Genomic DNA, 288358 nt, shown 5'->3' on the forward strand with positions numbered 1-288358 from the left:
CCTTCATTATTTCTTCATCAGTTAAGCAGGTAAAAGGTCTGTTGATTCTAAGTGTGGTATTTGCATTTGGAATCTGTTGCTGTGAACCTACATCATGCATTCAAAGGAGCTCTCCATGCAAGTCAAACAGGCCATCATTAGGCTTCAAAAACAAAACAAATCCATCAGAGAGATAGCAGGAACATTAGGAGTGGCCAGATCAACAGTTTGGTACATTCTGAGAAAAAAGAATGCAATGGTGAGCTCAGCAACATAAAAAGGTTTGGCCGTCCACAGAAGACAACAGTAGTAGATGATCGCAGGATCCTCTCCATGGTAAAGAAAAACCCATTCACAACATCCAGCCAAGTGAAGGACACTCTCCAGGAGGTAGGCGTGTCATTGTCAAAGTCTACAATCAAGAGAAGACTTCATGAGAGCAAATACAGAGGGTTCATCACAAGGTGCAAACCCATTAATAAGCCTCAAGAATAGAAAGGCCAGATTAGACTTTGCCAAAAAACATCTAAAAAAGCCTGACCAGTTCCGGAAAAGCATTCTTTAGACGGATGAAACTAAGATCAACCTTTACCAGAATGAAGGGAAGAGAAAAGTATGGAGAAGGCTCGGAACAGCTCATGATCCAAAGCATACAACGTTCATCTGTAAAACATAGTGGAGGCAGTGTAATGGCATGGGCATACATGGCTTCCAGTGGCACTGGGTCACTGCTGTTTATTGATGATGTGACAGAAGACAGAAGCAGCTGGATGAATTCTGAAGTGTATAGGAATATACTGTCTGCCCAGATTAAGCCAAATGCAGCAAAGTTGATTGGATGGCATTTCACGGTACAGATGGACAATGATCCAAAACACACTGCAAAAGCAACACAGGAGTTTTTTAAGGAAATAAATAGAATATTCTGCAATGGCCGAGTCAATCACCTGATCTCAACCCGATTGAACATGCATTTCACTTGCTGAAGGCAAAACTAAAGGCAGAAAGACCCACGAACAAACAACTGAAGACATCTGCAGTTAAGGCCTGGCAAATCATCAGAAAGGAGGAAACCCAGTCTCTGGTGATGTCCATGGGCTCCAGACATCAGGCAGTCATTGCCTGCAAAGGATTTTCAACAAAATATTAAAAATGAACATTTTATTTATGATTATATTAATCTTACGAGCCCCTGAAAATGGGGGGACTGTGCATAAAAATGGTTGCAGTTCCTGAACCTTTTACTTGATATTTTTGTTCAACCCCTTGAACAAAGGCTGAAAGTCTGCTCTTCAAATGCATCTTGGTTTTTTTCATTTTCATTTTATTCTGGTGGCATACAGAGCCAAAAGTATGAAAATTGTGCCTGTGTCCAAATATATATGGACCTAACTGTATATATATATATATGCATCATTGGTGCATCATTTTTTGGTCAAAATCTTGTATTGACAATGCAAGAGGTGAGCACTCTGTAAAGTCTCCTCCAGCACATCTCAAAAACTAAAGGGGGTCGCACACCGGACGCGAAGCTCGGCGCCGCGCAGCGCCACGCCACGTCTTTAAAATTCTAACACATTGTTTTCTATGAGAGTACGCACACCGGCGGCGACATTCGGCGCCTGTCCGCGGCGCCCAGCTACGACTCAGGAAGTTGTTCAAAATCCTGCCGCGCCACAGAGCGCCATTTCAAGGTTTTATATTAAATTTATATTATATTTCCCTCAAATCGTCAATGTACATACTGATTTCACCCTGTGCTACAAGATACACTTGTTTTAGCCTACATTCTGAGTTCAACAGCTTGAGTAAGGTCTAAACATATTTGGGGAAAATGTATAATTAACGTAGCCCTTTCTAATATTTTATTTTGCTCTTTTGTGCCATTTTTCCATACACTAACCTCAGTGATGCGAAATAACAAAGCACAGGCAAATTTGATTGCCTCTATTTTTCAGTCTTCGACGTAAAAGTAGCAGTGCAGCAGTTTTTTTGTTGTCCGTCAATATTTGATCTGTTTGAGGAGGACATAAAAAACAGGGCATTCAAAAACCTTCATAGTCTACATTGGATAAATATATAATATAATGTAATTATGTCTGTTGAATACTGCATAATTTAGAAGTTAATATTCTTTAGTACTGTGAAATCCCCACAAAATACGAAATATTAAATATATTATATATTATTATACATTAGTTATCATGAACTAATAATGAACTGCACTTATACAGCCTTTATTAATCTTTGTTTAAGTTAATTACAACATTTACTAATACATTATTAAAATCAAAGTTGTATTTAACATTAGTTAATGCACTGAACTAACATGAACAAAGAACAACTGTTTTTTAACTAACATTAAGTTAACAAAGCTTAATAAATACTGTAACAAATGCTCATAGTTCATGTTAGTTAACCTAATACATTAACTATGATAACAAATGAAACTTTATTGTAAAGTGTTACCGAAATAACTTGTTTTGCTAACGTTTTTACTCGGACTAGCTAGTTAACGTACAATGTAACATAGTTGCCTAGACAACCGATACAACAAAACAATAACAGACATAATGTGATCTTCATTAATGAACCTTCAAAAGTCAGCTATTATTTAATACAAATAAAAAAATAAATAATAAATAAAGTAAGAACTCATCGTGCAGCTCTTCTGTCAGAAGCCGATTCAAAATTGAGCTCGCGCGTATAGAATGTGCGCGTCCGGTGTGAGATTCCTGAGACGCGGCGTGGTGCTGCGCGGCGCGGCGCCGAGCTTCGCGTCCGGTGTGCGACCCCCTTTACACTGAGGTTAAGGTCAATGAAAAATTCATGTGAGAAAATGATTCTTCATGCTCCCTCACAACAATTCTTTCACACATTGAGCCTGATGAATCTTAACATTTTCATCCTGGAATATGGCCATGATACATCTTAATACATGGTTGTTTAGGAAATGAAAAGCCACACACTCCATCTTTTAGGATTAAAAGAACCATTGCCAAACATATAACATGCTAGAAAAATAATAATCACTGTAATAATGATCCATCCATAGACTTAAGTATTTGCCTATTAAAATCCAAACAGCAACTTTTTTTTTTTTTTTTTTTTTGGCCGGGCAGTGTATAATTAATGGATTAGGTAAAATCACAGTTTTTGTGTTAAGGTTAATGTCTGACCTTTCACAATGTTCTCAGTGCAGCTGTCTCTTCAGTGCCAGTGTTTTGAAGTTTGTGGCAAATCACCCTCCTTTTCATTACCGAGTGTTGCGGCAAAACAAGCAATTAATTTGCTGCCTAACAATGCTGATTACAGATTAAAAACTAGTTTCATCATGAAGTCCCTGTTTAAAGGAAGCAGAGATAAAAGACGACTCTGTGAGCCATGCCGCACACAGGGCAGCACAAATCAGCCTTTGAGCGCATCAGTCACTATATGTCCCGTTTGAGAGTCATGACAGCCAGTAAATGATGAACCACCCACATACTGTGTTTTGACCCCAGAGTGTCTTCATGTAAGCTGAAGAGACTCTCAAACAAGACATTCTCAATCAAATCTCAATCTGAAGAGACCTCTCAATCAAAACCATTGCTTTGTGACCAAACATCAATTCTAAAAGATCAAGTGCATGTTTCTTGCTAAAAATCAGCTCTATAAGACATAAAGGTCCATTTATTAAACTGGTAGTAACTAGATTTATACATTTTGTTTAGAAAATGTGAGTTTTGCTTACTATAGTGCTAGAACAAGATTGAACTGAATGGTTGCTAGGTGGTCAAAAGAGCCCTCCCACAGTTTCTTTGAAATTCTGGTCTCTATAGCGGTTCCCTCCTTCAAAGTCTAGGATTCTTTCACCCGTTTTATCATTCACCAGGCAAAAATCATACTGTACGTTTGAGCACTTGGGAAAGTAATAACACACCTCTCCTCAACAAGACTCACCATTTGATGTATTGTTCATGCCTGTAGCACAAATCTCTCCCAATAAGCATTAGCAATAGTAATAGTTATGCTTTCTTAACAGGCATCACTAATTACAGACCTCAAGTGATCCAGATGAGCTGTTAAAGATTAATAGTTACTTTATTAAGCCGTAGAAATCTCACACTGCTGTTTTTGTGTCACTCTGGTCATGCAGACCTGATTTAGTTCACTGAATGGAGAGAGAAAGAGGGGTAGAGATGAAGGGGAGGAAAAATAGGAAGAAGAAGAAAGAGAACCGGGGGGGAGCGCTTTGCCGTTTATCTTTCGTTCTTGTCTGTGCGCCTGCCGAGGGGGATGAATGGGCATCTTTAAATAGCTCTGATTAATTAAAGTTCTTAATTGCTAGTGATGCTGGCCTCTTGCTGTCAGTCAAAGGGGTGGGAGGGGTGCTGGGGGGTGTGTATACAGGTGTCATCCGACATTGACAACTGTATACTTTTCTCATCTGCTCTGTTGACATTTGTGGACACATTGTCGTACCAACATTATAAATACACACACACACACACACACACACACAGTCTGAGACCTTTTGTCTGCATGGCAGCTTAGAGCAGCTCTGTGATAATGGGTTTGCGTCGTCATTAACCTTGCAATACTGTTCCTTCATTAAACTGTTATGTGCTAGATTTGAGTAAAGGCACATGCTAATTATGCTCTCTGCTTCCTCGTCATCATCTTTCAGGCTGATTGCATCAGAGATTGCTTCTGGTTACCTCTTGGAGCTACTGATAGTTCCTGTAATGCTTCAGAAACAGTATACAGTAACATATGAAAGAGAGGTCTGCAAAAATAGTTTCTTCATCAGAATGTCTTGTTGTCTTGTTTTCCAGTTTAAATACATAAAAATACTTAAAACATAATAAATTCACAGCTGAAGTAAAAAAGAAAAAAGTTGGCTGATTCAATTCTGGCTGATACCAATTAGCTGGTAATTATGTTAAGCCAGATGTATTGCAGATACTATAGAAATCAGAAATAAAACATTTGAAATGAGCATAAATCATGCTACAGGTGAATTTAGGCATCACAACATTATGAATGTACAGTATGAAATATGGATATTAATTTTGACATGTGCTAAAGATTATATTTAACAGTGTTATGAAAATGTAAATTATTACTGTTTTAAAAGATTAACTCTAAGTGAGTTTTAGATGGCCTCAATTGATATTTTTCATTGAAGCTTACTGTATTATGTAGAAGAGTATTGTGAGAAAGAGATCGAGTGAGCGAGTTTATTACCTGCATTCAGATTTAGCATTTTCCTTGTTTATAATAAACAACCTGTTTAAATGTCCGATGTATTATCTTGTCGTTTTAACAGTTAAGGGGTTTTCCCGTGACTGACAGCGCTAGTCAAAGCGTTTTTCAGTTGTGTCTTGTTCAGTGTTCACAACAATTCAGACTTTTCAATGTAAAAGTCTTCGCTACTGACTGACACACTCATAAAGACTGTCCTTCAGCCGTGACTTATTCACGATACAGTACAGCCTCTCGTAACTTATTGCTTACTTAAAGGTGCTAAAGAGGATGTTTTGTTTTATACATTTTTGCAATATTACTTGAAACTGTCTTTACTAACTGATAATAGACTATTTATTAGGTGCACTGAAAGGAATAATATTAATATACATCATCTGTGCACGAGGTAGGGCCTTAAAAACATCAGCCAATCGTTTACACGATGATCGGCCCTCTGGCTTGTCAATCACTGCCATGACGATCCGTGTGAGAGACGAGCGCAGCTGTGTGCTCCAGTAACTTTCCACACTCCACAGGCGCCGCATGCAATGTTTTTGTCAGGAGACAGGAATAACAAGTGCAGATCATGAGTTACCTGCGGTGAGTCCGACATAATGAATCCAAAAAACACTACACAGCGAATGCCGGTGGTAAACACTCGTGTTCCAATACTGGTGCACGCGTTTTGGGAGGCGTTCCTTTGAAATGAGCTGTGAAGGAGGGGGGCTGTTCTTACGCATGCGCTCATTTCAAAAACTCAGTAACAGTCTTTGGATTCTCAGTCAATGAAAAAATCCTCTCTATCACCTTTAAAAGATTAACTCTAAGTGAGCTTTAGTGAGCTCTAAATGTTAAAAAAATGAGCATTCACAATTAAATATACAATAACTGATATGGTACTGATATATATACACACACACACACACATTTATTTAACATCTTTTGTTGTTTTATTAAGATTAATGACAGACAAATATTTAATTAAGCTACTGACCCTCTAAGACCGAATCCATGGATGTAATATAGGCCTACTGACACATATCTTGTTTTCACCCACCTGTTTATGTCCACTTAAGCCATAATTGACTGTATTAACATGAAATACTCCACACGATGGACATTTTGACAACTATGTGTGCATTTGACCATACAGGCGCAAGAGAACTGATCGCGCGCTGTCTAAGAGAACTGGGATTGCGTGCAAGAAAGAGAGACAAAGAGCGTGTGCGCGAGAGAGCGCTTTTGGTCTGTGTCATTCAGCGCGATTCCGCCTATCCCGCCTTCACTAATCGATAATGAATTGTGATTGGATGGTAATTTTGTTCTATGATGAATTGATTGGGCTGTTCTTGCGTGACAGAACACTACTATCACTACTCATTCTATGATCACCCAGTTGTATAGAAATTTTAGGAAAGATGAAATACGGGACAAAACATGATTTTTTTCTCAATAAGTCGGGACACTACAAATAGAACTGAAATGCGGGGCTGTCCCGGGAAAAACGGGATGTCTGTTCACTCTATTGTAACGTATATCTGAAAAAATGTACTTGATTTTGTCCATTGGGAATTGATTGGATAGTTGTCATTTGCTAATTGCTAATTAACAAATGCTAATAGATTTGTCCTGGTCATTTTCCAATTCCATCTGTTCTGCCATACAATAAATCCTGGAAATATGAATATTCCCAACACTCACAGGTCCTGTTAGCGTAAAAACCATAAGTCGTTGGTTTCATTGAGCTTATCTCAAGGCATTTGGCAGGTTTGGAAGAGTGTGACATTGCCTGGCCTTGCTGGGCCTCTCCAGGTTGCTTGCGTATGCAGGGGAGCCAGCGCTGATGGATGAGTCAGCTGGGGGAGTGCAAATCTATCCCCAGGCTGCAGCCATGGCCCAGTGATGGATGGCCCCTCTGAGCTGTACGCTGGCCCAATGGGTCATGGGCCGTTCCAAACCCAGAAGGGCCTGTGTATTTCAGAGTAGAGAAGGAAACAGGCTCCTTATTCATGCTCTGTGAAACAAAATCTGTACCGTCTTGACGTGTGCAGCTGTTTGGTGTTTGTTGATGTTGCCATTAATGTAGTACAACAGAAGAAAATGCATTCTGACCCTGCCCCGGTTGAGATGCTTTAATAAGCACAACAGTGTATGACTCCCCTTTGTTAGATTAGTCACTCTTGTCCGAGGGTGTGTTTGTAATGCCCCAGATTGTGTCTCTTTAGAGTGCAAGACTACGATATGCAGTGCAGACTATGTTAAGCAGGGAGGCAAACAGCTGCAAGATATTACATTTTCACCGTTATGAATTATTCAGATGCCATTTATTAATGAATCAGCTTGCCTAGAAATCATCAGTAACATTCTGGACATTTGCTTGAGTAATATAATATAATATGTAACGCTTTTTTTAGTCTCTTTGTTACATATGTTACATGTCCTTACTGTAACAGTAAATTATGCATTTATACATGCAACTAACCCTAATTATATATAGTAATTAAAATTACTTAGTACTTAAAAGTATAGTTAGACTGTAATAAGGACACCTTAAAATAAAGTGTAACAATATAATATAATATAATTTATCGATAAAATATATACAATAAGCTTGAATACTTTCTGTAAAAATGATTTTTTGAAGTTTAAACTAAAACAAAGATTACTGGAGTATGTTTCAAAAGAAAATATGATTTCAGTCTTTCTGAGTGAATTTGTTTCTACACCTTTTTTTTTTTTCAGTGTGGGTTGCTTTTAATGGCTCCAGACTAATTACTTTTTTGTCCTATTAGAATGTCTGTAAATTCTGTCCCTGTATTGTCTTATTTTCTTTGCACTTGACAGCTTTATTGTATCTGTCTCATGATGAAACAGATTAAATTTAATTGCGGTGATTCTTCTGAGAGATAATGTGTATGCCCTTTTACATTTGTAGGAGGGAAATTCTACAGGGAAATGCCTTATATTGGACAAAACAAGGTGGGTGGGAAATCTTACTTTAAAAGCAGTAATTGTGTGAATTGTAGTATACTTTAAGACAAATATTTTTTTTTAATTGTAGTTATTTGTCATCATTTCCAATGACATACTATAGTATGACTCATTTGTGATATGGTATGATGTGCACAATACTATTTCACCGTATGCCTTGATATGACTGTTAATCATATCGATCTATGGCAGGCTGTGGCTTGAAATAAGCTTATTATTGTGGCCACATCTTCCTGCTGCAGCATGACAATGTTCCTGAAGCTATTGAGTTTTTGCTGAATAGTGCCACAACAACTGATAAAGCTCTGAAATTGCAATTTTATGATGATACAAAGCAAAAATACCCATTTGATGTCTTTCAGAGATGTTTGTCCGTACATGCTGACAAAGACACCAGCACAAATATGTCCAAATCAATTACCAATTTAAGTCCCAATCATTTACAGTAAAGTGTCACACTTTCTTGGACAAAATCAGCCATGTTTTTTGTATCATTTTCATATATTACAGTATCATAAAACCATGCATATGGATGCAATTTCTTCTGAGTAAGGAAATTAAAAGATAATTATGACATATAATTGCAGCTTTATTTCTTGTAGCTGTGACTTTACAACTCATAATTGCACATTTCTTAATTACAGATTTTCATCTTTTGTAATTGGGACTTTATATCTCACTAAGTTTTTTTTTCTCACAATTGTAACTCATGATCACAAACTTTATTTCACACAATTACGACATTATCCCCCGGTTTCACAGACAAGGCTTAAGCTAGTCCTAGACTAAAAAGCCTTTTTGAGCTGTTTTAACTGAAAGTAACTTGCACTGACATTTATTAAAATATGTCAGTGCCATTGTTGTGTCTCAAGATGCGCACTAGTAATATTTTTTTTCTAGGGTATGTTTATAAAAGCTACTTAAATGCCCTAATTGAACTAAGGCCTAATCCTAGTTTAGGCTAAGCCCTGTCTGTGAAACTGGGCCTATATTTCATAGTGTGACTTTATTTTTCACAATTGCACATTTATTTTGGTCACACTTTAGATTAGGGTCCAATTCACACTATTAACTAACTATTAACTACAGCTTTTGCCTCAATAAACTCCTATATTAATAGTTAGTAAGGTAGTTAAGTTTAGGTATTGGGTATATTAAGGGATGTAGAAAATGGTCATGCAGAATAAGAAAATACTGTACGTGCTTTTTTTAAGTACTAATAAACAGCCAATATCTGTTACAGTCTGGTAGTGTATCAAACACACGACGAGGAAGATAATAGTTAAATAAGTCTTTTCTTGAATATCCAACAGGAGAATACTGAATCCAGGAAGGAACATACACCACAGAAGTACAAATATTAAACGTTAAAGCGGAACTCAGTAAGATTTGCGAAGCTCCCCCTACAGGTTACTTCAGTGAATCACACTGTCGTAAATACTCCAAGCGCAGCTCTGGACTACAACGACTACAACGCTCACCAGTACAGTACAAGAAATCTCGATGGAGGTGGGTAATTTTCGAAATTGTCTTATAAAGTCATAATATATACATTGTTTTTGAATTACCGTAAAGCATTTTGTCACTCTCGCGTGAACGTGAACATGAGGCGAGATTGTGTCGGGTCGGTGCAGCTCAACTTGCAAGTGCTGTATTCTGGCGTAGACGTGCCAGAGGGGGTTAGTGCATGCCTCAAACACACCACTACAAGTCAATTAACCATCGTAAGGACTTAGAAAATTATTTATGAAAGTAAAAAAAGTTACTTAGTTCTGCTTTAAACAAGACCCGACAATGAACTGAAGACAAACAGGAACTTATATACAATGACGAATAAACTAAAATGACAAACAGCTGTGATGAATGTAATGAGTGTCCATAGTGACTGATTGTGGCTGGAAAACAGAACAAAGGAGCACATGTGACAGAATGAAAACCAAAACAAACAGAACATGACGTGACTGTGACAGTACGCGCTGTAGAGAAACATCAAAGGGGAGGGCTGGAGGGAGTTCTGTATTCTTCAAAACGCTTATGCTGTATGTCCTACGCCTTTCCTATTCTACTTACGGAGAAAAACGAAACTGGTGCTGCGTTCGCTCCGTAAGTTGAATACGGAAAGCAGAAGCACGTACAAGGCAATAATTTGTGTTTATAAAGCATTTACAGTTGTATTTTTTTTTTTCTAAAATGACCGATCATTTCTCTAGATAAGACCCTTATTCCTCGTCTGGTATCGTTTGAAGCCCTTTGAAGCTGCACTGAAACTGTAATTTTGACCTTCAACCATCTGGAGGCCATTGAAGTCCACTATAAGGAGAAAAATCCTGTAATGTTTTCATCAAAAACCTTAATTTCTTTTTGACTGAAGAAAGAAAGACACATACATCTTTATCACACATACATAAATTATCAGGAAACGTTTATTTGAAAGTGAACTAATCCTTTAAATTAAAAACACTATTTTTTTTCTTTATTTTTACTCTGAAGAGAAAGCTTGCTTCCATATGTAAAAATGGTACTTTCCTTTTAAATTGTATTTGTTTTTAACTATTATTATTTATTATTTATGAATTCTTGTATACTAATGCACTATTTTACCACTTATATAAACATTTCTTCCAACATTTTTTTTTAATCATAGTTCTCACTGATGTGTTTGTGTGTTTGTCTCGCTGGAGGTTCATGTAGAGGTTATAGTTTTACATTCCATTCGTATGTTTGATTGTTCTGTTTGCGTCTCTCTTTTAGCCTGTAGTCCAGGCAGTGTGATTCACTTTCCATTTGTCCTGTTTGTTTGTGTTTTCGGTGCTTGTCAAACCAACACACATCTAAATCAATGTTTCATTCTGTGAAGATGGTTGACAGTGCTATTCTGGTCAATTCTTTCTCAACTTACCTCAGCAGACAAAGATAATCTAGCTGAAAACTGTGAATACAAAAACATCTTACTCTTTTAAAGTTCACAGAAGCTTATTTGACTACCATGAAAGTACCAAAAATCAATCTCTGATATGCAACGACTTCACCAATGCTGACAGAAAATTAATATAGTCGCTGTTTTTCTGATCTCTAGAGGTGGAAACTGCTCACAGGCTTTGAGATGAGCTTTATGAAAGCATCAGTCCTGACAGCGTTGGAGGTCCACTCCTGAGCCTTTTCCAACCCTGCAGCCTCGTTAGTCCTCACTGCTTCTTTCATAAAAATAATAGATAGAGCCGAGCTGACCTACTGCACTATTTATAAGGCTCAAATGGTCTGTCCTGATGCCCTCATGCACTGCAGTGGATATGCTAATGATAGTTTTGCAGAAGTCCATGTGGCTTTGCCAAAAGCAAGCAACTGAGAGATGCCTAACCTTGCTGTTGGGTACACGGTTATGACATCCCTCTTTGTTTCGAACTTGGAATATGAATGAATCTGATATGAATAGCTTAAATGTACAAAGAGTGTCTTCATTGTTTTAACTGTGTATTGTTTTGTTACCTAGTTTGAAAGTGTAGCTTCTCAAACAATCCACCAAGACCTTCCCGTAAGACCTTTGTTCATCTTCAGAACACAAATTAAGATATTTTTGATAAAATCCGATGGCTCAGTGAGGCCTGCATTGACAGCAAGATAATTAACACTTTCAGATGCCCAGAAAGCTACTAAAGACATATTTAAAACAGTTCATGTGACTACAGAGGTTCAACCTTAATGTTATGAAGTAACAAGAATACTTTTTGTGCACCAAAAAAACAAAATAACGACTATATTCAAAAATATCTAGTGATGGGCGATTTTAAAACACTGCTTCATGAAGCTTCGAAGCTTTACGAATCTTTTGTTTCGAATCAGTGGTTCGGAGCGTGTATCAAAGTCACACCCCCCAGTGGTGAACCATTGACATTTCGAAACGCTTATGACGTAACGAAGCCTCGTTTTACTGAAATCACATGACTTTAGCAGTTTGACGATGAACAATGTATAAACAATGTTTTTATGTTAACGTTTTGAGAACATTATTAAAGACCAGATAACTGGAAGAAATACATAGTTCTGTCATGAAACTCTAGATGGCGCAGGCTAATAGGTCCTTTACTCAATCTGCTTGCAATCACATCATTCTCTATAGGACACAGCTGATTAATTCCTGCTGTAGCCAATGAGCTCGCAGCTCAACCTTCAAATACTTGGTCAGCATTTGCAGCGCACTTTCAGATCCCTTTAAAAGTAGTTAGCTACACTACAAGCTACTAAGAAAAAGTTGCTAACTAGGGGGAATATCTTATTAGATATAATTATTAAATGAAATTATATGTTTTTGCAACATTTTACACTTATATTAAATGCAACTAATAAAACAAACAAACAAAAGAGCCCTAATTTATATGAATTAAACATAGCAATAACATGCGGTATTTAATTGGACTCCAATCAGTTGGTGACTCTTTCTTTGAACCAGTTTGAAGCAAACAGATTCACTTCTCAAATTATACTTGAAAGAGAGAGTACGTTTTAGGAGAGTTTGATTGATTGTTGCCTTGCTCGTTCATTGTAAATCTGTTTGCACAGTTCAATGTGACACAAACAGTCATTTAGCCTTTCTGTTATTCAATGGAAAACGTAGTTAGTTATGGGAAAAATACACTGGTTTGAGCTATACTGTCATTCTGCTGAAAAAATGTTAAGCTATTTAGTCAGTCAGCCACCATACAGTATAGGGATCCACACACATTTTGGATCAAGACCTGTTTCCATACTAGCTCTATCAAGAAAGTAAATTCGTGTTGTCGAACACGTAGGCTAATTCATTCAGATGAAATGTCAGCACCTGGTGGAGAGGCACTTGACGGAAACCAAGCATGGAATCATCAGCTCTGGCAGTCTGATATCATGACCAGAGACAGGAGGGGCTGGAGGGACTTGTTATTTCTCAAATGCTCATCCTGGTTTCAGATAATGTCAATCTTTTTCCTCCATTGCACACAAAAACTCTTCTTTTGGCTTGTCGGCTGTTACCCATCAGCCCTTGCTGCAGCAGCTGGCTCTCCATTTCCAGCTCGACTCAAACATATGTTTGAGCCTCTCCAGCCCAGTGCTAATTCTGCCATTTGTTAACAGATTTCTGTTGTTTTGCTAATGAGAATTTGTTGGAATAGATCCTTGTAGCACAAGGAGTTCCAGGAAACATCAAAAGTAGATTCATAACATGTGCACTCAGAAACTAATGCGCTCGTAATTGGATGACTAGAATAGAAAGACTTGTGTATTTCATTATAAATGGCTTTGGTAACAAAACGTGTCTACTTAGAGTATAAATGTAAGTGACTAAATGCATCTGGCCTCATATGTGTCATCTCAGGGAAGCTGTACTGTGTATTAGTGTGGTGTGTCAGGGATGAAGCCAGGAGTTACATCATTTATCACCTTTACCCATCTTCTCTTTCTTGCCTTTCCCTTGTTTTCTTACTCTCTCAGCCCCTCTTTAGAGCCCTGGGGCTCACTGCATTGCACCAATGACATTTAGGCTGCACAAGAGAATATTTCATCTTTTAGGCACGAGAGCTTCCTTATTCACTGGCAACAAGTGCAAAATGAATACAGTGGGTCAGGCATGGCCTGTGTGTGAGAATGTGTTAGGCAGTGCGCTTTCTCAAAACAGTATGAATGAGAAAAAAATGAAACACAATGGATAAAATATGAGAATCGAATAATGTATAAACCATTATTTAAAAAAAAAACCATTTTAACAGTGACAGCAGAAGATGAAAACAACATTATTTTTATTACTATTATTATTTATCATAACGTAATAATGTTCACCTTTAATTAATTAATTAAATAATAATAATATAATTATAATAACAACTACCTATTATTAATAATATTGTATAATAATAATAATACAACATCAGACATGCATTTTTGTATTAATTTTGTAAAGGTTATAGACTTGATGTGACATGTATTCAGTTTTGAAGGGTTAGTTCACCCAAAAATTAAAATTCAGTCATTAATTACTCACGAACGACTCATGTCGTTCCACACCCGTAAGACCTTCGTTCATCTTCAGAACACAAATTAAGATATTTTTGATGAAATCCGATGGCTCAGTGAGGCCTGCATCGCCAGCAAGATAATTAACACTTTCAGATGCCCAGAAAGCTACTAAAGACATATTTAAATCAGTTAATGTGACTACAGTGGTTCAACCTTAATGTTATGAAGTGGCAAGAATACTTTTTGTGCCAAAAAAACAAAATATTTGTGTTTCGAAACATTTCGAAATTTCAATGGTTCACCACTGGGGGGCGTGACTTTGGCAGTTTGATACACAATCTGAACCACTGATTTGAATCAAAAGATTCTTAAAGCTTCGAAGCTTCATGAAGCAGTGTTTTGAAATCGCCCATCACTAGATATTGTTGAATAAAGTCATTATTTTGTTTTTTTGGCACACAAAAAGTTTTCTCGTCGCTTTATAACATTAAGGTTGAACCACTGTAGTCACATGAACTGTTTTAAATATGTCTTTAGTAGCTTTCTAGACATCTGAAAGTGTAAATTATCTTGCTGTCAATGCAGGCCTCACTGAGCCGTCGGATTTCATCAAAAATATCTTAATTTGTGTTCTGAAGATGAATGAAGGTCTTACGGGTTTGGAACGTCATGAGGGTGAGTGATTAATGACAGAATTTTCATTTTTGGGTGAACTAACCCTTTAACTGATGTTTGGTTTTAATTAGGGATGCTCTGATGTATCGGTCAATAATTGGTATCAGCCAATAAAAAAAGCTATTATTTTCGCTACTTGTCAGTGGGCGATTGTTTAAAAACAGCCGATGATCAGGGCTAATTATAGATTGTCAATCAAAAGGCTGCGGGAAAAAATAAAACTGACTGCAACTCATGCTGTGTGAGAAGAAAATGTCTCTTAGATTTAGAAAATTTCTCTTGAATTTAGGACTGTTTAAGATAACTTGACAATAAAGCATTAAAATAATCACAAAGAGGTGAATGGCGCCATGTGGTGCCATCCCAAAGGGGCACAAAATCACTCTCACTGACAGTTGAGTCTTTAGCCATTTTCAAAAAAACTGCTACAGACATCTTTTTATCAACACTTTTCTTTTTTCTATTTCTGTTCTCTCTATCCATCTTTTTTCTTTTTTTTAAAGAAATCCTTGCTATGAGCACTTTGCTGGAATAACTGGGACTTGGCACTCTTGTTGATTTGATTGCTTCTACTGTTCTCATTTGTAAGTCTCATTTGTAAAACCAATTTACTCATGTAACTGGATTAAGATCTCCATATGTCTGAGATTGAACCATATAGGGCCTTTAAAATGAAGATACCAAAAGAAAAGCTTGATAAGAGATAGAATCTAAAAGGATATTAAGACATCTTTAATATTTATTGAGTTAGAGGTATGCAAACTTGGGACAAAAACACATTTTTTTCCCATTTTGAACTGTCACTGTTGGCATGTAATGCAACAAAGATTGCTAGAGTAAACAGATTTAAATAACAGACCTACCAATCTCTGAGTAAAAATAAAATAATCATGCTGCCATCTTTTTAAAGTCATTTTTATCCCCTGTAATTTGGTTCCAAGGAAGGTAAAAATTGACATTTTGACTCCTTTCTACAAAACAGTAAATTATGTATTCATTTATGTATTTCTTTCACTGGAAAAAATTATCAAAATCAAAATTTTTAGCTGAGGACCTTTCAAGAGAGTTGGTTGTAGATTCTGCTATTCTGCTATTATACTCTGCTATTCACTGTCGCTTAGAAAAATAGTCTTCTCATGAGCACCACCAAGTTTTATGTTGCAGCAGCGATTCTGGGCATGTGACCAAAAGCACAAATCTCATTGGTTGGGCAGGGTTTGTTTTTTCGCAATGAGCAGAAAAAGAAATTAAAACACCTCTCAATTCTGTTGCATGCAAATGTTTGTGTCAGGTTGAACAGCATTAACAACCATTAACTCAAATTAATTGTTTTTTTCACCGGATATTCGTCTTGGTGTGAACAGCAGTCCACCACTCGCTGCTAGAATGTAGGTACTGGTAAATCCCACGAAGAGGGTTTCTTTTACTCATATGCCTGCAGGCGGTCTGACTCTTACAGTGTTGGTCAATCAAATGAAGCTCTCTAGTGAAGGAATCAAATATCAGACATCATTTTGAAGACCTCATCCAGTCCTGGGCATTTATGGCCGCAGGCTATAGTCCGTCTCAGGAGGAATTCTCTCTCATCCCGTATAGATTTGATGTTCACAGCTCTTTAATTGGGCCACTGTAGATCATGTGACCTCTTCTTGACCTGCTGTTTGAGTGCTGTGGTTTTAAAATTGTGTATTTCTGCCCCCTATACCCCTTAATTTCTTTTAGAATTTAAAGAAAAGAATGCCATGCCTATCTGGGTCCACAAACCCATGCAGCCTGGAAAATGAATGTGTGTGTGTGTGTGTGTGTGTGTCAAGTGTCCATGCACAGCTTGTGCATCTTGAACGATCACGTGCCGTTCCTCTTGTTGCTGCAGTAAACATATCCCTCTCTGCCAAAGAAAGCAACGAGAGCAGGCACAGCCAAAATAAGAGCAAGGGATGGCATCAATCTTTTAGATTATACAGTCCCCAAACAATTTTGCAACTTTCCAAAACATGTTTTTATTATCACCAGACAAGTCTTTTTTCCAGACAAGCTTTATGAAGGTTGCAACAGTGATAAAATTGCCGCGTGCAGATGTAGCTGCCGGCTGTGCGGCCAAAAAAAGAAGGACATGCACGCTTCATATAGTCTTGGATGCCATCACTCATCCGGATAAGGCAATCTCACACTCGTCTGGGAACGCCTGTGTGCCCTGTAGCGATTCTAAGTAGGGACGTTAGTGGATGGACTTCTGCATGGGATCTGTGTGCCTCTTACAATGGAAAACTGCCCAACTCTAGTCTACTTTACTGAGCAGATCTATAGATTAAAGGTGAGGTAAAAGTTCATTCAAATTCATTGGTCCTGGGACAAAACCTTTATGGATTATTATAGCTTTTAAATATAAATGAAATGCTTAAAATATTATCGTATTGCATATTGAATTATTTTAACTTTTCACTTTAAAAAAATGTCACCCCATCTTACCCTACCATAGAAGACATTAATGGAGGACCATGTAGTGACATAGACCTACTACTTTTTGCATGCTTGGTCAAAAGCAACTGAATACATGTGTTAATACTTCCAGATTAACTTAAATCCTCTAAAATTTTGTAAAATACACTTTCAAAGGGTCATCTTGTTAATGTTATAAATTATTTGTCATTACCGATTAAAGAGTATCTGGCGCCACTGCATGGTTAAATAAACACATTTGCCGAGTACATTGGTATTAAAAACGGCTTTTTAAAAAGCCTTCAATGTTTACAGTGGGTGGAAGGGTGCACTGTGATTGGTTGAGCGAATATATTGCGTTCTGCAGAAAAAGGAGACTGGCGTTTGTCGCGTTTTGGAAAGAAAGGGAGAAAACATGGCAGAATAACACAACGGATACCGCATTTTGTGCAAAATTAATAAATGCCTTTTAATACCGACCAGATACAATACTGATTTAGGCGGAATCAGTATTTTTGAAAATTGCGTTTTGGAACCAAACTCTTCATTTGAAGCACCAATTTACTTTCAAAAGGTGGTTTGCTCTATTTGATTGCTACTGTAGACATCAGTGTTTATATCTGAACTATAAACTTTTATCCCAGTACTTCTGAGATAAATTGAATATTGGTAACACAGAAATAATGATACTGTGTGGTTGAAAAGACTGAAGCTGTTTCATACCTATACATGACAACGGCTCTCTCTGGATCAGTGGCAGCACCAACACAGGTGAACCATTGACATTTAGGAATAAGATCGCGTGGGTGTTCAAATTAAGATCACAATCTTTTAACGATTAAGCTCTACTTTGCAACTAACACTAACCCTACCCTAACAGTCTACTAATACTCTAATGAGAGTAAGTTGACATGTAGTTGCAAATTAATGAGAGTTAGTTGACATGTAGTTGCAAAGTTACTTATAGTTAGTAGAATGTCTAAAGTGGACTATCGAAATGAAGTGTAACCGAATACACCACACAACCATTGGGTTTACCTGATACCTTCTTTGCTTTGGATCAATATAGTTCTCATACAGCATATTTTATACAGTTTGTATACATGTACTCAATATTATGTACATTTAAACTCATTTAACAAAAGTTTAGAAAATAAAAATTAAGTGTATAAGTGTACTTGTTCTAGTGCCATAGCTGGGCTGGTGTTCAGCTGGGAACTGCGAACCTCAGACTGCTGCCCTGTGTTTTACAGAAAAATGCCTTGACTGTCTCCTTTATAGCCTGCCTAAAAGTAAACAGTACAAAGTTCTGAGGACTTATTTTACCTTTCAAAGTAATAGTATTCAGTCTCTTTATGAATAAATCATTTTATTTTATGCAAGCAATCAGGCGTTTCCATCACGTCAAAAGACCGTTGTGACACATTTAGCTGACTGACATCTCATCCCTGTTTGTTGTTTTGTATAAAATAAAATGAATTACAGCACAGTAATGACTTTATAGACCAAATAAAACATACACAAACCTTTATTTTACAGAAGAAATGCACAAAAATTATTCCATGCTCTGTAATTAATCAGCTGGGTTGTAGTAACACCACTGCTACGACACAAAAACTACACAAAACACAAAAACCACTGAAGAATAACCCCCCAAATGACCTAACATTTCAGTAGAAAAAACAACCCAGCATTTTTTTTAGTGTATATATTTAGCAAGTAAACATATTCAGATGGAGAGTTCAGTAGCTAAGGCTAAATAATTGGCTTGATTGTTCATGCTAATTTTTATTACATTGCTGAGAAACAAGACCAGAGATATTAGGATGAGTACAGAGCATGGAGAGCAAAGAGGGAATATTCAGTGCACATTTAGAGAGCGTTTCAAAAACGTGTCTCTCACAAACAAAAGAAATTAGTCATCTTGTCTCCTGAATTAGCCAAGGTTGAGTACCACTGCAACAGAACTAAAAGATGCAGCTCGCACTGGCCTGGACGACGTTTATGCTTTGACTATTTTTACAGTTCTCAGCAAGTATCCCACCCATTACTCATGGTCCATTTCTGAACTGAAACAGGAGGTCTGAGTCAGCTGTGCCCTATCTTATTAAACAGCCGGCACGAAATAGCTCTATTATTATGTCAGTGTCGGGCTCCCCTCTCAGCTCCCAAATTTCGCAATTAACAGCTGGATTATGTATCTTTGTCTGTGCTGCTGTGCTCAGGAGGGAGCTGATATAATTGCATCCCATTCTAGCAGCTCCTTGTACCAGAAAAAATAAGCAATTTTTGTTTTTTTATTCAGGAATGCTGTAATTCTCCCTCTAGGACTGTTCCTGAAGAGCTCTATTGACTCAGGTTTAAACAAATACACGACTCCCTTGACTCTCTGACAGCAGACTGAGCTGTGTTTTTTGAAAACGCCGTCGTTTTTTGACGTATGTTTTGGCCCTCAGCTTCAGGAGGTTGAGGGAGGCGCACGACTCTATGGTGTTCCCCTACATGCTCTGTTACATCTAAATATGCATAAATATTCATCATCCTAGCATTTGCATCAACAGCCTGAACACTTTCATCTCGGCTCTGAGTTTCAGAAAATAGTTGGTGGGGGTATTTTTTTTTATCTTTTTCCTCCTTTACTGTTGTTGTTATTTGGAGGCGAGCGAGGATCAGGCGCTGCGCTCAGCTGCCTGAAACACGATTAGCAGCGGAAGCCGGATCAGTGCGAGCGCATCATTAGCTACGCTGCGGAGGTGATGTTTTTAGCCTCATTACAGACCTGGGATCAGCGATGACCCCTTCCAACACACGTATGCTGCACCCAGGGGGAAGCTGGACGAGGAACACACAAAGCTCAGGCTCATCTCCATGGCCTAATGGTTTTATCTCTGTTCCACAAAATAATCGCTCTCAGCTTTTTTTTGCTGCTCTTCTAGGTGGGGGAAGGTCACCTCTGACACATTTCAGTGATTACGCCTCCCTTATGTCCTTGTTTTCCCAGACTCAGAAGGCTAATGCTGTTTTTGTCCTCTCATGTGTCGATTTCTTTTGCCAGCGAGCTTCAGAGTGCGTTTGTCACGCTACGAGACTGAAACGCAGGTGTATGGTGTTTGTATGTGCAGTGTGTGCGTGGGTATTATTACATTATAGTGCGTGTGATGAAAAGCTCTCTCGCTCCGCAGTCCTCCTGGAGAGTTCAATTTTCTGTTATTGCAGGGAAATTAAACATGGCTGTCAGCTTGCCTTTCCAATGAGGTCCATCACATTTTGAACGGAGGGGGTGCGGAAAGTCAAGATGCATGCAGGGGCACGCAGGCACGTCCTAAAACATACAAACCAATACACAGAGACAAACAACCATCCAAATTATAACTCAGACACTATTAATAAAGTTCTTTCACACATATGAGGACTGACTTTTGTTTGGTACCATTCTTTAACTTTGGATTCCACTTTATGCTTGAAAACAGTCTACCAAAGGGTACGAAAAAAAAAACTGTAAGCCTAATTTTGGTAGTATTTCGCTTTTTCCCCCTGCAGTTGTTGATGCGTTTCAAAAAACATTCATATGAGCAGATAAAGCTTCCCGTTCCTCTGGAGATACAGTAGTTTTGATCTCATCAAAGCTTTTCTGGCTTCCCATCACATGTCTGGTGAAGATGAGGTAAATGTATAATGCAGACTGTGTGTTTAGGCTCGTTCAAGATTCAATGCCTGTTAGATTTTCATGTTTGTGGATGATTGTGTGGCACGTGTTCCTTCTCCCTCACAGTGTTGGAGGTAACGCATTACAAGTAATGTGAGTTACATAATCGGATTACTTTTTTCAAGTAACTAGTAAAGCATTACTTTTAAATCTACAATAAAATATCTGAGTTACTTTTTCAAATATGTAACGCAAGTTACTTTGTTTTCCCATTTATTGAATGACAGCTCTCCTGACCCCATGATGAGAGAAATCATGAGTAAGTGCAGAGGTGTTGTGTTCGCTGAGTAAACATGATTTACTCATCCCACTTGTACAAAACATATTCAGTATTCCTCAAAATGAATAAAAACAGTGAAATGCAAACTCAGAATTTTACGCAAACTTTATATGTTAAATAACACAAATATACTTTATGTATTTAATCTCACTTTATTAACCAATGTCTTTGCTGTTGATTTTCAATGATCCAATTCAATCATACTAATAAGCAAAAATGACTTCATTTTTGGTTTTTATTGTTAAAGAGTGCTGAATTTCTTGTTTGAGCTGCACCCTCTACTGTACAGGCATGAATTTGCATTTCCTTCAGCCTGAGGCTTATTCATTTCACTTATGGGGCCCTATTTTAACAATCTAAGTGGTGCAAGTGCACCTAGGGCGTGTCAGAATCCACTTTTGCTAGTTTAACGATGGGGAAAAATGTTCGGCGCGCCTGGTGCATGGTCTAAAAGGGTTATCCCTATTCTCTTAATGAGTAATGGGTGTGTTTTGGGTGTAAAGAGTCTCATCTTCCATTCCCTTAAATAGCCAGTTGTGCTCGCGCCATGGCGGATTCGCTATTTACATGGCGGAATTTGCAAGCAGAAAAACTGAATACTTCTCTAGCGAGGAAACGGATCTGCTCATGCACGAGGTTAAAGCACGTGAGCAGACCATCTACGGCACAAGCCGGATTCCACCAAAGCATTTTTATCTTTATGCACACAATAATAATCTTTTACATTGTAATCCCTTTATTTTTAATATTTGGCATGTTTGTGTGCTGCTGCGCGTCCCTGCGTGTGTAATAAGCAGAGTGTATGCGCGTTGTGCACCTGCATATAGGCGCATATTACTAACATGCTCTAACTAAATAGAGTACTAGTAAATACTACCTAATAGTACTAAATACTAACTAAATAACAAAACAAATATTGTGTCATTGACTTTTGACCAGATCAATGGCACAGTCTATTTCAGTTGCCTCAAAATAGCAACGCACCAACAATGCACCTGAACACACCTCGTTTTCAGACCAGCACGCCCATGGGTGCACAAATGGGCGCAAATGCATTTGCTATTTAAACAATGTGGCACAGGACGTGAAAATGAAAACTGCGTCGGGCTGAAACTAGCAAAAAACACTTGCATTACGCCTGGTGCAAGATTGCGCCAGGTGTATGTTAGGGCCCATGGTGTGAAAGGGCCTTTACATTTGCCCAAAATAGAATAATTTTTTTTGTTATTAAAAAAAAACAAAACAAACAAGCCCAGCCTAGATGAGAAAAAGCAATGTAACATGTTACTTTTCACGCAATATTGTAATGCATTACTTGTAAAAGTAACTTTCCCCAGCATTGCTCCCTCATCATGTTGCATATTTATGCTTGCGATGTCTGTCATTTGTAGAGTTTCAGCACTACAGTGTCGGGAGTATTGATGGTGCTTAAGAAGATCGAAATGTTGCTGAGTAAGGAAATTACTTTTTCTTATTGAAACTATCCATTGATATGTTCTCTGAATGTGTCAAGATGATATATATTCATGCTGTCTGTTCAGTGACACAAAAGAAGAGATGTTTTGTGTGTCAATGTTGGTTCTTGTGACCGCATTTAGGGAACAAACAATTCTGTCATCATTTACTCAACTCATGTCATTCCAAACCAATTTGACTTTCTTTTTTTCGTGGAACACAAATAAGAAAGCCTGAAGAATCTGTGTTTGTTGTTCTGTTCCATGCAATTACAATAAATTTGGACTGGAGGTTTTGAAATTCAAAAAGGATAGCTGTTTGTGAGGAACAGTAGCAATTTAAAAGGACAAAATAAAATAAAATTGTGTTATTTACTCACCTTCATGTTGCTCCAAACCCATAATACTTTTGTTCATCTTTGAAACACAAATTATGATGTTTTTAATAAAACCTGAGAGATTTCTGTCCCTCCATTAAAAGTCCATTTTCTTTAAAACTTTGACTCTTCAAAAAATTGATAAGACAAAATAATCCATATGGATTGATTGGTTCAATCCAAGTCTTCTGAACAGACATGATTGCTTTATATGATGAACTGATTTAAGTTTGGGCCTATATTCACAATGGACATCGATCAACACACATACATAGAGCAAATCAAATATGGTAAACGGATGCTCGAACATGCCTGCTTATTGCGTGTTATTTTTGTTTGAAAGATGAACACATTTCTTATGGGTTTCAATCAACATGAGCTTAAGTAAATAATTGCATTTATGTGTGAACTTTTCCTTTAAGCCACTATTCACAGAAAAGATAAAGAAATAACAATGTCCAATTTAAATCACTCTGTTATTAACCCTCTCTAGGAATGTTCACCCATACGCAAAACATCGGGGTGTATTTTTTGATTCAGAGTTAACGCTGTGGTGAAAACTAGTGTATAGTGTATGAAAATGGATTGTGCCTTTTAAATAGCCGGATCTCGTTTATAGAATAACTTACCGCTCTCCATCCACTCTGCCCCCACTTTGAATGCTTTTAAAATGGCTTTGAAGAAGCACTTTTACATCTTGGCTTTTAAGTCTGACCCAGCAGAGAACAAAATTTTAGTCTTTTATTTTGTTGCGTTTGTATTGTCTTTGGTTTTCTTGATTGCTTTGTACAGCACTTTGGACTGCACTTGTGGCAGTAGACATGTGCTGTATAAGTAAATAAACTAAACTAAATTGGTTGATCCAGTTCACAAAACTGCTCTGAATGATACGTTAATGAATCTGATGAATTTGATTCTCTCACAGAGTCTGATTACATGCACAGGCTTACTGATTATGCATATCAATCTGGCAATGTGCAAAATCATGTTAACACCTTTAACAGCTTCAGCATGCAGATTTTCCCCTATTACCTATATTTTGCATGGGAGCACCTTTACTGCTGTTCTTCTAGCTTATCCAGTGTGTTTATGTCTTACTGTGTAACAGGAAAATGTCACAAAATTATTTCACATATCACTACTGGAGAAAAATCATGTAAACATTTCTTGCGTTGCTGGTTCATTGATTTGCATGTAAACACTTAAAACAGATTTGTATTGTTTTTTGATATTGGTGCGTTGTTGTGCATGTAAACGCATTCACTTTATCAATGATTTGGTTTCGGCATTTTTTCTAATAGCTTGCTGTATCTATAGGGAAAAACCTAGGAAATATCTTAAAGTTTGGTCAGTTTCTCACTCTGTGCTATTGTATGACTTTAGAAGTCTTGAAATACTGTATAGGACATGAAAATTTTATGGACCTTTTCTGAAACATGAAAGCTTCAAACAATCCATTCTGAAAACCCTCTTTCCTCAAAATGGTCTTTGTCAAACAAAGATCATTGCTGAAGCTATCAATAGCCAGGTTTCCAACCAAGGATTTTTTTGTGAAAAAAGGTTTATCGCTTTAAAATGTTTAGCGATATAGCTGATGCAAATGCCATTTGTTGAGAAAATTTCTCAAATGTCAACACAATCTTTTTCTGTTTATTTTCAGCACATAAAATAAAATTGAACTATCGATAGTTCAAATGTCACAAAAATGAGTTTGGAAACACTTTTTGTCAAGAAAAGGGGCTTTAACAAAAATAAATGTGGTGTCACATGACAGAATTAGCCTATACATGCAGCGTCCGTGTGTTTGTGTGTTGCTTCTGCTAAAGCACCGTTTCTCCGTAGATCATAGTTCAGAGATGCATCACAAGGATGAGGAAAATACTGTCTTGAAAATCTCTGTTAAATTAAGGAAGATTGTTGGATTTTTCAACGCTGACAAAAAGAAAGGTAAAATAAAATACAGAACTTCTGTATCTGAATAAACTTGGCTAATGTGGAAATCTGCTGTAAATAATCACTGCATTGATAAATACATAAAACAGTTCTTGGTAACACTTTACAATAAGGTTCATTAGTTAACATTAGTTAACTAAATTAGTTAACATGAACTAATAATAAACTGCACTTCTACAGCATTTATTAATCTTTGTTAATGTTAATTTCAACATTTACTAATACATTATTAAAATCTTGTTAACATTAGTTTATGCACTGTGAACTAACATGAACAAACAATGAACAACTGTATTTTAGTAAATACAGTAACAAATGTATTGCTCATGGTTAATTCATGTTATTTAATACATTAACTATTGTTTAACCAATGAACCTTAATGTAAAGTGTTACCCAGTTCTTGACATTTTCTTTTGTGAATTAAATGTGTCACTGTGGTTGAATTCACCCATATCATCTGTTAGCTCTTGCATTTTTATTCAAATCTTATTTAATCAATTTCCTCATTTATTATCACAAGTCTGTTTTGCCAGCACAGCACGTTACCCCAAGGACCCTGTTCTGCACTTCCACTATCTCCTTACCCATCTCATTCATTGCCTACACACACACATGCACACACACACATACAGTATGATTGAAATCTGCTGTTCAATCTCTTCTCTTACCCTTGGGACTGAGAGAGGAAAGAATAGTGCAGAGAGGTCAGGAAATTATGAACTATTTTATGAAAATGTCTGTTCATTCTTTTCTCTTTTCTATATTAAATTTCTGGCCACTGAATGGAAGAATAAAGCTGGTTTTGCAGGTGTGAAAGGAGCTCTTCAAAGTAGCTGAATTTGCTCTATTTTGTGGATGGGAAACCAGAAACTGAAGTTTCCATGACTTTTCCTCTTTGGAAAGACCAGCTTCCATTGTTCTGGTTCCAGTTAGTTTATGCTTGTTAGTGATGGTGAACCATTATAACCATAAAATCAACTAAACAGTATTTTTGTATTTTTTTCCCAGTACAAATATACACATCCCTTAAAAGAAATACATTTGCTTAACAAGCAAAACTATGTAAGATATTAATACTTTTCAGATAATTTATTCTGGAAAAAGTGTAGTCAATGATCTGGTTTCAGCATTTTTTCATATAACAGCTTGCTGTATCTATAGGGCAAAACTAACAAAATATAAAATAAAAGGTTTATCGCGATATAGCTGATGGAAATGCCATTTGTCGATAAAATTTCTCAAATGTCAACAATCTTTTTCTGTTTATTTTTAGCACATAAAACCTATCGATAGTTAAAATTTTGCAAAAATGAGTTTGGAAACACTTTTTGTCAAGAAAAGGGGCTTTAATGCAAATAAATGTGGTGTCACATGACAGAATTAGCCTATACATGCAGCGTGCACGTGTTTGTGTGTTGCTCCAGTTAAAGCACAGTTTCTTCGTAGATAGTAGTTCAAAGATGCATCATCATGTTCATCTTTAAAGTAGGCTGACCAACTGACCAACAGCGGTGAAATCATTCTGGGGTGTGTTTCCCAAGAGCATTGTTATCAAACTATTGTTAGAAGTTCCTTCATTACCAGCATATAGTAGTTCAGTGATTCTGTGTTTTCCTAAACCATACAGTAGTTCCATCGAAGTTGTGTGGTTTGAACTACAGCTCTTGACCTGTGGACTTGGATAGATCATGCTCTTGAGCAAAATAAGCAAGCAACATGCAGTACATTTTATATCTTTCATTACATATGTATACAGATTCCATTCTATGTGTTTTAGTTGTCAAGAGAATTAAAGCTGCTTTTGAAGAGAGCACATGTGAGTATTTGCTCTAGTATGCCAGGGGAACCCTGGGGTGACATAAGAGGGAATGAAATATGTCTGGAAAGGAAAACAACAGAGAACAAAAATAGTGATTTAGTCTTCAGATGCCATGTTCGTTGTTTTACAGCAATAATCTGACATTAATTCTATCTAGAACAGATTAATTAGTAGGCTATATTACTTAGGGATGTCCCAATCAAGTTTTTTGTGCTCCCGATCCAAGTCATTGAATATTGAGTATCTACCGATGCCAAGTCCCGATCCAAGTACTTGTATTTTCCCAGTGCTTGGTGCACACTTCAAGTACATTAAAGTTATTACAATCAGTCCAATGTATACAGGAATGTACATTTAGGGGGTCAAATATATAGAATTATAAAAAATAAGACTGTGGTCACAAATACGAATATAGGACTAATAAACTTATTGTGTTTTTATATTTACAATGAGCAGAATAATTGCAACAACAACAACAAAAATGGGCATAAGATATAAGATTAGAAAGCATGAAGTTCACGGTGTTAGAATGATAGTCTGTCAGTCAAGTCCGAAGCAAGACGCAAACCCACAGCATTGCATTATGGCGGACATCTCAGATAGTCTGACAGCAGATAAAAATAAACAGTAAATAAATCACGCTAGAACAGACCTCATTTATGTGTGCACATTTATGCTTCTTCTTTTCTGTTTAATGGAGCTTAAAAGGTGTATACCACCACCTACTGTGTGACACCTGCGTGACAGCTGATGTAAAATAAAGGATCAGGCTTAGGATAGCCGATATACGATCGATTAAAAAAGGTTCTTAATCACCCCCGATGCCAAACTTTGCGACCGGCTCTGAACATCACTATTATAACTCCACCACCTGTGTGACGTCTTTAACTACATTGTTGAGCCAACGTGGTTTGAACGATGGATGTGTGACAAAATTAAGTGAAGTTCACAATGTAATTTTGGGAGCCATCTAATCTTTCAATTTGTGAAATTCAAACATAATTTCAAGAGGAGGCAACCCTAATCTTTCAATTACGACCAGAGCATATAAGCAGCTACTCACCCTGCTCTGGCATCAGTTGTTTTGATATCCCTCCACCTCCCCAACTCCACCACATAATTTAGGCATCTTATTCATCATACTCCTCTTCCAGGCACTAGTAGTCCCTGGGGGGTACAGGTGCTGGTCATATAATTAGAATATCATCAAAAAGTTTATTTATTTCACTAATTCCATTCAAAAAGTGAAACTTGTATATTATATTCATTCATTACACACAGACTGATATATTTCAAATGTTTATTTCTCTTAATTTTGATGATTATATCAAATTCAGTATCTCAGAAAATTAGAATATTACTTAAGACCAATACAAAGAAAGGATTTTTAGAAATCTTGGCCAACAAAAGTGTGAACATGAAAAGTATGAGCATGTACAGCACTCAATACTTAGTTGGGGCTCCTTTTGCCTGAATTACTGCAGCAATGCGGCATGGCATGGAGTCGATCAGTCTGTGGCACTGTTCAGGTGTTAAGAGAGCCCAGGTTGCTCTGATAGTGGCCTTCAGCTCTTCTGCATTGTTGGGTCTGGCATATCGCATCTTCCTCTTCACAATACCCCATAGATTTTCTATGGGGTTAAGGTCAGGCGAGTTTGCTGGCCAATTAAAAACAGGGATACCATGGTCCTTAAACCAGGTACTGGTAGCTTTGGCACTGTGTGCAGGTGCCAAGTCCTGTTGGAAAATGAAATCTGCATCTCCATAAAGTTGGTCAGCAGCAGGAAGCATGAAGTGGTCTAAAACTTCCTGGTATACGGCTGCGTTGACCTTGGACCTTAGAAAACACAGTGGACCAACACCAGCAGATGACATGGCACCCTAAACCATCACTGACTGTGGAAACTTTACACTGGACCTCAAGCAACGTGGATTGTGTGCCTCTCCTCTCTTCCTCCAGACTCTGGGACCCTGATTTCCAAAGGAAATGCAAAATTTACTTTCATCAGAGAACATAACTTTGGACCACTCGGCAGCAATCCAGTCCTTTTTGTCTTTAGCCCAGGTGAGACGCTTCTGACGCTGTCTGTTGTTCAAGAGTGGCTTGACATAAGGAATGCGACAGCTGAAACCCATGTCTTGCATACGTCTGTGTGTAGTGGTTCTTGAAGCACTGACTCCAGCTGCAGTCCACTCTTTGTGAATCTCCCCCACATTTTTGAATGGGTTTTCTTTCACAGTCCTCTCCAGGGTGCGGTTATCCCTATTGCTTGTACACTTTTTTCTACCACATCTTTTCCTTCCCTTTGCCTCTCTATTAATGTGCTTGGACACAGAGCTCTGTGAACAGCCAGGCTCTTTTGCAATGACCTTTTGTGTCTTGCCCTCCTTGTGCAAGGTGTCAATGGTCGTCTTTTGGACAACTGTCAAGTCAGCAGTCTTCCCCATGATTGTCTAGCCTACAGAACTAGACTGAGAGACCATTTAAAGGCCTTTGCAGGTGTTTTGAGCAGTGTTGGGCACGTTACTTTAAAAAAGTAATTAGTTATAGTTACTAGTTACTTCTCACAAATAGTAATGGAGTTAGTAACTGAGTTACATCATTATAAAAGTAACTAATTACCAGGGAAAGTAACTACTGCGTTACTTTAAAAAAAATGAAAATATGTCAAATAACTTGAATGCCCCCATTATTAAATATAAGTCTAATGCTGTGTTCACACCAGACGCGACTTGCGCGAATAAATCGCGCTATTCGCGCGTAGTTGGACGCTTGAACATTTTGAGTTTACTCGCTTCATTCGCGCGTGACATTCGCTTCATTCGCGCGTGAAAATCCCTTCACAACAGACGCGAATGAAGCGTCATGAGAGGGGCTCTCCCGCTCCTTTATGTGTCCCAGACTCTCCCACTGCTTTCTGCACACTTCCTCTGAATAAACACTACTTGTCAGTGGGGAAATAATTGTAAATTACAGTGAATAAGCTCAATTGGTCGTCTTTAGTTGGCTTGTAGTCTTAATATGTATCTATATATATCTAAAATTGAGTAAAGACCGTTTTTTACAGCTTATCATATTGTCCGACCTCCTCACTCACTTTCTTTCAAACACGATCCTTTTTATTTCTGTTTCTATGAATGTATGTAGATGTATAGCGACGATGATTTTGTCCTCCATTGTTGTTTTGAATTTCTGCCTCAGCTCGCTATGTCACATCACTACTAAAGCAAGCTCCTGATTGGTTAATGGGGCGCGGAAATTCGCCAAAGTTCAGATTTTTCAACTTGCGCGATTCCCGCGAATCGTGCAAGTTGAAAAATCTGAACTTTGGCGAATTTCCGCGCTCAATTCGCGCCGCAGGATGTCAATTCGCGTCTTTGCATTGACTTAACATGTAAATCACTCGCGCTTACCACTTCATTCGCGTCCGGTGTGAACGCACCATAAGAATAAATAATTCTTGATCCGACTCGTGACTCATGATCCGCTCTTGCTTATGAAATTTCTCTGTACTGTCATTAAAGAAAATGTAGTTTCATATGTTTAAATAGTCCTATTGTAACAAAGCGGGAGTCATGGTAAGATCCAAATGCAAGCTTTATTAAGAATGTCGTACAGGCAGGGTCAATCAGGAGCAGACGAGAACAGCAAGGGACAGGCAGGATCGTAATCAGGGTGCAGGCAATGGTCAGGACAGGCGGATATCATTCACAGAACAGTATAACAGGCAAGGGTCAGGACAGGCAGCAACGGGTCAAGAAACAGGAACAGGCAAGATCAAACACAAGCAGACAGGATAGAAGGAACGCTCAGAATTGTCACTAGGAATCAAGACTTCGCGGTGAGGTGGTGTGTGTGTGAGTCCTTTATAGTCCTGGTAATGAGTATCAGCTGGGTGTGGTGATTAGTGTGGAGTGTGCATGGCTGTATGTGGCAACAGGTGATTGGTGGAGTGAGTGCATGTGACTGACAGGGAGGATTATGGGAAATGGAGTCCGGAGTGAACAGGAACAGACTGTGATCGTGACATAACGCCCCCCTCCCGGAAGGCGCGTCCTCGCGACGTAAAGGAACAGCTAGGGAGGGGGGGGGGTGGGTGCATTGGAGATCTAACAGCAGCCGGGAACGGGATCTCCAATGCAGCCCCAGGAACACAGGCAGCCACGGTGGGTCAGGTGGCTCGGGCGGCCACGGCAGGTCAGGTGGCCTGGGCAGCCACGGCAGGTCGGGTGGTTCAGGCAACCACGGCAGGTCAGGTGGCTCGGACAGCCACGGCAGGTCAGGCGGCTTGGACGGCCACGGCAGGTCAGGCGGCTTGGACGGCCACGGCAGGTCAGGCGGCTCGGACGGCCACGGCAGGTCAGGCGGCTTGGGCAGCCACGGCAGGTTAGAGTCCATGGGTGACCCCAGCGGGTCAGAGTCTATACATGGCCCTAGTGGCCTACAGTCCATGAATGGCCATAGTAGTTCAGGGGCCCTTAATGGCCATGGTTGAGCAGGGTCCCCACCCACAAGCTCCCCACCCCTAGGTATACTGCCCCCCCCAAAAAGTTCTTGGGGAAATCAAGGGAGGCATTGGCGGGTTCATGGGCAAGGAGCTCAGGTGGCGCCAGCAGGGCAGATGGCCTGAGTGGCAGCGGTAGAGCAAATGGTCCAGGCGGTGGTGGCAAGGCCGACCAAGGCTGCTCTATGGCCGTATCAGGCAGAGCGGGCAGTTCGGTGATGGCCTCCATGGCCGTATCAGGGAGAGCAGACCGCTCCGGGACGGCAGCGGGCTCGGGCTGCTCTGAGTGCATCCTCCAGGCGCGCAAGAACGACAAAACATAAAACGTGAGTACAGCCCTTTTGGCCATCACCGGACTGATAGGGAGAGCATGCAGAACTGGAGTGGACTCACTGGCTGGAGCGGGCTCTGGAGTTGGCTCACTGGCTGGAGCGGACTCTGGGGCAGACTCACTAACTGGAGCGGTTTCCGGAACGGACTCACTGGCTGGAGCGGACTCAACGGCAGGAACGGCCCCTTTGTTCACTGACACTGCAGGGGCGGCCATCTTGTCCATCGCGTCCAGGGCACTTGAGTCCATATCAACCGACACATTTGAGAGCGTTGAAACAGGCGCATTTGAGAGCGTTGAAACAGGCGCACTTGAGAGCGTTGAAACAGACGTACTTGAGAGCGTTGAAACAGGCGCACTTGAGAGCGTTGAAACAGACGCACTTGAGAGCGTTAAAACAGACGCACTTGAGAGCGTTGAAACAGACGTACTTGAGAGCGTTGAAACAGGCGCACTTGAGAGCGTTGAAACAGACGCACTTGAGAGCGTTGAAACAGACGCACTTGCGTGCAAAGCGTCTGACGAACTTGAGTGCGAAGCGGCCGGCTGGTTTGAGAGCGAGGCGGCCGGCGGGCTTGAGAGCGAGGCGGCCGGCGGGCTTGAGAGCGAGGCGGCCGGCGGGCTTGAGAGCGAGGCGGCCGGCGGGCTTGAGTGCGAAGCGGCCACCGGGCTTGAGAGCGAAGCGGCCGGCTGGCTTGAGAGCGAAGCGGTCGCCGGGCTTGAGTGCGAAGCGGCCGACTGGCTCGAGTGCGAAACGGCCGGCTGCTGCTTGGGAATACCAGCCGCTCGCGCTGAAATCAGCGGTGGATCAGCCACACTGGAACGCAAACCTCTCCACTCCCAGACAGATCCAGAGATGTGACGTGATTCAGCGGCGACGTGACTTTGCTCTGGGCGATCAACGAAGGCGTGACGTTGCTCTGGGCGATCAGTGGCGACGTGACATTGCTCTGGGTGATCGGCGAAGGCGTGACGTTGCTCTGGGCGATCTGCGAAGGCATGACGTTGCTCTGGGCGATCTGCGAAGGCATGACGTTGCTCTGGGCGATCTGCGAAGGCGTGACGTTGCTCTGGGCGATCAGCGGCGACATGAACTGTTGCTGTTGTGATGATAGCCGCCATCTTGTGCGTGTTACCTGGCGCGGCGGCCATTACAGGACTCACCATGGTGTCGCATTCCTCCGCGACACCCACAGTAAACGAAGAGCCAACAGTCAACAATGCATAGTCCATAAAGCTGCTAAGTGATGAACGCGGTCCCTCTCGTCTTAATTTATTCTGGAGAGGCTGGTTGACGCCATCACAAAAAAAGTCAATCAGTGCACAGTCCGGAAGATCAGAGAGGTAAGCAATGTTTAGATACTCCTGCACATATTCCTCCAACGATCGCGTGCCTTGCGAACTCCACAATAGCAATAGATTAATGTCCATACCGTAATGAGATCCTCCGGGAAAGCTGCTGGATCTTGGTGGTGGCGAAGTCTTCTGTAACAAAGCGGGAGTCATGGTAAGATCCAAATGCAAGCTTTATTAAGAATGTCGTACAGGCAGGGTCAATCAGGAGCAGACGAGAACAGCAAGGGACAGGCAGGATCGTAATCAGGGTGCAGGCAATGGTCAGGACAGGCGGATATCATTCACAGAACAGTATAACAGGCAAGGGTCAGGACAGGCAGCAACGGGTCAAGAAACAGGAATAGGCAAGATCAAACACAAGCAGACAGGATAGAAGGAACGCTCAGAATTGTCACTAGGAATCAAGACTTCGCGGTGAGGTGGTGTGTGTGTGAGTCCTTTATAGTCCTGGTAATGAGTATCAGCTGGGTGTGGTGATTAGTGTGGAGTGTGCATGGCTGTATGTGGCAACAGGTGATTGGTGGAGTGAGTGCATGTGACTGACAGGGAGGATTATGGGAAATGGAGTCCGGAGTGAACAGGAACAGACTGTGATCGTGACACCTATGTTTTAAATTCATTTACTTGATTATGAAAAGTGAACAGCATGAGTAAGATGCATCATAAGATGCGCAATATATCGGGAGTCATGGAGTGGGTCAGACATGATTTTGACCACTTCATTAAGTTTTGTTTTATAGAAAGCCTCTCTTTAAAGTGAATTTCATTTTTTGTAAAAATTGTATCTTAATTTTAATCAATGTTTCATCAACCAATTGCCTGGATTTAATAAATAAGAAGCAAATATAGCAGGCAATATAATCACGGATGCGCGGGCGCGATCACTGGCGCGTGAACTGGAGCGCGACTTATAGGCTAAATGAACCGAAACTCAGCGTATAGGCTGCTTGCCTCGCAGACATGAGAAATATATATATATAGAAAGCTTGAAATATCTACTTTAAAATGAAATAATTAAAAACGAAAAGAGTCTACTCTGATTATGTAATCCGAATGAAATGTGCATTTTCTCTCTAGGCGCGTCCAGTAGTTATATGCAGAGATGACGAGAGTCAGCAATGTCAACTTCATCTTTGCAGCCGACACTGATTCAGAAAACATTACATTTTTAACAATTAAAATGTCTCCTTGCTGTTTTTTGTCATATTCATAATCATTACTTTTGCCGGTTCTTTATGGCAAGTGTTATGCGTGCGCTTGAGTGCATAGCCTATATTACATAAACGCTCATTATTGGTTTATTCTCTCCATTATTTAAGAAATTAAATGAATGTAAATGTTATTAGTCAACTAATGGCTTAAATGAACAACTACTAATCGACTAGAAAAACTTATTTCACATATTTTCGATCCAGCATGTCACGTTTATCGCAGTAGATAGGACCTTCAAACCAGAAAAACAGCTTACATTTTACTAAAAGGTTTTTGTCTTTATGCTCAACTAAAGTGAAATAATGAGCATATTTCCACTTTAAGAAACTCGTCTTGCTCTCGCCTTGACTCGCCATGACTGCCGCACATACTTGAATAAACGGAAACACGTCCACAGTGCGTCTTCGTGTTTACAGTGGTTGGCATCCACCAATCCTACAATGCGTCGCTGCTGTAAACATTAGGCTGTAGGCTACACTTCAGCCAAAATGAATTAATTTTAAAAAGTAACGTACAACGCACCATATGGTAATGGTAACGGAGTTAATTTTATTTAAAAAGTAATGCGTTACAGTATTAGTTACTGTCAAAAGTAACTGCGTTACAGTAACGCGTTACTGCCCAACACTGGTTTTGAGTTAATTAGCTGATTAGAGTGTTGCACCATCTTCAATATTGAACCTTTTCACAATATTCTAATTTTCTGAGATACTGAATTTGGGATTTTCCTTAGTTGTCAGTTATAATCATCAAAATAAAAGAAATAAACATTTGAAATATATCAGTCTGTGTGTAATGAATGAATATAATATACAAGTTTCACTTTTTGAATGGAATTAGTGAAATAAATAAACTTTTTGATGATATTCTAATTATATGACCAGCACCTGTATATCCAAGCTCGAGTTGAAGCTGCTTCCTCGAGCCCCTCCACAGCGGACAGCAAGCCAAATACGCTTAACCTTATTAGCTTAAAGATTTTATGAGGAAACGAACTCGTGAATACGATAATTATTCAGTAACATTATTGATTTGACTGCACTGGCACGATCAGATCAACTGAATTAAGCTGAATACTGAATCAACAGGATGCTGGTCATGTCAAGTCAAGAACTAACATTCTGTAGAACTAAATTGAGCTGAAAAATGACACCCTTGTCTTCTTTAGAGCTGCTTTACAGCTGAAAACAAATTCATTTCACAAGTGATTAATTTAACAAAATTAATATGGTTATTTCTCTGTTTGTTAATGTGAAGCTGCTTTGAAACTATCTAAATTGTATAAAGCGCTATATAAAGAAATATGACTTGATTTGAAGAGCATGTAGTTCTTGACCAGCAGCAATTATATCATCACAAAAATAAATTATTTCAAAAACAAATAAACAATGCAGTCTGAATATGTGAATTTTGGAGACATTGGAGTGATTGTGCCCTTTACAACGAGTCTGTAGTGCTGTTGATTTTTCCCACATGTCTGCAAGCATCATTGCTCTCTTACCTACCCTGAAAAAAAAAAAAAAAAAAACATTACTCCTTCTCGATTAGACACCAAGTTCCTGTGGTTCACCTCCTCTGAAGGTGCTGTGTTAGTAGGTGTGTACAGGGAGGTCTGACCTGAGCAGGAAAGCCTATAAATGAAACTGTAACAGAGGAGTAGCAGAATAACAACGAGTGGAAATACTTCTCGGCAGGCAAGTGTAGAAAGCACATCTGTTGTGATGTGAATTATAACTCCACAGCAGGCTTCTAGTGTGTGCAAACTTCCTGCAAATATTGTCTCTGCAGACAAACTACTCCAGACTGCAGACAGAAATGAGTTTTATATTAAGGTTTTGTCACATAAAATTCCTTTTGAAATTGTTGTAATGTCTCTCTATCTCTGTGTGCTTGTTGGCTTACACAACACTGCCCAAATTTTCCCATTTATTACGTAGCATCCGTGGCTTGACTGATGAAGTAGTGCCTGCTGAGAAGATGGATAATTTCATTGTTCTTATTATTCTATAACATTGTCTTTTTTATTTTCTCATTTAATTTAGTTTCTATAATGCATTGAAGCAGGGTTTTGGGGGGGCTGCGAGGGATTGTCAAGATTTCTGCAGAAAGTTTGAAAGGAAAAAAAGATTTTGTTAACTAAATTCATTAAAACATCAACTAAATATGTTTCTGTCATGGAGCTGCAGTGTAGAGATCACTCACAAAGGTACAGGAGGCAAGAATCCGAGGAAGGTAATCTATAATCCACAAACTGAGATGCAAATAGTCACAGGAGAACACAATAGCATACCAACTAAACACGACTAACGCCAAACAAAATAGAGGAGCTAAGAGAATATATACAGACTGAACGAGGTAACTCAACAATACACTCTTGAACTGAGGAGTCTAATCAATCAGTAACCATAGAAACTAAATGGCAGGGAACAGAGGAGATCAGGGGCCCGTTTCAATAAGGAGGTTCAACCAACTCTGAGTTGAAACTTGAACTCTGAGTTGACTTACCCTGAAATGGAAAACTCTGAGTTTTCGGTTGCAGAACAGCTGAATTGAGTTAGTTCAATCGACTTTGAATAGGTTGACTCTGAGTTAAGCGCGTGCACCACGACTATGAAAAGCCATCATCAATTGAGCTCCGATATTCCGATTCACCATGGCAACAGCACTTGACAAATTACTTACACTTTCAGAACATTTTCTTAATTTTTACTGAAAATAAATGCCTTTCTGATGTGATATGAGATGGGAAAAGGGAGAAGAGCGAGCTCAGCAAAAGGCAGATTCAAACCCTGTCAGTTGTGTCACAAGTTAGTTCTGCGCACCCAGCGCGTTACTGCCTACACCACTGAAACCATTAATCACATGTGTTGTTTTTAACCTTGTGTGATATTGGTGGGCGGGGCTACTGTAAATTTGCTCTTAGTAATAGACACTCCAAAAAATCTTGTTTTCCGTTAGCATTAAGATTATTTTTATTACCACACTGGCAGATATTGATAATTTTACTTAAGTAAAATGCACTTAATTTAGATCCCCCAGGAAACAAGACTAAATATCTTATATCGTTTTCTTATATAGAAAATCCATCTTGATTTAAGAATATTTAGATATTTGTACTTGAAATAGTTCAAAAAATACTCAGTAAGAAAAGCATTTTTGCAGCGTGAATGAATGAATGAACTATTTAAACATCACTTGCACTTTAAAAAGGGGGAGGAGACCGAAAGAAACTCTGGGTTTACCGAAAAAAACCTGCTCCTGACCAGGTTAGGTTCACAGAGTAAGTTACCATGGTAACTGACTCTGAGTATAAGTTACCTCTCCTTCAGAAACGGGCTTGACTTACCTTGCTTTCTCAGGTTTGACATACCTCCCACTCTGAAACGGAAAACCCAGAGTTTCCCTCATTTCAGGGTTAACATACTCAGAGTTCTCACTTAAACTCCTTTCTGAAACGGGCCCCAGAACTAATTAACAAGCTAGAAGCAATGACAAACTAGAACATGACAAGGAAACCGAACCAAACTGAAATACAAACAATAAACATGACTAAAACAAACGGAATATGACAGTTTAACTACATTTACTGAATTTGATATAACTGTTTTAAACGCATCTACATATACTTTTGTGAAAAAAAAATCTGTAAGTGTTCCTCTGTCATTTCTTTGAATGCGCATTTACATTCATACATGAATGGTTTGTGATTTTGTTGTATTTTTCTGTAAAGGTTTTCCTCACCACTGTCGCCTTTATCTTGCTCACTGAGGATTGTACGGCAATATTGTAAGCAGCTTTTGTAAGCCGCTCTGTAAAAAGCTGCTTTGGAACAGTATATATTGTTAAAAGGGCTATTGAGCTGAACTGAAAATGTGTCTCTGTTTACACTGGCACAAAAAATCTGATTTTTTGCTCACATCTGACACAGATTGGAATTTGTTGCACACGTGTAAACACAAAAATCCGCACGAGATCCGATTTTTTCGCATCCGATCTGAGCCAATTCCAAATGTGGTTCTAAAGATACATATCCGATCTCTGGACATGCGACCTACATCTAAACATGCATATCCAATTCCCATTGGAATTCCAATCCACCACATGGTGAAGGTGACATGTTTGCTTACTAAATGGTAGCTTTAATGTTGTATTATGAAGCAGATGTGCCTGTATGCACTAGCACTAAAAATTCACAGCTTTATTATTGAGGTAGAAACTTTATAGCCTATATGTCTATTTTTTTTTTTAAATTGCGCACGCATACACACACACACACACACACACACACACACACACACACACATTCAGCAGCTGAATTTCAACCTCTGCCCGGTTAATTTAAAAGATTCACTGGGTAGGCTAGCCTACTCTCTCTCTAGTGTGTGCTCTCTCCTTTGCTTGCTCCTGCATTATCATTCATTCAAATAAATGCAATCTTAGCTGCTTTTTTATTTCCCTTCAGAATTCTAGACTTAACAACTGTAGATAAAATAACAAATGCAAATTACCTTTATTTTCCAGTCTATATTCGTTCAGTCAGAATTTGCACTGGAAAACATCCATTACACTGACAGCTGTTAACTTATCCATTCTGGCAGGTAATCATGACTTGAACACCCGATGCGAAATATATAAATAATTTTAATAGCATGGCCATTCAAAACCCGAGGGTCGACCATGAGCATGCAAAGCTATCAATGACAATCATTTTGGGCAGGAATTAATGTAAACACAGATATCGGATACCAGTCACGTCTAAAGTGAATGTAAACACACTGGCCAAAAAATCAGATATGGTCAAAATATTGGATCTGTGCATTGAGACTTGCAGTGTAAATGCAGCCTAACAGTACTTTTAAAAAAAGATTTGCTCTCATCTTAATACTGAGGATATATTATGTAGTTTATTTTTATAATAACATTTTTAATAATCTGTAGAATTTATAATAATTTGCTTTAAATTTAGAGCAATTGCAATTTAAAAGACAATTTTTTATTTTTAAAAACATTTTATTTAGCTGCCTTTATATTTTCTTTTTCGGGCAATCTGCTTGCAATTACATCATTCTCTATAGGGCACAACTGATTGGTTCCTGATATTTTGGTAGCCAATGAGCTCGCTGTTCAACCTTCAAATTCTTGCCTATTGTTTGCTGCAGCAATGCAGCTCACTTTCAGAAACCCTCCACCTTCCCCATCTCCACCTGTATAGATCTACTACAGGGTGATTCATGTATGCTTGTACAGCAGCAGCACATATGCTCATAGCAGCATGTCGTGTTTATTGGCAGTGGCAGTTCTGCAGCAGCAGCAACAGCTATAATCAAAAGCAACAGCAATAATAGCAGCAGCAGCGTAGAAGATCAGATCTGCCAAGACCAAACACATTTACATTGTCATACTCATTACCATGCCAAACTCTCAGAGAGTTATGACAAAAAAATAAGTATTGCAATGGTTTCTTTGACGCGAATGGTGTGAACAGCTTCTTGTTGTATATATACAGTAGTCGCGTTTAGGGCTGGGAAAATAAATCGATGCATCGCGAATCGAGAAATGATTCGTGGATTGATTCTGAGATTTTCTGGATGCATTGCCGTTCTCTCTCTATTCGATTATGAGCTTAGTTTTTAACAGCAGATGGCGCTGTAGGCTAGTTCCCTTTCAGTCGCTCACGTTCGACGTACGTCAGTAGTGACCGACGAATTGAGATCGAGACTCTCGTTCCTTGGTTCTCAGGGAGCGGGGGTCCCCTCCCCTATGCCCCGTGCGGCCGTTTTTTCTGGCTCCGGCCGGAATGACGGTTCGCCGGCGTGTAGGCAGGGTGAGGATTACGGTAAGGGCTTCCCCGCCGAGCGCTGCTCCGCGGGCCCCGACCGCCTCTTCAGCACCGCAGCCTGTGGTGTTACCACCGTGCCATGCCGGGCCCTCGTCAGAGCGTCCGGTGCTGTCCTTTGGTGCACCTGCAGAAGATCAGATGTTGATCACGGCATCAGAAGGTGAGCAGGAGTCCTCGGGAGAGGAAGACTCGGCCGTGCTGCCACCCCACGGGGCTGCAGCCTTTGTCGAGTCAGATCCTGAGTTGACTCCTGTGCTTTCCCGGACGGCCGAGAAGGTCGGGCTCGCTTGGAATACTCCTCCGTGTCCTGGTCCTTCTCGGCTCGACGATTGGTACCTCGGGGCAGGTCGCGCTGGTCCTCAGCGTCCCGCCACCGATGCCTTTCTTTCCGGAATTGCACGATGAGGTGACTAAGTCTTGGCGGACGCCGTATAGCGTTCGCTCTAGACCTGGTCCCTCGTCCGCCTTCACCACCCTGTACGGCAGAGAGGCTAAAGGCTACATGGGGATCCCCCCAGTCGAGAGGTCTGTAGCGATGCAGTTGTGTCCTACGGCCAGTGGCCGGTGAACCACGCCTTCCGTCCCGGGCCTGTAAATTCTCCTCAAACCTCATGGACAAAGCTTACAGAGCCTGTGGGCAGGCCGCCTCCACCCTGCATGCCATGGCCCTTTTGCAAGTGTATCAGGCAAAAGCGTTATCGGAAATGCCCCAGGGTGGTCTCGACCAACAGTTGCTGGGGGAGCTGCGCGCTGCTCTGGGCGACTAAGGTGACAGCGCGCTCTGTTGGTCAAGTGATGGCCATGCTTGTGGTCCAGCAGCGCCATCTATGGCTGACCCTGGCTGACATGAGGGAGACCGATAAATATCGGTTCCTGGACTCCCCCGTGTCCCAGGCCGGCCTTTTCGGCGACGCGGAGGAGAGCTTCGCCCAACAGTTCTCCGCCGCCCAGAAGCAGGCTGAGGCCATTAAACATGTCTTGCCCCGCCGGCCAGCTGCTGCCTCCACCCAGCCGGCGGTGCAACCTCAGCAGGAAGCAGGAAGTCGCAATCCTGAGATGGAACTGGACTCGGTCGCCCAGACTGTGCGCCTCACCGAGGAGCGCGTCCAGTCAGTGTTGAACTGCCTGAGTTCGCTCAAGCGCAGGACAGCGGCCCCACTGAAGGACTTTCAGAGGCTCCTGGGGCATATGGCATCCGCAGCTGCAGTTACGCCGCTCGGATTTATTCATATGAGGCCGCTTCAACACTGGCTTCACGGCCGGGTCCCGAGATGGGCGTGGCAGCGCGGCACGTTCCGTGTCCCCGTGACACGGAACTGCCGCCGCACTCTCACCCAATGGTCAGACCCCTCGTTCCTGCGGGCTGGTGTTCCCCTCGAACAGGTGTCCAGGCACGCTGTGGTTCACACAGATGCCTCTGCCATGGGGTGGGGTGCCACGTACAACGGGCATGCAGCTTCGGGTCTGTGGACGGGACCACAGCTGCATTGGCATGTCAATTGCCTCGAGTTGCTGACAGTTTGTCTTGCGCTGGGCCACTTCAGGAAGCTGCTGGCAGGCAAGCACGTTCTAGTCCGCTCGGACAGCATTGCGACCGTTGCGTACATCAACCATCAGGGTGGTCTACGCTCCCATCGCATGTCGCAACTCGCCCGCCATCTCTTGTTATGGAGTCACAAGCATCTGAGGTCGCTTCGTGCCATTCATGTCCCAGGTGTGCTCAACCGTGCAGCCGACGTGCTCTCACGGCAGCCTCCACGTGCGGGCGAATGGAGACTCCATCCCCAGGTGGTCCAGCTTGGCAGTCCTTTGGCGAGGCACAGATAGACCTGTTCGCCTCCCAGGACACTGCCCATTGCCAGTGGTTTTATTCCCTGACCATAGGCACTCTCGGCACGGATGCTCTGGCACACAGCTGGCCCCGGGGCCTTCGCAAATAGTTTCCCCCAGTGAGCCTTCTGGCACAGCTACTGTGCAAAGTCAGGGAGGACGAGGAGCAGGTCCTGTTGGTGGCCCCATATTGGCCCACCCGGACCTGGTTCTCGGACCTTATGCTCCTTGTGACAGTCCCTCCTTGGCCCATTCCTCTGAGGAGGGATCTTCTGACTCAGAGAGGGGGCACCCTGTGGCACCCGCGTCCCGACTTGTGGAACCTCCACGTGTGGTCCCTGGACGGGATGCGGAGGTTCTAAGTGATCTCCCGCAAGCGGTCGCAGACACTATCACTTCCGCTAGAGCTCCTTCCACTAGGAACCTCTATGCGTTGAAGTGGAACCTGTTCGTTGAATGGTGTTCCTCTCACCGAGAGGACCCCCGATCTGTGCTCTCCTTCCTGCAAGAGGGCCTGGAGCGAAGGCTGTCTCCCTCCACCCTCAAGGTGTATGTTGCCGCTATCGCCGCACATCACGATGCAGTTGATGGGAAGTCCCTGGGGAGGCACGATCTGATCGCCAGGTTCCTGAGGGGGGCAAGGAGACTGAATCCTCCTCGCCCTCCCTCCATACCCTCTTGGGATCTCACCTTAGTTCTTTCATCTCTTCGGCGTCATCCCTTCGAGCCTTTGCAATCAGTTGCATTGGCCTCGCTCAAGAGGGTAGGGGACCTGCACGCATTTTCGGTCGACGAATCGTGCCTGGAATTCGTGCCTGGAGATTCTCGCATTAACCTGAGACCCCGACCCGGATATGTGCCCAAGGTTCCTACTCAGAGACCAGGTCGTGAACCTGCAAGCGCTGCCCTCGGAGGAGGCAGACCCAGTCCTGGCTTCGCTCTGTCCAGTTCGCGCTCTGCGTGTTTACGTGGATAGAACCCGAAGCTTCAGGACCTCAGATCAGCTCTTTGTCTGTTACGGAGGCCAGCAGAAGGGAAAGGCTGTCTCCAAGCAGAGGATGGCCCACTTGGTAGTGGATGCCATTGCCCTGGCGTACGATTCCCAGGGTATGCCGTGCCCGTTCGGGTTGAGAGCTCACTCCACTAGAGCAGTGGCCTCTTCCTGGGCGCTGGCTCAAGGCGCCTCGCTGACAGATATCTGTAGAGCTGCGGGCTGGACGACACCCAAGGTTTTATAGCCGCCCTCTGGGCCGGATACGTGCATCTATTGACTCCAGTCGCGTTCCCCGCTTGGCGAACCCTGTCGAGTTCCTCCGCCTCCCCCTTCGGCTCGGACATTGCGGAGTGTCTGATGCCAGGCCAACATCTGTCTCTGACGTTGACCGTGCGCTCATTCGGCTGAGTCTAAGAATGTACTTGCACCTCAGAATCCTTTCATGACGTGAGATTAATGTAAACAGCCCACTGCAAACACCCTTGTAATTCGCTTCAACCTTTTCAAATTTTATGAATAGTTATTTTATAGAAGGTTCAAGTGGTGTGTGTAAGGAATTTGAAGCTAGCAGAGTATGGCTGTTGCTAAAGCATGCAGTGCCATCTGCTGTTCGATTCGAGAGTGAATCACGATGCGACCACTGTATATATACAACTAGAATACAACCAGTTGCGACCAAGACCATTGCAAATCCATTTGTCCTTCGAATGAGTAGCATGAGCACTTGAAGCATGTCATAAATAGAATGGGGCATCAGCTTACCATTGGGAATTTGTTGTGTTGTGCAGCAATGTGCCGCATCCAGTGTAGACAGCATCATTGATAATGGGTTCTATTTGCTTTTGTTGCGCCACTGGTGTAGACATATGTGAAGTACTAATATGCAACTTTTAGGGGGAGATAAGGTACAAAGATGTCCCTTTGAGAATACTGCCCCAGTATCAAGCCATTGTACCCCTAAAGATTTTTGCGCGTTTTAATTTGCAAGCATATTTGGGGGTCCTTGTCATCAAAAAATGTGAAAACCCTTCAGACAAGCTGTATATTAAATAACAGAACTTTCAGAAAACACTCCTGGAAAAACAAATTACAGCAGCAAAATGTTGTATAATGTTTGATATGAATATAACTGGTTTAGCCGCTTAGAAAAAAACACTCCTGCATCAGTCTGTTCCCGTTACACTTGCTTTACAAACCTGTTGTTCTACCTCCTGTTGTTGTTGTTGTCGGTGCTACACTCCAAATCCCATCATAGCCCATCTGCTCTATTACCCTCCATTTGGACGTCCATCTTGATCCTCCATAAAGAAACTCCATTTTCTGGCAAATTGGGTTTGTTGCCTTGTGCCGTTGCTGGACTGAGTAATTATACTTAGAGCGTACGGCTCACTGGCCGCATATCACATACGATGGGGGACCTCTTAGCTGCGGAGGCTATGTGATGGAAAAGTTTTGTAAGTAACGCAAGGGCACAAACAGAAAGCAAACATTGCTGGGTGCCTGAACTGCTGCCAACATGAGCAAGAACTTAATTTGGGCTGTAAAAGCTACTTGTCAGTAAGCTCCTTTCTCGCTTCTCGGATCAGGCTGTGCGGCTTGCTTTGTACACTTTTTAAGATAGACAAAAAATCTTTGAAATAACAAATTACTTTGAAAAGCTCAAATAGCAGTTCAATTAGAAGTGGAGTGCCAGGTAGTCCTGCTGTGTAATTGGGCACCATCTCTTTACGTGAGTCAGCAATTTATGGCACTCTCACAACTAACGATTTACTGCTATCCCTCACAGCATGAGCAGGCACGCGCCACGGCCGAGTGAGAAAGAGAGCGAGGGAGTCTGTGACCAGTGGATAAGCACTACCTTAAATTCGGCTGCTGATACAGTGGAAGTGAGAATCCTTAATTCAATCTTATTTCGCTTGTGTATTGCTGTTTAATGGTGTGGTGTAAAAATAAATGAATCAATACTGCCTGCATGTCTCTGTTGCCACCAGAGTAAACAGTTAGGGAATAATTGAATGAGTGCCTCTCAGACTGAGACAAATGACTCTCATCTGTGACTGATTGTACTTACCAGCCCCTGCTCCCCCATCCCTCTCTTTCTCGCTCGCTGCCCCGTTCCCTCTCTGCCCGTGTCCTCTGACTAATGTTAAAATTCAAATCAGCGTTATTGGCAGCAGAACAAACAATTTGGTGCCAAATGTTTCGGATTCTCTCTCTTCCGAGATGAGAAACAGAAATGAAGCATAGTTCCGTCGCAGAGAGCATCATTATTGCTATTCATTTTTATTAATTTGGCCCTTGAGAAGTTTTTGAATGTATTTAATGTCTAACTAAATTATTTTGACTTCTCCCTCAGTGTTTGTGTTAATTAGCATTAATCTATGTATAGCCCGGGTCAATCTCTGTGCAGCTGGCTTTAAGAAGGCTGTGAAAAATGGACAGAATGAGGAAGCTCCTGTTATTGTTTTTTTTTCTGTTCCTCTGGGATCATGCGCTGGCGTACGGCAAACCTCCTTTAGGCTACGTAGTTTAACGGAACCAACCGAAAACAAACTGCCAGAGGGGTGAGAAAAATAGACTTAAAAATCTTAAAGTCTTCTTACACAATTTTGCTTATGTAGTAAATCCATCTTAATCTTCGAAAATATACACAGTGATTGATAACAGCAACATTTGTAGCCTGGCAGATTTAACTTTTTAAACAACAAAAATCCAGAAAGCTAAAGGGTTAATGAGATTATTATTATTTATTTATTTTTTTATTTTTGTGATTATTTTATTGTTCAGAAGTTACAAAAATCACATAATACACTTCATATCCAAATTTTACTCAATGATAAGCCATCACAAAGCAGACAATCTGATTTTGTTGCAGAAGACATGGAGTACAAATTTAAAATGTGACATTGACAAAAATGTCTGGGAAGATATTATTAGACTACCATTAAATATCTCAGTCTGCAATAGATTTAAAGAAATGCAATTTAATATTGTACATAGAGCCTATATGTCTCCAAATAAAGACTACTGTATCTCACCAATGTCCTAAATGCAATAATAGTATTGGAACATTCTTCCATGGTCTCTGGGAATGCCCTTTGGTTGCTGATTTTTGGAATGGTGTTTGTGATAAACTATCTATAATATGTAAACAGAAGGTTACAGCATCCCCACTCATGTGCTTGCTGGGTGTATTGCCCTCCTCTTGTCCGGAATATTCAGATATCTTTAAAACTTTACTGATGTTAGGGAGAAAAACAATTATGAATAAATGGGTCGGTACTGAACCACCTCTAATTAAGGACTGGATAATCCTGATCAAAGAAACTATACTTCTGGAAAAGATTGGAAATATGTTAAAAGGTAAATCTAAATCATTCCAGAAGCTGTGGACAATCCCCTTGAACTGTCTTGGCATTGACTATAAAGCCCTATTCGGACGGGATTAGTTTTACATGGGGAGGTGGGGGTAAAGTAATTATTACCAGAGCTTCTCAGTGATTTTAGTCCCGTCCGAATGTGCCATCTCGGTAATCATTACGGACAATGTCAGTAAAGATTACAGCGACTTTTACCTTCTGTAAAAAGGTCCGGAAAAATGACCTCAGGTAATACTAATCCAGTCCGAATAGACCCGCTGTAAATATGTACGGTAAAATTCCATAATTTCCTGTTTAAAAGTAGTTTTCTGCGCATTTTTCAACCATGGAAGCACTTGAAGAAACATTCGTTTGTGTTGTAGGTGGTGGGACAAGTCTGTGGCAAACCTCAAGTATTTTCTACATACCATTCAGAGCAAAAAGAAGATCGAAACAGTTGTCAGAGGCACAAAACTAATTTTATCTTTAGCTAAGTACCTATTACCATCATAATCCAATCAGAATTTAATTAATAAATCGGACCTAACTATTAATTATAATTTACATATTTAGATTATATGTGTTTTCGCACATTGTATCAGGAAGCAACATATACCCACATGACGACAGGGAGGTGACGGCGGTGCGTAAATCGAGTTACCCCTCCTACTTCTGCTAGTTTTATTGAGATGCGAATTAGCCAATTAATATTACAGACATCCTGAGGTAAAATTACTTTACTCCACCTCCCCACATAAAACTAATCCCATCCGAATAGGGCTTAAGACTGCTATGTATCTTTAAATGCTCACATGATGATACTGTAATTCTGAACTTGACCACACTGCTGTAAATTTTTTTTTTTTTAATAATTATTATTATTATTTTATTATTTATTTATTTTTTACATTGTATATTGTTAATGTTTAAATTATCCATTTTTATCTACGCTGATTATTTTGGAAAACTCTATAAAAATAAAAAAATAAATAAATAAATAAATAAAAAACACCCCAAAACTTTAGGTAACACTTTATTTCAATGATCCACTTTAGTCCTTCTGCTAATTGGTAACTTTGCAGCTATAACCTACATGTTAACACATTATCATTAGAGTATTAGTAGACTGTCTGCATAATACCTGATGACACTTTTGATGGCCCACCAACAGACATTCTACTGACTAAAAGTTACTTTGCAGCTACGTCAACCCTAACACCTAACCTAACCCTAACCTAACAGTCTACTTCAGTCTCCTAATGAGAGTTAGTTGACATGTACAGTACTGTGCACAAGTCTTAGGTACGTTAGTATTTTCACACACACACAAAACATGGTATTAAAAGGATAGTTCACAAAGGAAGGTATTTGGAAGAATGTCAGTAACCAAACAGATCTGGCCACCCATTTACTACCATAGTAGGAAAAATAAATATGGTACATTCTAAAAAAAAAAAAAAATGCTATATAGCACTAAAAGTGGTTATTGGCTCATAATCATAGGGGAACCACTTTTGGTGCTATGTAGCACAATATCTTTAAAGGTGCTCTACAGTACCTTTGTCAAATGGTGCTATGTAGAACCCATAAGAGGTGCCATATCGCATTTTATTTCTTCAACAAAAATGGTGCACTCTAAAAAATAAAACATTGGTTCAACAACAAAAAAAAAATGTTAACGTTTTCCACTAGAATTTTTAACTTAAGCCAATTGGGAGAATTACATTAATTCAAAGCAATATTTTGAGTTGATCCAACATAATGTTTTAAGTAAGGTGAAGACGTTTTTTTTGCCACAATAAAAACACATTTTTAAGTAACATGAATTTAATAATTGTCAACATGATTGCAACTATTTAAGTTGATCCAACATAATGTTTTAAGTAAGGTGAAGACATTTTTTGGACACAATAAAACGCATTTCTAAGTAACATGAAACCAAGCACCGTTGTCACCATGATGGTAAATCTCCAAAAACCCACATTAACTCTTCTAAATTAGCATAACAAAACACTAATTACTGCTAAATCTCCCTTACCATTAATCTTGTGCAAAAAACATTATATAACACTTAATTTTAGCATTTACTCTCCCTTTCAAGTGCCATGGGCAAAGCATGATGGGAAATATAAATCCCAGCCCAGTTTCACATAACTTAAGTTCGTCTAAATTAAAAAAAGTGTTCATACAACTCAAAACAATGAAACACGTTTACATGTCATCAGATTGTATTTTACATTAACAGAACTTAAAATTAAATACATTTTTGATTAACTGAAAATGTTAAACTATGACAAGTCATGATAGTATATCGAATCAATAGGCATAATTTGTGTGTCATCCAAGCTCAATAAAATAACAATTACAAGTAAAAAGTCTAACAGCATTTCAGAACTTGATTTTTTCAAGTTTAACAGGTTCTTTGTACGGCAGTGGTGCTATATAGCACCTCAGTCATCCCAAAGAACTGGTGAAGAACCACTGAAGCACCAAGATTTGGTGATATACAGCACTTAAAGTGGTTCCCCTATGATTACGAGCCAAAGAACCACTTTTAGTACTATATAGCACCATTTTTTTAGAGTGTAGTCAATGGGAGGTGAGATCTGTTTGGTTACTGACATTCTTCAAAATATCTTCCTTTGTGTTCAGCAGAACAAAGACATTCATACAGCTTTGGAACAACTTGAGGGGGAGTAAATGATGACAGAATTTTCATTTTTGGGTGAACTATCCCTTTAAGCCAGTTATTTATATATTTTGCTCTAGTGTGTCAGTAGGAAATATTTCCAAAGTTTACATTTCCAAATATTCCTTTTGCTATTAATTGTAATAATCCAGTGAGATTTTTGTATGCACATGGAGTCTGACAACAGCCGGTGCTCCACACAGAGATCTGTCTCACCATCATTGAGTCTGTCTGTGATTATATGAAGAAACAGAAAAAAACGGAGGCAGACTAAATCCAAAAAAACTGCGGCAACATCTCAAAGATGCTAAATGAAACCTACATGTAGCAAAGCTACAGTACTGTGAAAGGTTTTAGGCACTTGTGTAAAAATGCTGTAAAGTGAGGATGCTTTCAAAGATAATGTCATAATTTGTCAATTAACTTTTCTTTACTAAATCAAATCAATATTTGTGACAACCCTTTGCATTTAAAACAGCTTTTTTCCTAAGTACACTTACACATAGTTTTTCAGGTAGCTTTGCAGGGCAGTTTCTTCAAGATGTTGCCGCAGTTCTTTTGGATTTAGTCTGCCTCAGTTTTTTTTAGATCAGATCATAGACATCAGATCTTGTCAGACTACTTGTGCATACAAAATTCTCAATGGATTATTACAATTAATGGCAAAAGAAATGTTTGGAAATATAAACTGACACACTACAGCAAAAGATATAAATAACTAGCTTAAAACCATTTAAAAAAAAAAATACTAATGTGCCAAAGACTTTTGTACAGTACTGTAGTTGACAAGTTACTTATAATTAGTATAATGTCCAAAGTGGACCATCGAAATAAAGTGTACCCAAACTGTATATTTATAAATTGATGACATTTTTTTGCGAAATAATGGTTGAAGTCACCATGAAATGAAAATACACTATTTAAAAAAAAAAAAAAAATATCCATGCACATTATTATTTTTTATGTAATTCATGTGCCATCATAAATAACTTCCTCTCCCTTTTGTAGTGACATCTCTTCTCTAATGACGTTTAATGGCGTGAGGGCGGGACAACCTGTCACTCATATGACATCACAGCAATAGCAAACCACAATCATCCAATCAATTCCCCAATGACAAAATCAAGTCAAACCCTAAATTTTTTCTTGTTCAAGAAGCCATTTTACTCATATATATGTCAGATAACTTCCGTTTCATGCCAATTTTAAGATGTGTCCATCAGCTTTAAGATGATTCCATCAGCATCACTGTTATTCACTATAAACTTTCATTCATGATGTTACTGCTTTTGAGTGAGACCCGCTTCGCGGTTTGTGATGGTGACCCACATGTTTGTGATATGCCACTGGCTTTTGGGGCTAGAACATAACTGGTCAAAGTCTATGATTGCATCTCAATTCAGACTCAGTAGTTCTTCTCCCACTGATTCAGTATGATTTGTGAAGCAATTTATTAAAAAGAACCCATTTGCAAATCTGAACTGAATATGATCCATCGTCGACCTTGTTACGTTTCAGTGATAATTTCTGACTTTTGGACACAATGATCTTTAATCACAAATGGCCCATGATAACTAGTTTCACCCCTACTACTGTAACTGCTGTCCTAAAATGATTGAAGGATAGCAGGTTAATGTCAGTTGGAGGGAATTGTGGCAGATGTTAATGTAAATGTGAGGGCAGACACTGCAGGCATTCATGAAAACTCAGCTCTATCTGTTGGCGTTAACTGCTTTAAGTGCATGATGGTTCAGGAAGAAGCTTTAAAAGGCTAATTCCTGCTTTACACGGCCTCTACTCCTGCTGATTTCCACTCGTAAAAGCCTCGCCTCGTCCCCCTGTTTTCTTATTGATGACTTTTCCCTCTTCTCATTCACTTTAATCGCATTACCATATGAAACAGAAGGAGCATAACTATAAGGCGAACATCCATATTTTATAACCGCGTTTAATTAGGCTAACCTGTGTGCAGGCGAAGCAAGCCTACTGCAGAAGACCTAGTTTTGCACAAATAGAAATGAGGATCATCAATAACATCTAGTGAGGATGAAAAAGGTCTGGTATACAGATGGAAAATATAAAACTGTTCGGGCTTCTGGGGTACTATGTTCAATTTATCTTATTAGTATGCAAGTGAGCACCGTGGCATTTACAAAGCAAACTTTATATTAGAACGGGAGGCGTAATACGCACACCTTGGTTTCTTACCTTGCAAGCTGGCATGCATATTAATTAATGCATGCATATTTAGCTGCGTGTTGAGTATTTGTCACTATCTACTCTACAATCTACTGTTTTCTTAGCAGTCATGGAAATGTGCATAGTAATTAAGGAGCATATGTCTGCTGTGCGTGTGTGTATGTGTGTGCTGGGAGAGGTAGAAGGCCAGCTGGGAGGTTAATTAAATATGCTGGTTCCTTGGAGGCAGAGTGGAACGTAGCACACCTGCCTGAGCGCACCAACTCTCTCGGCGCGTGGTATGTAATGAGAGGCGCGAGTGTGTGTGAGTGGAAGCAAATCTCCTCATTGAGTGGCTGTGTTGCTCTGAGGTTGGGCTTTGTGTTTCATTTACTGCTGCAAACCAATGTAATTAAAGCAAGAAGTGATTTCATTTCCGTGGGAGTCAAAATATTGACAGTAAGCGTGCAGCATTTGCACAGTATGCGCATGAACGATAATGACCATGAGCAGGCACAATGAATGAGATGCTTATCCTGTAGGGAGGCAGCTGGGGAGGTGTTTGTATTGTTCCCAACTGTAGAGCATTCAGTCCACCCCAGCATCCCCTGCAGTTCGTGTTTTAGTATAATATGTGTGTTTGAGTGCACAACAATGAACTATGACTCGGGGATTCCAACTTCAGTAAAGATAAACGCAGCAGGCGTTATACAGAGAATGAGGCATTGTACCGTCTTAAAGGGTTAGTTCACCCAAAAATGAAAATTCTGTCATTAATTACTCACCCTCATGTCGTTCCACACCTGTAAGACCTTCGTTTATCTTCAGAACACAAATTAAGATATTTTTGATAAAATCCGATGGCTCAGTGAGGCCTGCATTGACAGCAAGATAATTAACACTTTCAGATGCCCAGAAAGCTACTAAAGACATATTTAAAACAGTTCATGTGACTACAGTGGTTCAACCTTAATGTTATGAAGTGATGAGAATACTTTTGTGCACAAAAAAAACAAAAAAAATGACTTTATTCAACAATATCTAGTGATGGGTGATTTCAAAACACTGCTTCATGAAGCTTCAAAGCTTTACGAATCTTTTGTTTCGAATCAGCGGTTCAAAATGTCAAACTGCCAAAGTCATGTCCCCCAGTGGTGAACCACTGAAATTTCGAAGCACTTTGTTTACAGCCTCGTTTACTGAAATCATGTGACTTTGGCAGTTTGATACAAACTCTGAACCACTGATTCAAAACAAAAGATTCGTAAAGCTTCGAAGCTTCATGAAGCAGTGTTTTGAAATCGCCCATCACTAGATATTGTTGAATAAAGTCGTTATTTTGTTTTTTTGGCGCATAAAAAAGTATTCTCGTCGCTTCATAACATGAAGGTTGAACCACTGTAGTCACATGAACTGTTTTAAATATCATCCCTGCAAACGAGTAGCTTTTCGGCGATATTCACCATTTTGAATCAAAACATGTAATTTATGTGAATCGTGTAGATTCGAAGAGGTTTTTTTTTTTTTTTTGATGGTGGGTGTCATGCTACTTTCCCATAGACTGCAGACCATATACGTTTCGAGCTGTCATGATTTTTCTTGGCGCTCTGTGGCATGACTGACACATCGCTGTAGCGCTTCAGTTCACACAAAGTGCACATGAACCGATCATCTCTTCTGCTTTACAACACGAAATAAACATGAATGAATATCCGAAGGTATGTTGAAAGATACAGTACAACTTACCGAAATCCATATCATGTCACATTAATCAATCAATCAGTGTTTCAACCGCGGAAAGGCGTCAATAAAACAGCTTGTAAAAATGTCACATTTACCATCACATTTACCTCAGAAAAGCCGTTCAATGTCCAAAAGCTTGTTAGTCAGCTACAAAAATGAACTTAGAGAGGAGCATTTTGATATATATCCACTGTGACTAGGCTAATGCATATTTATTGTACTTAACATGTGCTTTAATACTGAATGTATAAATCCGTTTTATGACAGCCACCATTTAAATGTTTAGGCCTATATAAAAATGAGTAGAAACATAATTATGTCATTAAAACATTATTATAATGTTATTATAAAAGCTTTTTTGTGTAATTTATATTTAAGTATCTTACAAATCAATTAATTTTAACCTTTAATAATATAATGATGTACCGACTGTGGTTCCCTGTATAGTTTACAGCATTAGTTGAGAAATATTTTTTCTTTGAGGAAATTTGCCATGTACTGCACCTGAAATTAATCAATATTGAATTGAAGGTTATCAAATTGAAATCAAATTGCAAGCTTTTGAATCAAAATCAAATCCAATTGTGAAATTTGTGTCAATGCCTAGCCCTAGTGTCAATAAATGTTTTTTCTTTTTTTTTTCTTCTTTTTTTTTTTTACTTGAAGCAAATGTTTTTTCCACTTATTTTCTTGTCAGAGTGCACCAGAATGCTTAGTTTACATGTTAAAATCATAAAAGTTTTCTTCTGAGGGAGGATGCCTCCAGACCCCCCTATATACCTTTTTCACCACTTTGGAGTTTGCAGGTATGAAATATGTCTTTAGTAGCTTTCTGGGCATTGAAAGTGTTAATTAACTTGCTGTCAATGGAGGCCTCACTGAGCCATCGGATTTTATCAAAAATATCTTAATTTGTGTTCCGAAGATGAAAGAAGGTCTTGCGGGTGTAGAACGACATGAGGGTGAATAATAAATGACAGAATTTTCATTTTGGGGTGAATTAACCCTTTAAAAGGAAAATAAGAAGCTCAAATGTGCATGGATGACGCGTGAGATCTAGCGCGTCACATACACACACACACACACACACACACACACACATTCGAGTTTCCATGTTTACCATATTTGATGCCCAATTTTATAACAAATCATCTATTATATATATATATATATATATATATATATATATATATATATATATACGTGTGTGTGTGTGTGTCTGTGTATATATATATATGCAGGGTGCGATTTGTAGGGGGGGACGGGGGGATTTCCCCCCTTGTGGTCTATGTATCCCTGCCTCTGCTGAATTATTTTTATCCCCGGGGGGGTATTCCACAAACCACCAACAGAGCATATAAAATACCAAAAATACAAATCTTTTTTTAAAACTTCACCAAGTAAAACACTGCGTTTATATATAGCACTGTCTCTTTACGACCACAACCAATGGGACACTTTTAAGATGCGCATTCCGACTTCACCTCAGCGCCAGGCGCCAGTCAAACGCGCGCGGAAAAGGTAACATTAGGTGATGACGATTGAGCTTTAGTTGAACAACAGTGAACTGCGGTCAGATGAGATGTTGTCAGGCTATGTCGGTAAAACTCAGAAAAATGAACATGACTGTCCAATCAGCCGTTATACTGTGCTCGTGGCGCACACTCAAGAATTGCACGCGCAAATGCGCCGGCACGCACATGCATAATTACTTTATTATAGTTTAAATAAAGCGCAAAAGAAACTATGAGCAATGACCGTCGTTGTTCTGTTGTAAGTTAAGTCATGAAATTACCAATCATGCGATTAAAGCTGCCTCAAAACTGTGCATGCATTTATTTGTTGACATGGTTTTAATTTGTCATCCTATTTGTTGGCCTTAAAACATCTTAAAAATGAACATATGTACACCAGGGAAATCTAAATTTTCGGGGGAGCATGCCCCTGTACCCCCCTAGCAAACAACATTTTCTGACCTCGGTAATTATGAAACCCTGCGCACGGCCCTGCTTATTCTATCTAATGAAATCTGAGGTAAACGTTTTTTTCTACAAATCTGCACACTTTTGGACTTAAAGTTTGTATGTGTATGCACTGAGATAAAAAATAAATGGGACCAAAAGCGATTGAATGTAAAGGTTTGTTTCTCGTTATTCTATTAATAACTAACGCTTGATTTTGCATTTCTATCAGAAATTAAGAATTATTAGTGTCATTGTAGATAGTGGTGCAAATATCTAAGCTATCTAATACTTCAAATCTCAAGGTTAAATCAGATTTTTTGTAAAAATGTTTCTGTAACAGCTGCCAAAAATAGTATATAGCTCCACTGTGGTTTTTAACAAATTTCCAATAAAAATAAATACATAAATATTCCGTTTACCATATTTGATGCCCAATTTTATGTATATATATGACCATAAACAATTAAAATGATTATTAGAATGATTTTATATTTTGATATTGTTCATTCTATTTCTGTGAACAAGATTTACATGTTGAACTGAATAAGCACTCCACACATTCATTACGGGTTAAATCAACTCATTAAAGGTAAACTCAGTAAAGGTCCTTGGTCTTAAGTGAGCTTGTCCAATCTATATACTCTTTTACAGCTGGCTATTTCCAAGGCTATTTCCAAGGCTCAATCTCGGATTTGCTGTATTCAGTCTTTAAGGACAGTGTATTACATTTGAAGGACTTGTAAGTCCATGGGAGAATAATTTGTTCACGCCCCGAACATCACTAGCACACAGCCTAGCAACCTTCTCATAAATAGCTTAGAAGGGACTGACGATAATTCATATCTGCTATTTAACACACAGATATGGCGATAAAATCTGTGAATATGAAATTTTAATTAACCTATAAAGAAGCAGCACAGAGCAGTGTCATTCAGTATCTGTGAAATACATTAGCTGCCATATGCCATAAAAAATGACAAGCCCCACAGAAACCTCAAGCCACACTGTGTTCATGGTGAAGACCATGATAATGCAGTAACGTAGGGTGAGATTAGTACTGACGCTGTTTGAGGAACATTTCATTCGTTTGTCAAAACCACAACAAGCCTGAGTGCCTCTGCAGAATCCCCCCAGGAAGAACTGCCTTGAGGGGTGAATTTCGATGTATAACATGAAATGAAATTGCACACAAGTCTGTGCTGGAGTTGTCTGTGATTGTTCAGTCACTCGCAGGCTGTTTGTGCTCCAGTCTGACAGGAACACTGGGCTTCTGAGCTGCACAGGTCCCTGTGCTTGGCTCCTCAGCCTGCAGCTGGAGATAGTGATCAGACATTTGACACTGCGTGAAACGGCAGGGTTTGCAGACTCTGATTTGGAGCCTCAATACTTAATGAGGATCTGGAGGAGGACGACCTCAATCTTTCACTCATCTGCTGCTAACAGATGCCTCCCATTTTTATTTCTGCTTCTCTAGCTTCTTTCAAGCCTTTGTAGCTCACAACAATACGCCTTGAAGCAAACAATTGCCAATAAACCATTTGTGCTGGTGTTATTTGTTGCCGTGAAGCCTTTTCAGTGTGTCAGAGCGGCAAGAAAGCTTTGTATGTTTGGTAGCTTTCAGATGTACTCTTCAGGGAGAATGTGCTCTACTGTTAAAACCTCAAGATGCCAACTGAACCATCATGCTTTCACATATGTACTGTATATATATATACACACATACTCCCAGTGTCCTCTACTTTTGCCATTTTTTTTTTGGTCATACAGTAGGTAGGGTTCGAACCAGGATTCGATTAGACACATACATTTAGATTCCGCTTAATGATTCCTGTGTTCACATGTGTTTAATGTGATTTTAATCCATTCAAGCACAAGAAGACTCAAAAGAGAACTCAATTCAGCATTCGAGAGCTGTTTTCTGTGCTGCGCACACATCCAAAGTGCGCATAGAGATGTGCATATAGTGTGCGAATAATTGAGTTCTCTTTTTTGAGTCTTCTTGTGCTTGAACGGACAAATATACACAAAATTATGTTAAAACATCCCCGTAAACACAGTAGGTTTTGTCTTGAACGTGAACAGTGGAGAAAGAAAACGCATGTGTATCATTTTATTGGATCTGTGCAATAGCTCTTAAAGTGTCAACAGCCTAATAAACCTCCTGCTGTCTGTCATTAAAACAAAAGAAAATCATTCACTGATCTTGACTGAATAACTTTTGTAACTTTAATAAGGATTAATCTATATTTTATTTATAAAAAGAAAACTATGTAGTGTTGTTTCACTTTTGATTTCAATTTCTGCACCTGAACTTTGTTCAGTTGTATTATTTGTTACAGCTACTATAATTTTTTTTCTTATTTTATTACTGATGGTTTACTTGTCTTTAATAATGTTTGAAATATATATTAGTTAGTCTAGTTGTTTCTGCTGTGGTGTTTTTTTTTTAAAACCATATGCAAAGTGAACCTTAAAACCTTGTTTAAGTGTTGCTGTAGGCTGCTGATTTTTGTTCATGGTTTTCAGCTGCTAAAAATGTTTTGCAAAAAGACGCAGAATAAATATGTTTGATATCTAAATGTTTGACTGATTTTTATTTTTTATTATTTTTTTTTCTCGAAACAGAATCAAAATCAAAAATCGCTAAAAACTTTCTTTTTTTAATCAGCATTAAAAATTATTTAAATGAACTTTTTATGAAGGCAAGGTCCAGTTATGCTTTCAGAAATCCATTCAAATTAATTTAAACTGACAGACTGGCTCTTTCCAGCCTCTCTAAATGAATCTCATATCGATCAAAGAGCTTTCTCTAGAGTGTATGCACCCTTATTCAGTTCATGCAGCATATATTGTGTTTCGATCCACGATTGCAACATTCTTGAAGAATTCAGAAGAAAAATGTTCTGACATCTTTTAATGTTAAGTTTGGATAAGGCACACCACAACATTCCTATGATAAAAAATGAATTCTCTGAGTCATTTTTTTTTTTTTTTACGGATGCCTATTGCAGACTGTTATGCACTCAAAATATGACAATACAACACCAACCAACCGCCACATTTTTCTTGTACAACGTCAACAGATGACAAGCATAATAATGGAACAAAATAATTTAAAACAAGAGCCAGCGCGTAGAGTTTTCAGCTGGCTAAAAACCCTTTGGTGGACACTCAGCCTTATGGTAAAATTGGAACACTTTGGCAACAGCTTTCTTACCTGTACACGACAGCGCTTTGCTTCAGGTGGAACTGACAGAACGAAAGTCTCTTTCAGTTTTCCCCCTCCGTTTGGCATAAAACGCTGTTTGTAGTCACCCAGTTTGAAATGGTGACTACAAACACAGACGTTTTTCAAATTGACCATTGTGGTGTTTTCTCCATATTAACGAGATTTTTTCTTTAGCTGCTGCCTTAACGTGTTGGATCCTTCAATCGAAACCGAAAGTTACTCAATCCTGCTAAACATTTACTCTTTGAATTCCACACCTGAGAACAATAAGAGTCGACATCATTATGACTCAAAGTTTGCTAAGGAGTATTTCCTACTAAAGCAAGGCAGTATTTGACTCATAGCAGACTGGTGGGAGTGGCTTTGGACAGCAAAATGTCCAGTGTGTTATGGGAGTTGTTTTTTCCTACGTATTTGGCAAAAAAAAAGACAATAGCCTTTTTTCTCTAGTAGCACCAATTTCAAATTTATTATTGAAAAAGCCCATTTTGCCAAAGGTGAAGTACTGTAAAATAAGGTGGTTGGTCTTAAAGAAAATAAATAATTTAAGCAAACTCTAAATGAAATGCATTATAAGTAATAAATATAGATAAGAAATCACTTGAAATTTATTCAGTGTTTTACTGAATAAATCTTATCAAATGGATCATCTTACCCACTAACCTGGAGATAAGTTCAGCCAAGCTATCACATTTTTTGTAAAAAAAAAAAGAAAAAGAAAAAGTTTCTGTCACAGACTAATTATTATAAATGTGATAACAGAAACCTTGAAATAAAGTGATAACAGAAACCTTGAAATAAAGTGATAACAGAAACCTTGAAATAGCTATTCATTTATTTATTTATTTATTTATTTTTTAATTAATTAATTTATTTATTTTTTTGTATAGGAGAAAACAAATGCAAAAATTCTTGCTAATCTTACCCCACTCTCCCCTAGGCAAGCTCCACCCTTCACCAAGCCATAATGTTGACCAGATGGACTTGCCTTCTCAATGTTCAAATGCCGCTGATTTGGGTGTCTGTTTGACAGAACAACAGAGGTTCAGTATTGAAGCTCTGACCCTCGCCAGGATCACTGACAAGAACAGAAACCTAGCAGGAGAAAAAAGGAAGGAGAGGTGGGAAGAAATGAAAAAGCCCAGTGTGAAATGTTTCACTATCTCACGGCTGAGTTGCTGCATTGCTGTCTGACTAATGAATCCCTGAGGTTTGAGTGACATCATTGAAGCTTGTTCTTTCACTCCATGCCTTCCTCCTCCTCCTCTCTCTCTTTCTTTTCTCATTCTCTGTCTGCCGTCCATCGCCCCTCCCTTCCAAACACTATTGTCATTCTTTTTCCTAAAAGCAGACAAGCTATACAAAACACCATAAATGGTACACAGTAAACAGAACTGTGTATTCACTCCGATTCTCTCTAACACCACGCCACACGTTCATGAACTCATTGACTTCGGTGAGCGCACACACACACCAGGCTGATGAGAGATATAATAAATGATGACCTTTGATGGCTCTGTCTGAGCCCGCCAAGGTAGCTGAATGATCAAGTTTGAAATCTCCATAGAAACTGCAGGCCGCCTGTTTCCTCCCACTCTTCAGCTGGGTTTTTCGGTGGCGTCTCTTTGTTTTCAAGGGTTTTGAAGTGTGAGTGTGTGCGTTTTATTTTTTTTCTGCAATAATAAACACCGCACAATAGGTAATCAGGTCCGGATTCTTGCTTTGAGAGTGTTTCTGTACTGTTTGTGGGTGCGAGCGTGTTTGTGTGTGCGGTGTTCATGATGGAGACAATCTAGGTGGTGAATAGCGGGAAATGAGGGGTATGATGATTACAGAGCATGCTGCTGCCACAGACTCATGTTTCTAGCATCCATCTCCTTCTCGTATTTTCTTTATCCTGCAATCATTTCATCAGGCGCTCTTCTCCTCTGGGCCCCTCATCACTTCCTCTTCATCCTCCACGCCATCCCTCGCCCCGCGTTTGGCGCCAAAATGGAGATATGTCTCTTTCTCTCTATGTCTTTTTCTACTTTGATTGTCACATTTGCCTCCATTTTGTTCTGTTTTCATTAGCACAAATGGCTTTTTTCTCCTCTCTGCCAAAAAGCTTGTCAAGTAAGTCTCCTGCAACAGCTTAGTTTTCAATCTTCATCAACAATAAAATGAGAAATCAGCATTAACACAACAGCACATTTCTTTAGTGCAACTATAAAAATGACTGTGCAAAGTACACAGTAGGGTGGTTTACGATTCATTAGAGACAAATCCAATACTAGTGATCTTTGTGATTTTGGCTGACATCACCTAGGCTGCACAAGCTATTTATTAATGTTAACCATTTACATGCCATTTACATTTGGCAGACACTTTTATCCAAAGCAACTTAAAGTGCATTTAGGATGAAATAAACATTTTACATTTTACACTTAGGATGCTATAATTATCTACAATTGATCTACTGCAGTGCTTCCCAAAGTGTGGGCCACGGCCCCCTGGTGGGCTGCAGAGATGTTGCAGAGGGCCATAGCCAAATTCCAATTAAAATAGTGTTGTTCTGATTTTTTTCACATAATTTTTCATTATAGCATGCTGAGATACTATAACTGTATTCAATTAATTATTTCTAACAATTAGATGCTTGTAAAAAAAAAAAAAAAAAGTATTAGCCTCATAACATTACATCTAACACTTTCTTAAGCCTCTGAAGTTTGGCAAGCTCTGATCTACAGGAACACTAACCAATAGCTATTTAAGCATTGTTTAAGTCTACAATTGTAGGCAATGTAATTTTCTAAAATCTTACCTACATAGTTAATACTAATTTAATGTTGGTTAATGTTAACATTATGTATATGAATGTAATGTTTTAATAACAATTGCAAATAATGATAAAATAATGTTTAAAAATTAACCAAAAATTAAAATTCTATAATTTTCTCACTCTCATGTTGTTTCAAACCTGCATGACTTTCTTTCTTCTCCACAACACAAAAGAAGATATTTTGAAGAAGAGTATCTTTTGTTGTTGTTGTTATTTTAGGGTCTTTTAACTAGTCGCTTATTAGCATGCATATTAATAGAATATTAGTTATTTATTAGTACTTATTAAGCACATATTAATTCCTTATTCTGTATAACTTTATTCTACATTCTTAATCTTAAACTTAACAACTACCTTACTAACTATTAATAATAAGTAGATTAGGAGTTTACTGAGGCAAAAGTTGTAGTTAATAGTTTATATGTTTTCCCTATACTAAAGTGTTACCCAGTGAAGATGAATGGGTTCAGTGTTGTCCAGTTGAAACTTTATTCTTAAAAATATCTTCTTTTGAGTTTCATAGAAATAAAAATGGATTGGTGCCATAGATTTGGAATGACACGAGTGTCAGTAAATGATGACAAAATTTTCAGGAGAGCATTCCTCTAAAATGAAACAGTTGGATCTGTCATGCAGCATGCATTTTTCACGATCCAATCACTTACCAAAGGGGAAAAAATAGTAATTTTTTTTTCTAGTTGAATATTCTGTTTTGCTTTGAAATACATCACATTGTGGAGGAAAAATGGGTTCATGGTGATTCTACTCACTCTGTCAAATCTGTCAAATGTTTCATTCAGAAATGTTTGATATGTATCTGTGAGAGTGCCAGTGTGCTTTCACCATATCAAAGCATTTCATCTTTTGGGAGCAATCCTATTCCATCCCTCATAAATTTACATTCATCCATTTGACAAACACCTTTATCCAGAGGGACTTGCAGAGCATTCAAGGTAAACATTTTATCAGTTTGTGTATTCCTTAGGAATCAAACCCATGACCTTGGCTTTGCAAGTGCCACCTTCAACTGCTTGAGTTACAGGAACCAAAAATAACACAATCCATAAGTCTGCTGCTGTTGAATTGATATTTTGACCTTCATAACCAGCAGTGAGCTTTAGCAATTATGTCACCCTGCATCACACATGCCGACTTTTGTCCCCAAATCCTTTTTTATCTGAGTTCGGTTGGATTGATGGGAATTTTGTTGTCTTTGAGGAGGCGAGGGGGAACTTGAGGAGGAAAGAACGCAGCAGGGTGCGGTTTTAGCGTAAGCATATGCCTGCATTAAAAATTGAACCGGGAGCTGTTAAAATAACAAGGGAATGCCAGGATGTTTGATGGTAAGTAGGACAGAATGCTAAATCTTTTATTTTGTTCCAAGCTGATGTATAGCCACTAAGGGTCTCTGCCCTCCAGTACGAGTCTTCATTCCACTGAGTCCCTTTCCTTCCCTCAGTTCACTCTCTCTCTTTCTCTCTTCTCTTCTATCTCTTTCCCCATCACTCCATCCACCCACCCATCAGGAGTCAGACAGGAGCTTCCCTGCTGCAGGTGTCCACAGTAACTAGCTGAGATGCAAATGAAAGCTAATAAATAATGAAAAAGGCATCCGTGATGTTGATCGAAATGCTTTTTTTGGATGTTAGTCTCAGTTTATGTGCTTAGCTGGAGTGTTGCTATGTCCATGGAAAGGTATTCTGCCATTTTACTCCTTTCTTGAGGAGATACAGTGGTACAATCGTTTCAATCATTGAAACTGGAAATGAAGATTTTCCAGGCTATTGCTAATCCCCACCGTCGCCCCCGCCCTTCTCCATTCTTCTCCTTCAGCGCAGTACGGGAAAGGTCAGGAAGGAGAGATGGATTTAAAGCCTGTGATTGCAGCAGAGAGTCTTGTGTCCTTTCGGAGATGAGATTGAGCGGTTGTACATCTCCCTCTGTCACCAGTGAGAGTGCTGACCTCCTCCACCTCTGCCTCTTCAAGCCTTATTGAGAGCAATCCTTGATCCATCCAGGCCAGCATCCATGCTGACAGATAGGAGAGATTATGAGAACACTGAGCATTTCTGATTGAAATCCATCCGGAATTCATACAGTATGAAATAAAAGGAACTACAGTTCTGTCATGACAACTCTCTGAATGTTTGGTAATGGATATGACAGTGTTGACATATTTGGTCTTGGTGGAATAGATCTGCTACGTTGTTGCTGCTGCAGAGCAAGTACAGGATTTGCTACTGCCAATACATACAGTACATGACACACTGCTGTGAGCAAGTAAGACATGCTGCTGCTGTACAATATAGCGTACATTAATTACCCATAGCAGATCTATACAGGTGGAGCTGGGGAAGGTGGAGGGTTTCTGAAAGCACATTTAAAACTGCTATAGCAAATGCTGATCAAGTATTTGAAGGTTGAGCAGTGAGCTCATTGGCTACTGATACAGCAGGAACCAATCAGCTGTGCCCTATAGAGAATGATGTGATTGTAAGCAGGTTGAGTTAAGGACCTATCAGCCTGCGCCATCTAGAGTTTCATGACAGAACTTTGTATTGGTACCAGAATTTACAAACATCACAACATGCTCATGTTTCAAAAAATGATCATACATTTGCTAGCAATGGTGTAAAGTAAAACTCAAACTTACTTGTAAATCAACTGTATAGTCCAAAAAATTATAGTACTAGCCATGTTTATTATTGCTATACTGTACCTGCTTGTATTATATTGTTTACTGCTGTCTGCACTTGTGTGATTTTGATGTGTGAAATCAATAAAACAGTGGTAGTAGTAGGCTACAGTTACAGGGAACATGTTACAGTTTTTTCATAATTTTTACCTGCTTAAAATGCATGAAATGGGGAGGATTTAGGGAAGAGACTGATGGGGATTTGTATGCACAAGTGTATTTTATTAACAAAATAAATGTATGTTCAAAATCCAACTTGTTTTCTGTAGTCACACCTACTGTTTAAAATCACCCTGGTGGTGTTTTGGAGTCTGTAAGATTTTTTAATGTTTTTGAAAGAAGCCTCTTATGCTCACCAAGGCTGCATTTATTTGACCAAAAATACAGTAAAACAGTAATATTTTGAAATAAAATGTAATTTATTTCTGTCATGTCAAAGCTGTATTTTCAGCACCATTACTCCAGTCTTCAATGTCACGTGATCCTTCAGATGATCAAATGATCATTCTAATATGATGACATTTCTAATTATTAGCAATGTTGAAAACAGTTGTGCTGCTTAAAATGTTTGTGGAAAATATGATTTTTCAGGATTCTATGATGAACAGAAAGTTCAAAAGAATAGCATTTATTGGAAATACAGATAATTTATAACATTATAGATGTCTTTACTGTCACTTTTGATCAATTTAAATCATCCTTGTTAAGTAAAAGTAAGTAATTTCATTTGGCCATTAATGTATCCATGAGTCTAACAAGCAGTGTCGCTTTCAGTTTCGTCTGCTCTCTCTCTCTCCATTTGATATAAACTGAGATCATTGGGCTACCACGTACCGTGTAAAATGGCCTTTAATCCTGTTGCTCTCTGTGACTGAATATTGAGTATTGGATTTCCTTGTTTCCCCTCTAGCATCAGATCCACTCCAGTGGATTTTCCCTAAATTTTCTGCCCCCAAGCAAAATGTTTCTCTTTTCTCCTCTCATCCAGCCCTCTCTATTCTCTTCCTATCGCCTCTGTTCTTTCATTGCCCTTTCATTGGATTTCATCTCCTCTCCTCCATTCTTTCTCTCAGCAGTCCCTCGATCCTGTTGGCCACTAGCATAGGAGAGTAAACACTGAGTGTGTAATTGCTCCCTGTGGCCTTCTGTTTTTGTAATTGCTCTAATGATTGCAAACTGTGCTTCAGATGTCCCAGACCAGCAGCTACTGACCAAGGTCACCTGAAGGCAAACACAGGAAGAGAAGTAACAACTGTGTCACACATACACGACACAAAAATCACCTAATTCTATGGCCACTTGCAATGTCTCCCTCATGTACTCCCTCAAAAACAGATGAAACATCAAAATATTTTTCATTTGTGTGTTTCACAGAAGCAAGTCAATCATATTGGTTTGGAATGACAGAAGGGTGAGTAAATGATGACAGAATTTAAACATTTTTTGGTAATCAATGCCTTTAACACCGACTCTACAATTAGTCAACAAAGCTATAAAGCTCGGAACACACCAAGCTGATGCAGACGAACTAGTTGCGACAAAAGCAGACTGTGGGGTTGGCTCACGTCGGCAACGTCTGTGTCCAAAGGTGTCCTGATACACCAAACCGATGCTCGACAGCCAAGTAGCATGTCCGTTCTGCGCCTGCATAAGAAGAAATACAAAGTTCAGTCATGAAACTCTAACCGAGCGCTGATTGGTTCTTTCTACGTCGTGGCATCAGCCAATCAGAAGTAATTCCATATCCACGCAACTATATATATCGTACCCTAGCCTGCGATCGACAAGCTGCGCAATGTGAAGCGCTGTTATCCCTCCTCCTCCCCAGCGCCACCTGTAGAGATCTGCTACGGGGGTTCTACCATTCTTGCAGCAGCCTTTTCCTTGTTGTTTTATTTGACTAAGCTGAACAATTTGTATTTGCTCAGCAGCAATAGCAGCAGCAGCAGTAACTGCAGCAGCAGTAGCAGCAGCAACAGCAGCAGCAGCGTAGCAGATCTCGTACGCCAAAATCAAGCCATGTATACTTCATACCCCATGCCAATAAATGCTGGTTGAATTTAATCCACTCCGAGAGTTGTCATGATTTAAATGCCTTTCCGTACCAGCAGGTGGCAGTAGCTGAACAGCCAATCAGAATGATCAGGTGGCCTGACTGACTGACGAGGTCCGACGGCGATTCAACATCCAAGTTCAGCCGACAGTGCGTAACACACTGAAAAAACTTAGTTGGTCGACGAACAAAAACTGCCAGACGGCCAACCGTCGGCTTGGTGTGTTCCGGGCTTAATGCAAGCTTGCACCAAGATGCAAGAATTCTCCATTTCACTTTTTAATGAACACTTGAGAAGAAAAATAACCCCATGAAAATACACAATCCACTTATTTATACCTAACTTGAATCTGTCTTAATGCTTAAACATTAAAGGATTAGTCCAAAACTGTCATTTTGACCTTCAGCTGTTTGGAGATCATTGAAGTCCACTAAATGGAGAAAAATCCTGGAATGTTTTCATCAAAAACCTTAATTTCTTTTCGACTGAAGAAAGAAAGACATGAACATCTTGGGTGACATGGGGGTGAGTAAATGATCAGGAAAATTTTTTTTGAAAGTGGACTAATCCTTTAAGCCTATGCCATGTTAAAATAAAGTTCAGATACATAAAACACAAAAATTTCCCAGCATAATAAGCATATTTTTTCTCCAAGCAACTCGCCTAATGAGGTCATGCCGCTGTAATGATGATGCCAAGCTTTGATATCCAGCTCAATACTTTAAACCAGAGAAGTAGCTTAATACAAAATAAACACTGAACCTTAAAATGGTATGGGTCACCTTGACAACCTGTTCCCTTGACAGTCATTATTTTGAAAATGTTTGTTTGAAAGTTTGCCTTCTTTCCAGAATACTCTAACCAAAGTTTTGGTAACACTTTATTTTACAGTGTCTGTTACATGTTACATGTTACATGTACTTACTATAGTGATAACAGTAAATTATGCATAATTACATATATAAACACAACCCCAATCCTAACTCTAACCCTACATTAAGTACATGTTATTAATTAATATTACTTGCACATCCTGATTTTGCCAAATTAGACACATTCCTGGGTCAATGTATTTTGTTGATCCAGGAACAACGCTCCTGTTCGAAAATGTAGTCCTAACCCTCTCCCTACCCCTAAACCTAACCCTGCCCATAAGTTATCTCTAAAATCAGAGGGAAATGATAGATGCATGTCAAGTCAAGTCATCTTCATTTAAATAGCACTTTTCACAATACAGATTGTTTCAAAGCAGCTTCACAGCGATAATAGGAAAATTAATGGACAGAGATTGAAATCACTGATGTAGAAGCACCTAACCCTGGTTGTACTGTAAGCCTAAACTTGACATAAACTGTAAACTTGTCCCTCAAATCTGACTGGTAGATTGGAATGTTGTTCTAGGAAAAAAAACAAAACAAAGATGCTGATCCAGAAACATGTAGCACTTGGTGAAATCAGGTTCTGGAATATTACTTAGTACCTAAATGTATAATTACATTAGCCAAGTTTCCATTACAGATTTGCAAAAAACTTTTGCAATATTTTCTAAATGATGATAAAACACAATTGCGAATTGGTGTTTCCATTAACTGATGTTATGCCACTAAAACTCATGAGTCATTTCCCTCTCACGATAAGTCATTTTCTAAAAGCTACTTCTTTCTGAGAGCACAGGTGCATAGACATCTAATACTATTATTTTCTATTATGTTAATTATTAATTGTTAATAGATTAATACTATTAGTATTAGATGTCAAACTTCAATAACATAAGATCTCACGAGGCTCGAGCGCAGCAAATGACTCTTTAAACTGATGCTCGAGGGATCAAGAATATTCCAATATACAAATAAGATTTCCTTCGATTACACTGTCCTCATTTTCTTTTCTTGCATCCTCCCGTTGCATCTATGGGGTGAAGCTGAGGCGCAAGGAAAGAGATGCATAGATAAGAAAAGCACCCCGTCTCATGTTCTGTACAAACATACCACGCTATCTTTAAAGAATGATGACGTGACTGTACATCAGGTGACCTGTAAATGCGAAAAAATTTTCAATTGCAGTTTTGCAAAATATTGTATAGACCACCTCATGTGAGCGTAAAAACTTTTTTTGCGATATTTGGGAGTTTTTGCAAAAATTCACTTGTTTCCATTGAGTGTAATTTCAATTTGCAATTACAATTTGCGCAATTTGAAGGGTAATGGAAGTGCAGCTAATGTGATTGTTACAGAATAGCAGACTTAAAGGGTTAGTTCACCCAAAAATTAAAATTATGTCATTTATTACTCACCCTCATGTTCCACACCCGTAAGACCTTCATTCATCTTCGGAACACAAATTAAGTTATTGTTGATGAAATCCGATGGCTCAGTGAGGTCTCTATTGAGAACAAAGCCATTGAAACTCTCAAGGTCCATAAAGCTACTAAAAACATATTTGAAACAGTTCATGTGAGTTCAGTGGTTCTATCTTAATATTATAAAGTGACAAGAAATACTTTTTGTGCACCAAAAAAAACAAAATAATGACTTTTCAACAATATATAGTGATGGCCGATTTCAAAGTCACGTGATTTCAGCCTTTTTGCCTTTTAATAGGAGATCTGAATCACTGATTTGAAACAAAAGATTCATAAAGCTCAGAAGCTTCACGATGCAGTGTTTTGAAATCGGCCCATCACTAGATATTGTTGAATAAAGTCGTTATTTTGTTTTTTTGGTGCACAAAAAGTATTTCTTGTCACTTTATAATATTAAGATAGAACCACTGTACTCACATGAACTGTTTCAAATATGTTTTTAGTACCTTTATGGACCTTGAGAGTTTCAATGGCTTTGCTCTCAACAGAGGCCTCACTGAGCCATCAGATTTCATCAACAATATCTTAATTTGTGTTTCGAAGATGAGCAAAGGTCTTACGGATGTAGAACGACATGAGGGTGAGTAATTAATGACATTATTTTCAATTTTGGGCGAACTAACCCTTTAAGACAAAGGATTGATGGAGAAATGGTGGAACTTTATAACAGCGAGTGAGCAAAATTTCAAAACAGGCAAGTCATTCAGAATTAGTGAAGTTTCTAAACATAATTTAGGGAGGATCGAGCCCATCTAATCTTCCAATCAACAGCCAGAGTATATAAGCAGCTGCTTACCTCTCTTCAGTCTCAGCTGTTCCAGCATCCCTCCACCTCCCCAAACTCCAGCCCCTCCTCAGTGGACAGCAAGCCATATTAGCTAACCTAATACCCTAAAGATTATATGGGCAAATGAACTCATTAATAGCAGTTTGTGGTGATAAATGGATGGTAACTGGATTTACTGTTTTGCAGGTGATTGTGGAGATTGTGGATCAGGATACAGGTAATGTGGGGATGCACACACCTCGTCTTGGTAGTGGTAAGTTAACAGGTAATCGCACTCACACAGGTGTTTAGGACACAGGAGAATTGTGAGAGATACACTGGAGCTTGGGAATGCAGGTAAGTAGTCCTTGCACAAATGAGACCATACAATGTGGGTATCTTAGGTGTGTGCTTATATGTGTGTTTTGAGGTGATGATCAGTGGCAAGTGCGGGTGATAACCAGGAGGAATGCTGGGAAATGTAGGAAGGAGGACCGGTGCACTTGTGACAGTGATAAGGACATCTTAAAATAAAGTGTAACCAAAGTTATACTATTTATTTATTTATTTATTTATTTTGCCAAGTTACTCAAAAGATTTGATGCCAATAACCTGGCAAACTTTAGCATGATTAGTTCTTTCTCAAAAGCCTTCCTCATTGTAGCAACCTGTTACATTTGCTTCCAAGTGGACTGATCTTAACCTGTGCACTCCAACTCCTGAAAATGGCACATAAGCCAGTCATATTGGAGCCTGCCATATCAAGAAAATGCTCACATTTTTTATATGCAGTATGCATCAGGCATTCAGTGACAGACTGAGCGATCTGTGGGTGTGCCATCTGAGACTTCCAGCATCCATAACCCAACATATGCTAACCAGCCATGCAGGAATTTTCAGCAGGGAGATTAATTAAAGTACCCCAGAGTCCAGCGTCCAGTTCTACTACCAGACCTGTTGCTCTAAATGGTATTTGATCTTTCTCAACATGGCGTGGAATCCGTTCTGACACCCTTTTATCACTCTATTGCCGGTAAAGAGCCTGGGAAATGGGCTCTCAGAGACAGAACTGCGGCATCCCTCAGCGAAGTCAGGAAAATAACTAACTGCCTGAGAGCGGGTGAGACTGATACGTGAGTGGAATCTTTAGCTGACTTGGAGAGATGGGGAACAGGGCCCCCGGGGGTTCTTGCGTGGCCCTTCGTTGGCACGCCGCGATGACGAATGACGTGTGAACACTGCAGTGTGTGTATGTTGGGATGTGGTGACAGGCTGGAGACCGCAGCGCCGTTCTCCCGTTGACACTGGCTAGCTGTGATGAATGCAAAATTGATAGGGCTCATTGAAATTCACAGACAAGAGGAATCTCCATTGACTAGTTCAGCTGTGGCAGCAGCTTGTTTGGAGGAAATTAATTTAATAACAAGATCAGTAAGGCGTCGTGATCGTGGCCTCGCCCCAATTTCCATATTAATGAATTTGTGTGCGTGAGGCATTTCTTGGCAAGAAGTCATCACCTATTACCTTTCCTCCCCCTTGAGCTGTGTTTTGTTTGTTCAGCTTGGAAACAAATCCAAATCTTTCCCATGACACATTGGAGGGATAATGATGGGAAACACACTCGTCACTCTGGGAATCAAGTGTCAGATATTTGCCATGTAAGCATAATCTTGTAGTTTCTTGGTAATATAGATGTTATATGCTTTCAAATTCCAGCAGAGCGTATAAATTTGCACGCACTTGTCTTTTAATGTATATTTTGATGTATTATGTATGGGGTGTGTGGTGAATTGATGCTTTGAGTCCATAGACATAATAAAGATTTATGTGACGGCTTGGGGGGCAGCTGTATTCGCTACGCCTGCATTATACAGCAGAAATGCAAAAGGAATACGGTATGAATTCAGTGTTTGTGCTCATCTGTTGAGATGCCCCAGAGATTGGCCTCTATGAATTCGTATTTCTCTGCAAAGGCAAATTAGTTGTTGTGTTGTTTTTAGACATTATCTTATTCTCTGTCTCTTCGAATTCTTCCCTCCTTATCTCTGCCTTTGGCTGCACTAGTCCAGACTGTCTGTTTTTTTCTAATTTGCTCTCCAACAGGTCTCTCATTTATCTCAGGGCTTGTGTGAGAGGAAAGACTCTCTTTCTGCTGAACTGTGACTGCTCCAAATCCTCGGGCAGAGAGAACAACTCAATCACACTGAAACACTGAGAGCTCTCACAAAGGCTGGTCGTTTATTTCAGAGCTCCAGACTTTTCCTGCAGACACGAAAACTGATACAAATTCATTTTAAGTAATGTTACAGGTCCCAAAGAATGGGAAACTTTATGCTTTCTCATTTTCAACACATCAATGAGTATATTAAATGGAGTTAAATGGTTAACTGAGGTTCGGGAGTGGGGCCACGCCTCAACCAATCACCTGACTTCTCAAAACCTTCTTATATCGGGCCATCCCCTACAATACTGTTTGTCTCATTCTCTCGAACCCTTCCTTTCCCTCGCTCTCTCATCCATTCAACCATCCTTACCATCCCTGTTGTCTTCCCTTCCAGGTTGTACCGGGGGGTCCTAATCACTCGGCCTACATCTAACTGAGATGATGGCCCCACTCTGAGTCTCCCGGCCACCAACACTAGATGCCCAGATCAACCTGATTACTCTTCATCCTCTCCCTATTCATCCCTAACCGATTACCATCCCTTTCTCCTTCCTCTTCATCCTCTCCCTATTGATCCCTAACTGATTACCATCCCTTTCTCCTTCCTCTTCATCCTCTCCCTATTCATCCCTAACTTTCTTTAATAAATATTTCTCCAACATTTATGGTTGTAGCGTGGTCCTTGCTCTTGAATCAGCACTTAAAGGGATAGTTTACCCAAAAATGAAAATTTGATGTTTATCTGCTTACCCCCAGGGCATCCAAGATGTAGGTGACTTTGTTTCTTCAGTAGAACACAAATGATGATTTTTAACTCCAATCGTTGCCGTCTGTCAGCCGTATAATGCATGTCAATGGGAACTTCATCTATAAGAGTCAAAAAAAAACCCACCACAGACGAATCCAAATTAAACCCTGTGGCGACACATTGATGTCCTAAGACATGAAACAATTGGTTTGTGCGAGAAACCGAACAGTATTTATATCATTTTTTACCTCTAAAACACCACTATGTCCAACTGCATTCAGTATCTGGTTAGTGAGGTCAAAAAAATGTGCTCTGATGACGGACGTGATGTCTCACGCGTTGCTTCAATGAGTGCGAGACATCACTTCCGTCATCAGAGCACGTATTTTTAACCTAACTGGAGGGCAGTTGGTCATAGTGGTGTATTAGAGGTAAAAAATGATATAAATACTGTTCGGTTTCTCGCACAAACTGATTGTTTCGTGTTTTAGGACATCAGTGTGTCGTCACGAGCCGCAGGGTTTCATTTGGATTTGTCTGTGGTGTTTTTTTTTTTTTTGACTCTTATAGATGAAGTTCCCATTGACACGCATTAAACGGCTGACCGCAACGGTTGGAGTTAAAAATCATCATTTGTGTTCTACTGAAGAAACAAAGTCACCTACATCTTGGATGCCCTGGGGGTAAGCAGATAAACATCAAATTTTCATTTTTGGGTGAACGATCCCTTTAACATGAATAGGCTGACACTCTTAAAAAATAATAATTTTTCCCCCAAACCAATGCTTAATAAAAGGAGGTGTTCAACCCATTAAAGTACTGAGTAACTACATGGGTTAGGGGTAGGTAGTTATTACCCAGTTAGTGTCATTACTACAATAAGTATTTATATGCAAAACAGGACTGTCTGTATAATAAAGTGTTACCATTTTAGTTTATCTAGCAGATGTAATAGTTCTCAAAGAAAAAAAAACATGATTTTTGCCTCTAAGGCTTTAAAAATTCATGCCTTTAAAAGTCAAGTCATGGGACACAAAGTGGCAGCAGTATGCAAGTCCACATGGAATCTGCACCTACAGAAACAGAAATCTAAATTTTTAGAGAATTTGAAAACCTGTCAATCAAAAAAATAAATAAAAAAAATCCATACCTCTTGTTGTTACTTATTTTTAAATAAATTGAACCGACTGTACTTGCAGTTACCAATAAGAATGGCGTACCCTCAATTCCCTTAAACATATTTTACCATGTAGAAATTCACATTTTACTTCTGTATAGACCAATTCAGAGCAGACATAACAGTTACGTCACTTGCAGCTGTGCGCGCATAGTAGTGACAGAAAAATAGCGGTAGCAAGTGGAGGAAAATGTGCAAAATCCACAGAATAACAGAAAAATGTTTTGTTGTGTCTTTGGATGTCAGAAACGTAATGCAAAAAATATACACTTAATTTTTTATAAAATACTGTTGTTTAAAACGCCCTTTAAAGCTAAACTGAGATGAAACCAGACTGTAAGTCTACATAATATTCACAGATGCAGTTCATAGAGGACATACATACAGTGGGTACGGAAAGTATTCAGACCCCCTTAAATTTTTCACTCTTTGTTATATTGCAGCCATTTGCTAAAATCATTTAAGTTCATTAAGTTCACAACAACTCCGTGACTGTTCCTGAATGGCCCAGCCAGAGCCCTGACTTAAACCAAATTGAGCATCTCTGGAGAGACCTAAAAATGGCTGTCCACCAACATTTACCATCCAACCTGACAGAACTGGAGAGGATCTGCAAGGAGGAATGGCAGAGGATCCCCAAATCCAGGTGTGAAAAACTTGATGCATCTTTTCCAAAAAGACTCATGGCTGTATTAGATCAAAAGGGTGCTTCTACTAAATACTGAGCAAAGGGTCTGAATACTTAGGACCATGTTTATTTCAGTTTCTTTTTTAATAAATCTGCAAAAATGTCAACAATTCTGTGTTTTTGTGTCAATTTGGGGTGCTGTGTGTACATTACTTAAATGATTTTAGCAAATGGCTGCAATATAACAAAGAGTGAAAAATTTTAGGGGGTTTGAATACTTTCCGTACCCACTGTAGCAGTTACAGCATGAAATATTTAAACCTATAACACTTTACATAAATAACTTTTAAATATAGCCTAAAACATTTTAATTTCACAATTCAGACTGTTTATCTTGCATTTGCACTTTTATATCTGTTACAGGATGCTGGTAGAGCAAACACACGACGAGGAAGAGTAACGTATAATAAGTCTTTACTTGATAATCCACAGGGAGAAACACAGAATCCAGAACAGAGTATACACCAACACCTCCAAAGTACAAACGAGACCCGACAAAGAACTGAACACAGACAGGAACTTAAATACACTGATACAAACAAGCTTAACAAGATAACTAGGGGGCGTGGTTCAATGAGTGTCCATAGTAACAGATAGTGGCGGGAAACTAAAACAAATGAACACGTCACAAAAAGCATACTAAAACAAACAGGACATGGCGGTGACTGTAACAATATCTCTCAGTTCGGACTTTATAATTCGCAATTGTGAGTTTATATCACAGTTCTGATCGAAGTCAGAATGGTGGGATATAAACTTGCAGTTTTGAGGAAAATAAACAGAATAACGAGTATATCTCACAATTCTGTTTTTCCTTCTAAGAAATGTGAGATATAAACTCGGATTTGCAAGAAAAAAAGTCAAAATTGTGAGATATAAACTCAAAATTAACTTTTTCATTCTTTTATTCCGTGACTTCAATAGACTGCTACTGCACAAGTGTCATTTTGCTTCGCCCACAAAAAAACGTCATCGTTATTTGCAAACACATAATGGGTCTATTATACACATTTCTGGGTGAAACAAGAAATTCAGTGAGAAAAGAAAAATAGGGTGGAACTTCATCCACTAGAAATTTATTGGATCAGGAAAATGAGTTTGGTGTGAAATGGTTGTAGTTGATGGGCTGAAAAGTAAGAGGACTTGGTGATGTCAGAGCAAGCAGGCAGAGCAAGGTAAAGGGTTAGTTCACCTAAAAATGAAAATTCTGTCATAAATTACTCACCCTCATGTCGTTCCACACCCGCAAGACTTCAGTTATGTTAAACAGAAGCTCAAGCATACTTGCTTGACTTGCGAGAACTAATGAGGTTCATTCCCGTGTGTTACACGCAGCATGTTTGTCATATCTTCATCATATAAAGTGATCGTGTCTCTTTGGACTAAATGCTTGATTCACATGGATTAATTTAACAATCTCTTTATAAACTTTTTAAAGCGTGAAAGTGGTAGTTGCATGGACTGTCAATGGAGGGACAAAAATCTTTTAGATTTCATTTAAAATATCTTAATTTGTGTTTTGAAGGTGAATGAAAATCTTACCGGTTTGGAATGACATGAGGGTGAGTAAATGATGACAGCCTTTTCATTTTCAGGTGGACTAACACCTTTAAATCTTACTATGATTATGATGACAAATATAATTTTCTTTCAAATAAATTGTATAAATTGTAATGAATAATTCACAAAAAGACCAGGAATATGTATAAAGGTAGTAAATTGGGTTGATTTTGATTTCATGTTGACAAAATCAGCATAAAAACTGAAAAAAAGGCTTCAGATTCTGTCTGGTCCTGGCCCAGGGAGACTGTTTTCCCTAGCGAAAGTGTTGGTTAATCGTTTGAAAACATGTGCTTTGCCCTGTTGTTGGTGTAGGTTAGTTTGTGCCCGTCTATCCAGCCCCCGCACACCTACGCACACTCCCACAACAACACGAGCACAGATGGCACACTGAAGGGGTTCTGGGAGAAAACAGGCAGTCCATCAGAAAACAGATTTCCCACAGAGAGAGGTGTATTATAGAGGAGGGTATGGGAAATTCTACTGTTGTCAGTATGGAGTCTGCTCACAAATTTAATGCAGCAGTTGGTCTGACCGGAATTTGAGTTTGTAAGGGAACGTAATAGAGGTAATACTGTCTGAGACGGACACGGGCAGATTATGAATGTTCTATTTGTGAGGCTCCGGTCCTGCTACTGGTTTAATCATACTTACTGCATGGCTTGGCTGAGCAGCTGGATTCCTATTACGGCTGCTTGGCCTGCTACCCTATTCTTACCCGATAACTATCAGCAGTCGTACCGGCATGGTTTTTTTTCCTCGCTGCAGGGCTCAGGGCATTTTTATTCCACCTGATCTCTCTATGAACTTGTCTTCATCTTGTCCTATTTCTATCGAAACCATTCCGAGATGACACAGTCGCATAACCACCTCTCTGACCTAGACACCTGCAGAATCTCCTTGATGACGTCAAACCAGATTTCACGGCAACCTTATATTATTAAACCAGCCGTAATGGTTTTATTACCTTAGTGGAGTGTGGCATGTTCGAGCAGAAGGGTTATAAAGACAAATGACCTGTGGTTGCGCTGCAAAATATTTCTGCTTTATTGTCTTTCACAAATCAGCATGAATGAAATTAGAGCTAGGAGTACCAATCAATGTGAGTAAAAAAAAATGCAATTACAAGGGCAATTACGAAGTGGTGTCTCGTGGGAGATAAGGAAGAGAATGAAAACGGATTACAACCTGCTTTCCTCTTGTCTGTCCTCTTTACACCTCTTTCTCAAGGGGGGGAAACAGCTGTCCAAACTTTTGAAAGCACCAGAATTAATTTCAACCTGAGGTGCCTCTTGTGCTGTTGATAGGAGACAGAAAGATTGAAGGGCAAATTCATTTTAACAGTGGTGCCACTTGCCAACCTGTATACCCACACTATCCAGTGGTCTAGTGATGCTGTATATGATATGTATGTGTATGCCAGAATGTGGAAATCAGGGATGTTGTTAAAGATGTTGTTGCTTTAACATCTGTAACTCATATGTAACATTTTTTGCACTATTTATCGCAGACCTATCCACTTTACTTTTAATGTAAGACTGGATGCGTCCATTTGTGAATTGAATGTGTTTGGCTTCCAGTGACATAGACTGCATCCAAAATAGGGCTGGGAATCTCTAGGCACCTCACAATTCAATTCGATTATGATTCATGGTTTGTTTTAGTTTATGTGGCAGTTGTCCATGAGGGGCTGCCGCTTTACTTATGTTTTGATGTTTATGTTTATTTTGTCATTAAAGTTATGTTGATCATTTGAGGGTTCCCGCCTGAGCCTTTAACCTTATTACATTAGCCGCATTTACACTGTCGGGACAAAAGTGAGTGCGCTAGTGCGTGCCAGGGCCAATCGCGTTTCCGCTGTCACTTCTGGGGATTGTTGGAGATTCCTTGGGGCCAATGGCCAGGGTTTTTTGGCCCGCTGAATACCTTGATCCAAAGTGGGCCAACTGGGGCTTGAGGAGTGGCCATGAACACAGGCGGAGTTTACCTGAGTCAACACTGTAATACTGTCACTGTAATATTTTTTTAATTGTAAAACATTGGTCAAATGTCAACACTGGAACCTTAAGTCTTTAAGTAAAGACCAAACATTTGCATCTGTCATGTTCATTTTGTGATCTAGCTACAGTAGTTTTCAGTCAGCTGGTGAAAAAGGTTGTGTGACGTTGTTCTGTGGAGGCGTGTTAAGGGCAGGTTTTTAAAGTGCTGCAGTTCTACTGGCCTGACAGTGGAAATGCAACTTGATTTTGGCCACGGTGCTTGAGGTCCGAGGCTATTGGCCCAGCACTGGCCCAATAGTGGAAAAGCGGCTATTGGTTCTGAAACCCGGGAGGAAGGAGGGTCACACTGTCAGAGAGCCTTCACTGCTGAGGGGGATCGCAGTGCTGAGGAGATTGGGCAGCATAAAGGAGCTGTGACTGCCAGTGGCTGCTCGAGGCGGTGGTGCTGGAGTGATGGACGTGAGAAGGATGCTCGCTGCCATCCACCTGGTTCAAGGAGGGTGACTGCCGTCTGTGAGGAGTTGGAAGAGTTCACCGGAGGCCAGACCTGCTGCCGTCCGCCAAGATAAGGAGGAGCAGGCAGAGTGAGGGAATGGGGGGCTCACTGCCAGGCGCCCTTAGCCAGAGGAGAAGTTGTAGCACTAGGGGATGGAGGAGTAGGAAGTCGTCCACAGAGGAGCATCCAGTGCCATCGCATGGCACCGCGAGTGAGAGCCTCTCAGCTGGTTGCGGTCCGTGTGTTCTAGGAACTGGACCTATAATTTTTTTCTTTTTCCTCTCTCTCCTCTCTTGCCTCTGTTCCTCCTCCTCCTTCCGTCTAATTTTTTTCGCCTCGTCTGTCCCTACTCCCATGTGCTGCGACCCCATGGGAGTAGAGAGCAGTACTCATGGCTTCCCCCCTAGCCTGCGAGGGGCAATGGGGGTATGTGGCAAGCAGGGTGGGGCCGAGAGCCATGGAAACTCGAGACTGGTATGGCACGCAGGTTATGCGAGTATTAATGAGCGTTACCTGCGTGCCACACTGGTCTCGAGTCCCCCAGAGGAGTTCAGGAAGATTAAAATGAGGAATGACGACAGTACAAGGAGAGAGGACCAGGCCTGGGACCTTGTTGTTGTTTTGTTTTAGTTTATGTGGCAGTCACCCATGAGCGTCTGTCGCTTTACTTCCGTTTTGATGTTTATGTTTATTTTATCATTAAAGTTACATCGATCATTTTCCGGTTCCCACCTTCTCCTTCCCTGAGCCCTAACCCCCGGGGTGGGAAGTTGCGCCGGCGCGACCACCTCGCTTTTTTTCTTATCAGTGCAAAAGAGACTCAAAATGTCATGAATATGTTATAAGTAACAGAAATAAGCACACATTTAGAAAACTAGAAAACACCTTAGATCCCAAAGGGTTAAACCTTGTTACACATACGCTTCCAGTTATTTTTCACTCTGGTCATTGCTGCTTGATATTGAAAACTGGTATATTTTCCCTTATTACTTTTATTGAACTACTTAACTAATCTCAGATACATATTGCAACACGCTCAGTAAAAAAAAACAAAAAAACATTCAGTAATAAATAGTAAAAAAGGATATATGAAAAAGAAATTCAGTTGATTTAGCTTAGCAACATGCTAATGCAAATCTCTGGTGAAATCAGTTGTTGTGAGTCCATTTTCATGCAAGGAGTGCTATTTTTGTTTGTTTGTTTGGAGTGTTACAAATTGATCACTTACCTTAGAAGGCAGCAGTCTATGTAGTCAGTTCCCTAATGTTTTCAACAAAGACCATATATTATAGGCCTGACCATATAAGACCATATAAAGGGTGTATCGGAGAGAGTGCCATTTTACAATAAAAGATAGCGTACACTGCAGTGGAAGGGAGGGCCTGCGGCTCTTTTAATTGGCTGCGTATGAAACAGCTGTCATGCCCGCCATTTGGGCTGTAAGTCTTAATTAAACAGCAGTGCATGCTGGGCCGGCTGCACCCTCACTGAGAAGCGGAAGATGTTCTGTGAATCACACCGATGTCTCACTCGCACAAACACACGCAAAGGCGCTTACGATCTCAAGGGTAGTGTATCCGTGTGTCCGTCTCTCTCCATAACGTCACCTCCATCACTTAAACAGACATGCAGCAGGATGCTAACAGACAGCCTTGTTTTTGTCATTGAAAGTTTACTGTAGTCCCAATGCACTTGTCTTAAGAGAAAGGGTGCAGTGTAGATGCAGTGGAGGCTGTTAAACGCTCATCTTTTATTCAGGAGGGATGCTTGCTGATTTGAGGCACTCAAATAAGAGATGTGACTGTGCTAATGTTGTTCCACCCACAATCAAGATTCATGAGGCCTAGGTGGATGTTTGTGTCTGAAAGAGAAAGAAGAAAGAGAGAGTGTACAGCTTTCTTTATATTTCTTTCGCTTGGCTTCAAAGCATTGCAGCATTCTCAACATGATTTCTATTTTTAGGGGCCTCACTGCATCAAAGCTTTAATTCCCTGTACGTATACAAATGAAACAATTATTCAGAACTCTTCACCAGTCTTACATGCCGCAGTGTGACACACTTCAGATTATTTTCCTGTTATTTACCTTGTTGTAAATTGCACCAAGCCTGTTTTACACCACACAAAAATGTATTTCATCTGCCATATTAACAGGTTGCAGCATTCACACTGCAAGCGTAAGCATCATTTCAAGTGGAGTTCATTTGTGCCTTGTGTAGCACTGTGATCTCAGAAGAAAATATGTTGCACTATATGCACTATAAACCTATTTATCAGCGCAATTCTGAGCAATATAGGATTTTATGAAGTAATAATGAAGTAATAACACAGTGGGTGTCGAGTGTTGAGGGTACTCCATTCTTATTGGTAGTTGTAAGAAGGTTCAATTTATTCAAAATAACACAATGAACTACTCACATATGGTTTGAAAAAGTATTGTAAATGTATTTTAGATGTTTTTTTTGGTGATTGGATCATGATCGAATGGCACTTAAAATTAAAAGCCAGTACATGAACCCAAGATGCATTAGAAATTACATTTGCAGAGGGTTTGAGGCAGAGTGTAATCACACTTAATGAAGATATAAATGCGAATGTGTTTTCATTACGCATATTATGTAATTATTATGTAATGTAATTATGTATTTATTATTTCAAACTACATAATATGTGAGGTAGCGCTGAAAATACAGCGAAAAATTAAAGCGTGGGGCTTTTTCTTTTTATTCTGGATTTGTAATGTAAAAAAAAAAAGATAACAGACAGTTCTTTTGTGAGCTGCTCACCTGATTTAATGACCAATACCCCATGAATTATTGCACTGAACTACACTTGGAAATTCTTTTTTCACATTTCTCTCTGGGTATTTTTGTGAAGATGATTTTTTTTCACACTTTCTTTACTTTTACTCCCTATTGTCCTTTATTATGGGAAATATTCATAAATATGAAAAACATAATAGACCATATACCAAGTTATGTTAATTAATCACTATTTGGATGCAAATACTGTACAATCATGTTTGTAGTTCTCAGTGGCTCTTGATACTCTTGACAGCCATTTCATAATTTATTAAAGGAAAAAAATCAATGTGGTAAATTAAAAAAATCACTTTTCCACAGGTGTTGTGTAGCAGAAGCACTCTCGGTCTGAAAGCATCACACGTTCCTGTTGTTGCAATCGGGCTGCTGCATCATTTAAGTGCATGCAGTGTAAAACAGATCTGGGATTCATGCACAGCTGCTCTTTCCAGCAAGAGTGTGCTGAACTCACAGGAGAACTGAATTTGCTGAATTTGCATATTTTTCTACCTCTGAAAATTACCTCTGTAATTTTCTACCTTTATTACTGCTAAAGGGTTAATATAAAACTCTTAGCTTTATCATTTACTTATTTGACCATTTTGTTGTTCTGCCCCTTTGAATTAATTGCTTTTTTTTTCTTTCTTTTTTTGCTTCTGTGCCTTTAAGACTTCTATGTTAACAGCATTCAGCTGTGACAGATTCACAAAACAATCTGCTCTGAAATGTGTCAAATCGTTAAGATCGATAATGTAAAAATAAAGGTATAAAGCAAACTTCAACTGCTTGTTGCCAATCTTGGGACCCTTCAGAAGAATATGCAGAGCTGTAGGTGCTACACATAAGCAGGAACGTCACAGCATTTTGCAACTTTTCCGTATTTTACTTGTCAATTCTGGTGTTTATAGAATAATAGTATCTTTCATAATAATGTGACTGGGTGGGCCAAGTTTCCAGATATCAAAGTTGATGTGGAATTGTGGACAATTGTATGTTAATGTCTTTTTATGGGTTTCTGACATCAGAGTTGATTGTGCAGTTAAGCTATAATTGGTATTTTTAGACTTAAAGGCCATTCACACCAAGTAGGATAACTATAACAGTAACTAGTTCTGTAAAGTTTTAATAATCCTTCTAATTCTATGAGAATACATAAGTTCATACCACAGCTATAACGGCACAGAGGAACGATCTCATTGGAGTCACTTTCAGATCTTTTTTTTTTTCCAGCTAATGCGTTAAATGTATGTATACCATACATAATGAACCATTATGTTTTTATTACTTTAGAATGAGCAATTTCTATCTCATACACTGCGGGTCCCCCCCGTCAAGTCGCCATTATGCCAGCATGTTTCTACAGCAGCCCTAAATGGACAAACTGCTCTACAGAGCGTGTTTAGTCACTATGTTGTTCTTCTTCTAAATGGTTCATGTTTTTAGAGGCAGCTTGCATCGTCACTACAGTGAATATGCACAAAGTAGTAGTAGTAGTCGTCTGGTTTATTAGAAGCAGAGATCGTTCTTTGTTAGAAGAAGAAACCTCATTGTTTCACACAGGCTACTCTCTGGTGATTCAGACAATGGCATCTTTGTCTTGTGTCGGCCAGACGGCCACCGTAGCTTCTCTGAAAGGGAGGGGTGTGCGCCGTTAGTTGCAGTTCGCAACCTCAACACTAGATGTAGCTAAAATTTACACATTGCACTTTTAAAACATTGACCGCTAATCAGAAGCCACCCGACTTTAAAGAGCTCAAGCGTTTAAAGTGGCAGGTGACATAATTGCAACGCTTATAATAAACATAATGTTATCTTCCATTGGTTTGGATGCAAATATAGTTATCAAGTTATCTTTAGTTTATAATTATTGTTTTTGGTGTGAATTGGCCCTTACGATGACGACGTTTTGAGTTAATAAAATTACAGTATGGATGATCTTTTTTTACCATAAGTGTGGATCAATTGATTCGGCACATGCACAGTGAGCCTTTTCAAGCGCTTGCACTGATGTCCATGTGGATATGAATATTGAGCTGTACATCGATAGTTTGCACTAACATTGGCGGACTATGCTGATGATAAAAAGGACTTCATGTGTACTGTTTGCGAGCTGACGAGGCATGCAGCAAGTATACTTTGGGCTTAACTTAAATTAAATAAAGAAAACATCTAACAGGTAGTTGGACAAGCCCACTGTTTCTAATTTAATATTTTTTACACAGCCTGCTGAGAAGGCATGCCTTGTAAGAAAAATGGAAACAGATTGCAACTTGGCGACAACAACAACAACAGCAGCAGCAGGCATCACTGTAGCCTGGGGCCTCATCTGTCCAACTAAATACTTTTGCTTTTTATTCATCCTTCTGCTGTCTCCCGTTTCTTCACTTCGGCGACCTCACCTTTCAGCCCTTCGTGTCACAGAACTCTGCCTGACTGACGTCTCTCCTCAGGACGAATGACACCAAACAGGAGCTAGATTCTCTTCCTGAGGCAGTCAAGAGGAGCTCGGCTCATCCTACTGTGGCACATCTCTAGTTATATTATGGCTGGAGTTTAGATAAAGGCTTTGTGAAAGAGTTCACACACTAAGAATACTGACCAAACAAGCATTTACACAATTTTTTCACTACAGAATGCAACCATGGCTATCTGGGGAGGAAAAAGAAAAAGATGAAACTTGAAAATGGTAAAGTTTGATGTTTATTTATTCTTTTTTTCACAAATAAAAAGAAAGTACTCATGCTGAATCATCACAGGAAAGAAAATAAAGGCTCAGTCCATATACCAGTACCAATCTTGCTCTTCTGAGAACATTAGATGAATAATAGCACTCTATGAATTTTGGAATGCAGTAAAAAAGTCTAAGCTTTAGTCATGTCCTCCTCCACATACATGTTTTGTATATGTGTGTTATTTTTGTGGGCATATCAGTGTGTGTATATTTTTGTGTATGAGCAAATGTGTTTTTGTAAGGTCTGCTTGACCTAGTCCTCAGCGGTTTTGATGACCTGGAACAATGTGACGTTGTAGAGGACTTGATGTCCGTTGTTCCAAGTGTAGAGCACTCGTTCTCGGGGGTTGTAGTCCATCATGGAGATGTGGGAGTATTGGTTATGGAAGGGGATGTCTGTGTACTCATAGGTTGAGGTGTTGGTGTAATATGCGAAGTAGATCTTAGCACCAGCCAGATGGGAATTGGTGACGTAGAGTGTGCCACAGATCATGAACGACTCACCGGCGCTCCGTTTGGGGAAGCCTGTGTCCCACGTCTGAAGCACTTCCAGGCTTTGTGGCTCCAGACGGCTAATGACGATGTTTCCAGCGTTGGGAATGGTGGTGTAGACGGCCCACAGCCCGTTCTCATCGGCCATGAGGTCGATGTCGGATGATCCGCCCCAGGAGTAAGGGAAGGTGTTGTTATAGCCCGCGCCGCTAAGACTGCGCTGCACCAGGACACTTCGGGATCGGAAGTGGTACTTGATGAGGATGTTACTCTGGTATTTGTTGTAGTAGAGGGAGCCGTTGTAGACCACGTGGCCTGTACCAGCCCAAGGGTGGGGCAGGAGATGCTGCACAAAATTCTGGCCCTTCATGAAGTCATTCATTGTGCGGTACTCCAGCACACGACGTCCCTTAAAGTAACCGTCCATTGACCACACCTGAGACAGAATAAGATACAGAAATGTAAAATGCATGATGGTTAAAATGTATATACTGCAGTGTCATTATATGCAGTGTTAAAACAAATTTAGATATTTTTGTTAACTGAATAAAAAATTTAAAATAAACTAAAATACATTTTGATGACTCCAAAACTACTGTAAAATAAAATAAAAATGGCCACAACTTTTTTGATACATGGTATACAGTCAAAAATTATTCAGACATTTTTTATATTTTTGATATATTTTTACTAGTGGGTGCAGGATACTATAGTTCATTTATGTAAGTGAGGATAGCAAAATAAAGTAAACTGTGACATATTATACCCAAACATTCTTCATACAGTGGACTAGCAGTAAAATTGATAAATATTTGTAACCAAAAATTATTCTGACACTTTGACCTGACCATGTTTTGCTTAAGTGTTATCTGACATAATTAAGATTATTTTTTTCTGACACAGTTTAACTCTGAGATCTTGTCATATTTTATTACCATTTTTTTAAACTATAGAGAATAAACTGTATTAATGACTGAAATGTTCAAGGTGTCTGAATAAATTTTGGTTCGACTGTATTATAAAACTTGAAACCTTTACAACCCGCTTGAATTAAACATGAAAGTGCCATTAAATTACACACTAGACTGTGCTAAGAAATGTAATACCCTAAAACACTAAAAAAGAAATTAAAGGCAGAAATTGAAAAAAAGCTAAATCTAAAATAAAACTAATAAGTTGAAAACTACATAAAAATGAACAAATCTTTACCCAAACTCTTAATTTGTAAGACATTTCTTAGTCACTAATCCATGTTCCATGACCAAGTGAACTCCTTTGTACAAAAGCACTGATGTTCTTTTTTTCATTTAAGCACAAGATGCTCTTTGGATTATTTTGCAAATTATGCTGAAGGATCATCAGCTTTTACATAAACTTGTGGCGTTCATGCAGCTTGAGTGCTGGTGATATTAAAGCTAAATGGGGATATATACGAGATATTAAGACAATTGAATTACAAATAAACAATGAAATTGAAAAAGAATGCAAAACAGAAGCTTTTTCACTAGTGGTCCCAGACTTTTGGTCCCTTCTGTATGTATAAGAATGAACCAGGTTAGAAATGAAAGCTGAGATTTGTGTGCCGAGAATGGAGTAGAGAAAGTGTATACCTGGATGAAAGTACAGTACATCAAAAGAGACGCCATCTCCTGACTTACTTTTGAGAGAGTGACAGCAGAGCCTTTCTTCCTGTGTAACCAGCAGTGACTCTCACTGTGCACAGTCAGTGTGTTTTTTGTGTGTGTGTGTGTGTGTGTGTGTGTGTGTGTGTGTGTGTGTGTGTGTTGTCAAATCTATTGATCTGCTCGCTGTGTGGGAGTGGAGGTGCTGTATGTGCTCTGCGCTCGGCTGCAGCAGTTGTTCCCTGCCCTTTTCCACTCCACATTCACAGGAAATCAATCCTGTTAGCAGTTCTCCATCTCTCTCTGCTCTCTCTTCTCCTTACTCGCCATCACTGTATGACGCTGAAGTATCTATCAGGCACACAATAGCTATGCTGTGCTCCCATCTTTACTAAGCCATGCACTGTGCACTCTTTATTAACACATCGTAATGAAACTTCAGACAGTCAGCTTATTTAGGATGGTTATTATGTTCTTTCTCCTGCATAATGAAGCCCCTCTGAGGATTTAACGCTCCCCTGCTATATTTTGCCTCCTCCTTCCTCCCTCCCTGGTTCTTCCCCCATTTCTCATTCCACAGAGAGATGCAGTGCGTTTTTATTTTTAGGCTACTGTGGGGCTGCCTGATGACTTGAGAGGAGGAGAGCAGGTGACTTATGGACAGGCAGGATAATTGGAACATTAAGTATAGCATTTCCTTTGTGGGCTAAACGAGTCCCTGTAGATCGGCGAGTGGAGCTGTGGTCACACTGTGGTCGGCCCATCTCAGACTCCGTATTCTCTTCTGAAAAGAATAGCATATGTTGTGCTTTGCATGCTGGTGTCTGCATCTTGGTGAATCTATGGACAGTGAATGCTAAGATGATGCCTGCCTGATTGATATGACTTTTAGTTCCATTGTGGTGATGTATTTGTCACTTTACCTGACTGTTGATTGATATTGGCAAGTAATGCGAACGACAAAGGACTGTATCATTGGAGATCAACTTTCAGCTTACAGTATCAATTTAGATGGCCACGTGGAACAGAATAAATGATGATCATTGCCTGTTGTCCTTTTCATGTCAGTCATTTTATAGTGGAAATGTAAAAAGACTGAAGGCTAAATGGACAGAGAGAATGACAGATAGAACGAATGATAGAGAAAAAAAGAACACTTTATTTCACAGAATTTACTTCTATTAATTTTTTTTATATATTCCTCTGCCTATCATTCTAGTTCACAATTCCAATTCAACTTCACATTCATGAATTAAAAAAAAGACAAAAAGTTGTTTAATTTGTCAACCCTTTTCTCCACCAACATTGTCAGGGTCGTCACCAAAACTAACTTAGCCAGTGAAAAATTTAGGTTTATATGGGCTGGCCCTAGTGTTGTAGTCAAGACCACCTAAACTAAGACCAAGTCGAGACCAAGACCAGTGTGTGTCGAGGCCAAAACAAAACCAAGACTTTGGGGGTTTGATCCAAACAAGACCAAGACCAAGGCAAGTCTGGACCAAGTCAAGACCAAGACCAGACTAGCACTCCTAAAATTAATCTGAAAGATCCACATTTATTGCCTGAGAAATGTCTTATTTTTAATCAATAATTACAATTAGAATAATAAGACACTATATAGAGCTGTTACCAATCAATTGAAAAACTGTAATCAATTGAAAAACTCCAATCAATTAATGATGTTAACAAAGAAATCAGACAATGCAATGACAATTTAGCGATATCCCCTCTGTTGTGGTCTTGACCGGTCTTGAAATAAAATCCCAAGTCCTTTTAGTCTGAGACCAAGACAAGACCGAGACCAAATGTGGCCAAGACCAAGACAAGACCTTCAAAAAATGGCCTTAAGACCGGTCTCGAGTACTACAACACTAGTTGGCCCACTCGCAACTGGACCCAATGAGGAGAGTACACCTTAGAGCTTTCAACACTGCTTTTAGGGACCCTGGAGAGTTTAGCTCCAACCCTAATCAAACACTCCTGAACCAGCTAATCAAGCTCTTTAGGATCGCTTGAAAATCACATTGGTGTGAAATTCAGATGTGCTGAAGCAGGTTGGATATAAACTTTCCTGGACAGTGAATCTCCAGGAGGAGGCTCCTGCTCACTTCTGCCAAAAATATGTTAGATTTTATCCTGGTCCCACCAGAAACTTTCACATTTTGTCCCGTTCCCTCTCGCAAAACCCCAGGTCTAAGCTGAGATTCTGCCTCATTCTGGTGTCTGTAGGCTATTTTTTCCAATTTTCTGCACACACGACGTTTGAGATCTCCAGTTGCAAACTTATGAGTGCTGTTATTATATTTTGCAGGAGCCCATGAGTCATTTCTTTCTCCTGCTTGCCATGCACATAGTATCTTCTCTCCTGCATCCACACTCAGCAATTCAAAACTTGCCCCTCACCACACCCAGTTGCATTGGGTCCTATGGATGGCAACCTCTAGGTTGAAGACCTCTGGCTTAAAGGCTTGTTTCCCAACCCTGTTCCTGCAGGCACACCAACAGTTCACATTTTTGATATCTCCTTTATCTGACCCATACATTTCTGGTATTGAAGTGTCCACTAATGAGTTGATTCATTGAATCACATGTGATTGATTAGGAAGAGTTCATAAATCATAGTATTGGTGTGCCTCTAGGAACAGGGTTGGGAAACACTGCCTTAGAAGACCTTGTGGACAACTCTGGCTGCTAGTAATTCCTTGCAGTGATTGGCGTTTACCTAAACAAGTTGTTAATATCCAACCCACTGATGGAGTAATTAATATGGGGACTGTGGTTCTGACAGGAGATGTGAGGATAGAGAGAAGAATGGAGTGAGAGTATAAGCATAATAGAGAAGGAAAGAGAGGGAGGGAGGGAGAAAAATGGTGGAAGAACCATCCATCAGTGACTCAGCTCTCACTGCTGAGGAGCAGCTTCATTGTACCAAAACACTGACTCAGTCACATTGTGTGTGTGATTGTGTGTCTACGGGGAGAGACGGCTCATCATAGCAGTGGCAGTGATGGAGTGATAGAGTGTTGCGGCACGGTCCTTCTTACCCTATTATCGGAGCTAGGGATCATTGTGTCAGTCATCCAGGAGCCGAACCTTGACCCTGAGGCGCGAACAGTGATGGGGTTACTGACGCCAGTTAGCTTCCCGCAACCTGGTGATAGAACACAGGGGGAACCATAAATGACGGCTTCAACTGAACTCAGATGAACCAGTCAGCATTAAATTGCTAAAAGCGACATTTATGGAGCAGAACGAATATCTATTAGATCACCCTTTTTAGATTTTCTTGTGAAGTCATCAGTTTCATCCTGAATAGAACATGAGCTTGTCTCATCATGCATCTGAAAGCCAATTATTCTTTCAGCCAAATGAACTTTGGACATTTCAGTACAAAGCTTGCTAGCTGGCTGTTTTTAACGTTCTAACGTTAAATTGCTTACCTAATTGGACAGCAAGCACATTTTGACTTAATTGGGTCTAATGTGGTCTCCCCAACCATCAGACATGTCTAGTTTACTTTTGCTTTTTCAATTTAAAAGTAAATTACTGCAGCTGCTCTAAAATAACCCTGCAAATAATCATGCCAAACGAGTCCTGCGCTGAGAATCCTACAAGTCAAAAGTCTGTTTTCTTGTTGTATCAGGTCACATACTGCTAGATAGCTCCTATTCCTGATTATTAAAATCAGCTCAAACCCACTTCTACTAGACGCCTTACCGAGTTTCTGCATGCAGGAGTGCAGGCGAGTCTCCAGTAATAGCACTCGCTGCCTGAGCTCCTCGTAGTCGTAGGCTCCCATCTCCTCTTGAATGGCCATGAGTACCAGGGACAGATTCCTCACCTCCTCCCTCAGCTGCAGGATCATTCTCGCATCTGCTTTGTACTGCTCCACCACTGGCAGCAGGGGAAGCAGCTGAGTAACCTTGTCCTTTAACTCCTGAGGGAGAAGGAAGGAGTGCAATGGAGGTTAGGAGAGAAAATGAAAGCCGAGAAACAGTTAATCTCCCTCTCATAGAGGTTTGGGAATCTACATGGGCTCTCATTAACTATTCAGCATGTTCATCTCCAACCTTTCATCTCGCATGACCGGTCTCCTGCCCCTGGGTCCGAATGTATCCTCACATGAGAACCGAGTAATGATTCTATGCATCTCTGACAATCTTCCACCCATCCGACACAGGCCCACTCATTCCCATTTCTACCAGCAAGACTCTAATGCCACGTCATTCATTCATGACTATTAGGTCTGGCCAATCACTGCTTGACACTTGGAGTATATAAGTACTGAAACCTCTGTTTTACGTTTACAGTTGATGATGCTCACGTTCCCCTCCATACTTCCCACCACCACCACCAGGTTGGTTCCCATCTATCTGTCGGGGGTAGGCTTCGCCCCTGCCTTCATCTTCATGCAGGATCAGCAAAATCTGCATCCCTCAAGATTTGGACTAAGGACCTAAGTCAAAGAACTCTTCCTATACAACTAGACATGAATCATTGTAGCTCACTACCATCTGTTAATACTTTTTGGAACAAATACCATGTAAAAAGTTCACCTGCCCTCTGAGTCTTTCCAGTAGAACCTCGTTGTGACCAAGCGGCTATGAAAGAGCTAAAACTTGTGGGCTGATCTCAGCTCAGCTTAGCAATCATTTACTGCACCCAGGCCGGCCTGTCATAGGCTGAGGTATATCAATAAAGGGGGTCTGAACAGCAGGTGTATCAATAAAGCATGCTCACCACAGGAGGGGCTGTTTCCTCCTTGTTAAAGTTTATCGTAAATCTAGTGATGGAGCTGCTCTCAGCCCTGCGGCGCCACATCATAAATCTCATTTTCCTGTTCCGAGACACAAAAATTTAGTCTCGTTAATCTCCCGCCCTGCCATAGGCGACTTTGAGCTCTCTACATTCATCAGCAGCCTCGCCGAAATAAAGCCTGGCTTTGAGACTCCCACTCTTTGAAAAAGTGCTTTTAACACTGGCACATCTCGCAAATTTTTCACAGCTCCAGCAGAGAAGAAGGAAGGAAAAAAGGATTATGGTGCTTTGAACATGTATTGATAGATGAGGAATGATTTCTGGAAAATTTCGGAATCATATTCTATGCAGCGTTTGGTGAGATGAGTCAGACCGCAGCAGAGCGGGGTGGATGGGTAAGTGGTGGTAGTGCATTTTGAATGATAGTGATACCCCTGGGAAGAGTGTCTGTGGCTTCCATCCCACTCTTTTTAGCAGACGGCTGCATGTTACTCATCTTAAAGCGTGCTCTTCCATTTAGTCCTCTGTATATCGGTACAGAGTCCTTCAACTATTCTGAGATCATACAGAGCTACAAGCACACTATCCTATTCAAAAAAGAACAGAAAAACATAACCTTTTGTATGCACATACACACACACACACTTATTACTGAAACAAGCTCTAGGTTTTGAGTATAAATATTTGATGTGTATTTGAATTCTCTCAGAGGACCTTTGGTATGTCTCAATTAAACATAAAAATCAAGTGGTATTGAAGGTTTGTGCCAGTGTCTATGTCACATAGGGGCAGAGGTGCTGGAACAAGTTTTAGAGTAGAGTGGCTGAAGGTAGGCAGGTTGTGATGTCACAATATAAAAATACTGAGGCTGTGAATACTAATTAGTGTGCACTAACATTGCTCAATCTACAGTCATGTTACCAAATGATTATTCATGATCTAACCTTAGCCTTGAATGATCCCAGCAAACACAAAAAATTGTTAGCTGGGGTTTGCTAAGTGTTTTAAACGTTTCACATAGTTTTGACATTGAGAACCAGTATGAAGCCAGTTTTACATTTCAGACACTTTTTAATATTCATTAATTAATATATTCAGTGTGTGTCTGTACAGTTCAAGTATCAAGTTTGAATAGACTTATTTCAAATATCATCTACACAATTAAAACTGTCTTGACCTTTTCCGATTGACATTTTCTCTACATAAATCTAAGCTTACTCTCCAGAAATCCCTGTAAGTTTTTCTTTTTTGACTATCACTGATGAGGATCTGAACTAAACATGGGGGGTTGTGAGTGTAGGCACTGTGAGAAGAAAGGCACCTGAAAACTCTTGGGGTTGAGGCTGCGTGGATTTTCAGAGGCGGTCTTCAGTTTGCCATCCACTGTTTTCATGAGGTTCTCTGTGTCTCTCACATACTGCAGGTCTCTGAACGTCCTCAGATCTAGCACCTCCATGGATTGAGTTATATTCTGAACCTGTTACATACCACAAAACACAAAGTCAAAACAGTGTGATGCATCAGGGAATGTTTTTTGAGGGCACAACAGCGTGACGCCTTCAATTTGTTGTAGTTCAAATCAGCCTTCCTACATATTCAGACCTCCCACTGAGCGTCTTGCCCACATCAACACACAGGCGACGGGAGCGTGACTGTTGATCAGCACACACACCAAACTCGCTCCTATAAACTCCTACATACTCCCGGAGTACACATACACACACAGAAAGATTCACACACCCTGCTCTTGGCTGCACTTAAGAGAATCAAACAGGACATAGATTGTATGCTGGTATTCTCCTCATGTCCACACTGATGTGCATGAGGGCCCTTGTCTAATGAGCTGATCTGCATAGCTGTCAGACCCAATGGTCACACTTAGCGCTGAGGATTGTGGATGTTTGGACTTGGGCAAGGGTTAGGTGGGATCACATATTCACTGTGCATTCAGTTATTATTTGTCATGCATGTCGCTGAATGCTTAGGAGGACTGAGCATGCACACTCTCACACACAAGAAGCTGGGTGGTGGTAGTTTAATTCTGAACACATCTCTTTCAGAGAGGGACTGACCCAGGTGTCCTCATTAGTCTGCATTTTATTAAGCAGGAGCATTAGTGCCTCGCAGCTGCTGGCATAGCCACACACACATTTTATTGTCTGACTGGTTGAGTTATGTTGGAGTACGGCTGTAGATAAGGTGTTTAGACCCTGACAGCGGGGCAAGGCAGGATTTAAGGTAGAGTTTGTGGCAGAATTTATAGGGATATAGTTCACCCAAAAATTCTGTCATAATTTACTGCCTCTTATGTCGTTGCAACTTTTTTATGACTTCCTTTCTTCTGCAGAACACAAAAGAAGATATTTTTGCCCATACAGTATTATAAAAAGTCAATGAAGGGATCGTGATAACTTTAGTGAACAGAGTGATTCTTAATTCACTCTCAAATCAAAACATTCATTAACTTGCATGTACACAGACTACATCAAATATGATGACACAAACCTCAAATATCATGATGGTTGGTCACATCCCAGACAGCAATATAGTGTGGCCCAGATCCGGCCTACATCTGGTACATGTGGGCCGGATCTGGGCCGACACTATGTTGCTGTCAGGGATGGCATTGAGAACCAAGGTTTGATGTTAAATGACTTTGAGGTTAAGTTTTGATGTATGTTGTGTATGTTTGTGTTAATCAATGATTTGATTTGATAGTGAATAAAGGCTATTCATCTGTTCAACATACAAAGAGATTGTATCACTTTAGGAGACTTACAATATACCAGCCAAGTTGTATGGATTAATTTCATGCTACCTTTATGTCCTTTTTGTAGCTTAAAGGTAGGGTAGGCATTTTTTTTTATAAACACTTTTTGTTTTACTGGTTGAAACTTTCTTCACATCCTGACAGCAGTCAATAATAGAAGTGGTCTAAATGTTAAAAAAAATTACATATATCTTCTGTGGAAGTCTTAGGACCAAAAAAATGTTCATCCAATCATGATGTCCTACCTGCCTGTCAACATATGTATTTCCATACCTCCACGCACATGCTCACGCAGACATCACTCGTCATCAGCGCTCCTCCTGAACCAAAACAACAAGCTTATGCTGCATTCATGCCATGTTGTAACCGTAATTACGAGATGGCAACCCATGACGTTCTATCTGGAGCTGTTCACGTCCTCAGACTTGTTTTTTTTTTGCGTTTCTGTGTCAACACTATCAACGCCGAAATGAATCTGCAGCAGTCAGGTGGTACAAGTAAGAGCTCTGTAAGTTGTTTACGTTTTTGTAATGTTATGTGCTTTGATTCGGAGGAGGCGTAGAGAGGGTGGGATTTTATGCTTTCAAAGCTAGCTTGCTATTGCTCTATGAAATTCCCTACCCTACCTTTAAAAGATTTGGACCCCAGTGACTCTCAAAGTATAGAAACATTCGCTGAAACATTCGTCAAACTATCTTCCCCCGCCCCCCCAGGAAAACACAATCTTAAGAAAGAGATTGGAATGACATGAGGGTGAATAAACGATGACAGAATTTTACTTTTTAGGTAATCTATTCCTTTAAGGTAGAGTTTGCAGCAGAATTTGAGGCAGAGTTATATTGTGATTGGCATTGGTGTGTGTCTTGTGCCACATTGACTTACTCTGTCTGGAGTCCCAAATTTGCCACCTCAGGAATCCCTCTCCAAACTGTTTTAATTTGAACCTCTATTCCTCTCTTTCTGCTTCTCTTTTCATCTTTGCCTCCATCAGCTGTGCTCATTAACTAGTCAAACAGCTGCTTCCTATTGTAGTGTGATTCCAAATCTCTCTCTGATTCAGTGAGCGTGATGTTGATGGGGACGTGTGGCTCTTAATGGACTGCTGTTCACAGATGAGGCTGGAAACCACTGAGGGGTTGGTGAGGAAGAGGAAATAAGAGCCAGTCAGCTAGCTGAGAATCCAACACTCTATTTATGCCGACACTCTGCATTTAACTGCCAATCGATTGAACCGTGCATATCAACAGACTTAATATCCAACCTTTTCTCTGTAGCAAAACATCTCTCTCTCTCTCTTTGATTTCTTTTCATATTTTAATTTCTCTACTTCACAGCACACCCTGATTTTGCTGAGTTAGACATGCTCCTGGGTCAACATATTTTGTTGATCCAGAAACAACATTCCTGTTCACAAATTTAGTCCTAACCCCATCATTACCCCCAAACCCAACACTACCCATAACTTATCCCTAAAATCAAAAGGAAATGATTGGTGAATAGCACTTATGTAAAAGCACCAAACCCTGATTGTAAGCCTAAACTTAACAAAAGCTCTGAACTTGTCCCTCAAAACTGATTGGTTGATTGGAATGTTGATCCAGGTACGTGCTGTACTTGGTAAAAACTGGTTGACAAGCCTCACCAGCTAAGTTTTGCTATTTAACAGTCTGGCTATTGGGTTCCACCGATAGAGCAGCCAAAAAAAAAAACACTAGGCACAAGGCATACTAGAAACTTCCAGTCAGTTGTGTTGAGACAAGCTGGAGCTAATCTCTCCAGGACTGACTTTGGACAACCCTGATGTACAATATAACCCCACTTGATATCTAGAACACATGTAAAATTTAGATGGGCTTAGATGGGATTTAGATGGGTCTTTTGTGTTCAGCAGATGAAAGAAATATATGATATATTCGAAATACATTCTGTCATCAATTATTTGCCGATGATGTGAGAATTTTTCTGCTTCTTTAAACAGGGTCTCTGTGTGTGAATTTCAGGCTTTTAGTAAAGCCCTGTGCATTGAGTGCTCCATTTCCTGATTTAGGAGGTACTTTATACTTTTTTTCCAGCCGTTCTTTGCTTGGTCTTAGTCTAATGAGTATGATTAGGAAAAAAATAAAAACGGCTCAGCAGAATGAATCCAATTTCACAGCAGTATTTAGGACACGTCCTCTTTTAGGCGGTTGTTTGCATTATGTATCTTCACAAACTTTCTCTAATGGAGAACAGTATTATGTAATATTTGGTATCTATGTTTAATGACTGCACAATATGTACAAAACATTACTCTGCTAATGAATGTCACCTTCTCCATAAGTTGACGGAGCTGTCTGCTGCGCGGGTCTCGATTACACATGTTCTGTGCTGGAGCCACAACGGTGCAGATACATTTCCCATCTGCGTCCTGTGCCGAGCTGTAGATCTGCCAGCCCTCCTCTGGGCTTGGATACAGGGCCTGCATAGAGAAAGAGATGGAGAGATGAAAAAAGAGATGCATGGAGAGACAGAGTAAAATGCATGAGCAAAATAGAATGTGGCATCTGTGAGAGGAGGAGGTTTTGATCAGCTTAGACACTCTGAGGAAATAGAGTGGCTTTGGATCGATAAAGCTGCTTTTTCATAGGGGGTGGAGTCAGGAGATGGATGTCTTGAAACAATGTACATGCTCAAATGTGCTCACACACGTTGGGTTTTCATGTTTTATGGGGACATACCATAGACTTAAAGATTTTTTATACTGTACAAACAGTATATTCTATCCCCTTACCCATCACAACCCATCACAAAAAAATAAATAAATAATAAAAAATATGATTTATAAGCTGTTTTCCTCATGGGGACCAACAAATGTTCCCACAAGGCCATTAGGGAGGCACCGATCATCATTTTTCATGGCAGATTCCAGTTTTTTTTACAAGCAAATTGGCCAATTCATTTACGGTTGCCGACTGTTTTTCTTTAAGTACATTTATTTGTAGTCTATTTGCTCTATTAGAGGCCAAACTGGCCTTAAACAAAAAATATCTGCAGCCATTTGAAATTAGAGGCAACCACTGCATTTTAATCACACTCCAAACAAGGATGCTATATGTAGCATGAACAGTTGTTTTCAATATTCAATATTTACATTTTTCTCACATTTTTCTTCGCATCGCGAACAGTGAGATTGCTGTGCCTGGTACAGTTTCTGCTCTGCTATGCTATCTTATGTGCATCAGTCTTCAGCGCTTCCCATCTCTGGCTTGTGTTAATAGTCTGTTTACAGACTTCTTTATAATTCCACACAAATTACATTTTGGGAAATTACTGAAATGCAGTTTGTGTGCAAGTCCAGAAAAGAGATTGGCTACAATAAAACTAAAATCTAGCCGGTTGCTGATTGTGTGTTTGGAGAAAAAATATCATCTGTTCTGATTTATGTCCGGTTGACTGATTGCCATCTTTTTTAGGAACATTTTGTCTCCAGAACATAGGGAATACCTGAACCACACACATACACAGATATTTGCTTTTTATCATAGTGGAGACTTTCCATTGACTCCTATTGTTTTTATTTTGATATTTGATATGTTCTACCCCTTCTGCTAAATCAAAACTCTGCTTTTTCATTAATGGAATAGTGAAATAGTTAATGAAAAGTTAACCTCAATCCACAACATTAGTGGCATAATGTTTATTACCAAAATAACCATGTCCATATTTTCCTTTTAAAAAACAACACACAAGGTTATATTGAGGTATTTACAAAGGAACTAAATGGGGCCAATTTTGGGAGGATTTAAAAGCAGAAGTGTCAAGCTTATCATTTTAAAAAGGCACTTAAAAATTGTGTATTATTTGAGCTGTAAAGTGGTTTTAATATGTTTTATGGTTTATGGTGTTGTGTTAACTTGTCAACCAAATTGTAAAATTAAATATGCACAATTTACACAATTAGCAAGCAATTTTTTAAAACTAAAATCATGTTAAAAGACATTGTTCTCTTGTGGCTATAGTATTGAAATATTTTATTCTTAACTGGTTGGTCCTATTTACTTCCATATTAAGTGCCTCACTGTAGCTTAGATTTTTAAGTGGAAATTAATTGTTGTGGTAATCAACATTATACTTAACTTGACTGAACCAGGAATATTCTTTTAAGACGCTATTTGGTATGTTTATGAAGCTGGTGATTTCAGGTTTTACTATCCTTAAAGACTAAAAGAAGAATAAAGCCAGGTTGGATTAAAGACAGATAGCATTTACAAGTAGCAATAAAATGTCTCCTTCTGCTCTAACCTTCCTGTTTTCATTCTTTCGTACCCTCTACGGTGTTTTTCACTCTCACGCTTCGCTCTCTCTCTCTCCCCACACTTCCCCGATCAGATTAAATGACCGAGTGGACAGAGAGACTATGTGATTGGAGAGTAAAGCAGCAGCCGCCCCATGAGCTCACTGTCACATCCTGTCACTCCTGCCAATCCCTGCCACTCTCTGCTCTCTTTCTGTCTCCTTTATTTTTTCACTCCTTTTCTTCCACACTCTGTCCTCTCCTCACCTTCCCATCGTTCTCATCTGTCCTTTCTTCCTGTGTCTTCGGCTTTTTTCATCCCTGAGCAATTTCTCTTTCTCGCTCACTCAATTTAATTCAAATTACGGCAATTCAACTCAATAATGCTTTATTAGACTGCCAGGCAAATGTAATTTCACAAAATCAAAAGGAATTGATTTGTAAATTTAGCTGTGGAGGCAATAAAAAAATAAAGGTTCCACAAATGCAAATAATCACAATGAGTGTTATTCAGTCAAGTCAAAATTATCTGGATATCTCCTTTCCCAATACATATTGTTTTAATGCAACTTTACATTTGGTCACACTGTTTTGTCTTAATAAAACCTCAGTGCTTTACCATAGAGAAATTAGGGCTAGGCGTTTGGTGATATGATGAAATTTGGGGTATGACGAGATCTCGTGCCACAAGATCTCGCAAGATTAAAATGTGATGAGATTTCTTGTCTAAGCGAAAAGCTGTCTTGCAATATTGCCATGACGGAGTGTGAGGGTGAAATTAGGATAGAGTAGGATCCACTGTCGTTTTTCTTTTTATAGAAATAAAATCCATTTAATTCAGTTGAATAACAGTTCAATCCCATCCAGCTCATTCAACACGAGCAGCAGAATCATACGTAGTGCAGCTGGAATCAGAGTTCACTGATCAAATAACAAGAGCAAGTGACGAGATGACTGACAAGACCATGGCAGAGGATTCATTCCACAACAGAGCCTAGCGTCTGACAAAATGTCTTGTATTGTAGAATGTGCGCTCAGCATCACCGCTTCCTATTCACAAAGTATGCGCAATCACAAAATCGAAAGCGAAAGTAAAACGCGATTTCAATACCCAGCATTTTGAAATCAGCTCTCTGATGCATGCAAATATCTCCCAATATGAAAGCTATCTTTGGCTGGGCAGTGTAGTTGTAAGCATCTCTCAGCTCTGTATCATGATTGAAGAAAAATTTGGTCTCTATTTGCACTTTGAGTATTGAGAGAGGACTTTGATTATGGTTGCACTTATTGTTTGCACTTAATAAGACTAAGAGAAAACTGTTATTAATTTTTATTTATACTGTTTTATTTCTTTGATCAATTTGTGGAAAGGAGTTCAGTTAGGAGGTCAGAAGTTCTCATATTGAAATCATACAGAAGAAAAGTCAGTCAGTTGAGTTTGTGGCAAAACCTTTTATGGTGCTTGAGTATTGTTGTCTTTTACTGCATATGATAATTCGGTAGCACTTTACAATAAGGTCCATTAGTTAAACATTAGATAATGTATTATCTAACATGAACTAACCATGAGACAATACATTTGTTACTGTATTTACTAATCTTCGTTAACATTAGTAAATGAAAATACAGTTGTTCATTGTTTGTTCATGTTAGTTCACAGTGCATTAACTAATGTATTAGTAAATGTTGAAATTAACATTAACAAAGATTAATCAAGTGCAGTTCATTATTAGTTCATGTTAACTAATTCAGTTAACTAATGAACCTTATTGTAAAGTGTTACCGATAATTCATACTCAGAAAGTAGAACTGAAATGACATTCATTTCAAGATGATTAGTTAAAACATTTCATAAGCACCTGCAGACGATTTTTCTTGCTATGTATTTCGTCATTGAGGATTTCTTCTGTAAAAATCTTGTCTCGAGTATACGAGTGATCTTTTAGATTTAGAGCTTGTTATATTGTATAACAGTTATTTATAGTGTTGTCTAATATATCAGTGCCTCGGCACACATATGAACGTTTAAAGGCAATTAAGAGATTTAAATACTGGTCGGTATTGTTCTATAAAGAGATTTAAATGTTGGTCAGCTTTGTTCTAAGCGAGAGTAAGCCATTTTGAGCCGTTTTAATGAAAATACGATTGGTTATCGCAGGTGAAAGTCTGAAAAAGTCCTGAAGTAAAAAAAAAATAGGCACTTTATGCGCTCAGCTACCTTGACAAACAACTCTGATTATATCAAGCCTTCTCAATTTCTGTGCTTTGAATGTCAGTTTTGTTTCATTTGACAATTTCTTTGACTTCTTTACTAGTCAAGTAACGTGCAAATTTTCGATCCCTTTGAAGGTCTGTGTTCATTCATTGTGGAGTTGCAATTCATTTAAACTGTCTAATGATGCTTGTCTTTTCAATTTTATCAGTTTGTTGAGTCTGAAGATGCAAGCAAAAAACTGATTGTTGTTTTGATTAATTTTGGCTTGAGAGCATTTCTCTCGGTGTATCTATTTCCCTGATTTATTCTCCATCTGTCTCTCCCCTTGAGCATATTTTCATTTAGGTAGCATCATGGACTCCCTATTTTCAGTAACAACCTCTCTTTCTTTCTCTCTCTCAAAGGGAAAAAAAACGCATACAAAAAAAAAAAGAAATACACAAAACACTCAAACACGATGAAATGACATTAAATATTAAAGGTCTAAAAATACACCAAACTGCTTTTTTTGACCCAGTAGATTAGGACACGCATAAAATCTCCCATCTCATTCCGGTGAAGGTGCTTGCAAAGCCTGAAGGCATGAGAGACAGACACACATGAGAGTGCCTGACACACACACTGTTCCCAGTGGTTCAGATTCACACTCAGATTTGATAAGGTTGGTCTTGGCTCAGACATTAGCCTCGTTCCTTCTGTTCATCTAACCTCTTGCTTGTACAGTACATGGTGATTTGCATAAGAATGCCACATACTGTTATAAATGCTGTCTATGGGAACGGTGCTATTTTCCTGTCCAGTCTGGCTTTCAGCAGCTGTCAAATCTAGCAAGGTCTTCACTTCCATTAGCAGTGATTTTCTGCGCTTCGTGTCACTGTCATAAAACACTTGCTGAAACTGCTCTGCCATCCCGGATGGAATTTTCCCAGGTGAGCTGATGCAGAAATCCAACCTTCTCTGCGAGATCAGCACGGACAGGTCTGCCGCTTGGGCTCTGTCTGGCTCCATGCGTTGGCGGTCCGCTCTGCTAAACACTCATAACCGATATGAGACCAGCCCAAGCGTATCTCGCCCTGGCCTGAAAGAATGCGCTCTTGCTCGGGTCTTCGATTCCCAGCCGAGTGTATTACCACCCTAACATTTCATCATCAGTCTCATTCCCATCCCGACGGACCTACGGCTTAGTGTCTGAGCACGTCAGATACGGTTAGCGTCGAGCTTCGGCTCAATCTATACGCCAATCTGCCACCCGCAGCCCCTCAAGAGCATAAAACTGTCGCATCAATCATCAGTGCGGTACATGCACCTCACATGTTAAACATCAGCGTGGCACGTGTGCCCATCCGACGGCTGGGGGGCCAATGGGGAGCGGCGCTTTCTCATAACTATGCTTTCTGTTCATTAATGTTGCATAAATGTTGAGTTTTAATTTAAGAACTGATTAGAATCACCCCTGGACTCATTACCACCCACCAATTCATTCTGCTGTAATTTCCTCTCATCTACTGCTAATGGCAGAATAGAGAACGGGGGGCACACACACACGCCATATCACTCACAAATGTGTGAAGCATCTCGTCCTTATTCTGATCTTCCCTTCCCATCTATATACTGTATGTGAGTGCATGTTACGGAATAGGCCAGTTATTTATGAACAAACAGGTCAGATGAAATGAGCCACGGTTTAATTACGGTTGAGCTGTCATCCGTAAACGTCAGGGTGAGTGTATCCGCATCCATCTGTTATTTTACCTCCCATTTGCATTTAACACTCTGCAAACGATCAAATTACTCTGTCAGTAGTGCGCAGTCTATTTGCCGGCATTTAAGCTGACGAGCGAGTGAATTAATTATCAGTGAAGTTGCTGATTACACGTTTCTAATACTGTATCTTAACCAGTTGCGACATGATAAAGCAGAAAGCATGTCTATGTTCGTTTTAGTTGTCCTAAATTGCTGTGATCATGACATCAAGACATTTTGTCAGCTGCTTGGTTTCTATTTCTGCTGCATTGAGCAGGGTAACCCTGTCTGCGGTGAAATCACAGTGGCCCATCTACACATAATTAGCCATTTTCACACTTTCGGGTTTTTGGCTTCCGGAATGGCCCAAGCTTTTTCCGGTAACAGTGATAGATAGCTGAGCCTAAGAACCAAGTCTTTTTATGAATTAAATGTCATGAAAATGTTTGAACAGTCTTGGTGATTTATTGGTGACACAGAGCTCTCATTAAGAGCTAAATTTAAGAACTAATTCGAAGTGATGGCGGTTAAATCGGTTATATTCTCTGTGTCTGTTTGGCGCGGCTGTGCATTATCTCACTCCATGTGCTGTAAAGAAAGTGCCTGCGTCTCAATGTGCATACTATCCATCCTAAATAGTATGTGACGGATAGGGTGGATAGTGTGCACATTGGGATGCAGGGAGTGTTTTTCGCAAAGTGCTGGGGAAATGATCGGCTGGCAGCTCCCTTATCACGCAGACCTGATCCTCTGATTCATAATGAGGAGCAGGATCGCTCGAACCCTGGATGTTTCTGGATATAAACACTTCCGTCGTCTCTAAATGATATTTCATCTCATTCACTCATTTTTTTTTTTTACTGTCATCATCATCTTAAAGTCTGTAATATGCATAACCCATTACACTGTAAAAAAAATAAAATAAAAGTTGCTGTCTTAAATTTTTAAGTACAATCAACTTGGATGTTTAAGTCATTTTAACTTAAAGTCCCCCTGAAATCAAAATTTAAGTTTTTTAGTTTTTAGTATGAATATGGTAGCCTTAAAGTTATGAATAATCTGTTGTGTTCCAAAACAATGACAAAATTCGCATTTAGGAGATATAAGCATTCAAAACTTCAAAACTTCAAAACTTTTTCATGCATCACATCGCACTTCAGCTTCTCGTCAAATCTTCTGTCCAATCAAATGCTTTCTAGAATCTGAAGTCCCGCCCCCTCATACACTCTTACAGACACTGAAGCCTCGGCTGAAATCGGTCATTTGCTCACACATTTACTAGTTTCTACATGGTGAATGGCACATAGTGCACTATATAGTGGATAGGGAACGATTTAGACAGTGTAAATGTCTGTTCGATATATCAACACACTGAATAATGCTGCGCGTTCCAACACTCTTCAGTGGGTCTTTAAATTATATTAAACTGACTTAATAAAAAAAGTTGAAAATTGCTTGAAGCAAAGTTAAACATATGTTGTCATAACTTATTGATCATGTAATTTTTTACAGTGTAGTAGTATTGTTGCTGTTGCAAAATGAATGCAAAGACTGATAGTTGTGTACAGAATGGTGTTAGAAATTAATTCTTAGTTTAACCATTTTAATCGGTCAGGATTAGTTATAACATATGCTTGAAAGCGGGATGTAATGCCATGAGATTAATACATCTATATATTTGTAAAACGTATTAAACTCACGACAATATTATGTATCTCTCACGACTTTATATCCTGCATTGAAGCATATATTGGGAGGTTTTTTTTTTTTTATGAATAAATTATATAAATAATGTTCGTCGTATAGTGATACGAGCAGGGGAATTGCTGAATGAGTAGCTGCGTAGACTATACTGTATGACAGCTGGTGAAATAAAACCACCCGCCGGTAAAATCGGTCTGAGCGGCCGTATAAGCTACAAACAAGTAGAAAATAATTTCTTTGTAGATTATACAACAGCAACTTGGAAAACAGACAAAACAGAAAAGTTAAGAAGCGATGTTTAAGAAAAGTGCATATTTATCTAATAGCTGCAGACCCATAGCGGAACTAACTTTACCCCGTGTCAAGTAATTTCCGATTCTTGTGAAAACGGATAATTGTATATAAAAGATGTAAGATAAAAGTCATTTGTTTTCCATGTTTTAAACTCAGATTATTAATAGTTGTTTTGAAAAATGTACACTTTTATGAGATGAAGATGCCAGTTATATAATGGCAGCCTAATAAAAGCCATTTTAATCTATGTTAAGGGGGCAGCCATGTTGAATCACATGACTCACTGGCTGTGTCTCAATCAGCTTCCAAGGTAGTGAATACATATATTGTAAACAAAAGGTCGGTCACTGGTAACATTATGACCCTGGCTCACTACACATTGGGACACTGATGACTGTAATTCTGGCGACATGACAACATCCTCATTGTACAACATCACTACTGACTTGTTTGTAATGCTATTTAAAGTGGAAGATTTGCGAAGCTCCCCCTACAGGTTCCTTCAGTGAATCACATTGTCGTAAATACTCCAAGCGCAGCTCTGGACTACAACGACTACAACGCTCACCAGCACAGTAGTTTTGCAAATACAGTACAAGAAATCTCGATGGAGGTGGGTAATTTTCGAAATTGTCTTATAAAGTCATAATATATACATTGTTTTTGAATTACCGTAAAGCATTTTGTCACTCTCGCGTGAACATGAACATGAGGCGAGATTGTTTCGGGTCGGCAAAGCTCAACTTGCAAGTGCTGTTTTCTGGCATAGACGTGCCAGAGGGGGTTAGTGCACGCCTCAAACACACCACTACAAGTCAATTAACCATCGTAAGGACTTAAAACTTAGTCATAAAACTATTTATGAAGGTAAAAAAAGTTACTTAGTTCTGCTTTAAAGTACATTATACTTAAATTTTTTACATATCCCTTCAACATATCAGCTGTAAATTAATTATAAATGTTAGCTAGATTATGTTCACTACTTGTTTATCAATGCATGTTTATTATGAAATTAGGGCTGTTGCCTTAATTTGATTAAAATTATTACAGGTCATCTTACATTTCATGAAGTTGACAAACATGAAGCAGGGCAACCAACTCACTGCGTGATGAAGCCTATATATAGAATGCAGTTAAAATGCCCCTAAAATTCAAGATATCAGAGCAAAAATGTCCCTGTATGAGTTTTCCTCTTATTTTTGTATCATATGGTGGAGCAATAACACAAGTAACGAGCACAATATCATGATTGCTGTTTTTGTCTCGGATAGCACAAGTGCTATGATTTTATCCAACAGTTCAATAATTAAGAAGTCAATATTGTTTTATTTTAGACACAATATTTTGTCAGTTTTGCCAATGAAAATATTACCTATAAATCCAGAAGCGAACTGTTGTGCGTCTCCGAGCAACACATCAGTGTTTCTAAATGAAAAAAATATATCCATACTAATAAAAAACCCATTAAAAGTATAATTTACCCAAAAATGAAAATTCTGTCATTATTTACTCACCCTCATGGCCATTGAAGCCTAAGACTTTATGTTTAATAAATCCTATGTTGAATCAAGTTTTCTGAAGCTACTTTTTGTAATATCTATTTGGTGCTTTATTCCTTTAACACAATAATGACTTTAAATGATCTTTTGGGTGTAATTTCTCAGCCAAAATTTGATGTGCCACATTGTGTAATTAGATTTAAAAAATGTAATCGCATTTCCTCAATAATCTCAAAACCATTTCCAGTGACTCCTCAAATATGCAATTTGGGGTTAATTCCTGTAAATTTATCATTATCAGATTATCATATTAAAATGACTGACATTTGCGTATTTCTTGAAAGACGATTAGTAGCATTATACTGTGGTTAAAATATTTTTAAAAATATGTATTTTCTTGGGATATTTTCTTGGGCTGTCAAACGATTAATCGCATACAAAATAGTTTGCATAATATATGTACGAGTACTGTGTGAAATTAATATGTACATATAAATACACACACATTTATGTATATATTTAAGAGAAATATGTAATTTATGTACAAAATATTTTTATTTATATATAATATAAATTATATAAATATAAATAAATACATATACTTGTTAATATTTCTTAAATATATACATGAATATGTTTGTATTTATATATACATATTAATTACACACAGTACATCCACATATATTAGGCAAACTCAAACTTTTATTTTGTATGCGATTTGTAACACGATTAATTGTTTGACAGCACTACATCTTAAATGATTAATGTTCAATAAAGAAGTATAATTAAATAAATGTTTTTTTTTTAAATATCTGTATGATATTTAATATTTGATATTTAAATATGATACGTATTGAGTTGGCTCATGCGATTCATGTTCCACGCTTTAGAGGAACATAGTGAGCATTGATGCTCCCTGGTTTTGACAATGCATTGTGGGACTTTTTAGGGAGTGAACGTTTGGAAAAATTTTGGAATTGAGACTGATTTAAAATTCCCTGATCAGTGACTACTGACTAGGGAGCCGATTGAGACGCAACCACTCACACCCCTATTATTGGATGCTTTCCAAATAATCATGGTTGACAGCGACTATTTGCCCATCAAGTGAAGTCTGAAATTTCATAATTATAATTTTCGTTCACATGAATGACAGAGCAAAGTCATATTTATAAGTGGAGAAACACGAGTTGTGATGTTGGAAGGGGCGTAACGATTTGAAACATAGAGGAAACACTGATCTATAATATTCATAATTCATATCTTTAAATATCATATCTATAAACAGATCAGTGAATGGAAAGCTGTCATGAATTACAATGAATGATTCTGCTGTATTTCAATTATTTTAATGATGTGATGGATGGAGCAACTGATGTAGAGTTAATCACTTGAATTTCACAGGCTGCTTTGTCATAAAAACATTTAGTTTTGATGTATAAATAAGTGATAGAAATGAGTATTTTCATATTTTTTAATTCAGGTAGTTGGGTTTAATGTTCATAATATAATTTTTTATAATATAATGTTTTTATTAGCCTACTTTTGTGTTTTTTTTCCCGACTTGAATGCATAATGTCATAATAATGAAGTTTCTCAGGTGCCCTTGAAGGTAGCATTGCTACAATGGTATCAGTAATGAAAACACATTCTTTCACATAATAAATCAGCATAACATAAAGCACAACATAAAAAAGATCATTAGGTATGTTCTGAGTTTTGGTTACTTTCTCACCTCAACATTTGTACTATTAATGTGGACTGAAAGATTACTGGAAAGCTGTTGTATTGCACCTGGTCACGACACTATGTGAGAGCCTAAATTTGTGTTGAGCTCTGAGCCATTACAAGGATAACAGCAGTATTGACACAAGGACTGATGGGAGATCAGAAATCAGCCTGGCACATTTCACTCAATAGAGATGACATCATGGCTGACTAGTGTATTAGGCAGGAAAATTTTGAGTCTAAATTGTTGAGTCCCACAGGTCCAGGCGTGCTTACACACACACACACACACACACACACACACACACACACACACACACACACACACACACACACACATTTGACAACAACTTTTGCAGTAGATTTAGCAAATCTACAGCACATTTAATCGACTAAAATCTAATGGGTTTAGTTATATTGTAATGCATCAATAAAGCATTTCTCTAAAATTTCCAAACTCATTATATCTATTAACCTGTTAATATGAACGGTTTGAACATGCAATACAGACATAGATTTAACTGCTTTCTTTATTCATCTTAAAATGAAATAAAACCACTTCTCATGGACTTCTTTTCAATTAATGATATACTGTATGCATTTTTTATAACAACCTTCGTACAATATTCTTCATTCTTTCAAGCAGATATATTTATTTGTATAAATTAAATATGGATTACTCCTTACTAGTGAGTGATTTCCTCTTATTCTTTTGTTGTTTTTTTTTACATTAATGATTGACAGCAGCAGGTTTAATAGACTGCTGTCACTTTAAGGACGAATGCAATGATCCAAGTGATTCATTTCACTTAAAGGGTTAGTTCACCCAAAAATGAAAATTATGTCATTAATTATACACCCTAATGTCGTTCCACACCTGTAAGACCTTCATTCATCTTTAAAACACAAATTAAGATATTTTTGATGAAATCCGATAGCTCAGTGAAGCCTCCATTGACAGCAAGATAATTAACACTTTCAGATGCCCAGAAAGCTACTAAAGATATATTTAAAACAGTTCATGTGACTACAGTGGTTCAACCTTAATGTTATGAAGCAATGAGAATACTTTTTGTGCTCCAAAAAAACTAAATATCGACTTTATTCAACAATATCTAGTGATGGGCGATTTCAAAACACTGCCTCATGAAGCTTCTAAGCTTTACGAATCTTTTGATTCGAATCAGTGGTTCAGAGTGTGTCAAACTACCAGAGTCACGCCCCCCAGTGGTGAAACATTGAAATTTCGAAACACTTTGTTTACAGCCTCGTTTACTGAAATCATGTGACTCTGGTAGTTTGACACACTCTGAACCACTGAATCGAAACAAAAGATTCGTAAAGCTTCGAAGCTTCATGAAGCAGTGTTTTGAAATTGCCCATCACTAGATATTGTTGAATAAAGTCATTATTTTGTTTTTTTGGCGCACAAAAGTATTCTCGTCGCTTCATAACATTAAGGTTGAACCACTGTAGTCACATGAACTGTTTTAAATATGTCTTTAGTAGCTTTCTGGACATTGAAAAAGGGAGTGTTTTTGCTGGCAGTGCAGGCCTCACTGAGCCATTCGATTTCATCAAAAATATCTTAATTTGTGTTCTGAAGATGAATGAAGGTCTTACGGGTGTGGAACGACATGAGGGTGAATAATTAATGACTGAATTTTCATTTTTGCGTGAACTAACCCTTTGAGACATAACTTACTGTGTTTACATGAAAACTTGCCAAAATGGATATTTTGACATGAATTGTGCGAATTTATCCTTTCAAGCATGGAAAGACATGAAAAAGAGCTCTGAGCTCTCATGCTCTGACATCTGAGAGGTGGTTTTCTGTGTACGCACAGAACACCGGACCTAATTGAGGTCTCTTTTACGTCGTCACACTTTTCCAGTTCTATCCTGCTCCGCTCTTTCTCCCAGATGTTTACATTTTTGAATGTTTTATGAGACATGGAGCAAGTGTATGCCAACTTATGTTCCGCCGGGTTGATAAGCATGTTACAATATAAATGTGCACATCTACCAAACAGGACATCAGTTCTGACTGAATCGCTTCCCAAATAGTCCCTTCCTAACATTTTCATCTAAATTTTATTAATTGATAAAAAAATATCAAAAGATTTTCATCATAGTTTTTCTCATTCAAAACTGATTTTTATTTAGTTATCCTCTTGTTTCCGTCAGTGAAAATTATGATGAAAACTATTTGTCAACGAAAGGTTTCGGTATCATTATAAAACATAATTTAGTATGTTTATTAATCCATTTCCTCCATGGGGACTGCTGGCTGGTCCCCACAATGTAGGTGATCTCAGGTTTTACTATCATTGTGGGAACCATTTGATCCCCTCAATGTAATATGAACCTGTACACACACACACACACACACCCCACCTTTATCTTCCAACACACAAAAATGTCAAGTGAAAGGCATGGAAAAGAGCACACTGATAGCTTCACCCAGAGATCCTGAACAACAGACCAAAGGAGGATAGAACCTGATGTGAGGGCAATAGATAACGAGATACTGCAGCTACTGTTTGTGTGAGCGGAAGGGAAAGTAACACGGAAAAAAACAGAGAATGAGAGAGAAAGAGTGACAGCAGCGAGCGAAAGCAGAGAGCTGCTGAGGGGGAAGATGCCGAGGTCTAATTTCAGACTCAGAGTGGCACTTTCTTTACTCAGCCGAACCGCTGCCAAAGCCTGACACCAGCTCCATTACATGCCCAGCCTACACCTTGAGTCCCACAAGCTTTCACGCACCGCTCGACCTTTAAATGCCTCGATCCCGCAGTCTGATCTTCAGCCCCGGCTTGGTTGGAAACAGTCACACACACCCCACACATTCCCTACTGAGGAGAAGCTACCCAGGTATCGACGTCCAATTGAGAAAACGGAAGGTGATCAATAGGCACTGAGAGCAGGATGTTAGGGTCAACTCCCCTCTCTGGGTTTCCTCTTACTCCGCCGCCACTTCTGCTCGTGCTCTCCAGCTGGCCTTTACTTTGAGGCCGCTATTAACACACTACGGAAAGGATTAACCAATTACAGTGGCACTCTTGGTCCCCGTGGTGTCTGTGGGATTGAACCTAGGGCGGTTTTCATTAGACTGATCTCTGAGCCCGGCACTGTAAAGTCTGGACATAAATGAGATCGTAAATCTGTGGGCTCTATTTCATTGAAAGCGACAGGAAGTCCATTACAACTTTCATAAGAAGTGTGTGGGAGATGACCACGAGTTGTTTTCAACAGAAAGACCTTTATTGGTGCTCTGTGAACCCGAGTTTCCACAGTAACAAGGAGAGAGAAAATTGCCTTATTTTTCTCTTTAGATGTCCTTTGGTGTGTTTTTGTTTCCTGACCCGTCTTTTTTTCCACTTTCTCTCTCTTTTTCATCAACATAAGGCTTTGCACTCAGCTTTCTGATTACATATTGCCCTGAAGCCCAAAATTGGCATCTGTCTCCACTCTAAACATGGATGTGAGCTTCTGCCATGGCTCCGAGTGCTGCTGCTCTCATAACGTACTGCCATAACACTCATGAACAACTTAATGAAAATTCTGCTTTCGTTCAACTTCAGAACTCAAATTAAAGGTACAATTTGTAAGATATTCGCAGTAAAATATCCCAAAACCACTAGGCTAATGTTATATATTTTGTCCAGCTGATTACTAACAATATCTCTCTAATGTTTTCAACTACTTGTAAATCATGAGAAAATTCCCATTCTAAACAGTGACACGGGGCAGTGCAGTCGCCTCTCAATGACGTCAGTTACCCTTTGTTACCGCCTTTACCGACGTAGAAACCACATGACAACAGTGTCGTGGACAAATGCGGAAGTAGTGTCTAGCGTCCAGCAAACCACTAGCTTGCTTCAAGCAGTTCCTTATTTACTTCTTGCACGTTTCATGGTGGATTGTGTTACTTATTTATGGAACATAATTACTGTTTACCATCTGCCGCTGGTTCTGTCGACAAGGACGGCTCCCGTAAACGTAAGCGTACGGGCCAACCAAACGACCCAAGAAGTGTTTGGGACAAGAGGAGAGAAAGAGCGATGATCAATATCGGTGTTGCATTTTCTAGATGGAGAGAGCTTCGCGACAAACTTCACCTAGAAAGAGATGCTGATCTCGCTTGTGTTTTACTCGACAGGTGAGTTGTTTTGATTCGTATCTTTACAGAAAACGTATGCCATTATAACGATCAACACGATCAGTATTATGGGGCATACACGCCAAACGCAGGGCATCGCGTCTCTAGACCCACGCGAGGACGCGTCTGATCTATAGTCTGATCGTGTCTTTGCATTGACTTTGTATGTAATCTACTCGCGCAAATCGTTGAACTCGCGTTTGCTATGTATGCCCAATTATTGTGTTTGAATGTACACAAGTGTATATATTTGTTGAACAAGTGGTAATCGTTTTCATATCATCTGACTAAACAGTAATCAATTAATTTGATAATTTACTGTCAAACTATATTTGCTGTATTGTATTGCAATATAGCATGACGCAATATGTAATGGTGGCATGTGAAAATTGTCTTTTTCAGACACTTACGAAATCCAGTATTGGATAGATTTTGTTAGTTACTGTAGCAGCTACAGTGTAGTTATCAAAATTTTACATCATAAGCTCACAATAAAAATTGTGCTGTCAATACATATGATACATATGGTAAAGTGGAAGCAGCGCCGGCGATTGTGGCATAATAAAAGTTCCTCTGCTCGTGAGACGTGTGTTGTGCAATCGCTCCAGCGGCCTCGTTCAGCTCCCACAACACTCTGTCCTGCTCTGCTTCATACTACAGTAACGTTAATAATTGCATCCATTAACATGTTTTCTTCCCAAGTCATATTGCACTGTCTGTTGAGGTGAAGACCACATGTCCCAAGATTCCACACTCAAACTTGCCGTCATCAAGCTACGCCTTTGTTTTGAATAGGCATCTAGCGACCTCTAGCGGACAAAATTATTACATACTGCATCTTTAAGATATTTTTTATGAAATCCGATGGCTCAGTGAGGCCTCCATTGACAGCAAGATAATTAACACTTTCAGATACCCAGAAAGCTACTAAAGACATATTTAAAACAGTTCATGTGACTACAGTGGTTCATGAAGTGGTTATGAAGTTACCAGAATACTTTTTGTGCACCAAAAACAGTATCATTCAACAATATCTAGTGATGGGCGATTTCAAAACACTGCTTCATGAAGCTACGAAGATTTACGAATCTTTTGTTTTGGATGCGTGTTTCAGAGCATGTGGTTTGGGCGATGATCTCTGTGTACTAGTAATGGGCAGAGCGAGGCTTTGCGAAACACTGAAACAGTTGAAGCAAATGAGCCGAAATGTGTCGAGGCTTCGAAACAATCCGATACCCGTCTCCACAGTGACACTTATTGGTCACTTGCACATGTTGATCTGAAATAACCTTGACAACGATTCAGACAAGTGTTGACGAATTATAACGTACATGTTGTTTGTGCCAAACAAGGAAGTTTGTGGGGGAGTGGATAGTGTTCTTGACTGGGTTTGAATCCAGGTCAGATGCACTTTTGATCAAAAGTACAGAAAAAAAAAACTGTAGCATTGTGAAATACATCTACAATTTAAAATAACTGTTTTCTATTTGAATACACAGCAAAATCTCAAGAGTTAAATCAACTCTGCTCAGAGAACATATGGTCCTTCTCTACATAGAGTTAAGATAACACTGAATCAGAGTTAAATTTAACGAGATAGCATGCTGTTTGTGGAGTTGTTTAATCAGATCTTGAGAGATTTTATGCCTTTTATCTTCAGTTGATTTGATCTAAGGCTGTGGCTGAAGTCAGTTGTAGTTCTTGTGTTTCTCTTCAGTGATTCTGCTTGTTAACATCAGGTGTTCATCACTAATGCTCAATCATAATGTAATTAATCACTTAATTATCTAATTAACTTTAACTCTGCTTCAGTGTAACTTTAACACTAAGTAGAGAGGGACCATATGTTATCTGAGCAGAGTTGATTTAACTCTGGGGATTTTGCTCTGTATTTTAAAATGCAATTTATTCCTGTGATCAAAGCTGAATTTTCAGCATCATTACTCCAGTCTTCAGTGTCACATGATCCTTCAGAAATCATTCTAATACAATGATTTGATAATCAGTTATCAATGTTTGAAACAGTTGTGCTGCTTAATAACCCTGTGATACTTTTTTTAAGGATTTTTGATTAATAAAAATTAACAGCATTTATTTAAAATAGAAATCTTTTGTGACAATGTACTACCATTCAAACTTTTGGGCTCAATAATTTTTTTCTTTCTTTTTTTGAAAGAAATTAATACTTTTATTCAGCAAGGATGTGTGAAATTGATAAAAAGTGATATTAAAGTGATATTGTTAGGAAATATTTATATTTTGAATAAATTCTGTTCTTTTTAACTTTTTATTCATCAAAGAATCATGAAAAAAGTATTACAGGTTCCAAAAAAAAAAAAAAAAAATTAGCAGCACAACTGTTTCCAACATTGATAATAACTGAGTATCAAATCAGCATATTAAAATGATTTCTGAAGGATCATGTGACACTGAAATAAATAACACACAACAATTGTTGCAATAAAATATATATTTATTTTACATATTTACTAAATTAGAATTAATTGAATGTGAAAAATAAATAACTGAATTATTTCATGTTATGATGAAAACAAAATGTTTATATTTATGTTTTTATATGATACATTTCATATAAATATTATAAATTTATATAAATTTCCCATAATTTCCAATTAATTCCCATAAATTCCCATAAATTCCTGTTACGTTTCAAAATTGGAATATTTCCAAAATTCCCCAGGTTAAGTTCCCGTGGAAAGTTTCCGCCCCTTTGCAACCCTAATAAAAACTCATGCAAATAAACACCATTTACAAACCCACTGCAAATGTATTATTGAAAGTAAAATCTATAAATCATATAATAAGACTGAATATCAAGTGTATTTAAAATGCCTTCTTTTATCAATTTTCAGGGCTTGTTTTGTTTGTTCCATGGATGGCTCAGCTAAACAGGCCAATAAGAGGCTATTAACTACTATTATTCTTTTTAATGTCTAATTAAAACATCTACAAATGTATAAAACTGATCAGAGATCAGGTAAAACCTAAAGACTTGATTCATGGGTTCAGAGATCATCGTCCCCCAGTGGTGAACCATTGAAATTTTGAAACACTTACTGTATAATGTAACGAAACCTCGTTTACTGAAATCATGTGACTTTGGCAGTTTGATACACGCTCCGAATCACTGATTCGAAACAAAAGATTCGTAAAGCTTCGAAGCTTCATGAAGCAGTGTTTTGAAATTGCCCATCACTAGATATTGTTGAATAAAGTCGTTAATTTGTTTTTTTGGCACACAAAAAGTATTCTCGTCGCTTCATAACATTAAGGTTGAACCACTGTAGTCACATGAACTGTTTTAAAAATGTCTTTAGTAGCTTTCTGGACATCTAAAAAAGTGTTAATTATCTTGCCGTCAATGGAGGCCTCACGGAGCCATCGGATTTCATCAAAAATATCTTAATTTGTGTTCTGAAGATGAAAGAAGGTCTTACAGGTGTGGAACGACATGAGGGTGAGTAATTAATGACAGAATTTTCATTTTTTTGGGTGAACTAACCCTTTAAAGATCCAGCACCCTTGTAAAGCACAGATGCTGATGCACATGAACATGAATGTCCTGCATGCACACAGTTGCCCTCACTAAGACACAAAAATAGAGCAGTATAAAACTGGTGAACAAGATATTATTCTGTTTGTCCTCTGAGAGCATTTAGATGCTCAATTTCCTACAGGCACTCTTAGAGAGTGCCCTGCTTTTGACTCCGAAAATAAAGGATTCAGCTAGCAATTTTGAGCATGGTATTGATAACCTGACAGAGAAGTTTGAAGTGCTTCCACTCCTCCTACTTCAGATCTGCAAAGGTGCCAGTCAAGGGACTGACAGGATCTTGCTTCATCATGATTACAGTTTCCTAACTACAGGAATATTAATATTCATGTGAAGGTTTCAGCTTGTCAAGAGTCATCAAGAGTGTTCTCCTGTTAAACAGCACCTTTCTGGGGTGGAACTATGAGGTTTATATTACATGGAGAGAGCTAGCATTCCCATGAATGTAAATGGTAGTTGCTGGGCTGCCATCTTAGCGTATGGGATCATAGATCTTTTTAAGAAACTTCTTAAACTGAGCTGTAAATATCACATAAATGATCACTCTGGGGCTGCAGCAAAATTATGTCATGACTGCACTGATTGACTAATGCACCACAACAACACACACAGCCCCAAAACATTCACTAGCAGCTATCCTGAGCTGTGACTAAAAGGCAGCAGACTGGAAAAAAAATAAATTAGAAAACAAAAACCTGTTTAGGGTCTATTTTATGCTTTTAAGAGCACTCAAAATCCAAAAGTATATTAAAATGAAACTTTAGCAAAATATGCTTGTAAAATATATTAAAAACAATTTTAAAAATTGTAGTAAAAATATATGGCTATTTTGAATGACTGTGGATGGAGAAACATGCTTTTTTCACAGTCAAATAGAATCTACCAGCGGGGGTGAGAGAGGGTAATCAGCAACATGTTGATCCTTTGTAAAAGCTCTGAAAGAGTAAACAAAGCTGAAGACTAATGTACAAAATAGTACATTTAATTTTATTTCATTTCCTTCCGTATTGGAGAGAAATGCAGTAGCATGCTGATCTGAAGTTGTGGATCTTTCATACGGAGACTCATATTAATGCATAATGATGCATTTCAAAGTTAATGACCAAACAGATCTTTTTTTTTTATAAAAGTCCACATTGTTATTGCAAATGAAATATAACACTGATAACAATAAATAAAAAAAATGTATCAGGCAAAACTTTTTTATTATTAGTCACTCAAACCTTTATCTAAACCTCTCACCATCGGTTGCACATATCCGCCATGTTTGGTAGGTTTTTTAACACTTTTTGCTCATGTTTGTAGTTCTGAACCGAATCCTCCTCCAAAGCGCAATATTCGCCATTATAGTGTGCACGGATCCACACTTTGAAAATCTACTGAAAATAGTAGACCGTCCGGTAGACTTTTTTTGCATAGTATGCTTTTGGACACACTTATTGTAAACTCACATACTATTTAGGATGGATAGTATGGACATTGGGATGCAGGGTAAGGGTACGTTTACACAACAATGTAAAAAAAAAAAAATGGAAAAGTTTTTTATATGTATAGATGACAATGCTGTCAAAATGATCCCCGTTGTATTATGCATGCCAGGTCAGTAGTCACCGACGTCACCGTTTTCACAGATCTGTGTTTTTGTAGTTTACACAGAGATGATAAATTATATATATATTTTTTTTTTTTAAATTGCACTTTGAAACCCCCAATAACAGGCCCCCAAAATGCTGTTGTCATATAAATTAATGGCCAAAATGCCCAAAAAATTTTTTGTTTTTAGTTGAAAAAGGTGTCGTATAAACAGCCCCCAAGGTGAGTCTAATTGGACGTCTCTTCTAAGGCTGTAAATCTCAACATTGTCATCTGTGGGTGTGTGTGTGTGTGTGTTGGTGATAGCAGCCAAAGTGACTCAACCTCACTTTCTCATTTAGAGATCCCTGGTGGGCAGCAGCAGTTGGCCAGAGCTGTGTTTTGGTGCTTTCATAACAGACAGACCTGAGCCGCTCCAAAAAATAATTCCAATGCTCCATGTTTCCAATTCCCACAGTCAGTAGAGTTTGGTAGAACGTTGTTTCTGTTGCTCATTTACACATATCGGTTTCCATGGCGTTCCTTTCATATTTTGGTGCCATGAAAACAAGAAACGGCGGCTGATATCAGCCACATGGGCATGTAGCTTTGTTAAGTGTTTGTGTTCATTACACGTTTGTTGCAGACTGTCCTACGGCTTTTCACTTGCCTCTCATTTATTTATCATAATCGAGGAGACAGTGTCAGACTCACCCCTGAACCAGCGGTATATTCGCCCACACACGCACATGCAACCACATTATTACCCATCATTCGTTGCTGTACTGAGACATTTCTGTATACTTGCTCCTATGCAGCTTTGCACTTTGCTGTGTATGTGTAATGGTTGTTTCCTTACTTACAGTGCATAACATTAAACTTCCTGACAATCTATTGTCACTATCAGAAATACTTTTTCTCCAATCTTTGTTTGGTATTACTAGAAGCGCAGAAATTACACACTCCACCTTTAAGTGTAGTGTTGATCTTTACACATGATGAGTTTCCATTAATTAGCAGTTGAGCTGAGAAGGGCAAAAAGAGCAAGTGAAGCACAGTGTGATTGTTGCTCAGAGCCGATGGAATACGGCACACTTAACATGTGTAACATTGACATGACGGTGGACTGGACAGGGTCCTAGATGATCATGGCAAGACAAGATGCTTTGAAGAGAAGAAAGGACATCCCTGCGGCCTGATACGAGTCCATCAGTCACTCTGCTTCACAGACCACACCTCCCTTCTGCAGCTCATTTCACACGATCATCACCTCATCTCAAGAACAGAGGGATGCATCTTTCTTTCTGACTGAGAGCAAGCTGCTTTTGAGATTAGATTTGGAGTCTTTGCAAAGCCAGAACACTTTGGATGGGAACACACTTATCACCGAGAATAAATTAGTCCCCGGCATGAGAGTAACATCTGTCTAATGCCTCAAATCTAAAAACGAAGGCCTTTGCTCCCGGGGGGGATTGGGGAAGATTGTTTTTACGTATGCTAATTTCCCCTTGGTTTTTCCTTGAGGTGAAGTGAGGCAATGTTTTAGAGTGATTGCTTGAAATGAGATACGTGGGAGTTCACGAATGCTGATGTGTTTTGGGTAATGATGACTACCGATAGCGGAACTTCAATGGGTGCCACTTTAGCTAAATAAATAAATTTCCTGAATAATTCTGGCTCATTTCCCAATTTGCAGCTATTATTATAGACGTTGCAGATATAGGCGTTATTACATTTCTGGAGCTTGCGCCCAACCACAGCTTCAGATTTTCAGTATTGAATTGAGAATGTTGAGAATATAAGAAATTATAAATAAGTTCATATGACTATAACTTTTAACTTAGCAAAAGTGAACTTTATCTTAATAAAGTTTGTCAAGATAAACTTTGAATGCTGGCTTGACAGAGCTGGGTTGAAATTTTTTTTGAGAAAAAACAAAAAAACAAAACCCTGAACTTTGAAGGTAGAACAATAGTTAGAGGTGGGTGGAAGAACACTTCATTTACCAGAATTGCAGTTCAGTAAATTCCTCTTCCTGTTATTCTAGTTCAATTAAAGGGCCATTTACAAAACACTGTTTTCAACTAAAAACAGAAAACTTTCTGTGCGTTTTGTCCATTTATTTACATGACAACGACATTTTAGGGGCCTGAAAACGCAAAGTTTAAAAAACGAGTTTCAAATTGTAAGTTTTTGAAAACGATACTGCTATTGTCTCTCATGAAAACTACAAAAACACTCACAAAAATGAACTTTCACTGTTGTTATTTTCACTCAAACCATCCTTGTTCACATTACTTAAAAAACTCATGTAACTACATGAACGTAAATTAACTGTGTTGTTTCTACTAAAAATGAGTTTTGTCAGCTTTACTTAGTAAGTATTTATTCAGTCAACTTAACATTGCTGAGCGAAACGCACACATTAATGCTGACATAACTAACTAGGCAGTGGATCCATAGTTCCCAGCATGCTTTGCAAGGGACTTCATTAGGAGAGTAAATTTAGGGATTAAAGTGCTATTTTATGTGTTATTCAGTAAAGGGATAGATGTCATTAGTTTATGTTAGTGTTTAATGTTCAGTTATGTTGGACATCTAGAGGAGTTTCTGTAATGTTTTTGAATTTTGTGGTTACCATTATGCAGAAGAGTGGCGCCTGTGTTTAGGCTGTGCGCACTCATATACCCATGTTTTGGATGGAATTCCTGCTCTCAATTCAATTGAGTTATTTTTTGAGTGGATTTTGTAGAGCAAATAATTAATTTAATAAGGTAAATTAAGTCAATAAATGTGTTCACCTTACTAGTGATGGGCATTCCGGCTCTTTTTTGTGAGCCGGCTCGTTTGACTCAGCTCACTGAAAAGAGCCAGCTCTTTAAATAATAAATGTTTTAACTATGACTTGGACTATGATAGGTGTGAAAACAATTTGTGAAATTGTGAGACATTGCGAGTATGATTTCATTTAATAATTTAATTAGAACTGTTTTCACACCTATCATAGTCAAAATCATAGTTTATTATTTAAAGAGCCGGCTCACGAAACGAGCCGGCTCTTCAAACGAGCCAGCTCACGAAAGAGCCGGAATGCCCATCACTAGTGTGTGCGCCTAGGCTTATATAATTATATTTTTTTGTGTTGTTCTTTGAATTATTAGTCTATTGTTTTAAATAAAATTAAAATCATTCATTACATAATGATTTAATTTCTATAGGCTTTATTTTTAAAAATAGAGTCGGCTCTTCAGATATGTGAGCCGGCTCCCGACGTTCACGTAAAAGAGCTGGCTCTTAGAGCCGGCTCGTTCGCGAACGACCCATCACTACACCTTACATAATAAACATAACATTATTAAGAAAATGCACATATAAATATTATGTAACAGTGACATTCAAATGGTTTGTATTTACTCAAAGATATTTTGTCAGCTTTACTTGAATATATTTTGTTCATACAACTAAAGCTGCGCACACACTTAACGATTGCAAGGCCGATTATGAATGTAAATTGATACTTATGACTCAAACGCGTCCAGTCAGAGCCAGTTGCGTTCAGTCTGCGATTACAGTCGGTGTTCAAATTCCATGTATAAGTATTTAAATCTGCTTCAGTCGCAGGAAACAATCGCTGTATGTTGAGCTCAGTCTTAGAATGTTTTAGCTAGTCGTTAAATGTGTGCCCGGCTTAAACTGTCATTTGTACAAATTACTCAATATAGTTGCGTGGAACCACTTGACACTTCTTTTTTAGGTAAATCCAACAATTAATTTTTTTGAGTGAACGCAGATTTGTGAAAACGGTGACGTTATGCGAATGCGCATTACATGTTCAGTCTATGGGCGCAGAACTCTGGCCTGGCATTCGTTTTCGCGGATCCGTGCGAACGGGGATCATTTTGACAACGTTTTCATCTCTATGCGAAAAACGTGAAGGAAAAACTTTTCCATTTTTAGTACACCGTTGTCAAGTACAGTACCCTTATATTGAAAGGGAGCCAGTTCTTCAATACTGAATTTCACCTAACCCTGACAGGCTTCCTCTCATTTACCCACATACCTAAACTCCGGTGACTATGTCTATGACCTGTCTTATGGTGTGACCATTGGGCAGACATAAGCACATGACTAGATGAATAATCAGACTTGATATAAAGCAGAGTTGGCATTTTAGAGCTCTATACATGGTAAACATCTCTGCAGAAAATCCATCCCCACAGCTTTTATCTTGTGATGAGTAGTAACAGTCTTCCAAAGCGAGTGTGAATGTGTTAGACAAAGCTGTGATAGACAGTTTCTGCAGACTCCTCTTTTAGACAGATGGAAATCAGCGTAGGCACCCTGACCGACCCAAACGACCCCTACAGCGTCTCCTCTCTCATCCAGATGGAGTGTCATCCCTGGCCATAAGCTATGCCGAGTAGAGCTTTTATTGAGGGGCAGATGCTCAGATATGACACAGCAAATACCCCAGGCAGTCTCTCAACATTAATGATCCAGAAAATATTACAGGGATCACATCGCACTCACCATCCACCTACTCACACCTGGTCCCATTTTTCAACATTTGGAAAACACACAAGCATACACACTCACACACGCAAGATAATTACTCGCACGCTGACGGAATTGTGAAGGTCTAAATTTCAGCATGCGCTCACTTAACAACCTTAGGATATAACAAGGTGCTTAGCTCTAGATTTTGATCTTCTCTTTCTGTGTTTTTACTTTAAATGTGGCAGCCTTGATGCTGCCAAAGGCCCGGCCTCTTTCCCACAAGGCACTTAATTCATTTATGGATATAGACAAAGTGCACACACAGAGTGGATTTGATTAAAAAACAGTGAGCGAGGGGGTGGGAAAAAGAGAACTGTTCCTCTTCAGAAGAAAAGAGTTGGCTCAGAAGCTATAAAAGTCTAACCTCATGCCTCAGTACCATTCAGCTCCAAAAGACAAGCCAGTGCCTCACAGAAACAATCCTGCCTCCCTTTCTCAATTTGACCTGAACATCAGTCATGAGGCACTTAACTCTTCTCTCACTGCCAAGTGAGGATATCCTCGCAGGAGTCATGAATCTCGTCGGGTATAACTTCCTCGTCTATAATCTCCCACTGAGAATCACTCACCCACAGCAGCCATCAATTCCTCTGTAACCAACCCCCAAAGCCAGACACGCATTCAATTTACCTGCCTCTCACCCTGAAAATCCCTCTAAAAGCCTGTCTGGCAAATCTCTGAGGACTGTAACCACAGAGGAGTGTAACTGCTCTTTAACACCAAGGTCCTGACTTATTGGCTTATTCGGATGAGCAAACAGACACACAAAGAGATAAACAGACAGGAAGAGTAGAAAGGTGGAGGGTTACGCACACTGACGATCCTTTCCGAGGTGCCTGCGCGGGAGATGGTGGTTCCGTTAAGCCCCACCAGCGAGGGCAGTGTCTGGGACATCCAATTGGTGACCATGGCCATGGTGCTGAGCACCGCGCCAATCTTCAGGAGCGGAACGCTCATGTCGTCCCCCCGGCCGGCCGCCTGGCCCTAGTGCCCCCCCACGCTCCCTGGAGCCGGGATCCAGATGCAGCGCGAGAACGGACACGAACCTGATGCGTCCTCCTCCCTCTTCCTCCAGCCAAGGGACGGGTAGCCGCACGTGTACACGAGAGTCTCCGACAAAACCAGCTCACACGCACCAGCTGCTCAGATCAGACAGCATCACAGCGATGCATGACACACGTTATTCTTCAGCTGGAGAGCGACTGCCAGTGCCCGATTCGCACTCCTCCGCTCGCTCTCCCTCCCTGCCTTCTTCTCTCTCTCCTCTCGCTCTTTCAAGATGCCGCGCTGCGCATTGGCTGCATCTATCTCTCTCTTTCTCTCCCTTCCTCTTCCCTCCCCTCCCCTGCCGCTCTCCAGCCTTGTTCCACATCCATCCCTCTGTCTTCCTCCTCTCCTTTGGCTCCTCTGCGCCTCTTGATCCCTCTTTTTTGTGAGCACAAAAAAATCAGAGAGGCAGGGGAGATGCACACCCCCAGATCTTTGTGCAACAATCAGCCGTTTGAAGCCGTCGCCGTTTGAAGGGTTCGTCTTGCCTCACAACTGCACAGAGGCGGCTCACAGCTCGCACTAAATTAGGATCTCTCTCCATGAGTGCATTGTTTATATGTGCGTGAAGAAGAGGAGCTGTACTCCTGGAGTGTTTAATGAGGAAGAGGATGAGGCGTTCCAGTCGGCGGCTTTCCCCTGACAGCTCATCAATCACATGTGCGTCTGACACTCCCTTAATCAAAGAGTAATGGGAAATCTGAATGTGGCGCTGGTGCTCAGCACTAACCAGAGCTGACTGCAGTCCATCAGGAGCCCAGCCGTGCAGGCCACCCTCACTCTCTCTTTCTCTCTCCCATCATCCCCAGCCTTGAGCCTGAAGCCACATAAGTCACATAATTAAACAGATGAGCCACGTGGAGGCTGTTTAACCTTGAGCGATGGACTGTTGGAGAACTGTGTCATTCAAGCTTTAAGTAGCAGCCCTACTAAGTTTGCACAGTGCCTCACTCGTTTCTGACACAAAAAACAAACTGTTCTTTAATACCTAAATGGCTGGTTTTATCTTCATTAGTTTTGTACCTCAGGTGTTTTCTCTCAGACATATTGAGAGTGACTTCTGAATTGCAGCAGTGTAACAACGATCAATGAAAAGTGACAGCTGCCTGAGAATCTGTGTGGTCTTAACTCACCTGATGCATCTGTACATTTTCCTGATTTGAAACAGCTCAACACTGCCATCATGTGTTTGCATATGAGTACTGCAACTACAGCCCATTACTGTGCGATTTTCCAGTGTTAAAATATCTTTTTTTTTGAGCACCTCTGTGCCATGTGTTTGGAGTGGGAGTACTCACTTGGCAAACCTGGCTGAAAACAGCCACAAGATTTGCAATTCTGTTTGGCACAGTAATTACACACAGCTTTAAGGTTTGCTAAGCAGGTGTAATGCAACATAACTTAGATACACATGTATCTTACGCCCTCTGTGGAATATACAATTATAACTAGTCACAGCCTGTTGGCTGCTAGGCTTCCATAGCAATCTGTTTTTGTGTCACATCAATAGAAATCCAAAGGTTACACTGAATAGCATGACCTGGTTTCTCAGTAAAACAAACCACATTGCAATAGAGAGACTGAGATGATTCAGTTTAAATGCAGTTATACAGTTATGTTTTGCATTAGCAACAAGCCACTTGATACATAATATTAAAATAATAGTGTACCCCAAATGACTATCTCGGACATGAGTAAGGTTAGGGACAGGTTTGGTTAGGTTTAAGAGGTAAAGGAAAGGTACATAGTAGTTAAAGACACTTAAAGGGTTAGTTCACCCAAAAATAAAAATTTCTGTCATTATTTACTCGCCCTCATGCTGTCCCAAACCTGTAAGACCTTTGTTTATAATAAGATCGAATTTGAACTAATTGAAATCTGAGTGCTTTCTGACCTCCGATAGACTGCAACACAATTACCACTCTCAAGGCCCAGAAAGGTACTAAAGACATTGTTAAAATAGTTAACGTGACTACAGTGGTTCAACCTTAAAGGGGCTCTATGTAGGAATGACATAGGTACTGCAGTCCAAATTCAAAATATTGTTTGCCCCGCCCCCTCCTTCAAAGACGCGCGTTGCCAGCTTTAGGACACGCAACTGACAATGAAAGCCGAAGAGACTTACACACTGTACGTTGATGAGTTGATTTATCTGTGTTTTAATATATTTTTAGATGGATCTGTGATTCTCTGACCCAGTTTGTTTGCTGGTTTCCATGGCTACAATACGCAGTGCTTTAAAAATAAAGTGAAAATCTTACATATAGCACCTTTAATGTTATGAAGCGACGAGAATACTTTTTGTGTGCAAAAAGTATTCTTGTCGCTTCATAACATTAAGGTTGAACCACTGTAGTCACATGGACTAGTTTAACGATGTCTTTAGTACCTTTCTGAGCCTTGAAAGTGGTAATTGTGTTGCAGTCTATCAGAGATCAGAAAGCACTCAGATTTCATCAAAAACATCTTAATTTGTGTCCAGAAGATGAACAAAGGTTGTATGGATTTGAAAAGACATGAGTGTGAGTAATTAATGACAGCATTTTCATTTTTGAGCGAACTAACCCTTTAACATAAAATGGGACTTACTCTATATAAAGCGGGAACTAGTAAAGCATGGTGCTATAGCAATGCCAAGGTCACGGGTTTGATTGTCACAGGAAAAACATACTGATAAAATATACAGCCTGAAAGCACAGAACATTTCTTTGGACAAAAGCATCTGCCAAATGCATTAATGTAAAAATCAGTAAAATTGATCTGCAACTGTTATGACACAAATCCAACACCTCACCCACAGCCTTCACAAGCTTTACAGTCACGCAAAGAGAGAGCAAGCAACACTTTCATTTAAATGACCCCAAAAACAATGTTTCTCTGTGTAGGTTTTTTAAGTAGGACGAATCATTTTCACCCACCTAAATACGCTAACCTCACAAACTGGAGGTTTTCACCAAGGCTACATTAGCTTTCTGTACGAGTGAAAAAACACTTTGAAAAAGACAGAGCTGCTGACAGCTCATCTGAGGCTATTGAGATATGGAAATAAATTGAGTAACCAAATACTGTCTGATGTACTTAGCACTTGCTTTATTCTCCATTGCCACAGTATATTACTCTGGGCCTGAATTTGATAGCCTCATAAAAATGTATCAGAGTGAGAACTGAAAGAGGGGTCAAACAACCTTCTGATTCTTCAAATCATTAAAGTAAACACAAAATTGTCAGTAGCAAATACATTTTAATGAGACCATTTGTGTTAATGAGTTTTTCACACTATAAAGTAGCTTGTTCTACGCTAATGTCCACTAGAGGATGCTGTTGTTCAACAGATGGCCACTTCAACAGGTAAAGCCCCATGTCTCTTGTGAATGAACAGGTAGAATCAGCAAGGAGACTAAATGCTTTTGTTTAGACCAATCAGGATCATGACTTTGCATAAATGAGATTAAAGTGAGACTCAACAAGGGCTACGCTCACAAAATGGCTTTCAGTCCTGTTTGGAGTGCTAAATATGGTAAATGAGACAAATATACATTGTTTAACTGTGTTGCAGTTGCAACCCAAATTTGAGAGAGAGTTTGGTATGTGCTGAGTGAATAGAACTAATGTTGACAACTAGTCATAACTGGTTTATGTGGAAAAGCCAAGGGAATAAAACAAACAAACCCTGAACTGGACAAAAATGAAATCAGAAGGTTTTTGACAGATCTGAGAGGATAAAAGCATTCGGAGTGTCTTGAAATGGCCAGTCATTTAGAATATGTAGTAAAATATTAAAGGCACAATACAAAATCTTAATAATCCTCAAAAACAAAATCAGTCAGTATATATCAACCATATTATAATGAATTTCAAGCTATATATATATATATATATATATATATATATATACACACACACACACATACGGTGAGGCAAAAAAGTATTTAGTCAGCCACCAATTGTGCAAGTTCTCCCACTTAAAAAGATGAGAGGCCTGTAATTTTCATCATAGGTACATTTCAACTATGAGAGACAAAATGAGAAAAAAAGTCCAGAAAAATCACGTTGTCTGATTTTTAAAGAATTTATTAGCAAATTATGGTGGAAAATAAGTATTTGGTCAATAACAAAAGTTCATCTAAATACTTTGTTATATACCCTTTGTTGGCAATGACAGAGGTCAAACGTTTTCTGTAAGTCTCCACAAGGTTTTTACACACTGTTGCTGGTAGTTTGGCCCATTACTGATACTGGTTGCAGATATTTATTATTAATATTATTATAATAAAAATACATAGCCATTTCAAATTAGAGGGAACTACTGCTTTTTAATCACAATCCAAACAAAGATGCTACGCACGTTGCATGAGCAGTTGTTTTTTATTTGAATTAGATTTAATTTCAAGATTTAAAGCAAAAACAGAACAGTCTGACTTCATCTTTGAAAAATTATAAATGCTACACACACAAAAAAAGCATGAAACAAAAACAGCAGGCTGAATGAGACGCAGATTCACTCTCTGACAGCAGGTGGCGCTTATGGAGCAGCAGTGATACAGCGTTTCCTTGGTTACCGCTGTAAACAAAGCTGAAATGCGCTAATAATTAGCTACTTTTTTTTGGAGGTAAGAGGAAAATAAAATGCCATTGCCATCAAAATCTTCCTGAAGACTGATCTCCTTTTAGAGATGAATTCACAATCCCTCACCCCCAATTCAACTTTTATATTTTCTTCCTATATTTCGAGCATCGTGAACAGTGAGCTGCTCCTTCGCGTCCGTCTTCAGCATCTCTGGCCTCTTGTTAACGGCCGTTTACAGACTCAGACATAATGTGGGTTATTTACCTTTATCTGTCTGTCCCAGCAGCTCCAGAAAATAACATAAAAATAAATACAAAAATACAGTACAAAGACTGGAGAAATGTAATGTATTTTTGTACTCATATTTCTGTTATTTTCGCGAGCTACTGGAACAGTGATAAAGATCGACCAGTCGATCGCGATCGACGGGTTGGCGACCACTGCTTTACACGGATCAGTCGTCCTGGTCCCTTTGCAGAAAAACATCCCCAAAGCATGATGTTTCCATCCCCATGCTTCACAGTAGGTATAGTGTTCTTTGGATGCAACTCAGCATTCCTTCTCCTCCAAACACAAATTGAGTTGTTACCAAAAAGTTCTATTTTGGTTTCATCTGACCATAAGACATTCTCCCAATCCTCTTCTGGATCACCCAATGCTCTCTAGCAAACTTCAGACGGGCCCGGACATGTATGTCTGGCACTGCAGGATTTGAGTCCCTGGCGGCGTAGTGTGTTACTGATGGTAGCCTTTGTTACTTTGGTCCCAGCTCTCTGCAGGTCATTCACTAGGTCCCCCCGTGTGGTTCTGGGATTTTTGCTCACTGTTCTTGTGAACATTTTGACCCCACGGGGTGAAATCTTGCGTGGAGCCCCAGATCGAGGGAGATTATCAGTGGTCTTGTATATCTTCCATGTTCTAATAATTGCTCCCACAGTTGATTTCTTCACACCAAGCTGCTTACCTATTGCAGATTCAGTCTTCCCAGCCTGGTGCAGGTCTACAATTTTGTTTCTGGTGTCCTTTGAGAGCTCTTTGGTCTTGGCCATAGTGGAGTTTGGAGTCTGACTGTTTGAGGTTGTGGGCAGGTGTCTTTTGTACTGATAACGAGTTCAAACAGGTGCCATTAATACAGGTAACGAGTGGAGGACAGAGGAGCCTCTTAAAGAAGAAGTTACAGGTCTGTAAGAGCCAGAAATCTTGCTTTTTTGTCTCTCATAGTTGAAATGTACCTATGATGAGAATTACAGGCCTCTCTCATCTTTTTAAGTGGGAGAACTTGCACAGTTGGTGGCTGACTAAATACTTTTTTGTCCCACTGTATATATTGTGCCATAATACTTGACTACATCTAAATAGACATTTTAGATAGTGAGTAGACAGTTGAGAAATGTTTTTACGAACTAGGTGTTTTAGTTGGAAATGTACCAGCAAGGCTAAACACAGAACAATCCCTGACAGCAACATAGTGTGGCCCAGATCCGGCCCACATCTGGTATACACGCGGACCAGATTTGGGCCGGATCTGGGCCAACACTATGTTGCTGTCAGGGATTGGTTTACATACAAATATTATTCAGTCTGCTCCTGTTTGCTGTTGTATGTACAGAACAATTTGAGAGTCACGCCTGTATTCTGTAGCAATCAATCAACCTGTACAGTTGTCAATCCCAAGATATGACTGTGAAACGCCCGGTCGTGTATTTCGTGCTGCAGTCATGAGCTGCTGTTGAGTTATTTCCCTTCTTGCCCCGCAGGCCTCTCAGTCTGCTATTTCTGTCCACAGCGCTCACATCCTCATTAATGATCTTACTCATATTCTCACACACTAACACGGTCTCTCACACACACGTCTTAAGAATGCATTTGCACAACAACACAAGCAGACACACACATATCTGTTCAAACGTAGGCTGTCGTGTTTATCGAGCACTCAATGCTAAACATCCATTTAAAATCTGATTGTGCTGCTTGCCTTCAGGGCTTCTGGTTTAAAGGGCATTTTTAATCAGTTCACACAATTTAAATTAACTTCAGCTGCAGAGTGCAGTGCTTCTGGCGGCCTGCAGGTGGCAGTAAAGAACTAGAGTTTTTCAAACGGCCTCAGAACCTCTCCAAGGACACCGATTTACTATTCAAGAACCTGTACTATAATAAATGTGTCTGCTCGGCGTGTCCAAGACCACAGTCACTGTCTTGTAAGCGTTTTCCTACACCTGCACATGCACACTGAATTCAACAAACAACATCAAATATTCACCACTCTCAGTTTGCAGGCAACAAACTACACAAGGCATTGTTTTCTACATCAACAAGCCAGCCCTGAACTCTTTTTAAAGGGATAGTGAACCCAAAAATGAATATTCTGCCATCATTTACTCACCCTCATGTCATTAAAACCTGTATAATATTCTTCCTTCTAGGTTATTTTATGTTTTCAGAAGACAATGTTTGTTTTATGGTGCTTGCTTGACAACTACAGTCCTCATTCACTTCCATTATATAGAAAAGTATATTCTTTAAAAATGTATCCTTTCAGGTTTGGAATTTCATGAGGGTGACAAAATTTTTACTGTCCCTAATAATCACAGTAGATTTCACTTCACACAATCACTATGTAATGCATCTAAATGCAGCTCAGGTTTGTACTGCAGCTGTCGCATACTGATCAGTTCAGATAGTAAACGCTTTGTGCGTGTGGGATTTTACAGCAGAGATCCCTGTACAGCGGCCGCTCGAGAGACCACCACGCACGCAACATGCAACGTCCATCTCACTTTCTCTCTGCCAGCACTAAACTCCTGCCCAAAGCCCGCTAAATAATGCAGCCGCCACCGCCAGCAGTGGCTCCTGCAGCGTCACAGCACCATGAACACATCAACTCCCATTATGTGTTCTGAGAAATATTAGTGCTGTGATGTAGGCCTCTTACGCATTTATCCATGTGCTGCAAACAGACAGTGACAGTGCTGAATGAGGGATGACTGAGGCCACTGGCTTGTTAAACTTGTCTCCTTGTTTTATGCCAACGTTACCTTTCCCATGATAAATATGTCTAAAATGGCAGCATTATTGAGCTGGTGCTCAGCAGGGAACAGGATGTTCTTTGAGATGAAGCACTATGGTTACAGAAGAGGTTTTGAGAGCTAAGGCTGTAGGGATGCAAGTGTGTAATTTCCTTTCATGAGTGATGGGTGAGAGTATAAGCTTAAAGCTGAAGTGTGTAATTTATTTGAAGTTAAAATAGTTGATCCTATTGCAGGTTAATGTACAGAGTCAACTATAAGTATTTCAGTTTCAGCTTGTTTTTTTTTTTAAAGTCCCCCGGTAGTCAATTATTTTATCCCCTAAAACTCATCTTTGATCACTAAAATGACATATTTAAAAGTTTTTTCCTATGAAACAAATTTCTTCATGCCTTAAAATAGCTTGAATGTAACCCTCGCCTCATTTAATATACGTGGATCAACAAATATGCAAATTAGCCCTGCCTCCACTCGCTCAAGTGCATTTGGAGTTTGTCCAAAACCACTTTTGCTAGTTTAACAACGGGAAAAATTGTCTGTGTGCCCGGTGCATGGTCTAATGCTGCGTTCACAGCGAACGCGTCTGGGGCGTCAAATTCGCGCTAGACGCGTCTAGTTGGACGCTTGAACATTTTGAAGTCAGACGCTTCAGACGCGCGTAAAATTCGCTCAATTCGCGCGTCTAAACAAAGTGTGTTCAGACGCGAATTCGCGTCATGGGAGGGGCTTTCATCTGTTTCTGCACAGATCCTCTGAATAAACACATAATCTCGTCAGGTTGAAACCTGTAGCGGCAATTTAACTTGGTTATGTCGGCCGACTTTTGCTAGCTAGAAGGTGGGCTAGTATCAACGGCTAAAATCATGCAAAAAGTTTTACAACTAACCAGATTGTCCGATTTCTTCGCTTATTCTCTTCCAGGCAAGGTCCTTTTTATTCCTGTCTCGATAAAAATATAATGACACATCATAGAGCTCAGGGTGGCCACACACAGCGACATCTTTGTTCTGGTCTCCACCGCTGATCACATCATAAACACGTTACTACCAAAGCAGAGTCCCTGATTGGTTAACGCGCCGCGAATTTACGCCAAAGTTCCGATTTTTCAACTCGGGCGTTTCGGCGTCAGACGCTCAATTCGCGCGTCAGCCGCGTGAACGCTCAATTCGCGCCGCGCCATTCGCGCGTCAACGGCCGATTCGGGCTGCGCTAGACGCTTGATTCGCGCCGCAGGACACCTAGACGCGCGTTTACATTGACTTAACATGTAAATCAGACGCCTCAGACGCCCCAGACGCGTTCGGTGTGAACGCAGCATAAAAGGGTTGTCCCTATTCTTTTAATGTGTAATGGATGTCTTTTGGGCATAACGTGCAATAAACCAATTAGAGTCTCGTCTCCCACTCCCTTCAAAAGCCAGTTATGCTTGCGCCATGACAGATTCGCTATTTACAGGGTGGAATTTGCAAGCGAAAACTGAAAGCTTCTCTTGTGAGGAAACGGATCTGTTCATGTGCGAGGTTAAAGCGCGCAAGCAGAACATCTACAGGAAAAGCCGGATTCCACCAAAGCATATTTATCTTTATGCACACAATAATAATCTTTTACATTGTAATCCTTTTATTTTTAATATTTGGCATGTTTGTGTGCTGCTGCGTGTCCCTGTGTGTGTGTAATAAGCAGAGTGTACGTACGTTGTGCACCAGCCTATAGGCGCGTATTACTAACGCGCTTTTTAAAGGTGCCCTAGAACTTTTTTTAATAAGATGTAATATAAGTCTAAGGTGTCCCCTGAATGTGTCTGTGAAGTTTCAGCTCAAAATACCCCATAGATTTTTTTTAATTCATTTTTTAACTGCCTATTTTTGGGCATCATTATAAATGAGCTGATTCAGGGCTACTGGCCCTTTAATTCTCCTGCTCCACGCCCACGGAGCTCGCGCTTGCCTTGAACAGTGCATAAATAAAGTTTACACAGCTAATATAACCCTCAAATGGATCTTTACAAAGTGTTTGTAATGCATGCGGCATGCATGCGTCGGATTATGTGAGTATTGTATACTGTTATATTGTTTACATTGATTCTGAATGAATTTGAAGCTATGCTCCGTGGCTAACGGCTAATGCTACACTGTTGGAGAGATTTATAAAGAATGAAGTTGTGTTTATGAATTATACAGACTGCAAGTGTTTAATAATGAAAATAGCGATGGCTCTTGTCTCTGTGAATACAGTAAGAAACGATGGTAACTTTAACCACATTTAACAGTACATTAGCAACATGCTAACGAAACATTTAGAAAGACAGTTTACAAATATCACTAAAAATATCATGATATCATGGATCATGTCAGTTATTATTGCTCCATCTGCCATTTTCGCTGTTGTTCTTGCTTACCTAGTCTGTTGATTCACCTGTGCAGATCCAGACGTTACTGGCTGCCCTTGTCTAATGCCTTTCATAATGTTGGGAACATGGGCTGGCATATGCAAATATTGGGGCGTACACCCCGACTGTTACGTAACAGTCGGTGTTATGTTGAGATTCGCCTGTTCTTCGGAGGTCTTTTAAACAAATGAGATTTATATAAGAAGGAGGAAACAATGGAGTTTGAGACTCACTGTATGTCATTTCCATGTACTGAAGAAATTTGCACCATTGACTTTAGACCAAGTTTTTGTTGGTCAAGGGCGCAGTCTATTTCAGTGCGATGCCACACTGACGGACATATGTGCATGAATCACGGTCACAGGTCAGAGCAATATTGTAAGTTATTGCAAAATACATTTTTAACAAGCAGAATAAAACAGCATCACGATACACACAGTCTCGCTTTTAGCTATGTTTTATAGTATTATAATATTTCGAAGGACAAAAACATGAACTTTAACTATTGGCTTTACTTCATCAAGTCAGCTGTCACTTTACTTTGGTGCAAGGCCCTATGCGGTCGCACACTTGGTACAGGCCTTGTGATGGTTCTGTCAGACACAACGATAATTAAAGGGGCACTTTGTAGCAGTGGCGATTTCTTTAAGACTGCAAGGGAAGCTCGGCTTCCCTTATAATGTCACAAAATTAATGGCCAAATATGTACTATTGTATTAACATTTTATTGACTAAAAATGCGTTAGAAAACGTTCATCTCAAAGACGAGTTCGTTCAGAATCAGTTACATATAGCAGGTCGGCTGACTCGATTTCCTTCTCATACATTCCCGCAGCGTCACAGTGCATTTCCCTATTGAAGCCCAGCGTCCATTGACTTCAATGGGGCTGCTTTGAACGGTTTTTTTTCAGCGCTTCGAAACTAGACGTCATTGGATAAACGCTGCGATTATGTCCCGCCCACGGACGCTCAGCGTCTCTGGGGGTGAATGGGGAGTGGGCTGGCCCGGACTCCGAGCTTCTGCGTGATGATTGGAGGGTCTGTCGAAAGACTGCATCTCCTTTTGACTGACAGCGATTCTGTACTATAAGGAATCACTGAAGCTATTCGCGCTCAGTCCCATCGCGGATTTCTCAAGTTCAGTCGAAATAAAAACTGCTGCAACCTATTTCTTTGATATTTGCTTGGCGAAATTGCTTGATTTTCATCATACATTTCACACAATTATACACCACATTCCTTGTTTCAGTTTTACAGAGTTTAATATTTTTTTTTTAGATCGTTCATTCATTTTCATTCCTTCATTCATTCATTCATTCATATAACGTTAGTAGGCTAGGCTAGCGTCGTGGGTGAAACTGCGCACGATGGCAGACGGTGCTAATATTGTCGACCTGATTTTGGCAAAGCCATTTGAAAGTGTTCCTTACGAGGAAAAACTTAGAATTAAACAGCAGGGCAGATCAACACCTAAGATTGATTTAGTGCAAAAGATAGGGAAAAATAACAGGTCTTTTCAGCTCTCCTGGTATGACAAAGTCTGTTTAATGGAAGTCATCCAAACTGTTCTCATTAGTGGCAACAATTGGAGCTACATCTGCAGGTGTAGAAAGGAGCTTCTCCTGCGACTCAAGTCCTACACCCGAAACACAATGGGCCAAGGCCGTTTAAGCAGCCTAGCTCTGCTGGCCATTGAGAGGACACTGGTCAAGTCACTTGAAAAGACTCCTAGTTGGTACGACAGGGTCACAGACCATTTTCTTGAAAAGGAACGTAGGGCAGAATTTACTTTTAAATAAATAGACAATTTTATGATGTAGGCCGAAAATGAGCTTCCCCTCTCTGACAGACCAGTAGCCGCCACTGCTTTGTAGGAATGACACCCAGTGGTCTAAATAGGTACTGCAGTCCAAATTAAAAATATTGTTTGCCCCGCCCCCTCGTTCAAAGACGCAGATGGCCAAGGACACGCAGCAAGAGGGAGCGCAATTGACAATGAAAGCTGAGGAAACTTACACACTGTAAGCTGATGAGTTGATTTATCTGTGTTTTAATATGCTGTCGTTCATAGAGATTTTTAGATGGATGCAGAGGTTTTTAGGTTGGGTAGAATCTGCGATTCTCTAACCCAGTTTGTTTGCTGGTTTCCATGGCTACAATACGCTGTGTTTTCCGCCAACTGGCAACCTGTGATGTCGAAATACTATTGGATAAACTGGCAGCACGAGGTTTCGCACAGACCAAAACAAAGACAGACATTCCGACACGGAACACACATTTCAAAATAGAATGTCTGGCTGTATTGTTTTTCTGAGAAACAAGTAGGTGAACTTAGCATGTTTCCTAAATATCTGCAAACATATTGGGGTATTTTTATGCTTTATTAAAGTAAAAATCTTACAAATAGCCCCTATGATTAGCCTTCTGCTTGACTCTGTTATCAAACAGTTAATAACATGTTGCTAATGTTACACAAACCATGTTCCCCTTCTTCATTTCAGAGTCAGACAGCTGCCTTCTAACAATCATTATCTTTAGAAACACTTTGAATAACTCAGAACGTCAGTGGAGAAAGGCATATAGTTCATCATAACACCGTAATATACATCATACACCTGCCATATTGCTAAATCTGGGGGTGCAGTTTTAAAGAGAAAATACTCAGCAGTGGTCTTGACTTATGAATTTGCACATGGTTTGTCTTAAAGCATATTAAAAACACCACATAGACATATAAACAACATTAAAAACTTGATTTTCACCACAGGGGGTCTCCTACTTTAATTGTATTTGTTATATTTTGATATATGTGCATTAAGTAGGGTATGGTTGTAACACTTTTTGCTTCAGGATCTGTAACTCACTGAATGTCAAAGAAATTGCGTGCCTTTGTTACCCTAGTAATTTACTCTACTACCTGGGTAGGTTGTTAACACATGCTGGGGTAAAGTTGTAACAATTAAACAAAAGGCAGAGGCAACATTATGCAATATGCTTCAAAAACACGCTTATTGAAACAATCCATAAGAACAATCCAAAATAATGTCTCTCTCTCTCTATGACTGACCCGCCATAACTCAAATCCAGTTTCTGTTTGACTTTGTAGTGTGTACAAACTTCCTTAACGATATTTGTTTTCTGAACACTCGACTCCATTGTACCTGTTTAAAGAACATGTCTAGCAAACAACACTGTCAATGTGTGTGAGTTTGTGTGTTTATGTGTGAATATTGTCAGAGTCACAATAGTGACAAATTAATGATTTTAACCCTAGAGTTCAGGCTTGGTGGGACAGAGACTGCATAAGACACATTTTACCGACACTTCCTTTGGCTTTTATTTGCCAAATGGTTCCATACAAACAACAGAAAAAAAAAAAAAAAAAAGTTTTCATTGTCTGAGGTCTCAGAAACATTACCATAGACTTTCAACATTTTCTTCCCAACTGATCTGACTGTCCTGTCCTTTAAAACATTGTGGCATGGCAGACTTAACATTGGCGGTTTAACATGCGGACTTTAACATGTGCCTTTCTCCAACCTTGACAACCATTCATACAGGATCTGGGAGGAAGTGGGTAAACATGAAATGATCATATGACTCTTAGCTTATCCCCGATTGGTGGAATTGGTGGTGTTACAACTCTCCCCATGTTACAACCATACCCCGTCTCCCCTACATAATTGCCAGATTCTGTCAATGTCAGTACAACACTTTATCACACTGTGTTAATATCAAGGAGTGAAGTGGAATGTTTTTAACTTTGTTATCCTTAACAAAAGGATATTGACAGCACTAAATCATAAATTTACATATTGACAGCACTAATGTATCATTTCTAATTGATTAAATATCAAGTAAAATGTAAAAAGGTTTAGGTTAAATGTTGTCAGTACATGCATATTGTTACATTTTAATACCTACGTATTGACAACCAGGCTGTTATAACGTACAGTGTGAAAAAGGATATTAAATATTTCATTTAACAGTGTTTCTTTAAAAAGCTGAGTGAGTTTTAGATGACAGCAAGGGAAATTAAACAATTAAATATCAAATATCTGCTGATTGTGTTCCATAACAGACTCACAACAACGTAGAAATGAATATGAGGCTTTATTGATCTTAGCAGGGATTGTAAACAAGCAGGTGAGTAATATAGTATAAGCAGGATGGTAATACTGAATAAGAATACTGACAGTTCTTTGTTTTGTAGATGGTTGGAGGAGATCGTGGACCTGAGCATTCGAGCACACACTTCGGTGAGTATATTGGAGTGGGATGGAGTCCGGGATTTGTCTGGCTATCACCAGACCAAGCTCAATTTAAAATTGAACATTGGTCTGGGGAGTCTGTATGTATTTCCTACTGCACAAGAGGCGTGATCAACGAGCATTATTCATGCAATTGGATAGTCCTTCAACCAATCAGATCAACGATCCGGGTGACGTACTTTGCAGAGCGACGCAAAAACTCCAGACAGGTTTAGTTTGTATTGGTTTGTAGCATTGAGCAGCGGTTTGCAGAAGCAGCAATGGCATCGAGCGATTTTTGCAGGTTGTGCAAAAAAAACAAACATGAAAGTGAGTGGTATTTACACCCACTCGAGCGATTTGTTTGCTAAACTAAAGAAGTCATTCAGCATCGTCGAGAGGTTAAAAGGAATTGGATTGACGGTCGTGCTTGCCGTCGCTTCTCTATCGTCATCGTGTTATACCCGCCAATAGCGAGCAAGGTGGATAAAGCCAGTCTGTGATTGGTTCCCGCAAAAGTGTAACAGAAGCAGTAGAAATGAATGTACGGGTTTCCAGACTGAGTTGCCGGGCGAAATCAAATCGCCAGCAGATCAGGCTGGGTTTACCCAGTCTAGTCCGGGATGAGAAGACACTGGGGACACAGAGGATCGGGAGAGATGCAGGAACGATGGAGCATGGCAGTAAGTAGATCAAGTAAGTGAGTTCTTCTTGATGTTGAGACCAGTGCTATGGCGAAGTGTGCGCTTATATACTGCATGTGATGATGAGGTGATGACGATCAGGTGCGGGTGATTAGTACTCTGGTAATTGTGACCTCTGTGATTGGGTGGTGATGGAGCCTGGCCAATCTCTGACACTGATATCCTACAGTACATCAAACCTTACAATAAACAAAAATAATAATCTGCAATATAAAAAAAAACTGACATATTACGCACTCATAGCTAATTTGCATTTTTTATTCTGATTATCTTATCTAATTAGAAAAAAAATGTCTTAAAAGTAAAAAAAAAAAGTCATATCTCAAATGAATTCATGGTCAAGTTAAATTCATTGCATTGTGGGATACAGTTTTCCCTGTAGTGTGCTCTGTGGGAAACTGCAAATGTAGTAGGTTATCAAAGTATACTATGCATACAGAAAATTTGCGTAGTTTGCACATTATACATACTGTAAACACGGCAAAATAACACGATAGCATGGTAGCATGCTGTTCCGAATATAGCCTATCATTATTTTTGCAATTTCCCTTGGTGCCACGAGTGGTAGAGAAATTATTTCACCTTTAAAGGAGTATAAAAACAGCACTGTTATTCATCTAAGATGTTTTTTCCAACCTTACATGCATGCAGCAGCTCACACATGCACACAGCGGTTTGGGCAGAACATGACCGTAAATAGAGTCGAGCAGTCTCCTCTCCTCACATCCTTTGCCAATATGAGGGAACACAAAGCCACAGCAATAGTATCCTGGCCTGTTCTATTCATGACCGGTCCTTCTGTATGCCATGATGAGTCACTAGACACAGAGAGAAAGAGATTTTTAAACCAGAGCAGTGGCATGCTAGCCGAATGCTTCGCTTTCTCTCTAGGTGAGAATAAGACTGCTTTGCCTCCCCATTGAGTTAATGATGCCATGCACATTCATCTCACAACCGATTACAATGATCACCGTTCGCATTTTCCGCGCCTCGATGACCCAATTACACCCACAGCCACGGAGATTAATTCTGTGAATAACATTCCCCGTGAACACTGACTCGACACGTTGACCCTTCCCGCTGATCTGAACTAATCAAACATTCGTTCTGTGGTGGGAAATGAAAAAAAATCCCCTCCGCTCTTGTAATTTGACTAATTACTGACAGAAAATTGGGTGTCTTAAGCCTGAGTGAGAGGAAGCTGAGGCCACGAGAAGGCCTGTTAATTGAGGTTACCCCACACAGTTATGCGTGTCATCTAAATGCCTGTCTGCCTGCTTCTGGGTTTGGCCTTGACGCTGTCTTTGAGAATAATTGGCTTTTCAATTTGAAGCTGAATGAAAGCTACTCCCCGTTTGAGTTGGTCTTATTCTCTTTAAATGGAGCTATATTTTAAAACGGAAGTAAACCCTTAACCTGTAAATGGTTGAGAATATCACAGTGCTGAGGCTTTCCAAGCTAGGTATACTGTAGCTCACAGAAACATGATGGGATTGTATTGTACTAACAGCAGATTGGTACTTTTAATGGTCTAACTGAAAATCAGGGGGAAAACACAGAGGGTGAGTGTCTTTGTAAAGAAGAAATGGTGCATATTCCCACCTGCAAGCTTCTTTGGGGTTAATTTGTGCCTAAATATGCCAGATCTAACACATATCAAGTGGATCCACTTATATACCTTTGAAAGAAATGCATGACCTATGTAAGTTTCATCAAAAATCAAAGTCAAGTATAGTTATCTAAATAATAATGGTGTCAATAACCCGAAACATCCCTGTAGAAACTATACAACAATAGGTAGTGATGCCGTTTTCTGTTAACAGTCATTTTTGTATCTTTTGATGGCATGCATTTTTACATTAGCACAAACTGTTTGCCTAGTCCTTCTCACCAGGGATTTATAAATGTAGGGAAGACAGAATGTTCCAAGCTAGCAAACTAACCTTTACACATTCATGTTTCATAATTTACAAACACCTTTGTGATAAGGGAACCGAGATCTTCCTGAATGCTTATCACAATCTAAACACCATATGTCGTAATTCCTCTGTATTCAAACTGTGTGACTATGAACCATTAGACCAAGCATAAAGCTCTGGCAAGCTATTACAAATATGTAATATGTGGCACCTGTACTAATACGATTCTGGATATACAGTATATTATGACTCAGTGGGGTTTTTAGTCAATGCCTATGCTCAGGTAATCGCTCAAACTAAGCACATGTGCAACATTAGCCAAGGATTTATCGCTAATGGGGCTTAAAAGGTTATTTTTAGTAACTGCGTTTACATGGACGCTTATAATAAGATTATTAGCCAAGTCTGAAAGAAAAAAAAAAAACTCTCATATAACCACGTCAATTGGAATAAACTGGACAAATATGTCAATGTCAGCTTCCAGAATGATAAATTGCTTGAGGGGATTGCTTCCAGCAATAAAGAGGAAAATGTTTCTAGTAAGTTGTTATGCGAGTTGTCAACATCTACCACATGACCTGCAAAGTTTGCCAGTGGCTGTCCTCCCATTGTTTCATCCATAATTGTGAATACAGTTAAGACGATGGCTAGTGCATCCATACATAAATCAGATTACTTAGTGTTCATTTAAACAGTACATCCATAATCAATCAAAATGATACATTAGTTAACATGAACTAACCATTGAACAATACTTTTTGCAGCGTTTATTAATCTTAGTTAATGTTAAATACAAAGTTCTGTCATGAAACTCTAGATGGCACAGGCTGATATGTCCTTTACTCGATCTGCTTGCAAATCACATCATTCTCTATAGGACACAGCTGATTGGTTCCTGCTGTATCAGTAGTTAATGAGCTCGCTGCTCAACTTTCAAATACTGGGTCAGCATTTGCTGTAGCAGTTGCAGCGTGCTTTCAGAAAACCCTCCACCTTCCCCAGCTCCACCTGTATAGAACTGCTATGGATAAATCATGTATGCTGTCTTACTTGCTCACAGCAGCGTGTCGTGTATGTATTGGCAGTAGCAAGTCCCGTAGCTATGTTAACATTAGTTCAGTCAGGACAACTCTCAGAGGGTTTGGCAAAGTGATGGATATGACACTGTTGATATATTTGGTCTTGGTGGAATAGAGCTGCTACTCTGCTGCTGCTGCAGAGCAAGTACAGAGACTTGCTACTGCCAATACATCCACAGACATGCTGCTATGATCATGAAAGACATGCTGCTGCTGCTGCTGCTGCACATATAACATACATGAAATTACCTGTAGCAAATCTATACAGGTGGAGCTGGGGGAGGTGGAGGGTTTCTTATACCGTAGTGCAAGACTGCTTACAGCAAACAAAGACAAACTATTTAAAATCAGCAGAGTCCAGTCAGCTCAGGCCATGTTAAATGATGTCATTGTTTGCAGATTTCATTAAGAACCATTAATCAGTCAGCGCCATCTAGAGTTTTGTGACTGAACTATATATTTAATGCATTGTGAACTAAGTGAACAACTGTATTTTTATTAAATAACATTAGCAAAGGTTAATAAATGCTGTAAAAAATATACTGCTCATAGTAAGTTCATGTTTTACTAATGCATTATCTAATGTTAACAAATGAGACCTTATTGTAAAGTATTACTAGGTGTCAATGTAAAAGCAGTTAGTTATAACAGAACTGTCACCGATATGTGATTATGTACTGTTAAAAATGTGCTCATTTATTAAAACATAACTTCATCATGTAGCAGATCTACTAAAATAAACACACTTAGTGACAAGACATTACTGTAAACACGGGGTTAAACTTGTGTAACAAAAGCATGTTGTCCTTGATTCAGTAGATCATAATACAATACTATTCTGATGGTCAGTGTTTACACACCAAGACAAGAGTAAAGCATTTTTTTTTTCACTTGAAATACATCTTTCTGATATTTCTGTGAGTGAAATGTAATTATGTTGCCCCAAAAATAAAGCCTGGGTTATTGTTCACGCATGACTAAAAAGGAGATAAAAACAGAAACTTAAATATTTAAAGGTGAATAAAATGTCTGCCGTGATTTTGGATTGAAGCAAAAGATGGCATGTAACACTCAAGAGACTGAAGATGATTTCTTTCTGACCAGTGAACTCAATTCTCTACACCTGCTATGGTGGCCATGACCCACCTTCTGACACGAAAACATTCAGACTCTTACGCCCAACCGCACTACTTGATTTACCCAATCAACATCCTTTTTTGGACATTTTGGACTTTTCAACATTACTAGCAACCAATCATTGTCGTAACCCTTTTCATAACCCTTATGTGAAAAGGGTTATAACCGACACATTCAGGGTTCCTGTGGGGTATTAAAAAGTCTGAAATTAAAATCTCCTGATTTTAAGCCCATTAAAATGTCTTAAATATTGATATTTTTTTCTGCTAGGCATTACATTTTAAGGCAAGATCTTAAATCTGATTGAAAATATATGCTTTTAAAAGGTCTTAAAAAAAGTCTTATATTTGATTTTTTTTTTAAATGTGCAGCAACCCTGACCTGAAATAAGAAGAAAATTATTTGCTGATAAGAATGAATATTCAAGCTCCTAACTGCAGTTCTAAGCATAAACTTCAAAAAAAAAAAAGAAGAAAAAAAAAAGTTTTTTATAGGAATGTTGATCCAAAAACAGCAAACATGTTGACACATCTTACCTTGTTAATCACATTAAACTGACACCCCCCAGTAAATGCAGTCTGCATTTATGTTTTAGCAGATGCTTTTTTAATGAAGCGGCATACAGTTAAATGAACCAGTAACGTTAATGGCAATTAGCATGACAGGTAACTGAAATAACACAAAGCTTGTAAGCTCTCTTCAAACCTTCAGATGTGTTATCCATAAAGCAGCTGGAATCCACAAAGCCCCAGGATCAGATGGTGTACGCAGCAGAAATCCTTGTGCTGAACTTACTTACACTTGCTGTGCCAGTCCTCACTGGACCAAAAGGCCCCACTGCTGTAGAAAACCTCCTGTAACACTCTCAAACAAGAACAAGCCTAACAATCCCACTAACTACCTACAGCTCCAACCTTTCTAATCAGGTTCTGGAAAAGGTAAAGGCTTATATTCTGTCAACCACTCATTTAATATCCAAAGATCGTCCTCACAACTTGCTATAGATGCAGCATTGTTTGTTTCCCTTTGAATCTCATTCCTATCCATTTCTGCCAAGAACTGCATCCAAACAATACCACAGCCAAGAAATATGCCAGAATCCCTGATGTGCCCTTCCAAAGCCACCTCACATACAGTATAATGAGCAAGAGGCACAAAGACTTACAGCGTTGTTGGTTACACTGTTGTGAAGAGTTAGTCCCCTGCAGAGTGCTGTCTACATCAAAAAAACAAAAAAAACCTTGATGTCCCTGTCAAGGAAAGTCAGTCCACTCGCCAGCTATACATGTATTTGCAACGCCTCCAGGTAACTATTTTGACAGGACCAACTCTATCTGAATGGGGCAGCACTGAAATCTCAAACTGCTGGCAACACTCACATTTAAATATCATATTTCAAATCAACAATAAATCTGACACGTAATATCCGAAAGCATATATTTCAGGCTGGTCCCGGCAATGTTCAGGTGTAGTCATAAGTGCAAATCTAGGGTTACTATGGGAACTAAAGCTTTTAACGGCAGTGGTGTGATGACTTGACCAGTTGGCGACTGTGTCTTTTATTTAGAAGTTGGGGCTTGCATTACTAGAGCTGCCCTGGAGCCACCATATTGCGCGTTGCGGTTTCTCCCATTCATAGATATACCAGTGCACCAACTTGGTATATACAGTCTTTTCTAATACCTATTAAAGGGGTCATGTAATGCCACTTTTACAAGATGTTAAATAAGTCTCCGATGTCCCCAGAGTGTGTATATGAAGTTTTAGCTCAAAATACCCTACAGATCATTTTTTATAGTTAAATTTGTCACTTTTTGAGGGTGAGCAAAAACGCTTGTTTTTGTGTGTGTCCCTTTAAATGCAAATAAGCTGCTGCTCCTACGAAGAGGGCAGAGTTTCAAGAAGCGACATTTCGTCAGTAAAGCCGGTTCCCTGATTACCGCTAAATCGCCATCACCTGCTTTCAAATGGAGCGGCATTTAATATACAGAGCCGTAGATCACTGACAACCTACGCAATACCGCGTTCATATCGCAGATGAATCGCCTTCGATAATGAACGTGATATTGCGTGGCTTTTCAGTGATCTACGGCTCTGTATATTAAATGCCGCTCCATTTGAAAGCAGGTGATGGCGATTTAGCGGTAATCAGGGAACCGGCTTTACTGACGAAATGCGCGTGACAATCTCATGCGATATATCGTGCAGCCCTACTTGCAACCCACCTCCTCCCCAGCTCCTCCTTAAACTTGTGTATAACTTAATCAGTGTCATTCTGTTGTCATTGATCTGTTCTTTGTTTGTCTCTTGTAATTTTTGACTTAAGTGGTCCTGACCGAACTATCTTAAAGTTATTGATTAGCATATTCTGTCATGATAATCTATAAATCGCTCCTTTGGGAACTGTTGTAAGATCCTACAGAGCCAGAGAATATATGCTGCATGAAGACAGAACAGGTATAGTTTAGTTTAATTACTTGCTTTTATGACATGCTATTGCACTTGTGTTAAGTACTGTATTGCAATAACATGGCCTCACCCCTTTGATGTGTGTTCTCGGGGGCGGGGTTTATGTAAATTTTTAGGGTTTGTGATGTCACTAACCCGGGAAGAAGCTTATTGTAGTCCCTACCAGCCATTTGTTGTAGTCCTTAAACAGAGAATTCTTTGAAAGAAAATGTCTCCCTTTGCTTTGAACTTTGAGCGTCTTAACTTTGCAGTTGTTTATGCTCAAACAGCATTATTGCACACTAACTAAAGTTAAAAAAAGTGAAATCGCAATTAACCACCAATTTAAATGTACTTTAAAATCATTACATGATGAAAACAGAGTATAGACAACAGTATGCTAACAGTATGCTAAGCTAACTACACAAAGAATGTAAATTGTTTCATTTCACATAATTTTCATCTACAACTTTGGTTAAAGGGTTAGTTCAGCCAAAAATGAAAATAATGTCATTAATTACTCACCCTCATGTCATTCTACACCCGTAAGACCTTCGTTCATCTTGGGAACACAAATTAAGATATTGTTGATGAAATCCGATGGCTCAGTAAGGCCTCTAATTGAGAGCAAAGCCATTGAAACTCTCAAGGTCCATAAAGCTACTAAAAACATATTTGAAACAGTTCATGTGAGTTCAGTGGTTCTATCTTAATATTATAAAGTGACAAGACATACTTTTGTGTGCCAAAAAAACAAAATAATGACAATATAGTGATGGGCGGATTTCAAAACTGCTTCAGAGCTTTACAAATCGAATCAGTGAATTGGAGCACCAAAGTCACGTGATTTCAGCAGTTTAGCCGTTCAATAGGAGATCTGAATCACTGATTCGAAACAAAAGATTTATAAAGCTCAGAAGCTTCATGAAGCAGTGTTTTGAAATCGGCCCATCACTAGATATTGTTAAAAAGTTATTTTGTTTTTTTGGCACACAAATGTATTTCTTGTCACTTTATAATTTTAAGATAGAACCACTGAACTCACATGAACTGTTTCGAATATGTTTTTAGTAGCTTTATGGACCTTGAGAGTTTCAATGGCTTTGCTCTCAATGGAGGCATCACTGAGCCATCGGATTTCATCAAAAATATCTTAATTTGTGTTCGGAAGATGAACGAAGGTCTTATGGGTGTAGAACGACATGAGGGTGAGTAATTAATGACATTATTTTCATTTTTGGGTGAACTAACCCTTTAATATTAATAGTATACTATTATGTAACAGTTTAAAAGACATTATTGGTCATACTAATTTTCAGGCCATGAATAAAGTATTATACCATTAAAAGTTCTTTCAGCCAATGGATTTTTTTTCTCCCACATTTATCTATAGGCATCGTTATAAATATGTACTCACTAGCATGATGTAACATCAGTTGCCCCTTGGCGGTCAATAAAGTTGTATTGCATCATGAAGTATTATACAGGCTCATCTACAAGTCGATGTATCAGAATGGTAATGTGTTTTATGTATTGCTCTCTACATCAGACACCTAACGGTGATTAATATGATTAGCCTTTGGCTTGACTACATTAACAAACAGCTAATAATGTGTTGATGATGTTACACAAACCATGTTCCCGTTGGCCATCTCAGAGTCAGACAGCTGATTTCTAAAAATCAACATCTTTAGAAACACTTTGAACTACCATAACATCGTAATCTACATCGCAGTTAATGATATGCTAAAGCCCGCCCCACATGTTGATGGGATTTGTTACAACATGTTTGTAATGTAGAGAACAGGGGCGATTTCAAACCATGTTTTTGAGACCATCTTTGGTAAGCTGTGGTTTTAAAGGAGGAAATACTCAGCAGTGGCAGACTGATGAATTTGCACATGGTTTGCTTTAAAAACACCACATAGACATATAAACAACACACCACAAGGGGTCTTAAATAGTTATAGTAAATAGATAAAAACTGTTTACCTGTGAACAAAATGTATTAAGCCTTTATAGCAGAGTGGGGTTAAAAAAAACATGCATTTATATGTTCTGTTTTTTTAAAACATGTCTGGATAAGTAGGAGTGGTCTAGAAAAATGGGTCAGTGGCCTCTAGGTTTCTATAGATGGAATAAATGTTCACTCCAGGACATCAAACATGAGGACATCAATGGGCCATAAAGATTGTGTGCCAATCCCTGTCTCTCAGGAACCATTTTTCCTCAGACCGTGGGGCTACAGTACATGTATTCACTCTCAAGTGCTCAGAGTGTGAAAGACTAGTGACATTTCAGGAATCGGCCATAAACTGCCACCATTTTCTGTGGTAAATGATAATAAAAGTGCTCGTATTACACTAATTACTAATTAGATTACCACTGTTTTAGAACTAAAAGGAGGCGAGAGGCTGGCAAAGAAAGACCGTACTGGACCCCAGCAGACAAAAGCAAATTCCTTGAGTGCTCATTAAAGCAAAGCAAAAGAAATAGATAAATCCCACTAATTAAATCGTCGTTGTTTATATGATGCTACTGTGAGAGTGCAAATGGCCATTAAGAGACCGAAAGGTGTTTGGAAGCAAGGGTCAATGCAGATTCAGAGATGCCTCTGGTGTGAAACACATGAGCAAACTTTCTTCCAGAGATTGCTTCTCTGCAGGTTATGAATGTGAATGTAGACTGTATAATTTAATGAGGAGGCTGCTGTAATTACTTGAACAGCTACGGACATATAAATCACAACACATCCCCAGACCAGCGCCTTAATGGGAAATGTTCTTGAACGGGGAAAAAAAGCTTACCAAGTTTAATGCAGTGTAGAGTAAACTTCTATAAATTCAAAATGAATAATGTGTTCAGAGGCTGCGTTTTCAACACAGATTTGTGTGTTTAGTTTGGCATTTAGAGACGTGTTTATTGCTACACAAGGCTTCCTTTCTGAGAAATAATTCCCATTACCTTTAGACTAGCATGTTTTGCCGGACAGAAAATTATGGTGACTAATGAGAACATAAGTGAAATACATTAGCATGCCAGTTTTTCAGTTGTGGGCGGAAAAAAGGTGGTAAAGTGATCATTTAGATAAGATGAATTTTTACAGGCAGACAGGGAGGTTACTGTCTCCATTCACTCCAGTTGTCCTACTAATTCCCATGGCTACTGTAGGACTCTTTTGGTCCATGTCCCACCGGTGGCATTCAGTAATTGCGTATACAGCCCATTGATCCGTTTCATGATTGCACAAACAAAAGGAAGAAGGTGAAAGTACAGGAAAAACTGTGCAGGCAAACAAGAGGGCTGATTTTTAATGTAACGAAGATAGTTTGCGTAGTCATCAAGATGTGACATGCAGGGACTTTGTTTGTCCTTTCTTGCTCAGTGACTTTGTGCATGTTCATATACATCATTTGCTTGTGGGCCAATGACGTGGGACAAAGAGTAAAGGAAAAATCTTTTAAAATACATGTAGTTATAAATGTACTCTTTCATGTTGTTTCATGTTCACGTAGGTTGACTGAAAAACTTTTATACCATTTTTAAGAAAACATTAAAAATGCTATGTGATGTTATGTGCCATGTGTTCACATTATAATCATTATTTTAAAAATAAAATTTTGCACAACCAAGATGGTAATGTGGCAATAGCACATTATTTTCTAATAATTCAATGGACCAGAGTCGATTATTCTGCTTATACTACAGTTACCACACCTCAAGACATTGTTCAGATGTTGTATTTCAAGAAAATTGTCAGGTTTTTGTCCTTAAAATGCTCTCCTGTGTAGGACTTTTAATATGGCTCAAGGCAGCAGCATCTACTAATAGTGAAACTGTAAGTTTTCCGTACATTATAAAATGTAATTTTGTGGCAAAAACATGGAAATAATTTGTTGTTTTTATCCTATTGTTTACTATATTTATTTGCTTTGTGGGTTTTGGTTCTTTTGCTGTTGTAGGCTGTAAGGACTTTTTGAAATAACTGAAATCATTTGGTGTAGTGGAACTGTAATGCAGTCAAGACCTGCCTGGAACTACTTTAAAGTCCCCCTGAAATCAAAATTTAAGTTTTTTAGCTTTTAGTATGAATATGTTAGCCTTAAAGAGATAGTTCACCCAAAAATGAAAATTTGATGTTTATCTGCTTACCCCCAGCGCATCCAAGATGTAGGTGACTTTGTTTCTTCAGTAGAACACAAATGATGATTTTCAACTCCAACCGTTGCGGTCTGTCAGTCAAATAATGCTAGTGGATGGGAACTCGAACAATAAGAGTCAAAAAAACATGCAACGATCGGTTTGTGCGAGAAACCGAACAGTATTTATATAATTTTTACCTCTAAAACACCACTATGTCCAACTGCGTTCAGCACTCGTTTGGTAAGGTCTGATCGCGCTCTGACAGCCGAAGTGATGTCTAGCACTCATTGAAGTATATGCAGGAGACATCACTGCCGTTGTCAGAGCGTGATCAGACCTTACTAAACGAGTGCTGAACGCACTCTTATTGTTCAAGTTCCCATCCACTAGCATTACACGACTGACAGACGGCAATGTTTGGAGGTAAAAATCATCATTTGTGTTCTACTGTAGAAACAAAGTCACCTACATCTTGGATGCGCTTGGGGTAAGTAGATAAACATCAAATTTTCATTTTTGGGTTAACTAACCCTTTAAGGTTATAAATAAGCTGGTGTATTCCAAAACAATGACAAAATTTGCATTTAGGAGATATAAGCATTCAAAACTTACAGGCTCTCACTTCCGTTAAAATGGATCACGGATTTTCATGACATCACATCGCACTTAACCTTCGCATCAAATCTTCTGTCCAGTCAAATGCTCTCTAGAATCTGAAGTCCTGCCTCCTCCTAGCCTCAAAATCAGTCATTTGCTCACACATTTACTAGTTTCTACATGGTGAATGGCACATAGTGCACTATATAGAGAATAGGGAATGATTCAGACACTGTAAATTTACTTTCCTTTGACGAGAATAAAGTCTGTTTTCGCGTTAGTGTCACATAGGATGATCCGCTGTAATGTGAGCTGTCTGCTCTGGACCAGAGACACGAGAGCACAGAGCAGATCATATGCGCATCGCGAGTCAGCTCAGACCACAAAAGTTATCGGACCCATTTGAATTCTGCATAGAATGCTGTATATTAAAACGATATAAAGGACATTATGAGGAGAAACGGTTAGAGATTAGAAGGAAACTGAGGTTTTACAGAGTAGTACTAACGTCTGGCCGAGCTGTAACATAAACGAAATGCTATTGGCTATTTTAAAAAATTATTCAATGTGTTGACATAATTTCAACTGAAACAGAAAGACAGGGCGATATATTGAACAGCCCCGCACCGATATATCGCCCTGTTCGATATATCGCCCTGTCTTTCTGTTTCAGTTGAAATTACATCAACTCATTGAATAATGCTGGGCGTGCCAAGACTCTTCAGTGGGCCTTTAAAGGGAACCCCTGGGATTAAGACTTGTATGGCTTAATATAACGTAAATGATGTCTCTTATTGAAATATGTAGTAGAAAACCAATGAAAGATTTACGTTTAAAAAAAAAAATCCATGACATATTTGGACTAACCTTGTCTTGTCATAAAAAGTCAAATTTAACTTGAATCAATATCTGATATGTTAAGAAATTTTACACAGAATCACCAGCTAATATTGTGTATTGAATTTTAGATCATTGGATCACCAATCTTCCTAACTAACTTAGCCTACAAAAGTCCCCCATAAAAGCCATTCAACAGTAAAGTTTTATATTACTGTGTGCTGTTCACCAGCATAAACCAGTCTGATCCGGTATGGGAACTCAAGCTGGTCTAAGCCGGTCTTTTCTGCAGGGTTGTAAGCAGCAATTTCAGATTTCTCAAATGCCAGGCAAATACTCCTGTAGCTTTTCATTCTATTCAGTGTATTAGCAGTGCACTTAGGTAAAGAGCCATGGCCCATAACAATGAGATCCTGGCTTTGCTACCATAGCATGCTATCACTTTGCTAATCCATTCAGAATAACCAGAATAACGCTGGGAATGTGAAATGAGTCCTTTCTAAAGACACATTTCTCATTATTAATATGTTACACTTCATTTCATTTTTCCTCATTAAAAGATGCCTGTTTGCAGAGTCAGATGGTAATTTGAAGCGTCAAGTAAACTGGAAGCACTGGCATGGTACATTCGTTAACTATGTTAGTCTAATGACAAACCTTAGTCAAAACTGCATGGGGTTTGCTTTTGTAAATCTGTGAAAGGATTATGAAGTGCAATATCTCTTCAGTTTATTCCAAAAACAGCTTTTATTGGGGCAGTCGTGGCCAAATGGTTAGAGGGTCAGACTGGTAACCTGAAGGTTGTGGATTTGATTCTCAGTCATTTCCTGCCGGTATTGAGGTGCCCTTGAGTAAGGCACCTAACCCCCAATCGCTCCCTGTGCGCCACAGCAAAATGGCTGCCCAGTGCTCCGGATGTGTGTGTGTTCACTACTCACTACTCCTAATGTGTGTGCACTAAGAAATTCCGAGTACGGGTTGCCATTTTTGGCCTTCACATGTCACTTTTATTGAAACCAACTTGTTTCAGATTTTGTCACATTATTACGTCATAGCGTGACGAAAGACCACCTCTGCAGAAGATCAATGCCTACTTTTACATCATTGCCTCTTTAGCCCCGCCCACCGATTCACGCACGTCATGTAGGCTAGAAGTAAAACACGAGACAGACGCAAACACACGATTACTCCAGCAACAAAACGATAGAGATGCCTCTGAGGTTGAAAAGACATTTTGAAGTGCAGAGTGGTGGAAAACCATAATCTTTGCATTGCAATACTTGTGATCCTAACATTAGGAAAGCATTGAAGAACAAATCTTAACAAAGTTCCAGTCAGGGCAAGTCAGTGAGTGTTTGTTTTTTCGCTTCATTTTACTGAAGATTCATTTTTAAACAAGACAGTTCGACACATGCTTTTCAGATAATAAAAATAGAAATGATGCAGTGATGCAGTGCCTATATTAGATCCAACAGTAATGTCGCTTGAAACACCTACATTCTGTCGCCAACTATCACCGTCAATCGTGTCGGCGGAAGTCGCCAGCCCTCCATTGAAAATGAAAGGGATCATGTTGCTTTGTCACTGTGTGTCACTGGGGGTGTGAATGGGGCTTGAGGAGGGGAAGATTTTCAGTAAATACCAACATATTCTCCAATACAAAGCTATTGTACAGCCTTAGAAGACTGAAAGGACCACTTCTATGATATTTTTATGGTGATTTTTGTCATTTCGCCAGCCCTCGTGTTCAATTTATTTGTGTTGTATGGAAAAGAGCACTTGGACATTCTGTAAGCCTTGTGTATTTCTCAGAAGAGAGAAAGTCTTACAGGTTTGGCACGATATGAGTCTGAGTAAATGACATTTCCAGGTACACGGTTCCTTTAGCTATAACTAAAATCCAGACATTTATAGTCCCCGCACGTGAAACTAGCATTTCAAGAGGACAACGGCAATATAAACTTGTACGTCTGACTACCTCTTCCTAATGCTGTGGATTGAAGACAAGCTAAAGAAATAAAGACAGGCAGAGGATCTGTTCTGTCACTCATTTTTAATAAAGCTTTTTAGAGAGCTCGAGCACCAGCAAAGGTATCAAGCCCAACTGCAACCATCGATCCCAGGCGATCCTAACGAGAAAAATGTCAGGCTGCTCAGGGAGCTCTCTGTCTCTGTTCCTGTCAAACTCCACTTCTCCTTTCTCCTCTGCCATGGCTGCACAAGGCAGATTGCAGGAGAGAGGTGGAGAAGCGAGAGGAGAGCAAGAGGAGAATTCTGAGGGCGTCTGAGTGGCCAGGGGGGCCTCCTCCTGCGGCAGACATATTCGCCTCCCCCACCAGTCTGGCAGAGTGCTGACATATCTGTCCTTGCTTGTACAAGCTCAGAATTAAGATGGCAGCAGCATGTGAGGCAGAGAGCGCTATCCCAGATCGGGCATGCTGCATGTGCTAGCGGTTTCCAGCGTCTGTGTTTTTCTCGTCCATCATAAAGTGTAATGGCTCGGATGCTGTCGTTCTTTAAATCTAATCTCTCCCTTTGTCTCTTTGTGTCAGTATTTTCTCTCCTCCACTGCTCTTCTTGCACCTCTGGATTGTAGTGAAGCCATATCGCTCAGAGAACAAGGCAATCAGCTGGAGACAAAGCTCCGAAGCTCGATCTCAGAGAAATGTCACATGCATCACAGTCGCCTCATTCATCAAATCAGAGGATTCCCATCATACTCGATTTCACTCTCTATCCCTCCTCCATGGGCGGTTTCTTTCGGAGGCAAGGGAAGTCTCCTCAGAAAATAACTGATCGAATTAATATAAAAATATCCAACATTGACACTCATATGGGTGAAAGGGAACCTCCACATCACAATGATTAGCTGTTCAGCCAGTAAATATAGGATAAAGCCCAGCTATAAGGTTAACAGTTGGTCCAGAAATTAACTTGAAAACTGGTGGAAATGTATGGACTAATTACAAAGTAAACAACTCACCCAGACATCAGCACTTTCACTCTTCTTCAAACAGGAATGAACTTGAAATGTCTTAAAATAATGATCTGTGAGGTGGGTGTTAGTGGCACTTAACTCACTTAAATTAAAGATGCATGGGACCTCTGTGACACCTGCATGTTTACAGAGGATTTGTTGACGAATTAACTGAAATGAAGGTAACTATAAAGCAGGACCACTGACATTGAGGGGGACATGTCCCCCCAATAATTAGAAATGGCCAAATTGAGCCCTTCTACTGAATAGTGCTCATCAATGTCAAAATGATTGAGATGGCCAATAAAATCAAAGAAGGCAGGCTTGCACAGAAGACGAGTGCGAATTTCAATGAAACACTTTTAGCATGTTCAGCGATCGACAGTAATATCCACTATTGATGCAAACTGCTCAACTTTTTAATGTAATTTTACCGATTTGAATTGAAATGCTATTATTTATATGATTCATGTAATTCATAATTGAATGTGAAGAGACAAAAAAATGTTTAGCATTTTTTATTAGACATACAAATAAGAGTGAATGTACACATATTTTAAAATGAAATATTATTTGTAAATAGTTTAAATTGATTACTTAAGAACTACATTCTAATTTCTTTTTCTTTATTCCCTTAAATCTCTTAATTATTTAATTCATTTAAATAAAAAGACAAATAACAAATAACAAAAAAAGTTTATCCCCCCCAATGTTTATTATTGTAGCTAATCAACAGTTAAGTTAAAAAAATACCTGAAACATTGTTGTTACTGTATCATTGTAGTTAGTATTTTTGAAGCAATGTAAAAAATAAATAATAAAAATTAAAGATGCAATATGTAATATTTTCGCAGTAAAATATCCAAAAACCACTAGGCCAGTGTTATATATTTTGTTCACTTGAGTACTTACAATATCCCACATGTTTGCAACTATTTGTAAATCGTGAGAAAATTGCAATTTTAACCAAGGCTCCGGGACGTGTGAGGAGTCGCCTGTTAATTGCGTCATACCCTTGTTACCCTCGGTTTCCGTTTTTTTTTTTTGTAGAAACCATGGAAACACCAAAGACACTTTAATATTTACGTGTTTTAATATGAAATAGACATTCTCAACTATATTTCTTGAATGTAAAAGAAAAAAAACAATAAAAATACAGAAATAAAATGGCATATAATACATCTATTGGTGTGGCCAAGAACTGGTAGAGCACCCATAGTTTGTAGGGGTCTACCTTGTCTACTTACTTCCTCTTCGTCGTCTTGGTATCGATGTGTGCTCGGCAAGACTGTTTTGTGCTTGAGCGCCACCAAGTCGTGTTTTACTGTAACTTCAGCAGCTCCAGGCACGTGAACAAAAGCGCCACTCTCATTGGTCGGCCAATTTTTTCAACCAAACAACAAACCCAAGGTGTTTTTAAAAAAATGACGCTTTTACGCCTGCCGTTTTGCGCGTCGGTGTGCGCAGGGCGCCAATGTGAGTGTGCACACCGACGCAAAAAACGGCTGGCGTAAAAGCATCATTTTTTTTTTAAAAACGGCTCGGGTTCATTTTTTGGTTTGACGAACGAAACTGGCCGAGCAATGAGATTGCCGCTTTTGTTCACGTGCCTGGAGCTGCTGAAGTTACAGTAAAACGCGACTTGGTGGTACCCAAGCACAAAACGGTCTTCCCGAGCACACATCGAGCACACATTTTTTACCCCCTTAAATATTCAAGAAATATAGTTGAGAATGTCTATTTCACTACTGTCATTGTGACTTATTTGCACTATCATTTCTGACTACCATTTCGTCATGTCATGTATATACCATATATGCCATTTTATATCTGTATTTCTATCTTCTTTCATTTTATTAGTATCATAAATATGTTTATTTGCACTACCGTTCAGCAAAAGCGCCATATACTCTCAGGGAGTGAATTTGCATGTTCACTCGGCGCATCGCCAGTGAAAATCGCTTAAGTATGAACACAAAAATCGTTTCGCAAAAAGCGGACGATAAGTGAGTTGCGATATTCGTCCCGGTGTGTACAGGCCTTAATTGTCCCGGTGTGAACAATCCTTTTTTCAGAAAGGCATGAATAATGATGACTTAAAACAAATAATCTAATGAATAGGAAAAATATTTGTCAAACTGATTTGTTAGACTGCTAGATAAGCACAATAAAAAAAACTATATTTTAAACTACATCTTTGAAATTACACGGTCTGTGTAGCCAATATGACTAAACTTTATGAATTAATATTTGGACATGTGATCTGAAATTCCTTTAATTGTGCACCAGGTTTGCCAGGTCTGCGTAACAAAACCAGCCCTAAGGCCAATCAAAAACAGCTCAAAACAAGCCAAATGACCCTATCCAAATATCAAAACTCAACATATGCCACTCCCATAGCTACAATACATATTTTACAGTCACTGTTATGCTGTACACAATGTCAACTTGAAAATCACTAGTAATAATCATAAACAGTCTGTTTTCATAAAGGCCCCTGCCTCACAAAACTCATCATCTAGCACAGTAATGTAGCACTGGTAATGTAAAATATTTCAATACAATCATTTCCGTAAAATACAGTTTATACAATGTGCCAAACCTTTTGTTCCCTGAGGCCAAGTAGCCCAAGTCCAAAGGAAAACTGCAAACTTGGCAACCGTGTCATGCATGTCTCAGAAATCAGAACATGTCAAGAATAACACTGAACTTAGATATTTTCCCCCCACTTTTTGATATGGCTATGTTAATGTTTTAAAGCTTCCGAGTGTCTCAAGCAGACTCAAGACACATTCTCTTGCTATTGTTAAGCCATTGTGGTGCATGTATTGATTTAATGATATAATTCTAATTAAACTCAATCTGTAAGGAGTGCCAGTGCTTTTCAGCAGGAAAAAATCAAAGTGACAGAGTGATAGGGGTCTAATTATTGCTCTGTTCTTTATAAGGATGTTTAAGATAATAGCCCCAGAGGCACTTTCTTTCCAACTTTCTCCATTATTTTTTCTCTCTCTCTCTTTCTTTTCACTCACATATTCCTTCAGCAGGATTATGGATTCAGCACGTCTACACACTCCTCCACTGCTCAACACTGAAATTTGTCTTGCATTCCAACATTGTGTGTAAAACAGAATAAAATAATACTGTATGTGCAGGAGAGAAGCAGCAGAAATTAGAACTTGTGTTGTAATTTAAGGACGTAGTGCTATAAATTGGTTTAACAGACTTCTAAAATATGTCAATTTCAGGCACTTGAACCTTGAACTACATTTTAACTGGATTAATTACACAATGGCAAGAAAATCTACAGGATATCAAGAGCTAAAGTTAGCCATTGCTCAGACTGTGATAGAGTGTGATTGTATACATAAGGGTGTCAAATTAAAAATTGATAATTAAATTTTGATATTATCATGCTGATTTCTGTAATTTTATCAAACAGGATGGAAGTGGGACAAACCCAATACCACAGAATTCATCAAATCAGTTGCCAATACTTACTGAGATTCATACTGTTGATTTCCCAACAAAGTGATGTCACTTCCTAGAGGATAATGTCATTAAGGACCTGTCTTGTTATTTAAAGGGATATTACAATATACTAACAGCATAAAAAGTGATATTGGGGAAAAATGTTAAAGGTGCCCTAGAATTAAAAATTGAATTTATCTTGGCATAGTTAAATAACAAGAGTTCAGTACATGGAAATGACATACAGTGAGTCTCAAACTCCATTGTTTCCTCCTTCTTATATAAATCTCATTTGTTTAAAAGACATCCGAAGAACAGGTGAATCTCAACATAACACCGACTGTTACGTAACAGCTGAATCATCAGACTAGGTAAGCAAGCAAGAACAACAGCGAAAAATGGCAGATGGAGCGATAATAACTGACATGATCCATGATTACATGATATTTTTAGTAATATTTGTAAATTGCCTTTCTAAATGTTTCGTTAGCATGTTGCTAATGTACTGTTAAATGTGGTTAAAGTTACCATCGTTTCATACTGTATTCACGGAGACAAGACTGTTGTTATTTTCATTTTTAAACACTTGTAGTCTGTATAATTCATAAACACAACTTCATTCTTTATAAATCTCTCCAACAGTGTGTAATGTTAGTTTTAGCCACGGAGCACTATCAAACTCATTCAGAATCAAATGTAAACATCCAAATAAATACTGTACTTACGCGATTAGACATGCTGCATGACGAACACTTTTTAAAGATCCTTTTTGAGGGTTACATTAGCTGTATAAACTTTGTTTATGCTGGTTAAGGCAAGCGTGAGCTCCGGGGGAGGGGAACACGAGATTTAAAGGGGCCGCACAGCCTGAATCGGCGCATATTTAATGATGCCCCAAAATAGGCAATTAAAAAAATGAATAAAAAAAAAATATTATTATATTTTGATTATATTGGGGTATTTTGAGCTGAAACTTCACATACACATTCAGGGGACACCTTAGACTTATATTACATCTTTTAAACGGCGTTCTACGGCACCTTTAATAAATTGTATGTAAATTAGATGTTAATAGTAGCAACTAAAAATAGCAACATCAGTTCAAAGGTACCCAATTTTAAAGGTACCTAATTTTGTTACAAGAGGTTTACATGCATTCAAGGTCAAAACACACTTTAATTTTCTCATAATATACATTGCACATTATCTAATTTCACAAAGAGTCTGAAAAAAGTTAGTTCAAAGATTCAGTCTCTCTAAACCCTTCCTAATCTGCACTGATTGGTCAAATGGCCCAGTCTGTTGTGATTGGTGGACCGCAGTGCGTGTCAGAAATGAAACGCCTATTACCATATCTGAATTTTATCTCCGGAGGCCAGTGTTGCCAAGAATTGGGCTACTTTAACAGTGTTGCCGCAGGTTGAAGCCACCCCAATAATATGATATTTAGCCCCCGGAATGCTAATTTTACTGGGGGAACCCTGCCAAAAAACTCGAATTTTACACCATGAGACATGATTTTTACCATGGGACCTCTCCCTGAAATGCGATTGGGCTAGTTTTGAGTAGCAATTGGGCTGGTTTTGTTGTGAATACCTGCCAACCCTGCCGGAGGCTTCCTCAACACTTGATACACAGAGAGCTCATCCTTTGGAAGTGCAGCAAAGAGGATTCGCAGTGCAGAAAACAGGTTCTTCTCGACATGTCGACAACACAAACCAAACTCTTTCAGTCTCAGCTACAATTACAGTGTTTTAGGGTCAAAGTAGATGTTTGTGGGTAGCTGATGAAGACCAAAGGCGGACATTATGCAACTTTGTTTCATTGTTATGTAGGTTTGTAACAGGAAGTGAGACTGGAATCGCTAAAGACTTGTTTCGGCAGATCAGAATCGATTCTAAATCAATAACTTTATTTGTTGTGCATTTTGATCTTTAAAACTTTGCAGACCTTTTACATTCACAAACAGCTTTATTACACACTGCATGAAAGGTAATATCTGAAAAGCATAAGAGGGGCACTTTAAAATTCACCCAGTATTCACTCACTGTGATACTATAATAAAAGTAACTAATATGATTTCTGTTACAGATTTCTATATCTACAAATTATATAGCCATTAGACACGGCTGGTCAGAAGTCTGACTGCTTGAAGGAAGAAACTGTCCTTGAGTCTGGCGTTCTGCTCTAAATACTTCTTAATATTGTGTTGCTATTTTGGGCCACTATCTATTAGTTGCTATCTCTAAGTTTAGCATTGACTTGATCTGGAATGTATGCATTTCAAATTATTATTGTGAGTTTAATGCACTATTTTTGTTTGTTTTCCTTGGGTTGTTTACTCTCATCTCAATATGGATACAATATGTGCAAGTTTTGTAAAGTGCTTTGGCATGAAAGTGTCTGCTAAGAACATACATTATATAATACATTCTTCCCATGCAGAGTGATGTATAAAACTGACTTCACCCCTTTAATTCAGTGATGACCCTGTGGCAACAGTTCACTTAAAGCTCACCAATTCATCACAGGTACTTTCAGTCCAAGAACTGGTTTGCAGAGCACAGTTGTCTTCGCTGTGTTGATGTATTTCCTCTATAAATGTCATTGTGTTTATTATTTACATTATTTACATATTTACAAAAATGGTGAACCACCAATTATCTCTACCTCAATCTTTATTTGAGAAAATATATGCATTTTTCAATAGATCTAGGGATCACACTTATAATTGATTAATTTGTCATTATCCAAACTTATATTACAACCCTAAATTCAAAGTGTCCACCATAATGGACAAATGTAATAATAATCAAATAAATAAATACAAATAAAAAAAATGTTTAAAAAGTTTTAATGTTAAAAGAAATTTATTTTGTCTTTGCGATTTAATAATTCATTCATCAGACAATTCAATAAGCAGCACATTAGCATTTAGATGGCCTCTCCAATTTTGATTTCATAGGATGATTTCATTTTTATTTAAAGTTACTTATGATAGTGTCATTCTATTAAAAATTTATATCTGACAGCAGTGCAGGAAGATGTTTAGGTTTAGAGGTTCTGAAATATTCGGATGTGGACCTTAATTTATTCTCCTAAAGAGCATAAAGAGAAGGATGTGCAACTGAAAAGAAATCATGCAACCGCAGCTTTCTAAAAACAGCCCAGTTAATTAAATGAAAGAATCATCTCTTACATAAATGAAAGACATCATCTTCTTACATTAAATTAATATATATTCCCTCCAGACTGAAGGACAAACATTTCTTGAAAATATTTAAAAAAATCAAACCGACCATGCAGCCATCGAGAATAATTTTACTTTGAACCAAATTACCATATGTTAAAGACGATAAAAAATCAAAAGACGGAACAGAAAAGGGACCTTAATCTCAGTTCCTTTCATGCCATCATCAGATTTGTTTAACTTTATTTAATCAAAAGACATGAATCTATTTGGACAGAAGGTTATCGTGGAACAGCTAGCAATCATGATTTGGATCAAATATAAAAAAGATTAATTATTTAAAAAATTTCACTTTTGAGATAAAAGTAATTATGTTCTGCCTGTGTGTTTTGATCAGGAGATTCGGTACTCTTTCAGAAGATGCCTAATAGCACCCCCTGCTGTATAACAGTGAAAACATGGATTGCCAGAAATTTCCGTCAAAGGTGGGGACGCGTTGGGTCATAAATAAAACTTAAAGAATAAAATAAAGGCTTCTCCAAGCCGATATGAGATGGGAAAATGGATGAGTTCAGAAAAGGGCAGATTTGAGCTTGGGTTGGTCCCGTCAAAAGCTAACGTCACCTGCCTTAAAGACCCCCTGTAGTCAATAATTTTGTCCTTTAAAACTCATCTTTGATCATATTACATATTACATATTTAAATTAAATTTCCTTAACCCTCTGGGGTCTGAGGATTTTTGGGGCCCTGGAGAAGTTTTGACATGCCCTGACATTTGTGCTTTTTTCAGTTGTTCATAAACATATAAATGACAAAAGTGTCATTACGCTGTATTCAGCACAAACTAGGCTACAATAATATGTGAGGAACATGTATGTACATGTTTGTATTTTTGAAGGAATAACGTTTATGCGTGGTTATTGAAAAAACAAAAAACTTAAGTCACTGAAATAAAGCCAAAAAATATATATTAAATCTGTGTTCACAAGACTTCTGGGTATTGGAGGTTGTAGACTAGAGTTTTTGCTTCAGAATGATGTAAAAAATTATTCTGCCTACTCCTTCATATAAAAAAATAGAGAGATTTAAATTTTGTAAGACACTTTTTGTCAAGAAACACAGTATGTGTGGAGGCGTGAATCATCATGAATAATGGGTGATTCTCACCTGAGAATACAAAAGAATTGCATAATAATGACCTGAAAAGACTTGCATAATAATGAGCTCTTTCAGTCAGGTAGGCTGTGAAAAAACCTGTGAGACATTTATCATGTTTCAAGCTCATGGTGTATATCAAACATACAGAAAAAACAGCAACACTGTGAAATAGTATTACAATTTAAAATAATGGTATTCTATTATATTCTTTAAAATATAATGTATTTCTGTGATGCAAAGTGTCTGAACAATTATGTTACCTCTATGGCATTTCATATAGGCTTTTAGCTTAAAAGCATGCACATTTGGAGAAATATTGATGGATTCTCATATGTTTATGTCAATTTTCTATACAGAGGAGTAATATTTATTCAGGATTTATTGTCATTACTATGAACGCTGGATACTGTGTTTTCAATTCATACTTGCAGCCGGAGGGCGCTCTGTGCACCTTCAGTCCACAAATTAATCTAAAGAAGAACAACCATGTGACTCTCCAGGAACTAACAGAGGCCAGAGATCGCTATATCATCCAGATAAACACTTTTGAAGACAACAAATACACGATTGAGACGATGTATGCATGTATTGCCTCAGTATTTGCGTCTGAATAGCGCTCGCTCCGTGGCCGCATTAGCGGATAATGAGCTGAATCACAGACTTCTGACATGGCTCTCTTTTCATACAGATTACATAAACACAGAATTTTTGTTTTCGATTTGACTTACACGATTTAAAACCTGACATTTCAACGTTTCTTTAGACATAAGTTTAATGTTTTTGTCATTAGTATTCACTAAGTTACAGTTCATTTTCTGAGAACTATCAGATTGGTTCAGAGGGAGACGAGAGATCACGCATAATGTTAGTTTTCTTTATTTTACAAAAAGCACAACATTTTGTTTTTACTCTGAGTGTACACAAATAAAAGAATATATTCCACAGATTAAAATGGTGTATAGCTCTTAATTGTATGTGCAACATTGACATTGAGTATTTTGAGTCTCTTTCACACTGGTTAGAAAAAAAACGCGGTGGTCACGCCGGCGTGACCGCTGACCCGAGGGAGTTAAATGCCTTGAAATAGCTTGAATGTAACCCTACACCCTTGCCTCATTTAATATACATGGATCTATAAATATGCTAATTAGCCCCGCCTCCACTCACTCACGCCAGCTCAGAGATCCACTCGGTCAACTTACTGAGGTAAACTCTGCACAATGGTATCGCTTTTTACAACGTCAATCACATAATGGTAATTAATAATTTGCCTTTCGCTTGATTACATTATCAAACAGCTAATAATGTGTTGCTGGTGTTTCACAAACCATGTTCACATTCATGAGTCAGACAGCTGCCTTCTAACAATCAGTGTCCGAAGAAACGCTTTGAATAACTCAGAACGTCAGTGGAGAAAGGCTTACAGTTCACATATATTCATCATATACCCACCATATTGCTAAATCTGCATGATTTTTCATATCAACAGAAAAATATACCAGGATAACCTTCTTTTGAGACTCCCTTGCACAGTCAGTTAATGATATGCTAAAGCCTGCCGGCATGTTGACGTGATTGTTTACAAGGTAGTTTGTGACATCAGAAACACCAGCGAATTCAAACCGCGGGACTGAGACTGTCTTTGGTTCACTGCAGTTTTAAAGAGAAAATACACATCAATGGTGTTGACATGTATTTGAATACAGTTAATTTGTACTTAATTGTAATTGGGATATTAGTGAATTAGATCAGGGAATACTGAGTGAATTTGACCATTTTTTTTTTATTTTATTTTTTTTTTTATTCCTCACCTCCAGGCATATAAAGGGGCTCTCACTATGGCCAAATTTCAACTTGGTCAGCTTTCAACCAGCTTGTTTCTGGTTCTCAAAAGCCCTAATATCTTGTTGCATCTATGAGACATGCAGATAATTACATAGTTCAAAGATTATTCAACCTTCATTAAATTTTATATAATCAATTAACTCTTCTGAGTTTGTCTGTTTCAAAAACTTGCAAACGAAAAAGTAAACACTGAAAGTTTAACTTAGTTGTTAAAATAAATAATTGCAACGGTTCTAGCATACCTAAATTAAACTCAGTACAAAGGGAGAAAATATGTTCTCTTTTGAATCCCAGTTTGCAAAAATGTGAATAAGGGGGGGAAGTCAACAGCACATAAATGCCAGAATGTAAAATCAGTTATTTTATGCATTTAAATATGATCCATTTTTGTTTGGACATTACAAATTAATGGAAAATTAGCACCTATCTTCTAGTACAAATGCATAGCGCTCACATTTATTTGTGCAGTAAAAAAATTACATATCAGCTTGTGCCTTATATTATGATCTCACATAGCAGAATATTTTAGTCCAGAGACATGTGACACATACAGTATATAACAAATATATACATGCATGCACAATTTTAACGCAGCTATTTCATGACTTATCTCAGTGTTCGAACTATACCGTGGGCTTTGGGGGAGCCCACTTTTCTTTCTTTTTTTAATAGGGGGGGTGGTCGTGCGCTTGCGCGTGCTTCAAAAGAGGGCTTACAATGAGTTACAAAGATACATAACAGCTACGACTGTGTACACTACTTGCTTTATGCAAGCACTATACAGGATTAACCCTATTATACATTATCGCCACAAATGGATAGGTGAAACAACAAACAGCCACCCACAAATAGTCTATAAACAAAGCATCAGGCTGTCTTTGAGTTCACATGAACGGTTTAAATTACTCGTCAGGCTACAGAAGAATACCAAAATTCCTCAGTTAAATTAGGTCTAATACATCGAGAGTCACGCAGAGCTATAACAACCCCGCCACAACACATAATTGTGAAAACATGCCTCACCTTAACACAGGTCTGGGGTCAGCTTCCTTTGCTGTTCCAGTTAACGTGCTAAACATGAGCGCCCCCACACCTTGGTGCTCATGACAAGAATAGCATGTATAGTTATCTTTATTGAAGTGAATTAGGTTTAAATTGCCGTCATGCATGAATGAACGCATTTTTTTGCAATTTTACGCATAATAATCCACGATGAACACATTACACAAAACTGAAATTGCACGTCAAAATAACACATTGTCAATATTTTTTGAGACCCCCCCAAAATTTCACAAATCATGTTTTCAGGGGAGCCCATGTCTTATTAAGGGGAGCCGAGCTCCCCCCAGCTCCCCCGTAGTTCGCACCCTGACTTATCTGACGACAGAACTTCGACGTTGCATGCTCTGATCATAGTTTCTTTTGCGTTTTATTTGAAATAACATACAGCGCACAGACATTGAAGAGTGCGCACCACGAGCACAATACAACATCTGACACGACAGGAAAGTTCATTTTTCAGTTTTAATGACATACAGTATGACAACATCTCATCTGACTGCAAATAGCCTACAGAATAAAGACAATGTGTTTTTCTCAGTATCTGATAGAAGTGGCACCAGCTTTCACACACGTATTTCAAAATAAAAGCATCATCAGAAAAACAGAGAATTACTTTTGATGTTGTTTCTTTGACTGCACACTTGCCACCCACCAGTTGAGAAACATTGACGTAGGCTGCGTATACTGTTCGGCGTTTACTGTTCTGCTGAAGTTCATTCGGCACCTGCAGGGTTGCCAGGTTTTCACAACAAAACCCACCCAATTGCTCCTCAAAACTAGCCCACAGTAAAAGTTGCGGTCGATTCAATCCGCGGACATGAAAAACAACCCACGGAAACAGTGTAAAAGTAGCCCAATTCTGCGGGAAAAACGCAGACTTGGCAACACTGGGCACCTGTACCCTTTCCGCACTCGTTGGACTTGCGCCTGGCGCTGAGGTGGAATTGGAGTGCGCGCCTAAACCATTTTTTGTGGTCTTAAAGAGACAGTTCTGCGTTTAAATAAATGCAATTCTTGCCACCCCTAGCCACCCCCTAGCTCCACCCCTGATCCTGTTATCAGCGGGATTTATTTTGTAATTTCTTCTGGCTCAATCAGATAATGATGGGTGGAGCTAGTGTAAATAGCCTCTGCCAAAAAGCGGGCTTTTTGCACATAGTTTAAATAGACACTCAGTTTAAAAAATGAGTTTAAATGACTTGTACAGCCAGTTTGATCATACTTAAAAATTTAAGGCAGCAACTTAAATTTTTAAGCTAAATGAAGTGGAAAACAGTGTGGTCAAGCTTTTTTCCTGCTGCTGCTCACGTGTGCTGTTATATTCTCAAACATATAACGTCTGTGCACGTCATGTGGTCTACAACAGTCCCAAGGGTAAGTATCAGAGCGAGCAGGTTGAGCTGCTGTGTGGAAACAGGAGAGGCTTGTTATCTTTGAGAATATCAAATGAGGACTGACAGTGCTTCTCTATTTTGCTTTTTGAAAAAACATTCCCCCAGTACAGGGCCTGGCTTAGGTATAGTCACAGTTGTGTATCTCATTCCACTTCTGTGTCCGCTTTCAAGCACCGCCACAGTCGGGGAAAGGGAGGAACATTTCCTCATCAATGCCCTGTCTAAGAGTTTGCCACAGCTACGGCACCCGGAGTGGCCAGCGTATCTCTTTGGCTGTCTGTCTTAAAGAAGAAATAACATGTAGATAAAAAAAGAGTCTTCTCTCTCTGCCTCTGCCTCTATGGCATTTGCATCTCCTGCTTTCAAATCTCCCTTTACTGTATCTCACTCTCTCTCTCTCTCTTTGACAGGTTATCTTTCTGCAGGAGATGCTGCACTGTCACACCTGAGGGTGTCGAGAGGGAAATATGCTCTGAAAAATAACAAACAGGGACAGGGGGAGACTAAAAAGAGAAAAATCAAAAAAGAAAAGACAGAGAATGGGTTGAAAATGACAAATAAAATAAAAACAAATAAAATCAAAAGCCGTATTTCATGAAGCATAAGCAAAGCGCTTATAAATCCATGCTCACATAAATTTTCCCATTGAACTGACACTTTTACGTATGAATGGTTTTGCATATGATTTACATAAAATTATTCTGCTTTGTGAATAATCCCATTGAGATTAAATGAAGAGCATTTTTTCTCCATTCAAAAAACCCCTAAACCTAACCCTACCATAAGTTATCCCTAAAAAGCAGAGAGAAATGATTGGTGAATATGAATGGTGTAGAAACCCCTAAACCTTTTTGTAAGCCTAAACTGTAAACTTATCCTTTAAATCAGAAGATCTCAACAATGTCTCCAAACTGTGCTCAGGTTTGGAACTAACATTTCTTGTGAAATTCTTCCTACACCAAATTATCTGAACTATGATATCCACAAAGCAATAGTTCATCCAAAAATTAAAATTCTGACATCATTTACTCTCATTCTTTCTTCCTTTTGAGTAATGGACTGTTTTCTTTTCCGTTGTAATTATGATGAATGGCAACTGGAGCCTTCAAGCTTCAAACAGGTCACAAAATTACCATAAAAGTATCATAAAAGTGATCCATACAACCGTACACTGCCTTCAGAAGCCTTATTATCTGCATTCATTTTATAGCTTTCTACTCTTAATGTAAGTCAATAACTGCCTTTGTTTCTGTTTTCATTTCTCCACTGGAATTTTAGAAGAAACATCCAAGACATGGTTGATATTGCATGAAACATAAGTGAGCAACTTGTGAGCAATAAAAATGTCTTCTGAGACCAAATTTAGGCTGCATTTTCCCTGCAAGAACAAATGCACTATTGCTTGTAATCTGTTGCCAAAATTTTGTGGAGTAGATATAACGTATTACTTTTTACAGTGCGAGAATCAAACCCATGACCTTTGCATTGTAAATGCTATGTATACAATGCTGTCTAACAGATTACAAGCAATATTATGAATTAAATTCAACAAACAGAATTGAGTCAGAATTAATCAGATTAATTCATTAAATGTATTTAAAGCATTTAAAATGAGTAAAATTTAAACAAAAATATCTGAATAAGATCTTTTTATTTATTTATTTATTTATTTTTTGCCAACATTGAATACACCTGAAGATAACAAGCAGAATCACTGAAGGAAAGAGAAACACAAGAATTAACAGAGATTTAGATGTTGATGTTGATTTTATTTTGGTCATCATTATGGTGATCGGTGTTTCATTTAGTTGGGTTTGACTCTTTGCTTTTTATGTCGGTTTGTGGGTTTTGTAATGGTGTTTGCTAATTTTACACATTTTAAATGGTTGACTTTTAAGGAATTAATTTGGGGTTAATTCTAACTCAATTCGTATTTGTTGAATTTAATTAATAATATTGCTTGTAATCTGTTAACGGATAAAGTGTATACCTTCAATGCAATGTACGTTGGATAAAGGTGTCAGCCAAAGGCATAAATGTAAATATAACCAACTGTGTTTACATTAAAGGGGACCTATTATGCCCCTTTTACAAGATGTCATATAAGTCTCTGGTGTCCCCAGAATGTGTCTGTGAAGTTTCAGCTCAAAATACCCCACAGATCATTTATTATAGCTTGTCAGATTTGCCCCTATTTGGGTGTGAGCATTTTTGTGTGTGTCCCTTTAAATGTAAAAGAGCTTCTGCTCCCGGCCCCCTTTCCAGAAGAGGGTGGGGCTTTAACAGCTCACGCTTCAGTTGCTCAACAACAACAAAGCAGGAGAATCTCACGCAGCCAAAATGAGGATTGTCAGTAACAGTGTTCAGCCTTACATTGTTCAAACCGGAGTCAGACACTGATGGAGAGACTCAGGAAGAAGTTACAACTTATAGAATGCATCTGGATGTTTCTGAACGGTTTAGTGGATAAATTTAGGTAGTTGCGACTAGCATGTGCCGTCATGTTAATCTTTTGTGCAAATCCAGCATTGAATTGACCTTCATTTATTAAGCAGTCCGGTGTTAACAACACTCTACTGCAACAACTCTTCCTCTTCTCTAAAGCAACCCAACATGGCCTCACCCCATTTGTTGCATGTTCCCGGGGGCGGGGTTTATGTAAATTTTGGGGTTTGTGATGTCACTAACCCATGACGAAGCTCGTTGTAGCCCCTACCAGCCATTAGTTGTAGTCCTTAAACAGCGAATTCTTTAAAAGAAAATATCTCCCTTTGCATTGAACTTTGAGCGTTGTAACTTTGCAGATGTTGTTTATCCTCAAACAGCAACATTACACACTAACTAAAGTTAAAAAAGTGAAATCATAATCAAGGACTTAATCAATGGGTTGCAGAAATCCACCTTTCAAACGTTTTCGTTTTGAAAGAAATGAATACTATTTTAATAATAATCACAAATTAAATTGATGAAAAGTGGCAGGATTTATAATGTTACAAAAGGTTTGTTTTTCAAATAAATGCTGTTTTTTAAACTTTCTATTTATCAAAGAATCATGCAAAAATTCCACAAAAATATGAAGCAGCACAACTGTTTTCAACAATGATAATAATAAATGTTTAGCATCAAATCATCAAATCATCATATTAGAATGATTTCTGTAGGATCATGAAGACTGGAGTAATGATGCTGAAAATTCAGCTTTACATCACAGGAATAAATTAAATTTTAAAGTCTACTCTGTAACATTTTACTTAAAGCCTTTATGTATAATGCATTAGATATATAAAATATTCATAAGGTATGTTATAATGTGATATATCTCTTCATAAATAATTGTAATCAAAGTTAAAATGCATTATGATATTTGGAGATTCCTTGTTACATATGAAATTGGTTGTTTGTCACCTGACTTAATGCATTATACTTTCTAACAGTTAAGTATTATCTGTGGTTACAATAATGAGACCATACAATGAATTATGAGGTACATTACAAGGCACAATTAATGCATTAAAATATATGCATTATATATAAATTTTTTAAAGAAAGTGTTACAATATATTTAAATGAAAAAAAAAAAAAAAACTTTTGAATCGTAATAAACTTTCTGTTTTTACAATATTATTGACCAAATAAATGCAGCTTTGGTGAGCATAAGAGACTTTGTTAAAAAACAATTAAAAAACGTACTGATCCCAAACACATTGATCTAATCTGTCACATAAAATTTGTGAAATCTTCTGAATCAGACGACCAAATATCAAATAAGTATCCCATTTTAAAAGTAGCCCAAATCCCATGTGAAAATAATGAGATCTCATATGCGTTTTTGCTCTTTAGACAAATAAAAGCAGAATTGGTTGACAGTGTCAATGTGACCTTTGCATTCAGAGTTCACTTTTAAATAGCTTTGTACCCTTTCAACATGTCACATTAGCAATCGATGGCTCTATATATAACATTTTAATTTACTGTGAGCAGATGGCCACATTTATTTGCAGAAAGGAACATAATGCAGACTGACACAAATGAGACACCAAAGAGACTGTCGATTCAAAACACAGTGTCAATATATTTAGTACTGTCATGCCTTGTTGCTAAGAGTTTTGAGAGCAAATTATAGTGTGCATTGTTCTGTTACCAAATTGATGAGCAGATTGCTTTATTTTAAGATGAAACCGTTGCATAGTTACCACTGCGATCGATCGTGAGATTGTGAATTCTTTCCACCACAATAAAGCAGCCTTTTACATCAAAATAAGTATGTATATGTATCACACCTCACGTATATGTGAAGCATGTAGTCAGGTGACACACACCAAGCCAATTCCCAGCATAAAGAGTTTAATATCACACACAGAGGCTTGAGGCTCTGTGTGCAACTGCCATATTTATATTCCAATCTTCTACACCGAAAACCCACATCGCAGAGCTCATAAAAGATTCATTTGGTGTTGGAAAGCAAGGTCGCAGAGGAAACCGGTCAGGAGGTAGTTACTACAACACACCAACATCAGACAAAGGCAAAGCGACCATGCGATCACACTGGCAGACAGCCCCACCGTCCCATTATTACGATAACCTCCTGCCCGGAGACTTTTGACTGACCCAGCCCCCGGCTGATGTGTGTCGTCTCGTTAGGGTGTGTTTGTGTACACGTTTTATTAGGTCACGATGTGCGGTGGCAGTAGTGTGTGCGGCTGCGTACAGTATTACTAGGGCAGAGCAGGGGAGGACGGGCCTCTTACGGGCTGCTCTCGCGGCTGTCAGAAAAATGTCACATTCGCTTAGAGTCAAGGCCACAGAGCCAGGGGAGCCCGACAGACCTGATACCGCATGCCTGATATTCACGCCACCAAGCAGACAGAGCCGTAGCCCAACACAAAGACAGGCAGAAAACGATGACACGCTTCTTGAACAGGATGCTCTGTTAATCTGCCGCTTGGGTGACGGAACAGATTCAGCAGAACTAAAAGAAGAATTTCATGTACCAGCTGTACTAAACGTAATTTAATAATGTCAACCCGACCATGCTGTGTTTTTTTTTTCTTGCACACAGTCCCGTGGCTTTTTATTTTGGCCGTTAAAGGAAAGTGACAGATATTTGGGATCGGATTGAGTTGTACCGCTTTAATGTTACAGCCTTCTGCTGCAGAGATGAGCCTCGGGGTCTCGCCTGGGGAATGACATGCAAACAGACCCTTCGCTCAAGCTGTCATCTAAGGACGCGAAGTCTGGTACTCCATTAGGCCGCAAGACATTCGAACACGTACATCTGCACTTTTTGAAATTTACAATGGCACCTAGAGGCCTATAAAAGCTCAGCCAGGACACCTGGTGTGGTCAGCTTAGGCCACTGTTCCCTCGATCCATGCTGAAGTGTGGTGTCACACCAGGACAAACATGCTTTCAGGTAGAAACATTTGGAACATTTTTACTGTCTAGTCCGTTGGTTTGGTCTGAACCAGCGCTTAGAAGCTGACTGTTAGCAAATTAAGCCAAACACACTGCTGCAATGCTGCTACACCTGTAAAGGAAACATCAAGCAGATGTTCAAATGTTCACAAAAACATCACTAACAGCTTCTGAGTGCCTTTTTTCAACTTTTTAGGTTTGCCACTTCTTACCGCAAAAGGTACAATCACACACAAATGAAACATCATGAGGGAAAACTCTGTAATTAACCATAATTAGTAACGGAAAAATACTGAATCCATTAGTTAAATGGTTGCAATATTGTACACAGAATGGGAAGTTTTAATCTTATTAGCTGGCTTTATGTTTTTTCCCCCTAATGTTTTTATTTGTTCACCAGCAAACAAAACTGTGTTGTCAGTTCCAAGGAAAAACTAAACACGAAATTTGCCAGATCTTCTAAGATTCATTGAATTAAATCTTTGGGAGACTCTTTGTAGCAAGTAGGGCTGCAACAATAATAGATAAAACTGAAATGGAAACAGATTGATTAATTGTTTATATATTGGAGTGAATTCAGGTTGATTGGGACACTTTTTCCCAGTCATCTGAATGGTAAAAAGTGTCCCAATCAACATGAATTCACCTATATACCGATCAGGCATAACATTATGACCACCTTCCTAGTTACTAATATTGTGTTGGTCCGCCTTTTGCTGCCAAAGCAGACTATACCAGCGAGGCATGGACTCCACTAGACCCCTGAAGGTGTGCTGTGGTATCTGCACCAAGATGTTAGCAGCAGATCCTTTAAGTCCTGTAAGTTGTGAGGTGGAGCCTCCATGGATCGGACTTGTTTGTTCAGCACATCCCACAAATGCTCGATTGGATTGAGATCTGGGGAATTTGGAGGCCAAATCAACACCTCAAACTCGTTGTTGTGCTCCTCAAACCATTCCTGAACTATTTTTGCTTTGTGGCAGGGCGCATTATCCTGCTGAAAGAGGCCACAGTCACCAGGGAATACCGTTTCCATGAAAGGGTGTACATGGTACAATGCTTGGGTAGGTGGTACGTGTCAAAGTAACATCCACATGGATGGCAGGACCCAAGGTTTCCCAGCAGAACATTGCCCAAAGCATCACACTGCCTCCGCTGGCTTGCCTTCTTCCCATAGTGCATCCTGGTGCCATGTGTTCCCCAGGTAAGCACCGCACACACACCTGACCATCCACTTGATGTAAAAGAAAACGTGATTCATCAGACCAAGCCACCTTCTTCCATTGCTCCGTGGTCCAGTTCTGATGCTCATGTGCCCACTGTTGGCACTTTCGGTGGTGGACGGGGGTCAGCATGGGCACCCTGAATGGTCTGCTGCTATGCAGCCCCATACGCAACAAACTGTGATGCACTGTGTATTCTGACACCTTATCAAATCAGCATTAACTTCTTGAGCAATTTGAGCTACAGTAGCTCGTCTCGTTGGATCGGACCACACGGGCCGCCCTTCACTCCCCACGTGCATCAATGAGTCTTGACCGCCCATGACCCTGTCACCGGTTCACCACTGTTCCTTCCTTGGACCACTTTTGATAGACACTGACCACTGCAGACCAGGAACACCCCACAAGAGCTGCAGTTTTGGAGATGCTCTGACCCAGTCGTCTAGCCATCACAATTTGGTCCTTGTCAAACTCGCTCAAATCCTTACGCTTGCCCATTTTTCCTGTTTCTAACACATCAACTTTGAGGACAAAATGTTCACTTGCTACCAAATATATCCCACCCACTAACAGGTGCCGTGATGAAGAGATAATCAGTGTTATTCACTTCACCTGTCAGTGCTCATAATGTTATGCCTGATTGGTGTATAATGTTTGAAACCTTTTAATGCACAAAATGTAGAGCTTTTTTATGCTAAAAACGCTGACATTATGTAGTTTTACAGCTACAAACTTAACAGCTCTGTGCCGATAGTCAAGACCTGTGTGTTTGAGAGGACCCACAGAAGTGTCAACACATATTGTGAGCCTCCTCTTATGTGGATAAATAAATAAATATTGAGAGCAGCAGGTATTTGCACGACTGTCATGTGAGCTACAAAACCTAGAATCTAATCTCACACTTCTCTTGTTCCTCTTTCCAGCAGACAACGCACAAACACCACAACGGTCACAGAGCAGTAGCATCTCTGCTCACACCAGACATGCAAACACATGGACTAGTGCACATGCATGCACGCTTTCTGCCCACATTCGACCCCTCCGCTGTGCCACACACAATACAGGCTCATCAGTGGGTCCTAATCAGCCACCTCTCACAGTGTAGGCTGTGCTATTCAATCGCCTCATCTAGCCCTGCATCCGCGCACACTCCCTGATTGTAATGCGTTACAATTGAATGTTAATGGGAACACTTGAAGGTGGGCGATGGGAGGAGGCTTATTCATTTCTCATTGCTTGTTAGTGCCGCTCATACGCTGCCCGTGACATTATTATGATGTCAACTATAGTATCATTATGAGCAGACGCCCCCGCATGTGTCGCATATGAAAATATTAACATAATTTTCTCTGTCCACCTGCCATTGTGATTGTTGCGTGGCTAAGGTGTGCCCTCACATACATAAGCAAAAACGCACACACTCACGAGACAAAGGAAAGGTCATGTTGCATTAGTTAGTAGTTTTTTTATATTTATATAGTAAATGTGAATAATTTGAACATTTTCGGAAATCAAAACCTTTGACATTACTAACTCAGTAGTCATCTGATTATGAATTACAAGGGGTTGTGTGAAGGGCTATGCAACGGCCAAAAATATTAACACAATATTTTTTCCATATTATTCGATATCGATAAACAGGGCTTGCTTGACATGAACTTTTTTGTTCATCAGCCACTGTGGCTATTGGTTTCCGAAAGTTACTAGCCACTCAGCTTACTGGCCACAATTTTGACACTGACACCATGGGGAAAAACTGGCATATAGATATTTTTTAATATCATCTATTAATTGGGCAGCAGGTATATTATTTTACTGTTACTTGTGTGTTTTCTTTCTCAACTGTTTATGTTCTCTTAAAACATAACTGACTGTGTTTACGTGAATACTCGCCAAGACTGGCATTTTGACATTATTTTGTGTATTTGACTGTTTGAGCTCAATAAGCAGCAAAAAAGAACTCAATTTAGTACTGAGAGGCGGCTTTATGTGTGCGCACTTTGGGAGCAAGCACAAAATCTGCGGGATTGAGTGAAATTATGCGCAATACACGCAATCCAACGAAATTCAAAATAACAACAACAATATTCATCCAGAGCAAATGAAACAAGTAAGTGAGGGGAGGCGGGTTTGGGTGTCAACTCGTTTTCTGAGATACTGTACCTCCTGAGATACTTTCATCTGATTGATTTTTGAAGGCAGCATAGATGTATCCTTCGCTACCTATGATATCCCACAATCCAATCCTAAAAGAAAAGATGCCGTCTGAAAGTTGCGGTTTCTGGTCAGTTTGTGTGTAAACAAACATTTTTGACCAACGTTTTCCATTTCTGATGCCATTTCTAGCGAGAAATTACTGTAGTAATTAAATATTTGTTTGGTTCTCACTAGAGCTCGTTCTATTGTGCTGTAGATCATTAAACTGTCCGAAATCAGTTTCGTGAAGTGCCTTCGTGCACAAACGCTGCTTGCAAAGTCAATGCCTATAAGGCAGTGAGTCAGCTGACTACGTTTTCGGATGCAGCAGGTGGCAGTATTCTGTATTCATTATTCAAGCATGGAAACCGGAAGAGCTAGGACTGTGGATATGCAAACCATTTTCACACAAATCGCGCTTAACTTTCTTCAGTACAGATGGCCATGAAAATATGATTGCTCAGATGAAAAATGAGAACAACCTTTTGCATGCGCCCTCTTGACTTTGTTGTTCGCTTGCTGTTATTTGTGTTTTTCTCTTCATGTACAGGTTTGTTAAACAGCCAATCAGAGTGATCTCTCTCAGCAACGAAAAGCTGCTGATGAGGGTACAACTAGTGCCAACAGTGAGGGAAACACCACAAAAACTAGGCTGACAGACACTGGACGGCCTAATACTGGCTGCCTGCCGACCGCCAGACTTGAAACTGAAATAATTCGAATAACGAATTAATAAATTAATTTATCATGAAAATTATTTATTGCATTGTTCTAATGCAGTAAACTACAGAGAAGCTGACACTGGTAAGTAATAATTATGAGGTCTTTTTTTAACAATTGATATATTATCTTACTGTATGTCCTTGCTGTGCCCCTGTTAGCATAGCATCTTGACAGGCCGCTAATGGCCTGGTTGATAGGTTTTAATTGCCTTCTGTTTTTCATTCTTTTTTCTAAAACTGAAAAATTTCACACTGTATATATTTCAGTTTGTGGGCTGTTTTGCATACACAGTAAAAAAAAAACAGGGACATTTCCAGGAACAGCTCAACAAAAACAGGAACTGTACACAGAAAAAGGGAACATCTGGTCAACCTTTAATAGAGGACAATGGGCAAATTTAAACGGGATTACACCCCTAAAAACACCCTGGGATGTTTAATGACCACAGCGAGTCATGACAGGTTAACATTTCACATGAAGGGCAGTGCCTTTTATAGTATGATGTCCCCATCATCATTTTGGGGCATTAAGGCTCAGGTACAGTATACTTCATTTTCCACGTTCCGCTCCATCTCGCACACAATTAGCATGCAAGCCTTTCAAAGTACACTCCTTTGACCGTGAGCGTGGATAGGCACATTTGCCAAGTGTATGCTACCTTTTCAAGTGCTCAAATCACTCACAAATGAGCTGTTGTTCATGCGAACAAAAAAAAAGCCTGGCTGGACATCGATAGTGTGTGCGGACATTAGCAGACTGTACTGATGATGAGAATTACATCACACAGACAGTAAGCTGGAGTGGAACGCATACAAGGGAATTATACCTTAAAGGGTTAGTTCACCCAATAATGAAAATTCAGTCATTAATGACTCACCCTCATGTCATTCCAAACCCGTAAGACCTTTGTTCATCTTCGGAACACAAATTAAGATATTTTCGATGAAATCTGAGAGCTCTTTGATTCGTCCATAGACAGCAATTTAACACTTAAATGCATGACTGTTTCGCCAATCATTCTTACATATTCGGGTCTTTATCGACCCAGATCTATATCTAACACGGAAGGATCTCTACCTGTCGCGATAATATAAAACTCCTCTGATATTAGAGTAACAATTACAGAAGAATAAAATAAAGCATATTTTGTTACCTTTGGAGCTTGAAAGGGTTCAGTTTGAGCAGATGTTTTATGCCATCATCACTGTCCTCGTCAGCGCTAATTTCCCAGTAAATTCAGCAAATAATGGGCTAGTTTTATGTTTGAGGCCACGAATATGAGCTCATTCGCGATCTCAAACGTATTCTCAAAACTATATAATTTTCAACATCTTCAAAATCAATATTTCGATCGCTAACAGCTTCACCAGATTCATCCTGTAACAGTTACAGTCATATTTGACTGCGTTCAGTATTTGCTCTGCAGTAAATCGCTGAGCCATTTCATGTTTTTCTTATTAATTCGTTTTCTGTCTGAATGAGTCGTAACTTCAGCATTGTGTATCAGACATTGCCACCTTGTGGAATAAAGGTGAATTGCACTTATTCCGTCCTCTAACATTCAATTATTGTTCTGCAGAAAAAATATACATACACTCATACACGCCTCGGGTCGTTAGCGACCCTATACAATTTTTACAAAAAAATTAATACAAAAATAGGCATTCTTTTATCATTTTATGATTTGTTTCTTGTTATATTCTTTATAATGAATTGATTGAGGAATACCAAAAAGGTTGATGTCTAACTTTAAAAAATGAACGAGGAGGAGGGTAGTGAATGACATAGGGTAGGTATGCATTTAAGGGTAGGTATGCATTTAAGGGTTAACCACCACTTTCAAGGTCCAGAAAGGTACTAAAGTCATTGTTAAAATAGTCAGCGTGGTTCAACCTTAATCTTATGAAGCGACGAGAATACTTTTTGTGTGCAAAAACAAAATAATGACTTTATGACAATATCTAGTTATGGGCGATTTCAAAACGCTGCTTCATGAAGCTTTACGAATCTTTTGTTTCGAATCAGGGATTCGGAGCGCCAAAGTCACATGATTTCAGTAAACGAGGCTTTGTTACGTGATTCGAAATTTCAAAGGTTCACCACTGGGGGGCATGACTTTGGCAGTTTGATACGCGATCCAAACCACTGATTCGAAACAAAAGATTCGTAAAGCTTTGAAGCTTCATGAAGCAGTGTTTTGAAATCGCCCATCACTAGATATTGTGGAATAAAGTCGTTATTTTTGGTTTTTTTCATTTGTGTTCTGAAGATGAACGAAGGTCTTACGGGTGTGAAACAACATGAGGGTGAGTAATTAATGACAGAAATTAAATTTTTGTGTGAACTAACCCTTTAAGACTAACACAGACCACCAGGTACCACCAGCACCTCTTCCACCAGCAATCTTTTCCCCAAGAGGTCTCCCATCCAGGTAGACGCCAGACTCAATTCTGCTTAGCTTCAGTGGGAAACCATGCAGGAGACTGAGAATGACAGCCTTTGGTGTTAGTGAAATGGAGAGCAGCTGTGGGTCTGCTGGCCGCTTTTGTTCGTGCTTGGAGTTCTGGTGGAGAGATTTATGCCGCTGGTCCTGGGCCTTTTCATTTATCTAATTCCCCATTTGGAAGTCGGACTGATGGCTGGCAGAGCACATCCTGTCCGACCTGCCTAAATGTCCTTGATCTCAAAGGCAACTGATGCTTTGTGCACATCACTGCCCCCTTTTGACCACCGTCCAAAAGCACCGTCACCGCTTCCGATATTTATTAGTCTCTCAGCCGCCAAAATCCACTATGAGGCCATTTTCATTGCCAAGCTAACTTTAGAAAGTAGGCCTAATAGGTTCACACACATTATCTCACATCTGATCAAATGGGTGTATAATAGGCCTTTTAGCTGGTGGGCAAGACGAACTGACTTGGACTGCACCATTCATAATTCAGAGAATGGGCTTTCACTGCAAAGCTTTCTTTAGCCTGGATGTGCACCGAAAGTAGTGATACTCTCCGGGCAGCTGCTCGCATCCAGGCCGCTCTGGTCCAGTGCCACGCAAACACTCCATCCTGACCAAATCTGGCTGGATCATGCTACCACCAGTTGCTTATTCGAATAGATCCCTGCTTGGATGCTATTTCACAAGCCCACAACATAGGCCAAGATAAAAATTCATGGTTTTACCAGCTGTAAATTAAAAGACACCTATTCAGGGGAAGCTTCGCTTGACCCCGCGTGACTAATAACTCTTACAAGAAGTGCAGAAATTCCATCTGGCTTCCAGCTTAACTGACATTATTCATTTTATCTCATATTTCCCTCTTAATAAAATCTCAAGACTGCGGCAGCCGGTTTCTACTGAGCTTATTATTAAACTACTGCAATTGAACGACTGAATTCCAAAGTACAACCGAGAGTTTCTAGCGAACAGCAGGTCTAAAGCACATTATTTCACTTCACCCCAGCTGGGCGGCTTCTCTGTTTCTCAAAGGCCTGTGCGTTTAAACATTCTTATTAAACAATTGCAGCTATTTGCTGTTGATGCACGTCTCCAGTGTATTTACAAATCGAAGGGAAAAAATGGGCTGCAAACAGATTTTGATCAACTTATGAGGGTTTTGTCTCACAGTCGCAACCAATTAGCACCTCTCCCCCGCAGAGAGTTTGATATAATAGGGCTAAATAGTGAGTAAACAGACAACCCTCTCAATTCACATGCTAAAAGTGGCGGCTCCGCATCTCAGCGTCTCTGGCGGCTAGAAAAGTGTGGTCACCAAGCCTCCCATATAGTTCCTTTTTAAAAATAAAAAATGATAACTTCATTGATGGACGGCTTCAAATGGAAGCACTCTGCCTTCCAGCTGGAAGGAGATATCCGATGCTCTCCTGACAGCTCTGTGATGCCATTAAAGCAAGGAATGATCAGACACATCCAGTGGGGCCCTTGAGCTGCATATCTGAGCTAGCGTGTTTGCCTCTAAAGCACTGGCTAATTACATTTGATGAAGATGTTGATTGCGAGCAGATTTGTGGCTAATGTCTGTCATTGTGCGACCGCGGCGCTCGTTGCTGTCATCGTATACAGTATGTAATTTATACTTGAACGCATAGATTTAATAAACTAATCAAAGTTTCTTTAAAGGGATAGAAAATTATCCCATAATTTACTCACCCTCAAGCCATCCTAGGTGTATATTACTTTCTTCTTTCAGCCAAACACTATCAGAGATATATTAAAAAATATCCTGGCTCTTCCAAGCTTTATAAGGGGAGTGAATGGTACCCGAGATTTTGAAGCCCAAAAAAGCACATCCATCCAACATAAAAGTAATCCATACGGCTCCAGGGGGTTAATAAAGGCCTTCTGAAACCAAGCGATGTGTTTTTGTAAGAAAAATATCCGTATTTAAAACTTTATAAACTATAATATCTAGCTTCTGGTAAGAGCAAGTCGATTTCTGGTGGAAGAGTGACCTCTGACCCGGCGCATGACATATTGACGAACGCAGAAGTGCAGAGGATAGAGCAAAACAAAACCCCGGTCATGAATTAGAAGTACAAAATGAGAAATTTTAAAGAGAAATGTCGGAGGAGCTTGAGTTTGATGCCTAGCCCTATTTGTTTGAACAACGAGAGGCGTCTACTCGCACATAAGCTTACGCTACTCCTACATCCTTCGTCATACGCTGGAACTCGACTCTCTCGTGAATGCACGAACGGACGTTACCGTAAGCTAGTGATTACAGTTTATAACCTTATAATTATGGATATTTTTCTAACAAAAATCCATCACTTCACTTCAGAAGGCCTTTATTAAACCCCCTGGAGCCATATGGAGTACTTTTATGATGGATGGATGTGCTTTTTGGGCTTTAATAAAAAATGGCACCATTCACTCTCATTATAAAGCTTGGAAGAAGCAGGATATTTTTAATATAACTCCGATTGCATTTGGCTGAAAGAAAAAAGCCATATCCTCCTGACTACCAGAAAAAAAAAAGTTTTGTGAATTTAGTATTTTTTTCATTGCATTGTTTTGAATTTTCTGTAGAGGACACCAGGACTCTAAAATAAGACATGAATAAACATGAAAAGGCAAAACAATGGGATTTTTAGGTTTCAGGATTTTTTTATACCAAACTTTGTATAAGGATGATTCTCAACTATGTCATGAAAGATATAACAGAATAATTTGATATACCATTTTGCTTTATCCATAAAATGGCCATAAATGTGTTTTCCTATTATATACAATGTATCTATACACTGTATCTAATTTGCATATTCATGTGTTTTGGGGCAATATGTAATGAAAAAAGAAGTATAATAACTGGAGTAATAATTGGCAAGAATTTTATAATAATATCTAATATTTCATAGGAATATTGATATATAATTTCTTTCCCTATTCACTTGTTGTGTCTCCCAAAATGCGTAATAAACATGCTTTAAATCCTGGTGTCCTCTACAGAGGACATGTATGAAATCAATGGCCTGTTTTGTAACAGAAAGTCATATTTTTTTTTTATTTGAAACCCCATTTTCCTGAGATGTTGATTTATGACAAACATTTTGAAAATTAGACAGATTTAAATGGTAATTACAAAATATCATATTTCCATGAGGGTGTTAAATTTGATCACTAAATTAATGTCAGACATTTTAAAGACCAAGGAAAGGGAGTGGTCATGGAAAGATTTGGCATCACTGAAAAGCCCTGAATGTGCTCTTTACAAGACATCCAGACTTAAAACTGACATATAAGGTCTCAGAGAAATGTGCTAAAATATAATGTCCTCTACAGAGGACCAAACTCCATTGCTGGGTGTCAACTAGGATGGCTTGAGGATGACTAAATTATGGGATAATTTTCATTTTTGGGTGAACTATCCCTTTAAGATTCATGCTTTCTTCTGTATCTTAGCGCCTAGCAGTAGCTCCCGCTTTGAACTGTGCTAATGATAGCAGTCAATAGATGTCCAAACCCAACTGCAAGCAGCCACTCAAAACTAATTAAGAAGATGAGACCCCAATAAACGTACATCTGTTGATACAGACATAAACTGTTTACCACACAGTGACTATAAATAATACAATGTACTACATGCTTGGGAAATAAAAACAAAAATGTCATTTACATCCAGTGTAACAATAAAGGTGTGCGCAGATTTGAGTTAATGATTATTGAGAGAATCAGCGCAGAGAGCTGAGAACAAAACGAGCTTTTAATTCCTTAAACTGTTATTGTTGCTAATTTGCATTCTGCTTTAAACTCGACATTTTCCCAGAGCCTAATTAAACCCGGTTTCATCCAGTTTTATGGCCTAAATAGAATTTCATCCTCCGTTTGTCCTTATTTAAGGACACAATGGACACAATACACATACATATGGACATTCACACAAATGCACAGACGTACACACAGTGAGAAAGCGTGTGAAGTGTGTTAAGTATGCAAGCGATGCAGCCCCATCATAAAAAGAGAATTGCCAAGGTCAAGTAGGCGTCCATCTATATCACTGGTTGTCATGGCCCCAGGGCATTATGGGTACTTAACAAACACACGTTGTGAGCATCTGTCTCATTAAAACATGTTGTATATTTCATGGTTTGCATGAGTGTGTTCAGTGTTAGTATGAAGGTTTGAATGTGTGTATGGCTACACACATTGGATGTGGATGTTTCTTTGCATCCCATGTGAAGTATTCCTACCAGGATAGAGACACACCAGAAGAATTCATCAATTTTTTATGTCTACATTGCTACATCAGGGAGATGGGTGTTGCCATTTTTTCTCTTCTCCATTTAATATTTAATGCAAACACTTACAACAAATTGTCCCCTAGGGCCAATTATGAGAGGTTTGTGGTGAAGAAATGGAAATATACATTCCTACGCATGCCTACAAGACTCTCATATCTTTCACTGATGCGTTCTCATTTACATATCCTAATGTATGTCTGGGACAGCGGCACAGGCAAATTTGCAAACTGTGCACACATCTTGTACCGTATCATTTCCTTTCCTCTAATATTAAAATCATTCGCAGACTGCTTAACATACTGTTTTATAGAGCACACAGGTTACATCTAATCAAATGCATCATCTCCAGTCTGTAATTATGCCACATAGCGGGAAGTCACATGCTCTTGGGTTTTATTCGAATTCATTTTTACTCACAAAAACATTAAAATGTTATTAAAATAGCATGCAATAATGAAATAGTTCTTAAAATTTTCAACAAAAAAAAAAAAAAAAAATTATAAAATAAAATATATGAATATAAAAACATGACAGCTGTTTTTTTTTGCCTCAAACTTTAGTAGAATTATTCTCAAATTCATTTTTCTACAGCTTAGTATCTTCTAGATTCTAGAAGATAATAATAATAATAATAATATGTATAAACCAGTGTCAAGTACAAAGAGTGACAATATTACATCCACCTCAGTACCTGGGTGGGTTGCATCAACAGAAAACATGGACATTTTAAATTTGGTACATGAACGCCACTGTAAAAAGTAATACGCTATATCTACTCCATAAAATTTTGGCAACCGATTACAAGCAATATTAAGTAAATTAAACAAATAGAAATGAGTCAGAATTAATCAAATTAATTCCTTAGATGTCAACCATTTAACGGGAGTAAAATTTAAACAAAAATATCTGAATAACAGACAGATGTCAAAGATGAATTAAGAACTCTTGAACATTGAATACACCTGATGATAACAAGCAGAGTCACTGAAGGAAAGAGAATGTTGATTTTGAAAGAGATGTTGATTTTATTGAAAATGTTTGGTCACTATTATGGTGATCGGTGTTTCATTTAGTTGGACAGTTTGACTCTTTGCTTTTTATGTCAGTTTGTGGGTTTTTGTAATGGTGTTTGCTAATTTTACACATTTTAAATGGTTGACTTTTAAGGAATTCATTTGATTTAATTCTAACTCAATTTTTATATATTGAATTTAATTAATAATATTGCTTGTAATCTGTTGCTACAATTTTATTGAGTAGATAGAGCGTATTACTTTTTTACAGTGCATTGTGGTAATCAAATTTACTTGTTCTGAATAATTATTACCCAACCCCTAACCCATTCATCTCACCACCTTAATTTCATTTGAAACAATCTAATTCAAAATGTTAAACACACAGGAAACATGTAAGACCAAAGTAAGAAATAAAATGAAATAAAAATAGGCTACCAACATAACATTGTGTCTGTGTGTGTGTGTGTGTGTGTGTGTGTGTGTGTGTGTGTGTGTGTGTGTGTGTGTGTGTGTGTGCGTGCGTTAGTCACTCTCAAAATTGTGGCAAATGCAGCAGAAGTGCACTAGAAAATTTTACAGTACAACCGCCCCGTCTGTTCAGTCGGATGAGACATGTTCTGTCATTTAACATCCATTTGCATGATTTCAAAGCAAATTACAACAAAGAAATCTTTCTTTCTCACATCAAAATGGGTTTTGTCCTGGAAATCCTTTATATTTTTACACATAGCCGACAGCATCTCTAAAGAGTGGTCATGTATTTTATTGATGTCACCCCTGTATCTAATGCCTTCACGTGCTGTCGGAAATTTGGTAATTCCCACTTCTGAAGTCGTGATTACAAGCTCGATATGGGAGGGTGTTCATGTGCAATTTTTACCTAGGAAACTTTACATTAATTCAGAGAGCACATGAAGGCAGCATAATTTCCAGTTGGTTAAATTGATGGTGTTATAACTCTTCCCCTTTCCAGTCTCCCCTCCTATTGCGCTTTATTGCAAAATAAAACCTCAAATTAAATATTGACTAATTTAACTGCTATTTAAATCAGCTTTTATGAAGTTGTCTCGTGTTGTGACACACGTAATAATTCCCGTAAAAACAAAGAGTGCGAAAATGTCCGAGGCTATTTCAGCCAATCACAAACGCCTGATCGCTGTCCATGGTTCTGACCAATCAGGCCCTAATTTACAGTTGCGTTAATAAACGCGTCTTTTACGCAATTACAAGTGTTCAAATTGGCTACTGATAGCTGACATTTAAAGAACACCGACTAAAAGAACAGTAGTTGAAAAATTCACACTCAACTACCGTGTGAAATTTTCGCATTTTTGCCTGAATATTTCCGGGTCAGGTATCTCTTCAATTCACATCTGTCACTTCAGTTCTCATCATCCAGCGCGAGGAAATCTTACACTCGAGGGGAACAAACGAAAACAGCTCTTACAAGTGCTTCTGTAACAATATGAACTGCGCTTCAACAGTCACAAGTCTGGTTGTGAAATGTACAGGGTTGAGGACAGTGATTCATTGCGCAACTTTTCAGTCCTCAAGCTGTCGTCCTCCTAATATAGAGTTCCCAGATTCTTAGAAAATGCGTGCCGAGAGACTCAGTTGAGATTTATTCAAGCAGTGATTCAGCCATTAACCTCCAATGAGCTAATTAGAGCGCTTGTTTCGAAACTGATAATCAAAGAAGCCATCTCGCAAACAATGCGTATTTACAACACATGTGACGGTGAAAACGAGCGGTGTTTCGCATGCTACGAAGGCGTCTTACCTCGCAGGGTATAGTGGATAACATTAGCAGCAGGAACATGGCACTGAAGAGATGCATTCCTCTCGAAATGACAGCGTTCCGACCACCACCAGCACTTGGACACTTTCGTTCTCAGAGCTCGCCTGCTTTCCTAACAGTCCGCGCAGGATTCTGTCAGCGTTCTGTCGAGCGCGCGACGATCCACATCACAGGCGGCACGCGCTGGGGTTTATTCCACTCACGGAGGCAGATTACCCCCACTGTGCCACGGCACAACGAGCCGCCTTGTGTTTTATGATTAGTACCCTGTCTTTCGCTTGTGACCGCCACCAAGAGGTCAGCGTTGTAAACGGGCACGGGAAATGAAGTATAGCAGAATAGTTTCCCTCTCAGCAGGGTTTTTGAAGTGGGATCGACTGACCGAGCTCCAGTTGCAGAGGTTGGAAGGTGACTAATGTGCTTGCGATGCTCCAACGCTAGGAGCAGCACACTTTGACGCTCTGGGAGCGGATTCAAAGAAATGCCCTGCTCAAGATGCAGCCGCTCCAGTCCAGTGTGTGTGTGTGTAAGAGAGAGAGAGAGAGAGGAGGGTGAAAGAGGAGGCTTTGTGTTGACAGCTCAGTCTGTTGCACAAACAATGGATTTTTGAGATGGGGATAAATGACATGCATGTCCCCAGGAGAGCTGTGACATTATGATACGGGCGGTTTGATGATTGGATTAGACTTTGAGCAGCGTATTAGTGGCTCTTTGCATGTGAAAGAGAGTTGCTGACAGTTACCAGCGTCTCTAAGTAAGGGATAATGTACGTAGTCTGACGGTCATTATTGCTAAATAAACCCCGAGTCTTGTATCACCCTAGAGGAGTTTATTTTGTGCTAATGACCAGCTTACTGCACATTATCCTACTTATTACATGGCTACTTAACAACTAAATAAATAAATGGACATAAAAATTTAATTTGAGGTGAAGTTGTTTTGTTTACTTGTAGAGGCCATGGAGAGACGACTAAAATATTTAGGATATGTAGGTTTCCTGGGTGAGCATTCAGTTGTACAGTGTTGCTATGGGCAATAGCATATTTTAGAAATAGCTGACTATTATTTTTAATCAATTTTATATAAAGCACTTTGAATTACTGTTGTTTTTAAAATGTGCTATACAATTAAATGTGACATTGTTATTATTAATGGGCAGAAATCAGGAGATACACATACACTACTGTTCAAAAGTTTTTTTTTTTTTTTTTTGGAAAGAGACTACTTTTATTTCAACAAGGATGTATTAAAATGATCTGTAAAGACCTTTATAATATTAAAAAAATATTTCTATTTTGAGTAAATGCTGTTATTTTGAACTTTCTGTTCATCAAAGAATCCTGAAAAAAAAAAAATGTATCATGGTTTCCACTAGTGTTGTAGTAGGCTTCTCGAGATCGGTCCCAAGACCATTTTTTGAAGGTCTTGGTTTCGTCTCGGTATCAGACTAAGAGGACTCGGATTTTATTTAAGACAGGTCAAGACCACAACTGCGGGGATATCACTAAATTGCTGGTGCCTTGTCCGATTTATTTGTTAACATAAATAATGAGTATGGATGTAAAACTTCCAGCTTCAAATGCAAACAGTAGCTTATTTCTAATTTGATTTCTTTTGTTACTGCCAGTGCTGGGGAGTAAGTAGTTACATGTAACAGAGATACGTAATTTAATTACAAAATAAATGTAACTGTAATCTGTTATAGTTACTGAGAAAAAAAAAAAAATGTAATATAAAGGGTTAGTTCAACCAAAAATGAAAATTCTGTCATTAATTACTCACCCTCATGTCGTTCCACACCTGTAAGACCTTCGTTTATCTTCAGAACACAAATTAAGATATATTTGATGAAATCCGATGGTTCAGTGAGGCCTCTATTGCCAGCAATAACACTTCCTTTTCAATGCCCATAAAGTTACTAAAGACATATTTAAAACAGTTCATGTGACTACAGTGGTTCAACCCTTATATTATAAAGTGACGAAAATACTTTTTGTCTGTCAAAAAACAAAACAAAATAGCGACCACAATATCTAGTGATTCAAAACACTGCTTCAGTAAGCTTAGAAACTTTACGAATCTTTTGTTTTGAATCAGTGGTTTGGAGCGCAAAAATCACATGATTTAAGTAAACGAGGCTTCATTATGTCATAAGTGTTTTGAAACTTCAATACTTCATGTGACTTTGGCAGTTTAATACACAATCTGAACCACTGATTTGAATCAAAAGATTTGTAAAGCTTTGAAGCTTCATGAAGCAGTGTTTTCGAATCAAAAGATTCGTAAAGCTTCATGAAGCAGTGTTTTGAAATCGCCTATCACTAGATATTGTTGAATTAAGTCATTATTTTGTTTTTTTGGTGCACAAAAACTATTTTTGTCTCTTTATAATATTAAGGTTGCACCACTGTAGTCATATGATCTGTTTTAAATATGTCTTTAGTAGCTTTCTGGGCATTGAAAAAGGTGTTATCGCTGTCAATGGAGGCCTCACTGAGCCATCAGATTTCATCAGAAATATCTTAATTTGCGTTCTGAAGATGAATGAAGGTCTTACGGGTGTGAAACGACATGAGGGTGAGTAATTAATGACATTATTCTCATTTTTGGGTGAACCAACCCTTTAAATTACAGTTACTTATGAAAATGTTAACGATTACAAAGGGGGTTACATCTAAATATATTCTGTAAAAAGCTAGGATATGTTGAATACACTCAAAAAATTTTTGATGCTGTCCACTTTATTTAAACAATTTATTTTGATTCAACACCATTGTATCAGGTTTCTGGTTTAAATGTTATTGATTCATGTTAAATTGACTTGAAACGATTACTTTTTGACTTAACTTGATGTTTTCATATTGAAATAACATGTTTCAATCAAGTAAACCCAACCAGGACTCAATCAAACAGGATTTTCACTTCCCATCATGCTTTGCAAAGGGGCTGAACTAGGAGTGTAATTGTTGAAATAAAGTGTTATTTTAAGCAGTTTTTAGGAAGATGAGAAAATGGAAAGAGTTTTTAATGTTTTCTGTTCTATTATGTTTGTATTTAAAAGTTTCTGTTAATTAATAGTTTTGGGGGTTACCATTGTGGTGAATTGTTGCACTTGTGCTTGGGATGAGGACCTGCTAACAAACTTTCAAATTAATTTAATAAGAAAATAATCACTGTGGTAGTGCACTGGGTTGCATTTCCCAAAAGCATTGTAAGCCTTTGTTGATTGTAAAACCATTGCCACCAATGGACTTATGATCAATTTAGGCTTTACAATGTTTTTGGTTAAGACAATTTAGGATGAATCCAGTATTACATCTAGATTTCTGACACAGAACATCACCAAAGTTATATAAATCACAAAATTAAACAAGAAGAATTAATTGTAAAAATCAATGTATATGAAAACAATTTATTTTTTATTTATGTAATTATTGCTTTTTATGTTTATTTTAAATTAACACAATTGATTCTAGTTAATTTAACATGGTTGATTCTATTGGATTTTACTTGTCTCAATCATGTGGAACCACTGTCCATGATTGAATTGAGTAAGTTGGACATAACTATTTTACATAGATTCTTCCTTAGTCAGTTGTTTTGTCAAGCTGTGCCCAACCATAGTAAATAAGTTGAATCAACCTTAATAAATTAAGTTGACCCAACGTAGGTACATTAAATTGGAATAACAGAATTGCATAATGCTGAAATAAAGCAACTTAATCATGTGGAAATCCTTTCCATGATTTTTTTATGTTCGTTCAAAGAGTTATTTTTTTGAGTGTAATATGAATTTGTTTGATCAATTTCTTTCCCACATTGCATTGACCGCTCTAAAATATGAGACACCAATGTTTCAGGAGTTTAGAACACAGAGGACACTTGCTTATTCAATAATTCTTTTAATTTCTATTTGGGTTATATGTATATGCTTTCTTTTTTTTTTTTTTTTTTTTTAAATGAACTGTTTTCTTTTCCCAAGGTGTTGTTAGATGCCAGTGTTTCCTGTCATAGTTCTGCAAAGATTTGATTTCAGGCAATACCACAAGAGCAAGAAAGCTGCCTTCATAAATATGAGCAGGATTGCAAGTGATATTAATTTTATACAAATGTTCAATAAACAAAATTTTATTTTTAAATCATTAAAGAGATAGTTCACCCAAAAATTAAGATATTTAAAGAAAGTTGGTAACCAGACAGTTGACAGTAGCCATTGACTTCCATAATATTTTTTTTTTCCTACTATGAAAGTCATTGGTTATGTCAGCTGTTTGATTACCAATTTTCTTTAAAATTTCTTCTTTTGTGTTGAACTAACCCTTTAATCTAAACATTAATTATGCAGTAATGCATGCATATAATTTTACCAATTCAGATGCAACGTCTGATAATTCAGAAGTCAACACTGATAATACCAAGAAAGGTTTCTTAAAGCCATGGTTAGCGATCTCTAGAAGACATTTTGTTACTTCCTAGTTCCTTTTCTTCTTTATATGAATTTGTGGCCTAAACGTGTACAGAGTACCCTCCGGCTGCAAGTATGAATTGAAAACACAGTATCCAGCATTCATAGTGATGACAATAAATATTACTTCTCAGTATAAAAAATTTACATAAATATATAAGAATCCATCAATATTTCTCCAAATGTGCATGCTTTTAAGCTAAAAGCCTATATGAAATGCCATAGAGGTAACATAATTGTTCAGACACTTTGCATCACAGAAATACATTATATTTTAAAGAATATAATAGAATACCATGTCGTGGAAATTCTCAATACATATCTGACTTCACCACTGACAATTTAAACAACTCCTAGTTGTTAATACAATACTACAGTATCTCGAGGTAATTCCCTGAATTCCTGAATACTTACAATACAATACAATACTTCCCTGAAGTATGGTGACGGCGTCCCGTCAAGAAGCTACTATCACTACCTCAATCACACTTGGCTGTTACATTTGTTGTCTTTTGAGCGTAGGATCTTCTATTTAGCTGCGCAGCATATACCTGACACGACTTCCAAGTTGCTCTTTGTAGAAATGAAGTTTTATTTACGGCCGGGAGATCACTGGTCACAACAACCAAGTGAGTCTCAATGAATAGAAAGATACATGCACATTTAAGTCTTACAGTTGAGTAAAAATCAATGTCTTCATCACTGTGATTTGTTCTGGTGATTGGTTTGTAATGATCTAAGCTAATCATGTGACTGGTCTTTGACCTGAGCATCCTTAGTCTGCATTTTCTGTACATTTCATGTTGACATAAAATATTTCCATCACAACCATTATTTTAAATTGTAATAATATTTCACAGTATTGCTGTTAATGATGAGCTGAGACATTATTACAGAGGGTTTTTTTCACAGCCTACCTGACTGAAAGGCCTCATTAATATGCAAGTCATTTCAGGTCATTATTATGTGATTATTTTGTCTTCTCAGGTGTAAATGGCCCATTATTCATGATGATTCACGCCTCCACGCATACTGTGTTTCTTGACAAAAAAGTGTCTTACAAAAACTAAATCAATATATTGTTTTATATGAAGGAGTAGGCAGCATCATTTTTACATAATTCTGAAGCAAAAACTCTAGTCTACAACCTCCAATACTCAGAAGTCTTGTGAACACAGATTTAATATACTTTTTTTGGCCTTATTTCAGTGACTTAAGTTTTTTGTTTTTTCAATAACCACGCATAAACGTTATTCCTTCAAAAATACAAACATGTACATACATGTTCCTCACATATTATGGTAGCCTAGTTTGTGCTGAATACAGTGTAAAAACTGAAAAATACAACTGAAAAAAGCACAAATGGCAGGGCATGTCAAAACTTCTCCAAGCCCCAAATCAGCCTCAGACTCTGTTTGATTACCAACTTTCTTTAAAATTTCTTCTTTTGTGTTCAACAAAAGAAAAAAACTCAAATAGGTTTGGAACAACTTGAGGGTGAGTAAAAGATGACAGAATTTTCATTTTGGGGTGAACTAACCCTTTAATCTAAACATTAATTATGCAGTAATGCATGCATGTAATTTTACTAATTCAGATGCAACGTCTGATAATTCAGAAGTCAACACTGATAATACCAAGAAAGGTTTCTTAAACATCAAATCAGCATATTAATGATTTTTGAAGGATCGCATGACACTGAAGACTACAATAGAAAACAAGTCTTGGTGAGCACAAGAAACTTCTTTCAAAAATATTTAATAATCTTACCAAAAAAAAAAAAAAACTTTTTTTTTTTTTTTGGGTGGTGCAGAATTTGGTGCAGCAGCTCTGACACACATTGTATACCTTCACTTCAGTTGCACCAATGTTACACACTGCAGTCTTCTTACATTTTCTCCACAGTAACACTTTCCTTTTGTATATGAAATAAATAAATGAGAATAAAAAATGTTGAGAGACAGACGGTAAGGAGGAGGAGAAGCAGAACCTCTAGATGTTGTTGGAGTTTGTGGTAGGGTTTTGATTGTCCTGGGTTTTGACAGGGTGGATTATGTTTTTTACCCTCAAGCAATATGAATGTGCATTAATAAAAAAAGACGCCTGAACACACACTCCTGAATCAAACTCTAGTGCAAATGCCTGCCACTCCTATGCATTATTTATGAATTATGAAGAAATACGATAAACATATAATGGCCATAGTAGGCCTACTTGTTGATCACTAATGTGAAGGTCACAGACCTTTATGATGGATCATTTACTTATGTACATTTATTTACTGCTTTAATAGGAAATGCCAGAATAACTGAATGGCAAAACTGCACTGCAGAGATTGGAGTCTCTTTATTGCTGTTGAGTAGTGATATTATTTAAGAAGCTGCAGAAAGTGTTGCTCTTTTTTCTTGTTTGCATATCAGATAAACACTAATTAGCTCACTATATCTATCTGCATTCTTAAATATGCATGACAAAAGCAACATTATTTTACACACACAAACACACACACACACACACACACACACACACACACACACACACACACACACACACACACACACACACACACACAGGGAGAGAAGTGGGCAGAAAAGTTAGAAAAAGTTCTGTGATTTCTGAGGCATTTCATTCTCTCTCTCCCTCTCTCTCTCTCTCTGTTTTTGCACACTTGGCTGCACACTATGAAGAGGACATGAAGCTAAAGTGTCTATATTTTCCCCACTATCTCTCTCTGACTCCTTGATGGTGGCAGATAGTCCCTTTGTATACTGAAGGCTGCAGGACACAATGTCTAGAGTTTAGTGTGTGTTTGTTTGTTTGAGTGTGTGTGTCTATGCAGGAGGAAGCTGTATTAAGCAGTTATTGTTCCTAACACAAAACTAACAACCATTGAAAGGCAAAAGCTTAATTATTTTCTAAATGACATACATGAAGTGGAAAATGGTGAGAACTAGTTATCCAACAGCAGGCTGCCTTCAGAGGGTAATGCAGTGGGTTTTAAGGAGGACTGAACAGTGGAAACAGGAACAGATCGATACCTGTTCATTTCAAAGACTGTGCATTGATTTTGGGCCCATCCTGATACGGTAGAAAAGATGCATTGGAGTCTGAAAGATGTCTGAGCTGCTGTGTACCCCTTGTGTGAGAGCAGCTTAACTGTGTCTCAGCACCATCAGCATTCTTCCGGTCACTTCCACTTTCCCAAGCAAATGTCAAACACTGTCAGTAAAGCCCAACATGCGGTTATACTTCAGCATACTAAGGACATAGCACATTTATGGAAGGCCACTTCTGCTACATAAGAAAAAATCAGGCTTTGGTAAATCAGAAAAATGACATATAGAACATTAGACATTAGATTAGGATTATGTCTTAGTTCAATTAGGATATTTAAGCTTTTTTAAACACGCCTTAGAAAAAAAAACATTACTGGTGTGCATCTTGAGACAAAACAATGGCACTGACATGTTTTAAGATATGTTAGTGCAAATTGCTTTCAGTTAAAACAGTCCTATAATTATGATAAAAAGTCAATATTATTACAAAAAAAGTCATAATTGGGATTTACCAAAGCATGTTATATAAACAGATAATCATAAGTTAATGTATGAAGAAACAAACCATTCTTTAATGATTACCACTTCAGCAACTACTAAAGAATCTGATTAGAATAGATTAAGTAATATATCTTACAACTCATAATTATCTGTGCATTAGTTAAGCATGAATTAAAGGGTTAGTTCACCCAAAAATGAAAATTCTGTCATTTATTACTCACCCTCATGTCGTTCCACACCTGTAAGACCTTCGTTAATCTTCGGAACACAAATTAAGATATTTTAGTTGAAATCCAATTGGCTCAGTGGATCCTAGGCCTCCATAGGGAGCAATGACATTTCCTCTCTCAAGATCCATTAATGTACTAAAAACATATTTAAATCAGTTAATGTGAGTACAGTGGTTCAATATTAGTATTATAAAGCGACGAGAATATTTTTGGTGCGCAAAAAAAAACTAAATATTGACTTATTTAGTGATGGCTGATTTCAAAACACTGCTTCAGGAAGCTTCGGAGAGTTATGAATCAGTGTGTCGAATCAGAGGTTCAGGGCGCCAAAGTCACATGATTTCAGCAGTTTGCCAGTTTGACACGTGATCCGAATCCGACACAAAAGATTCATAACGCTCCGAAGATTCCTGAAGCAGTGTTTAGAAATCGGCCATCACTATATAATTCGTTATTTTGTTTTTTTGGCGCACCAAAAACATTCTTGTCGCTTTTTAATATTAATATTGAACCACTGTACTCACATGAACTGATTTAAATATGTTTTTGGTACATTAATGGACTATTATTATATTACTCCATTAGGTCTGCCTATATACGTTTTAATCCCCTGGATCACGCTACAAACATAATGATCTTAACTTTATTAATTCATTAATTTACTATTAATAGTAAATATAAGTTGCATAAAATGGAAATGCTCAATAAAGTAGGCTAACTACGTTACCTCAGATGGATAAATGGTTGGATTACACAACTGATCACATAAAACATAAATAGGTTAAGACAATACAACGTTACTGTAGGTGTCATAAAATTTACTCAATTTGAGAAATTTTCTATTGCGTTTCTGATTTGGCTGTGAGATTCGCCAATTTTTGGGTGCTTAAAATGTAATGGATTCTATTGTCTAGTTGGTATTTTCACCCCAAAATGGCTGCCACGCTACCGAAGCGCCTCCGCGGTTCCAGCAGAGGAGAGAGGATGAAGCTCGAAAATGGTGAGTGCAGTAATTTAACGACCGTGTTTTATTTCGACACGGCTATTGATTGAAAGATTAAGTTAAAGTTAATTAACGAGTTGAAAACAAAAACAGATGGATATACTGTTTTATCTAGTTATAGCTTTCTTAACAACAGACTATCTTGTTTTGTGTTGCAGGTCAAGAAGAGATGCTTTGGATTGGAAGTGTAATGCTGCGTTCACACCAAACGCGAATAGAGCGTCAAATTCGCGTCTACCGCGTCTAGTTTGCCGCTTGAACATTTTGAATGCATTCGCGCGTCTAGAGCGAAATAGACGCGCGTAAAAAACAAGCGTTTGAAGCGAAATTGACGCGCGTCCGAGGCGAAATCCGCTTCTTGTGGGAGGGGCAAGTGCTAGGCGGTTGTCTGTTTGCAAGATGGCTGATGTTGATCGTGCGTTCATCGAGAGAGCTACCGCTTTGTATTTGCTCTGGAGAGCAGAACAGCGGCGTAGGGGTCAGCGTCGCGGGAAGGCGTACGTGACTCAAAAGTAAAATGTGTATTTACAACTTACCAGGTAGCCCAATCTCCTCACCAACACTCTTCCAAGCGAGGTCCTTTTTTATTCCTGTCTGAAGTATGAACTTGTGTCATAAATCTCTGGGTGACTGCTCACTGATAATATCAGTCGTTCCTCCATTTTGAATGAGTGACTCCGGGCGGGCCTGCCGCCACAGCAGCAATAAGCAGGCTCCTGATTGGTTAACGCGGCGCGAATTTACGCCAAAGTTCAAATTTTTCAACTCGGGCGTCAGACGCGAATTCGCGTCAAACGCTAAATGCACAAAAAGCACCATTCGCGCGTATCGCGCGTATCGCGCGAAACGCTCAATTCGCGTCATTCGCGCGAACTAGACGCGCGAATGAGGCGAATTCGCGTCTTCCGCGCCGCGCTAAACGCCTCATTCGCGCCGCAAGACCTCCAGACGCGCGTAAACGCGTCTTTACATTGACTTAACATTGAAATCATTCGCGCCAGACGCTCTATTCGCGTTTGGTGTGAACACAGAGTAAGTATTGCCCTTATAACTGTGAAAAGAAAGCTCAGCTATTTAAACATTATAGGCTCAATCAATGAAGTTATACAAGAACAGAACAATTTCCTTGTTTACATCTGGAACATATACATGTACATTTATATCACACATTATGCACAATATGTACACTTATACAGCCTTCACCAAAAACCCCATATCAGCTGTATGTCATGTGGGTTTACTGAGACCTGTTCTTTGGCTGATTATTTTTTTAATCTGCATACTGCACAGTGCACAATTACATGTAAACCATAAAATCAGGTGCCATTATCAAGACTTTAACTTTAATGTTTGCTTCTCACAGAAAAGTTGTCAACGACGAGCCTGACATCAGCCCGATGGTACTTCAATGGCCAGCTCTTTCTACAGTAAACCAGGTATGTATTGGTGCATGGAGTATTTGACAATACCATTATCTGATGCATTATTATATGATAATGTCTTTGTCGATCTTTGTCTTCCTCTGCTAGGTTGCAGCTGACAAGGACTCATACAGGCAAACTCCAGTGAGAATCCTCTGTGTTGATCTATAAAGTGCTCAGCTAAACCCATCATGAGTGAAGATCGTCTTGGAAGGATGTTTGGTGATGGATGAACCGACCAACCTCAGGACTTCTGTGTCCTTTTTTCTGACTGATTTATGCCCTGCAACTGGACTACCCTAACTGTATGAAAAATACTTTATATTTTATTCAGCAGGTAATGCTCAACCTAGGAAAATGTGAGCTGGCACCTAAAATGGAATACTGCCACTATTGTGAACTCAGGAGTGTGAACAAACCATATAGTTTTGATGCAATTTGTTGTGATTCTGAGATAGACTATTTATGTGCTTTAACAATAAGCTGATTTGTTAAAACTAGTTTTTTCACGTTTTATAAGGAAATGTTTTCAGGACATGAAATGTTGTTGTATTTGGAATTGAATTAAAATAAAACATAAAATTGAATGAATGTACCTTTTATTAGCTTTTTTTCTTAATTTTGTAGTAAAATAGAAGTTGCTATAAATTAACTTGCTTAGTACATTGAACTTAAATATACTATGTGTAATAACTACAAAGTAATTAATATTACAAAACATTTTAAGTTAAATGAACTTGAATTTTTAAGTTCACATTACTTAATCATTACTTTTTTTTTTTTAGGGCAACCAGTTTCCTCAAATTTTTTAAGTAAATTCAACTTATCCGGCTAACAGTGTACTTGGCAATCGGTTTCCTCAAATGGTTTAACTTATCAGGTTTTACAGTGTAGAATATAAATAATAAAACTTGTTTGGCAAACATTTGCTTAAAAAGGTTTGTAAGACATGGCTTCTGTCAGTGCCGATAGCCTAGTGGTTAGTGCGCCGACATATGGCGCAAATGCGTTCACGGCGACCCGAGTTTGATTCCCGTCTCGAGGTCCCTTGCCGATCCTACCCCCCCTCTCTGCCCAATGCTTTCCTGTCTGCGGTCTACTGTCATCTCCAAATAAGGCAGAAAAAGCCCATAAATATAACTTTAAAAAAAAGAAAACATGGCTTCTCTGTTGATAGAGGTACACTTACAAAACAAATGATAGCATTGCTTTTTTATACATCATCTTCCCAGCATCAGAAAACAGAAGGCTATAAGACCAGAAGCCAGAATCATCAGGATTCAGAAGTCAGAAAGGTCAGAATCACCAGGATTATCAAACATCCAACTCTGAGTGGAACACCGCATCAACTTGATGAATTATTTCTCTTTCAGTGACACTCTCTTGCTGATATTGAGACAACTGGTCATTCCTCAGTCCCATCTGCAAACCACAGCAATACTTTTCTGGGTCATAAGAAGCCCAGATCTGGTCACACCGTACAGCCACTGCCCTCCTATGGGGCAAGAGGTATAAGAAGTGGTATGTTGCCATAGCAATGTCCATTACAGTCCCAGTAGGAGAAGGTGTGAGAGGCAGATTGCTCGTCGGCCGGCGGCAGACAGAAGCAAACATGGCGTTTCACACCCTCCCATGGGCGGTTGCACATTTAGTACCTGCTCGTAACCAAGGCAACTGGGGCAAGGGCGAACAAAGTTCAGAAGTATTGAGATGCAGTGCACCGATGTGTTGTTTGTATGTGTCCATGAACTTAGATGAGTAAACAACACGTATCTGCACTTAGATAAGGATTGTTGTGGGTTCACTGCTGCTTGCTGATTGATTCTTTGAAGAAAGACATTCACACACTGAACTCCACAAGACTGTTTTAATCACATTCATCAGTAAAATCAGTGCTTCAATCTAGACCCATGATTTCTGAACACCACAGGCACATTTTCAGTCTTGTTGGGGTATGTTCGATAGCCTGTATTTGTGTCTAATTGGATGCAGAAAGAAACATAATGGGATATGAGAAAATGCAGAACTCTGTTTTTCGCTGCCAACCGAAACCTGCAGTTATTTGCTGTCGGCAATTCTCTCTGTCGTTTTTTCTGCTCCATTGAAACAGAAGACATTTCATGTTTTGTTTTTTTCCCCATGAATTTTAATTTCAAAATAGGCTTCCTGTGTTTTCAACAACCCAGAGAATGTCATTTTAATGCACGCTGATGTCAAAATCTGACTGGAGGTCTTTTGACAGTCGCCCCTCATGTCAAAGTTACGTTGGTGGTGATTGCGCCCCTCATTTCTCAAACCTGGGGTAACAGTAATAGCCATCTGAAGACGTATGGTCATAAAGGGCATTCTGCTGTGAAATTACATGCTTTTATTTCTTTTTTTAAGGGAATTGTTCATGCAAATATGACAACTGATTCTGTAAAGGGCTATTAGGGTTGGCATGGCAACGGCATTTGTAAACCAAGGGCCGTAGCTCCATTAACACACTCTCCAGATTATGACATCACTCCCTCTCTGGTGTCGCAAGAACTGATTCACAGGCAGACGGGGGTAAACAACAGAACTGTGAAAGAGAGACTAAATTTCCTTGCTTCTTCATTCAGCTTTGCCCGGAAGTGAAGCCGTGTCCTTAGAGGTTAGTCGGAATCGGGTATGTTTTTCCATGGCTGTTCCCACTGAGTCTGTGTGTATGAGCAGACCGAGAGAAAGGGGCTGGGGGATAAAAGAATGGTTTTACATAATTAAGCAGATAGTAGCGATTACAGGAGCTTAGCCGCAGAGCACTGAACTCCACGCACTTGGGCTCATTATGAAGTTAAATACTCCAAACTGTCACTGATGGTTTAATTACAGCTCTGCTACGGAACAATCGCTTCAAACCCGTCGGCACAATCCGCAAACCTTCCCCGAAACTCACAGCATCAGCCCGGAAAGAAGCCGAATTTCCCTCTTTCCCTGCATTTCTTATACCCCAGAGATAAAGGGAGAGTAATTAAACAGTCATTATGATGCACTTCCCCTGCTGGCTGACAGTGCTGCATTCTGATGGAGGAATTCCTCTGCTCTCACTTTCAGCTGTTCTGCAGACGCGGGGAGTAATGGAACACTTAAGGCCGTTACATAATCAGGATGCAAAAAACGGAGAGTGGGGTAAACTGTGCCACTTTTCACTCTAGTCTAGAAAATGAGAAATGAGATGGGTGAAATAATAGGTTACAATTTGTTTTAATGTGTCGTTGTTACAGTGTAATTACACAAATAAGCATGTTGGGGGTAACGTGAGTAACATAATCAGATTTCTTTTTTCCAAGTAATAGTAGTAACGCATCTCTTTTAAATTTACAACTAAATATCTGAGTTACTTTTTCAAATAAGTAATTCAAGTTACTATCTTTTCCCATTTATTGACTGACAGCTCTCCTGACCCCATGTTGAGAGATATCAGGAGTCCAGAGGTGTTGTGTGCACTGTGTGAACATGATGGTTATTGGAGTTCTAGACTAAATGTGAACAGACATTTACTCATCTCACTTGCACAAAAACCTGCAATAATTAAATATGTTAAATAACACAAATATACTTTATGTATTTAATTGCACTTTATTAACCAATGTCTTTGCTGCTGACCTTCAATGATCCGATTCAACCATACTAATAAGCAAAAAATGACTTTAGATAAACATCATAATTGTGTGTGGGTTTTTTTAAGAAAAATACATATATCTATGTGGTGTGAAGTTTGATTTTTGAGAAAATGGTCACTAACTTGATTGATTCATTCTTTTTACATTTTTACTGAACTGTACCCTAAATGTGTCCTATGGTGTGACGTAGCAAAAATTAAGAAAAAAACTCTTAATAACACAAATAGCATGAGAGAGATTTAGCTTTATTTTTAGACGCTTATTTTCATATAGTGCTATTTATTTCAAATTATTAAACGGTTAGATCCTGTCCTTGATTCTGATTGGTCAATAACTGTTTTATTAACGATAAACCACAGCTATACCACTTCACCCAACGGTTCTGTGTATCACTACACAACACTCTATAAGCAGCCACTCTTAGCAACGTAAACTGTTTGTTCTCAATTGATATTGTTCATTGAAGCTTACAGTATTATGTAGACGAGTATTGTGAGAAAGAGATCGAGTGAGCGAGTTTATTACCTGCATTCAGATTTAGCATTTTCCTTCAGGTCAGTCCTACGTTCATAATAAAAAATCTGTTTAAATGTCAGATGTATTATCTTGTCCTTTTAAATGTGCCATCGAACGTTTTTTTTTTACAAGATGTAATATAAGATGTAATAAGGTGTCCCCTGAATGTGTCTGAAGTTTCAGCTCAAAATACCCCATAGATTTGTTTAAATTAATTTTTTTAACTGCCTATTTTGAGGCATAATTAGAAATGTGCCAATTCATGTTGCGGCCCCTTTAAATCACGTGCTCTCCGCCCCCTCCCGAGCTCTCGACTCTATCACTGCATAAACAAAGTTCACACAGCTAATATAACCCTCAAAATGGATCTTTACAAAGTGTTCGTCATGCAGCATGTCTAATCGCGTAAGTATAGTATTTATTTGGATGTTTACATTTGATTCTGAATGAGTTTGATAGTGCTTCGTGGCTAAAGCTAACATTACACACTGTTGGAGAGATTTATAAAAAATGAAGTTGTGTTTATGAATTATACAGACTGCAAGTGTTTAAAAATGAAAATAGCGACGGCTCTCGTCTCCGTGAATACAGTAAGAAACGATGGTAACTTTAACCACATTTAACAGTACATTAGCAACATGCTAACGAAACATTTAGAAAGGCAATTTACAAATATCACTAAAAATATCATGTAATCATGGATCATGTCAGTTATTTTTGCTCCATCTGCCATTTTTCGCTGTTGTTCTTGCTTGCTTACCTAGTCTGATGATTCAGCTGTGCACAGATCCAGACGCTAATACTGGCTGCCCTTGTGTAATGCCTTGATCATGGGTTGGCATATGCAAATATTGGGGGCGTACATATTAATGATCCCGACTGTAACGTAACAGTCGGTGTTATGTTGAGATTCGCCTGTTCTTTGGAGGTCTTTTAAACAAATGAGATTTATATAAGAAGGAGGAAACAATGGAGTTTGAGACTCACTGTATGTCATTTACATGTACTGAGCTCTTGTTATTCAACTATGCCGAGGTAAATTCAATTTTCAATTCGATGGCACCTTTAAGAGTTAAGGGAAATTCCCATGACTGACAGTTGCTAGTCAAAGCTTTTGTCAGTTGCGTCTTGTTCCATGTTCACATCAATTCAGTCTTTTCAATGTAAAAGTCTTCGCTACTGACTGACGCACTCATAAAGACAGTCTTTGCCGCCATCTAATGGCGTAATAATGTAACTTCTGTTGCTGTTCACGGTCAAGGAATATTTTTTACGGCGGAAGGAAGGCTTTAGTGAAAGTTTACTTCATAAAAGTTGCATTGATACATATTTTTTGCTTTAATATTTGTATTGTGTGGTAACCGTTTTATAAAAGCAATAAGGTACTCGAGGCTAGTGCTGTATCGTGAATAAGTCACAGCTGAAGGGGTTGCAGGCACTCCGCTTCACATTCTCTTTATGACTTGTTGGACATTTTCAATAAATATGAGAAACTTTGTTGTCATCCTTTCAAAACTGCTGAAAATTATACCATTTTAAGATGAGTGATGATTATATCTCCCCTACTGCTATACTCAAGTGTTCTTTTAAGATATTTTGAGATGAAAACAAATTTGTTAAAGGACAAAAATGGTAGTTATTGCATTAAAGAGAGTGAGGGGAAGTACATTAAAGTATTTTTTTATTTAACTTTGAATGCATCAAAAAAGAAAGAAAATTAAATTGATACAAACAATATCAACATGTTTTTTTTTTTTTTTTTTTTTTAAAAACAAAATGAACTGTGAATCCTTGACAGAGCAAATATTTTTGAAACTTTATTTTTTTTTTTTAATCTAATAACAAAACAGTTTTTATAACAACAGGTCCATGTAAGACAAAGAACCATTTACTGCATTTTAAATTATGACAATATTAATTATATTCATTTTTATCTTGTGTGACAGTGAAATGCCATGTCACATAAACAACCCTGTTGTTGTTTTTTGTTGCTGAAGCAAAAGTGTTGAACTTTCTTCTCCTGTGTCCTATTCTTCTGTAATCCAGATTTAGGACTACTCTTCAAGAAAAACATTAGTGTCTTAAATTTTAAGACTAGTCTAAGTGGTTTATGCAAATGGCCCAGCAGGTGCGAATTTGCATTTCTTTCAGCCTGAAGGTTATTCATTTCACTTTTGATGTGAAAGGGCCTTAACATTTGCCAAAAATAGAACTTTTTATTTTGAAAAAACAAACAAGCAAGCCCAGCCTAGGTGAGAAAAAGTAACACAAATCTAACAGAACACATTACTTTCCATTAAAAGTAACTAACACAGTTACTTTTTTGTTAGTCACAATATTGTAAAGCATTACTTTTAAAAGTAACTTCCCCCAAACCTGCAAAAAAGTATTCTGAGAAACGCTGTTGATATTTGAATTCCCAAACAAACAAACAAACAAACCCCTCCCTTCATTGTTCCACAAACACGCTATACAACACATATGCAAAGACTAACAGCTGCTGCATCAAAAAGCTTGCGCTAGTATAGATGAATCAGCTGTGATTCAACAAAAGCAACAGCAGCATATGACAACATGTCTTGGTTCTGTGAAACATAGCAAAACCAAAACATATCGAGCATATTACTCACATATTGAGCAGAAACAAAGCAACCTTAGTGTCTGTTTTCACGCCTTTCCACTCTTTAAAATCTCTCCAGCACTATAAAGCTTTTTTTAATGCGGGTCCTTGCTCTTACCTGATAGTAACAATTCCTTTTTCAATAGGCTATTCTTTTTCCTCTTTTGTAATAGCTCAGCCATCTCTCTGTCAACAGTCTTTCTACAAATGTCCCTCATGCTCACTCTCTTTCTCTCTACATGTGATTACTGTAGATTTAGGGTTAGGGTTTGTGTTAGTTGCTTGTAATTATGCATAATTGACTGTTATTACTATAGGAAATACTGTACATGCAATGTGTAACAATGACATTAAAACAAAGGGTTAAAATATAGTAAAAATACAAAAATTAAAACTGAAAACTTATTTTAAGTAATAATATGTTATATTTTACTGTATATTTTGAATGGTATAGTGTATGAATTATTAAAAAACAAGCTAATCTAAGAAAAAAAAGCTTACTCTTTCCTTCAACATGAGACGCTGAAATCTTAAATTGGTGAAATATTTGGTTACACTTTATTTCGATGGTCCACTTTAGACAGTCTTACTAACTATAATTAACTTAGCAACTAGGCTACATGTTGTCAGGGACTGTGCTGGTATAACCAAAGTCCCTTTAAGACAAGTCATTTCACTCGGCGGCCATCTTTGAAACGCCTCTCGGGCATCCTGGGCATCATGCAATCTCTTTGAATGGGGAAACATCAAATTCTCCAAAACTGTTCGCCAACCTTACGATTAAATTTCATGTTTGAAATCACCAATGAAATCTAACAACAACATAAATTTAGTTTCTAAATGCTCGAATCATGACAAAAAAACGATTTTTCAGCCTGGATCAAGCTAATGCGCATGCGCAGACCTAAATGCGCGTCTCTTCCATAGACAGTAAAAGAAATGGACACAGCGACCCCATTGGAACTCAATTGAGACAAGTGAAGCCCATTTTTAGCGATTTTTAGCACTTCCGTTTCTGACGCGCAGACTCAAACTAAGCTTGATGACGTCAGCAACCTGTCTGACAGATGTAAATCTTCTAGTAGCTGTGCGTGCAAACTGCCATCATTAATCTTGCAGAGACGGTGAGCTTGAGCGGGGAGTTCTTTGGCGTGAGTGAGCTGGAGTAAGTATTCTGATTAATTATAGTATTTTAAAATGTAACGCCAGTACGCCATATTAAGTTAATGCATACTATTGCCTGCGAGCTTCTCCTCCTGTCTGTACGGTAATTTCTCTACTGTGCGACAGAGAGTCGAGTGGTTATGACGCAATCGTTAGCCTATTTTTACAAAAACTGTTTCTACGGGGCCATAATGTAACATAGAAGGTAATGGAGCCCTTTATACATTGTCGTGTATCTTTAGAAATAAATAATGGACAAATGGAGTCTTTAAACGCCTCAGATGTAAAGTTATTCGCTGTCAAATTGACACCAAAATGAATGGGAGTCAATGGGATGCTAACGCAAGTGAAGTTCTGCTACAAGATGGCGGCACGCGGCCGACTTCAACTTCCGGTCGACTTCCTTGGGCACTGGTCTCTTCAGAGGCGAGCGTCTGACTGTTTCTATAGAAACCGGTGATTCTAACGGCCGCTGAAGTGACGCGATGACTTTATCAGTCGGCGATTCGCTCTTATTTAGAAGGCGGGACTTATTCCGCCATATTGCGCGTTACACTTTCTCCCATTCAAAACAATACGAGTGACATGTCTTGTGTTATTCTATAGTCTTTGGTACAACTCACGTGAACACGAAGAGAATGAAGATAAGGCTGACTTTAATAAATCCACAGGCATAGGAAGTTAACACACATCCGTACACAAACGAGACCCAACAACAATGAACAGAAACCAGGGAACTAAATACACAGATAATTAACTATAATGACAAACAGCTGTGAGAAACTGTGTGATGAGTGTCCATGGTGACTGTTTGTGGCGGGAAACTAGACAAAGGAAACACAAGTGACTGAATGTATCAAACTAAAAGTCCAAGAAAACCAAAACGAACATGGCATGACCATGACCCACCAGTCATTAGAGTATTAGTAGACTGTTAGGTTAGGGTTAGGTGTTAAGGTTCAGGTTAATATAATTGACAGTTGAAATGTTACTTATAGTCAGTACAATGTCTGATGGGGAGCATCAAAATAAAATGCAAGCAGATATTATGCAGTTAGTCTACTAATACTCTAATGAGAGTTAGTGCACATGTACAGTATTTGCAAAGTTACTTATAGTTAGAAGAATGTCTAAAACATTAAAACAAAGTGTTACTAAATATTTAATATGAATTTAATATTTGGAAAATTTGTAATCATAATGTCAAGCTCTAAGCAGTTGCAACTTCAAAACCATAAAATGAACAGATGCGCCCTGTAGAACACTGCCATAAAATAATTGGCAAACCCAGTCTTTTATCTGCTCATACACAACAACTTCTGTTTCTGTGTTTCTTTAGGGTTAATCACTTCATTCCTGTAGTTTACTAATTGAATATGTTTGAATATAAATGTACATTTATAGCCCTGCATGCAATCACTCACCGCCATTCTCACTTCTGTTTTTCTTTTTTTCATTCTATCTTCCTCTATATATTTAAGAGTGAATACTCGACAGTCACCTCTGGCCAAGAAGCAACACCACAGTGGTCTGATTGAACCATTGGCTCTGGCATCATCTCTCTCTCTCTCTCTCTCTCTCTCTCTCTCAATTTCTCTTTCACGCTCATCCTATCTTTCTCTCAGCAGCCCTGCAGGTATCAGTGTGTAGAATGAAGCGTCAGCAAATCTTAGGGCTTGTTGTCTGAAGACCAGTGCTGTCTGTTATTCCCTTGGGATTACTGAACCAGTGCAGCTGGACACATACCAAGTTGTACGTAGATCAGAGCGATCAACATATTACGGTGTACCACTGTTATCGATACATCTCTCACCCCCACATAGACACCAATATGTTTTTTCTCAACAACCCGCCTCCCCTCCCCTTAAGGGCTTCATTAGATAAAAGGAAAACAGCTCTTTTTCAGCGCTGCAGTGCAATTATTCAGTGTAGTCAAGCATGTCTGGGTGTGACAAAGCAATTTGCCTTTTCAGTTTGCTGTTCCTGATACAGATACGAGTTTGAGAAATCAGCGAGAGGAAGAGAAAGAGGGAAAGAGCAAGCGCATCGGTTCAGTGCCCTCTGCGCAGCAGGCTATCAGCCGCTATTTACCTTGCGTATAGAGCGCTGTGTGGTTCTGTGACTGCTGATCAACCTTCTGCTCAGGGTCATACATTGTAGGGTTAAAGGAAGGGCTCATCCGGTGAAGGACGTCCTGGCTGCTTCTCCTTGAATCAAGGTTAAGATTCGGGTTGTAAAAGCTCATAGCAATAGGAAGCTGTTAGTGCAGGAAAAAAATTCTATCGCTGCCTGTGTGATCATGAGTGAGGGGAGCATTCATGGCCACTGACTTCATACTTATCTTCTATTACCTGCACTCTTCCAGGGTAATCGATACTGAGAGATTTAGGCCTAGTGGAGAAGTGGAGGGCTGAGATGGAGGACCACAGGACTTATTTCTACCTACACTGTCCCTCTGTCATCTAATGCCTGAATTGAGATCAGCAGAAGGCATCAGCAGACACTCAAACATAGAGGTTGCAAAAGCAATTTTGTAACCTGATGCCACAGGAGTTCTTACTGGTAGAAATCTACTAATGCTTCAAAGAACCCAAGTGGGCTTCAAATGATTTCTCTGTAGATGATACATAGAAGAACTGCTACTTATTAATATTGGGTTATTGCAGTTTTCATATACTAATACATTTTTAACATTTTAAAGAAATAGTTAATGTATTATGAAAAAAAAAAACTTAAAAGTTAACAAAAAATGTTGTTTATTGACTCATGCAGTAAATACCTAGTTCTGGCATGAAACTCTAGATGGTGCAGGCTGATAGATCTAATTCATTTTGTAGCAATCACTTGATTATCTATGTAGCAAAGCTGATTGGTTGCTGTTGCATCAGTGGCCAATGAGCTGAACTTTTAGAAACCCTCCTCCTTCCCCAGCTCCACCTGTATATATCTGCGATGGGGGTTATTTCATGTATGTTATAGACCTTATGTGCCAGAGAAACAAGCGTGCCGCCATCTTTATAATTAGGGATGCACCGATATCGGTATCGGGCCCGATACCAAGCACTTGTACTCGGAAAAATACCCCCAATACCAAAGACTGATACCTTGTGACGTAACTGACAGAATTTTCCGTGCACAGAGACATCGGCAGCAGCAGAAACAATGTCAGCCTCAGGGGTGTGGAAATACTTCAGAATTACTGATGACAGCCGACACATTGCGAACTGCATGCAAATCGCGCTGAATGACAGACCAGAAGCACTCTCTCTTTCTTGCGTGTGATCCCAGTTCTCTCAGACAGCGCGCGATCAGTTCTCTTTGTGCCTGAATGGTCAAATGCACAAATAGACAAATATTTGTCAAAACATCCATCGTGTGGAGTATCTCACAAAAATACAGTCGGTTATGGCTTAAGGGGACGTAAACAGGTGGGTGAAAACAGGATATGTGTCAGTATATTACATTCATGGATTAGGTCTTAAAGGGAGAGAAGCCGAATTAAATATTTGTCTGTCATTAATGTTAATAAAACAACAAAATATGTTAAATGAACGTATATATATATATATATATATATAAATATATATATATATATATATATATATATATATATACTAGGGCTGTAACGATATGCGATATGAAACCGAAATCGCGATACGCAGGTCCACGAACCTGTATCGCGATGTGAGAAGGCAGAATCGCGACACACCCCTTCCAACTCCCAGAGTTATCCTTCCTGTCCAGATCCAATGCTACCACATTTTTTAAATTACTATAAGTATTAGGGGTGTAACGATTTATCGTAAATGGTGTGTCTCAATCAGCTCTCTAGTTCAGTAAGTGTTTCGGGCACACATTGAATCTTGCAAGCAGGTTTAAACGTTTCTCATGTCAGTCTCTTGCATGGTCGCGTGAGAAACGTCGTGGCTTTCTTTCACCGCAGTGCACAGCAACGGCTGTGCTCACAGAAAAGCAAAAGACGCTTGCGATGCTTTGCTTTAAGAAGTTCTGTGGGGCCGTTCACATATTGCGTCTTTTCCGCGTGCAAGTCAGTTATTATTTTCAAATGTAGCCGCGCGGCAGACGCGCTCATAAAGGGATCAACGCGGTCGCGACGCGCGTGCAATTCTCAACTTCTCAGAATGCCGCAAGCGCACCGCAGGTCGTGTGACAAGAATCAACCGATCAGCTATGGCCTTTCCGTAACAAAACATCAAAAGCTCAGCCGAACAGCTGATCATAGCTGTACATGGTGGTTTTTATATCTTATCTCCATCAATATATCTCGTAGTAAAACTAATGCAAGGGCTAGAAATCATTTATCCTTTGCAGAAACATCCTGATCCTCTTAGAGAGCTCAGTTCATGGTTGCATAGCAACGACCGACGCCACGGGAGCGCAAGCGCTTTGGAAAGAAGGAGAAGCGGTGCGGCCGCGCTTTCCACGCGTTTTTAGACGCGATATGTGAACGGCCCCTATTCATAATTCTAAGTTCATGTTAAATTTAACATTTTTTTTCAGTGACAGACAGCCCTATTCAACTGTTAATTTGAATACAGAAGGTTTTTATTAAAATTTTATATTTATTTATTTTATTGAAATGTGATCTTGTATGTACAACAAGGAAAATTATTGAAATTTGTTCATGTTTTTTTAATAAATCTTGTTTGAATTTCAGTTTCATTTTGTTCAAAATATCGTGATACGTATCGTATCGTGAACTCCGTATCGAGATACGTATCGTATCGTGACCTGAGCGTATCGTTACACCCCTAATATATACACATTGGTTCACAGTGTTATGTTATATGTTCTGTAATAATAGTTTAGCACTTTTTAAAAAGCAGGTTAAAAAAGACTTGATTATTATTATTATTATTATGACTTTGTTAATTATGCCATTTGAAGGTTATTGGACATTGTGACAAGCACATACAAATTATTACTTTTTTCATTAGAGTATTAATAAAGAAGCTGTCCTACATTCATTAGTCTCACTGTGTTGTACTTGGAAAACTGCCACGTCACCAAAAAAGAAAAGAAATTAATAAATGTATAGGCATCAGTATCAGCGAGTACCAGAAAAAAAATATCAGTACTCATACTCAGTCCTTAAAAAATGGTAGCGGTGCATCCATATTTATAATATTGTCTTTGAACTTCCATTTTTGTGGTAGCTCTGTATATTTCTATGGCATTGCTGTCAAAGAATAATTTGGCAGTAGCAAGTCTTGTTACTTGCTCTGCAGCAGCAGAGTAGCAGATCTATTCCACCAAGACCAAATACACTAAAATTGCATCTCTCCGAGAGTTGTCATGACAGAACTAATGTTAATGGATTAAACCTTCACTCTAAAAATGGCTGGGTTAAAAACAACCCAATTGGCAATCCAGCAGTAATGGGAAGTTTGGATCATTTTACTGACTCAAATCTTTGAATCTCTTTCATCAAAATGAACAAATCTTTTTTCGAGTCATTTAATTCATTTCAGCATAATTCCCCAACACATCTACGTACACAAAGTTGATCATATTTTGAATTATGAAGAAACTTTAATATGGCCGCATCGTATCTCTCGCTCGGTCTGCAACGCAAGCCTATCGGATGTAAAATAAGCAAACAATGATGAATTTAATTAAAGTGAAACTACAGACATTTTTTGTCTGTAAAGTAATTATTTATACAAATGTATAGCTACAAACCTTAAAATTATTCAGGAAGATCACCTCAGGAAGTTTTCTCTCAGGCCAGAAGACAAAACAACCATTACCGATCCAGTTTAGTCCAGTTTGGCAAACCAGGCTGGGCAGTTTTGTGCATGATTTCTACTGTCACTGGATTAAAACTAACCAACATTGTGAAAAATAACAATAAAAAGTACAAAATGACCCAGCAAAATAAATAAATAAATAAAAAAATAAAAAAATTTAGTTACTTTTTTACATTTTGCTAAGAAATAGCCTAGCTACATAAGCAAAGTCAACTTTTGTTTACAAAACTAAAATCCTTTTAAAGGATTTTATATCAAAGTGTTTTTAAGAGAAAGAGTGTGTCCTACTGTAACTTTTGTCTGGTGTATAAAGAGAGCTTTTCTAATATCCAGAGAACCATAAAGACAACTGATAAGAAAAAGATTCTTTGCTGCAAAGAACCATTACAGATCCTTTATTCATGAATTGTTTATTCAGACTTGACTGATTCAATGGCACAAATAACCACTTTTTTAACCATTTTTTAATGTTTTTGAAAAAATGTCTCTTATGCTCACCAACACAGCAAAATCCCCAGAGTTAAATCAACTCTGCTCAGAGTACATATGGTCCCTCTCTAAATAGTGTTAAAATAACACTGAAGCAGAGTTAAAGATAATGAGATAATAAACCAATTAATTAAGTAATGATTGTGCATTAGTGATGAACACCTGCTGTTAACAAGCAGAATCACTGAAGAAATAAGAACACAATAACTACAAGTGACTTAAGTCACAGCCGTATTAATTGCTTAATTATCTCATTAACTTTAACTCTGCTTCAGTGTTACTTTAACACTATTTAGAGAGGGACCATATGTACTCTGAGCAGAGTTGATTTAACTCTGGGGATTTTGCTGTGAAGGCTGCATTTATTTGATCAAAAATACAGTAAAACAAGTAATATTGTGAAATATTATTATAATTTAAAATAACTGTTTTCTTTTATAATATATGTTTAAATGTAATTGTTATTCCTGTGATGTCCAAGCAGAATTTTCAGCTACTCCAGTCTTCAGTGTCACATGATTGTTCAGAAATCTTTGCTGCTCAAGAAACATTTCTTCTTATTATTAATTTTGAAAACCGTTGTGCTGCTTAATATTTTTGTGGAAACCTTTACATTTCTTTGAGTATTTTTTGATGAATCAAAAATTCAAAATAACAGCATTTTTTGAAATAGAAATCTTTTGTTGCAATATAAATGTCTTTACTGTCACGACTGATCAATTTAATTCATCCTTGCTAAACGAAAATATGAATTTAAAAAAAAATCCTATACTGACCCCAAACTTTTGACTGGTATTGTACATTCATAAACATTTTGAGGAAAAACAGTGTCCGTAAAATGGTTATTTGTTCCAGAGATTGTAACCCCTCGACTGGGCATATGCTAAATAGGTGGGGTTTTATTCTCACAGGTAGAACCCACAAGAATCTGCATCTGAAATGCTGTTGTCATGGAGACTAGTTACTGTCATGTGGACAGGCCGGTGGGGACTGCTGTTGGGATCAATAGGCGATCTGAAGACAGAATGTTTTCTTTCATTCCAGACCGTGTGCCAGCGTGGGGCTCTCTCTACCCTTCAATTGTGATGGAGGAACTCGGAAGAGACCATTTTAGCTCTCACAACAGCTGAAATAGGGGAGGGCAGACATGTGAGTGAGTGAGCTCTCCTGTTTTAGCAAAATTGGTTAAAATTGGTCCCCTTGAAGAGCAAGTCAAAGAGATATGTGAAGCATGCACTAAAGTGGCTTTTCTTTTTTCTTCTTCTTTTTTGGTGCAGGGTGATCTTCTGCCTATTCCTCAGAGTGATATGTATTCACTGTAGGCTGTTTCATAAACTGCTCATGGGAGCTTCAAAAGCCAACTGATTTATGCCTGTCAGCGTGTATAGAATGTGCTATCTTCTGCTGCGTGTGATTGCATGTGTGTGTGTGTGTGTGTGTGTGTGTGAGAAAGAGACAGAAGTGTTCCAGTCTGGGGAAAGTACTGACCACTCTAATTATCCTCTATTTTCTTCAAACATGGCGGAGCTTTTGTGCGCTTGTCTCCTGAGATTCACTCCCCCTTCTCATTTTCTTTGAGATTCAATTCCACTTCATCCCTCTCTGTCTTCTACATATAAAACACCTTCTTCAATTATTCCGCTGACGTTCATATCTGTATTATTTGACGGCCAGGTCCGGTCAAAGGGGCCGTTCACCTCACTATCCTGTCAGTGACTACAATCAATCTGAGAAAAAGGCCCATTTTCTGAGAATCTGTGTGTGACAGAGAGATTTACCATAAATAACAAAATGGTTATATGTACATCAAGATATATTTCCCAACAATGCCACATTTTTTTAATTTTCTAATGGTCATTGAAAATTTTAAAATATATTAATTTAATAATTATGACTATAAATTCTAAAATAGGTATATGGGAGTGGTAATTGGGAATTTATTTATTAGTTTATTGATTTATTTTCTTTCTTTGTTCCTTCCTACATTTGTTTTGTTTTTTGTTTTTGTTTGTTTTGTTCCCACAATTCCCTGTGTGACACTTCACATTTGATGTATTTTTGTTGAAATAACTCTGTTTCTTAGTTTTTCTTAGTTTTTTTTTTCTAATCAGTTATGTACATTAGGGTTTTATGTTACATCTAATGTTCTTAAATGAATGTTTATTGCATTTTTAAAATTTCATGCATGTTACCATGATGGTGTTTAGTGTGTGTGTGAATGACACTGTGTGCACCTTCTATATATTAGTATTGTCCTTCTCAGCTTTTGGAAAAGCTGTTTGTGATGAACTTTGATTCATCATGTGACTCTCATCACCACTGTGTTTAGTGGTTGTCAGTGTATTACAAAGGTACAAAACAGATATTAGTACTTCAGTAGGTTGGTAAATTAACATTATATCAGTTAATGAAATTTGTTTTTTTTTTTTTTTACCGTAAATTTGACTGAATTTTTTAAAGTGTGTAAAATAAACAGTTATGAACCATAATATTACAATATAAACCTTTAAATTATACAGGTTTGACCTGTAAAATAGACAGTAAACTAAGTGCTGTCCCATAAAACCTAAAACATTTCTAACATTTTTTTACAGTAAAATCCTGGCACCCACATCTGGCCTTTTTTTACCGTAAATTTTACTGGGATTTTTTTACAGTGCACAATAATGACCATAAATTATTAAATGGTTAAATGGGAGTAGTCCTTTGAGAAATTTTTACCATTCAACAAACTCATTTGTTGCGAAATCTAATTGACCCTTCGCAAAGACCCGCCCCCTTAGTTACTGTTGCTTTGTCTGACAAGCCATGGTGCTGTCACGCCACACAGAGTGAAAAATACATCGTGGAGCAAAGAGGACACTGACAACACGTCGACAGACAAGACAGAGCAGGTTACTTATGATATTAAACAAAGTCCCAGCTTTCAAATTGTGTAATTTTTTAAGAAATTTGAACAATAAAACCCATTTAGTGGCTCTTTAATGTGTCGCGACAGATTGCTGTAGCGCCTCAGTTCAAGCGGCTCGTGAACTGATCATCTCTTCCTACTAGTTAATTTATAGCATCAAATAAACATGAATGAACATGAGAATGAACGTTGTTTCAAACATGGAAAGACGTCAGTACACACCATTTTTCAAGTTCAAGTCCACCGAGGTTAATCTCCTAACTCCTGACTGCTTTGTCGGACAAAATAGCGGATTCAACATTATGATTGGTTAGATCACTTGTCAATCAAACTCCCGGCGAAGGGTCAATTAACATCCAAATTAATTTGGTTATTATGGTAATTAACACAACAGAGCCCAAAATTCAACAATAAACTGCTCAATAGTCTGGATTCAAACAGATTTACTGAATAGAAAATGTTGTTTGTGTGCATGTTATTACTTGAGGTCAGTGGCTCGCTCCATTATTTTATAGTGCAGATCATTTTTTAAAAGATTGGGCAGCTAGAGTTAAGTGTGCTGCATATGGCAAAACACTGGGCTCAGCACTGATACTCTGTTTACTGTACACCTATGCTTCTTCTATACAACAATGCTCACATAAGCAGCAGATATGGGCTCCAAAATAAATATGCACGCTTACGTGTGCGGTATGAAAAAGGCCCTAGGGATCAAATTGAGCTGTAATTATGCTGTGGTTGTCTCAGTCAATAAACCAACAATAGAACATTTCTGTCAGCGCTGTTCATACGAGGTTCTTTCTTCATGCCTCAGGTCTAAGTGTGTGTGCTGTTCTCTAACGCTCAGACATTTAGGTTTGGGCATGAATAAATGAACACTTCAGTCTCAGAGAGCATTTTTCCAGAGTGAGGGGTACTGCACACTAGACTGAGGTGAGGAGATGCCAATCGCTGAGAATGAAGGCTGAAGGCTGAAGGCTGAGTCGATCTCATTCCAGGGTCAGTCAGAGTCAAGGAGCCTGGATCCATCTCAGGAGATGCCACAGGTTAGGGAGATGAAGGGATTGCGAACAGATTGTGTGTGTGTTTTTTGTGGAAGTTTATGCATTGCATGTGTGTTTGCAGTTCCAGTCTGTTGGCTGACAGGCTTCCTGTTAATGAGCAGCTGTCTAGCATCACTATTCATGAGACCTGGCTGTCACACCTCGCACTCAGAGCAGCAACATATGAACCCCCCTGGCTCTTATTACTGGAGCGCTTCACCAACACACACACACCTCTATTCTACGGCAGTGAGTACCCCATTAGCCTCATACTTTTGCTACCCTTCATAAGTTCCAGTTACTCACCTGAAGGTGAGCCTTTAAGAGCACACCAAGTGTGTGCTTCGTAACACCAAGTGTGCTCTTGAAGGCCCACTGAAGTGCCTTGAAACAAGCAGCATTATTTAATGTGTTGACGTCGTTTCCACTGAAGCACACAGACAGGACATATCGAACAGCCATTAGCGTTTCATTTAAATCACAGCTCGGCCAGAGCCATTGAGCTTGGTAAAGCCGCAGTTTCCTCCTAATCTCTTGTTTCTCCTCCCAATCTCCTCCATATCGTTTCTAAATATAGCATTCTGTGCAGAATTCTTGATCCATTCTGTGCTAATGCTAACCGGAGCAGACTGTTTGTTCACTGCAGCGGTTCACGTGACATTAACGTGACATTTATTCGCCCCAAAGGAAAGCATATTTACTCTGAATTGTCCCTATCCACTATATAGTGCACTATGTGCCATTCACCATGAAGAAAATTGTAAAGGTGTGAACAAGTGACCGATTTCAGCCACAGCTTCAGTGTCTTATAATTTATAATGTAGGGGGTGGGATGCTTTATTCTACAAAGCATTTGAAGTTAAGTTTTTGACAAGTGAATGTGGTGTTTTTTTCTGTCATTTCAACGGCTGCATCTGAGGCAGTAAGTGCATCATTACGTGTTCATCAACTTACAGGTTAAGTTTATTGTAGCTATGTATTTGGGAGCTCAGTTTTTTGTCATTTGGCCAAAATCTCAATGTTAGTTGAAGTTGAAGTGCTACACACAGCCTTTAAGACAATATTGGCTATGATTCAAAAACAAACGCTAGACTAAGACATTCTTCTCTGTTCCTCAAATACATCCCAGCTAACAATTATTGGTTCCCAGAACGTTCTTCTTTAAGGTTTGTTTTTGGTTAGCGAGGAAAGTTTTCTTAATGAAAATAAAACATTGGTTTTTGGTTTGTAGAACATTATTCTAATGTTCCCCTAATGTTATTTTAACATTCCTATAGCATTATTTTAACTTCATATAACGTTATTTTAACATTCTTGTAACGTTATTCTAACATTCCTTTAATGTTATTTTAACGTTGTTCTAACATTATTTTAAACTTCATATAACGTTATTTTAACATTCTTGTAACGTTATTCTAACATTCCTTTAATGTTATTTTAACGTTGTTCTGACATTATTTTAAACTTCATATAACGTTATTTTAACATTCTTGTAACGTTATTATAACATTCCTTTAATGTTATTTTAACGTTGTTCTAACATTCCTCTAATATTATTTTAACATTCCTATAACATTATTTTAATGTTCCTGTAATGTTATTCTAACATTCCTTTAATGTTATTTTAACATTCCTATAACATTATTTGAAACTTCAAATAACGTTATGTTAACGTTCTTGCAACATTACTCTAATATTCCTTTAATGTTATTTTAACATTCCTATGACATTATTTTAAACTTCATATAATGTTATTTTAAAATTCTTGTAACGTTATTATAACATTCCTTTAATGTTATTTTAACGTTGTTCTAACATTCCTCTAATGTTATTTTAACATTCCTATAACATTATTTTAATGTTCCTGTAATGTTATTCTAACGTTCTCCTAACGTTATTTTAACGTTAGTTCCCAGGACGTTCTTCTTTAAGGTTTGTTTTTGGTTAGCCAGGAAAGTTTTCTTAACGGAAATAAAACATTCATTTTTGGTTTGTAGAACATTATTCTAACGTTACCCTAATGTTATTTTAACAATCCTATAACATTATTTTAAACTTCATATAACGTTATTTTAACATTCTTGTAACGTTATTATAACGTTCCTTTAATGTTATTTTAACGTTATTCTAACATTATTTTAACATTCCTATAACATTATTTTAACGTTCCTATAACGTTATTCTAACGTTAGTTTTGGTTCCCAGAAAGGGGGTTTAAATTTTGTTTTTGGTTAGCCAGGAAAGTTTTCTTAACATAAATAGAACATTAGTTTTTGGTTTGTAGAACACTATTCTAATGTTCTCCTAACGTTAAGTGACGAGACTGTAAGTTTGAATGATTTTATCTTCTGATTATGAATTGTGTCATTGTATTGGAGCACACTACCTTATACGTAACAGTAAGGCTAACATATTCATACTAGAAGCCAGAAAACTTCAATTTTGATTTCATGGGGACTTTAAAGATAAGCATAGCTATGTTGTCTTCTAAGATGGCTTCTTTTGATTAAACCCCAAATACACTGCAGTGAGATCAGATGGGGAAAAATCATTCAAGAAGTTGAGTTGCTGCCTAATAGTGTTTTTTGAATCAATCATTTATAATGTACAACAGTTAAGATGCTGCCTGATAAGTCAGTTGCTAATGTAGGCTGTAGACGGCAGGTTTTGGAGCAGACTGTTTTTTTGTTGTTGTTGTTGGGTTTTTTTACACTATCAAAATGCAAATGGCCCGGCTACAAAATCTTGTTGTGATAACAACTCCATGGTTTAACATAAGGTACTAGTGTAAATTAGCACATATTGCATATTTTATGCCTGTGACAAAAATCTAATTTATGTTGGTTAAGGATGCATCACCCACGAACAATGCAAAGTTGTATAATTATAATTATATTCCAGGTATTGCAAGTATATACAAAACTTTTATAGCTTTTTTCAGCATGTATGTTACATCGTCATTTCATCATTCGTGCCTTGAAACTATACTACTTGATAGGCCTATACACAGTTATGCAAACAAACTTTATGTTGATGACCTCATGGAGATATCTGGTTTTGCACGCCACGGCATAATTATTAATGGGGTCAGTTATGCCATGTTAACCCCCCTCAAATAACATGACATCCAACACACTGAGAGCATTGCACATACTGATGTTGATAAAAACCAGCACTGCGTCTGACGTCCCTCTCAGGAGCTCTGCGCTTTCATCTTAAGAAGCAGAAGAGCTCTAGGGACTTCACTAAAGCAATTTTTTCTGATGTCCATGAGGGGACAGATGTAAGTCTGCGTCACACCCCACAGGACAACCAGTGTGTATCTGTGTCTGTGTGTGTGAGAGATGTGTGGCAAGATGAAATGAGAGAGTGCTGTGTTAATGGGCTGAGTGCAGGCTCGGCTAGACAGACTGATTTATGCAGGCTCATACTCAACTCTAACTGTGTTTGTCCAAAAACCTTTAGTGTATATTACCAGCAAACTATTCCACAAAAAAACTACTTTAAAATGCATTCTAATACAAACAGTTGACAAAATAATTGAATCTTTCCCATATTGATGAAACAAGAAGTTTGGGTGGGACATTACAAAAGCCTTGTGCCTCTTTTTAAGTAGCAGTTATGTCGATTTTTCACCGTGATTTTGCAAAGTAAGACATTTTCCTGAGTCAAATATTTTGCTGATATTGGAACAACATTCATGCCTGAAAATTTAGTCCTAACCATACCCATAACGTATTCCTAAAGTCAGAAGGAAATGATAGGTGAATAACACTGATGTAGAATCACCTAACCCTGGTCAGATTTGACTGGTTGATTGAAATGTTGTTCCAGGATCAACAAAGATGTTGAAGAACATGTTCTGATTGGTGAAATCAATGTAATGCCCTAGAATCACATAATCACGTTGCCTGCAGAAAACACATAACATTCTAAAGGATTTACATCACCCTGCCCATCATCTGTTTGAACTGCTACCATCTGGAAAACGCTACAGGTCTATTAAAACACGCACCACAAGATTCATGAACAGTTTTTATCCAAAAGCTGTTTTTTTTTTTTTTTTTTTTTGCTGTATACGTTGGAAAGTTTATAATTTCATTGTATGTTTTTTACAATGACAATAAAAGAAGAATTGAATTGTATAGCAACTAATCACAGTTTGTTTTGTACAGCGACATGTTTAGGGGAGTGGAAATGTAAAGTTGATGTCCTTACAATAATAGACCAGTGTGTAAAACATACTTTTGACAGACCAGCATTTAGTTTATCCTGATAACCACTCATTGTCACAGTTGTAAACATGATGACTTTTTAATTTGTGAGGGGATTTGGCGTCACAACAGTTTTGTTTCCAGGCAGACCATTAAAGAACATGACACACACGTTTCTAAGAAATTCTGTAGGATTCAACCAATCAGATGATGACTTTGAAACTCCTGAAGTCTTTCCAATTTTGTGTGCAATATGCATCAGACGTTTAACCAACTCTCCATGGGTGTGATGACTGAGGCTACAGGTGCAGCTGCAGGTGGTATTAGGGGGCGGGGCATTCTTATTCTAGAGTGCATCTGATTGGACAAAAATCTGTGTAGTGCAGGATAAGCCATCAATATTTTTGGTCTGTTTTCCCAGAAGATAAAGCCTGCTAAGAATTAATTTTGTAAACTGGTTGAAGATATAAAGCTAATGCTCTGAATGTAAGTAATACAAAAAAAAAAAAAGTGAAAAATATGGAATGCCAAACATGGCACATGGGGAAAAAACAAGGTATATGAATTTAAGAGCCCATCCACATGGAGATGCGTTTAGATGTATACGTAAAAATGTTGTATCGTATCGGCATTTCATCCAGATGGATCCGGCGTTTTGGGAGCCTAAAACCACTATTTTTTGTGGATAAATCTGAAAAGACACCCTTGCATTTTCGTGTTTACAGCCAATCCGTATATTTTGTGATATACCCCACGTCTCGACCCTAGTCAGACACCGTTACCTTACGTAACAGCAACAACAACAACGGCGGACTACATGCTTGTGTTCGTGCCGCAGAAGCTACTGAGCCTATTAGCTTTACTAAAGTAAAGCTTTATTTCTAAGCTTTACTAAAGTTTGTATAAAGCGCGCAAGGTTTATGCGCATACACCAAGTCTCCATTTTTAGCGTATCTCTGTGGCAGAATTACAGCGCCACATACTGAGCTGGCATGTATACTACATTGTTTTGAGTCAGTTTGAGGGGTTTCGTGTGTACGCAGATATTTCTTGAGACAAGGAAAAAAAAGGATCGGATAGGGAAGCTCTGGCTTTGTGTGGATGTGGCATAAGAATCTATTCCCTCTTTTAGTTAAATCGTAGCCACAACAAGAAAACTATTTAGTACAACATGGCCACAAATTCATACGTTATGGGGATCCCAACCCCGTAGTATGGAAGAGGATTAGGGCCAAGCAATAATAAAAAAATAAAACCATCTCGAGATTAAAGTTGTTACATTTCGAGAAAAAACTCGTTAAATTTCGAGAAAAAAAGTCGAAATAAAATGTTGAGAATAAACTCGTTAAATTACGAGAAAAAAGTCGTGATAAAATGTTGAGAATAATGTAATTAAATTACGAGAAAAAAGTCGTCAGATTATGAGAACAAATTCGTTAAATTATGACATTTTTCTCGTAATTTAACGACTTTTTTCTCATTAATTTAAAGGTCCCGTTTTTCGTGTTTTTTTGAAGCTTTGATTGTGTTTATAGTGTGCAATATAACGTGTTCATGTTTCGCATGTAAAAAAACACAGTATTTTTCACATAATTTACTTATCTGTATACCGCTGTTTCCACTGTCATAAAAACGGGCTGATGACTTCCTTGTTCTATGAAGTCCCTCCTTCAGAAATACGTAACGAGTTCTGATTGTGCCAGCGGTTCCTGTGTTGTGATTCGACAGCAGCTTAGCGAACCTTGCCCGGAAAGGTCACGCCTCTTACCATAACGTGGAGATGCACGCGCTCAGTGTTATTGTAAACATGTCTTTCATTTTACCCTATCAATTTGAGCCGGAATCAGACCCGGTGATTGGACTGCGGGATGAAAATAACAGCGTTTCGACGACATGGCGACAAACACACTCTACAAACGCAACTCTTGTGTATTCCTGTGGGCGAAGGTTAGTCAAAAAACTGTTTTAGTGACGTCATTAAAGAAGGAAGTAGAGGGATGTAGTCCAAACTGGCCGTTCGATGTAGGCGACTTCTGTTAAATAAAATATCTCGCTTGGCATTGAACTTTGAGCTTTAAAATTTTACAGATTTTATTTATACTCTAACAACAACATTACACACTAACTAAAGTTTAAAACATGGGATCACGAAGAACGGGACCTTTAATAAGTTTATTCTCAACGTTTTATCTCGACTTTTTTCTCGAAATTTAACGACATTTTTCTCATAATTTAACTAATTTGTTCTCGTAATTTAACGACTTTTTTCTCGTAATTTAATGACTTTATTCTCAACATTTTATCTCGAGTTTTTTCTCGAAATTTAACAACTTTAATCTCGAGATGGTTTTATTTTTTTATTATTGCTTGGCCCTAATCCTCTTCCGTACCCTAGAGTTTATGGGACTACAGAAAAAATACTTTTCATTGCACATATCAAAACAAGTTATTTCAAATACTTTTCTGATTTTTTCCAGTCATAAAAGTGCCATACAAAATTCTGCAATATTGGCAAATAAATTTACCTGTGTTTTTTTTTTTCTTCCTGACAGCTTTTGACACTCCATCACCACTGAAATAAGTTGCTTCCGAATCAATGTACTGAATAGACACTTGCTTTAAAGACAGAATGAGAGCAATACAGAAAGGGATAAAGACAAAGTGGTCTATGATGCTTTCTTAGGAGCAGTCACAGCTATACTACAGTAAGAACAATTTATTATATTGTGGGGCAACATATAATGAATTGTCATTATTTATAGATTTCTAGTTATATATAGATTTTTTTTTTCTTTTTCATTTTTGAAGACAGCGTGAGTACTGCTTGACTGTGCAAAAAAAATGACCACGTCAGTACTTGAGTATTGTAGTTGGTTGCTAGGGTGCTGTTATGATGCTCTGGGTCAGTGCTTCTTGGCCCAAGTCACAAGATCCCACCCAAGTGTCTATAAGGTTTTGGTCCCTAGATCCCTTCTTGTCTATTAGATTTTCAGGTGAACACCATGTCCAGTTTCTTAGAACAGTAAAAGCACATCTGTCCTCAACAAACCGCATGATTTGAGATACCATTTGTGCATGAAGAATATGGGATGGGTTACATACAAGTAACTTCAAATCCCTAGCCATATATCAACAGGTATAATTGAGTTCAGTACAGTGAGTGATATGAACCATTCCCTCTATATTTCACACTAATCCAGCTAAATTCATGTAGATTTTTCAATATGCATTCTTTTCCTGAACAAAGTTGGGTAAAATTAGATTTCGCATTCAATCTACCCCTCACTGCTGCCTGGTAATAATGATGCATTACTGTAGTCATTTAGGCCAGTGTCTCTTAAGGGCCTCACAGGAATAATCCTACAAATTACATTTTCAACTTGCTCTTTTGCTCGAGCAGTTAGTGGCTGCTGTAGCACTCAGTTGCATACAAAAAATATCCATTTAGAGCTCTACATTTACAGTAATTAGTGCTAAAAATCCTTCATGTTTCTGTGGTTAAAACATAGCTGCTTTTCTGCTCTCTCTTAATATACCAATACGTCAAGAAATTATTTTCTTGCCTCAGGGGAACATTCCGCAGTAGAGGGTTAACGCTACGAATTGTATTTTTGATTAAATCCTTGCTGTACGTGCTGCACTTCTGTCTTTGACGTTACAATTAACATGATCAGTGGAAGTGACATCAACATGCTGTTGAGCTGCGAGTCGTGACAGTAGCAAAAGAAATTCACAAATTTGGATTGATTTATGGCCTTTTTTATAGCAAATTCTGTCTGTCTTGTTCTGCTGTAGTGGCGATTACAGCACAGATCTCTCTGATTACGAGACTTAGTGCATGTAAAATGAAAATCAAAGGGAGGACTGTGGGTAGTTTGAATTCTCCTCTCAAGATCAGAGGTAGCCTAGCTCTGCAAAGACATGATCAAGCCACAAAGTCTCTCTCTCTCTCTCTCTCTCTCTCTCTCTCTCTCCGTTTAAAGATTTATGGCGATTGTCCCTATACCCTCTGAAAAAGCTACTGGGTCTGATTCTTTCCGATAGAGAGAACCAACCATGTCAGCATTCATTCTGGGCTAAATTGCTGGGTTTGATGCAAGATGGAGGTAAATTTGAAGGTACTCTGAGGCAAAAGAAATACGTGGAGCTATTCTGAATTCTAAAGAAAATGGCTTTTTGATGTATCTATGACATATATGTTCACTTCTGTTAAAATATATGAAGTAAAGTGTCAGCTTAAAGGCCAAGGCTGTTTCCAAAGGCGGCTAATCGCAAGAGTGCTGTCCGAGGTACTGCAGCTACAGTTCATTATGGCAATTGCTGTAATCATTAAATATTCTGCAGTTGCTGACAGAAAAGCTGTCAGTTTGTATTTTCATTAATGTTCCTGTCAGAAACATTTATTTTTTTCTCAGATGATTCGTACACATAGTGCTTACCCATCTTCCAAAGTGGAGTCCTGTAGAAATCTAAAAAAAAAAAAAGCACTATAAGCAGTTAACCATTGTTCATTTTTATATTACAAAAATAGATGTGTCAAAAAATAAGGATGTTACTAAGATACAGGGATTCAAACTCATTAGTGGTGAAAAAGGTAACTCTATGGCTAACAAAGATAGGACACCACCAAAGGGGAGGAAAAAATACAGTCAATTTTAGCTTATAAACATAGGGAAAAGTCAACCTAGGCTCTTTTCTTTTCTTTCTTTTTGAGCTTTGTCTCGTGCCACATTTACTCTTTTTAATGGAATCCATTCAATATTACTAAATAATTTGCTTTTCACTATGCCCAGAATGTATGATTGCAGACAAAATATATAAGTTATATTGAACATTCATGGAGCAACAGATTTTAAATGAAAATAAATCATAAAAGTGGTTTATTTTGTTTAAAAATCATATAAATGTATGAGGTGGCAAATACTTTAGCTAAAATAATAAGTTAATACTCGTTTAAAAGAATCACTTTAGCAAAGTTTGTACTATTTTCTGTTTATTTTGATATATCATGTTAATCATTGTGCCTTTAGCCCCAACAGCAAGCGTGCTTTTTACCCCAAATACCATACTTTTACATATTCTTTGGTTTTTGAAAACCTGTTGCATTAATTACCTTGAACAAAATTGAAAAGCATTAACAAGACCTTTGTCTCAAAATATATTCAATAATTTTAGCGATTCTCATTAAATCTACAACATTTTAAAAAACACTGAATATTAGATCAAATTAGCACAGAATCAACTTCGTGCTGCTGACCACGATCTTGTCAAGGATCAACCGAATTTCCACATGCATCTTGAAAAGCGGATGTTTAGAAAAGTGCTACGGCAAGTTTTTGTGTCATCTAGTGGTTTAGAGAAAATTTTCAATTTTTTAAAGAAATTCAAACAATACCGTTTTGTGGCTCTTTAATGTGTCGTGACGATCACTGTAGCACGTAAGTTTTAAGTGGTATGTGAACCAATAATCTCTTTATTACTAGTTATAGCACAAAATAAACATGAATGAACATCAGAAGGTATGGTGTTTCAACCACAGAAAGACATCAACACACACCATTTTTTTTAAGTTCAAGTCCACCAACGTTAATCTATTAACTCTCCTGTCTGGTTTGTTTGTTGGACAAAATGGCGAATTTGGCATTATGACTGGTCAGAACTCCTGCTGAAGAGTGAATTCAGGACTCAACAATAAGGATTTTTTAGTTTGCAATATAACCATACCCACAAATACCATACTTTTACATATTCTTTGGTTTTTGAAAACCTGTTGCATTAATTACCTTGAACAAAATTGAAAATCATTAACAAGACCTTTGTCTCAAAATATATTCAATAATTTTAGCGATTCTCATTAAATCTACAACATTTTAAAAAACATTGAATATTAGATCAAATTAGCACAGAATCAACTTCGTGCTGCTGACTACGATCTTGTCAATGATCAACCGAATTTCCACATGCATCTTGAAAAGCGGATGTTTTGAAAAGTGCTACGGCAAGTTTTTGTGTCATCTAGTGGTTTAGAGAAAATTTTCAATTTTTAAAGAAATTCAAACAATACCGTTTTGTGGCTCTTTAATGTGTCGTGACGATCACTGTAGCACGTCAGTTTTAAGTGGTATGTGAACCAATAATCTCTTTATTACTAGTTATAGCACAAAATAAACATGAATGAACATCAGAAGGTATGGTGTTTCAACCACAGAAAGACATCAACACACACCATTTTTTTTAAGTTCAAGTCCACCAACGTTAATCTATTAACTCTCCTGTCTGGTTTGTTTGTTGGACAAAATGGCGAATTTGGCATTATGACTGGTCAGAACTCCTGTCAATCAAACTCCTGCTGAAGAGTGAATTCAGGGCTCAACAATAAGGATTTTTTAGTTAGCTCTGCCAATATTTTGACCATCAGAACATAACAAAAATTTTAGTTTACACTTTATTTTGATAGTCCACTTTCGACATTGTGGCTACATCTGAAAACTGCAGCTGACTTGTTGCCTCACTGCCACAATGACTTTGCAGGCAGTGTTTGTGCACAAAGGCACCTCATGAAAAGCTAACTTTGGATTCGGATGTGCCTTGATGCCTTCCTACCTTGGAATGATTCTTTCAGTTTTTGGATGCAGCCACTAACTCTAAGTAACTTTGCAGCTACTGTACATGTCAACTAACTCTCATTAATTTGCAACTACATGTCAACTAACTCTCATTAGAGTATTAGTAGAGTAGGTACTGGTAGGGTTAGTGTTAGTAAGTTGACCTGTACTTGCAAAGTTAGAGTCAGTAAAATGTCTGTTGGGGAGCATCAAAATAAAGAGTTAACAGATATTAAGCAGTTAGTCTAATAATACTCTTTTGAGAGTTAGTTGACATGTAGTTGCATAGCTACTTATAAGGGGCTTTCGCACCAGAGGAACCTTTTCATAGTTCCTAGAACTATTGGCTGAAGTACCTGGATCTTGCCGTGTTTGCACTGCAGGAACTAGGAACGATTTTAGTTCTAGGAACTCCTTTTTTGGGGGAACTAAATTAGCTCTTACTTCAGAGTAGGGTCTAAACCAGCACTATAGGAACTATCAGCGATGTGAGTGTACATTGATTAGTCAAATGCATGTCAAACACCGGCACCCAGCATTTTTAAAAAGCAGTGTAAACATTACTTCACGAACATGGAAAACAGCGATAACAGCATTTACCTGTTGTCTGCGGGGTTGTGTTCTTTTCTTCGCCTAATACTGAAAGTTGTCGCCTAATACTGAAAGTAATACTGAAAGTTGTCATATGAGATTTCAACTCTTAGCCCCACTTTTTGCTCTTTCAGTCATGTAGAATTCACGTAACTTACATTCCATCTCCGTTATCATGAACTTGGCTAAAGTTGGTTTTATATTCGCACATTCGGACATCCATATTCAATAGTCTTGTTAATCACACTACATTGGACATTCAGTGGACATTCACAAGTAAATATGCCATTAAAACAATACTTGCCTATTTTGATCGACTGTGAAAAATGTTGTAAGTTGACAATCGTTGGTTGTCAATATCATGTCGCTGCTTAAAATTCGCAAACATTAATTTATTGCACATTTATTGGAAAGTCTGAATTTATCATAAGTCCGAATGTGCGAATATAAAACCAACTTTACCCAAGTTTATCACGAAACCCATGACACACAACAAACACAGCTCCGATCACGGTATCTTCCATCCACCGGTTTTTAGCGTTTGTAAATGCCGCACTTAAGGGCCCGCTGAAGTGTCTTGGAACGCGCAGCATTATTCAATGTGTTGACATAATTTCAACTGAAAAAGGAAGACGGGCGATATATATCGAACAGTCCCGCCCCCTTTTTTAAAATAGCCAATAGCGTTTTGTTTATATAACAGCTTGGCCCAGAGCCATTAAACTCAGTAAAACCTCTGTTTCCTTTTAATATCTAACCGTTTATCCTCCTAAAGGATAAATACCTAACCTCCTCCTCCTCTATATCACTTTAAAATATAGCATTCTGTGCAGAATTTAAATGGGTCTGATACCTTTCGTGGTCTGAGCCGACTCGCGGATATGATCCGCTCTGTGCTCTCGTGTCCCTGGGCCAGAGCAGACTGCGCTCGCGCTGCGGCGGTTATACTATGTTATACTATATATATATATATATCATGTTATACTAAAGGCTGATTTATACTTCAGTGTCGGACCTACGCCTTAGGCTATGCATCTGTTTTCATTTATAGTTCTGCGTCATTGTCCGCGTCAACATGCATGCAGACCACTAGTAGGCAGTGTCCGCGGCCATGTTGAGTATCAAGGCAAAAGCCGAAGAAGAAGCAACTTGTCATATGTGTTGTCAGAGAAGCTTACAAATAGAAGCGGCAAATAGGTAACGACTTTTGTTGCAGTATGACTGCATGTGTCCCCTGAAACAGAGCATTTTTTCACTCCTATGGAAGTTGAAAACGCTCGCTCTTCTCCGATTGCTCCGCACCAGTTTTTTAACTTGAGGGAGGGGTTCTAGCAGACCAATAACAGCGCTTGTGGTCCACGTAGAATTGACGCGTTGTTACATTTTTGAAGAGGTGCATGTCAGGCTACGTCGTAGGCTACGTGTGCTAGCTACGACGTACACTCGATGCAGAAGTATAAATCAGCCTTAACGCGAAAACAGACTTCATTCGCATCAATGGAAAGCATATTTACACTGTCTGAATCGTTCCCTATTCTCTATATAGTGCACTATGTGCCATTCACCATGTAAAAACTAGTAAATGTGTGTGCAAATGACCGATTTCAGCCGCATCTTCAGTGTCTGTTGATAGTGTAGGAGGAGGCGGGACTTCAGATTCTAGAGAGCATTTGATTGGACAGAAGATTTGATGAGAAGCTGAAGTGCGATGTGATGTCATGAAAATCCGTGATCCATTTTAGTGGAAGTGAGAGACTGTAAGTTTTGAATGCTTATATCTCCAATCTCATTAAGGCTAACATAGTCATACTAAAAGCTAAAAAACGTACATTTTGATTTCAGGGGGACTTTAAAGACACCGCTGTCAGCTGCTTCACAGTTCCTATTCCCGGTGCGAATGCAACCAGGAACATGGCCCGGGGGAGAAATTAATTATCGGGGAACTATCCTAGTGGCTAGTTCCTATAACTGAGTTCCTATAACTATTCGGTTCCTATAGTTTGTAGAATGTCTAAAGTGGACTATCAAAATAAAGTGTTAACCAAAAATTTGGCAACACTGACTACAAGTAACTTTGCAACTACATGTCAACTAACTCTTATTAGAGTATTAGTAGACTGTCTGCTTAATATCGGCTAACTATTTATTGTGATTGTCACCCAACAGGCATTCTACTGACTATAAGTAACTTTTCAAGTACATGTCAACCCTAACCCTACAAGTCTAATAATGCTCTACTAACACTGTAATGACAGTTAATAGACATTTAGGTGAATCGTTACTTATAGTCAACAGAATGTGTTAAAGGGACCATCAAGTGAAACCAAAAATTCATTGAAATCTCATGGGAAAAAAATAAAAAATAAAAATGCTTTTTATTTGATCATGTATATCTGTATAATTTTATAGCAATTTATTTTATTTACATTGTGTTTTGTGTGGGTGTCTTGCATGCCATTGATTGCCCTGCCCAGTACGCCAAAATGCTGGTCATCCTTATTGTTGATCCCTGTAAATGCAGAAGTCTTCCCTCACTCCATCTCTCTCATTAACCTGAATGTCTGTTTAATTCATTCATTTTCTCTGTGCAATGACGACACGTTCAGCCCTATTAGAATCAATGTCAGGCTCAAAGGTAGAAGCAGGGGACTGAGAAATTGAGTGAACATAAAGCAAGAGAAAGCGTAAAATGTGTGCAAGGAGAGGGTGGGGGTGAAGAAAAGGATGAGGATAGGCTCATTACTGCTCCAGAAGAGCTGTGGAGGCTGAAGCACATTAGCTGAGCTGGTATAAGAGGAATCTCCATTCACCCTCCCTCTGCATCTATCAGATCGCAGCACATCACAGAGAGGCAAGAGGATAAAAGCACACCTCAGATGTAGAGATATAGGTAAGAGATGTGCTGAATATCGCGATGCCTCTGAGTGCCACTGAGGTCTCCGAACATCAGCAATGTCGAAATCTCATGCCACCCGCTGATAAGAGATCAGTGTAAGGCACTGGCCAGCTATCAGCCTGTGTGGAAACACGTCGTGCTGCTCGTACGTGTATGGCTGGAACGAGCTGCATGCGGAGATCCTGCTCCACTTCATCGCTATTCTCCGGCAGCCGCGGGGAGTGACCTTTGCAGGCAGAGAGCTTAAGATAGTTAAAATTTGATTGGATTGAGGGAAGCTAAAAGAGGAGAAAATGGAGCCTTTTTTCTTTCATTGATGCTAACCTTGAGGAGTGTCCCAGTGAGGATGACTGCACTTTTTCCCTAAGAGACAAAGACAAAGGGAGACCAGGGGCCTCATTTCTTAAATGTGCATACATGTAATTTAGAGAACAAACGTACGCACAAAAAAGTGTATATGCCTCACTTTCAGAAATGTATAAATCGTAAATGATCATGAAATTGTGCACAACTGAATGGTTTCATATCTCCACCTTGTAAATGCCACCTAATTTAATGTCATCAACATATAAAAGAGCACCAGTCGACGTCCAAATGCTTTACTTGAGAATGGCAAGTGGAAAGAATTGCTTAGATTTCCAATACCTGCAGTACCCCGACTCTCTGCCATATGGAAAAGTGCATACGTCTGCTTAGACCCTGATGTGGCACTGAGCACTTTTCCACTTCAAAGACCATTTTTATAAATATGAATGTTGGTGTTGACCTGGGGCCTCATTTATAAAACGTGCATATACACACGCTCTAAGTTCAAAATCTGTGCATACACATGTTTTATAAATGAGGCCCCAGAAGACGTTGTGCTGCATATGAATGATTTATAAATAAATGTGAGCTTATTAGGTTGGTAAATCACATAAAATGTCCATTTCACCTCAAAATAATAATAAAAAAAAAAAAACCATGATACTTTTTTCAAAAATTAAGCATAATTTTAGTGTTAATATTTTTCAAATTGTGAAATAATTTTCATGAAAATGAAGCACATTTCCCCCCCTAACAAAAACTCATTATTATGTGAGTCAGGGCTTTTATTGTTGTGTTTCTCTAGTTCTCATAATTCTTATTCTCATTAGATTCATTAATGTTTAAGGCTGAAGACTGATTTATACTCGAGGCATCCGCAAGTTTGCTTGGGTGCGTGCGACAAAAGTAATGTCATGGCGGCGTTGGCAGAAGTGTATGGCAAGCCAAAGTACTCACAAACGCCTGGTCGGACGTCTGATTGCACACTGACGCGTCAAAAGCGCGCGTTTTGACAGCAAAACGTGCGTCCTCGACGTGTGATTTGCGTTAAGAACACGCGTTCTTAACGCGCGCTTTGGTATCATGGGAAACGCGCGTCAAGAACGCGCGTTTTTGTGTACCAAAACGCGCGTTCTCGGCGTGTGATTTGCTATTAAAACGCGCGTTCTTGACGTGCGCTTTGGAGTGACCAAAAACGCGCGCTTTTGACGTGCGTTTATCATAACACAAATGGGCGTCGAATACGTGCGTTTTGAGTCAGACAAAACGCTCGTTATGAACGTGTGAACAGGTAAACCAAACAGGCAGTGCAAACGTGTGTTTAAAGTGTCCATCAGGCGAAGAGAACGCGCTCTTTCCTTAGAGTTCTCAAAAGTGCATGTCGAAAGCGTGTGCTCACTCTTTAGGGCTTTGAGTCTGTTATGTTTTTGTCCGCTATAGGTTTAGGACAGTATTATCATTAAACTCAACCAAAACAACATGGAATTGTCGAGGATAAATTTGGCAGATGATTATAATGGTTGAGTTATAATCCATAATAATTAATATGAAATATGCATATGAAAACGTAAAACTATTATTTAAAATAGCCGTGGGGGATTACAGTGGATATTCCTTCGATCAAGGCCAAAACTTTGTAAGTTTGTAAGGAGCCAATAACGACATGTATGATCATCTTGGCTATATATTACGGTGGCGCATTGCCTCATAAATAATATTTTTTTCCCCTCAATTATGTCATTAAGACATCTTTTCTCGTAATAACGAGATGTTATGTCGTTAAAATCACATATTTTGTACGTGACGTGTACGAAAAATACCTTTATACCTTTATCTGATCTATAGAGCTCATATAGCCTATATCGGTTCAATTTACATTTATTTTTTTAGCGCTTTTCACAATACTTAGGCCTATAGTTTTAAAGCAGCTTTATAGGAAATGCTTTAACATTACAATTTGGAGTACCTAATCTGTTATCAAAGGTGACTGTACAAGTTATGGCCTAATTTCAGACATATATAGCCTACATAGGCTATATGTAGTTAGCTAACATATTAATTTAAACAATGTATTAAGGTAGAAACAATGAGCGATGTCCAGAAAAATGTGTAGGCCTAGCCTATATATTAAACGTTGTAGCCTACTAAGAAAGCATAGGTACTACACAGAAAACTGTATTCGTGCAGAATTTGATCTTTTAATAGCCTATCACTTAGTAGGCTACATTAAGCGACCTTGAGCTTTTTCTTTATAACGGTTTTCTATAAGAGAAAAACACTTAATGTAGGCTAATTAAACGAACTGCGTTCATATTCTGGGCTCATCTGCTTTGCTGTACATAGTATGGTTTAGTATGGTGTTTACTGAGTTTGGTCTTTTATGTCACACATTATACAAGCATTAAGCTTTAAACATGTATTTTAGGCTATCTCCACAACAAATCCATAATGGTATTCAATACAAAACAAGACTGAAAATTGTTATAAAAAGTATAAAATAATCATAAACAAATTATGGCATTCATTACAAACAATATTTATTTAAAAGCCTAAAAAAAAATGTATTTAAATTGACACTGTTGGGCTCTCATTCGGCACAAATCCAATTGTGTATTAGCACTTGGACATTAAAATATATTTACGTCTATTATGTTGTTAAACAATGCTTTCGTGTCCCAAAACAGCACTCACATGCGCAAAAACATGTTTGGAACAGGGTCGATAATTTCAATATTAGTGGGGCTCAGCCCCAAATGAGGGATTTAAAAATATATATATGCTATAGGCCGATATAGGCCTATTTAATAAATGTTATGCATGAACAATACATAGGAGGCCTATATCAAGTCAATCCCTGTTGAATTTATTTCTAATCATTCTAAATATTCATGAATATTCAATAAGAATATCGACAAACTTTGGGCTATTTTTGGGATGTATTTGTCTAGATTGGCAATATGTGGCTAACATTTTCTTTTTAATATTTTTTCCAATACATGTAATCTTTTGAACACTATTTTTTTTTTTAAACTCTATTTCTGTGCAGTAAAATTAACTTGAATGTATAACAAAATTTAGTAGTTTAGGCTTTAAAATATTGTTTGTAGGTAATGAATGCCAATATAATTTATGTTTATTTAATACTTATATTTTGTATAGAACAATTTAAAGGATTTGTTGTGGAAATAGCCTAAAATACATGTTTAGCATATTTTTTTGTAAAAATTTCGTTTTTACCGGCTAGCCCGGCTTCAGGTTGGCATAGGGGTATTTAATCCCACCACTGCGTAGGCTTTTTTAGTTCCCCTTGCGCTACAAATCTTTTAAATTTAATGGTATTCAGAAAAACAGAACAATAATGACAAATATAATATATAAACGTCAACCCCAAAACAAATTAATTTAAAGCTAAACTGAAATAGAAACCCATTTGGCATAAATCCAAATGTTTCCATATGCACTATTTGGATCCTATAGCCTATTTATTATTTAAACGCTCTGGGTAGCGTTTCCCAAAAGCATCGTAAGCCTAAGTTGATCGTAGCTCCAAGCTCCATTGGTTTCAATAGAGCTACGATCAACTTAAGCTTACGATGCTTTTGGGAAACGCAACCCTGGGCTGGATTTCCCGATAACGTTGTCTCTCAGCGCGCTACGAAGACCCTAAAGTATACCTTAACTGAATGTATACCTTTTTCAGGCATGTTCCCCGAACTATACCTTAGGAGGTTGCTTAAGATATACCTTCTTAAGTGCGACGTTACCAGGTGCTGCCCATGGCACTGAAGCTGAATTGGTTGATATCGATGGCTCGAGAATCGATAATTCACTCTATACAGGGGCTGCTTCACTATGTTATGTGAGAAATCAGTGTTCTTTATAAAAAGAAGCACTTCAGAAGTAGAAAATGCATTTATCAGGACTCATTGGATCTTATAAAAATTATCCAAATTACAAGCTAAATCTATCTTGTAATTTATCTATATTCTGGGGGTGCCGGGCCCCTATCAGCGCGAGTTTAAGGCGACAGTTATTTAGAACATAATTTTAGAATGTATTAATTCCTTGGAGACACGTCATGCAGCTGGCAGATATGTATGTAACTCGTTTATATCGTTTTTCCTTTGTTATTCAAAATATTCACAAACTTGTTAACTACACCAAGCATTTTATGATATATTCCGATTGTAAAATATGTGGAAGTGAATTTTTGTCGCGCGATGAGTTTGCACCGCAATTCAGAGCTGTCGGATTTACTTAATTTTCCCCGAAATACATTAAAGTATGTGGCTGGTGAACTGGGAGAAGAATAGAGTAAACTTATGTTTCATACACAATGTGTATCTGATATTAATAAAACACTTCGTCAAATTATATAATTGAAAGGGTTATTATTGCAGCTTCTATAGACATCGGTGTATTGAATTTGAATTTAACAAACTATAGGCTAAATGTATTTTTATATAGCCTAGTGCCTCATTCATATGTGTATTTAAATGACTGAAATCTAAATAAACCTGATGTGGGGTTGAAAACACTAAATATAGTTGTGATATATGACAAGAGCTGAGCGCGTCTGTCTCTGGATCAGAGCTAAAGCACATTTGAAGTGAATCTTTGCATTTTATTCTTTGTCATTATCCTAATTGAACACTGGGTGCATTACAACTTCAGAATTATATTCGTATAGACTGTCAGCAGTGATAAGGTATAGTTAAGAGTGGTCCAGACCAACCTTACGAAAGTATGACTTACAGAAGGTATACAAGAACGTTTCGGGAAACATGTATTAACGTTAACGACGTAGAGTTAACAAGGTTTCGGGAAATTCAGCCCTGATTGTACACAGACTAAAATGAGCAGTGGCTTTTTCTGTATTTGGTTGAATGTATTTTGTTTTGACAATAAACAGGCTGCATGCGATGTCAAGTTATAGTAGCCTAGCTAAAACTGATATGGCGCCGGCGCGTTCACTTGAATTTTCTTATAAAAGCATAAACAACTTAAAATACTCAGACATTTATGGTCATAAGAGTAACACCATTCGAATCTGTGTAGGTATAACTATTATTGTAACTATTATTTGCACTCACACAATAAAACATTGCTTGAAAAATAAAGACAAGCAATGCCTTTCCGTGAACTTCTCAAAAATGAATCGAAACTCATCATATGGTCTACTTGTCGCATTTTTTTTCTTTCATTTTCTTAATATGTTAATTATTTAGGTTTAATATATTTCGTGTATGCCTAGCTAGAAATAGGCTATTTATTCCTTTTATAAGATTTCATCTTGTTTTTTCTTCGTTCACAGAAGACCTTTTTTGAGGTATTGTCTCCACTTTCATTCATCAGTTTTATTTTGATAAATAGGTCTATGACAATATAGCATTATTTTTGTATTTTTTTGCAGGCCTGTGTATTTTAGCAAAATTATTTTTGAATAGACCTATAATAAAATGCGACTGAAACACCAATGATAATTTTTTTCTCTCAAAAACTTAATTCTGACTTTGTGCATGTGGCATAATCAGGTGCGAGTTATTTTCCAGAAAGTAAGTAATGCTAAATATTAAAACTGTGTTTTATTAGGCTATTAGAAACTGCATAGGCTACACGGCAATAAAACAATAATATTGTGTTCATAACTCTATGGGCATTGCCATCGATACAGGCATCTAAAGGTATTTTACACTATATTTGCTTCTGCTTTTCGAGTGCGGAAGTGTGATAAAGGCATGATAAATTCTCTATTATAGATCAGATAAAGGTATAGCCTATACATTCACGTCATATATGCCAACAAAATGTCGTTTTAACGACATAACATCTCGTTATTACGAGAAAAGATGTCTTAACAACATAAATTCTCGTTATTACGAGAAAAGATGTCTTAACGACATAATTGAGGGAAAAAAATATTATGTATGAGGCAATACGCCACCGTAATATATAGCCAAGATGATCACACATATGGTGTAGTATTTTATTGGCTCCTTACAAATTTACAAAGTTTTGGCCTTGATCGAAGGAATATCCACTGTAATCCCCCACGGCTATTTTAAATAATAGTTTTACGTTTTCATATGCATATTTCATATTAATTATTATGGATTATAACTCAACCATTATAATCATCTGCCAAATTTATCCTCGACAATTCCATGTTGTTTTGATTGAGTTTAATGATAATACTGTCCTAAACCTATAGCGGACAAAAACATAACAGACTCAAAGCCCTAAAGAGTGAGCACACGCTTTCGACATGCACTTTTGAGAACTCTAAGGAAAGAGCGCGTTCTCTTCGCCTGATGGACACTTTAAACACACGTTTGCACTGCCTGTTTGGTTTACCTGTTCACACGTTCATAACGAGCGTTTTGTCTGACTCAAAACGCACGTATTCGACGCCCATTTTTGTTATGATAAACGCACGTCAAAAGCGCGCGTTTTTGGTCACTCCAAAGCGCACGTCCAGAACGCGCGTTTTAATAGCAAATCACACGCCGAGAACGCGCGTTTTGGCACACAAAAACGCGCGTTCTTGACGCGCGTTTCCCATGATACCAAAGCGCACGTTAAGAACGCGTGTTCTTAACGCAAATCACACGTCGAGGACGCGCGTTTTGCTGTCAAAACGCGCGCTTTTGACGCGTCAGTGTGCAATCAGACGTCTGACCAGGCGTTTGTGAGTACTTTGGCTTGCCATAGAAGTGTGCATTGGGTGCACGCAACGTCATTTCGCGTGGCGGTGTGCACGTCCAATTTAACTTTCCGCGCGGCTCCACATCCCAAAATTGCACGGATGCAAGGCGAATCAGGCCGAGTATGTACAACTCACCACACCAGCACCCAGTTTTCACGTCTAAATGAATTGTTTAACATTTACAAAATGCTCGCGATCACTCTTTTAAAATCTAAAATGATGAATGGGACACCCTACGGTCTTGTCTACCGATAGTGCATAGAAGTGTGACATTTGGGATTCAGACTAAACCAGAGATTGTAGGTATATTATAGGGAGATGAGAGGGTCTGTATCTCTTACCACCGGAGAAAGCGTAACGGCTAACTTAATCACGTGTGGCACCTCTCAGCCTATCGTGTAATGGCAGTGACATCAGTCGCAACATTCCCTAGTCTGCCTTCTCTTGAAAAAATAAATTTTTATCAAACTAAAATCTACATATAGTTTCCAACGAAAGTATTGTTTAGTGTAAAACATGTTGAAGATTAGCAAACAGGCTGTAGATTAATTAAATGATTAGCTATTTCCCCACAAAAGCTGTTTAATCAGCATAGTGAAGCCTCTCATCCATTGACTTCCATTCAAAAAACAGCCTCTGGTCTCCTTCCCTGCGTACCGCCAGAGGCGGAGCGTTAGCATTAGCCGTTACGCTTTTCTGGCTAAAGGTTGCAGGCTTGCCTTCCAGTGGCTTTGCCTAAACCCTCACAGTCTTCCTCTGAGTCCGCACTTTCGTGACGTAATGCTGCTTTGACTGCTGAGAAAAGTCCTCTGCGTAGCTCGTAGAATTGCGGGCTCGGTTGAAGTGCGCATCGAGGGTGATCAATGGGACACCCTACTACAGTCTTGTGGACTTAACGGACACGCGCACAAGGCACGACAGCCATTGTAAATCCACAAGATCGAAAGTGCATAGAAGTGTTACATTTAAGATTCAGCCTTCATTTGAATAAGTACTTCGTGACAGTTATAAAAATGTAGGGGGAACCGGATGAGAGGGAATTTGCTGAAATAAGATCCACATGATCTATTTTATGCAAGAACTTAACATTATCACATTAAAAAAAACACTGGATGGAGACTCCAAGAAGTGCATAAATTCTAAAAATGTGTACAAAAAACATGTGCTCATTTGAGGCTAATAATTTTTTATCTGATAAGAAGACATAAAGATGGAAACATATTTACCACAAATCCCTCAATGTGCAACAAAATCCAAAATCAACAGAGGATGTGATAGTTAAAGGATTAGTTCACTTTCAAATTAAAATTTCCTGATAATTTACTCACCCCCATGTCATCCAAGATGTTCATGTCTTTCTTTCTTCAGTCGAAAAGAAATTAAGGTTTTTGATTAAAACATTCCAGGATTATTCTCCTTATAGTGGACTTCAATGGGCACCGAACAGTTGAAGGTCAAAATTACAGTTTCAGTGCAGCTTCAAAGTGTTCTACACAATCCCAGACGAGGAATAAGGGTCTTATCTAGAGAAACCATCGTTAATTTTCTAAAAAATATTTAAAATTGTATACGTTTTAACCATAAATGCTCATCTTGAACTAGCTCTCTTCTTCTTCTCTATTTGAATTCTGGCATTGTAGACACTGCTAAGTGCATTACTGCCCTCCACAGGTCAAAGTTTGAACTTGCACTAGCATATTGTATATGGAGAAAAATTCTGGAATGTTTTCATCAAAAACCTTCATTTCTTTTCGACTGAAGAGAGAAGGACATGAACATCTTGGATAACATGGTGGTGAGTAAATTATCAGGAAATTTTAATTTGAAAGTGAACTAATCCTTTAACTGGAATGGACCATTGGAATCATCTTAAGTGGTTGGATGTAACATTTTTAACTGTTACAACTATCCCACCCCAAACAGCCCTAACATAACTAACTTTTTTGGCATGTCGGTTTGAAGTTAGTATGAATGCAAAGCATCAAAAACATCCAAAATCCACCTTTAAAGGTGCAGTGTGTAAATTCTAGTGGTGAGGTTGTGAACTGCAACTAATCCCGCACCCCTCTCTTTTGGAAAAGCTACGGTGACTGTCTGGTCGACACAACAAATGTCATCATCTGAGCAGAGAGTACATTAGCCAGTGAAGCAATGAGGTTTGTTCTTACTTCTAACAAAGTACGATCTCTGTTTCTAATAAACCAGATGACGACAATGACTACTACTACTACTTTGTGCGTATTCAACGTAGTGATGATGCAAGCTGCCTCTAAAAACACCAATGAAGCAGAGCAGTTTGTCCGTTTAGGGTTACTGTAGAAACATGCCGGCACATAATGGTGACTTGACATGGAGGGGGGACCCGCGGTGTATGAGATAGAAATGACTCATTCTAAGGTAATAAAACGGTTTATTATGTAAGGTCTTTATGCACCACTGAAAACAGTTATGTATATTATATTGCATTTAATAGATCTCCCAAATTTTACATACTGCACTTTTAAGCATTCATTTTTTAGCACTTGTTTGTGTCTAAAGATTTCAGTTACGATGCATATTTTTAAATGCTGTTTTCTCAAAATACTTTTTTTCTCCTACACTGAGCCATGTATCTCCACTTCAGAAGCACTTACATGCACCAAACATTGTAGTCTTATTCTATATTCTGAAGGTTTTTACTGAGGGATTTGTTCATATATATAATTTGCCAGATTATATACAACATTTTATTTCAAAGAAAAATTGTGAAAATGTTTTTTTTTCTTCTGACTGTTCACATTATTTTCTTAATTATGGAGAGATAAAAAAGAGATCCCCTCTGTAAAAACCTTTGACTCTAATATGTCAAAACAAATTAAAAGAATTCTGAAGCTGACTTCATCCAATATTCAGATTTTTATACTAGAAATATGTGCAAATTAGTGCATTCTTATGCCTCATTTGCATATTTAACCATAACATTTTAGAAAACTTGTAACACAAAAAATGTTTGAAATTCTTATTGCAATCAATCCATTAGGGAATAACTAGTTGTTGTTGTTTTTTTTTACCCTATTCACCTGCAGTGTCTCGCCTTAATGATGCCAATCTCATTTAGTAATTATTGGTTACCTAATAAGAAACTATATTACTTACTGATTAGTTAAGCTTTTTTCTATATTAGTTAATAGTAGTAGCTGAAGTATTAATGTAGTACTACTCACTAGTCCTGCATTGCTTCCTGCATAGTTACTTAATAATGATGGCCCATTATTCTAAAGTGTTACCGTGTAAGTTAATCACTTAACACTAAACTGCCAATAATTTAAGCCACTGGGAGACCACCGACGTTTGTCATTCACTGTATTGTATTGACAGAAAGACAGTTAATAGATTTTTCATACAAAGTAAGAGACATCATATCCGGTATTTCTAGGAGAGAAAAAGCATCTCACATGTGTTATTTGCAATCAGAGGTGAGAGATTGCATTTCACTTCTGAATAACTGTTGTAGTTCAAATGCGATAATAAGGTGCTCCAGGAGATGCGCTTGTTGTGCCAACAACATGAAGGCAATTTATTCACTTTCAAGAGGTGAGCGGGTATCTCTTTCTGATTGCAGAATGCTTCGTTTGTGTGCTTATAAATAATTGCAGAGGTTGAGAGGGGAAAAGAACGGCGCATTAGCAAAACACGCAGCAGACAGGGACAGACGAAGGGGAGGTGAGCGGGGTGGGCTGCCAATTCCCTCCCCTATTTCATTGTGTCCCTCCGCAGATATGGTTAATTCTCCTTGGCTCACTTTTTAATCCAAAGCCATTTCATTATTTACGCACACACGTACACACAAAGGGCTGTTTGCTTCCCCTTCTCCTTGTGGTTCCTCTCCTGGGGAAGGAAACAAAAGTTAATTGAAATAAATGAACTGGGGAGTGAATCAGAGTTGATTACATCTGCGAGGTAGGAAGTGATGTTGATTACAAGCGCAGAGAGAGCGAGAGAATGTAGCTGTGGCTAATGAAGAGACATGCTTGTCTGTTGCCTTTAGAGAAGACATCACAGTGTCTCTGATCCTCTCCAAAAAGGCACTCGCCTCAGAACCGAAAAATTGCTTGCGCTCCGAAGACAATGAAAAGGTCTCCTTAAAAGAAAAGAATTTTTTAATTCGCTCATCACTTTTTCACAAATACAGCTGTCAGGCAACGGGTTAGTATTATCATTCATACTTTAGAATAACTGTACACTATGTAAAATTAGTAGCACAGACACTATACACAGGAGGGTTCAGAGGTCAGGAATCGGTCAATATTTAGCCACTTTGGGATTGTCTGATTAACAAGTTTGGTTGTTCCACTTAAAGTCATTTCAAATCTAACAACTGTGTCAATAGATAACAAACATTTTTGGCGTTATTTATTTATTTATTTACTCTTTGGCATTGGCAGATTTGGTAGATTTTGTAGTTTGCTTAATTTTCCATATACAAATACCTAAACATTCTTAAATCAAGATACATTTATGCTGCCTTAACATGCTCTCTGAATTATCGTAAATACGAGTTTCCTAGATAAAAATTGCACATGAACGCCCTACCATTTCAAAAACTTGAATGCGATGAGCTCGTAATCACGATTTCAGAAGTGGGAATTATCAAATTTCCGATAGCGTGTGAAGGCAGCATTACTTTAGAAGCAAAATGAAAACAATTTAACAAAATTAAGTGTGTTTATGCTTAAAACAAGAACAATTATCAGCCAATGGGGTAAGAAAAACTAGAATGTACATTTCCTGAAGAAAATGTGAGTGGTGCTTGCAGTGGCAAAACTCGGCACTGGGCAGATGCTACAGTGATGCATGTAACTGCAAGAGAGCCAATCCATAAGTCTGTATAATGTTCTGGTGCGGAAGTATGGCGTCTTTATGTTGCAATGTGGTTGCTAGGATGCTCTAAACGGTTGCTAGGGTGTGGCTACACAGGTACCATGGTGATATTTGAGACTGTTTCAGGTTTCTCACCTGAAACAAAAGGGAAACCACCCTCATGTCTGTACGATGCTCTTGTGCTGAGATATGGCTTATTCATGTGTTTGTATGGTTGCTAGGGTACTCTAAATGGTTGCTAGGGTGTGATTATACAGTTTATGGGGTGATAATTAAAGACCTTTTGCCAGTCTGAGTCAAAAAAGCCCATCTCCATGTTTCTACAATATTCTGGTGTTGAAATATGGCTTGTTAATGTTGTTATACGGTTGCTAGGGTGCAGTAAGTGGTTGCTAGGGCATTATTTTCTTAACTCAATGTTTTTGTCTTGTTTTCCAGTAAAATAGCTAAAGATTCTTAAATCAAGATGCATTTACTTGAGAAGCAAAATGATTTAAGATACTGTATGTGACCCTGGACCACAAAACCAGTCATAAGTCGCACGGGTATATTTTGTAGCAATAGCCAACAATACATTGTATGGGTCAAAATTATCGATTTTTCTTTTATGCCAAAAATCATTTGGATATTAAGTAAAGATCATGTTCCATGAAGATATTTTGTCAAAATCAAAAAAATTATTTTTGGGAGTAGATATGCATCGCTAAGGACTTTATTTGGACAACTTTAAAGGCGATTTTCTCAATATTTTGATTGTTTTGTACCCTCAGATTCCAGATTTTCAAATAGTTTTATCTCAGCCAAATATTGTTCTATCTTAACAAGCCATACATCAATGGCTTATTTATTCAGCTTTCAGATGATGTATAAATCTAAAAAAAAAAAAATAAAAAAAAAAAAAAGACCCTTATGACTGGTTTTGTGGTCCAGGGTCACATATAAAGTCTTGTTTTTTTTGTTTGGTTTTTTTTTGAAAAATTAATCAAAAGTAAGTGAGTTTTAGCTTGAATCTGTCAAAGGTGTCAGAAAAAAAAAAATCATTTTAATTTATTTTATATTTTTAAGTTATTTTCTCTGACTGCATTATTTTCTTGTTTTCAGCAAAAACTCACTTTTAATACATTTTTCAGAAAACAAGATTTTGCTTCTCAAGTAAATGTATCTTGATTTAAGAATGTTTAGATATCTGTACTGGAAATCAAGACAAAAATACTAAGTAAGAACTTTTTTACGTAAGTATTTTTACCCCATTGGCACTGATTGTTTTTTTTTTTGTAAGAAAGTGAAACCTTTAATTTTGATACTTTTTCAGAAAACAAAACTTAATATCTTATGTAATTTTCCTTCTCAAGTAAATTTATCTTGATTTTAGTATTTTTAGATATGTGTACAGGAAAACTAGACAAAATGCTGAGTAAGAAATGTTTTTTTTTTTCAGTGATTTTCTGTTTTCAGCTTTTCTTCGAATTAAATATTGTGTAAAATGTGTTTAATTGATCTCCATTGGTCGACAATTGTTTCTTCTTTGTCCAAATCTACTAACAACCTTTTCAACAGACAGTAGACTTTCTTTTTTTTTCTTCCAATTTGATGTGGATTTTGAGTAAACTTTGTGTAAAATGCATTTAATCTCAGCCATTTTGTCTACTTTTTTTTTTTTTTTTACGAATTTGCTTGTATACTGTATGCACATTGCCACAACGGTCAACCCATCAGTAAAGACGTTCAAAGACAGTAAAGAAGCTACTGACGTTCCAGATGATAATGTATCTTGCACCATGCAGAGTGTTTATCCCTCCATTAGTGTTAAGCACCACAGACATTTTCCCTTTTCCTACCTCTGCCCCTGAGACAACAAATTATCTTTACACAGAGCAAAAAAACAAATCTCTTTAGCACCACAGTGGGAACATACAACAAACAAGACATACCAACACATATACACAGCACACAATACTCTGAGGTTGACCATCATAAATTCAGATATGAATGAGTTTACATCAAAAAGAAGCATAATTTAGTCGGTCTTCAGTGTAATGCTCATATGACACCCCTTTCCCAATCTAACACAGTAATTCTCATTCATATATGAAGCAATTGAGCCATGTGGAGCAAAGGTTGATACGCTAGCACCATGGAAACATGGATCACTGACAGGAAAACATACTAGGCTGCCCGCTAACAAGACAAGCAGCTTAAGTGAGCAGACTACTTTACATATTAATAAGCAGCTGGGCTCCATTTGAGTCATGCACATAAACTGCTTTGCGTTTTGAAAAGCTTGGGCCTTATTTAACATTGTTTATGTATGAGCGTACACTGATTAAAGATGAGTAACACTGCAAGTTTGATGTGACAGGGAATATTCGAGCGAGGAATTACAAACAGATCGGGGTGGTATTTTCTTGTCAAAACTAGTAAAGAGGTATAACTTCGCCTCAGTTGGCATCACATTGCAGTCAAGACAGGAAAATGGGTCTCAGAAATATTTACTCTTCAATGTCGAAGCCGATCCCTCAAGTGGCAAATTAATTTCAAATCATCGCTATCAAATGAGACAAACAAAAACGAGATCCGTGTCACGGGCTGTAAATTCAACATATATGCTTTGGGCTAGAACGCTCTGTGGCGCAGATGACAGACAAATGATGTATTGGTTTTTCAGCCGGAGCAGTTCTCGGAACTCTAGTGGGTCACGCCTCATAATTTAATCCACAGGTGAGTAGAGTATAGAGACAGGCAGGAAACGAGATAAAAAAGACTTCCCTTTGATAAATGTGCTTAGTTCATCCTGGTTGGCATCCTTGCGTTGCAACCATGGAACTGAGGGCTTCTGAAACCCATCAGATGTTCAAAAGTCATTTAGAAACATGCCACAAACCCAAGGTTTACATACTACGCAATAAATATCACTCGTGGTAAGTCCTGCGATGAGGTGCTCTGTGTTAGCCATTAAAACACACTGCTCCGACATGGAATCCAAACTTCTGGTTGTTATTCCCAAAGTCCGATACTGCTACATCTATGAGCGGAAGAAGCTCTGATCGTGGAGAGTCAATCTGCAGCACGGTCCTCTCTTGACCCTTACGAGTCTGTGGGAAGAAAATGAGACATGAGCTGAAAGAAGCTTCCTGGTTTTAAGTGTATTTTTGCTCTGAAATGAATTGCTGAGTGTATCCCTGTGAGGTTCTGCGGCTGGATAATGCATTAAACTCCTGCTGAAATAGGCTTATTTGGTGCTATTTTAGAATTAGCGTGTTCTGATTGTTTTTAGCTCCTCATGCTCCGCAGACGGAAGACTAATTTTGTGATTCATTAAAACTCAAAGAAACTAAGTGTGGGTGTGTTTTTTCTTAAGGAATTGTTAAACTAATACTTCCCATACAGACGAAATTACTGTTTGCAAACAAACACATGGTGACGGCATAACCAGGTTCTTTAGAAAAGAGCTGTTTTAGATCAGTAGCTGAAAATGGCCCCTTTTCAATTTCTATCTTGATCAATGGATTAGGACTGTGGATTTGAGCACAGATGCTTTTCATATACTCTAGCTCATCAGCTGGGAAATATTTTTAGTGTTTACTTTTACATGCCTCATTTCTTTTTAGAAATTGCACTATACTATACGTTTGAGGGTGTTTATTTACCTACCTGTGGACAAACTGGTTGCCTGAGAAACTAAAATTCTAAATACAGTTATGTCTTGTTGATAGTTTATCTAGAGCCTACATATATTTCTTCACTCCAAACCAAACCACAACATTAACAAACATTATAATTACATTATACACTACAGTTCAAATGCTCACCATATAGAGTAGTGCAGGTATGACTTGTTCCTTCAAGATTTTCCTATGGGTTTTTTCAATTTATGAGTAAAATAAAGCCTGTAGTAAACATAACTTGACAATACTTTAACATTTTGTTCTACAACGTACACTACACATTCACACCCCAAGCTGTCTTATCTACAGTAGTTACTTAATAAAAACGTATGTTTTCAAAAATGAACATGACTGCTTCAAAATGCATGTTTTCGATATGGATGTGTAATTTACGTTGTAGAACAAAATGTCAAAGTATATCAAGTTATGTTTACCACAGTTTTTATTTTACAAATGAATCAAAAAACCAACATTTTAAAGGCCAGAACAAACCAAGCCGACGCCGACAAACTAGTGACGACGAAAGCAGACTGCGGGGTTGGCTCACGTCGGCAGCGTCTGTGTCCAAAGTTGCCCTGACACACCAAACCGACGCTAAACAGCCAACGGCCTAGTAGCACGTCAGTTCTGCGCCTGCGTGAGATGAAATGCCTTTCCGAACTAGCAGGCGGCCGTATCTGAACAGCCAATCAGATGGCCTGACGGACCGACGAGCTCCGACGCCGATTCAACATGTTGAATCAGCCGAAAAAAAGCCGACGAGGACCAACTTCAGCCGATGGTGCAGAACACACTGAGAAAACTTAGTCGGCCGACGAAGAAAAACCACCCGACGGCCGACCGTCGGCTTGGTGTGTTCCTGCCTTAAAACCTCATAGGAAAATCTTGAAGGAACCAGGGGCGAATTAGTCTTCTCAAAATACCCCACAGATAATTTATTCTAGCTTGTCAAATTTGCCCCTATTTGGATGTGAGCAAAAACATGCCATTTTTGTCCGTGTCCCTTTAAATGCAAATGAACTTCTGCTCCCTGCCTGCTTTCCAGAAGAAGGAGGAGCTTTAACAGCTCACGCTTTGGTTGCTCAACAACAACAAAGATGGAGAATCTCACGCAGCCAAAATGAGGATTGTCAGTAATGGTGTTCAGCCTTACATTGTTCAAACCGGAGTCGACACTGATGGAGAGACTCAGGAAGAAGTTACAACTTATAGAATGAAACTGGATGTTTCATAAATTTATGTAGTTATTGTGGAGTTGATTCAACTCATCGACTAGCATGTGCCGTCATATGTGAAGCAGTCCGGCGTAGCATGGTAACATCACTCTACTACAACAACTCTTCCTCTTCTCTAAAGCAGCCCAACATGGCCTCGCCCCCTTTGTCGCATGTTCCTGGGGGCGGGGTTTATGTAAATTTTGGGGTTTGTGATGTCACTAACCCATGACGAAGCTCATTGTAGTCCCTACCATCCGTTTGTTGAAGTCCTCAAAAAGTGATTTCTTTAAAAGAAAATATCTCCCTTTGCATTGAACTTTGAGCATTGTAACTTTACAGATGTTGTTTAGGCTCAAACAGCAACATTACACACTAACTAAAGTTAAAAAAGTGAAATCCTAATCAAGGACCCCTTTAATATTTTTGTGAAAACTATGATCATGTTTTTTTTCAGGATTCATTGATGAATAGAAAGTCCAAAAGAACAGCATTTATTTATCTTTATTCAAATAAAGATAAAATCTTACTGACCCCAAACTTTTGTATGGTATTGTATATGTCCAACAGAAACACTGCAGTGCTGCTCAATGTCATAAATAAAAGCTTCTGGTGTGAGATCACAGTAATCTCATCTATAGAAATCACCTCACCTGACAGCCATCATACAGTGACGTTATAAAGGGCGATTCGGCTTGCGTCATCTCCTCGTCGTTGCTGCCGCGGAACCGCACGGCATGTTGATGACTGTGGCTCGTCACGTCGTACCAGCCGATGGAGTTCTGGCAGCTGTAGGTGAAGGTCTGAGTAGCTGTGGCACTGAGGAGCTTGAGGAAGGTCAGTTGGACCACGGGCACTGGGTTTCCATCAGTGTCAATGTAAGTGAACTAAAGAAGTGGGGAATAATGGGTAAGCAGCACTCAGCCTAATCAAAGACAATTCTGTAGACATTTATTGCGTGACATCCATACAAACTTGCACACCCCTGCAAGATTTTATTTCTAATGAAGGCAAGAGAGAGTGACATCTGTCTGCCTAAATCTCTATAACAAGGTCAGATGTCACACCTTACGAATGAGCTGCAAGTGAAACAGGCCTTAGCTGTTAGTCTCAAGCATCATTTAATGAGTCGAGACGGATGGAGGTCGCTGGCGTGCACTCAAGAGAGTTTGGCTTGAGGCGTTTCAGATAGAGACGCATATAAATTCCATCATATCCCTTTTCTAGACCAGACATAGCATTTTTTTTTTTATTTTCATCAAAGACACACACCCATTGAGTGATGCATCTCAGTTGATTGTTTGACAGATTGTTTGTCTCTTTTTTCCATTTTTCGGCATTTAATTTGAGAGTAAAAAGCCTCCAGAACAACTGGTCTATTTATTGCATTAGACAATACGTTTCTAACACATTGTGCACTTTTTGTTTATCGGCAATAAAGAATTTGGAGGCAAAATGCCGTGTAAAAAGGTGAATAGATCTAAACTTGGTGCTGCATACATGTTGACAGTCAGACAGTTAAAAGATGAGAGGAAAATATTTGACGAGAAAAGCACCTGTTTGCCCTTTCTGTACTGGCTGTACCAACTGCCTGGTTTTTCTTTGTTCCAGGCGGCCAACTTCACCTGTATTGAGAGATGAGGAGACAGATCAGACGTGTTTTTCTTCAGACTCCAGAAGGCCTGTTGAACTGAGACTGCAGGAAGACGTGTGTAGTGTGCGTGAGTATGGTTACCATTTCAAATCTTTTATCAGGGTGCAGACAGGTCTCCCCCTCTGCGGTGAAGTTGCAGAAAACCTTGATGGAGTCTCGATGGCAGCCTTGGTTTGGGTCAATCCAATATTCACCTAAGAGAGGGTGGATTGCAAGATCTCTTTTAAACATTCATTTAGCTGGGAAGACTTATATGGGGGCCAATTCAGTAAACTGTCTGTTTATTAATGTTTGTTACTGTTTACTCATTTGTTACTGAGTATTTCATTTCTAGTATCAATTAAATGAACACACAAAGATAAAAGCTTTTTTCTATATAAATTTTAACCATTATAGATTTCATTGGTCATTGGTTGGATTCCTGGAAAATGCATGAACTGATAAACTGTATTCCACTAATATAATCCAAGTTGCTTTGGATAAAAGTATCTGCCAAATGCATATATGTAAATGAGTTGACGTCCAAAGAAATTCATATAACCCATTTTGGGTTCTAATATTGTCATTTTAACACAAAAAAGGGAAAATTTATCAAGAACATTTTTGTTTTGATATATTCAGATGGTGTAGACAGCATTTTCAAAAGCTGATTCAAGGATCTCAGTGGAGTGGAGTGATGCTATACAGTGCCAGTGAAGTATGTCAGACCTAATGCGATTATAATTGGATTTTGGCAATATTGCGATTAAACTTTACCTCATGTAAACAATACTTTGATCAAACAAATTAAGCTCATAATCGTTGTAACCATAATTGCATTAAACTAGGTGGTGTATGCCAATTTTAAATGAAATAAACAGGCATGTAACGCATTATTACCACTCTGACCAAAATGTGCATGTGCTCGGATGTACACGGATGCCGTTTGTTGTTCACACAACTTCATCAATGAACTCTGTGACATTATTCTGAAGTTTTCTCTTCTCCAAATTGCTAAACTCTGTCAACACAACTCTCTGCTTTGTACCTTCATCCAGACGGTGCGAAGAACACGAAGCAGTGTAGGCAAACCCGGCGTTGTGATGTTCATCATGGCGCCGAATAGGCTAATATCCAGTACGTCCATAAAAACGTATTTTGAATTTGATGTGAGTAGATAAAAACAATGGCTGGTAACATGCACACTGTATGCCTATCTGAGTGTCGTATAGTCTCGCATAACCAGACCTTCACTGACGGCAGAAGGTCTGGACTCTATCGCAACTTTTATTGGCCAAGGAACGCCCAAGAAGACGTTTGACTGACATGTAACGCAACCAAACACAGTTCGTTTTGTTCCGCGTCAGGTTTAGGGGCGTGAAAAAGAACTATACTTATAGCGAATAATCAGAGTAATGAAAACTGCATGTAAACTGGAGTGAAGAGTTCTGTTCGTGTCATGTAAACATCTTACTGCGATTTAGACCTTACTCTTATTATTAGAAATAATCGCATTATTACTGTGGTAGTCTGCCCAACCACAACCAAGTACTCAGAACTGGCCTGCAAGATGGCGAACTGTGAAAATTCCATTCAGCTCATATTTTGAAATGTTACCTGATTTGCATATTTCCTTTAGTGAACAGACAGCATGTGCAAACAAAACAAGACAGGCACAACCAGCAGGCATTCTTAGTGAATCCCTCCCTGTGGAAGTAATTAATTAACTATAGGGAAATGTATGAAGCTTTCCTCACCATCTTTGTATTCTGGGTGACACAACATCAGCTCCTTGCATGTGCGGGCAGGACTCTCGAAGGTCCCGAGTGGTTTTCTCATGAGCTCCACCTCTGTTTTCATTGAGTTGAGAGAAGCGAACACCTCCTCCATGCCTTCTGGGTCAACCAGAGACTCGTCTGCCTGTAGAAAATCCTCCATGTTAAGCTGGACTACTTCCTCCTCCTCAGTCTCTGCCCTGGCTCCGACTCCTTGTCGGTTTGAGTGTCTCCTTCGCTTTTTACGTCCCTCTCTGATGGGCAGTGGCTCGATCATGGTGGCTGGTGGGCCCTAGGGAAATAGAGTGATGGAAGACATGAGGAGACAGGATAAAAGAAACAGACAGAAAAGTAAGGAGAAATCATGGTGGCTCACAGGTGGTCCAGGTGGGCCAGCAGGTCCTGTATCTCCTCTTGCACCAATGGCTCCCTTTGTGGGGGAGAAAACAGAAACAGTTTAGTCAGGCATCCCAAAATTTGGCACCTTCCTCAAAGGCCACTGCCAACTCAGCGCTTCATATGGCGATCCGTTCAGAGGGATTATCCAAGTTGGAGCAGCAGGATAAAACTTTGGCAGTGCCAATGCCTTTCACTCAGGTTTCATAACAGAAGCAAGAGCTCAGATCAGAACAAACAAATACCATATAAACAGAGAGAGGCTGAAAAACAAGATTACAGTGAATAAATAAATAAATAAATAAATAAATATATATATATATATATATACACACCAACCTGGTCTCCTTTAGATCCTTTCTCACCTATTGCACCCTACCAGTGAGAAAGAAAGTCACAGTAATGAAAAACAATATGATTTCACAAATCAATTTAAACATCACAGGTACCTTCAAAAGCAGTTGCTGTTCCACACACAAATAAATAAATAAAAAAGAAGGGCTAATGAATAAATGTAGTGAGAAAAGCAATGCATCTGAAAAGGCAACTCACAGACAACCCAGGAGGTCCAGGTGGGCCAGTAGGGCCAGGGGGGCCACCAACGCCCTATTATCGAGAGATCAAAATAATGTTTCCACTTAGACCATCATTAATTGATGTCATTCATGCTAACACTTGACAAACAATCTGAAGACAAAATAGATATCAGTTTAAATTCAAACGCACCTTATAAGATACTAGCCATGCAAGATATAATTCAATGTTTTTATTTCAAATGTTGAAACGCTACTTTCTTAGGTTTCTTAGCATTTGCTCAATGAGTTTCTGATTGACTTGTTTGTGGCGGAGAATTTACGTGCGTTACAATTGCCTACTATATTTATACATAGACAACTCAGAAAACTGTATATACACATACTGTAACGGTTATATTGTTTATAATAGCAGAGATGACGTATACATACACCGTCTCCTTTGGGGCCTTGTACTCCCTGATTTCCCGGCAGGCCTCGATCTCCTTTCTCTCCCATCTCTCCTGGAGGACCAATCAGGCCAATAAGCCCACCATGACCCTAGACAGCACAAAGAACAGCAGAGCTACAACTTGTGCACCGAGCCATTACTATTTCCACATGCCATTATTTTGCAGACACAAAGAATATTTCAGTATGAGCACAATGGCAAGAAGGTATTCTTTAAAGGTGCCCTAGAACCCTTTTTCACAAGATGTAATATAAGTCTAAGGTGTCCCCTGAATGTGTCTGTGAAGTTTCAGCTCAAAATACCCCATAAATTTTTTACTATTCAATTTTTTAACTGCCTATTTTGGGGCATAATTAGAAATGCGCCGATTCAGTGTGTGTCCCCTTTAAATCCTCGCGCTGCCCGCCCCCAAGCTCGCGACTCTATAATACATTGCATAAACAAAGTTCACACAGCTAATATAACCCTCAAAATGGATATTTACAATGTGTTCGTCATGCAGAATATCAAATAATGTAAGTATGGTATTTATATGGATGTTTACATTTGATTCTGAATGATTTTGAGGCTGTGCTCCGTGGCTAAAGCTAACATTACACACTGTTGGAGAGATTTATAAAGAATGAAGTTGTGTTTATGAATTATACAGACTGCAAGTGTTTAATAATGAAAATAACGACACTCTTGTCTCCGTGAATACAGTAAGAAACGATGGTAACTTTAACCACATTTAACAGTACATTAGCAACATGCTAATGAAACATTTAGAAAGACAATTTACAAATATCACTAAAAATATCATGATATCATGGATCATGTCAGTTATTATTGCTCCATCTGCCATTTTTCGTTGTTGTCCTTGCTTGCTTACCTGCATCAAGTCTGTTGATTCGACTGTGCTGCTCCAGACGTTAATAATGACTTGTCTAATGCCTTGAACATGGGCTGGCATATGCAAAAGTTGGGGGCGTACATATTAATGATCCCGACTGTTGTGTCACAGTCAGTGTTATGTTGACATTCGCCTGCTCTTCAGAGGTCTTTTGCAAAAATCAAATTTACATAAGAAGGAAAGGAGGAGGAAACAATGGTGTTTGAGACTCACTGTATGTCATTTCCATGTACAGAACTCTAATTATTTAACTATGCCGAGGTAAATTCAATTTTCAATTCTAGGGCACCTTTAAGAGTTTTATGGTTGGCTTTAGTGAGAGATGTAATTGTCATTTTCAAGACTACATTCTCAGCTCTCACAGGCTGTATTATTTGTGTCTTATGTAAAAATGAGCACATCTATGATGCAGTCAGGCATCATCATACCTCAAACTGTCAAGCATTTATGATGCTGTCATACCTTATCTCCTTTAATGCCAGGATCTCCTTTCAGTCCTGGTAATCCAGCTGGCCCCTATATAAAGCAAAGCCAGTCACAGAGTGCAATTTCATTGCGAGGCAGAATTTGCTGCAATCCCAAGATCATTTGTCTTCTTTTCTTAGACCAGTATTTGATACAGTTGTAGATCGATATGGGAGAGAAAGAAGTGGTGGAATCCCTACCATAGGTCCTGGGGGTCCAGTTTGCCCTGGGGGACCGTTTAACCCTTGCTCCCCCTGGAGAAGAACCAGGCAGAGTGATAAGTTCAAGATCGATTAAGCAGTCAGAGAGGTCAGTAATAAGCGGGGGTGAGTCACATGGTTAGATATCTGCTATCTACAGCAGATTGATGTACTGTAAAAAAAGATGTGCTTAGACTCACAGCAGAGCCTGGAATCCCACGCAAACCCTCTGGACCAGGATTTCCAGGGTGTCCCTGTGGTCCGACAGGCCCTGTCTTCCCCATCGGACCCTCTGCACCAGCAGAACCCTGATGAAGATAACAATATTCGAATGTAAAAACATTGTACATACTACATACAGTATGAGATTTTAGATAAAGATTTATTATAAAAGACTTACCTTTGCCCCCTTTTTTCCCTGTTTCCCTTCTTTTCCCTCAGGACCTACATGTCCCTGTTAGAAGTAGACTAGTGATTAGATAACACAGTATGGAAATCATTCTGTACTAGGGCTGTGAATCTTTGGGTAGACAGCAATTCAATTCGATTCAGGATTCATAGGTGTTCGATTGGATTCAAGAACGATTTTTGCAAATTCAGAATGATTCGATTTGAGACGATTTACATTAAAATTTTATTCGATTCTGCATTTTAATATGCATTCATAGGGTTATTGAAATATCGCACATTCAGTTTAACGACATTAAGTTCATAATTTAATTTATCATTCATTGAACTGTGCGTATGCATTTAGACACTTACATTATGTGTTTGCTCCGTCCATGCAATAAATGCATGCCCTTGAAACTGCTCAGTTACTGTCAATGACCCATTTCCTTAAAACTTCAGTATTTTATCTTATCGAAAATAACAGCGACACAATAAAAGCGGCTTGGCAGCTTTATCAATGGCTTGAACAGTTTGACTCAGGACTATTGCTGTCTTAATAGAGAACTGTCATCTGCTCATATGAACAACAGTGGCCTTCCTGAGGACAGCTCAAACGTGGGCTACTGACTGAGCGCGAGCTGCACGTATCTGTGAAGGAGAGCTGTGAGGACGCAAATGATGGCGCACAACATCTCCATCAATTCGTGCATGTAGTAATTTAATGTTTATATATTTAAAAGCACTGAATCGCTATAGAATCGCGATTAATCCGATTCTTAGCATTTTACATTGATTATTGACCGAAATTAACGATTCACGATTCAAAAAACATGTTTCAAGATCAATGCATATGCATCGTCAGGATTTGTAATCGATGCATCGAGAAAACGAGTGAATCGTTTCACCCCTATTCTGTACACAATCAACAGTGGCCAAACCCACCCTCCGTCCAGGTGGCCCTGGAGGGCCAGGCTCCCCTGAGGCACCTTGGGGTCCCTGTTAAAAACAGAATATTTGTTTTAATTACTATCACAAATGATCATCGACATCACAAAGTGCTCAAATACTCTACTTACAGCGTTACCAGGATCGCCATTATCCCCTTTAGCTCCTGGTCCACCATCAATACCCTATAACCAACAATTATTCAAATCACCATGTGAATTCACAATCAAAATGTGAAAGTCTTGAAGCCTGAATTGATTCAGGAGTTTTCTGGCACACTTACATTAGCACCTGGCTCTCCAGGGGGTCCCGAGTCTCCAGGAAATCCAAGGGGACCCTATTGAGAGAAATGGATGATTTCAGAGTAAAATCCTCCAGACAGTTTTAACTATGGGAATAGTTACTCACTGGGTTCCCTTTGGGTCCATCTGATCCAGGTGTGCCTCTGATTCCTGGGGGACCTGCAGCCCCAGAGGGGCCAGTATCACCCTTCTCACCCAAGTCACCTTTTTCCCCCTTGGCAAAGAAGCAACAAGGAAGTTAGTGATACATAGGGGATGAAATACTAATGAGAAAAAGAGGTAAAAGGAAGAAATTACTTACAGGGGGGCCAGTTTCACCCACATTTCCTGGATTCCCTGCTTCTCCGTCCTCACCCTAGACAGAGAGCAAAAGAGACAAACAAAGAGAAGAAAGCAAAAAGAAAGCAATCATTCATCATACTTAGGCTTACATGTTTACATAGTTACAGAGGCAGCACCCTCCAACAAATAAAAACAACCTCCCCCATTAATCAGGCAAACACTTGTACATAGACATAGTAAGAGAGGTCTACCTTTTCTCCCACCACTCCTGGCTGGCCCACTCCGCCCGGCATGCCCTGAGGACCCTTGCCACACAGAACAAAACTGAGTCAGTTTCATACATAATGCATGCAAGGCTGTCTCCTCTACTTGCAGTGTGTTGACATTACAGTGATGAGATTACAGACTACTGAGCACAGTCTCTGTATATATGTAATCACATTTTATTAAGCTAAAACGCCATATTGTTCAGCTTCCTCCTGGCTGAGGCGTTTATGGCTGCTGTGGCCGAGTATGAATGTCTAAACTAAAGTGGCTGCCCTGGTCTCTGGAGTCTCTCTGCTGAGTGCCTTTAAGTGGGGTGAACACATGAAGCCAAATGGGTGACCAGCACGTGTATACAGGCCGCTTTCTTCATCTCTTATCCTGACTACCTGTGCCGTGTTCATATGATGGGCACTATCACATCTCCTGTCTTCTCCAGCTCTGGAAGAGTGCTGGCGTATGGGTCACTGCCGCGTCTGTCTCTGTTCTCTCACTTTTCAATTATTAACACATGGGAGATGTTCAAAGGCGGCCATTAATAGAGGTAAATATAACTCTCTCCCAGGGATGATAGTCTAATATTCCTTAATCATTCATAGAGAAGTAAATATAACTCTTGCAGAAGGATCATATCCCACTTCTTGTTAATAATTTAACACTCAAAATCAGCAGAGGGTGGGCAGAAAGAGATACGGGGAGGATGAAAGACTGAGGAAAGAGAAATGAGGTGTCGTATGTGACCCCATAACAGCCTAGGGGGGTTTCATCTACGGCACGGCAGAGTGTTGATACACAGGACGAGTCTTTGGAGTTGTGAGACAAAGACTCCTCATTATGTCTCAGCAGTACTGAGATGTTTAACTACAAAACAACCCCTAATCAGTGCTAATATACTGTCCTGCACTTGAACCCAGGCTGATGGGCAGGAAGGAAAACACAAAGACACTTACCTCTCCTCCAATGGGTCCCTGGGGGCCACGCGGACCATGTTGTCCTGGAGGGCCCTGATGAGAAGCAGAAAGATTAAGCATTTCCTACATATCATTAGACATGTACTCTCTCTCTCTCTCTCTTTCAATCTCTCTCCTCCTCTTTCTACAATCAGCACCTTTCTCGATGTCATAGAGGTGTTTTTTTTTAACATCTCTGACATGGTGGTGACAGGCTATTACGGGCGGGCTGATTTCCTCTCTGTGTGCTGTGTCTGGGTTTTAATGAGGACCATCTTACTTCTCCATTCTCTGGTTACACTGCATGAATTTTCAACTCCTGAAGCATACCTCTTACTGCTGCAGAGGGCGGAACACGAGCCATTAATCAAACTGGCCGAAACCCATTGCTAGTGCACCGCACGCGGTCTCCACCGTGAGATATTAGTGCTTCGCAAGGCATCCAGCTGGATAGACTACAGCGAGGATCAACACCAAGGCTGAGTGTGTAGTCTCAAAAATATACAACACCCCACATTCGAGAATCCATCGCAGAGGCTTAACAAAACTGGTATAGAGAAAACTGGAAATTCAGTGGCTATGCCTTAGGGCCTGGAAATCCCATGATCCACAGCATTCGCTCATGGATGAGACATTCCCAGTGAGGTCTTGTGGCTTTGTTTTTGCTCAGTTTTGATGCACTTCATCTAATCGCGCAAGTGTGTGGAACCGTTGAGAATCTTGTTTTGCATTCCTTCATGGTTGACGGAGCCGCGAGAAGACTGTCACAAAGGAGCGCTCTCATTAGACAGCCCAGGCTCACGGTAATCTGATTAGCAGCTGTCATGCTGCCTTCCACTTCAGAACCAGCATCACTCTCTCTCTTCTGTCACTTTCGACTCACACGGGCCTGACGCTCACACACATGAATGATGCCCCAGTCTCACACGGCTTCTCTAATGGTTTCCTCATCTCTCACTGTATTATAGATCTCTACTGACTCCTATTCTACACACACAGTCCCATTCAGAGAAATGCTGTGCAGGTTTGGTACGATGGACTGACTTAGTGTGATGCTTGAGTGAATGATTATTTCCTTAATGATTAAGTTTGTACCACAAATTATGTTTTTACATTCATGTTTATGTAAGTAAATATGAGTTGTGCTTGCCTGCCTTGATGCTAGGGTGTTACGTATGGTTTTCAATTGGTATATATCTTTATGATATATTGCTCCGTAGATCTAAAGGTGATGATACACGGGGCAACTTTTTGAACAATGTTGCTGGGCAATTCTGCTGGGCAATGTTGCCATCAATGGGCAACCAATTAGGGCAACTGACTTTTGGCAGAAACCAATCAGAGAGGAGCAAATCTATTGCCAACCCAATAAATACTTTATTATTAAAAACTTGTTAGGCAATTTATTTCAACTGTCAGTTGTTTATAAAAAAAAAAAAAATGCCTTTCCGGTCTTATTTGTGATGGGAAAAGGGAGTAGAGTGTGTTTGGCAAAAGGGGGATTCGAACCCGGGTCGATCACGTCAAAAGCTACTTTCACATGCCATACTCCCTACAGCCTACGCCACTACAGACGTTAAATAGAACATGTCTTTTTAGTATTTAACTGAAAACATTCAATGGCTAAATTACAGCCAGCACACAATAAATCGGACACCTATTGGTATTTTAAGCATTAAATGAGCTAAATTCTGTTTTAGGTTGACACTTTACAACTTACCAGCGTAAAAAGATACAAGTTAACGCTCCTTTTCTTTGTTCTACTGCCGCTGAGAGGCCGCCATCTTGTTTGAATTTTTTCTGAAATCTCCAAGCCTGTCACGTGATCAGCTGCTAGCATTCTGATTGGACGATCTCAAAAAAGTGCCCATGACCTATCTAAAGCATCCAGATACAAGTTTGTTGCTCATTCTCAATGGGAAAGTGCCCAAGCAACATTGCTCAAAAAGTTGCCCCGTGTATCATCACCTTAAGAGATTTTTTAAGGGATCATCTATTTTCTCATCTGCCAGGTGAAAACGTGATTGCTTAGAACAGTGGTTTCCAAACCTGATTCTCGAGCCCGACAGTGCACATTTTGTATCAAACACCTGATTCAGGTCATCAGCAGGATGTGTCAGACAAAGCAGATATTATTATATAGTGCATTGTGGGGGGACACATGGAACAGGTTTGGGAACCACTGGCTTAGGATAGTAACAGCACAGCACAATTTGAAGTATAATTCAGGTTTGGGACCACTTGCGTGCAGAAGTTTATTACTTAGAGTGAAGGGATTTGCACATGGGACGCAGAACTGCAATTTGAGCTAGAAGTAGAATTAAAATGAATTGAAAATAATACATATACATTCATTCAATAATACATTCAATAATATATATATATATATATATATATATTTTTTTTTAAAAGTCTTACAGTTTGGTTTTTTATAGGCCTTACAGACAGACAATCAAATGTTTAAATATATAGAAATTTGTACTTAACGTCTTTATATTTAACCATTTAATGTACTAGGGTGGAAGAACACTTCAACGCAGACTACAATCAGTTCAAATTCCAATTCAGATTCTTGTGTGGTATGGCAAATTCTATTCAAATTCATTAGGTAAGCAATTCTTCAATTTTGCCCAAACCTCCTGCATGCATTGTGTAGCATTTATTTGTATTAAGAAGATTTTAAAAAGTAATTCTAGTGCCAAAGTATTCATATAAGGACTTTACAATATGCAAATCTTACCAAAGGTCCAACATGGCCACTCTCTCCCTTCTCTCCAGGGGGTCCTGGCATTCCCTAAAAAAACAGATTTAAATTTAGAGCCATACCGTTTCAGAATTAAGGTGGATTAACCCCCTCAATGAGCTGTGAAAACTATGTCCCATCTGGATGAAGATGAGCTAAGATTTTGCAAACACAGTGCATTCATGCATGCAGTCAATAGATAAGGACAGACAAGGGAACTGACAGAATGCTCAATATGACATGCAACAACTCAGGGATGCAGGTTTAAAATGGCAGTCTATTACAAATATGTCCAGCAAATCAAACAACCCTCTATTATTGTTTTCTCATAGACCCCAATTTGATTTTGTCGGTTTTGTTTTGTTTAACCTTAAGAGTCACAATGCGAAAGATGGTCTAAAAAGACAAATATATGTGGCATATCCTGTACCTGCAACCCTGTTGGTCCAGTCGCCCCTTTAAAACCACGTGGACCTTCATCACCTTTTGGGCCATACATCCCTTGCTGTCCCCGGGGCCCTGGCTCTCCATCCAGACCCTGAAAGAGACATCAGTGCTGGACTGTGAACACACACAGAATTCAAAGCAATCTCCCACACATTGGGTCACACACACACACACACACCACACTTATACGTACTGGTGAACCTGGCTGTCCAGCAGGTCCTTGGCTCCCGGGCGGCCCTGGGGGACCCTGTGAGATAAGATACAGAGATGCAGTGTTACATACCTCTAATGAAATTTCATGTAATAATCAGTGCTTATGACAAGATAGAGATAGACGCTCACCCCCTCTCCTTTGTCTCCTTTGCTGCCTTTCTGCCCTGGTCCTCCTGTTTCCCCCTGAAAAACATACTCATGCCCATAAATAACAACTAGCATGAACATGCACAACTGTTGAAAAACTATTCAAAGCTGTACCTTATCTCCATCTTCTCCAGGTGGACCAGGTGACCCTGCTGCACCAGGTAATCCCACAGGCCCTTGTTCTCCATCTCGCCCAGCTGGGCCAATCGGACCTTTCTCACCCTGAAGAGGAATGGAGGTAATTACTCTTGAAGCTACTCTTGCACAGCAGTAAATCTTATCATTTCACAGACTACAATATCCTGATGACTCTCACCGGCTCGCCCTTCTCTCCCATTGGTCCAGGGGGGCCGACACCTCCTGTACGACCAGGTTGACCAATGGCCCCTGCAGGTCCAGAGGGTCCTCTCTCTCCTGTGGCACCCTGTGCAGACAGAGAAATGCAACATTTTAGTTAGGTGAACTATATTGTGGGAAATACAGAAATGATAATGGAAAAATCACTTACAATTAGTCCTGCAACACCAGGGGGGCCCTCTTCTCCCTTCAGACCAGCAGTACCCTAATAAACCATAAATGTAAGAAAGGGGAGCTGAGAATCCACAAGTCACAAAATCCAACAGCAACTGCTATCTGCCTATTTGTACAAAGCCTGCTTTCATATTGGAACAGTTGTGAGTTACGCAAAGGCAGCAGCCATCACAGTGGGGATTATGAGAAGATATTCTCTCAGATATGCTGAGGTACGTTACCGGAGTGCCAGGTAAGCCTCTTTCTCCTCTGAATCCACGACGACCAGCAGGACCACTCTTCCCGGGAAGCCCTGCGGGGCCTGGATCTCCCTGGAAACCAGAGAACACAGAAAGATGGATCTCTGTTTCCACAACTCTCTAACTCATTAGGAGTCATCCATCACTCTTTATAGGCACTGGGTCATGCTGGGAGCTCTATTCATATTGAATGAGCAGAAACATATGGAGTGTAATGAGCAATGTAACTTATAACTAGATGAATGTGTTTGGTGTGTTTTGTGATGATGATGATTCTAATGCTGATATCTAACCTTGGTTCCCTCTTTGCCTGCAGCTCCTGGCAGACCTTGCTCTCCAGGGGGTCCTGGGGCACCTGGGTGTCCCCTGTCACCAGTGGGGCCAGTCTCCCCAGTTTTGCCCTGGAATAGGAGATAAGTGAGACTAGGGCTGCTCGATTATGGCAAAAATTATAATCACGATTATTTTGGTCAATATTGAAATCACTATTATTTAACACGATTATTGCTGAGCGATATAATCAAAGTCTTATTGCATATTATAAAACAGTTAGTTCCAGTCCTTGATTCTGATTGATCAATAGCTGTGTTTTATTCAAGATAAACCACGGCTATGACCGCTTCACCCAACGGTTCTGTGTATCACTACACAACACTCTATAAGCAGCCACTCTTAGCAACGTAAAACTGTTTTCAATTGATATTGTTCATTGAATCTTACTCTATTATGTAGAAGAGTATTGTGAGAAAGAGATTGAGTGAGGGAGTTTATTACCTGCATTTAGATTTAGCATTTTCCTTCAGGTCAGTCCTATGTTCATAATAAAAAATCTGTTTAAATGTCCGATGTATTATCTTGTCGTTTTAACACTTAAGGGGTTTTCCCGTGACTGACAGCGCTAGTCAAAGCATTTGTCAGTTGTGTCTTGTTCCATGTTCATAACAATTCAGTCTTTTCAATATAAAAGTCTTCGCTACTGACTGACACACTCATAAAGATCTAATGGTGTAATAATGTAACTTCTGTTGCTGTTCACAGTCAGGGACTATTTTTTCCCGGCGAAAGGAAGGCTTTTAGTGAAACTTTACTTCATGAAAGCTGCATTGATAAATATTTTTGGCTTTAATATTTGTATTGTGTGGTAACCGTTTTATGAAAGCAATAAGGTACTCGGGGCTAGTGCTGTATCGTGAATAAGTCACGGCCGAAGGGCTTCGCGTCGTGCCTAACAACGCCCTTCAGCCAAGATTTATTCATGATACAGCACAGCCTCTCGTACCTTATTGCTTACATATGAGTAATTTTAGATATCAGTAAAATTTCACAATTATCAATAAGCTACTTCAGCAAAAAAAATGAATACTAGGTCAACTAATGTAGCTACAGTAAGTAAAATGTCCTCAAAACAGTTACAGAAGACAAGTAAACAGTCAGCAATACAATAAGAACAAAGAAACTAATTACAAACAAAATAGACAAATAAATACAACAGAACAAAAATACAAATTAAACAGAGAGCACATCTTCCTGAAAAACATAAAGCACTAACAGTGGTATTCTGGTAAGTAATAGCCTACAACAGAAGTAAACAAATGTAAAATAACACTGCATAATCTTCACTCTTTACATTAAATGTAGATTCATCCTTATTAAAGTTACAAAAGTTACTCATTAAACACAGTAATTTTATCTTTGTCTTTTGCTTTTTGATTAGCATTAATGACACAAGACTAAAGCAGTAATATTGGGCTGCTGTCACTTTAAGAGCTGCACGGATCCAATATACTGTTACACACATATTTTCTGTGAGCATTCACTTAAGATATTTTGACATTTTTGTGTGTAGGTTATTTGACCGAATCCAAAGCCCACAGTATACTTTGCTTATGTACGTTCCGCTCCGTCTCGGAGCGCACACACAGAAAGCTGCCTGGGGAACAGTGTCTCTTTCATGGCTTAATGTGCTTTTAATGACACTGTTTAATATTAGGCATGTCCTGCAGTTTAGCAACAGTAGACTGCATTTTACAACACTCACTTATTCAGCTGATTTAGATGTTAAGTTTGGCTTAGGAAGGAACTAAAGTGCACCGCTGTGAAGGAAAGGATGTTGCCCTGGGCAGAATGTGGCAGTGGAACAATAATCATTTTACCTCAATTATCTCTCGTTTGGAAGTCGAAATCGAAAAATCAATTATGATTAATCGCACAGCCCTAAGTGAGGTAGCTTTATTGGATCAGATCAAACATTCATAATTGGTGAATAGTTTCAAGGAACTGAACAAAGACCAAGCTCACCTGTGGTCCAATCACTCCTGCAGGCCCGGGGGGACCCGTCTTTCCTTGAAATCCCTATATGAAAACAATTGAATGTGAACATTAAAAAAAACTATTTCAGAAGCAAAACCAGCTGATCTTAGCCTGCAAAATTTGCTTTTCCTACTGTTTATAAAATAACTAATTACTAATCAATGTATCTAGTTATGGGAATTCATTTAGACCTGTAAGGTTAATCAACCCCTGTCCCAAATGCTGTCCCAAATGCTGTCCTAAGCATACACTTGAGATGTGATGCCGCATATACTGTCGGGTAGTAGCTTGCTGTGAAGTCTGCACTAGCTCGGCATTAAGGGCACATAATGACTCTTATGAGCACTTGTAAGTCATTAAATAACAAATGGGACACACTTGGCGCTTTTCCATCATGTAATACTACTCGGCCGGGCACGGCACGGCACGCTCGCTTTACTTTCGGTTTGCTTTTCCAATGCAGTAAGTACCGTTGGTTGGGATTATAGACTAATTGTTACAGTTGCACCGCCTCTACTGCCGTGGATCTGCTCCTCGTCTACCAGTGAGTCTGCACATCGTCTACTGACCACAATACAGCCATTTCTTTTTTCAAGTTGTGTGTGATGGTTGTTTAAAGCAAGTCGTTTCGTGAACAAATGATACTGCGGTGGCTGTTGCTGACTATTTAAATCTAGCGGGTTTGGTGTCTCGTGTTTCAAATCCAATGACGCTGGTAGTGATGATTCTCTCTGACCAATCAGTGATCTGCAGTGTTTACGCATCACATTAGTATCGGCTCGGCTCGGAACCTCCACCGAGGTGGTACTATTTAAGCGAGCCGTACCGAGCCGTCCCATGCAGTGGAAAAGCGCCAAAAAGTGAGCCGTATCGAGTGGTACCGAACCGTACCATGCAGTGGAAAAGCGCCAACTGTGGTCTCAGTGTCTTTGCTCAAGTTCACAAGTGTCCCTTAAAGTGTCTTATTTGTCATTTAGAGATTCAGAAGAGTGCTCACAAATCACATCAAATGTGCCATTTGAGACATGACCTTGGATACCTTTCTTTGAAATTATTCTTTTTAAAATATGAACTGACTTACTGGTTCTCCCCGTTGGCCTGGGTGACCTGGCAACCCGTCCTTTCCCGCAGGGCCCTGAAAAGAGAGAACAAAAATGTAAGAGATATTCTCTCTTTCATCCTCTCAAAGAGTTTTCTTTCTTTACTGGTCACTTACATTTGGTCCCTTTGGCCCAGCCTCTCCATTGCGTCCTTGTGGTCCTTGAGGGCCCTAAAGCAGAGCGGAAGAAGCATTTGGTATTCATTTATCTTCGGCAATGAAAAGAAATGTGAAATCTCACATTAGTCTGGTAGATTGACCGTGTAATATGAGGAGAATTGTAATAGATAACATACTCTCTCTCCTGTGGCACCTTGTGGGCCGTCATGACCAGCAGAGCCCTGAGCAAAGAAAGAGACATCACATGAATTTAAACATATACAGTACCATCTATTTAAAAGGGATTCTATAGGATCCTTATCTGTTTGAGGATGGATTTCTTACCTTGGCTCCTGGCTTCCCTGTCGGTCCTCGTGCTCCTCTTCCCCCACGTGAACCCTGCGAACAGTAGGAACCAAATGTGCAAATATGCTTAGAAGCAATGCATGATTAAAATGATTGTTCAATCAATTACTATTGGCTGTTTCCTCATTAATCCCTGCATTTGTATAGTGTAAAACAGCTGAGGTGTCACATTTCATTAGCATGCTAAAGACTTACATTTGGACCTCTTTCTCCATCAGCACCGGCCTGTCCAGCAGGTCCCTGTAAAAAAAAAAAATTAAAAAATTAAAAAAAAAGTATATAAAAAAATGAGCACACACACATTAATGCAGCAGGGTGTGTGTAACCCCTCGGACAGTGTTCAATGGCAATGGCCTCTCACCCTTTTTCCTTTCTCTCCTTCCAACCCAGCTGTTCCAGGAAAGCCCAATGATCCCTGTGGACCAATGCGAAGGTTAATCAATTACCACATTCCATTCATTAATCAACCTCTGCATTTAATTAACCACAAATTAACCTCTGAAGTCCAATTACCATAAATAAGCCAAATAATAATTGCAGCTTCAGATAAGCTATTAATAAAACAGCCTCTAAATGGCCATTAATCATCCTCAGTAAAAATGTAATATGGAAATATAAATATACCATGACTGAGACCTGCGGCTTTCAGATTTCAGTGTAAAAATCAGGTTATTGTAATTTCAATAATGGTGCTTTACCTTGGACCCCTGCCTGCCGGGATATCCAGGCAATCCTGGAACTCCAAGTTTGCCCTGCGCATGAAATGAGAAGACAGAAAATTAAAGAAAGCAAAAATAATGGGAATAGACTGTTGGTATAGAAGCAGCAATTACCTTTTCTCCAGCAATGCCCGCAGATCCAGTCTCTCCCAGGGGTCCTGACTGACCCTTCGGCCCCTCTGGTCCATCTTCACCACGATTTCCAGGAGCCCCATTATCACCCTAAGCATGCACACACACAAAGTTACTTTTAAATCTACAAATAAAATATACACCATACTATCTTTTTTTTCCTAATTTTCTGAACAAACTGTGAATGGTCAAAAGTATGAAGTCAAAGGTTGAGATTCACTGTTCTAGGGTGTTCTGGATGGTTGTTTTGCTGTTGCTAAGTGTTTTTTAAACAAGTATTGCTAGGGTGTTCTGGGTGGTTGCTATGGGGTTACTAGGGTGTTCTGATTGGTTGCTAGGGTGTTGTGACAACAGTGCTTTAATAAAGTAACTATGCCAATAATAATAATAATAATAATAATACTTTTTGCCTTAGCAAGCACCACTAATTACGGCCTATTCAGGCTGAATAGAAAGACTCACTCTGTCTCCTTTAATGCCCATTTCACCCTTGGCCCCTGGGAAACCATCTTCACCCTGTAACAGACAAAAGGAATTCAATTATACAGATCCGCCATCAGATTGCTCCACACAGATGAAAACATGGAAAACAGACACACTCAGGAAGCGGCAGAGAAAATCATGCATCAAGTGAAGCCACTATCAGTAAAGACTGTGCCTTATCTCCACACTGATAACTGAACTTGTTGTCTTCTCTTCCCTTGGCTTTGTTATGAGAAAACAAGTGGATTATTTTTTTCCTCTCACCTTTTCCCCCTTGCTACCCTTCAGTCCCCTCACCCCATCTGCGCCCTGTTTTGAAAAAGAACAAAATGTATCAGTGTGTGCCACAGGGATCTCTGCACAATCTCCAAACCTCAGTTAGGGAACGTTCACCTGAAAGACAGAATGATTTCTTGACATGAGTATACCAGCACTGACTGTTTCAAGTAATAATAGTCACAGCTTGCAAAATGCTGGAGGTAAGACATACAGGTACAAATATAAACACCATTGTGACAGAACATAGACATAGACGATAATAATCTGGATGACACCATCAGAGTAGATTTATGTGCAAGCAGGATAAATCCGTTTTTTATTCTTTGACCACATGCTGAAGGCATCACAAACAAGCCCAGACAGGTTTCGTTTTCCTCCTTGTTGTGATTTCGACTGTCCATCACGAGTGCTTCACACTGTCAAGGTTTCTCCGTGGAGAATTAAACAGATCTACCTGAGCCAGTCGTCTGCCATGCACCCAAAGTCAGACTGTCAATCAAAAGTCCGCCATCTTAGACCAAATGTCTTTGAGTGTCTTTGGAGCTAACCGAACAAGCTGCAATCTCAAAACTGCTCACCTTCACTCCACGGGGCCCGGGATATCCAACCGGCCCTTGTGCTCCTGATAAACCCTGAATAGAAGAAGAGACGGTGTCAGTTTAATGTTCAGGCAGTGAAGGGGAAAACACTGCACTAACAATACCCTGTCATTAATCTACGATTGAACTATTGCGGCCCATGTGTGCCAACGACAATGCGTTAGAATGAACACTCAGTGCTGAAGACGTAGCGCGAGGGTTCGAGGTGAAAATGAAACAATGGCCGCACAATGCCGATGGCTTGATTCGAGTGTGCAATTACTGCGATAGCGCACACATAAAAGCACGCCGTTATGCTTTGTGGACAGTGATAATTTAGCGACTGCAGCTGGAGCGCCTGTAACAAAAGGCTTCAGACAGAGGGGACCGTGAACAGGGCAGCGCTTTTCTGTGTGGTGCCGCATTTAGACTCTTGGCTCTCTCCGTTTCCTCTTTAAATTGTCACTGCTTATTCAGGTCAGTGGAGCACAAGTGTGTGTGCGTGTGTGATTGCAACCCACCTGGTGTCCCTTCTCCCCAGGGGGTCCCTCTCTTCCAGGATGACCCTGTGATTTGAACAGGATAACCAGGTGTTAGCATGACAGCGGGCTGATTAGGGGACATCCTGTTTCTGTGAGAGAGCTAATGAGCCAACACAAAAGGCCAGGCCTGGACTAAGGACTCTGCATCATCGCTTTTTCAGCATTCTGTGCATGAAAATTATGCTGTGAAGATTTATTGGGAATGTTTGTGGTAGATGCCAATATGTACATGTCTGTATGCACCATAGTGCCCCCTGCTGGCTGGTAAGAATATTTAAAAAATAATAATAATTTCAGAAATTTAGTCCTATGATGGTTTTGGAGAACAGTACTTACTGGAGGACCATCAATCCCAGGTAGGCCCTGCATTCCAGGTTTGCCCTCGGGGCCCTGTTTTAAAAAACACACACACATGCTTAATATTGAATCCTTGATCCAAACCACAAACCAAAACCCCCTTTATACCCAGCTTGTTAACTGCAATCAATATCCATAATGTGCTTAGGCACATTTGAGAGAAGATGTGTGTGTGCATGTGTATGTGAAGTTTCGCTATTGGTTATCTGTCTAGCTTCATATGGAAATCTGAATAAAAGCACACACACAATGCTTACTCACCCACACTCAATGTTTCTTTTCAAATACTATCTACTAAAGGGTCAAAGGTCAGTGTTTTAATATTGAAATAAAGCAAGACTTGTGGAGTTTACCTTCTCTCCTGGAAGACCTATAGGCCCCTGCTGACCAGGGAAGCCCTGAAAAAGAAGAACATAACACTTTATTCAATGGCAAATCAGTGTGTTTTGTTCTAACAGTGCATATTTGCATTGCTGTTATGGATTCATTAGGCAGCAATGAAGTGAAGATGGATGTATACCTGTATGCCTGGGTTTCCCTGTTGACCTGAAGGTCCGGGTTCGCCAGAGGGTCCCTGCGAAATGGGGAAGAATGATGATAATCATTATTTTGTAAAGCCTTTAGTTTAGTGAAATCCTTCTGGGAAGAACCTATTATTATGATTAAAATTGATAATTTCATGTATATTCTCTCTTTTTCACTTTCTGAAAAAGATTTATAGCACTAATACCACAAATTCATGGGAAAAGTATGTGCATTATTGGTGATTTATCTTTGCGTTTTATCACTCTCTGGTTGCCACAGAGAACGATGGAAAATATAGTTTTGTTGTGCAAAGATGCCGCCTCATAAACTGGCTAAATGAGTAGTATTTCCTGCCAGGCTTTATAACTGATCTTAATCAACAGTACACAAAGTGCATACAAACTAAAATGTACAGTCAATAAAAATGTAAAGGAATAACTTGAGCTCTATCTGTGGCATGCTTTTGATTACCCCAATTTGTAACCAATATCAATTAGCTTCTCTTATGATTCTTTAATTGGAACGCCCCCAACTCTGAAAGTCAGGGCTCAAAGAAAATCCCATCTTGGCACTGGTAATTAAACCACTGTGGTTGCCATTCAAGTGAAATCATCTAGTAAATACTATCATTCCGACATGACTTGAAGGCAGTAGATGTCAGCTGAATAGATGAAGAATTGAGGTAACTTTCCTCTACAGTTCTCAAGGGCTCTGTTACCCTGTCTGCCAGAGCAAAAGACCCTCTACGGGTTATTTCTCAATGGTGACAACATCTGACATGTTGTTTTAAACAACCACACTAAACCTCCAGCTGCTCTTTTCTGGAAGCTATTTTGTCTGCAGATATTGTGTAATACATGCGTAGAAAACTTCATAGCAGACTCACCATGTTGCCCTTTGCCCCTTGAACACCGTCGACGCCTTGAATTCCCTAAAAGTAAAACACAAGGTTTTGTTTCACAATCTTATAATAGTATCATGTTGTGCATGCAAACTAGCCATAATGTAATTCTGATGGATGGTAATTTTTTTACCTGCTGCCCAGGAGGACCAGGTGGACCTCTTGGCCCCACAAGTCCTCTTAGCCCCTGTAAAGAAAAAACAATGAGAAACTCATCATAAACTCCCATTAACACAAATTTCAAGTGCGGTATGATCGAATAGTGTATCTCTACAGTGTTGTTATATGCACGAGGGTGCTTATGTACATCTGTTTAAGTTTGTGCTGATGTGTATGTTTATATATATGTGTATAGATCCCCTTGCCTCTTGTATGTGCATGTCTGTGTGTGTATGCATGGCTGGCGTGTGTGTTTTGTTTTTGTCAGTCTTGGTCTTTGTACACCGGCCAAGCCACCTGTTCCAGAGCCACATCTGTGATCTCCAGGGAGGTGATTGATATGGAAATATAATCATGCAGGCCAGGATTTCATCTCTTCCCTCCACCAATCTCCCAGCTCATCTATCTCCATCCCCGCATTTATCTCTACAGCATCTCTCTTTCTCTCGGCAGGCACGGAGCTGTAATAGCGCTCAAGTCCCTTTCTGCTCTGGGTGATCCATTTAAACAGCCGGCGCCCAGTGGATCACAGCTCACCTGCCGAGACTTAAATGGTGCTTGAGCCACCGTTAATCAGGCTGTGCCAAGCAGGGACACGGGGCTGCCCATGGGATGTCAGAGACGTGTATGTGTTTATGTGCCCGTGTGCATGTGTATCTATCTGTGGGTTGGGTTGCGTCACTCACAGGTTCTCCCGGTTGCCCTCTTGGTCCAACAGGCCCATCCGAACCCTGTAATAGGAAATATCAATCAACATCAAGTTAGGAAATATAATCATTTTCATTGTGGTAGACAAAATTATGTGAGATTCAGTCTTAAGTCTTTGAGGAAGGATGTCAGAAGGGTTATGTATGCAAAAATATTCCCATTCTTGAAAGCTGTGATCAATATGAATCGCTGCTGCATACATTTTTCAACTTTGCATAATGAGAACATCCCACACAGTGCACAGCTTGTCTCTTTCATGCGATTTGTGAGTACACACCTGAGGCAGTGCAGGCGATCTTTAAATGGATTATTAGCAATTTGATAAAAGCCTCATTTAGGGGGTTGCACAAAGCTCCGAAAAACACAATAGAAGAAAAGAAGAATCTGTATTACCTTGTGACCGGGCTCTCCAGGTGGACCATGGGGTCCAGGTTTTCCCCTGTCTCCCTGAGGAATGTTCACATAAGAGTCACATTTAGTCACAATATGAAGTCTAAAATAGATCTGAGGATCTATTAAAAGTGAAGCGGAGCGTTTAGGCACATCTAAGAGCCACTCTTGACTGAGCAGTAAACAGACTGTGTGATTTGATTAAGCAATTTGGTGTTCCCTACTCACTCTATGTCCTTTGTTCCCTGGAAGACCAGGTAGTCCATCAAAGCCCCTGTCACCCTGCAAAAAAGACAGAGATCCATAAGAAAGATTGACAAATTAGCCATTTCAAACACACACGTCCACCAGCACACTTCATTAACTAAACAGAACTCATGTTCTTTCACAATGTCATGTGCTTTGCTTCGAACGCAGACAGACGCAAGCAATGACTATAGGCCAGAGGTGTGTGTGGCATGTGGCAGCGTTTGACAGGCTGCCTCAGAGGAACCTTCCCATCTGCTGTGATTCTCAGTCCGCATCCGGTGCTGGGACTCGGAGAGCTGCGGGAGTACCTCACACTTCCTCATCAAACAAACTGCTGTTGTGCTAAATAGCTCTGTGTGATTTATTTACTGACGGGTCTTGCAGCTGGACAGGGCTGAATGCTTGCTATTGTCAGCGCGCACAATAAAACACAGCCCTCAATAGCAAACGGTTCCATCAATGGCCCAAACTATTAGGGTCAAATTAAAGTTTCCGGTGTTCCCATTTAGCTCTGGCAGCTGAATCTACAATTTGAGCACATGCATACACACATAAACTAACCAAACACAAAAACTGGATATTTGTGATATTTGCCCATGCAAACTTGCCAACATATAGAGCGCTGCGGGAATGTGTCCTAAAACACGTAAATTCGCATTTTTTCACTTCTGGTTCCATTGTGTTAAAATAAATGGGTTTTTTGAATGGGTTTTTGGTTAACACAAGCATAAAATACCAGTGGTAGATGAAGTACAGAAATCAAAAATTTGAGTAAAAGTACAGATAACCTATTAAAATATTACTCCATTAAAAGTATTAAGTACTCATTTTACTACTATAAAAGCACTTGATTGTATCAGTATTAAAAGTAAAAAGTACTGATTAATGAATGTTTATTTCATATCATCAACTCACTAGTTCACTTTTATAGCCTAATTGTGTTTATACTCGTGTTCTTACAAACTATTCTTACCCAAACTTTCAAACTTGTAGATTTTAACCCTCTGGTCCTCTTCAGTCAAAAATGACTGAAAAATTTTACGTTTTGAAATTTATTTATTTTTGCTTCATCGGAATGGATTGACACTTGGTGACATTTGTTGCATTAGCTATGTGAACACACACACACACACACACAAAAAAATCACAGACATGATTCAGATATGTTAAAAATAGTCACACTTGGCTCCTTCGCAGTCAAAAATGACTGACATAGGAAATGAATGGGAAATACGAAAAAATGTGAAAACTCAGAGAATCTTTTAGTGGTACAAACTACAATTCAGCCACTGTGCAGAAAAAAATTGCACAGGAAGGAAGGGGTGACACCCTAAAATGTCAAGAGCGCAAAATAGACACAACTGACTGTAGTAAAATTAATGCAAAAACCGACACTTCAAATCAACATTTAAAAAAAAAAAAAATCTAAACCTTCACAAAAAGTAGTCTTTGAGAATGTGTAAGTATAAATCCACACCCAAAACTTAATAAAAATAAGTATTTAATTTAATTTATAAGCCACTTTAAATAGAACTATATAGAAATATAGTGGTTACACCATGACATTAACTAAGTTCTTAGTCCCACCAGATAAAACTAATCTATCTTTAAAAAAATTGGAATTTAAATGCCTTGTCTCTATTTTAACATGGAATACTGTTTTAATTGAAAAATAATTTTAAAATATATTAGAAAAAAAATGTGTATGATTTTCAATGGGGAAAAAATAGCTAATAACAATTGTATAAATATTGCATAGTATCATAAAATACCCTCAGAATTTTAAATATTAATTACAAAATATTAATGAACAAAAATATATTACATTGGTTTTCCTCAAAAACAAAAAAGTTACATTTCAAGGCTTCGGTCATTTTTAATGTGACCCCTAAACGAAGAGGATCAGAGGGTTAAATAAAGATTTAAAGAGTTGGTGTAGTTTGTTTATATCCTAACTTTTCTTCTGCGCTTCAAAATTCATAAAGTTGTTTTTATTTGTGAATATTGTCTTGATGAACAAATGTATAAGAGTCATTAACTTTCGTTGGTCACAGAGCTTTTTTCTGCAGAAATCCAAAAGCCATTGGAAAATGGTTTTGTCAAGGAAAACAGGGTGAGGCTAACTTCCAGATTGGCCTACAAAGATAAGTCATCACTGCAGCACTCTTGTGTTCTACTTATCACAGGTTAAAGTCAGAGAAGTAACTCGAATTGCAGATAAAAATGATGTTTATGGTGGAATAAAACCACAGTCCCTATTAACGTGCATGGTATGTCCTAATGGGACTATATGACAAATCACCTTTGCTCCTGTCTCTCCAGGAGCCCCTCGACCTCCATCCGTTCCTGACCGGCCCTGCAAGGTGAAACACAGAATACCACTTCGTCATCATATTCTATGCACCACTGTGTGGAGTGCTTATGCAATATTCATGAACTAAAAAACACAGCACATCAATATAGAAACTGTTATCGCCCAATTCATATTCATGATGAGTTTAATTATATGGATCACACTTGAACTCTGATCACTCTACCATTGATTTTTTACACTGTGTGTGAGATGTTCAGTCTTACCCTCTTCCCAGGTTTCCCATTAAGACCAGCAGGACCTGGCAACCCACGTGGCCCCTTAAATGAGAGGAATAAGAAACAGACAGAAAGATGGAGATGGTTAGTGCAAGGTTTTTTAAAGGCTACTGAATGTAAAAAAGGAATTATAAAAGGAAATGTCCTCACTGGAGGCCCATTCTCTCCACTGTCCCCTTTCAGTCCACTGGGACCTGGAAGACCCTGGAACAAACATACATTTTCAAAGACAGAAAGTATCCACTGAACCCCCCCAAAACCCCAATACAATCAAAATTTGAAGAAGATTGGATAGGCTGTGCTTAAAAAAAAAGAAAAAGTCTGAAATAAACTAGAAAAGAAAAGTGAAAGATTTCTTACCACTGGACCTGGCCTCCCTGTGAGACCTAATGGACCTGGAGGACCCTTCAATGATAGCTAGAGGCAAAGAAAAATAAAAACATACAGGAGAAAGTATTACATTTCTCACATCCTTAACCTGCATTTGTACTTGTTTATCTATATTGTCCAAAATTCAAAAATTACATATTATCAAAAACCTGGCTTTAAGGTGAGCATGAATTATAAACAGCTACTTATTTGTAATAATATATTGTAACACTGTTCAGCACTACACACCATCTAGATTTTTACAGTTTCTGAAGAAAATGTATGTGGTTTCCAGGGCATTACTATGTGGTTTCTCAAGTATTCTGAGCAGTTTTTATGTGTTGCTGCACTGTAAACTGTAGAGTTGGTACCTTTTAGGAAGCTATTTCTACTTTATCTGACTCTTTAAAAATATATTGTAACCTAATGAAGTCAGTTCAATTCAGTCATTAATTTATATTTGAAAATTTGAAATTAGATTTGGGAAAAATAAAAACTACACTAACATTTAAATGTTAAGGGTCACTATGGATTCTTTTAAAGAAATTAATTATTTTATTCAGCAAGGATGCATTGATGCAAATTCAGTAGCTGGGTTTCCATCCAAACATGAAGCAGATCTTTTCAAAGTTCGCAAAAAAACAAAAACAAAAACAAACAAACAAACGCTAATTAGGTGCGTTTCCATCAAGTTGTTTGAACAGATGACGGTGGTATTGGTAACCTAGTAACCAACAGTAAATAAAACACCGTCAGCGGAAACAGCCGATTAGACACGTGGGTTTAATCTTCGCTACGTCAGAATTTATTCACCAAATGCTTTTCCATCTCCCATTATTTGCATTAACTCGTATTAACAAGTGAGCGTAGAAACTTTTTTGCGAATTAAGCAAATTTTTATTCAAAATTTGGCACTCATTTCAGATGCGATACTTCAAAATGCGCATAAAAATGGCGATGGAAACAAATCTAGTGACGGTAAAGTCTTTTAAATTGGTACCATTTTTTTATTATTATTATTATTATCCTGCAGCTTATACCATGGTCATTTGCCACATTAAAGCTGTCATTGCTGTATGAAGTGCTAAATTTGACTGGAAGTGTTAAAATGATGGTTAATTTCATTAGCTACCACTAGTTAGATCTAGCATTCTGTCCACTTTGAATGGGACACAGAGATAAAGTAGTGCAGTAAGATTACATTTATTTGATTGAATTATAACTTTTATTTGAATGAATTAGCTTATCGAGAGAGAGAGAGAGAGGTGTGTGCGTGTGTCTGTACAGCATCTCTCTACTAGCAATGAAGCTGTGACTTTAATTACTTCAAAAACAACGACATTACAACCTCCTTGCTGACTAATATAATGTAGTGATTCAGTAGCGATGTTAATTTATTAAAGGTGCCCTAGAATTAAAAACTGAATTTATCTTGGCATAGTTAAATAACAAGAGTTCAGTACATGGAAATGACATACAGTGAGTCTCAAACACAGTTGTTTCCTCCTTCTTATATAAATCTCATTTGTTTAAAAGACCTCCGACGAACAGGCGAATCTCAACATAACACTGACTGTTACGTAACAGTCGGGATCATTAATTTGTACGCCCCCAATATTTGCATATGCCAACTCATGTTCAAGGCATTACACAAGGGCAGGACGTCTGGATGTGCACAGCTGAATCATCAGACTAGGTAAGCAAGCAAGGACAATAGCGAAAAATGGCAGATGGAGCAATAATAACTGACATGATCCATGATATCATGATATTTTTAGTGATTTTTGTAAATTGTCTTTCTAAATTATTCATTAGCATGTTGCTAATGTACTGTTAAATGTGGTTAAAGATACTATCGTTTCTTACTGTATTCACCGAGACAAGACTGTCGTTATTTTCATTTTTTAAACACTTGCAGTCTGTATAATTCATAAACACAACTTCATTCTTTATAAATCTCTCCAACGGTGTGTAATGTTAGCTTTAGCCACAGAGCACAGCCTCAAATTCATTCAGAATCAAATGTAAACATCCAAATAAACACTGTACTTACGCTATTAGACATGCTGCATGACGAACACTTTGTAAGATCCATTTTGAGGGTTATATTAGCTGTGTGAACTTTGTTTATGCTGTTAAAGGCAAATGCGAGCTCCGTGGGCGGGGAGCGTGAGCATTTAAAGGGGCCGCAGCCTAAATTGGCTCATATTTAATGATGCCCCCAAAATAGGCAGTTAAAAAAATGAATAAAAAAATCTATGGGGTATTTTGAGCTGAAACTTCACAGACACATTCAGGGGACACCTTAGACTTATATTACATCTTTAATAAAAGTCGCAGAGCAGTGTTGACAGGGGAGTAGCACTGAATCTTGGGCCATATGCAAAGACAGTGTGTGGGGGCTCATGATCCACTCTATTTTTCACTTTTTTTCTTAAATAATAGTGTACAACTATACACATAGCACTCACTGACAGAAAAATGGTTGTACTGTATACCATGTATACAGTGTAACACTCATATTTGGATATATGTTTATATCCAAATACAATACAATTTATATCCAAATTTGTAAATACAATATTTAGAGCAGCCCAGTATCTCCTTAGATACTAAAATACAGTTTAACAATATTTGGTTGGAATTGTGTCTTATTAACAGACATTGTGCCTTATATTCCAAAACATTACAATCTTTCCAAACTATATAACAGTGTAGGTACCTCTACAAGCATGATGGCCATAAATGACATGTCTGATATTTATGCTACTATCAGTGACATGTGTATAGTTTAAGAATAATAGCTGCTAAACAGTATAAGTGGTAGTAATAATGACACTTGTGATATTACTTTAAAGTGCCCCTATTATTGGAATCATTATTTTTGAAAATTACCTTTCACACACACTTGTTAATGCTGATGGTGAGGAATTACAGTTCCAACCAATATATATAACCATAACCATAATTGCAATCATAATATATGTCAAACTGAGTAACATAACACTGAGAAACGTCCTGCTCAAGTCATCCTTGCGATGGAAGTTTGGATTGAATAACTAGTTCTTCCAATGTTTCATCGCCGGTCTTGCGCTCGGATTGATATGGTAAAATACGCCATTGTTACTGTCTTTACAGTGTGTACAATCGCTAAGCTTTAGGAAGCATACGGAAGCTGAATCAGTTATGGTAATGAGCGTTTGTTTCCGACTTGCGCTGTAAGCAGTAGACCAATCACAACAGACCGCGCCATCTGGCCAATCAGAGCAGAGTAGGCTCACGGAAAGGAGGGGTTTAGAGAGACTGATTCATCTGTCAAGCCGTTTGGGAATCATTGAAAAATGTGGTGATGTGCAATGTATATTATGAGAAAATGAAAAGTGTTTTTTGACCTTTGATGCATGTAAACCTCTTGTAGGAGACATAATAAGGGCACTTTAATTTTGTTCATGACTGTTACTGAGATGGCCAATATATATATATATATTATATATATATATATATATATATATATATATATATGTATACAATTTTTTATGTGTTGGATTCGTAAACAATAGTTGCCTAACTACAGGGCTTCTCTTCTCTTCACGCAACATTAATAGGAGCTGCAGCTCCAGTAGGACCTTGTGATGAATTTTGTGAGTGTTTTAATGTTTTTAATAGTTTTTGATTCATATAAATTTTTTTATTTACAGTTTATTATCATCACACCATCTTAAAATTATATGACCAAGTTTGCTCATATTAATATTTTAATGCAAGATCCACACAAACATCACTTACATATTGTTTTCCATATTTAAAGTTTATCTCTAACGATTTGTCACACACTTTTTGTGTTACTTTGGTGTTTAGAGTACAATAACAGCATTTATCACCAGCTTAGAAACAAGTTGTTTCTCATTATGCAGGAAAATGCAGACTCCCGTGCAGAAAGCATCTATTTTCACAACATAAACAGCAGCATATACTCTAGGTCGCCTTCACCTCACTCAAAAAATAGGTATAGGCTTTTACTTGGTCTCTTTGGAAGGAAATTTGTGCGGAATTGTTTTCCCTTATTATGTTTAGTTTCCTCCTCTTTTTGCCTGATCTTTGTTTGAACATTGCACATGGCAATTAACCTGAATTGTAACAACCTGTGCATTAAACGGTTTAATTGCACACCTTCCAGCCAATCAGAATGAGTATTCAGACAGACCATGGTATAAAAAAACGATATGGCTCGAATCCTTCAGTGCAAGTTTACGTGATTCTTCCACCCATTTTACCTTCTGCAGGGCGAGATATTATAAGTCTGTTTGTTAAGAAAAATAGACACCTATTCTCAACAAGCAACATAATTTGAGGTAGCATTCATAGTTGTGTCACAAGCAGTGCAATATGAGTTACAGTATGCTCCTAAGTTTGATATTTTTGATGTTTAGTGGTTTATTCAAATCCCTAAACCTAAATATGAGCATTAGCAAAAGTGATGATTGTGTTAGCAAACATCATCAGCTAAACAGTGTTGATAAATGAGTATATAAGTGCCAAAGACAGTATGGGTGTCTTACTTTGGTCTGTTGTAAGATGGCTTGAGCCTGCGCCTCTTGAGCAGATATGACAGGTCCCTTCTGAGAGTCTCCTCCATACTGGAACTAAGGGGGAAAAAAGAGATTACTCACAAAATATTTCATAAACATCAAGCAAGTCACTGTTAAAGATATATTTTAACATGTTTAGCACACAAAAAAATGGAAATATACTGGATGCCATTAAGTCTGACTATATCACAGCTCCACCATGTGGCCAAAAAATGCTATTAAGGCTCAGGCCCTATGTTTTGTGATGTAAAATTTTAATTATATTCCTCTGGCAAACAACTCTTGCTAATATGATGCAAGTGGTTTAAGAGAATTACTGAAGGAATGATCTCATCTTACGGGTAACATGAGCAAAGTGCCTGGAGGACCCGGTATCCCATCAGCACCGGGCAGCCCTGGACGTCCCTCCGGACCCTTGTGCGAGAAGAGAGACAATTAGTTCAGTTTCTTGATAGAGCATTTCTGTACGTGCGTGTGTGCACAATTGTGTTAGCATATATCTATTTGACAAAACAACTGCATGAGTAACAGCATCCTTTGGTTATTCCCTAATATCCATTGGCTTGTTTCCTGAATGCAGACTAACACCTAATGATTGTTTTTTTTTGAGTGTTGCCTGTATCAAAGCATGCTGTGCTCATTTTCCTGGTGCAAATCTTTTAGCAGCTCAGCTAATCAAAGCTGCCAGTCACCAGTCCTCTCCAAACAACACAACTCTTCAACCTTCAAAAGAAAAGATAAAACCTCCGGCTGGAATATTTTCCTTTGCCTTTCAGCTTCGGAAATGTAAGACCTCTATAGAGGTACAAGGCCAAAAAGAGCTTACATCTCAAGTAAATGCGCTTTCACAGCCTGGTCTGATGTTTTTACTAAAACTCAACTCTTTTGTGAAGCTGACACCCCAGAGAAGTTGATTCACAACCGACCAGAGGCGCTAAACTGAGCGGAGACAAAAGAATAATCTATCTTCATCCCCACTGTCAGAGGTAAATGATGAATTTAGGCTCTTTACTGCAGTTGGAAGTCTGCAGTTTCTCTCACCCTGCTAAGGGATCGTGTGTAAAAAGTGAGTCATGCAACAAGAGCAGACACACTGTCCAGAACAAATTAGGTCAAACTTTCAGATGAGTCATGGCTTCCTGATGCCTAAGGTCTCCGCAGAGGATGGTGGTCCCTTCAAGCGGCTCTGAATCATTGGTGAGGTTTGTTCCATCTACACACAAGGCCAGTCATCTCCCCACGTCCCCCTGGATGTGTCCTGTGTGTCCTCAGCTCGAGGCCCATGCCGGGTGTTGTGGGTCAGGTGATTATGAGGATACTTACCATATCTCCTGGGTCTCCGCTGGGTCCTGGAGGGCCTGTGATGCCAGGAATTCCTGGAAGACCCTGGGGAATAAACAGACACAAATTAAAACAAAATTTTAAATTTTAAAGAAAAAACGCCAGACACCACTTCAAGACCATATGTAATCACATGAAAACTGTAAGTTTTTTTCTTATGTTTTTGCAAATCATTCTCAAAAACTCATTTTATTATTGAGACTTACTGGTAGTCCTGGTGGCCCAGGAGGTCCTTCAAAATATGTGCCCTGGTTAGTACAAAAAAACAAGGAGATTAGCATCAGATTGCCTGTGTATGTTTGTGAGTATGTATAGATGTGTGTAACTTCACACTCCAGCACTCACTGGTTCAACGACAGCTGGCTCTCCCTTCTGTCCTTTCTCAAATTGCATGCCCTAAGAGAGGAAGAACAGGTAAAAGATATGATCTTTGTTACAAGTGGTAGACATTAGAGTTGTTGCAATACTGTACATTTCAGTAGTTGATGACCTCTGAAGAAGGCAGAAGGGTGACCTCTGGCCCTACATATGACATAGGTGTAGCGTAAGCTCAGGTGAGAACTGACGAACACGGAAGCGCAGAGGATGGAGCTAAACAAAACAGCAGTCATGAATTAGAAGTCTAAAACGGATACTAATACAAATCTACAGTATGGCCAAAATAACTCACTTCTGTTGGCTGTCTTCCTTCGTTGTAAACAACACGTGGTTTTCGCGAGAGGCGTCAATTCTCACCTAAGCTACGCTACACCAGGGTTCTGGAGGGCCACTGTTCTGCAGAATTTAGCTCAAACCATGATTGAACTCACTTACCTGCAATTTTCTAGTAACTCTGAAGGCCTTGACTAGCTTGTTCAAGTGTGTTTGATTAGAGTTGGAACTAAACTCTGCAGGGCAGTGGCCCTCGGGCTGGATTTGAGGAACACTGCGCTACACCTACATCATACGTCGGGTCAGAGGTCACCTTTCCGCCAGAACTTGACTCTCTCGTGAAAGAGCACACGGCTGTTGCCGGAAGCCAGTGATTATACTTTATAAAGTTTTAAATATGGATATTTTTCTTACAAAAACCCACTTCAGAAGGTATTTATTAAACCACTGGAGCCATATGGATTACAGTACTTTTTATGATGAATGGATGCACTTTTTGGAGCTTCAAAAACTCAGGCACTATTCAATCCCTGACCGCAATATAGTGTGGCCCAGATCCGGCCCACATCTGGTACATGTGGGTTACACGCGGATCAGATTTGGGCCGGATCTGGGCTGACACTATGTTGCGGTCAGGGATGTCATTACAAAGCTGGGAAGAGCCAGGATATTATTGAATATAACTGAAAGAAGATAGTTATATACACCTAGGATGGCTTGACGGTGAGTAAATTATGGGATAATTTTCATTTTTGGGTGAACTATCCCTTTAAGAACATGCATTTCGGTACTTCTCAATTTTTGATTTTTGTGGTTTGCATATTTTGAAAAAAAACTGATACTGTATATTACTGCATTTTTATTTTATTTTAGTATCAACTTTGTACCAAAGTCATCCCTAGTTGGCATGAAGAGAAAATCCATATTTGCCTCTGTGTTGTCAGTCATTTTTATTACAGAGGTACAAAACTGTACCTCTCCATCCCATGTGCCCGGCTTCTCCCTCGCCGCGTGGTCAAATCGGTCTTCATAAATCTCATAATCCTCATATTCTTGCTCAAAGCTGTCCGAGCCGTTTTTAAATTCATCAATCTCCATGATCTATGAAAGAACAAAACATGTCAACAGCATACAGTCAGGGTTATCACCTCGAAAATGCTCGCAAAGCTCAGAAACAGAAACCAGAGCACATACCTCATAGTCCGTGATATTGGGGCCAACTGTCACTGTGGAAACCAAGAGCTCATTGTGCTCATCGCCGTAAAGGTCATCACTAAACTCCTCGACCTCTGGTGTTTTAATCGGCCTCTCATCCTGCACACCGACACAGCAGAGTCAGAAGTGGCACAACCATGGCAACCGCAACCATGGAGATACCAAGCACAGTCAGTCATTTCCAATCTAAACTAGCTTGGCTTCACTGGGCATCTGAGCCTTAGAGACACTAAGACCCGAAATATAGCCTACACAAGTACATAAATGCAATGTGAATGAGTTGCATTCTCAGCGTTGCCACAAGGGGGTGCTATATTGTGAGTCTTACAATAAATTGGTCTCAATCTGCACTTTTTTTCCTTTCAAGTCAGCTAGTGTCATGGCTGAGCAACAGTATGATGAAAATCTTGCTTGAAGTTACAGCATTAAAGAGTAACAGATGTCTGAATAAAAATCTATCGCCCCCTTGAGTACTGAGATTTGTTTGTAATGCACTTGCACTTGAATTTGCAACCGCGTTTGTGTACTTTGCATATGTTTCTGGTCTAACTGTGCTTCACATCTCCAGGTCACTGTAGACTAATTAAAATGTTAGCAGGTGCGGGTTATAGAAACGTTCTGGTTACGAAGCCAGCTTCAAGGCATAAAAGCTGGTGAGTGTGGGGTATGAGGTTTTAATAACAACGGGAGATGTCAGCACGAAAGCCATATGTTCTGGTGGCAGCCGTAACAGCATGAAAAGAAGGGTGAGCAAACTTGGCACAATGATACTGGCATCTGAGTTTTACCTCAGCAGAAGCTTGATTCATACAATAAAAACTACATCTATCAGAGCTGTCAGAGGGAAAAGTATCAAAAAGATGCATGAAAATGGATTTATGTCAGACACAGTCCTATCTTTCATTCTGCCTTGGAGCACATCTTTCAGTTTTAATCTATAAAGTGTGCCAAGTCAAGAAATAAAAGTACACTCTACGACAAAACCTGAATAATATATGCATCATGTCTCACGTTCAACTTGTGATGCACATCAAAGAGTCACTGTTGAAATGAGCCATAATTCATATGCATTTTGAGTCAACACATCTCACTAAAGCTGCAAACTATGACTACCAGTGTTGGGGGTAATGCGAGTTACGTAATCAGATTACTTTTTTCAAGTAACTAGTGAAGTAATGCATTACTTTTAAACTTACAACAAAATAACTGAGTTACTTTTTCAAACAAGTAACGCAAGTTACTTTGTTTACCCATTTATTGACTGACACCTGTCCTATCCTAATGTTGAGAAAAATCGAGAGTGTAGAGGCGTTGTGTGCTCCATGTAAACATGATAGTTATTCTAGACTAGTTCTAGACTACATGTAAGCACACATTTACTCATTTATTCTTCTGCATTTCAGAATGGCAGCATCAATCCTGAGGCTTATTCATTTCACTTTTAGTGTGAAAGGGCCTTTACATTTGCCAAAAACAGAACTTTTTTGTTGTCAAAAATAAAAATAAACATAAACAGCCCAGCCCAGATGAGAAAAAGTAACGTAAAGCATTACTTTCCATAAAAAGTAACTAAGTAATGCATTTAGTTACTTTTTTAGGGAGTAACGCAATATTGTAATGCATTACTTTTAAAAGTAACTTTCCCCAACACTGAGACTACAATGTAGTTATTTTATGACCACAACATCTAGGAAGAAGAGTATCGGTGCAGTTATTTGGGTTGTTATAATGGCAGAGGCTGGTTAGTGCAATGGATGACTGGTGGTTAAAATGTGCATGGGAGGGTCAGTGATTGGTCAGGAGAACGATAGTGAGGGAGGAGGAAGTATGGGCAACCACACTGGCACTTAATGTTCTACCTCCACCTCCATTTTTGGGGATTCAGAAAATGCAGTTGCCAATACAGACTGGTCCTCAAGATCTGTCACAGCAGTGGGTGTGGTGTGTTCATCCTGATAGGTGTCGGGTTCATGAGTGGGCATGTCGGGTATGGAGTCCATCAGATCCACTGTTATTGCTGGAGATTGTACTGGTGACTTGGGCTGCTCCGTCGCAGGTGGATTCGGCTGCTCTGTTGCAGATGTTAAAGCTCCTCGATGAGCCAAATACTCCGGCAGCTTAGAAGAAACCTCAAGGAAACCTTCTTCAAGAGCTTCGGCCTCCTTTCTCTTCTTACGAGATTCTTTTTTGCCTTTCTTGTCTCTCTTTTTTTTGTTCTTTTTGCCTTTGCGTTCTTTTTTGGAGCGTTTCTTTGGTTCTGCAGGCTCGTCTCCCTGCATGATGTCATCAAGGTTATGGATGGGATTGGCCTTTTATAGATGGGGCAAGAGGTCAGGGGTTGGGTATAGATGAACAGAATTAAAATTGTTAAGAAGTTCAAGACATTCAGACAGTTGGACAACACAACATACTGACACATATATCACTGGCAATCTCTGCATAATTTCATCTTAAATGAAAGTGGTTGACTGATTCCACTAGACTGTATTATTCTCTTTGCAAATTAGGTCAATGTTCAACTTGTTCTCAATTCAGATATGCGCTACATTATCAGCCCACAATTCAGGAGGTCAGAGTCGAGCTGCTTACAGGCTATTATGAGAGGCCCTGACTGAATGGGCTTGATGAGGCCTGTCGGGGGGAGATTATATGAATAATGTGAGAACCAAAGCGAGGTGTTGAGATGCCAAGTCGGGCAGGATAGAATCGGATCAGTGTGAGCTCTGGTAATAGGTCAGTAATGTGAGCAATGCTGATGAATCCCGCCATTAGTCCCTGTTCTCTCAGCTGTTGTGGGAACTGAAAGCCAACTGGCTCTGCCTTTGAACGGCTGCTGATAGACACTTTCCCTTGGGCTGACTTGGAGAGAGACATACACAGACATTTACATTCAGCACACTTGCACAAAACTGGGTGTGGGATTTGTGAGGAGAAATGAATGTACGATGACCTTAAGCATTCCTCCCAGTAGGCCGCAGAGAAATGCTAACCCACTGACATGATTACTCACTGGGCTGACTCACCCGCACGTGCACGTTCACAACAAACACAAATCATCCAAATCGGGAAAAAACATGTTCACAATGTCCAAACACACATAAAAAATCATATTATGATTACAAGTATGGGGCAGTCTAAGGGGTCACTACTGATTTAAAAGACAAATCTTCACATTGGAAGTGTTCTTGCATCCTGTAGATAGCTATTTGTTAGTATTCATATTCAACTCAATGATAGTTGCTAGGCTGGCGCAAAACCCCCATAATTATGTGATTTGAAATCTGCCATCTTTGATTAAGAGAATACAGAAATTTTTGAGCCAATCACCTGCGCTGTCAAATCCATGTGACTGGAGCCGTAGGAAAATGTCATGACAACACCTGTTTACACATGGTATTAAGATGTGTTTGGGTCAATTGGATCGCAAGTGAACAATGATAAATACAGGTGTGAACAGGGTCTAAAACCTTTTGAGCTTGTCCACTTTCCAACACTTCCAGAGGTAGTCGAAAACACATTCGAACACATTGCTTTTGTGGTGTAAACGCTCATGTGGTCGAATGTGTTCGAACTGCCACAAAAGACTATCTACTCTCCAACTACTGACCTAATGTGTAAACATAATGGGAAGCACTCTAGCCAGGTGGAATTTAAACTTTGTCGGCTGAAGACCCAAGTTTGGTTTGAAGATGAAAAAATGTACCAAGCACAATGTTCTCTCACCATTCCTGATTTCTAACATTCCTGGTCTTGCGGCTATCAGAGCAGAAACGAAAGCTGATGTTCTCCATATGTTTTTCCGTCCTCTCGTATGTAAATTGCGCAAGCTTATTTTGTCCATTATCGAAAGATCTGAAAAAACCCATGCATTTTCCCGCCTAAAGACCCTCCCCTTGAAGAAATCAGGACAGAAGTGATTGAAAGTGGACAAAGGAGACTAGGTCTCCTTCGTTTACTTGAGATCCAATCGACCAAAACTCATATTTTATTGTTATAGTCTAATGATTGTTTTGTTATTATTGTGCTAAAAACAGAAATAAAAAAAATACAAATCTGTTCTGCAGCTGTGCATTTAAACATAAAAATATCTCTATTATATTGGTTAAAATTGGTTGATTCCTAGAGCTAACGGTGCGCTAGTGCATCTGAACTAGGGGACAAGCAATTTAATTCATATGCATGCCTGTGCTGTTTGTTGGCTCGCTGAGATGAGTGCACCGGGAGCCGAGCCCAGAAGCCAGAACAGTAAAAAGTGCAAACAGATAAATGTAAATGTGGAATTGAGAAGCCAAGGCAGCTCAGCCACTCAAAGGAAGTTTTGACAGGGCTCTTCCAAAGAGAGGAAGACATTTTTGGTCAAGCTGGAACAAATTACGTCTTCATAAAATTTAGCAATTCTGTGGAAAACTGAGACTGGTTGCTCAAGGTTCGTTGGAAAAACAAGTGTCTCTTTCTCTGTTTGCACATGAGGAGGATAGCACAGAATGAACTAAATGGAACAATTAATCTGGGCAGAAAAACAAGATCTCATATAGATGTAAAATAAATCAGTTGGAAATAAGAAGGCAGTGAGGGTTTTTTGACTACATGAGGAGTCACACTCGCAGAGGAATCACTAACCTCGTCAGGATCCAGGCTCTGGGTACTGTAGGGCAAAGGGCTGTCGCAATCGGGAATGTAATCTTGGCAGTAGTCAGCCGCAGCCTGAGGATCATCCACGAGCAGGAGCTGCTGGATCTCGCCCTAAACACACACATATACCACTCACGTTGACTGGGTAATATTCACATGTACTGGTGTAATTCTGGTGATCAAAGAGAAATAAAACCACATTTAACACTTTATAAACAGAGAACATGCCGATGTAATGCAGAAAATTCATTTAAGATGAAAAACAGTGTTGTGTAACACTGATGAAATCAGGGTAAAACTGGTTGAATGCATTTTATTTGCATATACAGTAGCACTACATTTTGGAGTTTATGCAACAGGAAGAATAATCTTTCTTCATTTCAAAAAATATCTTCTGACAGTTTCTTGACTTCCCTCTCACCCACTGCTGCTCTATCAGTTGACATTTCTCAGTTCTTTACATTTATTTTGTTCTTTTATTCATTTCTAAGTGGCATTGCTGGCATTGCGTCTCCACTCACTGCCATGTTTCCCTGACGCCTGTGAACTACGGTAAGTTGTTAGAGGTGGGGAAAGGTAGAATGATAGAGATGATAATACACCAGTTTTAATGGTGAAAAGGTGCAAGGTAAGATGTAAGTAGCTAAATATTTAATATTTGTTTTACGATAGACTGTTAAACAACAGTAATATCCAGTGAAGCAAAGTATTTTTGTCAAAATGTTCAATTTTGAATTGAAAAGCCTCTATCATTCACATGATTCATGTAATTCGTAATAGAATAATGGACATAAGTGACTAGACAAGAAACATTAACAGAACCATTTTCACCACATTAGACATGCGATTATGTGCAACATCAAGAAATTAGTCATGGTGTTTCAGTATATGTTCAAACATTTCAAATTATTAGTCTGAATGTTATATAAACACCATCAGAGTCATATAGGCAAACCATATGTACAGTATGAACCCAAAAACACAGCACAATGAACTAAATACCCAGCCATAATAATAATAATTTTCAAATTGTTCAAATGCATTATGGCAAAATGGCCATCTGGATGCAAAAAGCATCTTTCTCCAATGACATTCAAAAGTAGCCGTGTATTCTGACAGAATAAAATATTTTGCAAGTTGGGTATTGTAGGTTGTATAAAATGGAACCTGATTGAATGATATGCAAGTAACAAAATAAATGTGAAATAGCTGATTTACTGTACACACATTCACTCAAGCGCTAAGTTGCTAAGTGATAAACATTTAAATTTTTGGGAATAATTCAATTCTATACCAAATTCTTAACTGAAAATATCTTTAAGACCTACTTCTTTCTTGAAATCAAGAAGCAATACCATAGGAGAGAACGCCCCCTACTGAAAAACACCCATAATTCCACTAAATTGTTTAGACTTTTTGAACAGCCTAAAATTCAGTCAATAGTACAGAACATATATCCACAATAAAGAGATCTTTCATCACAAGGCCAACTGAGAATCTGTGAATCATCGCTGAGGTCCTGCCAGTACATCAGTGGGTGGAAGAAGAAGAGGAGGTCAAAAACTGGCAATACCCAAGATACCACACAAACTCATTCAGCAGTCGAGCACAGCCAAACCACAGCATTTCTCACATTAATCTGACATGTTCTGGATCTTAAAAGGAAAATAAATCAGTATACCTAGCCAACTAATTGCACTCCACTTATCCCAGCAGTTTATCTTTTGCCTGAAATTAGGGTCTCCTTATAAGACATGCTTGACAACTCAAGGACTCAACAAGCCAGTTAACACAGATCTGTGTTTTTAAAACAACCATTTATGATCAGTGAACCAGAGTGTTCGTTTTGTGTGTTCTTGTTCTAGTTCAGTTCTCCAAGACTTCCCCAGCTCTTGAGTAATTTGTAAGAATCTGGAAGCAATAGCCCTGACCATAGTCCCCAGGCTCCCGAGCAGCTCTCCCACGCTGAGAGATTTGGACCGGAACATAAGCCCCCTGGATTCCCCTTGAATCCAGGGCCTGGGAACTGACCTCAGATCAGGTCAAAATTACACATTCCCCAGTACCAGCCTCGCCCAGATCACTCTGACCCCATGACCCAGATGCAGATCTATTGGACCCAGAGAAAGATAAACAAGGAGAATTATTCATCATTTATCACAGTGGTTCTGCACGATACATGAGTTTTTCCATTCTTTATGAGTACAAGAGGTGGTAGAGACTCTTAATCATGGCACAAATCATGTTATGCTGCAATAGTGACTGTCTGAAACAAAAGACTTTGCTGCCCAATTAGTCAGTCAATGACTTGCACATTTATATAAGGAAACTGGCTTCAGAGCAACTTCTAAGTCATCATCACATCTGGTTAGCCTTAGGGTTAACAAAGTGACTTTATAACGACTAAAGGGTTTTTCCTGGTAGAAAATGAATCAACACATTGGAAAGAATTAATTTAATGAAGTTATACTATGCACATTTAAGTCTTGATTTTGTTTTTTTCTACTAGAATATATTTTCATGCTGGAAACATTATTTTTCACATATTTACATTATTGCAGCACCTCTCTTTCCAGTCTGTCAGTAATGCTCAGTTTTATTTCAATGTGATTTGGAAATGTCATACCCCTTATCACTACATTACTAACCCAACCAGGCCTCGACACTTTTTTTAATATATATATATATATATATATATATATATATATATATATATATAACTCGGGCTGGAATTATTTAAATGACAACTTTTGTGACAATGTAATGGGAGAGGCAACGACATCATAGGCGAGAGAGAATATCACTGATCAGCTAAATCATAGTTGGTCTAAAAGTAGCTATATACTTGACAAAAATACACTAGGTTGTAGTTAGGGCTGTGCAGAAACTTTAATAGTTGGCGTTGTATGTTCTGAAAAAACTTGTATGGTGTATGTTTGAAGTTGTATGTTCAGTGTCTGTCACATGGCCTTTTAATTGCTATTTTGATTCGGTAATTATTCATTCATTATGCATACACCTAAAGAAAGTTAAAAATGTAAAAAAGCATAATGGGTTGTCTTTAATGAAAAAATAAACAGATAAAAATTTACCAAAGTACTCATTTGTGGCCAGCAGCCATATCACCCTTAGCCCAAGATTGGTTGTCCACTGAAGCTAAGCAGGGTTGAGCCTGGTTAGTACCTGGATGGGAGACCTCCCTGGAAAAGTAGGCTGCTGCTAGAAGAGGTGTTAGTGAGGCCAGCAGGGGGTGCTCACCCTGTGGTCTGTGTGGGTCCTAATGCCCCAGTATAGTGACGGGGAGACTATACTGTCAAAAAGCACATCCTTCTGATGAGACATTAAACTGAGGTCCTGATTCTCTGTGGTCATTAAAAATCCCAGGATGTCTTTCGAAAAAGAGTAGGGTTGTTACCCACGACATCCTGGCCAAATTTGCCCATTGGCCTCTGTCCATCATGGCCTCCTAATCATCCCCATACTCTGATTGGCTTCATCACATTGGTCTCCTCTCCACCAATCAGCTGGTGTGTGGTGGGCGTTCTGGCGCAATATGGCTGCCGTCGCATCATCCAGGTGGTGCTGCACATTGGTGGTGGTTGAGGAGATTCCCCCTTCCATATATAAAGCGTTTGAGTAACCAGAAAAGCGCTATATAAATGTAAGAAATTATTATTATTATTATTAATTTATTCATTTGGTTTCAACCAGATATTGTTTTTAATTTTAACGGCAACGAAGCTGCTATGAACGCATTGGCATAGCAACGATATACTTCCGGTTTCCTGTGTGTCCTACTAAGGACGTCTCCTTTAATTCTGGCTAAGGACACTCCATATACCGCATCCTTCACAGGATTCGTCCTCTTGAGGATGCAGCCTTCGAAATTAAATAAAATGAGACACAGCTATTGTTTTGGGCTGGATTTTGGAATGGAATGGGAATTGTGTTTCTTTGGGTGGGGTTTCTTCAAAAACAGCTAAAGCTACAACAGGCAAAGGTATTGCATGGGAGGAGTTGGGGAGGTAAAGTTATTGCAGTGGGCGGCTGGAGGAAATGTGGCGCGTGCTACAATGTACTTGAAGAAACATCTGTTTTTTTGTGTGTGGTGGAAGCAGATAGAGGACCCTTAAATGTCCATTAGACTGACAATAGCATTCCCTTTGAGTGTTGAGTGTTCCCTTTCTACGTAAAGCCTCACTGGCCAGAATGTTAGCTAATGTCCTGAGGGTGCAACCCCTCCCTATGCTCTCTGCTGAGGTCCAGCAGACATCAACAGGACGATACAGCCAAAAGCAGTGAAGGCTCTTCAATTCTAATCTATATCTAGCTAGAATCATCAAGCACAAGCCAGAAAAGATTAGTCATGGAGTTTCAGTGCATGTAACTCATTAACATGTTCAAACTTATCAGCTTATTCATCTGAATGTTATATAAACACCATCAGAGTCTTATAGGCTGATAGGAACCCAAGCAATATCCAACATTGATCAAATGTTGAAACTCATGAAGACTCCAGAACTGTTAGTCAAGATAATGGAGATCTTATAAAATAGGCAGAGTAGAAGTACAATTTGAATTCATTTTGTCACCTTTTTTCTATTTTAATGACACAAAAGCACCATAAAAATATATATATATATTTTTTTTTAATGAAAGTATTCTCTATGACTTGTGACGCTATATTCTGAACTGATAGCTTTGGGTGAAAAACAGACCAAAATTGAAGTCCATATGCACTGTTTATCTTTCACTGTTAACCAGTAGCTTCAACCAGATCAATGAACTGAACTTGTGAACCAGAACAGATTCATGGTTGGATAAGTTAGGTACTAAGAACTGGATCGACCAAAAGATCTGAATCTGACATTATTTATTCTCTCATGAAAGAGAACTAGTGCACATGTCAAGATAATAACTTGCATTTCTGTTGTAGCATGACTTCAAGCATTTAATGTTACTTACATGGTGATTTTTGATGATTATCATTTTGGAGCTTGACAGCCCCAGTCTTCATCCACTTTTATTATACTGAAAAGAGTGGATATTCAAACATTCATCTGTTGTGTTCCACAGATTAAAGAAAGTCTAGTTTGGACTGACATGGGGGTGAGTACATCATGACAGAATCTTAACTATCCCTTTAAAGTCTAATTTCACCGATTTTCAACACGCTTTATATTGTTACAATGTTGGAAGTATATTTAAATGAACAGTGTTGACTCATTCTCCGTGTTACCTGGATCTGGTTTATTTGTCAGCAAAAAGATTTTTGACAGCTCCAGGGAATTCATGAAAACGGCAGTCTCTTATAGTTTTTCCCCTCTGTTTGGCCTAAAATATGTGGTCATCTAGTTTGAAATGGTGACTACAAACAATAAAGGTTTTTCACATTGTCAATTGCGGTGTTCTGTCCATATTTATGATTCTTTGCCACCTTTAGCCACTGCCCACAACACACTGGGTCCTTAACTGGAAACCGAAAGTAACTCACTCCCGCTAAACTTTTACTCTTTGAATTTATGCACCTGGGAACAACACAATTCAACATTTTGACTAAAAGTTTGCTATGAAGTATTTTCTACTAAAGCAAGGTGGTATTTGGCTCTGGTCAAGTGTTTTATTACTTATTTGGCCTTTTTTCTCTAGTCAGATAGCAAAGATTTCATTTTTTTCTCCTTGTACTGTATAGGCAGCCAAGTTTTATTGAAAGCCCATTTTGACAGCAGTGAACTGCCCCTTTAAGGGGTGCTGATGCTGCGATAAACCAAAAAACTCTTTATAAGGCTCCAGAAATACACACTCTTCAACAACACTTTTTAACACATTACATGTTATTTCTGAAATAGCCCCCAAAAATGGACAAAGTACAAAAAGGGAAGGGTCATCTAAAAAAAACAATGAATGTGTGCTCATTCAGACAGCACTAATTCACAGGTGAGCAGGGTATTACTTCCAGGTATTCTCTAGCAGTGGAAACAAGTCTGAACAGCATCTGTTTGTTCCTCTCTGAGGAGACAAGACCCCAATGTTCGCAGCCTCTGATCCACTTTCAAAATATTAAATTTAACATAAAACAAACAGACTGCCACTGCTTAGTCCATCAAAGCAAAGCAGAGATATAAACACATATGAATTTTGGATGAACTTAAATTATACGGATCTGAGAGCTCCTGTCACCTCTCAAGAGAAATATCCTGTTTGCTGTTTGTTTGAGAGTCACAGGGGAGTATGATAGGCATATACTGCAGCATTTATAAAGATGTTGATGGGAGGAGGGTTGAAGGAATATGAAAAAAGAGTAAAGGGTGAGAAAGAAAGAGCGTGAATAAGCACAAGCCTGTTACTTTGTTTAGCTGTTCAATCTCACAAAGCCTGTCTAGAACATCTCTTTTCATATTTCACCCCAGCCCCAATATAAACAATATTTGAATTAAAAAAAAACTGTAAAAAATGTAAAAAAATAAATAAATAAGTACACAAATGCATTGTATTTAAATTGAAACGTATTTTACATCATTATAGTATTAGTTGTAATGCCTTTAATTTTATTAAATTAAATAATAATTTTCTTCTTACATTAAGATTTGTAAACATTACAAAAGTAAAACATACAGATGCATTATAGTTATGATTGGGGGTGCTTTAAATGAAAGTAATGTGACAAATAAAATATATTACTATCCCCAAAAGTAGGCTTTATTTTAAATGTGCTTAATTGTGCAAAAGGACTGTTACTTATAGGTAGATTTTTTATCTTTAAAGTCCATTTTTTCTAAATTAGATTTCTGTATTATATTATATTATATTGTAATTCGTGTGAGCCCGTAACACAAGTTCATTCATTCAGTAGTATTTATGCGCCGAAACTGATGTGG

General features: G+C 38.8%; 2 protein-coding genes and 2 long non-coding RNA genes across 5 annotated transcripts in view; 2 read left to right on the top strand and 2 right to left on the bottom strand.

The window, feature by feature from the left end:
- LOC125269152 overlaps nucleotides 1–9674 on the top strand; it is a 17672-nt gene extending 7998 nt beyond the window's left edge. The window contains exons 2-3 of the long non-coding RNA XR_007185043.1: nucleotides 8144–8187; nucleotides 9513–9674. This is a non-coding gene — a long non-coding RNA (uncharacterized LOC125269152). The remainder of the gene's footprint in view (nucleotides 1–8143; nucleotides 8188–9512) is intronic.
- A 73461-nt stretch (nucleotides 9675–83135) lies between these two features.
- Nucleotides 83136–182965, bottom strand: olfm2a (olfactomedin 2a). Of its 2 annotated transcripts, none has more exons than XM_048191965.1 (6): nucleotides 182492–182965; nucleotides 95130–95279; nucleotides 91373–91528; nucleotides 89011–89230; nucleotides 88338–88444; nucleotides 83136–84107 (listed from the first exon to the last, which is right to left on the bottom strand). In XM_048191965.1, the coding sequence occupies exons 1-6, from the start codon at nucleotides 182546–182548 to the stop codon at nucleotides 83433–83435; spliced, it is 1365 nt and encodes a 454-aa protein (XP_048047922.1). In that variant the 5' UTR covers nucleotides 182549–182965; the 3' UTR covers nucleotides 83136–83432. The 2 variants fall into 2 exon arrangements, with proteins under 2 accessions (XP_048047922.1, XP_048047912.1); XM_048191955.1 differs by lacking the exon at nucleotides 182492–182965 and adding an exon at nucleotides 120956–121409.
- Nucleotides 182966–195158: 12193 nt separating this feature from the next.
- On the top strand, nucleotides 195159–209304 carry LOC125249956. Its single transcript, XR_007180697.1, has 3 exons — nucleotides 195159–195820; nucleotides 208434–208542; nucleotides 208667–209304. It is a non-coding gene; the product is annotated as an uncharacterized LOC125249956 (long non-coding RNA).
- A 29800-nt stretch (nucleotides 209305–239104) lies between these two features.
- col5a3a (collagen, type V, alpha 3a) overlaps nucleotides 239105–288358 on the bottom strand; it is a gene marked incomplete at its 5' end in the record, with an annotated part of 49806 nt that continues 552 nt past the window's right edge. Inside the window, 63 exons of the mRNA XM_048188446.1 lie at nucleotides 239105–240613; nucleotides 243054–243287; nucleotides 243957–244025; nucleotides 244136–244248; nucleotides 245791–246100; nucleotides 246185–246238; nucleotides 246544–246579; nucleotides 246757–246810; nucleotides 247170–247277; nucleotides 248543–248596; nucleotides 248746–248799; nucleotides 248946–249053; nucleotides 249146–249199; nucleotides 250078–250131; nucleotides 250212–250265; nucleotides 250364–250417; nucleotides 250489–250596; nucleotides 250684–250737; nucleotides 250916–250969; nucleotides 251879–251932; nucleotides 254619–254672; nucleotides 255052–255159; nucleotides 255262–255315; nucleotides 255411–255464; nucleotides 255543–255650; nucleotides 255745–255852; nucleotides 255937–255990; nucleotides 256181–256270; nucleotides 256492–256599; nucleotides 258497–258550; nucleotides 259590–259643; nucleotides 259725–259778; nucleotides 259904–259948; nucleotides 260052–260105; nucleotides 260268–260312; nucleotides 260434–260487; nucleotides 260771–260824; nucleotides 260906–261013; nucleotides 261386–261439; nucleotides 261671–261715; nucleotides 262264–262317; nucleotides 262785–262829; nucleotides 263142–263195; nucleotides 263516–263560; nucleotides 263683–263736; nucleotides 264574–264618; nucleotides 264722–264775; nucleotides 265434–265478; nucleotides 265849–265902; nucleotides 266074–266127; nucleotides 268397–268450; nucleotides 268672–268725; nucleotides 268834–268887; nucleotides 269044–269100; nucleotides 273612–273695; nucleotides 273981–274055; nucleotides 274965–275027; nucleotides 275189–275230; nucleotides 275328–275378; nucleotides 276609–276734; nucleotides 276828–276947; nucleotides 278708–279157; nucleotides 281469–281591. Coding sequence (XP_048044403.1) covers nucleotides 240467–240613; nucleotides 243054–243287; nucleotides 243957–244025; nucleotides 244136–244248; nucleotides 245791–246100; nucleotides 246185–246238; nucleotides 246544–246579; nucleotides 246757–246810; nucleotides 247170–247277; nucleotides 248543–248596; nucleotides 248746–248799; nucleotides 248946–249053; nucleotides 249146–249199; nucleotides 250078–250131; nucleotides 250212–250265; nucleotides 250364–250417; nucleotides 250489–250596; nucleotides 250684–250737; nucleotides 250916–250969; nucleotides 251879–251932; nucleotides 254619–254672; nucleotides 255052–255159; nucleotides 255262–255315; nucleotides 255411–255464; nucleotides 255543–255650; nucleotides 255745–255852; nucleotides 255937–255990; nucleotides 256181–256270; nucleotides 256492–256599; nucleotides 258497–258550; nucleotides 259590–259643; nucleotides 259725–259778; nucleotides 259904–259948; nucleotides 260052–260105; nucleotides 260268–260312; nucleotides 260434–260487; nucleotides 260771–260824; nucleotides 260906–261013; nucleotides 261386–261439; nucleotides 261671–261715; nucleotides 262264–262317; nucleotides 262785–262829; nucleotides 263142–263195; nucleotides 263516–263560; nucleotides 263683–263736; nucleotides 264574–264618; nucleotides 264722–264775; nucleotides 265434–265478; nucleotides 265849–265902; nucleotides 266074–266127; nucleotides 268397–268450; nucleotides 268672–268725; nucleotides 268834–268887; nucleotides 269044–269100; nucleotides 273612–273695; nucleotides 273981–274055; nucleotides 274965–275027; nucleotides 275189–275230; nucleotides 275328–275378; nucleotides 276609–276734; nucleotides 276828–276947; nucleotides 278708–279157; nucleotides 281469–281591 — 5043 coding nt within the window. The remainder of the gene's footprint in view (nucleotides 240614–243053; nucleotides 243288–243956; nucleotides 244026–244135; nucleotides 244249–245790; nucleotides 246101–246184; nucleotides 246239–246543; nucleotides 246580–246756; nucleotides 246811–247169; nucleotides 247278–248542; nucleotides 248597–248745; nucleotides 248800–248945; nucleotides 249054–249145; nucleotides 249200–250077; nucleotides 250132–250211; nucleotides 250266–250363; nucleotides 250418–250488; nucleotides 250597–250683; nucleotides 250738–250915; nucleotides 250970–251878; nucleotides 251933–254618; nucleotides 254673–255051; nucleotides 255160–255261; nucleotides 255316–255410; nucleotides 255465–255542; nucleotides 255651–255744; nucleotides 255853–255936; nucleotides 255991–256180; nucleotides 256271–256491; nucleotides 256600–258496; nucleotides 258551–259589; nucleotides 259644–259724; nucleotides 259779–259903; nucleotides 259949–260051; nucleotides 260106–260267; nucleotides 260313–260433; nucleotides 260488–260770; nucleotides 260825–260905; nucleotides 261014–261385; nucleotides 261440–261670; nucleotides 261716–262263; nucleotides 262318–262784; nucleotides 262830–263141; nucleotides 263196–263515; nucleotides 263561–263682; nucleotides 263737–264573; nucleotides 264619–264721; nucleotides 264776–265433; nucleotides 265479–265848; nucleotides 265903–266073; nucleotides 266128–268396; nucleotides 268451–268671; nucleotides 268726–268833; nucleotides 268888–269043; nucleotides 269101–273611; nucleotides 273696–273980; nucleotides 274056–274964; nucleotides 275028–275188; nucleotides 275231–275327; nucleotides 275379–276608; nucleotides 276735–276827; nucleotides 276948–278707; nucleotides 279158–281468; nucleotides 281592–288358) is intronic.

The sequence above is a fragment of the Megalobrama amblycephala genome, linkage group LG1 (genome assembly GCF_018812025.1).
Source record: "Megalobrama amblycephala isolate DHTTF-2021 linkage group LG1, ASM1881202v1, whole genome shotgun sequence".
NCBI lineage: Eukaryota > Metazoa > Chordata > Actinopteri > Cypriniformes > Xenocyprididae > Megalobrama > Megalobrama amblycephala.

Bases quoted from the DNA above. Each gene is read 5' to 3' on its own strand.
- olfm2a (XM_048191955.1), bottom strand. From the start codon at position 121,099: ATGAGCGTTCCGCTCCTGAAGATTGGCGCGGTGCTCAGCACCATGGCC. The intron at 91,529-95,129 runs GTGACATTCATT...GGTATGTAACAG, and splicing joins TCCGTCAACTTATGGAGAAG to GTTCAGAATATAACTCAATC. The intron at 88,445-89,010 runs GTAAGGCGTCTA...TTCTATCACCAG, and splicing joins CTCCTGCATGCAGAAACTCG to GTTGCGGGAAGCTAACTGGC.